Source organism: Phascolarctos cinereus, unplaced genomic scaffold (assembly GCF_003287225.1).
Source record: "Phascolarctos cinereus isolate Bilbo 61053 unplaced genomic scaffold, phaCin_HiC Scaffold_5;HRSCAF=322, whole genome shotgun sequence".
In the NCBI taxonomy this organism is placed as follows: Eukaryota; Metazoa; Chordata; class Mammalia; order Diprotodontia; family Phascolarctidae; genus Phascolarctos; species Phascolarctos cinereus.
Genome location: NW_027555958.1, coordinates 123,296,928 through 123,585,285, shown reverse-complemented (window position 1 = coordinate 123,585,285; position 288,358 = coordinate 123,296,928). Strand labels below are relative to the sequence as shown.

At 37.3% G+C, this 288,358-nt stretch overlaps 6 protein-coding genes, 2 long non-coding RNA genes, 3 other non-coding genes and 1 pseudogene across 18 annotated transcripts; 7 read left to right on the top strand and 5 right to left on the bottom strand.

The window, feature by feature from the left end:
- Positions 1-24,281: 24,281 nt before the first annotated feature.
- LOC110208802 (trace amine-associated receptor 2) lies at positions 24,282-25,319 on the bottom strand. The gene has a single exon (XM_020986955.2). The coding sequence runs from the start codon at positions 25,200-25,202 to the stop codon at positions 24,282-24,284; it is 921 nt and encodes a 306-aa protein (XP_020842614.2). The 5' UTR covers positions 25,203-25,319.
- A 25,580-nt stretch (positions 25,320-50,899) lies between these two features.
- On the bottom strand, positions 50,900-51,991 carry LOC110208796 (trace amine-associated receptor 1-like). The gene is given in 2 exon segments (XM_020986953.2): positions 50,900-51,885; positions 51,888-51,991. Coding segments are annotated over 2 exon segments (1,008 nt in total). The 5' UTR covers positions 51,910-51,991.
- A 21,359-nt stretch (positions 51,992-73,350) lies between these two features.
- On the bottom strand, positions 73,351-101,003 carry LOC110208894 (pantetheinase-like). The gene is made up of 8 exons (XM_020987091.2): positions 100,034-101,003; positions 89,447-89,677; positions 87,806-87,936; positions 82,438-82,630; positions 81,149-81,440; positions 80,352-80,713; positions 79,260-79,430; positions 73,351-75,047 (listed from the first exon to the last, which is right to left on the bottom strand). Exons 2-8 carry the CDS (start codon positions 89,657-89,659, stop codon positions 74,868-74,870), a joined length of 1,542 nt encoding a protein of 513 aa, XP_020842750.1. The 5' UTR covers positions 89,660-89,677; positions 100,034-101,003; the 3' UTR covers positions 73,351-74,867.
- LOC110208895 (putative E3 ubiquitin-protein ligase TRIML1 pseudogene) lies at positions 100,305-137,502 on the top strand (annotated as a pseudogene). 4 transcript variants are annotated; one of them, XR_013486943.1, is made up of 3 exons: positions 100,305-100,375; positions 130,199-130,264; positions 134,527-137,502. The product of XR_013486943.1 is annotated as a putative E3 ubiquitin-protein ligase TRIML1 pseudogene, transcript variant X4 (transcript). The 4 variants fall into 4 exon arrangements; XR_013486942.1 differs by lacking the exon at positions 100,305-100,375 and adding an exon at positions 112,504-112,581; XR_013486941.1 differs by lacking the exon at positions 100,305-100,375 and adding an exon at positions 116,259-116,336.
- LOC110208893 (vascular non-inflammatory molecule 3-like) lies at positions 104,551-127,821 on the bottom strand. 3 transcript variants are annotated; one of them, XM_078155125.1, is made up of 9 exons: positions 127,704-127,793; positions 127,009-127,114; positions 120,786-121,016; positions 120,255-120,385; positions 111,787-111,979; positions 109,963-110,254; positions 108,019-108,392; positions 106,467-106,640; positions 104,551-104,916 (listed from the first exon to the last, which is right to left on the bottom strand). In XM_078155125.1, exons 2-9 carry the CDS (start codon positions 127,105-127,107, stop codon positions 104,803-104,805), a joined length of 1,608 nt encoding a protein of 535 aa, XP_078011251.1. In that variant the 5' UTR covers positions 127,108-127,114; positions 127,704-127,793; the 3' UTR covers positions 104,551-104,802. The 3 variants fall into 3 exon arrangements, with proteins under 3 accessions (XP_078011251.1, XP_020842745.1, XP_020842746.1); XM_020987086.2 differs by lacking the exon at positions 127,009-127,114 and having other exon boundaries at positions 127,704-127,821; XM_020987087.2 differs by lacking the exons at positions 127,009-127,114; positions 127,704-127,793 and adding an exon at positions 124,500-124,643.
- Positions 137,503-146,525: 9,023 nt separating the features above from the next.
- SLC18B1 (solute carrier family 18 member B1) lies at positions 146,526-188,338 on the bottom strand. 2 transcript variants are annotated; one of them, XM_020987092.2, is made up of 14 exons: positions 188,081-188,338; positions 185,763-185,902; positions 182,529-182,624; positions 179,874-179,947; positions 177,217-177,364; positions 175,779-175,935; positions 164,275-164,414; positions 162,559-162,660; positions 160,891-160,982; positions 159,719-159,814; positions 153,710-153,784; positions 149,006-149,099; positions 148,686-148,735; positions 146,526-147,122 (listed from the first exon to the last, which is right to left on the bottom strand). In XM_020987092.2, exons 1-14 carry the CDS (start codon positions 188,118-188,120, stop codon positions 147,056-147,058), a joined length of 1,371 nt encoding a protein of 456 aa, XP_020842751.1. In that variant the 5' UTR covers positions 188,121-188,338; the 3' UTR covers positions 146,526-147,055. The 2 variants fall into 2 exon arrangements, with proteins under 2 accessions (XP_020842751.1, XP_020842752.1); XM_020987093.2 differs by having other exon boundaries at positions 164,275-164,411; positions 188,081-188,337.
- An 8,005-nt stretch (positions 188,339-196,343) lies between these two features.
- On the top strand, positions 196,344-200,179 carry RPS12 (ribosomal protein S12). The gene is made up of 6 exons (XM_020987096.2): positions 196,344-196,431; positions 196,571-196,621; positions 196,925-197,041; positions 198,772-198,874; positions 199,413-199,514; positions 200,089-200,179. The coding sequence occupies exons 2-6, from the start codon at positions 196,608-196,610 to the stop codon at positions 200,149-200,151; spliced, it is 399 nt and encodes a 132-aa protein (XP_020842755.1). The 5' UTR covers positions 196,344-196,431; positions 196,571-196,607; the 3' UTR covers positions 200,152-200,179.
- LOC144458073 (small nucleolar RNA SNORD101) lies at positions 197,628-197,698 on the top strand. Its single transcript, XR_013487625.1, has one exon. It is a non-coding gene; the product is annotated as a small nucleolar RNA SNORD101 (small nucleolar RNA).
- On the top strand, positions 199,261-199,344 carry LOC144458130 (small nucleolar RNA SNORD100). The gene has a single exon (XR_013487682.1). It is a non-coding gene; the product is annotated as a small nucleolar RNA SNORD100 (small nucleolar RNA).
- On the top strand, positions 199,803-199,932 carry LOC144458112 (small nucleolar RNA SNORA33). Its single transcript, XR_013487664.1, has one exon. It is a non-coding gene; the product is annotated as a small nucleolar RNA SNORA33 (small nucleolar RNA).
- Positions 200,180-204,238: 4,059 nt separating the features above from the next.
- Positions 204,239-214,139, top strand: LOC144457549 (uncharacterized). Its single transcript, XR_013486940.1, has 2 exons — positions 204,239-204,618; positions 214,025-214,139. It is a non-coding gene; the product is annotated as an uncharacterized LOC144457549 (long non-coding RNA).
- Positions 214,140-233,907: 19,768 nt separating this feature from the next.
- On the top strand, positions 233,908-236,383 carry LOC110208898 (uncharacterized). The gene is made up of 2 exons (XR_002324694.2): positions 233,908-235,848; positions 236,017-236,383. It is a non-coding gene; the product is annotated as an uncharacterized LOC110208898 (long non-coding RNA).
- Positions 236,384-288,358: the final 51,975 nt, after the last annotated feature.

The window sequence follows — 288,358 nt, the reverse complement described above, 5'->3', positions numbered from 1 at the left end:
GAGTTTCTCTCATTATCTGGGTTTGTATTTTGGTCTTTTCTTAACCTCCAAATTTCTTAATTGTCTTCAATATTTTCTGATTTTTTTTTTCATGTCTTCAGCTTCAGTTCTTGATTTGGGATTTTATGCTCAGGTCAATCTCCTCTAGCATTCTTGCACGGGGTGAATTTGTCCTTTTTGGTCTTATCCCTTCTGTTGTCTAGTTGAAACTGCCACGACCAATCTGGAGAAACCTAATGCCTAGGAGAATGGAAAGATGATGATGCTCAAAAGTGGAATGGATTTCAGGAGGAAAATAAGGAATTCCATTTTAGATATGTTGTGTTGAAATGCCAATGAGATATTCTATTTGAAATGTCTAATAGGAAGTTGGTGATAAGGGATTAGAGTTTAGGCAAGAGACCAAGGCTGTACATACACATATGTGTGTGTGTGTATGTGTATGTATGTATATTATATATAGTCATCTATGTAGAGTATATAGATATAGTTATAATATAAGTAGGCAATATGTAGATATAGATATAAATATTATATGCAGATACATCAATTATAAGTAGCTAAATAAATATTCTTATATCTTAGTGTCATCAACCTGGAGATGATAATTAAGCCAATGGGAGTAGACCCAAGTGAGAATCTAGAGAAAAGAAGAGGAGCCAAGATAGAGATTTGGTGGTATATCCATAGCTATAGATGCAATATGAATAATCTAGCAAAGAAGTTTGAAGAGCGATGAGACAAAGAAAGTATAACCAAGAGAATGCCATATAAACCCAAAGAAAAGAGGGTTTCTAGGAAAAGAGGTTAGTAAACAGTATTATATGCAACAAAAAAGTCAAGAAAAATGAAAATTTAGAAAAGACCATCAGACTTAGCCATTAAGACATCATTAGAAACTTTGTGTAGAGTGGCTTTAGTTGACAGCTAAGATTAGAACTCAGTTTGCAACAGACTGAGAAACAAATGAGCAGAGAAGAATTGGTGGCAAAGAGTCCCAATAGCTTTTTCCTAGGAATTTTGGGTGAAGAGAAGAGATATAGAATGATAGTTAGCAGATATGGTAAGATCTAGTTAAAAAAAATTAAGGATGGGAGAGATTTGTACATGTTTATAGGCAGTAAAATAAATAAGATAAGAGATTAAAGATTAAATATAGATAAGAGATTATTGAGCTGGGCAATATTCCAGACAGAATGGGAACGGATGTGTTCAATAGTTAATGTAGAGAGGTTGGCCTTGGCAAGGAGAAGGGCCATTTCATGAAAAACTGAAGTCAGTGAGGAGAGAGTAGAATAGGATGGTGTCAACAGGTTTTGAGATAAAGAGAAGAGGGAGCTAACAACAGAAAAGTCTCTATTTTCTCAATTCTAGTTCTACTCTGTTCTATGACAATGCTTCTACATACAAACAGAAGATGGTCTGAGGAAACTGAAAGCACAGAGCATATTTCATGATATGTCACTTTTTTTCTTCTTCTTCAATCCCCAGTTCTAAAATAATCTGCTCCAGTTCCTTCTGTCTGGTACCTTCCCAGTACTGTCCATTATTCTCACACTAAAACTTTCTCAGACTGTCCATGATTTCCTATAAATTATCAGCTTCTGACCAAAATCTCCCTCCCATTGCCCAACTCTCCCAGCCCGGTTCCCCCATTCAGATCTGACACCTTTGCTTTAATTCCCTTATCTCTAAACCAGCTTAACCTGACACTTTCTAAAAGAAACAGCCCACTCCTGTCCATGAGAGACTTCATGATATAGCCTTGTATTAGTTAACCTACCAGAAGATCACAGGACTTAAAGCTAGAAGAGACCTTACAGATCATCTAATTCAGTACTTTCATTCTGAGAACAAGGGTAGCAGCTTTAATTGATCAATTTGAAAATCAGACTAACCACCACTGTATATAATGATCCACCTATTAGCAAATAGGAAGAAGGAGGTATGTAGTATTAACCTGAAAGTTTGGTTAAAGAAGGCAAACAAGTTAGGTGATACATGATTATATAGTTTATTCCCTTTTAGCTAGCAAATCATGTTAACATGGGAGCCAGAATGTGATTCTGACTCAGAGATTAAGCAAAATGAGAGAGGTTTTATACACTTGAGAGTGATCAAACTCAGGATGTCTGTGTTACAAAAAATACAGCCTCCATATGTTTGTTTAACATATAGCCTGGGAAAGGAATTTTCTTAATTGAATAGGTTGTAAATACAATAAAATAGGAGAATGTAAAAGTGTCAATTGAAATTATAGACCAAGAAGAGTCCCATTGTCCAAGAGAGTGTCTGGTCCCAGACATCCTGGGCTTAGTGATAACAAACAGGAAGAATGCTGGTCAGTTCCATCTGGTCTTGGAAATTGCTGACACAGGAAGGGGTGTTTTTAGTTCACTCAAGGAGAAAAAGATTAATTGGGGTTTTTGGCCCTTATTGGGGCTCAGTTGATCTTAAATGATTATCAGTAGTCATTTTTGAAGAGGTCTAGGGGTTTTGGGGTGCTGGGACCCCAAGATCGCGGTACCGGGCCCTGCTGAATGAATTCAACTCAAATCTTCTTCAGCCAGAGGAAAAGTTTATTAGTGATAAATCACATTGGCCAGGTGACATCCATAAGGACAGGCGGGCATGAGAAAGGCTCAGCCTTTGGGGCAGAAGAGATTCTCAGCTAGGTGACGCCCATAAAGACAAGCGAGCATGAGAGGTTCTCAGCCTTGTGGGCCTGAAATTCTCAGCTAGGTGATGCCCGTAAAGACAAGTGGGCATGAGAGGTTCTCAGCCCTGTGGGCCTGAGATTCTTAGCATCTGAATGAGGGCCAAGGTGGATCTTAAATACTAAAGTAACTTTGGGTGGCCAGAGAAGGGGGTTGGGAAATGGGTCTAGGTAAGAATTCTAATTGGGGAGGTCAGAGAGATTGAATAGACAATGGGAATAGATAATGGAGGGAACAGGAAGGCAGAAGTTTGAAGGGCATCTGCACAAAATCAAGGTGGGGCTAGGACTTTCAAAAGGAGATAAAGGAAGTCGATAAGGAACAGTTTGAGACCAGAGAAGGCCTTTCTGGGGCCTTTGGCAAAAGGGAGCCTAAGGCTTTCAAAGGGAGATGAGGGTCTGGGGCCTGTGAGTCAGATTCCCTTTGGGACAAAGGGCGAAGATCTTGGCTTGGGCCCTGCCCCCATCAATTTTTAAAAACACTTTGTTCAATACATTTATTGATACTTGCTGTTTTGCAGAGCTTTGAACTAGGGGATACCACAGAAGTGTGGGGTGTTGTTTCTTAATGTAGTTCTTGCCTTCCAGAGAAACCAAAACCACAAGTGAAGTAACATTACACTGAAGGATTCATTGAATCAAAAAACCCTTGGTCTGCAATGAAAATCCTATTCATAAAAAAAAAATTCAGATATTTTATAACTTCTGAGTTTTAGATTTATCCAGGCACTTTCTTCCCCCTCTCCTCCTCCACCTTAGTTCTTTTATTTGTATATGCACACGTGTACATCTATCTTTGGCCCTAAAATTCTCCCACCTGATGCCATTTGCTTGGGAACTTTTGGTAGGAAGTAAAGAGAAAAAAAAAGGGACAGACCACTCAGGTAGATTAGAAATGTCTATAAGACTGAGAATTGAACAAAAACCACCTGCTATTGTGTAAAACTTGATTCATATGAACTTGAATAGTTTATTTTCATGGTAGATCTACAATATGCATCGCCTGATATAGAAAAATTCAAAGATTTCCCCCCACTTATAGTTCCACATCCTGGTTTCAATTAATTAGAAGGCTACATTGATATGGATTAGTGATTTGTTGGATTTAGAGAAGCCCTCTAATATTACAGATTTCACCCATTCATGTCATCCCATTATGTGTGAATATTGTCCACATCCTCCCATAAATCCTCCAATCCATTCAATTTGCTGGGGACTTTAATCATCATCTCTTAATACTGACACATAAAGCCTGAGGACTTGTCCATCTATTATCCCTTGTTTTTACTATGTAACCAGACCACTTCTTTTCTCATTTTACATCATGACACAAATGATTTCCATTGTGCTACTTCTCCTGTACATACTTCTCATCGATAGTATGTAAGTAGCCTAGTGGCCTGGTCATACCCACAATGTGCCCTCTTCATTTTCCTTTGGGTGAGCTTCAACTTTCATTCCTGGAGCAATATCAGAAGCATTAGTAGAAAAATGGGTAGTCAACCTTTACTTTAGGGTAGAAATGAGAGTGCAATTGTTTTTTGTTGAAGGGGCAATTTTAACCAGTAAAATGGTTGTTTAAAATAGGTTTACTTGTTTAATTTAAACAGTCTATTAGAGTATTATGAGTTGCTGAATTATCCAAGAATATTTTATTCTTTGTGAAACCAGTTTCCAAGAATTCGATGAATCAAGATTGTCTTTTTTTTATATGGCAGACATTCAGGACATTATATGCCAGACACAAAAACAAGATTTAATTCAATAAGCCTAGCTCTAATAATTTATCTGAGCAAACAGTTCTATGCAAATAACATAATCACTTCATGTCTGAATATAGCATATGGGATTTATCTATTAGAAGCTCATTACATAGAGTTTGTGTTCCTTCTTTAAACAAAACTCTACAGTTGTGGAATTATTAGCAACTTCCTATGAGTTTTATCTGTTGTAGTTTAGGTATATAATACTCTCTATTATTGCTCTATAACGGACCTTGAAGACACTGCTGAGCAGAATAGGAATGGGAAATCATTTAGATAAGGAAAGATATTTCCCTCTGGTACCATTTTAAAATGTCACATATGTTTTGTAGTTAAATTTAAATAGAACCTTCTTTGAATTTCCCAAATGTTGGGGCAGGTAGGTGGCGCAGTTAATAGAGCACCGACCCTGAAGTCCAGAGGACCTGAGAAAAGCTCAGCCTTTTGGGCATGAGGGATTCTCAGCATTTGAATAGGGGCCAGGGTGGATCTTATATACACTAAAGTAACTTTGGGTGGCCAGAGGAGGGAGCTGGGAAAAGGGCCTAGGTAAAAATTCTCATCAGAAGTTCTGAGAGATTGAATACACAATGGGAATAGATAATGAAGGGAACTAGAATGAAGAATTTGAAAGGCATCTGCATAAGATCAAAAGGTGGGGCTAGGGCTTTCAAAGGGAGATAAGGGGATTCGATAAGGAACCCTTTGAGACCAGAGAAAAGTTTAAGGGCTTTCTGGGGCCCATAGACAAAAGAGAGCCAAATTCTCTTTGGAACAAAGGGCAAAGGTCTCAGCTTGGGCCCATACCCCATTAGTTCATTCATAATTCTTTTCTTCTAACATCTAACAGAGACCTATTAGCAAATTAGATTTTTTTCATGGGGTAGGGAATGTAGGTAATTTTGGAGCATTGATTATTTTTGTAGGATAGTGAGTATGATTGACAGATCATAGTAGAGAGATTAGAGCATGAGGGCATTGGACAAATATGGTAGGCCTGGGGATAACAGCAATAGGGATAGGTGAAATTTGCAGAAGCAGAGGTAGATGTGTACTCAAGACAAACTTCATTTATTTCAAAATTTTGTGAAGGTCCAAATGTATTCTCAGGAAAGAGAGAGGAAATAAGTTGCCTTTTTCTCCTTTTACTTCTCTGTTCTTCCTATAGGTGACCCCAAGGCCCCAAACTCAGGCCAGTAGCATTATAATTCTGTTATGGCATAGTTAAAAAGGTTTTTGTTTTCCCATCAGGAAGTGAGTATTTGCCAAGGAGAAGATCAAGAAGTTGATGGAGAGTGAAATTACTTGAAGTAGAATATGGAAGTCAATATTGAAGAGGTCTAAGGGTTTTGGGGTGCTGGTACCCAAAGATCGTGGTACCAGGCCCTGCTGAATGAATTCAACTCAAATCTTCTTCAGCCAGAGGAAAAGTTTATTAGTGATAAATCACACTGACCAGGTGACGCCGGTAAAGACGAGCGGGCATGAGAGGTTCTCAGCCTTTTGAGCATGAGATTCTCAGCTGGGTGACGCCCGTAAAGACGAGCGGGCATGAGAGGTTCTCAGCCCTGTGGGCCTGAGATTCTCAGCATCTGAATGAGGGCCAAGGTGGATCTTAAATACTAAAGTTAACTTTGGGTGGCCAGGGAAGGGGGTTGGGGAAAGGGTCTAGGTAAGAATTCTAATTGGGGAGGTCAGAGAGATTGAATAGACAATGGGAATAGATAATGGAGGGAACAGGAAGGCAGAAGCTTGAAAGGCATCTGCACAAAATCAAAGTGGGGCAGGACTTTCAAAAGGAGATAAAGGAAGGCCTTTCTGGGGCCTATAGACAAGAGGGAGCCTAAGGCTTTCAAAGGGAAATGAGGGGAGTAGATTAGGAAATTTGAAGGTTTAAGGGTTTTCTGGGTCCTGTAGACAAACAGGAGCCAGATTCTATTCAGGGCAAGGGTTGAAGGTGCATCTGAATAAGATCTAAAGGTAAGCTAGGGCTTTCAAGGGAGATGAGGGTCTGGGGCCTGTGAGTCAGATTCCCTTTGGGGCAAAGGGCGAAGATCTTGGCTTGGGCCCCGCCCCCATCAAATATATCAAGATTTGAAACACTGACAAACATGGCTTTTGTCATGAATGAAAGTGTTACAATTTGAACAGAAAATGGTTTAGAGGGAAGTAAGCAGCATTTGTTTCTTCCGAAAACTAGGTAAATCTGAGGGAGTGTAAGTCAAATCCACGACCCTCTGTTCCATGCAGATCTGCCTTAGACAAAGGCCTTCAGCTACTGTGCTTAAAAAACTGGTTGGGGGAGGGGGACTTGAAAACAATACAAGAAATATTAACAAGAACTACTGACCCTTTGAGGAGGCTTCACTTCTGAGAGATCATCTCTCACACCCAGGGTCACACATCTAGGAAGTGTTTGAGGCCAGATTTGAATTCAGGTCTTCCTGACTCCAGGTCCAACACTCTATCTATCTGCTGTGCCTAGGGTCCACCTAACATGCAGGAATCCTTCCTAAGCACTTCCTAATATGGTAATGGTACTGGTAGGAGACCCTTGCTGTCCATCTGTCATCTCTTTCCATACCACAGGATCAGCCCATCTTTTTTGTTACATCTCTTTCTCCTGTTTGTCTTAGTTCTTCATTTATATGTTTTAGTCTCCTCATACCCATCAGATTTCCTCATTGCCCCCTACTTGAAATTCACTTTTATTTCTTCTTTTATACATCTTGTCTTGCTGTTATTTGGCAGCACAGTAGAATGTTATTTTTAAAACTGGTCTTATTTTTGTGGAAAGGTTGGGGTCATTAGATGATCATGCAGTTCACTGTGTACTCAGTCCATCATCTGAGACACACACACACACACACACATAAATAGTATATATGTATAAGTATACACATTGTCTATCAAAAAGCACATCATAATCTGAACATTAGACTCTTTTTCAGTTACTTCATCTTTCCTGTGTGGAAGGTGAAGCCAATCTCCTTTGAGTGATTACAAATCTTTTTCAGGAGGCTCTATAATGTTCTGAGATTGATGTAATCATCACAACATCATCTACAAGCAGTAGTGTCTAGAGAATTTTGTTATCTACAGAGAATCCTTCCTCAACTTGGAGTCTCCACTAATTGTCCACCATCATTGTTTGATGTTTACTTGGCATTTATGATCAGGTCATTGAACCGGTGTTTGTTTATTTTTTTCTGTCATTATGTCTTTCAAGTTATCTTGAATGATTTTAATGTACAGATGGCAAACACCTTGTTGTAAGGGAGCATTTTTTTCTACCAAATTTAATGCTTTCTCAAACAATAAACATAATGTAGGCTAGGAGTCAGGAAGACTTATCTTTCTGAATTCATATTTGTGACTCATTAATTATGTGACCCTGGACAAGCTTCTTAACCCTATTTGCCTTAGTTTCTTCATCTGCAAAATGAGTTGGAGAAGGAAATAGCAAACCACTCTCCAGTATTTTTGACAAGAAAACTCCAAATGGGCTCACAAAGAGTTAGACACAATTGAAACAACTCCACAACAACAACAAAAAAATATGATGCAATAAAACATTTTTACATCTTTCAGTTAATTTTGAAATAATGATACATACAGATTGTAAAAGCCTGTTTATTGCCTATTAAAGTCCTCATTTCGAAGAGGTCTAGGACTTTGGGGTGCTGCTGGAACCTCAAGATGGAGGTACCAGGCCCTGCCTGAATGAATTCAACTCAAATCTTCTTCAGCCAGAGGAAAAGTTTATTAGTGATAAAACATATAGTCCAGGTGACGCCTGTAAAGACAAGCCGGCATGAGAGGTTCTCAGCCTTTTGAGCGTGAGATTCTCAGCTCTAAATGAGGGCCGGGGTAGATCTTATATACTTTTGGGTGACCATGGAAGGGTCTGGGAAAATGGTCTGGGAAAAGGGTCTGGGTGAGAATTCCCAGAGATTGGAATGTCTAAGAGATTGAATAAATAGTGGGAATAGATAATGAAGGAACTGAAAGGCATCTGAATGAGATTAAAAGGGTAGGCTAAGGCTTTCAAAGAGAGATGAGGGGCTGGGTCCTGTAGACAAAAGGGAGCCAGATTTCCTTTGGGACAAGGGGCAAAGACCTCAGCTTGGGCTGCAGCCCATCAATGTAAGAGGCTCTCCATTTATCTATACATTGTTGAGGTTTAAAGGTGCTGGGACTCCAAAATCACGACACACAGATCCTGCCCAAAAGAATTTGGCTGAAGTCTTCTTTCAGCCAAAGACAAGGTTTATTAGAACATTCATCATATTGGCCAGACTCTTAAGGAGTCTGAACTTTAGTGAACTATTGGCTAGATTTTAAGAATCTGAGCACCTTAATAGAGATGAGATGGACCTTACACATAGAAACACTGTGGGAGGGATCTAGGAGTTGCCAAGTAGTTTGGGGTGACTGGAGGAAGGGTCTGAGGAGGATCTGGATGGAAGTAGCCAGTAAACTGGGGTGAACAGAATGCCTAGGACCCGGACCATGTAGCCAAGGAAGAATGGAGCCTAGCTAGGATTAAGGGTGGGAAATGGCTGGGGGCCATAGAGAGGCAAGACAATGGAGGACTAGGCTAGGTTAAGGGTAACAGAGAATTAGAAGATTGGGTGTAGCCACAATGAAAGGGCAGTTGATGGGATTATAGCCTCAGGTGAACACCAGAGATTTGGCCAAGTGGGAAAGTCCAGGGTTTTTCCTTTTTGGGGTCTAGATACCATCCTCACCAACATGACTTTTTAAAAGATTTTTTATGGGGAGGAGAGTGGGCATATAAGTGTTTTTTGTATTCTCTTGCTCATCTTTTTCAGTATTAAGAAAATTTGAGATTTTTCCCCACCTTTTTGGTGCCTTCTTTTCCTTCAAATACTTTGTCCTTAAATGACTTCACAACTGTATTGACATTAGCACAGATCTCTATAGAATCTCTTGGTCTAATCTGGATTTTTTCCCCTCTTTTTGTTTTCCATAATGCTATCTTTGCATTCACTCTAAGCATATATAGGTCTGTGATGCCAGTTAAGGTCCAAGTATTGTTCCTCCATCACTGACATAGAAAATAGTTTGTAATGATGAGCTTTCCAAACCTTATCTGTTTTTCTTCTGTTTATTGTTCTTTGGATGAATTTGTTTAGTTGGATATCTTGCCAAATTTCCTTTAGGCTGGTTTTACTCTCCACTGATTTCCTTTGCTTCATGAGACAATATTATTCATAATCATCCATCATCCTTCATAAAATATTTACAGGTGAGTTTACATTTTAACTTGGTGTTGCCTTTGGCAGTCAGCTCCCTCTGTTTGTTAAGCAAGAGATATGTTTGCTGAAGAAGAAGCTTTCTGAGATCTTTTGACATCTTTGTCATGACAATAAATTTGTATGGATTAAACTTCTGGATAAAATTATGTTAGTCAATCCTGATGTCATGCATATTATCTACGTCCTGTTTTCATCATCAACTACTTCTTTAAATAATTTAGAGTTAAATTGTTTCAATTGCACCCCATCTTTTTTATCATTCTCCTTTTTTAAAAAACTAATTATGAACTTAGTTCTAACAAATCAATTTTCTGAATGGACAGACAACTTTTTGTGGCAATTAGTTTCACCCTACTCTATAGCCACAAATTTCAACCTGAGACTTGTACACATCTTCAAGATATAACCTTTGGATCATTATGGGACAGAATGAAAGAATGCAAATTATTCTGCCAAATTTCATTCCCAATTACTCAAAAGATATTTCTGATGGATATTATGTATTTTTAAACCCATCATATTATTTCTCTTAAAGAAAGTTTTGGGGTTGTAATAATATAAGCATTGACAACTAGATTAGCACAATACCTGACACACCTAGTATGCATTATTTAAATGTTAATTATTATCATTGTCATTATTTTTAGATTTGACTAATGGAAATGGTTGGTTCAATCAAGATGACAAAAAATGGTAGTCTTGGTATTTACGGAAGATGACCTTGTCTACACTGTTCCTATTTTCTGTAGTAATAAACGCTCAGTAAAATCCATATGTGGCAAGTGTGTCTACTTAATCAGATTCTGCTTACTTTTCCACATTGTAGTCCAGGAGATGTTACCAAAGTCACTTCTAGAAATACTGGAAAAATACTCCCCATTTTCCATTTCTAATAGTCACCTTTTACAGCTGGATTTGTTTCTTTCTCTCTTGACCTCATGTCTGTCCATCTCTCTCTACTCACATAACTACCACTCTAGTTCAGAGTTCATGACCACTGGTCTGAATTGCTGCAATAACCTAACAATTGCCTCAAAACTCCTCCAAACTCCAAGCCATCCTCCATAGAGCTGCCAAAATGATCCTCCTAAGGTTCAGATTTGATCATGTGACACACATACCCCCTACTTGATAAATTACTATATAGTGTCTCCCTCTTAGAATATAAACTCCTTGAGGGCAGGGGCTGTTTCATCTGTGTCTCCCTATGAAAAATCTCTACCACTTCAGTCCATCATACACACTGCTTCCAGAGTAATTTTCCTTAAACTTGACTGTAGACCATCTTGACAAGAAAATGTAATGAGACCCAGTTATGGAGAATCATAATTCTCCCCCTGCCTCCACCAAAAGCCTAGTACTGTGCCTGAAATATAGTAGGCACTAAATATTTGTTGATTGTCTAGACAGAAGCTAACCTCATCGTTGCCAGCAGCCTACTTTATAATTGTTTGTGGATAAATTTTCTCATTTCTCAATAGCAAACAATTACCATTCATAGTGGTTGTTTCTTCAACAGGAGTTCTCTACATCAATTAACTTATAGGTCTAGACCTCCTTTGATTTTTTAAAAGGCTCTCAACATTTTTACTTGATAAAGCATGAAGCAGGGCACAGCAAAAATGACCAGGTAAAGGCAGGGACTCACTTGAACTCTCCCCCAAACCCCTCTAAATACCTTTAAATAATGACTCTAAACAAATTCTAGAGCGTCAGAACCCACAAAAAAAAAAAGTGAAACAGTTTTCCAAATCAAGACAACTTAGCAGGTCAGTAGGAAAGGTCTGTTGCACCAGGGTGAGAAAAGAACACAGTCCACTACAGGCCACACCCAGTACAGACCTGGACTTAGCAAACCAGGAGCAGGCTTTGGGAGCCATTGAATCAGCAGCAGCAGCAGCAACAGCAGCAGAAGCAGCTGCTTTCAGAGCTCTTAGACCACACATGGTAAGGGGATCAAACAAATGGTCGGGAGATTACAGGAATCTCTTTGCTAGCACAGAGGCAGGACTCTATTGCTTTGTCCCATACTCAGATTAGACCTCTTCCCAGGATGAGGAGGAATACAAGCACATCAGAGCTTTCAGCTACAGTGGAATGGGAGACCCTCCTCACAGTCCAGGGCAGAAAAGAATGCTTGTAACTCACAGACTAGAACACAGGCCAAGAGAGTAGTAAACACCTCTCCTTACATCATACCACCTTGGAAGAGCTGAAAACCTACAGGTCCCTAGGAGTATCAATGAAAACAGCTGCACAAAACCCCTGAAGCCTGGGACAGTGCCCTCTACACCCTGGAAGCAGAGCCCTACTTTAACAAAGAGTTGCAAGTCAAATAATAGGCTGGGAAGATCAAAACACACATTCAGAAGAAGATAACAAAATCAAAACACCTAGATCCAAAGCATCCAAGAAACGTGTGAATTGATCAAAAAGGATTTTGAAAATCAAGTAAGAGAGGTAGAAGAAAACTTGGGAAGAGAAATAAGAGTGATATAAGAAAATCATGAAAAATGGTGGAGACACAAAAATACTGAGGAAAATAACACCTTTAAAAGCAAACTAAGCCAAATGGTAAAAGAGGTAAAAAAAAAAGGCAATGAGGAGAAGAATGCCTTAAAAAGCAGAATTGGCCAAATGGAAAAGGAGGTCCAAAAGCTCACTGAAGAAAATAATTCCTTAAAAATTAGAAGTGAGGAAATGGAAGCTAATGACTTTATGAGAAATCAAGAAACAGTAAAATAAAATCAAAAGGATAAAAAAAATAGGAGACAATATGAAATACCTCTTTGGAAAAACAACTGACTTGGAAAATAGATCCAAGAGAGATAATTTTAAAAATTATCGGACTACCTGAAAGAAATGATCAAAAAAAAAAGAGCCTAGACATCATCTTTCAAGAAATTATCAAGGAAAATTGCCCTGATATTCTAAAAGCAGAGGGTAATAGAAATTGAAAGAATCCACCTATCACCTCCTGAAAGAGATCCCAAAATGAAAACTAGGAATATTATAGCCAAATTCCAAAGCTCCCAGGTAAAGGAGAAGATATCTCAAGTAGCCAGAAAGAAACAATTCAAGTATCATATAGGCACAGTCAGAGTAACACAAGATTTAATAGCTTCTACATTAAAGGACTGGAGGGCTTGGAATATGATATTCCAGAGGGCAAAGAAGCTAGGTTTAAAACCAAGAATCACCTACCAAGAAAAACTTAGTATAATCCATCAGGGGAATATATACATATTCAATGAAATAGAGGACTTTAAAGATTGTTGATGAAAAGGCCAGAGCCAAGTAGAAAATTTGACTTTCAAGTATAAGACTCAAGAGAAGCATAAAAAGGTAAAAAGGAAAGGGAAATTACAAGGAACTGAATAAGGTTAAACTGTTTACATTCCTACCTGGAAAGATGATACTTGTAACTCATAAGAACTTTCTCATTATTAGGGCAATTAGAAGGAGTATACATAGACAGAGGGGACAGATGTAAGTTGAATATGAAGGGATGATATTTAAAAAACACAAAATTAAGAGGTGAGAGAGGAATGTACTGGGAGAAAGGAAAAGGAAGAGGTAGGATGGGGTAAATTATCTCACATAAAAGAGATAAGAAAAAGCTTTTACAGAGGAGGGGAAGAGGTAGGAGGTGAAGCAGAGTGAGTGAACCTTACTCTCATCAGAATTGGCTGAAAGAGGGAATAACATATATACTCAATTTGGTATAGAAATCTATCTTGCCCTACAGGAAAGTAGGAAGGGAAGGGGAAAAGAGAAGAAAGGAGGTAATAGATGGGAGGGCAGATTAGGGGAGTGGGTAGTCAGAAGCAAAACATTTTGAGGAGGGCAAGGTGAAAGGAGAGCAACTAGAATAAATAAGGAAGGAAATAGGATTGAGGGAAATACAGTTAGCAATAGTAACTATAAAAAAATTTTTAAAGCAAGTTTCTCCAATAAAGCCCTCATTTCTCAAACATAAAAAACTGAGTCAAATTTATAGAAATAAGGGGCAGGTAGGTGGTGCAGTGGATAGAGCACTGGCCCTGGAGTCAGGAGGACCTGAGTTCAAATCCAGACCAGACTCTCGACAAAGTTACTAGCTGTGTGACCCTTAACCCCACATGCCTCACCAAAAAAAAAATTATAGAAATAAGAGCCATCCCCCAATTGTTAAGTGATCAAAATATATGATCAATTTTCAGATAAAGTAATCAAAGCTGTCTATAACCATATGGACAAAATGCTCTATTGATTGGAGAAATGTAAATTAAAACAATTCTGAGGTACTACCTCATACTACTACCTCATACAGAAAAGGTAATGACAAATGTTGAAGGGGACTTAGCTAAAATAAGACTCTAATGCATTGTTGGTGGAGTTGTGAACTGACTCAACCATTCTGTAAAGCAATTTGGAACTATGCACAAAGGGCTATAAAAACACACACACCCGTTTTACCTAGCAATACCACTACTTGGTCTGTATCCAAAAAGAGACAAAAAACAAAATGAAAAGTACCTATATGTACAAAAATGTGAACAGCAGCTCTTTTCTGATAACAAAAAAATGGAAATTAAGGGGATGTCCATCAATTGGGGAATGGCTGAACAAATTGTGGTATGTGATTATGATAGAATACTACTGTGCTGTAAGAAATGATGAGCAGGATGATCCTAGAAAAAAACCTGGAAAGACTTACATGAGCTGATGCAAAGTGAAATGTACTTTATACAAAGCAAAAGCAATATTGTAAGATGATCAGTGGTGAATGACTAAGCTATTCTCAGAAATACAATGATAATGAAAAATGTCATCCTTCCTCAGAGAAAGAACTGATGATGTGTGAAAACTGATTGAAACATACTTTTTTTTAACTTTATTTTTTGAGGTTTTTTTGGGGGAGTCTATGTTTTCTTTCACAATATGACTGTTATGAATATGTTTTGCATGACTACACATATATAATCTATATCAAATTGCTTGCCTTCTCCATGGAGGAGGAGGAGGGAGGAAGGGAGAGAATTTGGAACTCATCATTTTAAAAAAATGTTAAAAATTGTTTTTACTTGTAATTGAGGAAAAATAAAATGCTAAATAAATTTAAACAACAAAAAAATTTAAAAGAAAAAGGAAAGAAAAAGAATGAAACAGTACAAGTGTACACTTACATGGGAGTCAAGAAATCTGTGTTCTAGTCTCTATTTTGTCACAACTTAGCAGAATGACAGTGGGTGAGTTATTCAACCTCTCTAGTCTTCCTTTTCCTCATTCATAATAGGAGGCATTTAGATTATACTCTTGCTAAGATCCTCTCAGGTGTAAAATTCATTGACTGCCCTATAGCATCAAGGTCAGTGAACCCAAAGTCTTTCCTTGTGGGCAAAGAAAACAAGCTTTCAGAGGTAGAAAGTCATTAACCTCATTATTAGTTGAGGAGGTTAAATAAGCAAAAAAAAAAAAGCAGATGTGGGATTGACCATATGGTTTGGTGCAAAGATTCAAACTGAAAAGACTTATAACCATGAGGTGTGGCATTTAAAAAGTTTGAGAAACATAATTTCTTGGTCATTTAATCATTTTATTAATAAAGCTAGTATGTTTATTAATAAAAAGAGGTCAGTGGCACTCTCACATTCCAAAGGCCCCTCATGGTGGTGGGCTCACAGTTTATGCATTCTTGGAAGAGAGGGTTCCTGAGGGTAGCAATCGATTCTGATTGGTTAACAATTAGTGAGAAAATGAATATTATAATGAGATGTGGGCAAATCATAGTGAGGGTCTTGAGGATACATGACTTAGATCATTCAAGCCTACGTCAAAGATACTTATCAATATACATACCAAAGAAGGAATCCACTTCTATCCCAGACCTGTCTAACCAAACAAAATGAACAGGAATTCACCCAATACACTTAGAATTTCTTTTACTGTCTGATGAGATCTTATCCTGGTTAAGTCTTTGCCCAAGATTTCCCACACCAGTTTATTTCTGGATGAAGAAGTAGAAAAGGGGAAAAACCTTGGTCCTGATTCAATAATTAGTTATTAATACAAGAGAGAAATAATCATTTCTCTCAGAGGTAAAGGAATTTGCATTAAGTGGCATTTTTCTCAGAGATGCCTTGCTTTTTACTCTCTGTTTTCTATAGGTTATTGAATGTTAAATCCCTCTGATGAAATCCCCTTCTCACACTCTCTCGTCTATGCCACTTACCTCTGTAGAGAATGGAAATGAACATAACTCAGCAAAACTAGTGATCAAAAAGACAGACTTCTGTTGTAACAGAAATTGTTAGATTGGGCTTCTCTTGCTTTTTCCAATGTCCATGTCAGAGCATATTTACAGTAATGAAATGCTTACCTTCATCAGTTACCTCTTTACCCACTTCCTGAAATCTCTATCCTTCTAAAATGAACATGTCAACTTCTGTTTATATTGTCTATATGAAAACAATTTATTAATTTGGCTATCAATAGCACTTTGAGAAAACAGAAAGGTCATCACAGTACCATTCATGGAAATGATGGGAGTGGGGCCGAAGCCAAGATCTTCACCCTTTGCCCCAAAGGGAATCTGACTCACAGGCCCCAGACCCTCATCTCCCTTTGAAAGCCTTAGCCTTACCTTTTAATCTTATTCAGATGTGCCCTAAAAGAATCTGGCTCCCTTTTGTCTATAGGCCCCAGAAAGGCCTTCCTTTATCTGCTTGTGAAAGTCCTAGCCCCACCTTGATTTTGTGCAGATGCCTTTCAAATTTCTGCCTTCCTGTTCCCTCCATTATCTATTCCCATTGTCTATTCAATCTCTCTGACCTCCCCAATTAGAATTCTTACCTAGACCCTTCCCCCAACCCCCTTCTCTGACCATCCAAAGTCACTTTAGTATTTAAGATCCACCTTGGCCCTCATTCAGATGCTGAGAATCTCAGGCCCACAAGGCTGAGAACCTCTCATGCCTGCTCGTCTTTAAGGGCATCACCTGGCCCTAAGTGTTTTATCACTAATAAACTTTTCCTCTAGCTGAAGAAGATTTGAGTTGAATTCTTTCAGACAGGGCCCGGTACCACTATCTTGGAGTCCCACCACCCCAAAACCCCTAGACCTCTTCAGAAACACTTTTCTGGTTAATATTGATCTTCAAGCTGTTAGGTAAGCAAGTTCTGTCTGAGATAGTGGTATTTTTAGATATTGGAACTGAGTGGATGTTTGTGTTCCTGAAGGGGCCATGAGTGTCTTATCACTTCCAGGCATGGGAAACAGCTTGTGAAAATGGATAGAGGCAGAAGAGGAAGTGTCTTGTTTGAGGAACAGCAAGAAAGCCAATATCACTACATTGTAGAGTGCAGACATGGAGGGGTGGATAAGAGACAGAGCTGGGAGGGGTTAGGAAAGTGTAAGAAAACTATGTTATAAAGAATTTTAAAGGCCAAACAAAGGATTTTACACTTGATCCTGGAAGGATTAGGAAGTCACCAGAGTTTGAGTGGGGAGCAAGTGGAGTGACGTTTTTTAGGAAAACAACTTTGGTAGCTGAGTTGAGGATGAAATGGAGCTGAGAGAGACTTGAGACTAGGAGGTCGACCAGAAGGCTATTGCAGTGATTCTGGCAAGAGAAAATGGTGGCCTGTATGGAGTTATAGTAGTGTCAAAGGAAAGAAGGGGATAGAGATGTTTCAAGGGTAGAATAAATATGATTTTGTATCAGATTAGATCTGAGACAAAAGAGAATGAAGAGACTAGGATGACACATATGTTGTAATTCTGGATCTCTGGAAGAATGGTATTGCCCTTGACAGTAATAGGGAAGTTCTGAAAAGAGGAGGGTTTGGGGGAAATGATAATGAATTCAGTTTTAGACATGCTGGTTTAAGACATGTATGGGATATGCCATCTAAGACATCCAAAAGGTAGATGGAGATGAAAGAGTGGAGGTCAGGACAGAGGTTAGTGCTGAATAAATAGATATGAGGATTGATAAAGAGAAGTATGTATAGAATTATTTACATACATACATACATACATACACACATTATAAATACATGCACACACACATATTTGTGTCTAATGGTAGCAATCTCTAAGGTGAGGTGGGAGGGAGGGAAGAAAAAAAAAAGAAAGTTACATGATAGCTTTATATGTATTTAAAAGGAACAGCAAGTTGTACATAACACATTTGTAGTTTCATATGCAATCATCTTTTTTTAATCCTACTATGTTATAGAAATACTTATATTATTTTATAAATTAAAAATAAAAACAGAAAGTGAGATTTCTGGGGGGGGGGGAATGAAACTGCACATTGGTAATTATAATGACCAAGCTTGGCCTCAGAGAAAAGTTGAGAAAATGTATCTGCCTCTCTTCATTGCAGAGCTGAGGAATTGCAGGTAGGAAATATTTCATAGACACAATCAATATGTTGGTTAGTTTTGCTAAAATACCTTTTTTTTCCTCTTTAAATCTTTGTTATAAGAGATAGCTCACTGGGTGTGGAAGATAGTAAGGATGTATTCAGAAATAAATGCGATGTAAAACCAAAAATTATTAATAAAAATTAGTATGTTTAAAAATAGATATGAGAATCATTTCTATAGTGATGATAATTGAATCCATGGAAGCTGATGAGGTCACCAAGCAAAATGGTATACTGGGAAAAGAGAATAAGGTCCAGGACTGAGCCTTGGGTTAGTAAATTTGACCTGAAGATCCAAAAAAGGAGACTTCAAAGGAGGGGACAGACAAGGAGAAAGAGAGCCAGGAATAGGCAGAGTTATGAAAACTAAGAGGAAAGTCAAAGCAAGAGCCAAGAGGGAAGCAATGAGAGGCAAGATCCAGGTTTCAAAATAAAGGAGAGGAACAAAAACAAATTGCTTTCTTCATTAATTTCCAGGGAATGTAGGTGTTGCTAGACAGGTAGATAAAAGGAGAGGAGGGGCTAACCATACACAAGCTATGGGAAAGTTTGTAGATCAGATGATCTTTCCCACATGAGGTCCCACAGACCATTTTGTCTATGCACATATATCTCTGTGGCAGTCATTGGTGTGTCAGATTGCACACTTTATAAAGCCAAGAACTGTGTCTTATTTAATCTTATACCTTACCTGCAGCACTTAGTACAATACTACGAACAGAGCAGGTGTTTAATAAATGAATGCCAAAGTTAAACTTGAAATGGAATTTTGAATTTCTGATTCAGCCTTCACTGCCATATTTCATGCACACACACATATTAATTCATCTTTTAATGAAAAGCATATAGTAAGCACTATGCATAGGCCTATTTTAAAAGATTACTTGAGACCTGTGACAAGTACAGTAGTCAATTGACTTTGGGATTGGTTTAGAATTATGCTACTCCCAAGGGATTATCAGACCTTTGCTTAGGAAGTTATATGGTAACCTCCCCTTGGGGCATTTTCCTAGACAGGGGGGACCACAGGCTACTGTGGCTTACCATCCCTGGAAACTTGACCTAGCTGCCTAACATTGTGGGAATACACCTAGCCAGTTTTGTATAAGTCACCTGGCTCTGATTTAGTTGCAAATACCAATGAACATCCCATTGGATTCAATTTAGATGGGTAGGCACTGGGAATATAAACACAAAATGAAACAATCCCTGCAATCAAGGAGATTACATTCTTCTGGGGAGAAACATGTAACAGCAAATGATTTTTTATGTACACATATAAGAAATTTAGAGGCTTGTAATAAGAAGACAAATTGGGAAAACCTTATGTAGGAAGTGATTGGTCACCTGATTTATGATTCAAAGTAAAGTAAGGATTCTAAGAGGTGGAGATGAGGAGGAGAGTTTATTCCAAGCATGAAGAATTACTTGTGCAAAGGTGTGGAGGTAGGAGATATGACACTGAGTACAAGAGGCAACAAATCAGACAGGAGTTTGGCAGGGATGTGAAGTGTGTGAAGAGGAATTATTAGCTGTTGTTCAGTTGTTTTTCACTCATGTCTGACTCCTCATGACCCCATTTGGGGTTTTCTTGGCAGAGATACCGGGGTGGTTTGCAATTTTCTTCTCCAGCTCATTTTATAGATGAGGAAACTGAGACAAACAGGATTAAGTGACTTGCCCAAGGTCACAGCTAGTAAATGTCTGAGGCCAAATTTAATGTCTTCCTGATTCCAGGCCCAATGCTGTAACCACTGCATAATTTAGCTGCCCAAATTATTTGTAGCAAGCCTAAAAATGTAGAGTGAACCCAGACCACAAAGGGTTTAAGATCCCAAGCAGAATAGTTTATAATCAGAGGTTCACAAACTTATTTGGCCTACCACCCTGTTTTCAAAAAAAAAAATTCTACTTTCTTTAACCCTTTAAAAGTTTTTTTTTGAAGTTTGCATCATTTCAAAAAATATGAAATATTTTTAAATGACACATCTTAAATTTAATAATTTATTGTAAATTTGTGGGTATTTTTCCTACATTGAAATTTTGATGATGCAATATTGTGTGATGTAACCATATAGTATCATATTGTAAACAAGTCATTACACACACATATTCTTGTAGATGCATGCTGGACTTCCCAACAATGTGTGACATGCTCACCTGCCAACACTTACATGTTAAGACCTGTCAGCAGACTTGGCCATTGATTAGTTATAACTTCTGTTTTGTGTGTTTATTTGGAAAATAATGTAATCACTACAACTTTAACTCTGTTACACAATAGATGAAACATGTATGAATGGTTTTTCAAAATTTTCTTCTCTTCTTTTCTTTCCTTATGCTTCCACTGCCCTCTTGTTTTTATTCAACACCCCTCAATTTCACCTGAGGCTACTACTGCCCCCTAGATTTTTCCAGTACCCCACAGGAGGTGGTATCTCCTACTTTAGGAACCTCTATATTTTATCATAGAGGCAATAGGGAGCCAATGAAGCTACTCGAGCAGGGGAACAAAATGGTCCAAGCTACACTTTAAGAGATGATGTGTATATTTAAGCACAATGCAAACTTTAAAAGGCTATATAAATGACAACTATTATCATTACTATTATTATTACTCTAGGCGCAAAAAGATTAAAAGAAATGCATATAATTGAAGAGGTAGACTTCCATCTTTAGAACATGGTATGGTACGTGCCAGGCAGCATTATCTTGCTCCCCACAGCCCGGGGCTCTAATGAGAACCAAACACAGTCAGTCAACAGCAGTTATTGATCTCACTGCTTACAGAGTGCTGTACAAACCTGTGGGAGAGAGGAAAAAGGCAAAGGAGAACATAACAACTATTATATTAAAAATTCACAGAGAGTGATTTACTGGAGAGCTGCCAAACAGACCTTTTTTTTTTAATACAAAGTCGCCAATTAGGAATGATAGATGATATATCTTTATTATACATTAAGACTGAGCTCCAGTGTCACCTCTCTCAATAAATGGTAATATACCTATGTGAAGAAACTCTAAGAGGGTTCTATACAGGATCTTTTTATAATTGAATAAATCAGGAGGCCTATTTGTGAACTCTATTTTTACAAATAAATAAATGATTATAAGATAGGTAGGAAGAGTCAAGTCAATTCAAATTATATAATAACAGCTCAGAAGGCATAAAATCCATTCATGACTCATACCAACATAATAGAAGCACTACTGAATCTATATAATTCAGTCATTTACCAGAAGGTCATTGAACACCTACTGCATGGTTCAGTGCTCAGGACTGTTTTATTGCTTTTAGATCTGTCTGTTTCTGTTTCATAGTCTTAAGGCTATGAAGACTGTTGAAAATAATCCTGCAACTATTCCTGTGGGGACTTCTTGGAGAAGATAGTCACTTGCATTAATAGAATGTCCACCTGGCATGAGTTAGACAAGCCTTTGCCCAATTATATAACTTCCTGGGGCAGCTAGGTGGTGTAGTGGATAGAGCACTGGCCCTGGATTCAGAAGGACCTGAGTTCAAATCCGGCCTCAGACACATAACACTTACTAGCTGTGTGACCCTGGGCAAGTCACTTAACCCCATTGCCTAGCAAAAAACAAACAAACAAAAAAACACTTATATAACTTCCTTCCCTTCTTTCTTTTCTCTTTCACTCAGACATCTTAACAAAGTTGTCTATACCTAGGCCACTAGGTGACACAGTGGATAGAGTGCCAGACCTGGAGCCAGGAAGACTCCTCTTACAGAGTTCAAGTCCAACCTCAGGCACTAACTAGCTGTGTAACCTTGGGCAAGTCACTTAACCCTGTTTGCCTCAGTTTCCTTATCTATAAATTGAGCTAGAGAAGGAAATGGCAAAGTATGTAGTATCTGCCAAGAAATTAACCTCAAATGAGGTCATGAAGAGTCAGACAAAACTGAAAAGCAACTGAACCTCAAATATACCCGATACCTCAGTTTCCTCACTACCCTGATTATTAATCACTTGCAATATGTTTTTAACCCTATTACTCTGCTGAAATTGTTCCCTTAGAAGCTACCAATGACCACTTTAAACTTATCAAATCATGACAATGCACAATATTTTTGTTGTTGTTTTTCAGTCATTTTCAATCATGACCAACTCTTTGTAACCCCACTCAGGATTTTCTTGGCAGGTACTGGAGTCGGTTACTATTTCCTTCTCTAGCTCATTTTAGAGATGAGTAGTCAAACAGAGTGAGTGACCTGCCTGGGGTCACACAGTCTAGTAAATGTCTGAGGTCAGATTTGAACTCAGGAAGATGAGTCTTCCTGACTCCAGACCTGGCACCCTATCCACTGGGCCACCTGCCCATACAATGCACAATATTATCGACGTTTAATCTTTCAGCTTTGACTTTGCCAAAACTGGCTCCCATTTTTCCACTGATACTTAATTTTTGGAATGACAAAGAACTATCTATGCTTGTTCTCTGCTTTCATTTTCATTCACTGATTATATCCCCAAACCCATTAAGTGTTTTAAGCTTGCAAGGCTGTCTTTGATGTCTTCTAATCAGCCAACTTTTGCATGTTCCACTGTCTTACTAAAATAATTATTTTGCTATTTCATCATCAGAGTCAGATGACCTCCTAGCAGCAGGCAGGGACATGTTGAGGATTCCAGTTTTGGGGGTTGAACATCCCAGGGTAGGACAAGAATATAGCACTATAATATCTAAATAGAAATTGTCTTTGAAGTGAACTGTTCCCTCATAACTCACCCTCATACCTAGTGTTTCCTAGGTGAATATGTGTGTATTTGATGAGAGTAGTTTTTTCTTCTTATTGTAAAATATTAGAAAAGAAGAATCTTTAAAGATTATCTAATCCAGCACTTTCATTTTCAAAGGAGGAAACTTGTTCTACCACCTATGAAACTAACTTAATGTTGCTTTGAAATTATACAAATACACATACATACATAATGCAGTTCTTCTAATAGAGGAGGCTCTCCAAATACATAAGAAGATCCCTTCTGAAGAATATTAAGCAGAGTCATCAATTGGCCTAATACTGGATTCTAAGAGAGAGACTGCCTATGGTCACACAGTTCATAAGTGTTGATGGTTGGACATAAATTCAAGTCTTGCTGACTGCAAGTCAGTCTGCTGTAAACTATATACTTCTGCCTTTCATATCTCCTCATGTCTCTCTCCATAAAAGGTGTCCCAAAACTCTTAGTGAAGTTTTATGCTACTAAGCACTTAAAATAGCTTGTTATAGTTTAACCTCAATGTTCCATAACAAGATGACTCCATCTCTCAGGTTCCTGGAATTCTATCTGGCTATCTCCTGTGCCCAGAATGCTCTCCCTCTTCTTCTCTGAATACCGACCTCTCTGGCTTCTTTTAAGTCCCCATTAAAATCTCACTTTCTACAGGAAGCCTTCCCCAATGCTTTTTAATTCTAGTGTCTTCCCTCTGTTAATTATTTCCTATTTTTCCTGCATATAACTTGCTTTGTAAATATGCATTTACACATTGTCCTCCCCATAAGGTTGTAAGCTTCTCGAGAGGAAGGACTTGTCTTTTGCCTCTTTTTTTGTATCCCTAGTGTTTAGCACAGTGCCTGTCATATTGTAAGTACTTAATAAAGTTTATTGATTGATTAAGCTTTCAAAGCTAAGACTTTGGGGACACCTTGTATTTAGAGATCGATATGTATACACTTTGTCATTGCTGTCCAGATCTCTGATTTCTCTGGTCTCATCATATTTACAGTATGGAAATTTCCTTCACTGATACAAATCATCATCAACCCATCTGTAATTTAGAATCTTGAGTATTTGCCTGAGACCTGAAAAGTTAAGATACTTATCTACAGTTACCCAGTCAGCATATGTCAGAGATAAAACTTGACTCCGGGTCTACCTGACTCCAAATTCAGTCCTTTTCCTGCATATACCTCTGTGTGTGTGTGTGTGTGTAATATATATATATATGTATGTATGTATGTATGTATGTATGTATGTATGTATGTATGTATGTATTATATACATATGTAAATATATACACTTATAAATATACATGAAGATATATTCCCATACTTTTAAAGAGCTTGAAGTAATTCTCCTGAGTCTCTATTCAGATTCTTTCTGAGGAAACAAATTAGCATTGTGAAAATGTGAGTTGAATATTTTACCAAGGAGAATATACTTCAATGCTTTGCGAAACCAAGGATAGAAGAAACCATATATCAAAGGATTGCATGTGGAGTTGAAATAGCCTAACCAGGTCAAAGCATCAAATAATACTGCAGGAGTAGAAAAGTTTAAATATGGATCAAGTAAAATTGTGAAGAAGCAAGGAAACCAGCATAACAAGAAGACGCCCATCACTATCCCCAAGGTTTTGGCTGCCTTCTTCTCCTTCTTCATTTGGCTAGTTTGATTTTCAGGGATGGCGTTGATTGCACGAGCATGTTTTTTGGATACGGCAAAAATTTTGCCATAAATTCCTACCATCACAGAGCTTGGGGTGAAGAAGCCTGCCATAAACAAAGTGGGGCCCCATAGCTTGTTGAACATCACTGGGCAAGAACTGGAACATGCAACCAGAACATCATAGCCTTCTATTCCATCAGCATATGCCTCAGAGAAAACCACCCCAAAAGCAAATGCTCCTGGTACCGACCAACAAAGAAATAGCAACCTCTTTACTACTGAAATGGTCATTTTGGCAGAATAATGCAAAGGGTAGCATATGGCATAAAACCTGTCTATAGCTACAGAACAAAGATGGAAGATTGATGTTATGCTTAGCATCAAGTCAAAGCTGTAATGGATCTTGCAGAAAAGGATTCCAAAATACCAGCAGTTCTCCACAGACCGGATCATGCTGTAGGGCATAATGCTGAATCCCAGGAGAAAGTCAGTGCTTGCCATGGAAAGGATGAGAAAATTGGTTGGAGAATGAAGCTGTTTGAAATAGGAAATAGAAATAATCATAGCAAGGTTTCCAAAAATAGTAATGAAGATAGCCCCAGACATAAATAGATACATGGCAGTTCGAATACCTATTGGCCTGTTATTCTCTGGGCATGATCCATTTCCAAATTCCGAGCAGTCAAAGGCTACCTTCAGAAAAGCAAGAATATATAAGGCTCTGTCAGGCAATATTTTACATGTTGATACTTTGCAAAAATGCCTAGAGTAATTCAGAAATACAGTAATTCAGACATTAACAGGCAGATCAAATACTTCAATTTTCAAATTTTATGAGGTTTTCTATTTCCACTCATCTTATATTTCTTTGCACTTTCATACAAATCCATCCTGATGACTATAAATAAATAGAATTGCTTTTAGAACATTTGAAGATTCACAGTTTTAAGTTATTCATCTTCACAGTGCATATGTCTTGAAATGGATATCAGTAATTCAATAAATTCTTGGCTTCTAAATGTGAATCCAAATAGTTTAATTAAATTGAGGAGTCAGACAAATTCTTTGCATCAAGTATAATTTAATAAAGGTTTCATATCTCTTTTAATACCTTTTTTCAATTGTATTGTTAGAAAAGTGAGAGCCATCTGTAAACAATTTAGATGACATTTATTCTGAGTAAAAAGTCTGCTGATTCATTCCTAGATGACATGTATCTTTCAAGATGGAAAAGTTCACATAAGTAATCTGATCTTCATTGAGAGACAACATACAATACTGGAAGGCATGCCAGACTTGGAATCAGCAAGACCTAGGTACAAATTCTACATCCAACAATTACTACATGAGTAACTTGGATAAATCACTTAACCTATATGAGCCTCAATTTCTTCAGTTCAATTCAACAAATTGTTAAGTATCTACTAGTCAAAGACTTGGTACTAGGTACTACGGATAGAAAAAACCAACACAAAACAAAAAAATGAAAGGAATCTTTCCCTCAAGGCACTCACATTCTGCTTACTTACTTACAACATATATAGAGATAAGTAGATGCAAAGAAATTTCAGGAAGATGAGAACCTCAAAGAGACCTAAGGATTCTAAGAGATGAGTAAGGCAAAGAGGCCAGTTTAGGCAAAGGCACAGAGATAGGAGATGACAATTTGTAAAGAGGGCATAAAAGTGGTTGCCTATAGTACCCATTTCACTGGGGTGGTGTGAAGGTTAAGCTAGATGCCTAGAAAGTATTTTACAAATTGTAAAGTGCTATACAAATATGAGCTATCATAATCCTTAATACATCAGCATTGGACAGATATTAATATCACTATGTTATAGAATGACACAAGACAGAGAGATGGCTCAGAATTTCATAAGTCTGTCCCTGGGCTAGTGTTCTCCATCAAGTATTTTTTTTTAAGTTTGACAAAACAAAGCTGAGACAAGGATGCAACCAAGTGATGATAGCAAGGCAGCTCTTTCTCCCTCTTCCCTTCTTGCTTGTGGAATCCCATCAGCTAAGCTTTAACATTTTGTCAGTGTTCTCTAAAGTGACTTTGGTGAATGAACTAATGACAGAGCACAGATTTTCTTACACACACTTTACAGTGAGAAGTTAAACTATTATACCTGTACTTTGTGTAAGGAAGAACACCCAATATTAATATGTTTGCTCCTAATTATAGTAAGAGATATTTACAGATAAAGATTTTCAAAGAAGATTATAGCAACTTGCTCATTGTTTTTGAAACATAATGGGTTCTGAACATCTCTAAGACCTAGATCCCACATAATAAACCACATTTCTTATGCTGCCCCCTTCCCTCTGGTCTTTTATACACATCACACACACACACACACACACACACACACACACACACACAGAGAGAAAGAAAAAAGTGGTTTTTTTCCTCATTGGGATTAAGTCTCTATCATTCCATACTATTTTCCTGCTTTATAATAAAATTTCACCTGGAGAAAAGCTGGCAAAACTATGATGTACTTGGCAATTTAGAAGCAGGCAATTCACCCTTTCCAGGATTTCAAATGCCAAAGGCATTTCCAGGAAGGAGCATATTACCTTGGCAAGATGCAACATTCACAAGACTAAATTTAGATTTAGCCTTCAGTAACATCCCTTTGCTCCTAGGCCTTTGTTGTTGCAAAATTATCAATGAGAAACAGAGCATGAAGCAGAAGTAGCCAAGGAACTTGTTATTGAAACTGCATTTTAGTTTCCTAAGAAAATCTCAAATAATAGAAACAAATGCAGATCCAGTCCAGCTAATGTCCTTTTCCTCACTTACCTGCTCCATTTCCAAAGAAGCCAGGGATGAATTCCTTATCTTTTTTCTTTATTTTTGCTTATCCACTGTGACATGTTAATTATTGAATTTAAAGGACTAAAAGATGTAGTTGTGGTGATTTATAACTCAACAATGGGTCTCTAGGGGATTGGACCTGAAAATGAAAGCAGGATATAGCATCCTGAAGTTTCAAGGACTAAATTAGGGTAGGTCCCTCCTCCATCCTCTGAGGATCTCAGCATCTCTGATTTATCTCAATACACACAAGTTCCCTTCACCTTCAATGCTGTGAGGCTGTAAGTCCTCTACTAGATATGAGTCATTATCTCAATCTCAGTGGCGAATGGTAGTAAGAAGTAAACTTTTCGCAATCAAAAGTGCCAGGTGAGACACAATTAGGTTAAGTGCTTGAAGTAACAAGTTGAAAGTGGAATTATCCCTCTTCTGCCTTTTTCCCTCTTACTTCAAACACTGGAGAGCATTCCTTATTCTGAGGCAATAGCCTCATACTTTTTTCATCGTAAAAATGATCAAAAGATTGCATATGAAAGAGGGGACTCCTTCTGGATTGGAGCAACAGGGCCTGATAATTGATGCTATGACTTTTTTGACTGAAAAATGTACCTCAGAGGCCTTCCTTCTTATACTCTTCTAAGAACTTATTCTTTAAAAGTGTTCATAGGTTATAGATTGTATACTCTTTCTAAAATGTGAAAGTTATCTTTGCAATCACAACAGCTTCCGCAAAGCACTTTCCTTAAAACAATCTTTTGACATCATAGTGTAGGTAGTATTATCACCATTTCACATATAAAGAAACTGAGGCTCAGAGATCTCAAATTTTTTTCCACAGAGTTGGTAAATGGTTGAATAAGGAGCCAAACCTGGGTCTTCTGATGCCAACTCCAGTGCATTTTCCACTATGCTATGCTGACTCTGAGAAATAGGGACCTAAGGAAACAAGATAGACTTGTTATGGGTAGGGCACAGAAATGGCTGACTAATGACACCAGTGTCCTGTTTAATTAAATAACTCTGTTCTTAAATGTTCCTGTTGTTTGAAAGCAATGAGGGAGAGACAAAGAAATGCCACCTATGAGAGCAAGTTCACAGCCATATCCCGGTGTTGTTAAAATATATACAAAAGTATTTTGAAAATAAAAATCAACAAAGGAGAGAAAGAAGAGTAAATTTAATATAAAGATAGGAACTGGAGCTGAGGTTTCAATGATATAAGGACCTCCTACAGCAGGAAGCTCCTTCTACCGTTTTAGGATGGCACCTGGTCTACAGCTTATTGTCTTAAAAATTGACCTAGAACTACTCCCAAAGGGCTATAAAAATGTGCATACCCTTTGACCCAGCAATAGCACTTCTAGGGCTATATCCCAGAGAGATCATACAAATGGGAAAAGGACTCACACACACAAAAATATTTATAGCAGCTCTTTTTGTGGTGGCAAAGAATAGGAAATTGAGAGAATGCCCCTCAATTGGGGAATGGCTGAACAAGTTGTGGTCTATGAATGTAATGAAATACTATTATGCTATAAGAAATGATGAACAGGCAGACTTCAGAAAAACCTGGAAAGACTTTTATGGTCTGATGCTGAGTGAACCAGGAGAATATTGTACACAGTAACAGCCATGTTGTACAATGACTAATACTGATAGACAACCCTTCTCACAATACAAGTATCTAAGACATCTCCAAAGGCCTCATGACGGAAAATGCTATCCACATACAAAGAAAGAACTATGGAGTTTGAATGCAGATCGAAGCATACTATTTGCTATTTTTTTTCTTCTGTTGTGTTTTGTTTCCTCTTTCTTGTGGTTCCTCCTATTGGTTCTAATTCTTACTTACAACATCACTAATGTGAAAATATGTTTAATAGGAATGTATATGTATAGCCTATATCAGATTGCGTGCCATCTTGGGGCAGGAACTGGGAAGAGAGGGGGAGAAAAATTTAAAACTCAAAAGCTTATGGAAGTGATTATTGATAAATCAAAATAAATTAATTTTAAAAAATTGACCTAGAGCTCTGAGAGGTTAAGTGACTTGTCCTGGGGTCACACTGAAGGCTGAACTTCAACCTCCACCATCCTGATTCCACGGCTAGCTCTCTGTTCACTATGCTACACTGCCTGTGAATTGAGTATGCAACTCAAAGGAAAAAGAAAGAAAGAAAAGTGTTATACAACTATGAGAAATTGATCATTATTATTGAACCTACTTTATTCCTATCATTCATTAATTTTTACTATTTATTATTACTTGTGCTATCATTAATTAAAATAAATTAATTATTAATATTAAAAGTTAATTTCTAGAGGATGAGTTTTTCATTGATGTACCAAGTTACCACAGGCATCTTCCAAGATATAAGGGGACTATAATCTCTATTAAGGAGGGTGAGCCCAGGCTGAAGAACAGACAGATCTTCAAAAAATTGAAATATTGTTGGGCAGTATTTTGCTATAAAGAAATAAGATAGATTTTTAAACAAATATGCCAGAGCCCACACATCTAAATAAGTGCTGTACCTATCACAACAGTGACATTGAGATAATAAGCACTTATCCTAGTAAAGTTGATCTTCCTCAAACATTTCAGGATGTCTTTCACCTTTCAGAACTGCTTTAGAGCAAGAACTGAATAAGGAAACAGTCTCAGTATTTTATAATCCCCTCACTCTTTCTCTTCTTATCAACCATTCCCTCCTGCCCACCCCTACCCCCCCCAAAAAGAGTCTTAACATTTTGAATCCAACTTATTCACCAGATTTGGCTCTAGATGACTTTTAACTATTTCTAAAAATCAACTCTTTTCTTAAAGGAAGAAAATTTTCTATCAAGTAATATATGTTAAATATGTAGAGAAACTTATGTAAAAAGTAACATTATATATATATGTATATATTTATATTTAAAGGGTCTATGCCGCATATGCAGAGATGTATTTGTAAAATTAGAACTCGCTAGAAGAACAGGAACTGCAGAAATACAACCAAATGAATGTATTTCATGTATTGGTTATTCAATAGTAGGCCTGAGTTTGAATGGATGAAAATAACTTTAACCAACATCATGGTACTGGTTTCATAAAATCTACCTCCCTGCCCCTTGGTTTCTTCATCTATAAAATGTAAGTGCTAGATCTGATGGACCCCAACAACCCTTCCAGAAGTAATATTCTATGGTTCTATAATTTTGTTATCTGACTACAATGATGACTGAATTACTACTTATTTTAGGTCCATGTAGCCTTAAATTTAAACTCTCTCTTCCATGTATAAAACATAATAACATCTAGAACCAGTTGCTGAGTTGAGTAACAGCTGACCAAAAGATCTTTTCATTTCACTCTGAGTTTCTTTACATTTGCAAATTATTATCATTGAATTAGAAAGATTTCCTAGATTTAGTCTATATTTTTAAATGGTTCAAAATATGTCTCAATTGAGCTGTTTATGAAGATTATAAATGGCCTATTTAAGCCAGATTTCTGAGACAAGAACCTAATTTTACTCAACCTGAGTTTCTTCTACTGCATTCCCATGGGTTGTCTTTAAAAAACAAGAAAGCCAAGAGACAATGTAGCATAATGAATAGAGGGCCAATCTAAGTCTGGAAAACCTGGTTTCAAGTCCTGAATCTTACATGCATTGGCTAGGTAACCACAACTTTTCAATTTCCTGAACAACTCTCTAAGATATAGTTCCAGGTTTCCAGTATAGGTCTGGTGATGAATATATAGGTCTGTCATCTGAAGACCCACTAGGTTCAGAACTGTTTATCACCAAGTTGACTGCAGGGTGAAAGAGTTTTCCGCCATCGTATAGTTCTAATTGGTTTTTCTGGAGTACATACCCATACCAATGAAACCACAAATACTTGATGGATTGGAGTATTGCAGACATGAACATTGATTAGGGTGAGACATGAGTTATGTCTACGTATACAAACTAGTTGACGACACTGACTAATGACCCAGAACACTTAATTAATTGGTTTATATAGACAGTTTTACAGAAATGCCAAGATTACACAAATTTCGGTCAATAATCAGTAAGCATTTATTAAGTAACTATACAAAAATGAAACAATCCCTGCCCTCATGTAGTTTGTATTCAATGAAGGAAATAAGTCTATACAAAATAAGTACATGCCCAAAATAAATAAATAGAAGGTAGTTAGGAGGGGAGGTACTAGCAGTTAGGCTATCAGGAAAGGTTTCATGTAGAAAGTCCTGTTAGAGCTGTGCTTTGAAAGAAACTAGGTGTTCTAAAAGATAGAGTTGAGAAGTGAATGCATTATAAATAATGATTCTCTGGGATGAGGAGGAAGGAAAGTGTAGGTAATGTAAAAAGAAAAGATTTCAATAGAAGTTTATTTTAAAAAGAATATATAGGTCAATGATCATACTAATAATATGAACATTTACAATGAAGAAAATGGTAGAACTGATACTTCTAGTTTGCATTCTTTGTCAGCCACATTATAAAGTTTAAAACAATGATCAAATCTAATGGTTCCCATTTAGTGGTTAATGGGGCTCACAAAGATGGTTCAAAGGTTAAAAAAAGCTTTAAGAAATAAATAATTGCTCAATCATATTACAATTATATTTATACTGTGCCAATAAACACGCGTTTGAAGCATTATAAGTTTGTTTATGCAGTGATTGTTATCAGATAGTAGGCACTTAATAAATGTTTATTGAACTGAATTGAATTAACACAAAAATCTTGGTGATTGCATAATGATTGCATCAAACTCTGACTGCTTGTGATTAAGCACAATATATTCTTGAAGTTTCCCAACTTGTTATCAAGTTGTTTGCAAATTGCTATAAGGCTGTGACATTCAAGCACAAACTAATTCCCAATAGTCAGAACCATACAAATGTCCTCATTTGCATGTTGTACCTTATATAAAAGCAGCTCCCTGTAATCCTGCTTCATTATCTATGTAATGATACGATCAAGTGTTAAAATTATGTGCATCCTTACAGTACAAATATCAAGATTCTAAAAGCTACGATTGCTGGATGTGCACATTATAAGCCATCTTGAAACCATCATGGACCATGACAAATGATCTGCAGAAACAAATCTTATTTTGTCTCTCATTGCGGTATTAAGCCTATTTTCTACCTTAAATGTACCCTCTATGTTACTATTTTTCTATCTAGCAGATTTTCAAATGACCTGTTCGGCAATTTTGGCCAGTAGACCTTCTGTTACAGTATAGCTGGTATGCCAGTGGAAAAAGAGAAGAAAATCACATTTAAAGAGATTCTTTCCTTACAAATATTACTTTATACTTTATGAAGGCTTATAGATAACAATAAGCATTTCAGGTCTTGCTGGATTACTTTTTTGATTTCTTACAGTATATCCTATATAAAGTATTCACAATTATTTTATAATTTTATATTTGGAGTTTTCATAATTGCAGGTAGAATAAAATTTTGTATTTTATCATAATAATTATATAATACAAATTTTAATTTGGAGTTTTGGAGGGAAAAATTATCATTATAGCTATTGTAAGTACTAGATGAATAAATATAAAGGAATATTATGAATAGTATATCAAATGATCTAAAGATTAACCAAACATGGGAGGGGGAGGGGAGTTGTGGAACAAAAATGTTGGGAAACATCACTTATCTAATCAGATATGACAAGAATTTTGTACCACAAATTCAAAACTATCAAGATTTTTTAAAAAACATGGGTTTGTATCCACTATCATTAATGATAACCTTCACCCTAAATGTATATTGTGCCTTGAGATATTAGGTGATTGTATGGGGCTCTGTATAAAAACTCTTCTGGCAAGGCTAAAGACCATGGGGGGTTGTGTTTCTTACATGCTAACACAAGAGAGAGCTACCTGCACAACCAATCAAAATGCCTTTTATTCAGCAAGTGATTAGCAGCCTAGAACCAGTTACAAAATGGCTATGTATGTATTAAAAAAAAAATTTAATGTAAAGTCCTTTATTTGATTTGCAAAATTATCAATGAAGTTGGAAATTCACTCCCTGAATTTCAACCAAAAAATGTGCACAATTGGCAAGTGGGATTTTAAAATGAATATGCTGATTTAGGAAGTATAGTCAATATCCTTCTTCCATTTATATCTAAGCATCTTCATGACATATATTTTCCAGTCATGATAACCAAGTATTGAAATAAAATGAACTTAATATCAAGCCTTTAAATCATATGATGGTGTTAAATTAAGATTTAAAAAAAGTATATTTATTTACATCGCTCTCACTGAAAAACAGCATTAATAATAACATTAATGCTAGAGAAAAAATGTTTTTGCACTATTAAACAAAATAAAATATCTTTATTGTATATTCTTTACCTCACTTTTAAAATTATTTTGTGTAAATATTTTATAATGTATGTAATATATTATTATAGTAGTAAATCTATGTGTTTTTTTAAATAAATACACATATATGAGGGTTTAAACAACTTTTTTTTTTGCTAATAGGAGCATATAATCAAAAAGTTTGGAAAGGATTGATATAGAGATGTATAAGTATCAACAATTTAAAATTATGATGGCTCAGGCACCTCTTTTTAAAAATATAATATTTTATTTTCCCCAATTATATGTTAAAACAATTTTAAACTTTTTTTAAAGTTTTGTGTTCCAAATTCTATCCTCTCCTTTCCTCTCCTCCCTCCTCCCCAAGGTGGTAAGCAGATATAGCTTGTACATATGCAAATGCAATCATGTAAAACATTTCCATGTTAGTAATTTTGTACAAGAAGAATCAAAAAGAATGAAAGTGAGAAATAGCATGCTTCAGTGTATATTCAAACAATATCAGTTCTTTCTCTGGAGATGGATAGTATGCTTCATCATTAGTCATTTGGGATTGTCTTGGATCATTGTATTGTTGAGAATAGTTAAGTTATTCACAGTTCTTCATTGTACAGCATTGCTGATACTATGTACAATGTTCCCCTGGTTCTGCTCACTTCACTTTATATCAGTTCATGTAAGTATTTCCAGGTTTTTCTGAAATATCCCTGGTCATTATTTCTTATAGCACAATAATATTCCATCACAATCATATGCCACAGCTTGTTTAGCCATTTCCCAATTAATGGGTGCATTTCTTAAGAAGATTATTTATTGATTAAAGAATGTCACCCTTAGTTTCTCTAATTAATAACTCTAGAGAAAGATCCATTATCATTTTGACCTACAGATTTTCTGTACACTTAGTGGAAAGTTAAAATGTAATTCATTTTGCTAAGCAGTGGAATTATAGTTTAAGTCCAATAATTTTGTAGATTTTATTCCTTCACTTTTGATAAATTCAAGTTTGGTCTCTAAAGTTCTCTCACCAAACAAGTACACTACAATTTTCAATTCCTATAAAATATCTATTATGAAAATACATGAAACAGATTCAACCTATCTATGACTTAGCAGGGAAATTCTAGGAAATTGTCTGAGACAGGGGTTTTGTGACCTGCCCACTGAGATTTGAATCTAAATCTTCATGTCTCCAAGTCCAACACTGTGCACTATGCCACACTGATTATAATCACATACCAAAAATTACTGGATATTTTTTAATTTTAAAGCAGCCCAAGTATCTTTTGAAAATGATAATACCTCACAATCATATAGTGCTTCTCAGTTTGCTTTCCTGACGAAAATATGGTGGAATGAGTAGGTTAAATATTATTATCTCCATGTTTCAGAATATAAAACTGGAACCCAAAGAGGTAAAATAACTTGCCTAAGATCACACAACCAAAAGGTGTCCAAGTGTCAACACTTCATGTGTTATGTTCTCTCCATGCCTTTTATATAAAATACATTTGGGGGGGTAATTGATATGTTTTAATTCCACTGAATTAAATCTACTCTTGACACCTCACCATGGGATGGAGGTAGTTTGAAGGCTTTGCAAGTGAAGGTCAAGTTTTGTTAATTCCTACAAAGCTACAAAGGCTTCTAAAATAGCTCCACTGATGGACTTTATTCTGGTCATCGAGCCAGCCCAGCCCACCTATGTTCAGAAGTTGGTGCAGCAGGGGATTTTTTTTTTTTTTTTGCCGCAGTAGCTAGCCAAGATCAGCTATTAGGACATGATACTTTCAATCCACATATACCTTCCTTTCAAAACCTTAAAGGTATTAAGCCTTAATAATGCTTGAAGGAAGTGACAAATATCCCCAAATTCTATTTAGAATTTTAAGTAAATCATATGTGACATCCTATAAGTCACTTGGGAGTGGTTCTACTGGAGTGACCTGTGGAGGAGAGGAAATGTATCCTGCCGCAGCCAGAAAGAATCAGCTAGTAACCTTTCCAGCTCACTCTGAATATTCCTTTGGTTTATTGGGCACCATCAAAACAATGTACTAGGTAAAGCAACTTTTCTTTCTGGCTATGTTCAATTCCTACCTCAGTCATTAGCTGTATTACCCTGGGCAAGTCATTTAACCTCTGACCTTGTTTGCCAATCTGTAAAATGAGGATGGTAAAAATGGGAATAATAATAGTGTTTATGTCACAAGATTGTTGTGAGAAGCAAATGGAATGTTTTGCAAGCCTTAAAGCACTAGATAAAAGTGAGCTATATCTAGGGCTGTATGAAGCATCACATTATCAATCAAAGAGCTTGGTGTTCCTCTTTGTGATATCCTACACCTTTGTCCCACAGCATTCTGGAAAACAGTTTGCTATTGTTTTTTCCTACCACTGTTTTGTCTGCCACCATCCTGCTCTCCCCACCGAGGTGGCATAAAACAATACTTTTCTTCCTTGCCTTTTGGCATAGGCAGCATGCCTCCCGTAGAGTCAGTACATCCTGCTAAGCACTTGGGGGGCAAGGGAAAAACAATCACACCCTTTTCCACTGGATTTTTCTTTTACCATTTGCCCTTCCTCCTTCCTCCTCACTTGGGCTGGGCCATGTGAACTAACTTGATGCTTAAAAGAGCCTTAAGCATCAGGAACATTGGAGGTGATGGTCATCACCAACAATACTGCAACAAAATCATGGGTTTAGGTGGCCACTATTCTACAGTATAAGAGCTCCTAGTAAAAAAAAAAATGGCAGGCCAGGAACTGCAGAGCAATAGGGGAAAGGATAGAAAAACCCAGAATGACCTGGCTCAAGTGCCTTATTATTTACATGCTGCTGCCTCCCCTTTTGAGTGTGAGCTCCTGGAAGGCTAGGACTCTTGTTATTGTTGTTGTTTGCTTTTCTGTATTCTCATCACTTCACATAGCACCTGGCAAGGGTAGTAAGAGTTCCATAAATGCTTGCTGACTATGACTGACCAAGTCAAATGATGGGATTATTCAGGAGCTGAACCCAGTCATTTTTTTTAGTATTTTATTTTCCCCAATTACACGTAAAAACAGTTTTTAACATTAGTTTTTAAAAACTTTGAGTTCCAAATTCTTTCCTTTCCTCCCTCTCCACTCCCTGCCCCCATTGAGAAGGCAAGCAATTCGATATAGGTTACATGTGTGTAATCATGCAAAACATATTTCTATATTAATCATGGTGGGAAAGAAAACACAGACCAAAAAAGAAAACCCCTCAAGAAGCATAAAAAGTATGCTTCAATCTGTATTCAAACACCACCAGTTCTTTCTCTGGGGATGGATAGGGTTTTTCATCATTAAGTCCTTCAGAGTTGTCTTGGAACATTGCGTGCCAAGAATAGCTAAGTCATTCACAGCTCATCATCTTCCAATATTGCTGTTACTTTGTAGACAGTATATTTCACTTTGCATCAGCTCATGTAAGTCTTCCCAGGTTTTTCTGAGAGCAGCCTTCTCACCATTTCTTATAGCACAATAGTATTCCATCACAATCACATAGCACAATTTGTTCAGCCATTCCCCAATTGATGGGCATCCCCTCATTTCCAATTCTTTGCCACAAGAAAAGAGCTGCTATAAATATTTTTGCATATATAGGTCCCTGAGTCCAGTCTTAGAGGTACATCTTTCTCCTTCTAAGGAAGAACATAATTGTCACCCAACTGGTTTCATGCTTGTGTTGCCTGGAGCCCCAACTCAAAAACCAGGGAAAACCTCTAAATTGGGCAGCCTACATTTCACACTTGTAAGCAAACTTTCTGTAACGTGTCGAAAGAAAGTTTTAACTTAAAAAGAATTTTTTTTAAATGCCCACTCTCCAAATAAATTGAAATATATTCAATTTCCATTAGGTCCCACAATAAGTATTCCCCAGTGTAATTTACAATCCTAGTACAGAGTCCCTCTATTGCAGATAATAGTAATTTTGGTAAGCCAGTAGCCTCAACTGCATCTCAACTACTCCCACTCAGCATGGTCTTTCCTGGCATCCTCATATTTGTTTTCAGGTAGTTGCTTATGATATCCCCTGTTGGGGTCCATTCACAGGTGTCTTATGGGGGTAATAAGGGGACCCATTGTTCTACTTAAGAATTTTAGGGCAAACCCAAAGGGAGTATACTATAATGAAATGGCCCTTGGGTTTGGAGTCAGAGATTCTGGATTCAAATCAAGATCTCCCAATTATTACCTTAGGCAAATCACTTAACCACTCTGTGCCTCAATGTTCTGATATGAAAAATGAAAAATTTGAATTAGAGGATTCTGAGGATCCTAAGTAAGTATATCTTCTGGTCTGGTTGGAGTTATAGCTCTCTACAGCAGCACTCATGGCTTGAGCCTTACAAAAATACTGACTTGCAAACATATATGAAAAAAGAAAATGAAGTTTCATTAATTAGCAACAATAAAAAACAGCACGTACTCCATTGCATACTAGACATTACTCCATGCTGGAGTTCAGCCCAAAAAAAGGATTAAGTATTAAGAAAAACAATAAAATAAAAATTAATTGTTAAAAAAAGGAGGAAAAAAAGAAGAGGAGGAAGAGGAGGAGGAGGAAGAGGAGGAGGAGGAGGAGAAGGAGAAGAAGAAGAAGAAGAAGAAGAAGAAGAAGAAGAAGAAGAAGAAGAAGAAGAAGAAGAAGAAGAAGAAGAAGAAGAAGAAGAAGAAGAAGAAGAAGAAGAAGAAGAAGAAGGAGAGGAGGAGGAAAAGGAGGTGGTGGTGGTGGTGATAGGCACATTCTTCATTTTCACAGGTCTACCCTTGGAGATTTTCTTTTTCCAGATCAAGTCACATAAAGTTCACAATCAAGAAGGGTTCGTTTTACACTTCTAAGACTAAAAATTAGTATTCTCCACCCAGGGAATATATTTTATTGTTTGGAAGTCAAAATGGGAAGTAGTTTGTTACCCCAGGCTACTATTCTTAATTACTTAGGTAAGACTACTCAAATCATGCAAGGCTATCAGATGCCTACATTAGTTGCCAGTTCCATACTAAATTAGAGTGTATCTGATTCAATCCAAAGAATATTTATGAAGTGTTACTGGATACAAAACACCATGATAGGCATTGGGAATGCAAAGACGAAGGAAATAGTTTCTATTCTCATGGCCTTTGAATGCTTCCTTTCTCTTAAACTAGCTTGGGGTATAAAAAGGAGGATTTCAAAACAAGCTATATTTGAAAACCTACAGTGACAAGGTCCCAACTTAGTTTTTCCCCTTCTTAGAATGAGAATCTACTTGAAATATTACAGAGTTATTTGAAGCCTGACCATATTTTCAAGTACCACCCACTAACATCAATAGAACTTAAACATGTAGCTTTAATATGATAACGTTCATTCATTTCCTCCACATATTTTAGTGTCACTTGCCTCTGAGTTCCCAGACTAGTTGTACAGAGGAGTGACTGAGTAGGTTGAAGAATATGAGGCTAAAAGATAATGTATTTTGCCTGATATGGTTTGCTGTTGTGATTATTTCTTAATTCTCTCCTTGTTTTTCTAAAATAACATATTTGAGTCATTAAGTCTAAACAGGAGAATGTAAAATAGACATCTACATGTTGTCTATTCAATTTGGCTGGCATAGATGGTCAGCCTAGATAGTAATAGTTGGGGATAATTTAATCCTTCAAAGTCAATGCTGCCTGAATTTTGTAAATACTAACAAGTAAGTAGACTGCTGCAGCCCATGACAACTTCCTTCATATCACAAAATTTTTCTATCTTTCCCATCCATACCCTCTTTTCCATTCTCACTTCTAACACTCCAGTACAAACCTTAATCACCCCTAATGTGCATTATTTCAATGGCTTCCTTCCTTCTCTCCCTGACTCTACCCTCTTCTCCTCCAGTCTCCAATCCATTGTACACACAGCTGCCAGAGTAATCTTCCTAAAGCATAGATGTTATCACATCACTCATAGGCTCACAAAATAATCATTCCACCGCCTTATGAATAAAGTCCAAAATTCCTTAATTTCCAAATAACATGTCATTATTCACAACTTCTCTTCACCTGAAATACCCTTCCCCCAATTTTTATCAATATCTTAACTATCCTGAAGATCTCAACCAGGTGCCACCCCCTCCATGACACTTTCCCTGATATCACTTCACCTTCAGCTTGAAAGCAATTTCTCCCTTTACTTACATCTCACCTCTCATATCAACTACTATCCCTTATTTAATTTCTTCTACTTAGAGAGGTCTTTTTAGGAGCATAGACAATACTTTGTTCATTTTTGTATCCCTTCTAATACTTAGTATTACCACTTAACACAATGTATCCCTCCTAATCCTTAACATCACCATCTAATACAATGTTTTGTACAGAATAGACGTTCAATAAATATTTATTGAATGTAAAAATATCTGGTTCATGTATTTCAATGGATGGATTTCAGTGAGGGGAGTTAAGTAACATATTTGACTATTTCAGGAGGTAGAATCAAAGTCTCATGCACAAGGAGTTCAAGTTTGTGAATAATATAAATGTCTAGTATTCTAGTAAGTGAATGAAGAAGAAAAAAACTGCTAAGGTTTTGTTACTTGTCTTTATTGAATTGATATAGTTAATCAAAGGAGAAAGTCCCCTGCAACTCTGAGTGACTAAACTCCTGTTTTTCTCCTTGGAAGGTAGTCAGTAAGTATCTATTAAGTGCTTATTATGTGGCAGGCACAGTGGTCAGCACTACAGGTACAAAGAAAGGCAAAAACCTTGTCTCTGCTCATATTCTAATAGCAGAGGCAAGGCAAATAACTAAGTACATACAAGATGTGTATAACTGTGTACATATATATGTGTACATGTATGTATATACACAGTGTAAATTGAAGGTAAGGGAAAGCACTAGGAGAGTTAGAACCAGGGAAGGTCTCTTGTAGAATCTGGGATTTGAGCTGAGTCCTGAAGAAAACAAGGGAAGCCAGAAGACAGAGGTGAGGAGAGATAGAATTCCAGGCTTGGATGATAGCCAATGAAAAGGTCTTGAGTAAGGAGATGGAATGATGGAGTTCAAGGAGCAGCAAGATTCACAGAATTGTAGAGTACACAGAGGTGAGTAATGTAAGAAAACTGGAAAAATAGGAAGAGACTGAGTTATGAATGCCTTTAGGGGCCAAACCAAAGACTTTAGATTTTATCCTAGCCATGATTTGGAGCCATTGGAATTTATTGAGCAAGTGGTGACATGGTCAGACCTGCAGATTAGGAAGATCATTTTGGAAGCTTAGTGGAGGATGGATTGAATCGGGGAGAATCTTTGGGAAAGAAGCCCAGGTAGAAAGTCATTGTAATACTCTACGCATAAGATGATGAGGGTCTGCACCAGCATGGAGGCTGTGTGAATGGAGAGAAGGAAATGTATGTAAGAAATATGAAAGCAGAAGATTTGACCACAGATTGGTTATATATGGTGAGTGCAAATGAATAGAGGATGACACCTAGGTTTCAAGTCTGGCTGGCCTAGGAAGATAATGGTGCCCTAGACAGTAATAGGAAATATGGGAAGAAGAAAGGGTTTGGGGGAAAAGATAACAAGTTATGTTTTGGATGTGATGAATTTTAGATGCTTATGGGACATCCAGTTTGAGATGTACAAAGGTCATTGTGTGAGCATCATGTATCTCAAGTGAGATAATATATATTAAGTGCCGTACAAATCTTAAAGTATTATATAAATATTGACTATTAGCAACATTATTATCCTCTTACAGTTGTAGACTTTGGACATTAACTTAAGACAGCATTATTAGTCCATGTCCCTTATAGAAGAGATCTCACTGGTTATGTGGCATGATGGATAGAGCAACTGCTGGGTTTGGAGTCAGAAAGACTTGAATTCAAACGCAGGCTCAGACACTGTCTAGCTGTGGATCCTGGGAAACTCACTTAACTTCTATCTTGCCTTATGAACCTAAAGTGTAATCTGATTATAATAATGGTCTAAGGCAGCTCCCAACTATTATGTGGGACCCACATGGAACATTCTGAAGACAGTATTCCTTATCTTCATTATCAAACCTGCCTCTAATTATGAGGTACAAAGTTTCCAACAGGTCAGCCTTTTGGTGCTCTTCAAATTACATACAAAGAGTCAAATCCGAACATTGGAGGAGATGTAGAGATGAGCAATGAAAATGATGGTCTTCATAGCACTTCACAGTTACAACGAATTTTAATTCTATGATTTCATTTGAGCCTCACAAGTCTGGGCTGTTATCACTATTGTCTAGAAAAAAAATGTAAGTTTCAGAGAAGCTGCCCATGGCTAATAAATGACAGAGAAGGAACTCCAACCAAGTCTTCTAGCTCCATGCCCAATGCTCCTTCCACTATACCACTAATATTATAACTAGATCACAAGTACAATTGGTCGTTCTTCTCAAAGCCTAGAAAAATTGATAGTACAAGTCTACAGCTGTATAACACAGAAAAATTAGTGTTGCTGCTGAGGGTGAAAAATGGGGGGGTTTCTTTTCCTTCTGAATTAGTGCAAAAATATTTGACTACACAAATCTAGACCTGCTCCTATAAGAAAGAAAGAAAAAGGAATTGGAAGAATACAGGAAAGGAGGAATAAAGATGATGGATGGAATCTATAATCCATGCTATAGAACCAATGACAGCATGAACAGTGCCATATGATGCTTGTGGTTTGAGGCTATAGTGGAGTGTGGGCTTTGGATTCAGGAAGACCAAGATTCAAGTCCTGCCTCTGACTATATTAATTTTATAACCATGGGCAAATTGCTTTTAGGTTTTCAATTTCCTAGGCAACTCTCAAGGACTATAGATTACAAAAAAAGTTGCCAGTCTGTATGGGTAAAGGGAGTTTTAATGCAAAGAATTCACCACACTGATGAAATGACAGGTCTGACTCCTACCCCCCTAAATCAAAATTGATAATACTGTGTTGTAATTACACACTAGCCTTGATTATCCAATTCTCCAAAAGGTCTATGCCTAACTATGTTTATAAAGCCATGCTTAAGGCTTTAGAAGCTTATATCTAATATATAACTTTAAAGCATTTTTAAAAGTTTTCAACATATTACAAACATATGATATCATCCTTCAGAAACTTTTTGTTTTGAGAAAAAGAGCCAGGAGAGGATATGGCTAATGAGCCCCTTAATCAGACGTGTTGATTGCATGCTTAACAATGCCCACTGCACTTCATTTACAGTTTGCCACTTGGAAGCTACAGTGCCACCTGGGTCATTTCAATCCTTAATCTAGAAGGGTATGTGAACAAAACATCTCCCTCAGTTGACTCTCATTTGCCAAAACTCTGAGTTGAAATGCAGACCAAAGGGCATCATTAACACATGCTTTTTTCCATTCTCGTTTTGTTATAATGACAAATAATTTCACACTATCTTGATTAGGGCAACAGGTGTATTTAGTTGGAGTTTAAGAAATAAGGCTCTCTGGTATTTGTTTTCTTTAATAAAAAGTGGAAACAGCTGTGCTTCTGGACTTTGGAGAGTCTGTAAACAGAAGGCAAAGTGTTGGCTTAGAAGTGAGTTCTTTAGTTGATGCAACTGATACAAAGAAATGTCCTGTCCTGATTGTCAGGGTGACAAATCTCAAGGAAAACAGTTTAGTATGTTAAGCAAGGATTCTAAAGATGAACAAGCTTATCTTTAAACTATGTGTAAGTTGAATTTTGCTTTTTAAGTCCTAGAATCTAAGTTATGAAAGTTCCTCAGAAAGCACCCAGTCTAGTATATCTGAATAGGAATACCCACTAAAAGTATGGAGAGTATACAGATGCCTCCCTGATACAATTTTAGGACAATGGGGAAGGTCCTGGTCCCCAAACTAGCTAGCTCCCTTCCACACTTTAGATCAGGGGCTCTTAAACTTTTTTGTGTCATGGACCCTTTTAGCAAACTGGCAAAGCCTATGGGCTCCTTGGAATAATTTTTTTGAATTCATCACTAAAAGAAATATTAAATTTCAGATAGAGATTAGGAAAAATAAAAATGTTATTTTTTTCATCCAAGTTTGTGGACTTCCTGAAATCTATCCCCAAATCCTTGGGGAGTCCATGGACCTCAGCTCTAATGTCTATAATTCTAATAATTAATGTTGGGAGAAGTAGTATATTAAATTTAATTAGTCACCTACATTTCAGTCTGAATAAACATGCATGGTCCATTCCTGAACATGATTTTTTAAAAAATTCTTAAATAGGGAAAAGAGAAGATAGATTAAAAGTCTGATAGTGACACCCATTGACGAAAGAGCATAGAAAAGGAAGACTAAGCAAGCAAAAGAAGCAATATTCCTGTTTTGCCATTCTGGTGAAGGCCAGTCTTTGCTTTAGGATATTTAAAATATTAGAATCAGAATTTACAGCTGGAAAGGATAATAAGATTATAGACTCATAGACATAAACCTTGGAAGTCACCTAGTATTACCCCCTTCATTTTACAGATAGGAAACTGAAGCCTAGAGAGGTCCAATGACTAACCCAAGATCATAGGTAGAAGTAGAAGACCCAGAATTTAAACCCAGATTTTCTGACTCTGGATCTGGCGCTCTTGTTATGCAACTCCACTACCCTATGGTAGGAAAATGATACATGAAGTTCAAAATATGTTCACTATACAGTTGGATTTCATCAAGTTATACTCTGATTAGTGCTTCTACTTCTCTAAGTTTAGCTAGAACCTGACAATAATGTCTTCCTTCATCCTTTCCACTTTTCATACCCTTCCCTCATACCCCACTCCTAGGAATTTGTCTGCTCACTTGCCCTTGGCAATATAATAAGCAAATAGTTGGCACAGCTGTTTCCTTATAGTTGTTTTGAGGGGGTTAGGAATGGAACATGTAATCCTTCCTCCCCCAACCTCAACTAGGTTTAGCTATCACTTACCACAGTGTTTATCCCATAGTACATACTTAATAAATTCTCATGGGCTTGACTTAACTTCAGCCAGATCATAAAAAGGAGCTGATGTAGCAAGAAAGGTAATATATTTAGGTAATTTTGATGAATTTGCTTACATTAAAAAATACCTCTCCTAACTTCCTTCTCCAAAGCCTCCTCATGATCAAGATGAGCCTAGGCTTTTAAAGGAAGAATGTAAACTCTGGGTAGTCTACCAAGCTAGAAAGACTTCATATAGGAACCCAGCATAAAACTATCTAACTATCTGGTCATTGACATAGCTGTTTGGAGTTATTCGCCTCCAAAACTCTGGCCACTAGATGAAAAATTCTGAAGCTAAGGCAACTTATGAACACTATATAACAAGAAAAAGGGGAGTTATAATTTTGATCAGTGGAAGGAGTACATGAAAAATCATGTATCTTTGAAATATTCAAGTAAGAAAGCTACTATGTCCCAGGCAAGTCAAAAATTGCAGTCTACATTAATTATGTAATGTACGTATAAATATTTCATTTAATTAATTCATCACTAAATATGTTGAAAAAATAAAAATGTCATAGAGGTGACTACATTCTGGAAAATGGAAGAGTGAAACTGATTGATACTTTTATACTTTGATGAGATTGTGAATCCATATATGTAGGTTGTATGTATATATGTACACATACAACAAAGTATATATACCCATGCCTTCTTATCTAGTCTGATTTATAATAAATGAATCAGACTTTCCATAAATCCTTTATAGCTAATCATCTTAATGCAGCCAAAGCCTTCCTCTTAGTCTTGGATACTTTGGGGTTACCAGGGCAACATTCAGGCCTTCATTCTGCTATCCCTCCTTCTTGGAAGATGAATGTTTCACTTTCTTTTATCATATACATCCTTGATATTTTTAGACTACTTTTTATATGCAAGTCATTATGCATTGTGCTGATTGCACTGAGTCAGAGGATATTACAGGGCCTCCTGAATGAATTCCATAGCCATTCATACAAAGTTATCCTAGCACTCTACCCTGGAAACACCAAGTAGATTAAAAAATACACATTATGACAAGCAGTTGAATAGACGGTCTATTGAGATAGTCAATAACTACATATATCTGGAAGGGATGGAGCTAGGAGCACACTGGATAGAGCACCAGGTCTAGAGTCAGGAAGACTCATCTTCCTGAGTTCAAATCTATCCTCAAATACATTAGCTGCATGGCCCTGGGAAGGTCACTTAACCCAGTTTACTTCAGTTTCCTCATCTGTAAAATAAACCAGAGAAGGAAATAAAAACCACTGCAGTGTCTTTGCCAACAAAATCCCAAAATGGGGTCACAAAGACTTGGACATGGCTGAAAAAACACAATAACAATAACATATCTATGTATAGATATATAGATATATAGATATATAGAGAAGGAAATGGTAAACCACTACATTATCTTTGCCAAGAAAACCTCAAATGGGGTCATGAAGAGTTTGACGACTAAATATCAACAATTATATGTGTGTCTATACATATATGTGTTTATTAGAAAGAGAGAGAGAGGGGGAGAGAGAGAGAGAGGAGAGTGTTCATAGCTGTTTGCATATTGTTTTCCCCATTAGACTATGAGCTCCTCAGGCAGTGATTGACTTGTCTCTGCTTATATCTCTAGTACCTAGCACAGTGCCTGGCACATAGTAAGTGCATGGTAAATGTTTACTGACTGACTGGCAGACTGATTATTTAACCTCCCTGAACCTCATGTAATTCTCTAAGACTATAAATTAGAGATGGTTTACAATCTCTGTTCCCATTCCTACAAAATTACAGGTCCTGGAGAAATTGACATTCACACAATCTTACATTGCCTTGCTTTTACAGTCTTGACTGCTAAAATATACTGCTCTCTGCTTTAGCTAAATGGTTTTACTTGCTATCCATGGAGCACATCTTATATTTTCTATTTCATGTAGGTAGCTAGGTAGCATAGGGAATAGAGTGCTGAACCTAGAGTCAGGAATACTTGAGTTCAAATCTGGCCTTGAATCCTTATTATCTATTTAACTCTGGGCTTATCTTCTATTTTAACCTTACTTGCTATAATTACTTTCTTACTAGAGGTTAACTCTACTTAACCTCTATCTGCCTCAGTTTTCTCATTTGTAAAATGGGGATAACAATAGCACCTGCCTCTCAGGGTTTTCATGAGGATAAAATGCAATATTTGTAAAGCACTTTCTAGACCTCAAAGCCCCATATAAATGATGCTAGCTATTATTATATTGTTCTAGCTTCTCTGAATGCAACTCCTTCTTTATCTATTCAGATTTGTATCCATTCTTCAAAATCCAACCCAAAGTTCCCTGTCCATCTGTGAAGTCTTTCCAGTCTACCCTAACCCACAAAGATAACCTCCAGCTCTAAAATTCTAGAGCGAGTATGGTTTGTACCATTTATCTGACAAATATTGCTAGTCCCCAATATACAATCACCCAAATTGCAAAATATACAGATTTAGACTTCAGTCCTGTGTCTGTACCCCTCTTCTGTCAATTGTTGTAAGAGCCAGTGGGAAGAAAGAAGTACTTGGAACTTGTAGAGAATGTGAGGGCTCAGAACTAGAGAAAGAGAAGAAGCAATATACTTCAGGAAAACTCGAGGGACGACCGTGATGTTCACCTTAAAATCTCTTATTGAATAACTGCTTCTACTTGTGAATTTGTGAAAGTCAACTTCATACTGATGATAGTATTTCTTTAACTATTGACTTGTTTTCTGATTTAATATTTTCCATATATGTTATATGACTATGATTTCAGTAACGTAAATCTCTAAAACACACTAAGGCCAAATAATATACATCTATTTTAGTAGGATGCTGATAGTAAAACAGTTATAGTCAGTTTCAGAAATCAATCACCAAACATTTATTAAGCATGTTATATGGAGTAGGGACTATGCAGATACTAGACAAAAATAAAGCAGTCCTTGTTCTCAAGGAGCTTATGTTCTAGTGTGGATAGTATGTATATATATATATATATATATATATATATATATATATATATATATATATATATATATATATATATATATATATGTGTGTGTGTGTGTGTATGTATGTATATATATGTATATATATGTATGTATATATATACATACATATATATGTATGTATGTGTATATATATATATATATATATATGTATGAATCTTGAAGGAAATAATGGATTCTCTAAGGTCAAGGTGAAGAAGAAAAGCATTCTAGGCATAGGAACAGCTAGTACAGATGGAATGTCATACATAAGGAACAGCAAGAAAGCTAATTTAGCTGGATTCTAGCTAGACCATAGAGTTTGGGAAGAGAAATAGTGTATAATGAGGCTGGAAAGTAGGCTGGAGCAGGTTGTGAAGGGCTTTAAAAGCCAAAAATAAGGATTTCGCCTATTTCCAGGTCTATTTCCAAAGATGATTAGGCAAAAAGAAAAAGAACCTATGTGTTCCAAAATGTTTATAGCAGCTCTCTTTGTTGTGGCAAAGAACTGGAAACTTCCCATTAATTGAGGAATGGTTGAACAAGTTCTGGTATACAGTTGAGATGGAATATTATTGTGCTATAAGAAATGATGAGCTTGATGATCTTAGAAAAACATGGAATGACTTGAACAAAATAATGAAGAGGAAAATAGGCAGAAGCAAGAGAACATTGTATATGATAATGGCACTGTTGTTTTAAGAATGACTTTGAGCAAGTAAGTCATTTTGACTATTATAAATACCCAAATTAAGTATAGAGGACATATGAAGAAAGACACTACATCCAGAGAAAGAACTAATAAATAGATACATAGAATAATTATATATACATACATGTATACATATGTATACACACATATGTATCTATTTGTGTGTATGTCTAATGATAATAATGATAGCCACCTAGGGATGGGAAGAGAAAAAAAGGAGAAAAAGAAATTTACATAACTTTATGATATATTTTAAAAGGATACCAAGTTGTAAATGACAGATTTGCAGTTTCTTGTGCAATCATCTTTTTTATTATGCTATGTCATAGAAATGCTTGTTTTATTCCATAAGTTAAATTTTTTAAAAAATTACAAAAAATAAAGAAATGATAATTCAGTCCATAGGAACTCATAAAGGTCACCAAGTGAGAGAATGTAAGGAGAGAAGGAAAGAGAGCTCAGGGCAGCACCGTAGAGTACATCCATAGAGGGATAATTTGGATCAAGATTTAGCAAAGGATTCAGTTAAAGAGTGGTCAGATAGATAGAAAAAGACCCAGCAATGGGAGTATCACAAAAACCCAGGAAGAGGAGATAGTCAACAGTGTTATAAGTTGCAGAGAGATCAACAAAGATGAACACAGAGAAAAGATCATCAAATACAAAGGATATTAGTATAAAAGCAATGGTCTTTTTATTATTTAAGTTTCAGTTGATTTCTAGTTTAAATTTTTCATTTTTCAATCATACTGACAAAAATTTTTAATTCTCTTTGGATCTACAAATATTCCCTGTCTTTCAAAAGTCTCAAATAAGATACTTCAGTGTCTGTACTATGCATTGTGCATGTGTCATAACATATCTCTCTTCTATTGATACATTTTATTACATCCTAGACTGAAAGCATAATTTATGCTCAATGTATTCTCCATGTATTTTAAATCAATCATCTTTTATCATGAAATGCTACCACAAATTAATAGAATTCATAGCTGACAAGCTTCTGACCCAGTTTCAATCTAAAACCATGGTTTTCCCCAAATTCTGTTGGTCTAACCCTACTTGATTAATGTCTTCATAGCCTTCTTAGGATAGACCAAGAGTTTGTAGAAAAGTTGAGATTAGAACTCTGATGGAGTTTCTACTCCACTGTCCTCTTTTTATTTAGATAACTTGCCCTCTGCACACAGTAAAGAGAATACATTCTCTCTAACTACCTTCAATATATCAATGCATTAAATTTAAGTGATCTCCAAAGAGAAAGACCAAAATATTCCATGGTAGAGTAGTAACACTATGGGAAGCTGGACTCAGAGGACAAAGCCAAGCTCTCAGCCATACTTTGAAATTGCCAGGGCTCCAGAGGTCTCCATTTATACCTCACAGAACTTCTGGTCGAGTCCTGTTATCTCTCCTAAGGATCCTCCTCCCCTGCCCATTTGACACAGGGGAAAGGGGATGTTATAGAAGTGATGGGCCAGAAAAAAAGAAGCAAAAAAAAAAAAGATTTAACTTTGGTCCTCATCACAGTCTTTTACTATGAAAGGTTCACAACTTGCCTGCAGAAGACAAGGCGTAAAAGCTTTGATATCAAGTGAAGTTGCAGAATACCAGCAAATTTGCAAATGTCTGGATAAAATAATCAGGAAAAATGTTTTCAGTCACACGGTAAATGAAATTAAAGAATAAAAGGAGGGATCAGGACAAATGGGCAATTTGATAAGGCTCACTGAGAAAGGCAATAGATTATGTCTAGATATTTGCTCCCCTTAATAACCTGCTACAGATTTTGGAAATGCTATTTAATGTTTAGTGGTATCTCTGAACAAAGAGTTAAATTTGTATTTTAAAAATTATATCAAGTGGAAAATTTGTACTTCTGATACAGATTGCAGGTTAAATTACTTGTTTTGGTATTTACACCACAACCGTGATGCTATTTCTTTTACCTACATATGACAGTATTATAACTGCAGGGAGAATAGCCAACAGGAAAAGGACAGCCTCTTGAATTGTTAACTAGCAAACTTAAGTATATAAAGTCATAACAGGAAAAGGAGAGAAGACTGAATCATAGATATGTGTGACTATTCTAATTTCTGACAAAGTGACCCATTACTTCTCAATAAAGTTTGAAAAGAATCTCTACCTCAAAGAGATATAATGTCTAGAGATGATTTACTACTTAAAGATTTTTAGGGGGAAAAATGACTTTTAAATAGATCCTCAGCAGATAAGTTATGCTGATCATCCAATAACTAGGAAAAATCACAGATACTATTATATTTATTAGAAGAGAAGATCAGCACAATAAAACTCAGCATACCTAATTTTCTGTAAATAACTTTTTAAAAAGGTTAATGATAATAGATGTATTAGTAAGTTTCCATTTTTTAAAAGCCATTCATTTCTTACTCATGTACAGAATTCATAAATATAGCACTAAAATCAATTTTGAGTTAAACATATTTCTAAGTATTTAATCCTAAAAATAATTGGCACCTAGAAGAGTCCTTTTTGAAAACTTTACCAAAGAAAATCATCTTTAGGGCCCTCCGAAACCACGGGTAGAAAAATGCATAAACCACTGGATTCAAGGTAGAATTTAAATAACCAAACCAAATCAGTATATCATTTAGAAATGGTGGGATGCTGTAATCCGTAAAAGGATCAATGACTGTGAAGAGAAAGAATGGGCACCAACAAATGAGGAAAACTCCCATTACAATCCCTAAAGTTTTTGCTGCTTTCTTTTCTTTGCTTCGTGAAAATTGCTGTTTCTCTTCAAATTCATTTTGGATCTTCTGGTTTGAATTTTTTATTGATCTGGCTTGCCCTTTGGCAATGAAATATATTTTCCCATAGATACACAGCATAATAGATCCAGGAATATAGAAGGAAGTTATGCAGGCCAAGATGCCAGATATTCTGCTGAAAAAGATAAAGCAACCTCCCTTGCAGTGAATGTGCTTATAATACAGCTCTTCAGCTCCTTTTAAGTTTAGTTCTAGAAAGATCATCCCAAAGGCAAAAATGGCAGGGACAGCCCAGCTTACTGCAATCATACCAAGCACAACTAAGACACTAATTTTGGCTTCATATCTCAGTGGGTCACACACGGCATAGTAGCAGTCAATAGAAATGAAGCATAAGTGGAAAATTGATGCTGAGCTTAGCATAATATCTGTGCTTGTGTGAAGTTTGCAAAAGACCTCCCCAAAATACCAGCACTTTTCAACTGATCTCACCATGCTGTAAGGCATGACCAAGCATCCCAACAGAAAGTCAACAGTGGCCATGGAATTGATTAGCATATTGGTTGGAGTGTGAAGTTTCTTGAAGTGTGATATGGAGATAATAACCATAAGATTTCCAGCTAGTGTAGTGAGAATCAGGAGTATCATTACACAGTACATTGGAATGCGGATGATATTTGTCCAACTGTTATTTATACATTTATGGCTTCATAACAAAATGACATTTTCTCAAGCAAGGCCTTTGAGCCAGTTAATTTCCAACCTAGTGCCCGAGATGATACCTGAGCAATATTAGTCCCATGTCCATAATCAGAGTAGAATTGTTTCACCTTTCCGATTGAACATACCCATCCAAGAAACCTGAAAAGAAGAGAAATCTAAATCATGAATATGCCTGGTTACCATCACTGCTGATAAAAAGAGCCATGAAGTATAGAAGAAGTTTAACCTACTTTGGAAGGAGTTTCACCTCAAAAACCAAAATTGCTAGAAATCGTTTACAACTGAGAACTTTTAAAGAAAAAAAATAAAAAATATCTTAAATGTTCCTTTAGCAGAGAAGTTGTATTGTCAAACCAAATTATTGCTACTATTACAACAGTTTGCTTCATGTAGCCATTTCTTATTTAAAACACATTCTGTTTCCAGAGTTTGGATTCATTATACCTGAAGTTCAAACTTCTAGACTACCATAGATGATATTTTCAACAATGTGTTATTATAGTGCAGCTCTTTTGGACATGCATCTACCTAAAGGCAGGATGGTGTAAGTGGTTAGATGGTAGATCTTGGAATTAGGAGGAATGGAGTTTAGGTCCTGCCTTGCTTCTTTCACATACTAGCCCTGTGATCATGAGCAACTCAATTAACTTCTTAGGACCCCCGAGAAACTATCCAAGATTATAAACTTATAATGTATTTCCAATCTGCTTGAATGGAAAGAGTTTCCACACCAGGAGTCTCAACAAGATCACAGGTTCCAATCCCAAAACAATAATAATAAAACTCTTAGATAAAGAGGATATCAAAGAAACAATCTTTGTTCTGTTAGCAACAAATATGACATACTCATAAAAGGTTTTTAAGACACAAAGAAAGGAGAGAATATAAATTTCTGAGATACTGATAATGGGCAAAAGTGTTTCAAAGACTTAACATTTTTTAAAAGTGCTTAAAAGTATCACAACACTCAATGTGCCATGAATTGGCCACCTTTTTTTAACACTTTCCTCACTTAAATTGATGCTTTCAATTTAGTTTGTTGGTAAATTGGTATTTCAGGGGATCATAGCTCCAATTTAATAGTGGAAATCAACTTAAAAACAGGATTTACTTTGTAGGAATTCACTTTGCTGCCAACTTGGCTAGAACATCTGCTTCATATACCAATGATATATTTTGGGGAGGGCCCAAGGGCCTTTTGGAAAATTATTCCATTGAATGGAGAAGTACAAAACACTCTCTTTTTCCTCAATTTAACATATCTCTAATTTCGTTGGAATAGGTACTCCCCCAAGAGTACAGATTGCAACCTTTCTATGACCTTTCCTTATGTGAGACTCCAGTCCATGTTTGCCTGAATATTCTCCACAGAGCACACTGGAGGCCATTCTCTGGATCTCTTGGCATTGCATGGATACCAAACAGAGCATTATTGGCTCCAATGCCCAGATTATTGGTCAACCCACCTCTTTTTTTTAAGGATATTTCTGTTCACTCTGTGAATTAGTATGTTGCTGCTTTTTCACACCTACCATGCACCTCTGCACTGTAATCAAGAAAACTGGCATTTAAGTCCTGCCTTGCTTTGCATAGACCTGCCTATGCATTACATTACCCACAATTCTTTGATGGCTATGGTTAATTCTTTGGTGACTATACAGCATCAGCAGAATACTGATGTTAAAAAAGATGGCCTTTGTTCCAGAGAGAAGTTTGGGGTCATTATTTGAAACAAATGCTACTACTAACAAAGATTTCAGTGAAACCATGCTAGTCGGTACCATTTTGGGTAGCAATAAGATTAGTACATGTCATTTTTAACATTAAATTTTTTAAATGTCCATTTTAAACAATGAAATTACTTTGCATAAAATAGGTTGACTAATTTAATTAAAGTATATATTATAGCATCATGAATTTCAGTTATCTAGGAATGGGACAGAATGGTGTTTTATTCTCTTTGAGATTCTCATATGTCTGGCTGCAAGTAAGAACTATGATGTAGTAAAAAAGAATTCTGGTGACCTGGTTTCTTCCACCTATGTAACCTGAACAAGGAACCTGACTTCTGGAGGTCTCTTTATGTCTACCATGAAGAGGTTGAACATCCTAGATGACCTCTAAGGTCCCTTCAAGATATTGTGTTCTTTTTTTGTTTGTTTGTTTCAGTTGTGTCTGGCTCTTTGTGACCCTATTTGGGGTTTTCTTAGCAAAGATACTGGAGTAGTTTGCCATTTCCTTCTCCAGCTCATTTTACAGGTAAGGAAACTGAAGCAAACAGGATTAAGTGACTTGCCCAGAGTCACACAGCTAATAAGTGTCTTAGGCCAGATTTGAACTCACAAAGATGAGTCTTTCTGACTCTAGGACCAGCACTCTGTCCATTGCACCGCCTAACTGCCCCTCTTGTGTTCTATATACCTATAAAAAGTACAAAATATTAACTTTAATGAAATTTTCTTCTTCAGAAAATGATTTAGATTGGCACTCTTAATCTGAGGTCTATGAACTTTTTAAAAATTGATAACTGTATTTCAATATAATTGGTTTCCTCTTGTAATTTTATTTCACCTATTTAAAAATATTATTCTGAGAAGGGGTCCAAAGGGTTCAAGAAGTGGAAAAAAAGGAAATAAAACCTGGTTTAGTCTGAATAACTTTAGAAAAATATTCTTATCCAGTTAACTGGGATATAAACCTTTGAAGATGTCCATATTTAATATCTGGATGGAAAGAGCAAACAGTGACACAGTAGATACCATCAGAAATGATAGATACCATCTTCCTCCTCTATCAGAGAGATATGACTACTAGGTCATAGTACCTAGCACACGGTAGGTGCTTAATAAATGTTTATTTGATTGATATTGATTGATTGAAGGAGAATACAAAAAGAGGCCTCAAAAAGTAGGTAAGATTCAGTTAAGTAAGAAGGAGAAGGCAAGGGAAATTAGCCGTGGAAAGTTGGGAATTCTTATTGTTTTTTTAAGAACAATGGATATATTACTATTCTGACTGGAGTACAAGTTTCATGTAGCAAAAAAAAAAAGTCAGAAAAATAGGAATACAATTTATATTTCAGAATATGAGACAGGGTACTATAATCCAGAATTTTCCAGACCCACCATTTTGCAAGTTAGTAGAGAAGAAATGTGAGTTGGATGGAAACAGGGGAAGAAGAATCTGGCAAAAAGACTCCAGTGGGAGCAGAGAAATATTTAACAAATGAGGAAAGGGGAGTGACTGGGAGAAGGCATGAGGACACATAGCATGGAAATAAGCAAGACCAAAGAAAAAAAGATTTCAGTTTTTAAATAAAACCCAGAATGTAGTTTGGGCTGAATTCCAAAGTCTTTATGCAGAAGCTTACCACCAGCCTCTTCCCAACACTGAAAGAGTTTTCTAGAAAGATTAATTAGAGCAAGGAAAAAGGTAAAAAGACAAAGAGCCCTGATAGGGGGACAGGGCTTCTGGAATAATGTCAGCATGATTCCATGGCACTGAGCAGAGGTTGTATTACTGAGTCAGTAAGTAAACTGTTTCTGCTATCAAAATAGGAAACACAATGCCAAATACAAATACATTTACTTCTTTATATATACATATAGAAAAGGCAAATATGAGTGAAAAAAACATGTTGACAAAAAAATTAAAATATCATTACAATGATTCCATTGTACAAAAATGCATAATGTTAATATCAAATAGTATAAATATTATTACTAAGGTAAATCAAAAATGTCATAATATATATGAAAACAGCACATGATATAGTGGCCATATTTTCTGAACCAAAAGTCAGAACATGTGGTAGTTAGGAATATCCTAACAAAAAAAATAGGAGAAGAAATTCTTTTTGTAAAAGTCAAAAAGTAGATGTTCTTCAACTTGGGATTGTCCCCCAAAATAAGGAGTAGATAGCCCCCATCATTGGGACATAAAAGATTGAGTGATCTTTTTAAGTAACATATACAGTGTATATATTTACCAAACCTTATCTTTTTAAAATGTGAAAATAAGGCATTATTTATGCATAGTCAAATACATACATTTGGGTAGAAGGGCAAGAAGCAAATGTTTCAAAACCAAATAATACCTTAGGTTCTAGTAAAAGGTATATTTTTAAAAGTCTAACAAAAAGCAGTAACTAAATATAATGGTAAAATTTTCAAATAGGAATTTAATTGTGTCTTTAAAAGTTCAGTTTTTCTAGCATCATTCTTTCTTGCTACAAAGCTATTAAATCATTTATCTGAATCTGATTTCCATAAAATCTGGACAACCTCCTTGACATGCTATCCTTTCCTTGTTTTTTAAAGATTATTAGACAAAATGCAAAGTTTTATACTTCCCAGCATTTTACATACTTAATAAGTGAATATTCAAAAGAATTAATATCTTTAAAATGTGTACTTGTAAAGCAACCTGTGTTTAAAAATATAAATATTTCTTTAGTTCAAAGGTTGAAACTAAAAGAAACCAAAGTATATTAAACAGCTATAATTACAGAACTTTGTAGCTCTACATTGAATTAACCTAAATTTTGATATATTGATCATTATCAAACCACTGCTGTTTCATTTGATTTTATTTTAAACATAATATCTTCAAATTATTCCTGTTAGCTATCAGATAATAGGGTTATTTGGAATCCTTTGGCTCTATTTCCTCTGTAGTGACTGTCTACAAACATACCTTCTCAGGAGAGCTGGAACACAATCAGGGAGGCCAGAAAGCAATAAGCGTGCATGAGTGATGAGTTCATATGAATCCACAGACCTGACTGCTGCTGATTTGAGCCTGTTGCTACTTAACTGTGGGCTGGATGGCAGGATGACGTAAATATTAAACACTGGAAAAAGAGAAGCTGATAATAAATTTTTCCAAAGACAAATTCACAAGGCTGAAAACGATAAACAAAAGTGCTTTTGTTCAAAAACAGAAACAGGGTGATAGAAATGAGGAAACTAAATAGACTAAATGAGGAAACTAAATAGACACATGAAAATTACAATTTACTTTGAAAATATTTTTTAAATGTATGCCACCAATTACTGGAGCCATGACTATGAACAGTAGATAGCTTCAAATACCTATCCATTGGTATGGCTTTAAAATGTCTCTTATTTTCATTTAAGTGAATGATGTCAACATTGTAAATGTTTGGCACGTTAAAATAACTCACATTCAGAACAGGTGACTTCTACCATAAAATTGAAATAAATATTAATCAATTAATCAATTCCACTGTGTCCAAGAGAATGGATGAGCAAATCAAAATTTCTTTCTCTTGAATTATTTCACCTATTTAGTATCAAACACACAATCACAAACCTTAGAAATGGAAGAAAAAACCCTTTGAGGGTCCATTGACCTATTTGCCCAGAATAAATCAGGTTTGTTCCATGCTTGACCAGGTAGAGTTTCTGGGATTTTACTGCCAAGTCAAAATAGGTTGGTTTGGGACAGCAGATACTGGTAGCTGTTTATTCAAATGTACCTGCAGGGTGTAAGAAGCAAATGCCTCACATGTTGTGGCAACTGGTTTCATAAGGTTTATTTAGGTGATTAATCATCTAAAGGAAAGACTGAGATTGAAGGTTAAGTGAGGCCTCCAAAAGTCCAAGATAGCTGAGAAGGTGACAAAAAGAACAGACAAAGGAACAGTAAGCAAGCTATGCTGGGATCAAGCAAGAAAGTGGCTTACAGGGATCTAAAGCAATGTTTAGATCTCTAAAAGTAAACAAGTTATACTTTAAGTTTCCTTTCTAGTTTAAAGTCAGTCCCACTCCTTGAGAAATTTGCCTTTAAATTTTTCATTCAACCCAAGAATACTCAGAATTGGGTAAAGTTATGTCTTTGGAGCAAATGAAGAGCTCCACGGAGGTTAGGAAAACAAACACCTCTTTACCTCTATACTCTACCTTTAGTCTCTGGGGCTTCTCTTGTCCATTTCCACCCCCACCCTCCAACCGAAGGGGGATCTTTAGCCCTTTAACAAGAGATTTCTCAGAAAGTATCAGCTTTGGGGTTGCCTCATGAGTCACCTCAAGGTTGAACATTCCCAAGTTGAAGACTTTGGAGATCAGACCTTTTAGAAAGAGAGGGGAATTTCCTAAGCATCATTGCCTTTGGGATAATAATAAGGATGATGAAATCAGGCATACGCATGTAGCACTTTAAAGTTTGCAATTATCTCATTTGATTCTTACAATCCTTTGTATTAGGTGCTGTTATATTTCTTTTTACAGCTGAAGAAATTGAAACAGAGTTTAAATGACTTGTCTAGGGCCACACATATAGTCTCTGAGGTCTCCTTTGAACCCAGGCCTTTCTGACTCCAGACCCAGTGCTCTATCCCCTACGCCATACCTGATATCCATGTTATTACTTAAAGTGATTGTATGGGAGGTGGCAACAACCTTTTAATAAAATCTGTGGATAGATACAAACTACATGTAAGTTTCATTTTGGAGATTTCCCAGACTATACTCTAAAATGGGGACACTATGAGTCAGAGGAAAAATAACCTTCTTTAGATAAACCCACCAGGATTAAAACTCTAAAGAGAAATTGATGGTATGAATCTAGATTATTGGGTGAGGGGGCAATCCTGGACCACTTGATATAGTTGCTAAGATTATGTTTAGCTGTTTTAATAATGTGTTCTATTTTTTACATGGTCGATACCACAAACTAAATATATCTTCAATTTAATTCGTCACTGAAGAGACTACATATCTGGGGCAGGTTGAGAAGTGAATAAAGCTTCTCTGCAAATTCTTGCTCATGTCATTTCATGAAGGCCTTTGTCTGGATATTTTAATATTTAAGAAATAACATTAGAGCACTTGGGATGCCTTTCTAATCCTAAATTTTCAGGATTATCTCCACTTCATTATTTCTTATGCACAAATCATCATCAGTACAATGACAAATGTCACAAAAGGCAGGAGAGAGAAGATGGAAGCACAAAGAGATGAGCATAATGGTCTTGGGTAGGAAGCATTAGAGGAATACTCTGGGACAACCCCAATGCCATGAAACACAAAAAGAGAAAAGACAGTAGGACCCCAATGAAAACCAAAGAACTGGGTAGTTCAACTTCTAAAACAACAGCAAGATGCTGAAACTAGAAATAGTAGAGTGTATTTGTCTTCCTTCAAGGCACTACCTAACCATTTAGTTATGAACCAAAACCTTCAGTAAAGTGAGCTGAGTGACACTACCTAACCATTTAGTTATGAACCAAAACCTTCAGTAAAGTGAGCTGAGTGGTAAGACTGGGGAAGGCAGTGAGATTCCTTGAAACAGTCCTATGACAGTGGACTTCCAGTTAAGGATGGCAGCATGAAAGGACACAGCCCTCCCACATATACACTAGCAATGCTCTAAAAAGGAATGCCAGATTAAATAATGATCCAGAATCCAAAGAAAACCTTTAGAAGCTTCTTTCTGAATGAGCCCAGAACTGCAAAAAAGACAAAGGAGAAGGTCTGAGCAGTCCCACCTGGGAAGCTAGCATGAGGTCAGATGAACAGGCTAGAAACAATCAAAACATATCAGACTGGATATACCTCAAAGAGGCTGATATTGTTGTTGTTTAATTGTTCAGTCATGTCTGACTCTTAGTGACCTCATTCAGAGTTTTCTTGGCAAAGATACTGGAGCAGTTTGCCATTTCTTTCTCCAGCTCATTTTACAGAAAAGGAACTGAGGCAGAGTTAAGTAATTTGCCCAGGGTCACACAGATAGTAAATGTTTGAGGACAGATTTGAACTCAGGTCTTCCTGATTCCAGGCCCAGCACTCTATCCACTTAGCTACTAAAACCCAAAATTGACTCCATATGGGTATGCCTAAAGAACAAGTCTGCCTATGCCATTGCCTTAAATGCTGTCCATTGTGGACTGATGTTGCCCATTGCCTCTGTGATAACATACAGACTCTTCTATTTGAGTCATATTCCTTCATAATCTGACTCTAGACCAGGGGTGGGGAACCTGTGGCCTCGAGGCCACAGGTTCCCCACCCCTACCTAGACCTATATTTCCAACCATATGGTGTGGTGCTTCCCTTCACGCACTGTTTTCTAGGGCTTACTGGCCTACTTGGTATTCCCTGTATATGACATTCCACCCTCTGTGTCAAAGCTTTTGCCCAAGCTATCTCTCATGCTTAGAATTCTTTCAATAAGTCTGTCAACAAACACTTATTAAGCACTTACTATGTGCCATGCACTTCCTCAACTACACCCCCTGGGAACTCCCAGCTCCTTTCAAGGATCAGATCAAGCAAATTCCTTCAGAAGCCTTTTCTCATTCCCCCCAGTTGTTAATGCTTGCCTCTGCCAATAACTTGGTACATTTGTATATATCTTATACTTACTGATCCGTAAGCATATGGCATCTGCACCATGGAATGTGAACAAACACCTTGAAAGCAGATACTGGTTCATTTTTTTCTATTTGTATCCTCAGCCCTTAAAAAAGTATCAGCATATCATATTATAATAGGTGCTTTATAAATAACTGCCTTCCAATTACTCATTGACAACTTTATTTAAAACTAGAAAAGTGGGAAATGCTAGCAGCTTTTTGCATACTATGGAGTGATGAGATTGTCATTTACTAATGGTAATTTCAACCGCTTTTTTTTTTTAATGGCAGGCAGTTTGTGCAGTATAAAATGTGCTGGACTTTGTGTAAGGTAGATCTAGATTTAGATCTTAACTTTAACATTTAATAGTCATTGACTATAAGCAAGTTACTTAATCTATCTCCTCACCTATAAAATGGGGATGGCAATACTTTTCTTTCTTTCTTTCTTTTCATTTACATATTACATATAATATTTATATAAATATAATATTTATTTATAATAAATAAATACTTATTATATTATTTATAATACTTTACCCACAGGGTTATTGTGAAACTCAAATGAGATATAAAATGTTTGTAAACTTTAAGAATTATATAAATGTTAGATATTTCCCATCCAGTGAAACTTTTATAGTTTATGTTATTTTTGTCAGAGCAATCTAAAGATATTCAACATTCTGTATTCTAGCTAAAATAAAATAAAATATATTGAAATACACACACATAATTTACTTACAAGGTATTTTATAGACCATTAGTTGTTTTGTTTCATTTTTTAATGATTCAAGAATTGATCCCTTTTCCTACTATAATAATTATCACCAGACTCTTAGCAATACCACTAGCTCCATTGTGTTTCCAATCAGTCTTTAGTCCTACTACAGAAGCAAACAGGCCCCCCCCCAGTAATTGTCTGCAATATAACAGGATACAATTTCATTGTACACAGGAAGACAAAATGTCACCCGATACTCAACCAATTTTAGCTAAGTAAATATCATAATCTTTGATAGGCATTTTTTGTAGCTCTATGTAAATTGATATCCTTTCATCATCAAGTCTACCAAATGGATTGTCTATAAGATAATCAGCTACTTAATTGGCAGGTGGGCTCTATTTGCACTGGCTGGGTTTCAAAGTTTCCAAAAAATTCTGTTTAAGAAAAAATATTAATGCAGTACTGTACTCTGTTATGCATAATTCTTCCAGAAACAATTAATCTGTCATTATTGTACTCTAAGGATTTCTAGTTGAGACAGAAAGGGAGGGAGAAGAGAGGGGAGAGAGAGGAGGGAGGGAGAGAGAGAGAGAGAGAGAGAGAGAGAGAGAGAGAGAGAGAGAGAGAGAGAGAGAGAGAGAGAGAGAGAGATCATGTCAGGGTCTTATCAGTGGATGAGCCCACCCACTTTACTGTGTATATGCATAGTTTGTCAATCTTTTATCTTTCCTTCAATAGGGGTTGAAGACTTTCTAGTTTAGGATACCATGTGGTTGTGGAACTAGTCCATCAAGATGTTGTGAAATAATTCTGGCTCCTATTTTTACCCCACAAACCTCAGTAGGTTTTGGGCCTAGTAAACGACTAAGCCAGGAAAGCCCAGATCCCCTGGTTCACCAAAAGGAAGACCTGCTATAAAATCCGAAAGCCCTTTTTTCATACGGGAGAGTTTGAATATAAACTAGACTGTCAATTTCCCAGATATTCTCCCCAGTGTGAGTCACCATCAGTCCCTGTACACTAGGTCCAGACTCCTGTTTCCTCCCCACAATATCTGGTACTGCTTCACCCAGATAAAGACCCTATAAGAACTGACCACCTTTCCTACTTCAGCACCCTGACCTATTTCCATTCTCTCTGACCTCCCTTTGTATTCTCAGGATTTCCACTCAATAGAGCTCACTTGCTTTATTTTGTCTCTGCTAGGCCCCGGCTTTATGTCCTACTGGATTGTGCTCATTAGCCAGGCCGGTTTACTCCTTTAGAAGCAGGGTAGGATGAACAGCCTTAGCACCAAAAATTCCATGTCCTGAGGATGGGACCTCTCCATTCTCCCTGACTCCAGGGCTTTGACCAGGGGGCCTACCCAGAACCACATGCCTGTCTAGGGCCATATAAGTGGTCCACAGGGTATAATCACCCACTAGGTCCTTATCATAGGTAATGGAGAATGATCACAAAAGCATGGCAGTCTTGTAAGTATCAGAAGATTAAACCTCAAAATGAGTTTATGATAATGAATAAAACTACAGACAACAAAGAAGATAGGGTTTTTTAAGCTATAAGGAGCAGGAGGATAAAAAGGGATGGGACATCTGCAAAAATAATGAATGACAGAAAGAAGGTGGAGTTAATTGGTGCTTACTTTGCTCCTAGTTTTCTCTGCCAAAGGGACTGGAAAAATAGCTAATAAAGTTGACACCTAAGATAAGCAGGGAGATTAAAAGAGAACACCTTTATGGGTTCATGACTAGACCCACAAGGGCATCATCCTAAGATACTGAAATGCATCCCCTCCTGCTGATGCATTTCCTCCTGCATGTTCAAGGAAGAGACAGACTATGTGAGGTGAAGGTAAGGAAGGAGTATGTTGCAGGGGTGGAAGTGTCCAGTACAAAGATTATATATATGTGAGTGATAGAGTCTCCTGAGTGAGGGAACAAAAAAGAAGATCTGTTTGGTTGGAAGATCAAAAGCTGTGAAAGTGGGAGTAATGTCCAGTGAGACTGGAAAGGTATGTTGAAACCAGGCTGTGTAGGACTTTGAAAGCTAAATAGAGGAGTTTTATATTTATTCTAGAGTCAATAGGAAGCTACTGGAGTTATCTGAGTAGGAAAGTCACATAGTCATATCTTTTGTGCTTAAGGAAAACTATTTTGGCAGCAGAGTATAGAATAGATTATTGAGAGGCTTGAGGAAGGGAGACCCATCAGGAGGCTATTGCAATAATTTAGGCAAGAAAGGATGAGGGCCTGAACTAAGGTGGTAGCTGTGTGGAGAGCAGGGGTCAGATGTTGTAAAGGAATAAGCAAGATTTGGTACCTACCTGGATATGTGAGGTAAGAAAATGGGATTAGAAACCTGAGACAGTGAACAGATGGTGATGCCTTCTTCAGAAACAGGAAAGTTTGAAGAAGGGGAGGATTTAAGAAGAAAGATAATGAGTTTAGACATATTGAGTTTAAGATGCCTCCAGGACACCCAGGATAATTGGATAGTTGAAATATCTACTAGGCAATTGGTGATACAGGACTGAAGCTCAGGGGAGTGATTGAGACTGGATTTGCACAAAGGTGATAATTAAACTCCTGGGAACTAATGAGGTTATCAAGAGAAGTATAGAAAGAAAAGGACTCGATACAGAACCTTGAGGAACAACCACAGTTCGGATGGGTGATGTGGATAATGAGTGAGCAAAGGAGACTAAGAAGGAGCAGTTAGGGTGGAGGTGTACGCAGTAGAATGGCATCAGATCTTTATGGCAGAGGAAGACAAAGAAGAGACACTTTCATCTGTCCAGGTGGACTTTACAAGTCTGAGCATATGCCCCCCCCAACATGTTAGAAGTACTTGCTGTTGTTGTTTTTTGTCCTTTTTTCTAGAAGAGGATCATGACATCAGGGAGGTGATGTCATGACATGCAAAGTCATCAGCCTCACTTTTTCCTCTGAAGCCATCTAGGTCCAGTAGCCAAATACAGAAGGTGACTAGAGGCATGAATCAAAGGGACATTTCATTGAAGTGAATGATCTCATTGCTTTTGATATGATTTTGTGTTAAATCAGCTGGGAGAACGTTGTTTGGAGCTGTCAGTCAAGTTCCAGATTTGAAAAGACTCTATGAAGTTCAGGAGTTACATAATATTATTGTCCAAGAGTCATCACTAATGCAGAGAACACAGAAGCGTTCCTCAGCTGGTCATGCCCAAAGAACCTTCAAACCTTAAAAACATTTCTAGGATTTGGCAGGTATTATTGAAAATTTGTGGATAATTATGTTGTCATTGCTAAAGTCCTAAATAATCTCATATATGACTGAGGAACACCAGAAACAGAAGAATAAGAAAGGTCAGTTTGGCCTGAGGCCCCAGAAACCATTCTGAGATCATTAGCATGAGAAATACAAACAAACTTTTAAAGATCTGGCCATTGTCTCACACATACACACACCAGTGTCTATGTAGTGTCAAAAAAAAGTACTTTGTCTACTTATGATAGACTAAATGACTTGGGAGCAATTCTGCATCAAAAGAGCAATGGTTACCAGAAAACTATTTGCATTTGCCAATAGAGGACATACTGACAATGAGACTTCTTATCCCACAAACTGGAGTTCTTGGCTTTGAAATGAAATGTCACCAAGAAGTCCAAAGAGTATAGGATAAACAAAAATCCATTGACCTATATTTTTACCTGCACTGAATTAGATACCACTTGTCACAGATGAGAAATTGCACTCAACAAATATCAGTCCAACATATAATATCAGTCAGGATAAACTAACATGGAGGTAGATGCTCCATCCTATAGGCCTTGTGGGAACAAAGCCATGGTATATTTCTAGAAGGCATGAAGTCTGTGATGGAAAGGGAGCTAGGCCAGAGTCAACTGGCAATGCAGGCGAGGGTCTGGTTACTTCAATCAGAGAATGTGCCACTGGCAGATATTAATTTTGTTTCATTGAGTCAAACTGCTTTGTTCTGTATATTCTTGAATGGTTGGTAGCAAGAACAAATGGTCAACAAAAGACTTTGAGAGGTTACTGAACCATGAGGCAAGGAATTGACTTGGTGACGAGCTTCATTTCCTACAGGGTACCCTCCCCTTGACCAAATAGAAAAAGTTAAGTTACTTGATATATGGTGTGAAATGTTGGTCTCTATATAACTTCTTCTAGACTGCTTTCCATTTTTCCCAGGAGTTCTTGAGGAATAATGAGTCCTTACCCCTTACCATAGCATCTGGGATTTGGGGGCTTATCAAACACTTATGTGACAGCATTTGTTTCCTCCTGAATGTTGTGTACCTATTTTGTTCCAATGATCAATTTTTTCTATTTTTTAAACCATTATTAAACAGTTTTGATGATTACTAAAAAGAGCTAGCATTTGGGCAGCTGTGTGGCACAGTGGAAAGAGCTCCAGCCTTGGAGTCAGGAGGACCTGAATTCAAATGTGACCTCAGACACTTGACACTTACTGGCTGTGTAACACTGGGCAAGTCACTTAACCCTGACTGGCTCACCAAAAAGCAAAAAAAAAAAAGCTAGCATTTATATTGTGTTTCAAAGTTTGTAAAGTGCTTTACATGTTATCACATTTGATATAACCCTGAGTTAGATGCTATTATTAACATTTTATGGATGGGGAAACGGAGGCGGCTAAATGGTGCAATGAATAGAGTCAGGAAGACCTTTGTTCAAATCTGGCCTCAGATACTTACTGTGTGACCCTGGGCAAATCACTTAACATCATTTTGCCTCAGTTTCCTAAACTTTTAAACGGGAATAATAGCACTTACTGGATTGATAATTTATGAAATTATGAAATGGGAGCAGGAATACTTGGTTCTTTGACTCTTTGGGTACTAACCGGGAAAGTCCACAATTGGCAGCAGGAAACAGGGTGGCAATCACACTTTAGGCCCAGAGGTTATAAAGACAAGTGGCAAAAGGGATACAGACACAGATGTCAGATGGAGGGGATGGCATGATGGAGACAAGTAATGTGGGGAAGAGAATAGGAAGGGAAAAGGCGGAAAGTATCACTCCCATAACCATGGATTAGAGCTGGGAGCACTAGGCAGTATGGACCTGATGGAAAGGTAAGAGTGCTCAAGGGGACAGGAGTGTGAGGTCTCAATTTTATAGGGTTTTGGGGAGGAATAGACTAATTCTTATCTCTTCCACCTTGAAGTTAGTTCACTAATATATCCAAATCATCTCAATATATTGGTAAAACTTTGAAGTCGTTATCTTGAAGTTATCGGCACCTTTCTGATGTTCTGCTGGTCTAGAACTCTGGAGTTCTGAAATTTGTCTGGAATTTACAGATCACAGAACCAGAACCCCAACAGCAGTGCCTGGATGGCTTCTGCTGATTCAGCATATATAACCAGGATGTGAATTTTGGTTAATGTATGATACAGTTCGTAAGCTGATATTTGGAATGGATCATACATGACTTCCAGGTTCCTCTTTGCAATCTTATTTCCTATTATTGCCCCTTTATACTGGCTACTTATAAACTTATTATACTAATCAGAAGAAGAAGATGGTGGGGCAGGGCTGTGGGGGAGACAGTAAAGGGAGTGATTAAGGGGACCAGAACAAGATATAATTTTAACACACCTACCTTGCCAGGTAATTGTGACATTCAAATGAGACCTCTGTAAAGCACTTAGCACAGTGCTTGATTATCTAGTAGGTGTTATATAGAAATGTTTATTCCCACCCCTTCTTTATCTGAGGCAGAGGTCTCCAGTGACTTGTCCAGGGTAACATGTATAATTCACGTCTGCGGTTTTGACGTGAATCCCACTTCAAATACTCTAAACACTGTGGCATGTAGTTGCCTCCTATGATTGCTGTTTTGCGGCCGGTTTGAGATATTACTACTAGGCCCCTTCCTTTCCACTTTTTCTTTTAGATTTTTGGCCTTTTTCTTTCATATAGTTGAATTTAATTATTCTAGGAGATAGATGTATATATTGTAATATATATGCATATATGTATATGTACATATATATTCTAGTATGTGGATGTTCATATATTTTTAAAAGGATATAAATGTATACTATCTATCTGATATCTAATATATTATATATACATGTATCTTGAATTTAATTATTTCTAGTTAGCCACTATCAATTAGCTCAAGAATATATGCAAAAGTTAGCAAATCACAGAAGCACTAAAACCATCCAACCAGTGAACAAACTAAGTTCAGAATTGCTTACTCATCACCAAATGTCATCACTAATGCATGTGAGTATAACTCATATAACTACATAGTCTTTGAATGTAACTATATATAATAGTAAGTGTTGTATATAATTTATGTTAGCTATGCAATATCTTCTGCTGTTTTATGTCATTTGCTATTGCATTAACAGCATTCCAGCACTGCAACATGCATATGCGATATATTCTGTATATGAATTAGTTATTTAGTCAGTGCAAGTAGCTTTGTAAAGTGATACTTTATATTGTACTACCTTAGCGGATGTAGTATTAATATAGATGTTAAATAATTGATACCATGGAATACCACCTTCTGATGTTGGGATAAGTGCCTCAGATGTATATATTAAAATCTGTACTTATCATGATGTTTATGATGTGCTGCTGCAGATATTCATGTGTATTTCTTGCAATTTTTCAGGGAATAAAAAACTTTTCACAGAGGAAAGAAATCCCTGCTGAAGCACCATCCAGCTGCTCAGCACTTACCTGTCTTCCTCCTACATTCTCTGGATCTCAGGTGAAAAAGAAATATGGAAATGCAGAACTGGAAAAGCTAGAGGCCTTCCATAAAAGGCATGAACAGAAGTCATATTCTGGAAGGATTTTTTTAAAGTACTAGACTAGACTCTCTCTCATTCTCTCTCTCTCTCTCTCTCTCTCTCTCTCTCTCTCTCTCTCTCTCTCTCTCTCTCTCTCTCTCTCTCTCTCTCTCTCCCCCCCCCCCCATCTTTCCCTTTCTCCTCCATCCCCACAGGGTGCATCTGCTTCTCATTAGGAAGAGACATGGAGAAGGACACTTAAATTTTCCCCAAGGGCAGCTTACCAAAATATTGAAATGTCACTCTTTGCTTGGCAAGGTGGCCAGAAGTTAGAATTGATGATCACTACCACCAATGTTCAAGACAAGGTGAGTCGAGTCATGGTGAGCTGGCTCACTCCCTCACTATGATCTCAGAGAGACTCAGAAGCACTCAGATACAAAAAGACCTTTGAAAACATCTCTCCAAATGGAACATAATGGGAATAGTCCAGGAGAATTGGGGATTAGAGATTAATTAGGACTCTATGACTAGAAGTGGCTGTGCTCAAACACTTTAGATTTTAATGCTATTACATTTCACTTTTAAAAATTTCTCATCTAAATCAAGAGTTTTTAACCTGAGGCCCATATACTTAAAATACATATATTCTCATAACTATATTTCAACATAATTGGTTCCCTTGGTGATCCTATGTATTTTATGCATTTATAAACATTATCCTGAGAAATGTCAATAGGCTTTACCAGTCTGCCAAGAGTCCATGACAGACACAAAAAAATTAAGATTGATTTAGTGAATCATTTCGGGGTGAGCTGAAAGTGAACTCTTTGGAGCCAAGCTAACAGTGGAAGCAAGGCTTGAAACCCAAACTGGTTGGGACTAGATCAACTATGATAAATTATAATGTTTTAGGAAATAATTAATGCCCCTAAAATTTAAATGTACCATGAAAATATAGGGAGTATATAGAGTCAAGGAATATTCTTATCATTCCTCCATCCCTTTAAATCTCAGCTGAAGGGGCAACTCCTAAAAGATATCTTTCCTTGATTCTCTCCAATCATTGGTGCTTCCCTGCCCAAAAATAAAGCGCATTTTTTTGTCTACATTTTTAATTTATTGGTCTTTAGGCACTTTCTCTCTCTCTCCTCTCTCTCCCCTCCACCACCCCAGCCATCTAGTGGAATATAAACTCCTTAAGGGACAGGAGTCTTTCATTTTTATGTAGGTATCCCAACCCACCTAGCACAGTGCTTGGCACAAAGTAATAACAATAATAATAGTAACAGCTAGGTTTTATATAAAATTTTTATATGATATTTCATTTGATCCTTACAACAACTCTGTGAGATAGGTGCTATTATTATCCCCATTTTTCTTTTTAAAATTTTAATTAATTAATTATTTTTTAGTTTTCAACATTCATTTTTATGAGATTTTGAGTTGTACATTTTTCCCCCTACCTCCCCTCCACCCTCCCTAAGATGGCATGCAATTTGATATAGGCTACACATGTACAATCACATTAAACATATGCACATTAGTCATATTGTGAAAGAAGAACCAGAACCAAAGAATCCCCATTTTTCAGATGTGGAAACTGAGGCTGAGAATAAAGTGATTCACCTCTGGTTATAAAGCTAGTCGTTCTAGCTCGAATTCCAACACTTTATCCACTGCCCCATATAAGCAGGTAATTGAATGGGCAGTGCATCTGCATATGTAGTTTGCATCCAACTGGTATAGCAACATGTGTAATTCAAGCTCTGAGATCATTTCCAGTAGCTTGTGCAGATATCACACCCTGCAAGCCACACCACCTCTAGTAGAGAAATGCTAGTGTAGTCCATTCATGTGTCACCCACCCTGAGGCTATTCTTTGCTTCATTTCTTCTTAAGCCTTAATCATTGAATAGGCTTTGCCTCAGTCAAACTGAGACCTGTTAAAGACCTTAGTTGGAAAGGCCAAGGTTCCCCACTGTATCCTGGGGCATCTCTACATGTCCTGATCTATATGTGGCCACTGGACCCAGATGGCTCTGGAGGAGAATGTGAGGCTGGTGACTTTGCACAACCCTCCCTCATTTATATCCAAATTCACTTGCAAGTCATAGCATCATCTTCCTGATATCATGGTCATCTTTGAGAATTAAGGACAAAAGCAGAGCAACCCACTCTGTGTTTCAGAAAGAACTAGCTGATATGATTCCTGAGGCTTTGTCAGTGATCTCTGAAAAATAACGGAGAATGTGAAAGGCAAATTCCTGATCTTCAAATAAGAGGAAGTTGACAACTCATAGCCCAGGGTGCTTAAGATCAAAGCTGAATTGTACTTTAGGGGTCATCTAGTGCCAACTCTCTCATTTTACAGATATGTAAAATTGAAGTTCAGAGTTTAAGTGACTTGCCCAAGGTATTAAGTAAGAAGCAGAGCTGGGGTTCAAACCCAGATCCTGACTCCAAGTCTAGTGGTCTTCTCATTGTACTTCCCATAATGTCACTTCTGATCCTAAATTATGGCAGTTCCAGAATACATTAGTAAAAGAATTATTAGTGAATATAAAAAAGACGTACTTAAAAAAAAAGTAATCAACATATACTTAACACAAAAAAGAACGCAAATAATCAATATGATGGCAGACTAACCTTATTTCCATTTTTGACAATTACTAGAACAGAAAATCAGGGAAATGCTATTGATATAAATTTAGCAAAGCCTTTGACAAAGTCTTTAATGCTATTCTTATGGAAAATATGAGTTAGATGACAGTAAAATTAGGTAGATTCAGAACTGGTAGAATGGCCAGACCCACAGAATAGTCATTCATAGTCTGACATGAAGTTAGAAGGAGGTCTATCATGGAGTGTCTCATGGCTCTATACTTGGTCTTATGTTATTTGATACTTCTATCAACAATAGATAAAGGACACAGGCTGACCAAATTTGCAGATGAGCCAAAATTAAGAAGTAACAAATTTGCTGGATGACAGAGTCAGAAGACTAAAGGATTTCTATAAACAACTTCTATAAGATGGAATTTAATAGGGATAAATGTAAAGTTTCACACTTGAATATAAGAGAGCTTTGCTAACATAAGAAAGAGAAGGCAAAACTAGACAGCAGTACATCTGAAAAAAAAAGATCTAAGGGTTTAGTGGAATGTATACTCTACATCAATCAACAGTGTAACATGGAAGACAAGAAGGCTAATGTAAACTCAGGTTTCACTGGAGAGATGTAGTGTCTAGAATTCAGGAGGCGATAGTAGAACTATACTCTGCCCCAGCTAGAGTACATCTGAAGTACTATATTCCTTACTAGAGAGTACATTTCAGGAAAGGGCAGGGGAGAAGGAGAGAGGGAACAAGCATTTATTAAGCATCTATTATAATGCCAGGCACTATTCTAACTGCTTTACAACATTATCTCATTCGATTTTCACAACAACTCTGGGAGGTAGGTATTATCAGCACTTTGCAGTTGAGGAAACTGAGGTAATCAGAGGTAAAGTGACTGGCCCAGAATAACATAGCTAGTAAATATCAGGTCTTCCTGACTCCAGGCCCAGTGCTCTATTTGCTGTGCCACCTAGCTGCCTCTATAAACTGTAAATGTCCAAAAGAGGGCAAGCAGGATAGTAACCATGTGTTCATACCATATGAGTGCTGGCCAAAGGAACTAAAGATGTTTAGTCTGGAAGAGAGAAAACTTAGAAGGAACATATGATAGCTGTCTTTGAATATTTGAAGAGCTGTCATATGGAAGAGGGATTAAGCTTGGTCTGCTTGGTTTCAAAAGACAGAAGTAATTGCTCTAGGTTGTAGAGAAGAAGCTATCTGCCCATTTTAAGGATGCTGGTGTTGTTTGTCCTTCATTTTCAAAGGGGACCAATGATATCACGATTGGCTTGCATATAAATTGGATTTAGGTGAGACAGAGTTGCACAAAGTCATCAGCTTTACTCTCTCTTCTAGAGTCATCAAAGTCCAGTGGCAAGACAAAATGTCATGATGATTGCTGATGGCCTGGGAGGCAATAAATTACCTTGGCGTCTTCAAAGTCTGACCAAGCTCTAAGAACTCCACAGAACCTACTTTGACCATCTTCATGGCTGTTGAAACAAATTGTTCTCATCTGCCTATTCTGCTGGGAAAAGTCTTCACATGCTTGGAATAAACATTCCCCCTACTCATCAATGGGTTTGAGGCCAATGTAAGGATAAACTTTGGAGTTATCCACAAGTGCCTTGGGCAGCTCCTCATTTGAGGTCCTTGAGCAAGAGCTGAATGACCACTTTGGGGGGGGATGCTATTCTTATTGAGATATGAGTTGGACCATCTGGACTTTGAAGTGCCTTCCAACTCTGGGACTCTGATTCCATGAAGGTGCAGCCCTGGATATTTATATTGGTCTTCTTCAGTTATATGAATAGACCGTATAAGGATATAAAAGTAACATAAGACACAAATCTTGCCCTTGGGGAGCTTATATTCTAATCGGGACAGCAGAGAAAACAAAGAATAAATGACCAATTGCAAAGCAACACATCTATAACTATAGAATAAAATTCAAATAAATACATACAGTGAAATGATAAGTGAACTTAAAGTCAGGAAGATCTAAGTTCAAATCCCATTTCCAATGTTCACTAGTTGTACAACCATGGGAAGTTACTTAACCCTCTGAATCTGTTAACTTGTCTGGAAAACAAAGAAAATAGTATCTCTAGTGCCTACCTCATAGGGCTATTTTGAGGATCAAATGAGATCAAGCATGAATAGTACTTTTTAAACCATAATGAGTCATGTAGCTATCTACTACTTTTGCTAATAATAATTCCAAAAATTATTTCAGTGAGCCTACCTCCCAAGAATATGAACTTATATCCTGATACTTTTAATCAATTAGCAAAAAGTTACTTTATTCATTTGTGCAACCATCCATAGATCATTAAATATAGAAGATAGAATAGAAAATTGGTCTGAGTCCATTTTTATCTTAATTCCATCAAAAATGATATAAATAAGATCAATATTGTTATTGCTAGATAATGATGATGATGATGATTATGAGTCTTGCCTCTGAAATACAATTGGTCCCAGGGCAAGTCACTTACCCTTGCAGTGTCCCAGCCAACTCTATAAGATCATAGGTGGTAGAAAACTTTTTAATCTACTTTGGTAAAAAGAGTTTTCTCACCAGGAGTTCCCTACACTGATGAAAACACAAGTCAAGACAAAAATTATTATTGTTGTTGTTATTAATTCCTAATGAACTTTGGACAAGGTAGGGATCAGAACTAGATAAAGGTTTAATTAATACATATCATTTATACAAAGTCACTTTAGTACAGACTCCAATAAGAAGATGGCACTTTCAAAGAAATATAAAGTTTGTCAAAGAGAAACTCAGACAGTAAAAAAAGCTCATCTACAGGAAAAATAAAATTACAAAGCCCTCTTAATTTTTGTACAGAATTTTTAAATATTAGTCCAAGTGAATTTTAAGAATCTAATAAATACTGAACAAATCAATTAATTATAAAAGAAACAAGGATTTCAATGTTTCTCCATTTATAACATTTATTAAGTTTCCTTTGATGAACAATTTGAGAACTGTATTTGTTTTCCATGTTTCACAGGATTCTAGTATACTTATTTAAAAACCAGTCTGAACTTTATGATTATAAAAAAAAGCAAAAGGAATTGTTAATATTGTATAGCAATGAAGGACTCATGTGAGTGATGGGGAAGCCATTTAGGCACTGGCAGAATTCATACACAGATCTGAAGTGAATTTATTCAAGGATCTGTAGTAAGGGACTCTGTTACAAAATTCTTTTGAGATCTACCTATTCAAAGAAGCACTAGCATTTGCTATTTGTACATAGAAATATGTGACAAATCAAAGAGGTAATAAAAAAAACATAACACAGTTAAAATAGTGAAATTTACCTCAGAACTCAATAGACATGAGCCCAAGTACCTGCCAAGAAAGTAAAACCCTGGATCGCCTAAATAGCAAGAGACTGGATACTCATCTCACTGTCAATGTCCTAACACACGCTAAGACTAAACAGTACAAATATGAAATAACATAAACATGAAACAAAATCAATCTAAAAATGTACTTTGAAGAGGCAATTTTCAATTCCTGACTCCATCACATAATGACTGTGTGAAAATGGTCAAGTCATGAAGCAGAGGTTTGTGGACCACTTGTAAGGGATGGCATAAAAGTGGGATCCATGTTTAAGGTAATGATTAGAGCAGATGATCATTTTTCACTTCAAGATTCTATGACTCATGTCCCTGAGCATCAATTGCCACATTCGAAGTATAACAATACTCATATTGCTCATCTCACAGGGATGTTAGGAGAATGGCATGAGAGAATGTTTGTCCCAGGGCATCCTGTTTAAAATGTGTTTTTTATATTTATGTGTCTGTGTATGTACATATAGATATATATATAGATAGATAGATAGATATAGATATATATGTATATGTACACACACATATATATACACATATATGTATACATATTATATATATATATAGATAGATATAGATATAGATATATAGATATAGATATAGATAGATAGATAGATGGATAGATAGATAGATAGATAGATACACACACATAAAAGAATACATCCTTTTCATTTGACAGATGTGGCAGCTGAGGCCAGGGAGATTTGACTTACATAAGATCCCACAGACAATAAATGTCAAGAGTAGAAATTGAACTCAGAACCAGCGTTCTTCCCAATGCCAATGGCAAGATACACTTGGTAATAGCAGTGATGTAGTTTAGCAAGTAGCATCAATGGTCCTGCTTTTATAAGCATGTGGTAGATTCTCTCATAGTACTTTCCAATTACCAGTATCATTTGGTGGGCTTAAATGTGCCACTGTAGTTCAATAACTTTTCAATACTACAGAGAAAGGTGGGGATTATACTAACTGAGGCATTCCCCTAAGAATTATTGAGGGTAGGAAAGCTGTCCAGACATATATGTTCTTACCGTCAGAAAAAAAATGAACGGTAGGCAATATAATATTGTGCAGTTCCTACCAAAATGCTGAGTACAGAACAAAAACTATAGTTAGTATCCTCATCAATAAGGCAGATCCCAGATCAACTGAAGTATTTGTTGGTTTGTTCTTCTCATATTGCCTCCCAAATAGAGTCACCATTAAGACAGGTCCAGACGTACCATTCTCATTTACTATGCGTCCATCATTTAAAACCTAACCAAAAACAAACAAAAAATTAGTTGTTTCCATTAATACTAAAAAGAGACAATACCTCAATATGATATTATAAACAAAATCTCTCCAAACTCATGAACCAAGAAACTATTAACAAATAGGTTAAATTGGTTTATGAGTCACAGACAAGAATATTAAAATTGCTAACCGTTAATATATTATGTTATAACACATAAGATATGTTATACGTTAACTGTTAATATGTATTATTAACTGTTAATATGGAAGAAAACATAAAATAAAAACAATACCAAACATCTTATAATGAAATCACTGCAACTAATACATGTAACCAATACAAACTGCTAAGAAAACTGGAACAGTACAGAAGAAATTAAGCATAGACCAACATCTTAAACTATATTCCACAATAAATTCAAAATGGATATGTGACATTAATTCAAAGACTATCCTATAAAAAATTAAAACAGAAACAGATCATGCACCTTACACAGCTATGTGTAGGAGATGTATTCTTAAATCTCCAAGAGACAGAGGAAATTATTAAAGATAAAATAGATAATTTTGAAACTGAAAAGCTTCAGCAATAATTCATCTAGGATATGAAGGGAAATGGTCACATAGAAAAAAATCTTTGTATCAGATTTCTCAAATGATGATTTGGTATCCAAGACACAAAGACAACTAACAGATTGGGTAGACAGATAGATAGCTAGATATGATGAGTGGTCAAATGATATAAACAAACAATTCTCAAAAGAAGAATTTCAAATTGTTAACAGCCATATGAAAGAATGTCCCAAATCACTAAAATTATTATTAATAAGAAAAAGCAAATCAAAGCAATCATAGGGTTTCAAATCACACTCAGCAAACTGGCAATGATAAGATGAAAATAGCAAATGACAAAGGAAAGGACCTCCTCTAGGGTATAGAAGGCAACAAGCAAATATTTTTTTGGAGGAAGCAAAGCAACCTATATAAACAATCTGATTTAAAAAATGTATTACAAAATGCATGGGTCCCATGTAATGATTTGTTGATGAAAATTTGGAATAATTAACTTACAATCTTCACCTTTTTATAAGAAGTATTGTGATTAAAAATGCTGAACTGTACAGAATTGTTAAAATGTGGTTACTATTGTAGTCCACACGACCACTTGTGCTATAATTACCTGAAGATGCTGATCCCTGACTTTCAAAGAATGAATCCCCCACTCATCCTCATAGCTATATGAAACAATATACATCAGATATTCCAGAAAAACTGTTTATGCCTAGATTGCTCATCTCACTCTTAGGCTACCTACAGTCTCTCACCACATCACAAATATCCATAGTTTCATTTCTAGAAAGTATTTTCAACACTATTCAATAGCTGATACCCATAAGGTAGAATACACAGAACAACTCATTATCACTCCTCAACAATACACATTTCATGAAAAACTGAAAGCGTTGCCATTTTTGTAACAACATGTGTAAAGAACAAAAGTGAGCAAAAACTTCATTACAGATTACAACTCTATTTCAGCACATTTTATATGAAAAGGCCATTCATAGAAAGCCCTGATTATATTTGTTTTCATGAAATACATAATTTTAAATATAATTTTGTTGCATTTTACATTAAAATTTAAAATATTATTTTAAAAATATTGTTATGTTGGCATTACAAATAAACCAAATAGTGGAATGTTGATATTGTCTTTACATTTCATAGTGCTCTGTTTTATGAAACCTCAGATAGAATATAGCTCTATCTTTCTCAAATTAAAATAATCACTTTATATTAAATATGTAAAATACATCAAAATTGCAATTTAAGAAAATTAAACCAAGTGGAACTTAAATTTAATTGCTGATATAATTTTATAACAATATTTCATACTAAATTTGTACCACACCCTATTTGTTTGCACTGTTGTTTAATACACACAAACACAAAAGGTACAAAATTAAAACATTCAGCTTCTAATACAGTGTAATAAAAGACATCTCATGTAATATGAATTAGAATGCATGCACACTTTGGTGGCAACTGCCTATCTGTTCCTTCCCTTAAATGAAAAACTTTTACAATTTAAATTTATTACATATACAATCATAACATTAGTGAATAAAGTGGCTTATTTCGTTAGTCATTAAGAATTTAGGTAAAGCACTTAGGATTTTTTTTTAAGGCGATTGGGGGTTAAGTAACCTTCCCAGGGTCACACAGCTAGTGACAAGTGTTTAGTCTGAGGCCAGATTTAAACTTGGGTTCTCCTGACTTCTGGGCCAGTGCTCTATCCACTGTGCCACCTAGCTGCCCATAAGCACTCAGGATTTTGAAACTGCCAACATGGGGCATATTATAAATTCTAAGAAGCAATACAGAACATCAAAAGTAGTTAACTGCTCAGAACATTAAACTGTCACTCAGTTGTTTTTCAGTCGTGTCTGACTCTTCATGACCCTGTTTTGGGGACTTCTTGGCAAAGATACTAGAGTGGCTTGCCATTTCCTTCTCTAGCTCATTTTACAGATGAAGAAACTGAGGCAAACAGGTTTAAACGATTTTCCCGGACACTATGACTGGCAAAGGACACTGAGAGTTTAAGTGACTTGCTCATGGTCACACAGCCAGCATGTATCAGGCGGTGGCTGGCCTATGCCAAGCTGCCTGTCAACAGCAACTTACACTGAGCCAAGATCTGTCTTCTAGAACATTATACCTATTATACCCACTTTATAGCCATTATTCTAATCTCTCCTCTGAAGCAAAATAAAATTTTAAAGTATGTTTCCAAATCTAAATTTCCTTTTTCCAACGTTGGATTGTGATTGAGGTATCAAGTCTAGGTGGGTCAGTGGAGAGAACACTGATCTTAGAGTGAGGAAGGTCTAAATTGAAATTCTGCCTCAAGTCCTTGCTGTATGACTCTGGGCATAGCGTTTCCTCACTTGTATAATGGAGATAATAATACATCTACCTTCTGACATAAGGCAACACTCACAAGAGCCTAAGTTTAGTCTAGTCAGGCCTGAGGGTTTCAAAAGCAACAGCAAGGGTTTTCTCTTACTCTTTCACCTCTTTAATAATTTTTTGTGCCTAGGATTAGTGGAGTCATCCAAAGCACAGGGGCCCTTGAGGCTCTGGGCCTGGAGCAGAAGCCCTTCTTGCCCAGTACTATTGGAGGGCAGTACTATTGGAGAAGTTGTGGCACAAGATAGCACATCAGGATACTGTTGGTGGAGCTGTGAATCATTATAATCAGTTTAGAAAGCAACTTGGAATTATGGAAATAAGTGACTGAAATGTCAATACTTTTTGACCCAGAGATTCCACTAAAAGGTATGTACCTCAAGGAGGTCATTGATAAAAAGAAAGTCCCCATATACACCAAAATATTCATAGTAGAACTCTCTATGATAGCAAAGACCTAGAAAGAAAGCAGATATCCATCAATTATGATAAAGCTAAACAGATTATGGTATATGAATGTAACAGAATATTACTGTCAGGCAAGAGATAAGAAACAACAGAGAAGCAAAGAAAGACTTATGTGATCTGATAGGGAGTGAGGTAAGCACAGCCAAGAAAACAATATATACAATATCTACAACAATATCAATGAAAAGAACCATCACAAAAAATCAAGTGGTTGTTGCAAATTTAAAAAGAACAAGCATGAAGAGAAATATAAAGCATATCCTGCTCCTTTGTAGAAGTAGGAGTTTTACAAATGTGGAGAACTACATATATTTTCAAATTTTTTTGACATACTGATTAGTTGTGTTGATTTTTTCTTTTCTTTTTCTTTTTTTGTTCTTTATAAACTATTATTTGTTACACGGGATGGTTTGCTGGGAAGGAGAGGGGAGAGATACTGAGAAAAATTCTGGTGATACAAAAAATAAAAGATATCAATAAAATTTAATTAAAACAAAGAAATGGAAGACTAATTTCACTACCTGTCAAATAATCACAGAACAATGAATGATTTATTACTTTGTTCCCACATGTAAATAGACACTACTTTATGGCTTACCATTTTCACTTAGACCTATTTTCTATCTATATCCCAGTACTCTTGGTGCTCCTCAAATGCCACTTTACCCCTTAGTAGCTATAGCTTATAACATTTCTGGGCAAGATAGTGTTCCTTCACTTAGATTTTCCTGCACAAACCATTCCTTCATCTCACAAAGAAGTTATCTGGAAATAGACAGAAAAGGCTCCTACCTCAAAGTCTCCAGGCGCAATCTGAAGGCCACTCAGCAACATCTCTGGAAAAACGTGCTGAGAATCAAATGTGCCGCTGAGAGAGAACATGTCAAACACAGTAGATGCATTTTCAACGGGCCGCCCACAAGTTTCTAACATAGCTGTCAAGCATTTCAACAGTGTACAAATCTGGGTGAAATAGATGCAGATCAAATAATCAGTAGATACAATGTTCAAGAGCATAAAACTGCTTTTGTTCTTTTGTGAAGCAAAGTAATCAAGCTTCCCTATTTGATTAAGCCATTCTTTTGTCCCAGAATACATCTGGAGCTCTAATTCACCTGACAAAGCTTTTATGAAAAATTGTACAGTACATGGTTCCATCCAGGTAGCATCTGAAATAATACTCAAACATGTTTTCTAAGAAACAGAACAACACCCTAGGCCCTCCCTGTCAAAACCTGAAATTATCCACGCCTATGCTTATGACTATCATTATTAATTCAATTCAACTCAACTTCAGAAAGCAGTGATAATGTCTTAAAATAATGACTGAAACAATCTATTTAATGTAAACATTTGTTGTTTATTTCATAAAATTTTCCAGCTGCAGTTGGGATGAGGAGACAGAGACCCAGATTGGGTAAGTTACTTGCACAGTGTCACACTGCCATTTAATAAAGAAGCATGGATTAAAATCCAGATCTGACTTTTCTAGAACACCACAATGCTCTTTATCAGGGTTCAGTGTGAACAGTGCTGGACTTGGCCTCTGGAAGACCCAAGTTCAAATCCTGCTTCAGACTCTTAGGTATGTCACCTTAGGTAAGTCACTGACCCTTTTTCAGATTCAGTTTCCTCATCTGTAAAATGAGGATGCTAATAATAGCACTTACCTCACAGGGTTGTTGTGAGGAGCAAATGAGATAACATATAAATTGCTTTGCAAAACTTAAGACCCTATGTAAATACTAGAGGGTTTTTTGCTTTTTTTAATATGTGCAAACTTTAAAGACTAACATTTGATAGGTAATTTAATAGATATTTTCTTATAAATGTCATCGTTCTAACAATCTTTCCACCTAACTTAATTCTCACAAAAATGATTACCTGTACATAATATTCCCCTTCAGCGATGTGAAGTCCATCAAAAGCCCCCAGAACATAAACTTCATCTGTTCTCTTCTCAGACATTTTGTAGCTCAAGTAACAACACAGTGTGTTCTGACAAACAGTGTAGTTTCCTGTATCATTAATGAGTTCTTTGAAGGTGAATTTATCAAAAAGTATTGAGGCTTTAAATTCCTCTTGCTCTGTTGAGAAAGGTTCTATGCTGTTAGCATAAGAGCTCCAATTCACTGGTGGTGAGAGTTTGGGATGTGAGTCCAATTGCGAAAGGAGCAGCGTCCCATTCTCTGAATTCATATCAATGTAATACACCTTGGGAGAATCTGGTGCATAGATACCACTCCCTGAAAACAGCAAATAAGAAAGAATTTTTTTCAATAAGAAAAGTACAAAAAAATTATACAGCTTTTAAAATTACTGTCACTCACATAGTATTTAAAATATTGAACAAATATCAGCATTGTCAATGATTTCAGGATTAGGGGTCAGGAGAAAGGGAAGTAGAGAAGGAGAAAGATGTTGGAAAAATGTACTTGAACCTTTTATATCAACATTAAATGACACATGATTAAATGACCAAGTTTAGAAAACCAAAGAAGAAAACTATCAAAAAATTAAAATCAAGATTAAGTATAGCCTATCCTAAGTGTGCTGATTCAAAAGTTTTAGGTTGGCAAATGAATACTTTACTAGGGTCTGCATGACACTTAGAAAAAAATGATATCTGAGAGTTTTATTACAGGAAATCCATAAATCTTCTTTTAGAAATTGTCAATTACCTGTCATTTGACTGACAGTGTTATGGATATTGGCTACGAGTAAATTAACTCTCATTCCCATAGCCCAAGCTGCATGGAACGCAGTAGGATATAAATATGGTAAATTGTTCATCCAAGCTACTGGTAACACGATTGTGTCCACTTTCAATTTTTCCACCAGAGTTACCGCAGGGTCATGAAAAAGTATATCAAAGCCTGTTAAAATGCCAAACTTTCCAAATGTTGTATCAAAAGTCACCAATTCAGTCTCGAATGGGGTATCAAACTGGGCTTCCTTCGTTAACATATATTTCTGTAATAAACACACACACATAAAAAAACATTTTATAAGAAAGTTAATACAAATGATTTAACGTGCTTAAATACATGTGGGCCTAGTGCAAGCTTATATACTGATTTTGCCTCAGGCAGAATGAAAACATCTGAGGAAGATAGAGATAATACATTATAGAACCATATAATTCTTCTTACAGTGAAAGAAATAAAAAACAATTCTTTTGCATCCAATGGGAAAAAACATTAGGATATGATTTACATTGCCTTATCCAAAGCTGATTTTAATGATTATCAAAAATACTTAATTATAATTTTCTGGACAAGTATACCTTGACTGATCCTTCTAATCTGGTAGAATAAACTAAACTCTTCCCATTCTACTGCATGAATACATAAACATGCAAAAAAAATCTGTGATTCCCTTAGCATAAAGAATTCCCACTATGGGACCTGCCTCTACTAAAACAAAGATTAGCACCTTTAAATAGCTTACTAGATCAATCCTAGGCATTTGTCTGAGACATGTAGAGGTTAAGTGACATGCTCAGGCTTACACAGGTAATGGGTGTTAGAGGCAGGATTTGAACCCAGGTCTTGCCAACTCTCAGTTCAATACACTATTCACTACATTGTACTACAACTCTCATTGTTTGGGACCAGTAAAATACAATAACACTTCAATATACAGTAGTAACTTCTGTTTCTCATTCATTCCAATTCATTGTAATGGTGACATTTTTCAATAAGAGATATTGATGACAGCTGAAGCTTTGTAGGGCCCTTCCTGACCAGGACATTGTTTCTAGTTGTTGTACTACTACTTGTAAACATGAAGTTAAGCAATGTGGGTAAGTGACTTTGATAAAATCACTTCTAAAGTTCTATTACTATTGACATAACCATTACTCTTATTGATAATCCTAATCATCAATATTTCTCTTTTGCCACCTATTTTATTATTGTAATTACTATTTGACATTTAGTTGCTGAACTACTTAAAAACTAATTCATACCTTATAATAACGAGCCACCAATTTCCCTTCTGAATCATATACCACATTAGTGTTGTATTGGTAATAGCCATTAGAGGGACACTTGGACACTGTGGGATCACATGTCTTTCTATCCATCATGTTTGCTACCAGATAGATAGAGTTATTCCTGGCCATGCAGCTGAGTCTTTCTTGCACTGGTGTGTTGCCAAATCTAGTATATGGGAGAAAAAAAAATAGTATCCACTAAATTTAACAGCTGAAGAATTAAAAGTGATATTTCAACTTTGAATCAGGTAATTTTGACTATTATAAATACCCAAATTCACTCAAAGAACCTTTGAAGGAAGACGCTATCTGCATCCAGAGAAAGAACTAATACAGATGTATAGTATGGTTTTACACACACACACACACACACACACACACACACATGCACACATATTTATATCTAATGGTAGCCATCTCTAGGGCAGGTGGGGGGGAAGGGGAAAAAAGCAAGTTATATAACAACTTTATTATATATTAAAAGGAAAAAACAAGTTGTACATAATAGATTTTTGTTTTCCTATGCAATTGTCTTTTTTTCCCTATTCTACTTTGTTATGGAAATGTTTTACTTAAGTTCAGAATTTTAAAAACACATTTGTGAACAGAAAAAATGATACTACAATAAGTTGTCTTATCCACAAAAAGACAATTCAAAAGAGAGGCAGAGGGACAAAAAAGAAAGAAGATAAAAGTTCAAGGAGCAATACTCTTCAAAAGAAGGCTGGCAATGTACATGACTGTGAAAGGGTATATACACTAAGAGAAAATTCTTGGGCAATGAGCTGTCCAAAGACTGGCAAAGCCCTTAGAGAAAGAGATAAAGCAGGTCCCAGGAAGCAATATTTGGTATAGTGAATAAGAGCTGACCCTGGAGCCAAGTACACAAGGGTTTAAGTCCTGCCTCTGACATAAAGCAGCTATGTGACCACGGGCCTCTCAATGCTCCACGCAACTCTTCATAACTACAAATTGTGGATGAATTGACAAAGCACATTGGTAGAGGAAGTCTGCATAAACACTATTTCCCCAAACTATTAAAATTACAGGCCCAGACAGCCCCACCCCCCAAAAAAAAACAAAGAAAATTGAAAGGGAAAAGGTAAGTCCCAAAGGAAAGCCCACTGAATTTGAAGCCCCATATTCTAGTTCTGACTCTGCCACTTACAAGGTACAACCTTGGCTAAGTCATTTAATCTCCTTTGGTTTCTGTTTTCTCAACCCAAGAGGCAAGGAGCTATTATTATGAAAGCACTTTGCAAAGCATAAAGCATTATATAAATGTGTGATATTAATACCATGTGGGGTTATATGCCATAGTAAAGGGATAATCAACTAACATAATAAAATGAAATTGAAGGATAGAGAGGAATGTGAGAAAAGGGATTCTTGGTCTTCTCAAACAGACTGAATTTTCCACAATAAATCAGGTTCCTTGAGTAATTTAATAAGCTCTTAGAGTTGTCAAAGTTCTCTGGACTCGACTCATAAAAAAAGAGACAACATAACTCAACAGGAGCATCGGCTTTAGAATCAGAAGATGTGAGTTTGAGTCACAGCTCTGCCAATTCAGTTATGTTGTCAAACATGGTTTTTGTGAGCCCCACTTGAGACCCTCATCATTCGAAGAAGACTGAAAACCTGGACTAGCCAAATGAGAGGATGATTTGAGCCCTTCTAGACTGGCATGTCAATAATCTTTTGTGATACTTTCTGAGTGAACCAAAATCCTTCTGCTGTATCAACAACCACAACAGCAGATTAAACTTGCCCCTGACTCTGGAGCACTTCCTTGCTTTATTGAAAAATGTAATCTTGGCTGACAAAAGGCCAGACGTCCTGAATCAGGGGGGTGCTTCCTTGATTCGTGGCTTTATAATCTGTGCAGTGGAACTTCAAAACGAGCTCGGTTCCAACCGCAACTCCACATGCAAGTCTGCCTGCTTGGGAGAAATAAACACAACCTAATTATGTTTGTCTTTCTTAATCTGAACTCTGGAGTTTGACACCTTTAACCTCATCTGTAAAATGGGGATAATAACACTCATAATACCTATTTTACATCAGAGATAGCGTGCCATAATGACTACATGTGTCAAGATGACCTGGATTCAACTCCTGGATTCGATTATGTCTAACATTCATTGGTTATGTGATGAGACAAAGTAACTTAAACCCTCATTGTCCCTGGGCAACTCACTAAGCATACAATTTCAAGATAGTTGTCATTCTGCATTCATAGACAGAATTTCCTTAAAGTGAACTCCCCATATCAGTGAAAAAAAAAAAACCAACCTAATTCACAGGAGTTGTTGTGGGAGGAAAAAGTGTTTTGAAAATTTTAAAGCCTTTAGAAATGTAAGCATTATAGATATGTAAATTGATTTCTTGAGAGGTTAAATAACTGGCCTAATAAAATATTTAAAAATCAGTCAACGGACTTTACAGGTTGTTAATAGAACAAACTGACAAAAACTAAGTTAACCCCTTCTGTTTACTTTGAATACAATTGGAATGGGATATTACAGTGGGTGAAGAAGAGCACGATAGACATAAAACAAATAAAAATGCATTAATTTGGTGCCACCTGCTGGCAAATAACTTCTCAAATCATCTTTTATACCAAATCATATTTGCAGAGTGAACAATAGGTTTTTTTTATTCTCACATTTATAAAACACTTACAACTTACAAGTTTTCAAAGTACTTTCCTTATAACTGGCAGGCAGGTAATGCGAATATTGTCTCCATTTTATAAATAAAGAACTGAGACTCAGAGGTGTGATCTCTTCCATTTCTAAATCTCCCAAATCTAAATTATCATATGATCCTAGATCTAGTAAGTGACATTGCTAGAATTCCATTCCAGGTCTCCCAACCCCAAGTCTAGTGCTATATATGAAATAAATATAAGCCACAGCAATCTACCCATAATGAACAAGGGGATAGCTATATTTAGAAAACTGCTTTTAAAAACAGACATAGAAAATTGGTAGATTTTTTTTTATTTGAAGAAGAAGGAGGAGAAGAAAAATAGTAGCATCCCTCAACTTTTGCTTGAATTTTCAGGTTGGGTATGGGACACCAATGGTTAGAGGGCATAATCTAGATGAGGATACAGAAGGCAGAAGAACCAAGAGAGAGTAATATCCTAAAATCTAGAGAGAGGAGAGTGATCAAAAATGTCAAAGGCTACAGAGAGGTCAAGAAGACTGAGGGTTAAGAAAAGGCCCTTGGCTTTGGTAACTAGGAGATAATTTGTAACTTTGGAGACAGCAGTTTCAGTGAAATGATGAGGTCTGAAGCTGGATTGTAAGAAAAAAGTAGACAACCTTCTCAAAGAGTTTTAGCCACAAAGGGTAAAAGAGATAGAGGATTATAGTTAGTGGGGATAGATGGATCAACTGAGGGGTTTTTTTGAGAGTGGGGAGAACATGAGGACGTTTGTAGGCAGTATGGAAGGAGCTAGTAGATAGAGAGAAGCTTCATATAATTGAGAGAGTGTGGATAATGGAGGGTACAATCTGCTGGAGATAGGATAGATGGGATAGAATGGGATCATTTGAGTAGATAAAGTGGTTTACCTTAGTAAGGAGTAAGGCCACCTCTTTGTGTGAGACAGGGGTGAAGGATGAGACAGTGGCAAAAGGCATATGAGTGATAGGAGATGAGAAAGAGGGGAGAAAAGGGAACCCATGGTGAATGGCCCAGCTGGATGGAATGGGGAGGCTGAGTTCAAATATAGCCCCAAATACATACTAGCTACATGACCCTGAGCATGTCATTATTTGCCCCTGTTTCCCCATCTGTAAAATGGATATAATAATAGCATCTACCTTCTAGTGCTGTTGTGAGGGTCAAATTAAATAATATTTGTAAAATACTTAGCACAGTGCCTGGCATATAATAGGTACCATATAAATGCTATCTATTATTAATAATAATATTATATTACTGAGCCACTGTTGGTGATATGTGAAAGACTATAGAAAATGGAAAAGACTTGGGAAGGGAAAATATCCCAATTTTTCAAAAAGGGAAGAGAACAGTGTCCATAAACTATAGGCCAGAGAGCTTAACTTTAATTCCTAGGGAAATTCTAGAATGGATCATTAAAGGAATGGTTGGTGAGTTTCTTAAAAAGGAAGTAGTTATTACAAAGATCCAGCATGTCTTCATCAAGAAAATGTCAGAAGTAGAAACAATAAGATTTAGCAACTGACTGGATATGTGAGATGAGAGAAAGTGAAGAGCCAAGTTAATTGCTGAGTTTGTGGAACCTGGGACACAGGAAGGAGGGTGGCACCCTCCACAGAAATAAGGAAATGCAGAAGATGGATGGTTTTAGAGGAAAAATAACAAGTTCTATTTTGGACGTATTAAGTTGGGATGTCTCTAGGACATCCAATTTGAAATGGCAAACAAGCATTTGGAGATAAGTAACTAGAGCTCAGGTAGAGATGTTAAGGACTGTTAAGGGGTCCCCTGAACTTGTTTTTTTTTTTTTTAATTGCCATATTTTCCAGAAACACTGGACCCAGAGCATGTAGGAGGCCCTGAATGCGTCATAGACAAAGCCCACCAAGCTGACATAATTTGTTGTTTGCATCCCAAACTGGACTCCCTGTGTGTCCTTGGGAGTCAAGACAGGCACCAGTCAGTCTGGGTTGGGCTAAAAAGCTGTTTGTGCAGCCGAGACCAGGGAAATGAGCACATCATCCTATCTTCATACTCTAGCAATTCCCCAGAAAAAAGAATGTGGCTTTCGCCATCATCTTAATCCTCTCCTTCTGGAGGGGTTTTGTCCTTTTTCCGGCTTTACTGTACCTTTGCCCCTCCCACGACATGCCCCTTCAGGTGGAGATATATGATATCTCCCCTTTCCTTTGTCCTTATGCCATAAAAATGCAAACTTTTGTGTTCCACATGCATGTTCATTCTCTTCTAATAAACTTGATTTTCATGTAAGTTTCATGAAGTTGTGATTGCCTGTTGACAGAGACTAAGGATAGACATGTAGATCAGGAAGTTATTTGCATAGAGATGATAATTAACTCTGTAAGTATTGCAGAGGACACCAAATGAGAGACTATAGAGAAGAGGACCCAGGTAAGAGCTTAGGGTACATCTATAGCTATAAAGTATGATATGGTTGAAGATATCTAGCAAAGGAGACTAAGAAGGAGCACTGAGATAGGTAGAAGAGCTTAAAGAAAACAGTGTAGAGAAGAGGCAGTATCCAGGAAGAGAAGTTTGTCAACAGTGCAGAATGATGCAGAGCAGTCAAGTAAGGAGAGTATTAAGAAAAGAAGCACTAAGGAGAGACAACATATTTTAATACCTGCTGTGGTCTGTACAAGGGGTCCAGTTCACCTTTGGGTGTGGAATATCCTCCAGAAAGGGATAAATCTTTAGTCTATTAGAGATGAATCCAGAAATACCATATTCTGGAGTCACAATGATATGTGCACCCTGTTGAAAATAAATTAATATAATCCTAGATAAGCTTTATGACAGTAATAATGCTGACTAAATAACACCCACCCTTATGCCACACCATTACCTTTATCAGATTTCTTTCAGCTGTCTCATAGTTTATCTACCTCTAAAACTTAGCCCAAATAGAATGCCTATCACAACTAATTTTCTTGTTGTCTCTTTTACTTTTAACTCAGATGCTATGACTTGTAGATTTTTAAAAGTCAGAAGAGATCATGTTATCTAATCCCTGAGTTTTATGAGGAAACTCAATTCCAGTAGGAAAGCATAGCAGTGATGTACTATAGCTTTGGTTTTTATTTTTGTTTTTAATTACTAGATTTAAATGATATAAGACCTGAGCTTCAAAATCTAGCTCTGCTAACTTGCCACTTGTTTGACCTTGGCCCTTTCACCTTTTGCCTCTGTGGCTTTGACTTCCTTATTTGTAAAATTAGGGGAATGAACTAGATGATCTCTGAGGTCTTTTTGACCTCTAGGTTCTATTATCCATGGCTCCTAGTAATGACTGAATCTCTATGCCCTTTTTTTAATTCAACTATTAAAAAAATTAATCTTACTGTTATTTGGAGGGGGGCATTGACAACTATAAGTTTTCTTTACATATCCTTGAAACTTATATAATGTTAATCAAATCAGAGTTTTAATCATAAAATTTGACTACAAACATTTGTAAATTAAAATATTAGTTTCCCCTTGCACTCACAAAAGCACAGAATTTCAGAGTTGGAAGTAACCAGATAATCCATGTGGTACAACTCATCTGTGAATGAGAATACCAGACATATATTCATCCGGCCTCTGCTTAAAAACCTCAAGTTAAAGGGATCTCACTTCCTATGGTAGCCTATGTCACTCTGGGTAGTTCTAATAGTCAGGAAATTTTGCATGACATACAGCATAAATTTGCCTCTTTGCAAATTCTATTTGTTCTTATTTCTATCCTACTGCACCAAGCAAAACAAAGTCTAATCTTTCTTCCAAATGGCATTCCTTCAAATACTTGAAGAAAACTATCAAGTACCCCTAAGTTCTATCTATTCTCTCAGGCTAAACATTCTCAATTCCTTCAGCTAATCTGCATTTGGCATGAACTCTAGCCCCTTCATTATGCTACTTTCCTTATTCTGCATGCTGTCTGGCTTATCAAAGTCCTTCTGAAAATGTGGTGCCCAGAATTTAATATAGTACTCCAGAGCAGAATACAACAGAATTATGTTCTCCCAACATGAGGACACTACGCATCTCAATGCAGCCTAAAATTACATTAGGTTTCTTGTGTTAGCTTTTCTGACTGATGTTATGCACACAGACACTAAAACTGACAAAACTTTATCAGATGAGGTACTGTACTATAGCCAATATCCACCACAAGTGAATTTCCTACTCCTGTTTCTGGTCATTTTTCTTCAGTGAAGGTTCTAGAGTTCAGATCTCACTCTACTACAATATAGTAACAGTGAGCACAATTAGGAAAAAGTACCTGCTTTGCTGCTGATATAATTGCTTGCTCCAAAATGTCCATGTTTTTGTTCATTAAATTTAAGGCTTCTTTCTGATTAACAGGCCTTAAGTGTTCAGGATGTATTAACACTGCATGCTCATATACAGCTGCAATAAAGGTATCCAGACAAGTGGTTTTGAAGGCACAAAGTGCAAAAATTGCCATGTAACTCTGCCACTGAGATGGGTGCATTATGTAGTCCAAGGATTTCTGAAAAACAAACTCATGTAATGTATGCATATAAAATGAGGGAAAACTTTTATTATAGCCTATTAATAAGTAAAGAATATTGTACAAGTGATTAAGCAATAATTATGTGAGTCTATGATTCTAAATATAGTTTATAATTGCACATCTTAGTGATCTTTGATGCCCAGATTAAACCCATCCTACTACCATCTCCAACCAGTCATCCTACCACTAGACAATTCCAAGGACAAACTCCCTCTCAAAACCCAAAGCCTTGGCAAACTCAACTTATCCTGTGCAGTGAAGATGTTTTAGCACCACATTTTTCTCTCATCTCTCATCTCCCAGTTCCACTGCTCCTAGTTCAGGCTGGGAAAGGATTTATTTATAAAAATACTAAGACAACACTTTGCCTTGCACGCAGTGGGCACTTAAATGCTTGTTCAATTTCTAATAGTAGTGGATCACTTTTCTAAGTTTTGCTATTTGGTCTTGTTCTATTATATAATATCGGCTCCACAAGTGGCACTTCCTTCCCCTCCCTGTCTCCCCAGAGTTGAAAGGCTGAATGGGTTTCCTGGCCAAATACATATTTTTTAATTTAAAATTATTTTTAATTTTTTAATTTTAATTTTTTTAATTTTATTTTTAACAGCCTTTTCCTTAATTTTGAGCTCTAAGTTCTCTCTTTCCCTCCAGCTTCTCTCCAACCCATTAAGAAAGCAAGCAATGTGACATCAATTATAATGTGAAATTATGCAAAATATACTTCCATATTAGCAATGTTGAAAAAAGCAAGAAAAAGTGAAAAAAATATATGACAGTTTGTAGTTAGAGCTCATCAGTTCTTTCTCTAGAGGTTAATATAACTTTTTGTTATAAGTCCTTTGGAATTGACTTGAATCATTGTACTGATTAAATTACCTACCGGGTGGGAAACCTGCGGCCTGGAGGCCACATGTGACCTTTTAGGTCCTTGGGTGCAGCCTTTGACTGAGTCCAAGTTTTACAGAACAAATTTTTTTACTGCCACCCATCCTCATCATTCCTTATAGCACAATACTATTCCTTATAGCACAATCATATACCACTTGTTCAGCCACTTCTCAATTAATGGATATCCCCTCAATTTCCAATTTCTTGCCACCACGAAAAGAGATGTTATAAATATTTTTGTACATATAGGTCCTTTTCTTTTCTTTTTCTTTTTTATTTTGTTATGCAGACCTAGTAGTGGTATTGCTGGGTCAAAGGGTACACATGGTTTTATAGCCCTTTCAACATAGTCTCAAATTGCTTTTCAGAATGGCTGGACTAGTTCACAACTCCACCAACAGTGTACTGGTGTAACTATTTTTTCACATCCCCTCCAGCATTTGTCATTTTCCTTTTCTTTTATGGTACCCAATCTGATAGGTGTGAGGTGTTACATCACAATTGTTTCAATTTGCTTTTCTCTACTCAACAGTTATTTAGAGCATTCTTTTATATGACTATAGATAGCTTTGATTTCTTCTCCTGAAAACTGCCTATTCATATCCTTTCACCATTAATCAACTGGAGAATGGCTCTTATTTTTATAAATTTGACTCAGTTCCCTAAAACTTTGAGAAATGAGGCCTTTACTTTATTGTCCATGGTACCTTTTAACAAAAATGCAGTTTCTTTGGTTATCCCTTCCAATTAGGTCTATTTTTGCTTTTGCTTTGTCTAAGACCACAATTACTACACTTGACTCTTTTACTTCAGCTAAAACATAATAGATTCTGTTCCAGCTCCTGATTTTAACTGCATATGACTTTTTATTTCAAGTGTGCCTCTTGTAAACAACATATTGTTGGATTCTGGTTTCTAACCCATTCTTCTATCCCCTTCTGTTTTATGGGTGAGTTCATCCCATTCACATTTACAATTATGATTTCACTGTATTTCTCTCCAAGCTATTTTCTTCTGTTTATCCTTCTCTCTTTTTATTTACCCTGTCCCTCCTCAAATGTCTGTTTTGCTTCTGACCACTGCCTCTCTTAATTTGCTCTGTCTTTTATCATTATCTCCTTCCCCTTATCCCCTTTTCCCTATTGGGTAAGAAAGATTACTATACCCAACTGAGTGTATGTGTGCATGTGTGTGTGTGTGTGTGTGTGTGTGTGTGTGTGTGTGTGTGTGTATACACACACATATATACATATATATGTATGTATGTATATATTTTTCCTTCTTTGAACCAATTCCAATGATAGCTGGGTTCAAACATTGCCCACAATCCCCCTCCCATTTTCCCCTCCCACTGTAAAAGCTCTTCCTTGCACAAGTCTTTTATGTGAGATAATTTTCCACATTTTTCCTCTCCCTTCCCCATTCTCATAATGCATACTTCTTTCTCAACCCTTCATTTTTTTGGATCATCCCAAAATAACTGACTCATACCCATGCCTTATGTCTATGTAGGCTTCTTCAAAATGCCCTAATGATGATAAAGTTCTTAGGAGTTACATGTATCATCTTCCCATATACAAATTTAAACAGTTAGCCTTATTGAGTACCTTATGATTTCTCTTTCATGTTTACCTTTTTATGCTTCTCTTGAGTCTGTGTTAAAACGTCAGATTTTCTTTTCAGCTTTGGTCTTTTCATTAGGAATGCTTGAAAGTTCTCTGTTTCATTAAATATTCATTTTATTTCTTCTTGAAGGATTATAATCAGTTTTGCTATGTTCCTATGTTATTCTTGGTTGTAATTCTACCTCCTTTGCCATCTAGAATATCATATTCTAAGCCCTATGCTCTTTTAATGTGGAAACTGCTAAATCTCATGTGATCCTGACTGTGACTCCACAATATCCAAATTGTTTTGTTTTGATTTGTTTTTTCTTGCTGCCTGCAATATTTTCACCTGACCGGGGAGCTCTAGGATTTGGCAAAAATATTCTTGGGAGTTTTCATTTTGGGATCTTGATCAGGAGGTGATCAGTGGATTATTTCAATTTCTATTTTATCCTCTGGTTCTAGAATATCAGGGTAGTTTTCCTTGACAGTTTCTTGAAATTTGATATCTAGGCTCTTTTTTAATCATGATTTTCAGGTAGCTTCAATAATTCTTGAATTATCTCTCCCTGATCCATTTTCCAAGTCAATTGTTTTTCCAATTAGAGATTTGACATTTTCTTCTATGTTTTATTCTTTTGACTTTATTTTATTGTTTCTTGATGTATCATGGAGTCAATATCTTCCACTTGCCCAATTCTAATTTTAAGGAATTATTTACTTCAGTGAGCTTTTGTGCCAGTTTTCCCATTTGATCAATTCTCCTTTTTGGGTAGTTCTTTTCTTAGTAGATTTTTATGCCTTTTACCATTTGGCTAATTCTGTTTTTTAAGGTTTGTTCCTTTTTATATTTTTTATACCTTTTTGAGCTGTTAATTCTCTTTTCATAATTTATATGCATCGCTCTCATTTCTTTTCCCAATATTTCTTCTACCATTCTTATCTCTTTAATGCTTCTGGGAATTCTTATTGGACTTGTGTCCAATTTGCATTTTTCTTTGAGACTTTGCTTATGGCTGTTTTCATGTTGTTGTGTTCTGAGTCTATGTTTTGTTCAATTTAGCTGAATTGGAAATACCAACAAATTTGCCTCCAAAATGTCTCTGGCTTTTATTCCCTCTTTTTTCTCCTAATGCAAGCCAGCCTAGTTCACGCCCTTAGCCTTACCCTAATTTTCACTTCAATAGCAATTAATCTAGTTCAGACTCTGTACCTTTTTAGATTTTAAAAACTTACTAATAGAAATAGCTAACAAATAAATTTTCTTTTCTCTAGGTTTATCCTTCTATCACAGATACTCAAATAATCCTCCTATGCCAACCTGACCACATCACTCCTGAAAAACCTTCAGTGACTTCCAACTGGCTACCAAGTAAAGTACCCCACCTCCTTTCATCACTATGCCCCCAAAAAAGTTAAAAGAAATAGATAAAACCAAAGTTAAGCTTGAACCACTAAATAGTCTTTTTTTTAAAAAATTTATTTATTTTTAGTTTTCAACATTCCCTTCCACAAGATTTTGAGTTTCAAATTTTCTCCCCAACCCTCCTCCCACCCCAAGATGGCATGCATTCTGAATACCCCTTCCCCCCATCTGCTCTCCTTTCTATCACCCTCCCCCCTTCTCTTATCCCCTTCCCCTTCTATTTTCCTGTAGCGTAGGATAGATTTCTATACTCCATTGCCTGTATCTTATTTCCCAGTTGCATGTAAAAACAATTTTTAACATGTTTTTAAAATTTTGGGTTCCAAATTCTGTCCCTTCCTCCCTCCCCACTCACCCTCACTGAAAAGGTAAGCAACTTGACATAGGTTATACACATGTAGCCATGCAAAACACTTCCATAATAGTCATGTTGTGAAAAACTAACTACATTTACCTTCATTCTATCCTGCCCCCCACTTATTCTAGTCTATTCTTTGACCCTGTCCCTCCTCAAAAGTGTTTGCTCCTGATTACCCCCTTCTGCCCTCTCTTCTATCATCCCCTCTCTCTTATCCCCTTACTCCCTATTTTCTTGTAGGGTAAGATAGATTTCCATACCTCATTGAGTGTATATTTTATTTCTTCCTTAAGCCAAATCCGATAAGAGTAAGATTCACTCATTTCCTCTCACTCCCCCCTATTTCCCCTTTACTGTAAAAGCTTTTTCTTGTCTGTTTTATGTGAGATAATTTACCCCATTCTACCTCTCCCTTTCTCCTTCTCCCAGTACATTCCTCTCTCACCTTTTAATTTTCTTTTTTAGATATCATCCCTTCATATTCAACTCATCTATATATATTCCTTCCTACTACCCTAATAATGAGAAAGGTCTTATGAGTTACAAATGTCATCTTTCCATGTAGGAATGTAAACAGTTCAACCTCAATAAGTCTCTTATGATTTCTCTTTCCTGTTTACCTTTTCATGCTTCTCTTGAATCTTGTATTTGTAAGTCAATTTTTCTATTTAGCTCTGGCTTCTCAAGAATGCATTAAATGTCTCTGTGTCATTGAATATCATTTTTTTTCCCCTCATTGATTACACTCAATTTTTCTGGATAAGTGATTCTTGGTTTTAATCCTAGTTCCTTTGACCTCTGGAATATCATATTCCAAGCCCTCCAGTCCCTGAATGTAGAAGCTGCTAAATCTTGTGTTATCATGATTGTTTTTCCACAATACTTGAATTGTTTCTTTCTGGCTGCTTGCAATATCTTCTCCTTGACCTAGGAACTCTGGAATTTAGCTATAATATTCCTGGGAGTTTTCTTTTTGGGATCTCTTTCAGGAAGTGATTGCTAGATTCTTTCAATTCCTATTCTACCCTCTGGCTCAAGAATACCAGGGCAGTTTTCCTTCATAATTTCTTGAAAGATGATGTCTGGGCTCTTTTTTGATCATGGCTTCCAGGTAGTCCAATAATTTTTAAGTTATCTCTCCTGTATCTATTTTCCAGGTCAGTTGTTTTTCCAATGAGATATTTCACATTGTCTTCTATTTTTTCATTCTTTTGGTTTTGTTTTATAATTTCTTGATTTCTCATAGAGTCATCAGCTTCCATTTGCTCCATTCTAATTTTTAAGGAATTATTTTCCTCAGTGAGTTTTTGCACCTCCTTTTCCATCTGGTTGATTCTGCTTTTTAAGGCGTTTTGGACCTCTTTTGCCATTTGGGTTAGTCTATTTTTTAAAATGTTATTTTCTTCAGTATTTTTTAGGTCTCCTTTAGCAAGCTGTTGACTTGTTTTTCATGATTTTCTTGCATCACTCTCATTTCTCTTCCCAGTTTTTCCTGTACTTCTCTAACTTGCTTCTCAAAATCTTTTTTGAGCTCTTCCATGGCCTGGGACTGATTCCTATTTTTCTTGGAAGCTTTGGATGTAGGAACTTTGACTTTGTTGTCTTTTTCTGAGTGTATGTTTTGATCGTCTTTGTCACCAAAGTAAGATTCTATGGTCTGACTTTTTTTTTTGAACTGTTTGCTTGTGTTTCCAGCCAATTACTTGACTTTTAAACTCTTTGTTAAGGTAGGGCTTTGTTTCCAGTGTGGAGGGTGTACTGTCCCAAGCTTTAGGGGTTTTGTGCAGCTGTTTTCAGAGATACCTGTAAATCTTCAGTTCTTCCAAAGTGGTTATGATCAAAGGCGAGGTGTTTACTCCTTTCCTAGCCTGTGCTCTGGCCTGTGAGTGACCACAAGCACTCTTTTCTGCCTTGGAACTATGAAGAGGATTCTCTCTTCACTACCACCACAAGCTCCACCATGCCAGCACTCCTCCTTGCTCCAGGACCGCCACCCAAGACTGCAACCCAGATTCAAGCAGAGGCAAAGCAAGAGAATCTTCAGGCAGGCCTTAGCACCAGCATAGAGATCCTTGCAATTCCCCTCTGATCAGCAGCTTGATCCCCCTACCATCTATGTGCCGAGAGCTCCAGAAGCAGCCACCACCCAGGGCTTGTGCCAGGACCAGGGCCAGATGGCACTCCTCTCTTACCGTGGTCCAACAGACCATTTCTACTGACCTTCTAAGTTGTCTTCGGTATTTGTGGTTTGAGAAGTCTGGAAACCACTGCAGCTGCTAATGATTCAGTCCCCTGAGGCCTGCTCTGGGTTAGCTGAGGCCTGTTTTTGCCTGCATAGCCCATGCTGAACTGTGCTCCTCTCCCAGCCTTGTGCAACAGACCCTTCCCATCAACCATCCAGGTTGTCTTGGGCTGGAAAAGAGTTTCACTCTGTCTGTGCTGCTCTAAAATTTGTTTAGAGCCTTTTATTACAAGTATTTCAAAGGGTTTGGGGTAGAACTCAAGCAAGTCTTTGCTTTTACTCCACCAGCTCCATCCTCCGAACCACTTAATATTCTAGCAGGCTTAGCTGAACCCCTGAGGTCAGAACATAAAACCCAAAAAGACACTTGAAAAGAAAGAAAAAATATTACCCAATGGAAAATTAGATATTGGTCAGAAAGAGAACAACTCTACAGAAAATGGAGATGCTAAAATAGATGGACACATATGAATTTTTGCTAAATTTTTTTTGCTAGTTAAGTTTCACAGAAATGTAGAATTTGGGATAAATTAATCATTTTATTATTGAAGAACCTCCACAATTCAGTTCCAACTTATTGTTTGTACTTATCAAAATAGTGCACCTTTCATGTACTCTACTAGTCTCCATCCCACATTCAGATGCTGTCCTTAATGCGCCTTTGCCTAGAATGGATTCTCTAATTCTACCCCATACCTGTGTCCCTGGCTTCCCGATTCTCACTCATTAGACTACAAACTCTTTATAAAACCCCCTCAAACACATTAGCCACTAAATTCCTCAATCTATTCACTTCCCATGATGTACTGCTTTGTCTACCACACACTAATCTTGATCTTGCCAGAATACACAAATGTACTACCTCCACATTCAAGATTTCAAAAAGTTCCTTATCTGACCGTAATCTATTGGCTTTTTGCCTCTGCCTCTGTCTCCTGTTAGTAAAATTTATTTTTCACCTCTATGTGATCTCCAATCCCCCCCTCCACCTTTCAATTTTCTCCCAAACCATCTCCTTTGTACTATCATTTTTCTTTCTACACTTCTCTTTTCCTCATCTTGACCCATTAGTGAATCAATTCAACTCTACACTGCCATTCTCTTTTATATTCCTAGATCCACTAACATTTTGCCCGTTTTTCTTGGCCAAGCCTCAGCCTTAGATCACTCTCACCATTTGTCACCTTTGTTCTTATGCTGCAGAGCAAAAATGAAGAAAAGCACCTCAGCTGAGCTCTCATTCCTGCTAGGCAATCCTACACTTGCCTTATCAACTCACTATCCCATTCTCCACAATGGCTCTTCCAAATCTTTTCATGCCTGCTCACACCTCCCATAGCTTCCTCTTCCCTTCCCCCTGTTCTCTCAGTTGAGAACATTGCCCTGCTTGTATACAGAAAAAATTGAGGCCATTCACCATGAGCTCCTTCTTCTCTTCTCTTCCTCATTTCCTATCATTCAGATGCCTTCTACCATTATCACCTTTTGAATTGTGTTTTACATAAGCTAACTATTGTCCTATGTTCCTTCTGCCCTTTGTACCTAAACTCTTTGGGAAGGTCATGTACAACAAGTGCCTCTTCTTTCTTTCCTCTTTCTTCACTCCTTTCAATCCAGCTTCTAACTTTATAATTCCACTGAAACAGCTCTCCAAAGTTACCAGTGATTTTTTAGTTGCCAAATCCAGTGGTTTTTCTCAAGCCTCATTCTCTTTGACCCCTCTTTATCCTTTGACATTGTTGAACACCTTCTGCCTTGATACTTTCTCCTCTCTGTTTTTGGGACAGCTCTCTCCTGGTTCTCCTCCCTACCAATCAGATCACTCCATCTCAATCTCCTTTGTAAGAATCCTTATCCAGACCACACACTCTTGCTGTTGGTGTCCCACAGGGTCCTGTAGTGGGCCCTCTTCTCTGTTTCCTTTATACTACTTCACTTGGTGATTTCATTAGCTCCCATGGATTTAATTATAATCTCTCTGTTGATGATTCTCAAACCTACCTATCCTGCCCTGACCTCCCTGTTGATTTCCAATTTAGTATTTCCAACTGCTTTTTAAACATCTCAAACTGGATGTCCAGTAGATATCTTAAACTCAACATGTACAAAACTTAACTCATTATCTTTTCCCTGTAAACCCTCTTCCCCTCCAAACCTCCTTATTTACTGTAAAGGGCAACACTATCCTCCCAGTCCCCCAGGCTCATAACGTATAAGTCATCCTGAATTCCTCACTCTCTCTCACCCTCCATAACCAAACTGTTACCAAGGCCTGCCAATTTCAACTTTACATCTCTGGAATATACCCCCTCCTCTCCTGTGACACTGCTACCACTCTGCTGTGCAGGTCCTCATTATCTCATGTCTGAGCTATTGCAACTGATGGTGGGTTGGCTTGCCTCAACTCCCTCCCCAGTCTGATGCATTTTTCATTGAGTGATTTTCTTAATCTCAGGGCCAACCACATCATCCCTCCCTGTACCACCATCACCTGACCACTACCCCTCCCCCTAGTAAATTTCTGTGGCTTCCTCCCTGATCAAATACAAAATCCTCTGCTGTTAAAGTCCTTAATAACCTAGCCCCTTTTACCTTCCAATTTTCTTACACCTTACTCCCCACCAAGTACTCTTTGATCTGGTGAAACTGGCCTCCCGGCTATTCTAGGAATAATGCACTCCATCTCTTGGTTTTCAGCATTTTTCTCTGGCAATCCTCCAGGCCTGGAACACTCTCCCTCCTCATCTCCATCTACTGATCACTCTGACTTCCTTTAAGTCCCAATTAAAATCCTACCTTCTATAGGAAGCCTTTCCCAACATCTCTAATTCTAATGCTTTCCGTCTGTTATTTTTGTTGCTCATATGATGTTCACTCCTATTTCAAGGTGATAGTGAAAACTGGCATTTTGATAACAATAAAGGGATTAATGGTATCATAAAGGCATATAAGTTTGAACTAGACTTGGGAGGTCATTCAGTCAAAAATTCTGTCAACAAGCATATACCAAGGTCTCCATGTACAAAAATAATTATAGGAGCTTTTTTTTTTGGTAGTAGTAGCAAATAACTAGAAACTAAGGAAGTTTCCACCAATTAGAAAAATGACTGAACAGATTACATTATATGAATGTAATTTGCCATGAGCAATGAGAAAATGGATGATTTGAGAGAAATCTGAAACTTGATGAACTGATGAAGAGTGAAATGAGCAGAACCAGAACAATTTATATGACAACAATGTAAAGACAAACAACTTTTAAAGACTTAATAAATGATCAATACAATGATCAACCAGACTCTAAAGGACTGATGATGCCTCATCTCTTGACAGAGATGGATTCAAGATGCAGAATTTAAAACAGACTTTTTGGACGGGTCCAATATAATAATATGTTTTGCTTGATGACGAATATTTGTTAAATTGGTTTTGTTTTGTTTTTCCTCCCCCCCCCCAGTGGTAGGGGGGATAGGAAATAAATGATTCTTAATAGATGGATGACTTGGTCTTGGTCATAAAATAATGAAATTCAGGCAACTTAAAGAGGTTGAGGAGGTGGGGGTGGGGAATTGGAAATGGGGGTGAGAGTGAAAATGTGGGATGGAAGATGAGAAGAAGGGTGGGGGTGGGGGAGGGGATAGGGGCAAAGGTATCAAACTGAAGGGTTCTGAGGAGGTGAGAGAAGAGAGGAAGCGCAGATTCAGAAGAAAAGTAAGGAGATTTGAGACACACGAGAGAAGAAGAAGAAGGCAGGGACGCCAGAGAGAGCTGTTACCCTTATATCTTCTGAAATACTACTTTAACTTACCAGGGCGTTATCCTGAAGAAACTTTGGCTGCCTAGCAACAAACTGAGCTTGACCGCTGGGAGGGGCAGCGATCTAGGCACGAGGCAGGCGGTCCCAGCGCCCGTTGGAGGTGGGCGCTCCTGTCCGCGTGGAATCTCTATGGTCTTCAGGAGACTTTCTATCCCCCAGTTCCTCCCAGCTCTATGGCGGTCAGTTCCTTGACTGCTTGTCAAGGACCTGGATCCAGCCAATCAGAATGTAGCCCTTGACACTCCTCTATCTGCCCCGACCCCTTCGCACATATTTGAGTCTTTGGGAGTAAGAGACCAGTACATTCGAGTCTCTGGGAGCAACAGGGCAAAGGTAGGGCAAGCTCCAGTTAAAGTGTCAACAGTGAGATTCCCACTCAGGTAGCATTTTAAGGTTTGAGATGTCCTTTCCCACAACCCTGTGAAGGAGGTGCTCAGGGGTAGCATTCCCAGCTTCCAAATGAAGAACATGGAATCATAGGTTTATATCTTGAAGGGACCTTAGAGGCTATCTAGTCCAACAAAAGCCCAGAAGGATGAAGGGTTTTTGTTTTGTTTTGTTTTTTACTACCCAAAGTTGGGTAGTAAAGGTCTGAAGCAGGAGTTGAACTCAGGTCTTCCTGATGTGAGTCTAATACCCTGTCTTCTGCACCACCTAAGCTTTACTTGGGACCAGATTTAGGGAGCTATTCTCACCTTCTGTGTTGACCTCTCAATCCTCTGAGTACTTAAAAGATCAGGGTTGGGAATGAGACATTTTTGAAGAAGGGAATTTGTTGTGTTTGACTATATATTTGCTACAAGGATTTCTTCTCTTTTCTTTTTTAAAAAATTCCAATGTAGTGGAGGGTGGGAAGGTGAGAAAATAATTTTCTCTTAATTTTTTAAAATGGTGGATAGAGTGCTGGACCCGAAGTCAGGGAAAATCATCTGCAAGAGTTCCAATCTGGCCTCAGACACTTACTAGCTGTGTGACCCTGGGCAAATCATTTAACCCTGTTTGCCTTAGTTTCCTCATGTATAAAAATAAGCTGGAGAAGGAAATGGCAAATCACTCCAATATCTTTGCCAAGAAAACCCCAAATGAGGTCATGAAGAGTCAGACGTGACTGAAATGACTGAACAACAAAAAATTTAAAAAGAATTAAAGTGAGAACTGTGGAATAAAAGATCTTAGATTTTGAGCCGGAAAAAAAGGAAGGGAAAAAATGGAACATCTAAAGGCACCACCAGAAGAAAAAGGTCTCTAAACCCTAAAAACAGAGAGTAGGCATGTTTTTTTCTCTGTTTTTCCTGAGTGTCTAGTTGAAAGATGAGTTTATTCTTTTTGGGTGATCTCAACTTGTTGTATATAATACACTGAGTGCAGCTGGCTGATGACCAGCTACACTGAGGGGACCATTTCTTACCATTGCTGTATGTAGGTCACCCATGTATGATGGCTATGTGAAAAACTGCCATGTAGAAGACACAGATTAATGATGGACAATGTTTTAAAGTTTGCAAAGTGCTTTACAAACATTTCAACCCTGTGAGGGAAGTGTTATTATTATCTCCATTTCACAGATAAGAAAACTGAGTCAGATTAAGTGACTTCCTAAGGGTCACGTAACTAGAAAGTTCTGTCTGAATCAAAATTTGAACTCAGGTCTTCCCAACTCCCAAGCCTAACAGCCTACTCACAGTACCAACTAGCTGCCATCAGATTCCCTCAAGCTGGATTGTTCTGCTTGGTCCAGTACAAGAGATTGGAAATCTGCTCTGTCTCTCATACATTCAACATCTCTACCCTTTCCATCTCTTTCTCAAGGATTAATAATCAATATTACCTATACTACTGAAAAGAGCTTGACATTTCACTTGTAGGTTCCACTCAGAATCCTTTTGACTCTTCATTGTACATCGCCTAGGCCAAAGTTCCCTTCCCTGACCACCACTCCTTTCTCTCTCATATCTATTCTTGTCGGTCCTATCTCCCATTGTCTCTATCTCACAATTCCCTACCTTTTCATTGTGTCCCCTTGTTTTATTGTTGATAAATTGCATTTCGTATTTGACTTGTGCCTTTTCCCAAAAAATTTTGGATTTTGACTAACTTGTGGTTTCAACGGTATAAGGAACTCCCCATGAAGGACATCTTCTACTCATGCAGAGCAGCACCCCCTCTATAACTTAATTAGCCTTAGAAAGTTACTCAGAACACTAAGATGTTAAGTGATTTGCCTAGTCTATATAGGTCAGAGGCTGGACTCAACTCTGACAACAACCCTGTGATTCTTCCTAATTCTAAGACTAGGTCTCAATCTACTACCCTATGTTATCTCTTCTTCCATGCTATTTCTTCTCCAAAATATGTTGTATGCATTTTGTATTTGTATTCATTCCTTTCCCTTCCCCCCTCTCTCAGTACATTCCTCTTCCACACCTTTTCATTCTTCTTTTGAAATCATTCAAATATAATAGAATTGTACCTAGGTCCTCTATCTTGTGATAATAAAGTTCTAGGAGGTTATATGCATCATCTCTCCATATTAGAAGGTAAACAGTTTAACCTTCTTTAGCTGCTTATGATTTCCCACTTATGTTTACTTTTTTTTTACCTTTTCCTTCTGGGTTTATACATCAACTTTTCTACTTAGATCTGCTCTTTTCATCAGAATGCTTGAAAGTCTTCAATTTTATTAAAGGTATGTTTAATTATCCTATAGGATTATACTGTGTTCTTCAGGGAGGTAATTCTTGGTTATAAGCCCAGATTCTTTACCTTCTAGATTATCATATTCTAAGCTCTCCATTCTTTAGTTTTGCTGATAAGTTTTATGTGATCCTGCCCATGGCTCTGTGCTGCTTGAATTCATTCTGGCTACTTGCAATATTTTCCTTAACTTAGGTGCTCTCAATTTTAGCTATAATATTCCTGGGAGTTTTCATTTGGGGGTTTCTTTCAGGAGATGATTGGTGGATTCTTTCCATTTCTGCTTTGCCCTTTGGTCCTAAGATATCCAGGCATCTTTCTTTCATAATTTCATGAAACATTATATCTAGGTTCTTTTCTTCAGTAAGTTTCCTTCAATGAAGTTTTACGCCTTTTTTTAAACCAACCTTTTAATTTTTTTTCATGTTTTTCTTCCATATCTCTCATTTAGTTTTTTAAGTAACTTTTTACCTCACTTTTTAACTCTTCTAGGAATTCTTATTGGGCTTCTTCCAATCTGCATTTTTTTCCCATCCAAGGGAAGCTTAGGCAGACAGACACAAAGATCTTCAGATACTGGGGATGAGGGACTTGGTCAGGAATGGGAGAGCAGGTAGCAGATATGAGGAGCATTACAGCCCTTTAGGAAAGAGAGTTGAGATACAATGCCAGGGCAGAAATCATGAAAGATCCTAGGGATCCTTGAACTAATGTAGGGCGCCAGAATAGATGCCCTCTGTCAGCTCTGTGCCCATTGCCCAGTTCTGGATTATGTGGGCCCATCCTACTTGGATATTGATCAAGAAACAAGTTCAAAAAATGCAGATAGTGGCTTTGAGCTCAGGGTCATAGGAAGAAAGACTCAGTTCTGGCATTTACTCCAACATCTAAGCTTACAATGGTATTACCAGGGCAGGACCCTCAGACTGAAAGGGAACAAGGTTCAGTCACTCCAAACCTACAAGAGCCTCCCAGTAGGCTAAAAGTTACTGTCTCCAATAGATGTTTACTTAAACTCAACCATGAACAAGCCAACAAATGAAAACTGGGTCAGGAACTTGCAGAACTCTGACCAGGAGGGAGGTGAACAGACCTTTCCTTGGATTATACCAATTTTGGAGTACTAAAAACTTGCAACCCTCCAGTTGTAAAAGCAGCAGAAGTATGTAAAAGGAAAGAAGCTTGAGTTAGATATCTCCCCTTCCCCCCCAGAAGTGTGCAAAACCTGTCATTAATGTGAAGTCCAAAGTCAAGAAGGAGGCTGGAAGAATGAGCAAATGAACAAAAAAAAAATTCAACCGTAAAGAACTACTATGGTTACAGGCAAGCTCAAGACACAAACACAGAAGAAGACAACTTGATAAAAGGATGATTGCTTTGTCAGGTTCTTCCTAAAAAAAAGACAGTTAGTAGGACATCTCTCCTAAATTCTACCTTCTGTGGGCCTGGAAAAAATCAAAATTGGCCATAATAGCATTTATAAAGTGAGCTAAGATTTTCAAAGCAGTATGCATATGTTATCTCATTTGATACTCACAACAACCTTGTACCTAGCACGTAGTAGGTGCTTAATAAATGTTTATGGACTGATTAAGAGTTATTATTACATACTCCATTTTACAGATGAAGAGACTTAGGGTAAGAGAATTAAAATGATATGCCCAAAGTCCCACAGCTAGTTAAGTATCTGCATTGGGATTTGAACTCATTACTACTCATGATACAATCTCAATTTTAATTTAATATGTTTAACTCTAGAATTCCCAGATACATAAGTCTAATAAGTTATAAATCAAAAAGCATTCTATCGAGTGTTTAATCAATATATATTTTATCTCAATTGTCTTGAAAAATGAAATGTTCTTGCCACATAAACAACAAGAAATCCATATCCAAATGGACCCAAGCAATATATGTATGCATATGTGTGTGTTTGTATGTGTGTGACTTGTCCAAGTTCCTATAGTTGGTAGCTAATTAGAAACCAATAGCAATTAGAAGCCAAGCCATTTCCTAGCTCTTTATTCTTTCTACACTACCTCTTGTAAAGTATGTGTCAAGGGTGATCACCCTGTCCTGGTCAAGGGAGGTGGGTCCTTCTCATATACTCTCCCACATAACGCCATCACTAAAACGGGCAATGGAACACCACTGCTCTCCAGCCGACCATCACTCAATACCTAGTTAAAGAAAATAAAGACAATGGGTCAATTATGACATAAGATTTAATTTCTAATAAAAATGAAATTATCTAGTTAAAAAAATCTACCATAATTTCCAGCCTTGTGTCACTTATTTCCAAACCAAGCTAAAGAAGTCAAAGTTAATAATACTAAGGGGTAGAGAGGAAAGAGCACATTTCTGAAATAAGGCGCAGCTTTTGCAGAGATATGTAGAGGAGACATCCCCAGAATTGTAAGTAGGATAGTTTGGCCCTAAGATAGAGTATGCGACTGGGAAGTAAGTCTGGAAAGGCATACTGGACCTAGATTACACTGGGTTTTAAATGCCAAGCTGAGGAGCTTGAGTTACATCATAGAAATAATAAAGAACCACTTAAGATTCTTGAGGAAGGGAGTAACATGGTCAACCCTGTGCTCCAGAAAGATTATTTTGGTACATATGTGGAGGATGGATTAGAAAGAGAACAGAAGAAGAAGCAAGATTATCAATTAGCAGACTGTTGAAATAGTTCGGGAAAGTTATATGTTTTGGTCTAGGCCTGGTTCAGACCAGTCCTCTAGCCTGGTAATTTATGTTTGCTAACACTCCCACCACAGGGTGGTGATGACCTGAATTAAGGTAGTAGTCATATGAGTGGCAAGAAGAGGACAGAAGTAAGAGAAATGGAGTTGGAAGTGTTAAGTCTTGGAAAGTGATTGGATATTCAAGTAGCCCTCCACACCCAAGATTAAGAAAACATTACTTTCCACTTCTTTCTTCTTTCTAACTTCTTTCTAACTTCTAACTTCTTTCTGTTCCTTATCACAACTTTCATGAATTTGGAAATGCGGACAACCACATAACTGTAATATGTAGGAGCAATGATATAGTGGGAAGAACATTGACCTGGGCAGATACAAGAAACCTGAATGCCAATGTCTTCCACAACTAGATCTGTGCCACTTATAGTCTCTTTAACTCAGTTTCCAGATCTGTGCAATGAAAGGGTGGTATTAAAGGATTTCTGAGATTTCTCTCCTTTTTGCCCTCCACCCACCAAGTTCTACAAATTCTGTATATCTCACCAGAGACTAACCAGGACCTCAGCTACATCATACTACCATCCAATCCAAATGGTTTCAACATTCTCCTTTGATTATAAGAACCATGACTCCAAAAGTATGGGGTACTAAATGAAAGTAAAATGATGCCTTAACAACTTAGAATCATATCTCCTTCTCTACACTAATCCCATCCTGTTACTACTCTGCTCAAAGAAACACATCAACCATCTTGGAAGCAACATGACATAGTGGATGTAGTGTTGGACCTAAATTCAGGAAGACATGGGTCTTGATCTTACATTTGGTACTAAAGAACTACTTGACCGTGGTTAAGTTGCTTAACCTTATCAAGCTTCAGTTTCCTGGCATGTAAAATAATACCTGTAGTGCCTATCATACAGAGTTGTTATGAGGTTCTATTGAAAAAAAGTATGCTTTGCACACTTTAAAACACAGCATAGATGACTTGTTATTATTCATAAATATTCAAACCACCATCCTACCTCATAGTGTTGTTCAGATGCAAGTTGAGTTCCACTTAGCGTTAACTGAGGGAAGACATATGAGGTATGGAATGTACCACTGAGGGATAATGCTTCAAATTTGGTGAAAGCTGATCCAATTGGTGTGCCACAGGTTTTTAAGTCAGTTGTTTGGCACTTCAATAATGTACATATCTGGGTGGGAAAAGATAAAACTGTTAGAGAATGATAAAAATTTAGAAGAGCATATTATAAACAAATTAGAGAAGCAAAGAAGAAAATATCTTCCTTGGATATGGATAGGGAAAGAATTTATGACTAGACAAGGGATAGAAAGGAGCACAGAAAACAAATGGAGACTCCTGATTACATAAAGTTGAAAAGTTTTTGTACAAACAAACCAATGCAGTTTAAATTAGAAGAAAATCGTTAATTGGTGTGGATTGGGGGGAAGGGTGAGAGAATCCTTCCAGTTTTTTTCTGATGAAGGTCTCCGGTCTAAGATACATAAGGGACTGACTCAAATATACATGAATGATAGCCAGTCCCCAATAAATAAATGGTCAAAGGCAGTTTTCAAAGGTAAATATCTAAGATATCAACAAGCATATTAAAGATGTTCTAAATGTTAAATAATTAGAGAAATGTGGATTAAACAATTCCAATGTTCCACCTCACGCTTATCATGTTGGGGGAGAGAGAGACGAGAGAGAGAGAGAGAATTGGGAAGGGCTGTAGGAAGCTAGGTATATTGGTACTGTAAGTTGGTTCATTTTGTCACTATTAATTAGAGAAATGCAAATTAAAACAACTCTAAGGTACCACCTCACACCTATCAGATTGGCTAACGTGACAAAACAAGAAAATGATAAATGTTGGAGAAGATGTGGGAAAATTGGAACACTAATGCATTGTTGGTGGAGTTGTGAACTTATTCAACCATTATCATTATTTATCCTCTAACAATACTGCCAAAGACAATCAACTTTGCAAAACTTAAGGACTCTGATCATTCAAATGACCCCTAATGATTCCAGAAGACTAATTATGAAGCATGTTATCCCCCTTCTGACAGAAGGATGATGGAATCAAGGTGCAGAATGAGACGCATATTCTTGGATATAGCAAATGTATGGATTTGTTTTGTTTGACTATGCTTATTTGCTACAATGATTATTTTTCTTCCTTTCCTTATGGGGCAGAGCAGGTTTGGGAAAGAAGTTGTCAATAATGTTGCCCAAATTAAAAAAGAAGAAAAAGAAATATAGGGGAATCATTGAAACATTTTTTAATGAACAGAAGAGAACAAAAGGAATTTCAGAAGAAAGCAGATAGGCAGGACAGTTTTGAGACTTACATGTTGAATTTATTAGATATTTTTTAAAAAAGCAAAATGTTCATTATAAAAAAAGTTTCATATACAGTTCTCTTTTTCTGTTCTACTTTATGTGTAGAAATTTTCTTTTGTTCATTAAATTCAGCACACTTTTAAAAATATGTAATATGCTCTATAGAATGAAGATAATCTAGTCAAAACAAAATCCATTCCAGATATTTTTAAAAGTAATATCACCTGTAAATAATATCCCCCTTCAACAGTGTGAAGGCCATCAAAAGCCCCTAGTACATAGACTTCATCAGTTCTTTTCTCAGACATCTTGTAGCTCAAGTGACAGCAGAGGTCTTTCTGGCAAACCGTGTAATTTCCTACATCTTTAGTAAGTTCAATGAAGGTAAATTCATCAAAAAAGAGAATTCCAGGGAAGCTTGGCTGATCAGAAATGGATGGCTTGACACTTTTGGCATAGGCACTCCAATCTACCACTGTAGGGTAGTTGGAAGAAATTCGGGGCCGTGACTTCAGTTCTGATAGCAATAGCTGGCCACTTTCTGTTTCCATGTCATAGTAATAAACTTTAACTGCCTCTGGGGCATAGATTCCACTTCCTTAGGATAGAAAAAAACACATTTTTATTAAAAACAAAACACAACTTGATTTCATCCTTGGGTTTATTTTAAAGTTGCCACAAATTCAGAGTGCTAAGTGTCTCCCAGTTGAATTTAAGGAATAAAATCTAAAATTATTACATCATTAAAAATTCTTCATGAAAAGAGCATTGGTCTTACGGTCAGAAGAAGATTTGAGGCCTAGTATTGATAGCAGCTGTTGTAGCCCTAAGCAACTCATTTAACATGAGTGTTATATTTCTTCCTCTATAAAATGGGGATACTATTTCTACTAATCGTATAACCATTAGTATCATTATCTACTGCTACAACTAGTGATAGCTGATATTTGTCTAGCTCTTTAAATAAAGTTAGCAAAGTCCCTGAATAGCATTCTCATATTTGAATTGTTAAGAATACAGGAATTCTTGATATGATATCCATGACTTCCCAGAGTGAGAACTCACTCTGCCAATGCACATCACAACCTGGGACTGCATAGAGAAGTCCTAAGGAAATGTTAAAGCACATAAGGATTAAATGACTTGCCAAGGATCACACAGCAGTGTGGAAAGTGCATTCTACATTTTAAAGCACTGTAGAATTGTGAGCTATTAAAAACTGGAAAAAGAAACAGGGTCAGTATAGGGACTTTGGAGAAAATTCTAGTTTATAATAGTCATTTTATGGTATGTCTGTTATCCAAGGACCAATCTAGTTAAATAAAGAGTGCCTTAACACTAGAAGTTTGGTTCAACTGAAACTGCTGATGAATGAATGAATGAATGAATGAAACATTTATTAAGCACTTACTATGTACAAAGTACTATGCTAAATACGGTGAAATAGAAATGTAAAATCCCTGCTCTGAAAGAACTCACATTCTAATGGGAACAATACATATGGAAGATACCAGGATTAGAATACACATAAGAGAGTTGCTATTTACATTACTAAAGGGAGTAATAGCATAGATAAAGCCACTAATCCTTCAAGAATTGGAATAATATATGAAAAAGCATGAGTTATTTTATTTACATAGCACTTTATGATTTAGTAAGCGCTAGAATATCTCTCATTGAATCCATGTTAACAACCCTGAGATAAGAAATAGATAGCACAAGTATTATTCTCCTCATTTTAAAGATGAAGAAGCTAAGGATTGATACCTCCCCAAGATTATGTAAGTAGTTAATGGTAGAGGTGGGACTCATTCCTACCCAGAACCTTTTCCATCTAAGTATATTGAATGCATTATACAGTACTAGACAGATATTATTCACTATGTTGATAACTTGCTAGTTATTTTAATCATAACTTATCGTAATTTTTTAAAAAAGTTTAAGCAAAAGACTAGAAAATAATCTGGCATGAAAATATTAGTTATCCTATGGCTTCGAGCAAATTGTTTAATTTTGATGAGCTTAAATTCCCTCATCTGATGGAGGAATCCTTCATTGCCTAAGCATAAATTGTTACAAAGCATAAATGCTATAATCAGTAGAGTTAACAAGTCTGAAAAGTTAATGGTTGAGTATTAGGGAATGAAATAAGAAAGATCTTAAATTACCTGTCATGTGCATGCTGGTGTTGTGAAGATTTGCTGCAAGGACATTGATTCTCATGCCCCTAGCCCAGGATGAATGGAATGGAACAGCAGACAAGAGGGGCAAAGTGTTCATCCAGCCTGTGAGGAATAGTATGCTGTCCACTTGGAATTTATCCACCAAGACTACAGCAGGATCATAATACAATATGTCAAAGCAAGTGAAAATGCCAAACTTTCCAAAGGGTGTATCAAAGGTCACATACGATGGATCTTCAGGGAAGTTGAACTGCACTTCAGTTAGAAAGAGATTGTACTAGTAATGAAAGGGAGAAAAAGACAATTAGAAGCAATCTACTAAATATGTATGCATTCAATATATGAATGCTTCCTTCATACATGGGTCAAGAGAGTTTCATAAAGCTGATGTACACTAATGTGAGGAAATTTTACCTGGTATTTCCCCTGTCTATATGAATTTCAGCCCTTCTACCTTTATCTCTTATATCTTTATCTTACACAGACATTTCCACCTATGTCTCTTGTGTAAGTCCCCTTCTCTCCATTCACACTGCCTCCACACTGAAGGCCCTCACCACTTTATACCTGGATTATTGCAGTAGCCTTCTGCTTAGTCTCCCTGACTCAAGTGTATCCCTATTTCAATCCATCCTGCCCCCAGTTGACAAGGCAAGCATAGGTCCAACCATTTATTTCATTCCTCTTCAAAGTTGTTCATGTTCAAATCTTAAATTTCATTACTCTTTAGTCTAGCAACTGAGTCTAGGGCCCAGGGGTGCTACATGTGGCCTTCTAGGCCCTTGAGTGTGGCCTTTTGACTGAGTCCAAGTCTTATAGAACAAATCCTTTTATTTAAGGAATTTGTTCTGAGAAGTTTGGATTTATTTATTCAAAGGGCCTCACTTGAGGACTTATAGAGGGCCACATGTGGCCTCGAGGCCCTAGCTCCCCTCCCCCAGGCTAGGCAATCAAGTCTTTGGCCCAGTATGCTAAAGACTAGAGGGTACTGACAGCATTTACGCTCCTTTAGAAGCTTAGAAACCACTGCATTTAGTATAAAATTTGCGAGAATTATTACTTAAAATAGGAAGTGACCAGATTACATGACTCTTCTGACAGGGAAACTCCTCCCCTTCACCCAATATCAAAAAGTAGAGTGGTCTTGTTGTGTCTTAGGGCCTTTGTCTCCCAATTCAAAATTGAATTTGTATTCAAAACTGATTTGATCATGTTTTCATGCTGTTTCTCCCAGGTACACATTTTATGGAGTTTGCCTCAAATTGATTTTACAAAGTTTGCTCCTGGCATGGAAAAAGCGAGTTAGAATTTTGTGAAGCTAACTGGTTCCCTTTACTCTTCATGTTTCCTCATTATAAAGCACTGTCTACTATAAGAAGCATGAAGATAGCATTAATGCTAGTGCTTTACTATGCTTATGCCAATCAGAAAGCCAACACTGACAGTCAATAAGACTGATTTCAGTCAATAAGTCCTTCTTTTAATCAACACCTGAGATTTTTTTTTAGGGGAGGGGAAGTCTGAATAATGCAGAGATTGGCTGGTTTTCACTTTGGGTTATACTGTCTTAAAGCTATTGGATGGGGTGTCCTATGTAGTACAGTAGTTCTATTTCCTTTCCATAGGTTACAAAAAGCCCAGAAATCCTATTATTAAACCCAATTTAAGTATCTCCCAGATTCTTTCTTATCAATAATCAGAGCCCTTGCATGATGCTATACAGAGTTTAACCTTTATCTCTTTCAAATATGGAATTTAATCAATAAGAAATGAATGTTCATTATTTTGCTGTACAAAATTACTCCTCACCTTATGGTATCGGGCCACCAGTTTCCCTTCCGAATCAAACACCACATCAGTGTTGTATTGGTACCGGCCATCTGGTGGGCACTTGGAGTCATTGGCATCACATTCTTTCTTGTCTCCCATATTTGCCACTACATAGATAGAGTTCTTTCTGGCCAAGCAGCTGAGTCTTGTTTGCACTGGTGCACGGCCAAATCTAGTTCAAGTTTGAATTCAACAGGTGTTTCTATAAATAATTGTTTGGTGATCCTGAATGCAAAGTATTATAGCTTAACAACCTAAGAGTCACCTAAGTTAGTGGAGAATATATTGGAAAATACATCACAACCTCTCTCAGAGCCTTCCAACTCTAAATCCATGATAATATGAAAACTATCCTAAAAGCTCTTATTGACACTTACCTTTCCACTAATTATAATCTACTTTAATAACCCAAGAGTGATACAGTGGAGAGTAACCAGGTAGAACTGAAATGAAATGTGTTAGTCTGTTTGTTTTTTTAGGTGAAAAGATAAACAGCATTTTCTCTTACTATGGACCATGCAGGCAACCAAAGGTAAGGTCTGGAATTTCAGCTATGGTACAGAGTTGAAAGTATTTTTTTTTCATGTCTAAATAATCTGTCCAAAACCTACAAATCAAATTTGCATCATGTATTACAGGTTAGAAGACCAGGAAACAGAATAAATTGTTCTTCATAGCCATCATCACTACGAAAGCCTTGTATTCTGGTGAGAGCCAGAGGGAGATTGGAAGGCCTGAAACTTGAATTCTAGTCCTGGCTTTATCACAGAATAGGTACATGATGTTGGTCCAAGTTAAATGTTTTTGTTCTGATTCATTTTGTGCTGATCTAAGATCTAGCAAAATAGCATAAATGCCCCAGATCATCCCTCTTCATTATGGCCCCAATTCTCTTAAAAATCAATAAGCTGGGGTTGGGGGGTGCCAAGATGGCAGAGTGAAAGTAGTGACTTGCTTGAGCTTTCTCCCAAACCCCTCTAAAAATCAATAAGCTATTATCATAGAGTGATGAATCTGAGAGGTAAAGGGGACCTCAGAGAACACACAATCCAACTTCTTGAACAACATTCTCTTCTATCACATACCCATTAATTAGTCATCCAACTTGAAGGTATCCAGTGAGGTACAGCCTCCTTCCTCCTGACACATTTCATTTTTTAAGAGTTCTAATTGTTTGGAAGTCTTTTCTGACATCCATCCTAAATCTGCACCTTCACATCTTCCACCTGTTGCTCCCAATTCTGTCCTCTGGTCCAAGCAAAGTCAATTTAATAATTCTTTTCCATATGACAGACCTTCAAAAATTTAAAGGCAGCCATATCATGTACCCCCTAAGTGTTTTTTTCCTCTCTAATTCTGAACCCCTCTCTTATTGTAGCATAAGAGAACATTAGGTTTTGGGGGGTTTTGTGCTGCCCATCATGATGCTGATTGCTTGAAAGGTTGTAATTCATTAAAACTCCCAGATTTTATTTCAGCAAAACTTCTGTCTAGCCATTATTCCCCCATTTTATACTTGTGAAGTTGATTTTTTTTAATCCTAATGCAAAACTTTACACTGATCTTTACTAAATTCCATATTGTCATGTTCATTGCTATTTAAGTTTATGATAAAAAAATCATTTTTAAAAAATTAACCTTATTAAATTAATCCCAGTGCTCTAAACTGTCAAGATATTTTAGTATCCTGACAATATAATAGCTATATCTCACAGCTTTAAACTATCTGAATGATAATTATTCCATCTATGCCTTTATCCAAATCATTGATAAAAGTATTGAACGGAACAGGATATTAAACACATGTCCTGGATGTACTACTTTTCTCACTTTCTAATTTCTCTATCATGCTTTCATGTCCCACGCCATCCACTCCCCTCCATGATCTTTTCAACTTCCTTCCACGTGTAGTCTTTCCCCCATTAGATTGTAAGCACCTTGAGGGCAGGAACTATCTTTCTTTTTTCATATTTGTATCCCCACCCCTTAGTACAGTACCTGGTACATAGTAGTTAATAACTGTTTATCAATTGTTGAATATTAACATATCCCTGAGAAACACGATAAAAGACCTCTTTTTCAAGCTAACATTAAACTATTAATAACTACTCTTTGAGTCCAGCCATTCAATCATCTTCAAATCCATCTAATGGTACTACTACCCTTTAGCCCACATCTGTCTATCCTTCCACAAGAATTGCTTTGTCAAAAGCTTTGCTAAAATCTTTGTAAGTTATATTCAGAGTACTCTCCTGATCTATCAATCTAGTTTCAAAATAATAATAAGGCAATTCTGGCATAACTTTCTCTTGATGAAGCACTTTGTAATTACTGCTTCCTTCTAAGGACCATCAGATCACAATAGATTAAGAGCTGGAAGGGAAGGCAAAAGGCCCCCTAAGATTCATTCCCTCATTTTACAGATGAGAATGAAGCTCAAAAAGGGCAACTGACTTTCCTAGTAGGTATCTGAGACAGGATTTGAACCCAGGTTTTCCTGACTTGAAGTCCAAAACTCTGTCCACTGCACCATGTTGCTTTACACTTAGATACATATTAAAGCTGAATCATTTCTGGCAGATATGTTGTAGAGGGGAGTCTTGGACAACATGATCACTAATTAATTTCCTTCTGACTCTGAAATTTTGCTTTGCCCCTCTTGAGTCCTCTGGTCCTTACTTAAAAGATATTTAGTAGATTTAGAATGGGAAGATGCCTTCAAACCTGCCTCATTCATTTTGCAAATGAGAAAACATTTCAGAGAATTTAGGTGACATGCCGAAGGACTCTCAAGTAGTCGACATTAAGGCCAAAATTTGAACTCTAGCATTTTTTCCTCTACTCCAAGCTACCTTTAAATCCTTCTTTGAACACTATTTTTTCCCTAAATAAGCTCTTCTCATTAGAACTTAGGAAGAGTTGTATAGCATTCTTTATACAGTAATTCTTCTTTATAATGCAATCCTTTAGTTTAACTGCCTAGATGCTCCAGGCCAGCAGATTACCTTGTTCCCAGAAACAGGTGATATTATGTTGTGGGGATAACCTAGTTGAACTCTCGCTTTAGGAAAATCACTCTGGTAGCTGAATGGAAGATAGGCTGGAGTAGGGAGAAACTTGAAGCAGGCAGAACAACCAGCAGGCTATTATAATAGTCTAGACATGAGAAGATGAGGGCATAATATATACACTCAGTTGGGTATAGAAATCTAGCTTACCCTATAGGAAAGTAGGAAGGGAAGAGAATAAGAGAATGGTAGGTGATAGAAGAGAGGGCAGATTGGGGGAGGTGGTAGTCAGAAGCAAAACACTTTTGAGGAGGAATAAGGTGAAAGGAGACAGAGAATAAAATGAACAGAGAGGGGAAATAGGATCGAGGGAAATACAGTAAGCAATATTAACTGTGGAAAAAAGAGTTTTTGAAGCAAGTTTCTTTGATAAAGGCCTTATTCTTAAACATATGAAGAACTGAGTCAAATTTATAAAAATAAGAGCCATTCCCCAGTTGATAAATGATCAAAAGATATGAACAGTTTTCAGATAAAGTAACCAAAGCTATCTATAGCCACATGAAAAAATGCTCTAACTTACTATTGATAGGACAAATGCAAATTAAAACAATTCTGAGGTACACTATCTCATACCTATTAGATTGGCTAATAGGACAGAAATGGAAAATTACTAATGGTGGAGGGCATGTAGGAGAAAAAATGAGGCATTAATGCACTGTTGATGGAGCTGTGAACTGATCCAACCATTCTGTAGAGCAATTTGGAACTATGCCCAAAAGGCCATAAAACCATGTAGATCCTTTGATATAGCAAGACCACTACTAGGTCTGTATGTCAAAAGAGATAAAAAGGAAAAAGGAAAAAGTATTTATAACAGCTCTTTCTGAGGGAAAAGAATTGGAAATTGAGGAGATGGCCATCGTTTGGGGAGTGATGGCTGAACAAATTGTGGTATGTGATTATAACGGAATACTACTGTATTATAGGAAATGGGGTGCTCTGAGAAAAAACTGGAGGGTTGCATGGCCTGATGCAAAGTGAAATGTACTACGTACAAAGTAACAACAATATTGTAAGATGATCAGATGTGAATGACTTGGCTATTCTCAGCAATACAATGATCCAAGACAACTCTGAAGGAGTTATGATGAGCCAACTCTGATGAGAGTAAGGTTCGCTCACTCCCCCTCATCTCGCCACTCTTCTCCTCCACTGTAAAATCTTTTTCTTGCCTCTTTTATGTGAGATAATCTATGCCCTTATACCTCACCCTTTCCCTTTCTCCCAGTACATTCCTCTCTCACCTCTTAATCAAATCTCCCTCCTACCTTTCTCTTTCAGATTAAATAATGCACAGAATGATGTAGCAAGAGAATTGGATTTTGAGTCAGAAGACTTGGATTCATATCCTGGCTCTTTCACTTACATGGGTGTGACTATAGAAAATTCCCTTCACTCTTTGTCCATTTTTTCATCTATAAAATGAGGATAATAACACTTGTATTGCTTACCTCACAGGTTTGTTTTGATGATCTAATGAAATAACATAAGTAAATGCTTTGTTACTGTTAATACCTTATATAATTGTAGATAATTATTATCAGCATTCAGTTATATCAGTCATATCAGCTTTCTGCGTTATCAAGTTAGGGGAAATGAGAAAAATTCAGGACCATGAGTCCTCTTGAATCATGGCTAAAGTATACAGTGCCTGCTTTCTGCACTGGGAAAGGCTCCAACAATCAGCTGAGTACTGTCATTGCAACTTAGTCTGGAAAACAAAATTGCAACGGCCAGTGAATTTTATGTTCAGAGGCCAACACAGAGGGTTAAGGTTATGCAACTATCACTGAATCTCTCCCCTGTTGGTAGTTCTAGACTTTGATTTTCATTTGGTTTGGCATTTTATGTTTTTCAGTATCATCCCTTCATATTCAACTCACACCTGTGCCCTCTGTGTGTGTGTACACACATACACACACAAATATATGTAGATATAGCTATATCTAAATAGATAGATAGATAGATAGACATATCTATATAGACAGATATAGAGGCATTAATGCACTGTTGGTGGAGTTGTGAACTGATCTATATACATATATACATAACATGTATATCTATAGACACACATACATATATGTATATGTGTATATTTTTATATCTGTATGTATATATGTGTGTGTGTGTGTGTGTGTGTATGTGTGTATGTATATTCCTTCTATGTATCCTAATAATGAGAACGTCCTTCTTATGAGTTACAAGTATCATCTTTCCATGTAGGAATGTAAACAATTTAACCTTATTAAGTCCCTTCTAATTTCCTTTTCCTGTTTACCTTTTTATGCTTCTTTTGAGTCTTGTATTTGATAGTCACATTTTCTGTTCAGCTCTGGTCTTTTCATCAAGAATGCTTGAAAGTCCTCTATTTCACTGAATGTCCATTTTCCCCCCGAAGGATTATAGTCAGTTTTGTTCAGTCGGTGATTCTTGGTTATAACCCTAGCTCCTTTGTCCTCTGGAATATCATATTCCAAGCCCTTGGATCCTTTACTGTAAAAGCTGCTAAATCTTGTCTTATCCTGACTGTGCCTCCATGATACTTGAATTGTTTCTTTCTGACTACTTGCAATATTTTCTCTTTGACCTTGGAGCTCTGGAATTTGGCTATATTCCTGGGAGTTTTCCTTTTGGGATCTCTTTCACGAAGTGATTGCTAGACTCTTTCAATTTCTATTTTATCCTCTGGTTTTAGAATTTGGAGGCAGTTATCTTTGATAAGTTCTTGAAAGATGAGGTCTAGGCTCTTTTTCTGATCATGGCTTTCAGGTAGTACAATTTTTTTTCCAATTATTTCTCCTGGATCTATTGTCCAGGTCAGTTGGACAATGAGATCTTTCACATTATGTTCACTTTTTTTGTATTCTTTTGGTTTTGTTTTACAGTTTCTTGATTTTGCATAAAGTCATTAGCTCCCATTTGCTCAATTCTAATTTTTAATGAATTATTTTTGTCAGTGAGCTTTGGTACCTACTTTTCCATTTGGCCAATTCTACTTTTTATGGAACTTTTTCTTCAGTGAATTTTTGTGCCTCTTCCATTTGGCCAATTCTGCTTTTTAAGGCATTCTTTTCCTCTTTTATCATTTGTCCTAGTCTGATTTTAAGGTGTTATTTTCTTCAGTTTGTGTGTATGTTTGTCCTTTACCAAGCTGTTGACTCACTTTTCATTATTTTCTTGCCTCACTCTCATTTCTTTTCCCAAATTTTCCTCTACCTCTCTTACTTGATTTTCAGAATCCTTTTTAAGCTCTTCCATGGCCTGAGACCAATTAATATTTTTTTTGGAGGCTTTGGATATAGGAGCTTTGACTTTGTTATTGTCTTTTGAGTGTTTTGATATTCTTTGTCACTGCAGTAACTTTCTATGGTCAGAATTTTTCTGTTGTTTGCTCATATTCTAAGCCTATTACTTGGCTTTTAACTCTTTGTTAAAGTAGGACTCTGGTTGCAGGGTGGAGGGCACACTGTCTCAAGCTTCAGGTGTTTTATGTAGCTATTTTCAGAGATACTTCTAAGGACCTGTAAGTTTTCAGTTCTTCCAAGATGGTATTTGTTTTGTTTGGTTTTTACAAAAGGGACACGTATTTCAAAGACATAGCAAGAAAAAAATACAAACGTTGCCTCCCTCCACCCTTCCCTCCTCAAATACTTTAGAGCCATACTCTCCCCTTTGCTATCCATCTCCATCTCTTTTATTTCTTTCTTTTTTAAAATATTAATTTATTTTTAGTTTTCAACTTTCACTTCCATATGCTTTTGAGTTTTAAATTTTCTCCCCCTCCCTCCCAACTTCTCTCCCCAAGACAGCATGCAATCTGATATAGGCTTTCCATACACATTCCTATTAAACATATTTTCACATTAGTCATGTTGTAAAGAAGAATTAAAACCACTAGAAGGAGCCACAAGAAAGAAGAAACAAAACAAAACAGAAGGAAATAAAAGAGTAAATAATATGCTTTGACCTGCATTCAAGCTCAATAGTTCCTTCTATAGATGTGGATAGCATTTTCCATCATGATACTTTTTGGAGACTTTTAGATCCTTGCATTGCTGAGAAGAGCTAAGTCTATCAAAGTTAGTCATCGTACAACATGGCTGTTACTATGTACAATACTCTTCTGGTTCTGCTCACTTCACTTAGCATCAGTTCATACAAGTCTTCCCAGGTTTTTCTAAAGTCTGCTTGCTCATCATTTCTTATAGCACAATAGTATTCCATCATATTCATATACCACAACTTGTTTAGCCATTCTCCAATTGATAAGCATCCCCTCAATTTCCAATTCTTGGCCACCACAAAAAGAGCTGCTGTAAATATTTTTGTACATGTGGGTCCTTTTCCTATTTTTGTGATCTCTTTGGGATACAGCCCTAGAAGTGCTATTGCTGGGTCACAGGGTATGCACATTTTTATAGCCCTTTGGGCATAGTTCAAGGTGGTATGTTACAAGGAGAAGGGTGTTTACTACTCTCCTGGCTTGTGCTCTGCTCTATGAGTGACCACAAACACTCTTTTTTTGCGCTGGAACTGTAAGGAGGGTTCCCATTCACTGTGGCTGCAAGCTCTCGTGTGATAAAGCCTGTTTTCTTAAACTCCCAGCCCAGACAGCACTGCTATGGAAGTGAAAGATTCAAGTAGAAGCTATTTTAGAGTTCACCAGTGTGGTAATATATTTTGAACTTGGCTTTCAGGGTCTATATTTTTGGTGAATTCTGGAAGAAGAAAGCTACTCCATCTTGTGATACATAGGGATTGCAGCATCCTATTACACAGATATTACAGATTTTGCATATTTTAAATTAATTTTTTGAGGGTTTGGAACTATGTTTCATTGGTGGAGTGAACCAATGATAGGTATGGAGTCCACTGGTATAGATTCCAGCATCTCAACTCATCTGTAACAAAGTTAGGGAACTGCTTGGGTACGGGGTTAGAGAGAGTAGTGTTAAATGTTCCATGGGCATTCTGCTAGTATGAGTCAGCAGCAGGACAAAACCAAGTCTTTCTGATTCCAATGATACCTTTCCATCTAGTATACCATACTTTCTCTCTTTCATTTATAATTTATTACATATAAATATTTTGGAATGGTACTGGACCTGTGATTACTACAGTATAAGGAACTCCCAGTTAAAAGACTCCCTCTACTAGCACAGATTGGCATATACTTATGGTCTTATAGTCTTAGTTGCTGGGGGCATGGAGATGTTCAATGACTAGGACAGAGTCACATAGCCAATAAGTGTCAGAGGCAAGACTTGAACCCAGGTCTTCCAGTATAACTATAATTAATAAATTCACTTTAAAGATACTGTACATTTTTACAGAACCCTATCTTCTTTATATAGACAGTAACAATAATTAAAATACCTGCTTGGTTCAGTGCATGGAATCCAGTTCACTTGAGGGTCTGGGATGTCTTCTAGGTAGGGGTAAATGGTTTCCCTTGTGAAAGCCCAGCCATAAATTCCATCTTCAGGAGTTACAATAATTTTTGCACCCTGCTCAAAAAAATGGAATTATAGAATGTTAGATACAGAAATATACAGTTCATCATAAGAAAAAGGCAGAGGCCTAGAGAGTCAATGATTTGTCCTAGGTTATATAGACTGTTAATTGGAGAACTCAAACCCAGTTCTCAAGAATCAAAGTTGGGTTCAAATCTCTACAAAGGATCACTTGATCCAACCTTCTCAAAAACCAGAATAGTCCCAAGATGTTAAATGACTTTCCCAATGATAGAGTCTGGATTTTAACCCAAAACCCTCTGATTATCAATTCAACATTCTTTCTATCTCTACCACATCAGGTAAAAACCAAAGCAGTTTCTCAATATAAACAAAAGCACATAGCCCTTCAACTTCTTTATGCCCCAACATCTTGCCCATCAAGAAACCATACCTTCTCAGCAGCCAGTTTGATTGCTTTCTCCAAAATATCCAAGTTCTTGTTCATCAACATCAGGGCATCGTCCTGGGAAACAGGTGTTTCTGTCCTATTTGGCAGTATAACAGCATGTTCATATACAGCGGCAATGAACGTATCTATGGCACCAGCATGGAGGACACAGGCTGCCAAAGCCATCACACAGATAGGAAAGCAAGAAGTAACCATGGCTGAGATTGAGTGTCTCTGAAATAGAGAGCAGGAATGCCTGAGTACTTATACATGGGAAAATAGCTACACAGTGTGTCACTGTCAGCTAGTGGGTATGTCAGTAAATACATTATGCAATCCAAAGAAGGTTGTGCAAGACAATAAAAGAAGTAGAGAGAATTAGGTAGTACACATAATATTATGTTTTTAAATTTTTGCAAGCCCAAATCAGAACTATTAAAGGGGAAGTAATGAAGCCAATTCATATTTATTATGAATTCCTAGTAAATTATTATTTATCTACTCTCCCTCCTCCCCTATTCCCCTCGTTGCTAGTATTCTGCCTTCTAAGATCACTTTGTATTCATCTTCTGTATATTAGTTACAAACTTATGTAATGAAGGACTGGCCACCGAGCAGGCCTTAAGAATTACTCAGAGAACTACTGAAGTGATGCCCCATGTTGATGAGACTAGGGAGCTTACATCTAGGAGAGGCGTGATGATGTGTATTTGAAATGCTTGGAAAGATGGTGAAGTTTATGTAGACAATAAGTAACTAGTTCTGGTCTGCTAACCACATAGTAATTGTAATTGATTGGCAGAGGCTGTTTAGCTGGAACTAGAGGTATACTCAAAAGGCATTATTTGGCCTATTCTCTGTTTCTGGGTTGGATTTCCCCTCTTTGTGTGATTCCTGTTGACTCCTTCCTGCTAATGGTGTTCTGAAGGTGAGAGAAGAGAGACAATTCTGTAAGGGGAGAAGAGCCCTATTTAAGACTAACATGTGCCTGGTGACACATAGGCCATAGTTAATTTTTCTCAGAATTTGTTTTCTTTGTTTTCATTTTAGGTAAAGAAGATAACTAGAACCTTGTTAGCTTTAAAAGGTCAGGAAAGCAAATCACCAGAGGTCAAGGAAGTCCAGGACATGAGTCCATGATGAGTTTTGTAGCTAGCCCAGTCAGCATCAAGGTCCAAAGAAAGAGGAACAATCTTCCACACTCCTCCCAATGCTATCCGAGAAAGGACTTATCTAGTAGCAATGCCACCTTTGGACATGAACTTGCTGGAACCAATGTTATCTAGAAACTACATTAAATCTGAACCCACTTTCACTAGTAACTGAAGTGGTATAGAGGAAGGTATGTCTCCTAGGAGCTGGAAAGAAATATCAGTACTTCTATTCTTGCTATATATTAGAAGCAAGTTCATTCCTCAATGAGTTCCATACCTGGCTCACAACCTTTCTTCCTCTCCAACTCTCTGGCCTTATACTAAAGAATTTCAACATACATATCATTGCTCCTTCAGACACTTTAACCATTCAGTTCCTCAATCAACTCACTTCCCATGGTGTACTCCTGTATAACACCTCAACCACACAAGAACGGTCATAGTCTTGATCTTTCCATCACCCACAAATGAACTACCTCCATGTTTAAGAACTCTGAAATCTCTATATCTGACCATAATGTATTGGCTTTCTACATCTCCCCCTACCTTCCTATACCAAACTCTTCTATGCATTCAATCTCTTGACCCCTCAGTTCTCTCAGGCCATCATCCCTACACTGGCCACTCTCTCCTTTTTTTACCATCTTGACCCTGTGGTGAAACAGTTCAACTCTGCACCATCCTCTTTTCTTGAGTCTCTGGCTCTTTTATATTGTTGATTGTGCCCTGCCAAGCTGCAGCCTTGGATCACTCCACTATTCACAGACTTTGATCCTATCTACATGTTGCTGAATGAAGATGGAGAAAGTTACACAGCTGTTCTGACTGGGTCCACTAAAATTTTATGTTACAAAACCTCAACTGTGCCCTCACTGCTGCTAAACAATCATATTATACTTTTCTTATCAACTCACCATCCCACTCTCCACAGCAGCTCTTCTACAGGTTTTCACCTCTTCTAAAACTTCCCGTGATTTCCTCTCTCTTCATCTTCTTAGCTGAGAACCTTGCCTCATATTTTATGGAAAACAATGAAGCCATTCACCAAGAGTTCCCTCTTCTCCCTTCTTTCTCTTATCACTCAGATGTCTCCTGCCACTATCTCCTCCTTCATTCCTGTCTCATATGAAGTGGTAGCCCTACTCCTTATCAGGTCAAACCCCTCTACCTGCACAAATGATCCCATTCCATCACATCTCCTCTAACATATTGTGCCCTTTGTTATCCCCATTCTATCACTTCAGTCTCTTCCTGTCTACAGGCTCCTTGCCTATGGCCTATAAACATGCCCATGTCTCCCTCATCCTCAAAAAACTCTCACTTGATCCTTTGCCACTAACTATAGTCCTATATCTCCTCTGCCTTTTATGGCAAAACTCCTTGAAAAGGCCATCTACATTGGATGTCATTTTCTCTCCTCTCAATCTCTTCTTAACCCCTAACTATATGGCTTCTAACATCATTCCACTAAAACTTCTCTCCAAAGTTACTAGTGATCTCTTAGTTTCCAAAGCCCATGGCCTCTTCTCAAACATCAATCTCCTTGACCTCTTTGCAACCACTGACACTGTTGAACATCCTTTCCTCCTCTTCTCTCTAGGTTTCTGGGGCACCACTCTCTCTTGGTTCTCCTCCTACCTGAGTACTCCTTCTCAGTCTCCTTTGCTTGATCCTCATCTAGATCATGCCCTCTAACTATAGGTGTCCCACAGGGTTCTTTCCTGGGCAATCTTCCCTTCTCTCTCTATACTACTTCACTTGATGATCTCATTAGCTCCCATGGATTTAATCAATATCTCTATGCTGATGATTCTCAGAAAAACCTATCCTGCCCCAACCTTCCAGTCTCGCATCTCCAAATGCCTTTAAGACATATCCAACTGAATGTCCAGTAGACATCTTCAACTCAACAAGTCTGAAACAAAACTCATTGTCCTTTTTCCTAAACCCTCCCTGCTTCCAAACTTCCCTATTATTTTGAGAACACTACCATTGTCCTAATCACCCAGGCTTGTAACTAGACATTATCTTGCACTCTTCACTCTCTAAACGCTCATATGCAACCTATTGCCTAGGCCTCTTGATTCTACCTATGTAACAGCTTTCAAATATACCCCTTTCTTTCTTCTGATATTACCACTATCCTTGTGCAAGCCCTCGTCTTAGCATGCCAAGACTATTATAGTAGCCTGCTGGTTGCTCTGCCTGCTTCAAGTCTCTCCTTACTCCAGCCCGTCTTCCATTCAGCTGCTAGAGTGATTTTCCTGAAGTGTAAGTTCAATTATGTTACCTCCATGATAAAACATCACCTTTTTTTCTGGAAGCAAGGTAATCTGCTGGCCTGGAGCATCTAGTCAGTTAAATCTTTTAATCAAACTCAGGAGTTTCTGATTAGAAACAATAGTAAACAAGTGGGAATTCCCCTGTGGGTTTTTTTCCCCTAGTCCCACCCTGAAGAAATTGTTGCCTATCAAGTTTGGTTACTTCTTTGATCTTCATAACATCCCTAGAGGTAGGTAATATTATTACCCCCATTTTTACAGATAATGAAATCAAGACTTACCCAGGGTTACACACAGCTAGTCAATGTCTGAGGCCAGATTTGGAACTCAGGTCTTCCAGACTTCAGGATCAGGGATCTATCTAGTGAACCGCCTAGCTGCCCTAATCAACTCCTTGTCTTTCGCTCTTGCTAATATTTTACTGCCAAGCAAGAGTTCTTTGGCCTGTGAGATATGTGGTGCCACAAAGGCAAATTCAAAGCATGAAAAGGGTTTAAATATTTACTCCACACTCCTGTCAGAATTTCTGAACTTTGTACCATTGACCTCAACCTGCTGGATATGAACTTTGTCTGAAGGACACTAGTTTGTCAATGTCTTATGCTATAGTAAGTGATATTTTAGTAATCATTTACCTGCAGGAATGTTAATTTATTATTTAGTTCATTTACACAGAAGTGGACCCGAGGCAGAGGTAGAGAACAAATTGAGTTCAACTAGCTCCTCCTTATTAAACATTTATATGTCTAATACCTACAATGTACAGAGGACTGTACCAGGCACTGAAGGAGAAATAAAGACCAAAACTTCTATTCTAAGGGAGATTATAATTTGGTAAGAATTCCTATGTTTTCCTTTCATTTGTATGTGTATGAATACTACAATTACATTGCTGATTTATGTTCACGCAGGTTGAAATGTCCAGCAGGGAATGCAGAGTGTTATTAGAAGCAGGCTAGGGTCATATATCACCTCTCTGTCAGGATGTCAATACATGCTTCCTCATGTAAGGAAGTAATAGCTAGAGGAGCACCAGGAACATGGAAGCCATAGAACAGATGATGACACCTTTGGAAGAGCTCTGTAAATCTAATAAACTAATCAAAAGTAAAATAATAAGAGAAGCTGTTTGAGCTACCCCTCCCAGGGAACATTTCCTCTTTAATCTAGAGCTTCTTAGAAACCTCTTTCTTCACTCAGTAAAATGCAAAGGGGAGAAAGGAAAGAAACAGGAAATTCTAATGATAGGGAATTTAAAATATTGAGGGAGAATGGTTAAAAAAAATAATGACTAAAAGATTAAGATCTAGGGAGAGCCATAGAGATTATCTAAGAATGATCCCCTAATTTGGACCCCCTCATGTTTGTTGCCTAAGAATCTATAGGCAGACAGTAGGACAGCCAGAATTTGAAGCAGGTGCTCTTTTTGCTATATCACACTGATCTGGGGGCAGTGGACTCCTGTTCACTCTCCCAGAATTGCGCTGCCTGCAGAAACAATCATATCTCCTGATCTCAGTGTGTTGTCCTAGTCTACTTTTGCTTATTAAATCCAGAAGTGAAGGCAAATATTTTTTATTTAAAATCAAAGCTTCAGGAAAATGAATGAAGCAGAATAATAGAATTTAAGAGATAGCAGGGACCCTAGAGATGATCTTGTCCAATGAAGAAACTGAGAGAAGTTAAATGACTTGCCCAAGATCATACGAATTGTGAAGAGCAGAGTCAGGATTCAAACCCAGGTCTTTTGAGTCTCAAAACCAGAGCTCTTTCTAAAGCAAACTTTAATGCAGAAAATAAAGTAAAAGGACACATAAGTGTTTTGGGGACTTGAGAGAAAATAGGAAGGAGGTATGTTTGCAATAGAAAGAACACTAAAATTATTGTCAAATTCTAGCTCTGCTACTTACTGGATCCCATCAAGCAAGTTATTTCACCTTTACCAACCTTTTTCCTCACTTGTGAAATGAGGGGGTTGGTCCAGTAAGGTTCTTTCTAGCTTTAATTCTCTAATCTGCTTAATTAAAACTGAAGAGAAGTATAGGGGCGGCTAGGTGGCACAATAGATAGAGCTCCTCCCTTGGAGTCAGGAGGACCTAGGTTCAAATACGGCCTCAGACACATGATACTTACTAGCTGTGTGACCCTGGGCAAGTCACTTAGCCCCGATTCCCTCAGTTTAAAAAAAAAAGAGAGAGAGAGAAGTATGAAAATATCCAGATACTTGTCATACTTTTATATTGGAACAGCATGTTAGTATCTTCTGTAGGCATAGAATGAAGAAAGCAGATCCCAAAGAATAGTGATAGTGGTAAGGAAGGAAGGAGGGAAGGAAGGAAGGAAGGAAGAAAGGAAGGAAGGAAGGAAGGAAGGAAGGAAGGAAGGAAGGAAGGAAGGAAGGAAGGAAGGAAGGAAAAAAGGAAGTGATTAATTGGCAATTTGATAAATTGAGACACAGTATCCACCTGAACAAAGGGAACAATTGCACAGTTCAAGTACTAAAACCAGAAGTATTTATTGAGCTAGTACAGCACACATGCACAGGCAGAATCCAGTCTGCTTCTCTAAAGATTGGGGGTTTAGAGAGTGTGGTTTATATGGTTTTACAACAAAGGGAGGTATGGCAATAAGAAGAATGCAGAGTACCCGGAACCAGAATGTTTGTGCAAGCTCTGTCCATTTCAGGCAGGTATGAATCAGTCTGAGCTGGCACAGTAAAAGTGTTCTGAGTTCACCTAGTGGACATGGCAAAGAATCACTAGTATGTCAAACTTGAGCAATACTCATTACCTCCCGTTTGGCTGGTTTTGATTCCCATGTTATGTCAGCCTCTTCTGGATAATAAGGGAGCTCAAGAAAATCGAGGTGATTAGTAAACTCATTATTCATTCCATTTCTGCAGAAGAAAAGAAAGGAAGGCAGAAGAAAAGAAAGAGGGAGGGAGAAAGAAAGAAAGAGAAAGAAAGAAAGAAAGAAAGAAAGAAAGAAAGAAAGAAAGAGCAAAAGAAGAAAAAGAAAAGAAAAAGAAAAGAAGGGAGGGAGAAAAAGAGGAAGAAAAAAAGAAAGATCATTGTGGTTTTTGAATTGTTTGATGATGTAGTTATAATGACTGCAATATGGAGTCATTTAGGCTAAGTGGTCCTAATCTCATAAACATATAAGCAGCGACAGACAGCTTTTACTTTTCTACTGTCCTGATTCATTCTAATTTTATGTCAAGCAATTAAATGATTGAGGCTCCTAATTGGATGAGACTATTGGCCAACTGCAATGGCTTCAAGCCATACCCATCCCTGGAGTCTCTTATTGTCAAAAATCAAATAAATAAATAAATAAATAACCCTCACCCAATTTCTGATCACCATAAGGAAACTTCCCTTCCCCTCTTCTCGCACCTCCCCCACCCCCAATCTGAGCCCAGAAAATTTCCCAACTACATCTAGGTCTGATTAGAAATGCCCTCTCCCACATTTGCCGTCACTTACCTTTCTGTTCTCAACCAAGCCCATTTTTAAGGTACAAAACTTTCGCTGTTCAAACTCTTACTTGGAGCATTTACTTCCACCACGTTTATTTCCACAGTACACATCTTCATTCCGCTCGAGCTGGGTGAGTGTCTTTGTATCACACTGTGTACGTGTGTGTGTGTGTGTGTGTGTGTGTGTGTGTGTGTGTGTGTGTGTGTGTTGTGATGGATAGCGGCGAGGGGAGGCGGGGAAGGGAGCGCTGCTTGCTCTGTTACATAACAATATGCTTGCTTTAGCTTCCTCAATAACGGTTTCCTGTCTTTGCTCTAACGTAACCCAAAGCAATGAAGCCAAATATAGCAAACAACAATAGAGGCTTTTTACAAATTGCATGGAAGAGAACAGAAGGTAAGTTCTAAGGAAGACACAGGTAAGCAGGTTGGCCTTGAAACTATTTAGTAAAGAAAAAAAAAGCTGTATGTAGTAGACATTTCTGGTTTCAGATAAAATCCTTTTTCTGTTCTTTATATATGGAATTTTTTTTTTGGCATTTGTATATGAAAATTTTGTTGGCATTTGTCAAAGTCAGAATTGCTAAAACCGATTAGTAAAATTACTAAATGTTTTAAAGGTCAGAATCATAGAATATTAGGGATGGGACAGACCTTAGAGATAATCAAGTCTACTTCCTTTATTTTATAAATTCCCTCATTTTTCGATACATGGAGCCTAAATCTGTCTCTCTCTTTTACTCATTGTCCTTCTGGGACCAAACAGAACAAGTGGAACAAACAGAACAAGAGGGACCTCTTTCCCATGTCAACCCTTTGAACACTTGAAAACAGCTATATTCTCCTTTCAAAAGTCTCCTTTTCCTCAGGCTAAACATTCCCATTTCTTTCAACTGATCCTCAAATGGCATAGTTTTCAATTTGTCCATATCACGGTCCCCTTTGCTGCACCTTCCTGAAGTGGGATGTCCAGAAATGAGCCGGACACTCGAGAAGCACTCTGACTGGGGCAGAGAAACTATCACCTCTTTCTTCCTGGTGATTCTTCCTATCTTAGTGCAGATTAGCAAGTGCTCAAAAACAATAATAAAATAAATCCCAAACAATCCAAGAAACCATTGGGTGAGCAAAAGAATCATCGTCCTCACCTTATGGTAAAGAGCCACCAGTTTCCCTGGAATCAAAGACTACATCAATATTGTACTGGTAATGACCATCAAGGGAGCACCTGGAAACATTACATGGTTTCTTGTTTCCAGTATTTGGCACCACATAGATAGAGCTCTCCTTGGCCAGGCAGCTGTCTTTCTTACACTAATATGTCACTAAATCTAGTTAAAGTTTGAATTCGTTGGCAATTAGCACTTTAAAAACTATAAATTATTTATCATTATCATCATTTTTACTATCACCACCATTATTATTCCTCCCCTAAATCCTATCCTGATGCCTAAGCCTACATTTTCAGAAGCTATGACAAGCAGAGCCTAAGCTCTGGCAATTCCTGCCAAGTGGGTTTGTATAATTCATTGGCGCAGAGACTTTATCCACTGATGATGTGAGTTGTAACTCCTCTACACTTGAATAAGTGGTCTTTGTAAGTTCCCATTATCAAAAATTCAACATTCTGTGGCCAACTGGGATGAGCCTCTTTAAGCTGAGCAAGGCTGTTCCTCAGTTGACATACAGTCTGTTGCTATGGCCATAATTAAGGCTTTTCCAGCTTGAGAGGAACCATTAAAATTTTCACTCCCTTGGCATAGCCTTCAAGCACCCAATCCCTCACATACGGAAGAGACTTTGAAGGAGGATATTGACAGAGGAGTATCATTTTCAACACATTTATAGTTCTTTGATCTAATTGATAGGGGTACTTCCTCTAATAGTATACAGCTCTCAACCTATCCATGAGGCAGCTAATGGTACATGGATAGAGCTCCAGGCCTGGAGTTAGAAAGACCTGATTTCAGATCCAGTTTCAGACACTTAACTAGCTGTGTGACCCTGGAAAAGTCATTTAACCATATTTGCCTCAGTTTCCTCATCTGTGAAATGAGCTGGAAAAGGAAATAGTAAACCACTTTAGTATGTTTGCCAAGAAAATCCCAAATAGCATCATGAAGAGTTGGACACAACTGAAATAACTGAACAATAAATCTCCCAGGGTTGTTGTAAGGATCAAATAAGATATTTGTTAAGTACTTAGCACACTCTTTGGCACATGGTGTGTTATATAAATGCTAGCTATCATCATCTCCAGAGACTACTATGTGCTTCTATAAATTCTATAGAGGGACCACTCACATGCTGAAGGCCTTCCTCTAGATTTCTTTACATTTCATAGCTACTAATGGAGTGAAGAGGCTGTACATAATGACCTACCCACTTCCTTTTCTGGTCATATATCCCTGTTCTGAAACCTTTCAGATCACTTTTGTTGTGTTACTGGTAATATCTTGTAACCTGTTCATGTTCACTGTATGCTTCCCTATTGACTTCTAGGTGATCTACAGTTTTGAAGCATGGATTCTAACCAACCACTACTCAACTGAAACCACACTCTCCAAGGTGACCAATATTCTCTTATATTTATTTATTTGTTTTTTTGTTTGTTTATTTATTTATTTTTGGCTAGGCAATGGGGTTAAGTGACTTGCCCAGGGTCACGAAGCAAATAAGTCTTATGTGTCTGCTAAATTCAATGGCCTCATCCTATTTGATGTTTTGGCAGGTTTTTTTACTCAAGATCGCACTCATAGAAGTATAGTGTTCAGAACAAGGGAAGTGACTGTTTCCCTACACTTGTCTGACCATATCTGGATTATTATATTCAGTTCTGAGTGCCACAGTTGAGGAAGAAAATTGACCTCCACTTGGCTCTGTTACTCCTCAAGCTATTATCCTATGTGTGGGACAGAGACCACTTACTCAAAAATATAAACAAAGACTTAGATACCTTGAAAGTAGAAAGGAGTTTATTGCTTTCTCATGAGAAAGGGTACCCTTTAGTTGCCATTGCGGGCCAGGAGAGTACGAGTTTGGTACAGAAATCAAGGCTTATTTATACCCTAATTCGAGTTCCTCCTCCCTAACCCCCTTCCCCTTATCCTGTTGGCTGGGCTTTCAGGGGGTACAATCTATTCACGGAGACATAAATTTGCCTAGAGACAAGAAAAGGTGGGAAGCTTTTCAAGGGCAAGCAGTTCAGCTTGGGGGCAGGGCTGTTCTTTCTGCTAAGCATTTAAAAACAGGGTCTGAGCCAGGGAGGGTTTTGAAAGCAACTATCAAGAACTATTAACAAGAACCATTGACTGCCTGAGGAGGCTTCACTTCTGAGAGATCATCTCTCACACCTATATGTCTTCTCCCTTTCATAGCCAACGCTTAAAAAAAGTTATCTGATCTTTACCTCTACTTCCTCATCAAATATTATCAAGTGAGATATTTGTAAAATGATTAGCCCAGTGCTTGGCACACAGTAGGTACTTAATAAATGGTCATTCTCCACCACCCCCGCTTTACCCCTTTCCATCTCTGTTCCTTCACATACGCAGTTCACCATTACAAGAGTACATTCCCTTCTTACCTTGTTGTCTCAGGATCCTCAACTCAAGTACCATTTGCTACAGGAAGTCATTCCAGGTTTCCCCACTTGTTAGTTCTATCTCTGTCCTCAAAATTACCTCATATTTTGGCCAAAACTCAGGTCCTTAGGATTAATCACCTATTCCCTGGCTCCTTGCCTTCTTTGTGTAAGGATGATAAAAAGGGCCTTTCTTGGGAAAGTGACTTTGGGAATCTCCCTGGGAGAGGACGCTCTGCCATAGGGACTTTCCCAAGGGAGACCCTGACAGCTGTGATACAGGATTCCCCCAGCCAGATGTTCAGGAGTTGGTGCTTCCTTGGATTGGTGATGTTTTTCTTCTTCTTTATCCCTCTATTTTTCTGTTAATGGTCTTCACTTCTAAGATTGTATAATCATATGTAATCACATTTATGTGCATGTATGTTTATGATTATTATCGTTATTAAATCATTTATAAGTTAGGAAAAGTGTGAACTTGTCTCTGTGGGTACACATCTGAACCTGTGAAACAAATTATCATTGCTGCCCCCCCGAACACCTTACTGTTACAACAGGAAAGGTAAACAGGGCCTTAACAAGGTTAAACTGTTTACATTCCATTGTAATAAAAAAGGAAGGCCATTAATAGATCTTGGGGAACCTTGGAGAGTGTTGTTTCAGTTGACTGGTGAATTTGGAGGCTGGATTGCAAGGAGTTGAGAAGTGAATGTGAGATGCAAAAAATGGAGGCAATGAGTATAGATAGATTTTTACTGAGAATTTGGCTATGAAAAGAAGAAGAAATAGATAAGATTGTGTAAAACTACCATAAACAAACATCCACAGAGAGGAAAGTACTGAAATAAAAGAGGATGAAAATAAGAATGAATATAAAAGCAATAAATGGAAGAAAACTGAAGCCTCACACCAACAACCTTAAATGTGAGTGGATTAAATATCCAACTAGATGAAAGAATAGCAGAGGGGATAAGAAGTGAACAAATTATTGAAGAACTTGGATAGGAAAAAATTATAGAACCTTTTGAATGATAACAGTAAAGGATATACATACACACATTCTCTCTCTCTCTCTCTCTCTCTCTCTCTCTCTCTCTCTCTCTCTCTCTCTCCCACTGTCTCAGCACCACGTGGTTCCCTTATAAAAACTGACCATGTGATAGAGAACAGAGATGTTATAAATAAAGATAAAAAGAAGAAATCTTAAATGCATGCTTGATAGACCACAAATAAAATAAAAGTAATTAATAAACAGGACACAAGTAAAGAATAGAAGTAGAATGTAAGCTTTACTGTAAATTAAGAATGCAGATCTATATATCCCACTTTAGTTTCTCTTCTGAAATTCAATCCCATGTCATAGACTATTTGTTGGATTTCTCTAATGAGATTTTTCTCAGGCATCTCAAAATCAACATTTCCTTTTCTCTTTTATTTGTTTCCTCCAAAAATTCTTTCCTAGTTTCTCTTTTTCTATTTTCTTCTTCCCTCTAGTAACTCAGGTTCACATTTCTGAGATCATCTTTGATTCTTCACTCTCTCGACCACTCCTTACACCGAATCACTTGCAAAGTCTTATTGTGTCTACCAACACAGTATGTCTTATACCTATCCTTTTCACTCACACAGTCAATACCCTGAATTCAAGGTCTTATCACTTCTTATTTAGACCAGTAATGTCAAATTCAAATAGAAACAAGGGCCACTAAACTATGCCAAAGGATCCCTTTGGCCCCATATTGACTTAGAAAAACACACACTAATATTATCCATATTTCATTGTATTTTTAATTTATTTTATTAAATATTTCCCAATTACATTTTAATCTGGTTAGAACCACACTTGAGAGTGTTGTGGGTTATGCATTTGACATCTCTGATTGGAAACATGCCATTCAAAGATGGCAGATTAGAGGGGACAGAGCTGAATTCCCTCAACATTCCCCTCCAAACAATTATAAAATAATGCCTCCCATAAAATTGCAGAGCAGAAGATCTAAGAAAAGGTCGGGGTTAGACATTTTTTGACCTAAGAAAACTTATTAGGTCAGCTGGAGAAGTTTATGATACTGGGGTAGAAGCCTGCCTGGAGGCCAAACACCCAGCAGCCGCAGCAGCAGCAGCAGCAAGGCCAGAAGCTACAAAAGCTGTTAGCCCAGTGACAGTAAGGGGGGTGGATAACTGGTCAGAAGGAAATTACAGCAGACTACTAATTGGCACTGGTACAGCTGGCACTGATCGGCAACTCTATTGCCCAAATGCAATAGTGGGTCATAGTTCTATGGGGAAAAGGTGAGTGCTAAGGGTCAGTCACCAAGGGAACAGGGGCCCTGCTCACAGTTCCAAGGCAAAGAGAGCATTACCACTTGTGGCTATAGGGGACCAGGGGGCCCTTACTGGATAAAGACCAGGGTGCAGACCAAGAGAACAGAGACCATACCTCTCCCAGGATCACACCACCTTAGAGACACCAAATACTTGCAGCTCCCTAGAACTAGCTCTAAAAATAGTAGCATGAAAAAGCCTGAAGCTTGGGACAGTACCTACCCACTCCCAGGTGAGCAGAGCTCAACCTTAACATAAAGTTTAAAGTCAAGAAATAGGCAGGAAACATAAGGAAACAGCAAAAAATTAACTTGACCATAAAAAGCTGCTAGAGTGGCAAAGAATACCAAGATAAACTCAGAAGAAGACAATAATTTTTTTTAAAGCTACAAACAAGGCCTCAAAGACAAATGCTAATTAAAACTAAGCCTAATAAGAATTCCTGGAAGAGTTAAAGAGATGAGAGTGATAAAGGAAAAACTTGAGAAAAGAAATGAAAGTGTTGATAGCCTAACGCCCTTCTATCATTCCAGTTTTCTTATTCCTTACTCTCTAACACTTCAGTCTACTGACATTAGCTTTCTGGCTGTTCCACAAACAAGACAATTCATTTCTTGGCTCTAGGCCTTCTCTCGGTCTGTCATATCTGGAACACTTTCCCTCCTTCACTCCAACTACTGATGTCCCAGCTAAAATCCTACTTCCTACAGGAAACCTTCCTCGATCCCTTTTAATTCCAGTATTTTAACTTCTCTTTTAATTATTTATTTCCTACATAACTTATAGTGTGCTTTGTATATATTTGTTTGCATGCTGTCTCCCTATCATGTCCCTATTGATTTTACCCTCATTATAATTTTTTTTAAATCTTAAATTAACCCTGTGAGTTAGTTACCACATGACATATTTTTTTCTTTTTCAGGATCAAGTCCCCAGGCATCTTAGATCATACACACATGTATTGTATTACAGTAACTCTACAAAGGCAACCCAATGGCACCTCAAAATCAACTTCAGAACATGTGAACCTAAATTCATCTCCCATCAACCAAACATCAATTTATATTAAGAATCTCTACCTCAGGTCTTGATCTTTAAGATGAGGATAGTAAAATATTAATGATCTAAATCAAAGGCCTAATTAAAGATTCAAAAAAAGATAATAGTTGTAAAGCATTTTAAAATGTGTAAGTTTCTCCATTGGATCAGGAACTACACTCTATGAACATCATACTTTAATTAGCATCTCATTATTTTGTATTCTTGTCTAATTCCCCTTAGTAGTGTGCTTAAGAAGAGTTCCCATTATGGGGCAGCTAATGGAGCTCAATGGATTGAGCTCCACCTTGAAGTCAGGAGAGTTCAAATCTTGCCTCAAGACACTTGATACTTACTACCTGTGTGACCCTGGGCAAGTCACTTAACCCTGATTGGCTCACCAAAAAAAAAAAAAGAGAGTTCTCATTTTGTTTCCTTGATATCATACTGTTTATGTAGAGGGTTTTTTTTTTAATTTTTTTAATTTTAATTTTATTTTTTTAAATTTAATAGTATTTTTTTCCCAATTACATGTAAAGAAAATTTTCAACACTCATTTTGGGGAAGATTTCAAGTTCTGCATTTGTCTCTCTTCCTCAATCCCCTCCCTCTCCCCTCTCCCCAAGATGGCAAGCAATCTGATATAGGTTATACATGTTCAATCACATAAAACATTTTCACATTAGTCATGTTGTGAAAGAAGAAACAGAGCAAAAGGAAAAAAATAAGAAAAAAAATTTAAAAGTGCAAATTACATGCTTCCATCTGCATTCAGACCCCATCAGTTCTTTCTCTGGGTATGGATAGCATTTTCCATCATGAGTCTTTGGGAATTGTCTTGGATCATTGTATTGCTGAAAAGAGCTAAATCAATCATAGTTGATCACAGCAGTGTTAATGTGTACAATGTTCTCCTGACTCTGCTCACTTCACTCAGCATCACTTCATGTTAGTCTTTCCAGGATTTTCTGAAATCCACTTGCCCTCATTTCAGCTAAGATTATTTTAAAAGTATTTGTTGAAGTGAACTCCTTGAGTTGTGAAGCTTTTGCCTTGCTCACTTAGTCCCAGATGTGAGTGAAGCTCTGGAAAGAACCTGGAGTACCAAGGTGTGAATCAGGTGAGTTGGAGTTGGCACTTACCAGGTGTGAATCTAGAGAGATGGAGCCTGGGGGCTCTGAGGGATATAAAAGGGACAGACCATCAACCTCTGGGGGGCTCATATCTGGAGCTACAGAGCCTGAAGAACATCCCATAGATCAACAGAAATAAAGAAATACGGCTGCAGTTCATTTAGCTGAAGACATCAAGGAAGAGCTGACCTGTCCTGTGTACATGGACTACTTTAGCCACCCAGTGACCTTAGGTTGTGGCCATAGCTTCTGCCACCTGTGCCTCCTCAGGAGCTGGGGAGAAGCTGACCAGCCCAGCTTTTGTCCTGAGTGCAGAAGAGCCTTCCACATGAGAGACCTAGAGCCCAACCATCGCCTAGAGAAGCTGGCCAGCATAGCCAGGAACCTCAGGCCCTACTTGCTGCAGATCAGAGAGGAAAAGATAACATGTGAGAAGCACAAGGAGGAACAAAACCTGTTCTGTGAGGAGGACCAAGCCTTCCTCTGTGCATCATGTTTCCAGAGTCAGGAGCACAGCGGTCACACGGTGCAGCCTCTAAACAAAGCTGCAGAGGCTTCTCGGGACAAGCTCCAGGAAACTTCCAATCTTCTCTGGAAAGAAGTGGAGACCATTCAGAACATGCTGGCTAAAGAGAGGCAAAAAGAAGAGATCTGGAATAAACAGACAACTGCTTGGAGGGAGATTGTTAGAGCTGAATATGGAAGATTACTTGATTTCCTCAAGGATGAAGAGAAGTGGTACCTTCATAGACTGGCTTGGGATGAAAGGGAAAACCTGCAAAAGTTAAGAGAAAGTGAAGTCAGGTTCTCACAGCACCTTCAGAAATTAAGGGAAGAGATCATAAACATTGAACAAATCTGCCAGAAACCCAATCCCCAGCTTCTACAGGTAGCAGGAGAAACATTTAGAAGGATTAAATCACTGTTGAATGACCATCCAGAGCCTGCCAGACATCCACTGACCATAACTTGCATCACTGGGATGTTTGAAATGATGAATAAATTCAGGGTGAATGTGACTCTGGATCCTGAAAGTGCCTCTCCCTATCTCATTGTGTCAAATGATTTGAAGACAGTCAGAAATGGAGGATACCTGCAGAATGTACCTGTCACCCCAGACCGATTTGAAGATGAGATCATTTTGGGGGTTCAAGTCTTTACCTGTGGCATTCACTACTGGGAGGTGCATGTGGGAGACAGTCAGCAATGGACAGTTGGTATGTGTAAGGAGTCACTGAGCAGGAACTCTGATGTCCCACTCTTTCCTGGGGATGCATTTCTGATTACATATATACAAAGTGAAGATACTTTCACTATCATCAGCAATTGCTCCCAGACACCAAAACAGTCAGCGTACCCAATCCACAGGGTAGGGATTTTCCTAGACTATAATCAAGGCCCGATTTCATTTTATGATGCCCTGGAGAGATGCTTTATATTGAGTTTCCCACATTTCCCCTTCTCTGAGCCTCTGCGACCAGTATTTTCTCCTTGTCCCCCAACAGAAGGGGAAAGTTCAATTCCAATGTCCATCATACCATGAGACATTCATATCTGATATCTCTTCTATCCCAGATACTTTCTAAGGTATACAGCTCCAAACTCTTGACCATATTCATGATGGGCAATAGAAAGGCATTTTTTTCCTTAGTTACTGGATGTCATCCAACATCCATTATTTGAGGAGAAATCTAATCAGACAAATATAAGTTCAATTAAGAAATAAAGGAGACCTTTCAAAAAAACCACTATTCTCTTTTGTTATTAATTTATTTTAAACTTAAACACTAAGAAAAGAAAAAAAACATAGTATAAAGTTAAATACTAAAACTTAAATACAAAATAAGAAAAGAAAGCATGATGTATAAAGTTAAATACTAAAACTTAAATACAAAATAAGAAAAGAAACCATGATGAGGGGAATTTCCTATCTAAGACCTTGGGGACTGTTACTGTTCTGAGTCTAATTCCAGGTACGGTTAATGAGGAACTGATTGAGCTTCTGACCCATGATGTCACAACCTGCAAAGAGGTTTGTGAGCTACATCTATGAGCTGCAAAAGGGTGTTCTCATGGGAAGGTGGGGGAACAACTTTTCTGAATGCTGAGGTAGGATTCTCCTGACTCAATTTTCCCACTATGACACCTGGCAGACTTTAAACCTGGCTCAATGCAGTTGGTCATTATATAACTTCTGTCTGGAATTGACATGAATCTAGGGAAGCGTTGTTCCCTGACTTTAATTATGTCCCTATTCTTTCATGGCAAATTCCTATAATCATAAGTTTTGTAAGCATAAATATCAAACTTATTAAACAATAGATTGATTCGGGAACATCTGAGGTTATTATAGTAAGATGCAAGTATAAGATTGAGTTATTTGGGCTAGAATTTTGGAATTAAGTATTCAGTCTTGACATCTGTTACTAGTATATTCCTGTATAAGTCAGGATCTTTAATTTCTCACAGTTGTATGAGGATAATTAGGCCAGGAGATTGAGGAACTAGGATATTATTTTGTTACTTAGTTAATACTCAGTTAATGTTAAAGTTGTCTCAATTTGTTACAATTAATTAATGTTAAAAGAAAAATAGCTTGTGACTTGTAAATGCTTTACAAGAAGCACTCATTTTAATTAAGGATTATTTATTTGCACATGACTGGAAGTTGGGATTGTTTTAGTATTTTATATGTACTGGTTTTAAATTAACTACTAGGTAGTAGAGTCTGCTATTAATTCTATAGTGGAATCTCATCCTGATGGGGGAATATGAATAGGAATGAATACTGAATTAATGTAAGGTATAAAACTAGAAGTAATCCAGAGTATAAGACTAGGTTCTAAGTTTTCTAATTTGAGTTTCTTAAAATATGACAATGGGCCAAGGTAATAGTGGAGACATGGGAGTTGAGTTAACTTTCATTATTTGCCCTGATTATTAGCAAGGTAATTTAAAAATTGTGTTGAGATCAATCTTGTAGGAGAGTAGACACAAGAAGGAGGATCACTACAAGAAGAGAGTCTGCTGGACACTGCTTGAACAGCACTTAGACCAGAGGACTTCGGTGGATGATGTCTAAAGTATCAGACAACTGTATGAGAAGAGACTTTTGAAGCTTTAAATAGACAATTTATCATTACTTTTGTGTCTTTGTATCTGTACTTAAGGGGACTGCCCCCTTTTTAATTTGTCAATTCGTAGGTCAGTTTCTCCCTTCCTTCTCCCATATTGTTCCCCAAAATCCCCTGATGAAATGTTGCCCAGCAGCACAGCCCCAGATAAAATCATGACTAAGGCACTGCAAGGTTTAACCACTCCAAATGAGGAGTTGGTAGAGAACTCTGGGATAGATAATTGATTAAAGGGATGGTTAGAATACTGGCTTGGTAAATGGAAAAGGAGTGGCTGTATACATTATCGCTAACCTAATTGTGGCTGAAATGCTGTAGGATGTTGAATATGTATTAGAGGACTGGTACAATGCTTGGTAGAGATGTCCCTTACTAAGATTATTCCAGTAGAACCCACAGTGGGAGTTCAGATGGCAGGCTCTGCCAATATAAGAATGATGATTCAAAGTACCAGTAAGACTTCCCCCAGTGAAGGAGAATGTGAAATCATGTTAAAGAGATTTGAGAATAAGGATATTTGGAATGTGTGGAAGCCAAATCTTTACTAGAAAAAAAAAAGGAGGAATTGTAAGAAAGATTTTAGGGAGTTAAGCTTCCACAGCAGGATAAGAGATTCCAAGATGTCATGGAAAGTCCCTTAACCAATCAGAAAGTACAGCAAACAACTATTTCCTTAAGAAAGGGCCCTGGAGACTAAACCAGTTGCAACTCATTGGGTTTAAGGATGGAACTTCTACCAGACAAAGGCTTTTCTCCACTGTGCCTGCTTACTAAGCTTATTAAATATTAATTGACACGCCCCAAGGGTGGAGATAGCTGCCATTTTTGAACATGAGACCCATGACGTGGGCGGAGTTAACAGAACATGGATAAACATGCACTGGGCTGTCCAGGAAGAGTGTAACTCAGATGAACTAGACCAATCGTAGCCTTGATGGGTAAAGTATGGCTCTCACTAATAGTTTAAAAGTTGATTCTACTCCAACTGAACCAGCGCCTAAGTGCTACTAAAGTGCTTTGTTCCCGCTTCTCTCTTCAGAAGCATAATAAAGGCTTTCCTTCACTTACTGTAGTAAGTTTTTGTTTCAGATTTTTCCAACATGGGGGATGGTGCCTCTGGCCTCAGATCCTCCTTCAGTTCTTCCCTCAGAACTTGGAACAGAAACCAAGAACTCCACCCTCCTCTAAGTGCCCACAGACAGTGACATCCCTGACCCACTGCTTCTGCCCTCACTGGGGCTGAGTCCACAGCACAGCTGCGTGTGGCATTCCTTATCAGCAGAGTTTCCCTCAATTTTCCCAGACTCAGACACCTGATTCTCCTCATTGTCCCAGACGTGAAGAGTTCCTGTGCCTGGGGCCAGACAGCCTCTCGACCCAGCTGGCCCAGCAGAACTAGCCTGGAGGTGTTTACACTTCACAGGGACCCAGCCTCAGTCCTGGGATTTTTCTTCAAATCTTCTGCTATTGTCCCAGAAGGACCACTGTTCTGCTCCAGCTCTTGTTTATTTTTACCACTCTATGTTTGTCCTGAGGTGCCATTTTATCTCCTGTGTAGGGGAAATCTGCAGAGCTTTGAATTTTCTGATTCACTTTTCCATCTTCTTAGAATCTTCTCCAATGTTTCTTAAAAGGAAAAAAAGTGATTATGTTAAATTACCCCCAAATATTTACTTGATGGAACTGAACTAACTCTAGGAATATGGCATTTAAAGCTATACTGCCTTCATTTCATCAAATCAGAATTTTAAAAGGAAAAAGGAAAAGCTAATAGTATATCATGCTGTGTGAAGTATGCATACAAGAAACACACACACACACACACACACAGACTACAACAATATAATACAATTGAACCCTGTACAATTATAATGATCAAGCTTGGCAATGGGAAGAGTTGAAAAAATGTGCTTTAATCAATCAACAAGCATGTAATTATTACCTAGTATGTGTCAGGAGCACAGTTAGGTGGCCCAGTAGATAGAGTGCTGGGCCTCAGGAAGACCTGAGTTCAAATCCAACCTCAGGCACTTATTAGTTATGTGACCCTGGGCAAGTCACTTAACCTCTGTTTGCCTTAATCCAGCAAAGAAGGAAATGGCAAACCACTCCAGCATCTTTGCCAAGAAAATGCCATGGATAGTATTATTATGCTATGGTCCTTGGGATCATGAAAAGTTGGACATTCCTGAACAACACAATGTGCTGAGAACCATAGTAGGCAGAAAGTATAAAACATTTGTAGGAATGAGAATTTCATACAAATTCTAATTTCTTTTTCAATCCCAACTGGGAGAGTAGGTATCTCTCAAAGCAGGTCAAAAAGGACAAGAAATACATAGTGGACGTTCATCTACTTTCTTAGACAAAATATCAGAGTATTTCCAAAATGCAGTAACTTTCACTCATTAATGCCTAAATGATTTATAGAGCTATGTGCATCAGAAACAGAACAATTTTATGAAGAGTTGGAGGGGAAAAAATTTAAATCTTGCAGTAAAACATCTTAAAAAAACAAATCCTGTTGCTATTTTTTCTGTCTTTCTCAAAGGATATGACCATAATAGTAAAATTATTCAATGAGTCAACCAGCATTTATTAAGAACTTAATATGGGCTTGACCACTGTGCTAAGTACTGGGGATACAAGGAAAGGTTAAAACCAAGGCCCCAATTCCAGTGACAGAGCCAATATGCAAACAGTAATGCACATACAAGATATTTTGTTGAAGCAGCTCTGGGGACTACTAGGAGAGGCCCAGGGGCCCAGGGCTACCATCCCTTTAGTTATGCCACTGCTCTTTTCGGAGTGCTTCCTCTGGCCCATCCTCTGCACTACACAGGCCTCAACAGTCTGGCACTGCTGGGCACCATCGTGAGTGCCTATCAAATCCTCAGCCCACCCAAGATGTGGTCCAGTACCTGCTGCCCTACAGCCTCTTTGTGTGGGTCTTGGTAAATACTGCTTGTTCTCTGCTTTTGCCTTCCTCACTCACTTGTTGCTGAGTTTTACCTTGAGTGCTCTGATCACTTATATAGATTCTGGAGCCTTAAGGATACAGGGTTTCTCAGGGATTTTTCAGCTTGCTGATAGCCAGTTATTGAGAAGCCCTTTATGCTGGTTCATTGTCAGAGGCAAAATGATTTGACCTGCACAGGTGAGAGGGGGAAACCTGTATGTTGCTGCAGCTGCTGTTGCTGCTGCTGCTGCTTGTCCATCAGTCTCCAAAAGGACCATGACATCAGGGAGGTGCTGCCCTGACTTTCAAGTGAATTGAATTAAGTGTATAGCCCACTGTCGAAATAGTTGTAGTATTTTACACTTACTGAATACTGACTGAATTTGAGCCCTGGTTGCTTTTGTAGATTTATTTTTATATGCATAACTATTAAACTATTTTTCCTTAATAAGCCAGCTCTCACTTTAAAAAAGATCCCTCCGTGTCTAGCATCTGCCCACCATAGCACTCATGTTACATGATTAAGGTTGCTTTCTGTACAGTTCAGATACATTTCTACATTTTAAAAATAGTTTTACGTTAGGAAATTAACAAAATTTAATAAAAAATTAATAAACTAAATGGAGTTTTAAAAAAATACTTTTTGCTGTTTCTTGATTGGTGGCCAAGCTAATCCAGTGTGTTCTATTTGGTCCTCTTTGAGTTAGTGAGAGGCAGCTTTTGTTTTTTCTCACCACACCAATGAGCAGCCAGTTCTGAGTGCTGACTCTTCTGATTGCTACTCTACTCTCCTGTTGTGGATTAGCTGTAGTCTGCTGTGTGAGGCGCTACACCCATGGAATGCACAGGCTGGCCTTCCTGGCTGCCCAGTCTCTCCTTGAGACAGTGAGGGCTGCTCACGTAATTTTACATTATATAATTCACCTCTGGGATCTCAGTCATGAAAGGATACGGGAAGAAAAGGGCACTTACGGGCATTATACAGATTTTTGTGATGGAGCTCACTTTGTTATCCCCAGACCTTACGTACCAGGTTCACATGTTGCTGTCCAAACAGCATGGACAATGTTTTCCATGGCCAGCTTGGTTGATCTTTATGCAGCTATGTTATCTGTTCCATGAGGTACACTGCCGAATCTCTTGCCACAAGGATTACTTGTGTGTATTTGGAAATAAGGAGGCCAGGTTTGCAGCTGCAATTCCTGAAGAACTAGCTGTCAACAATGATGACTGTCATCTTCTGGGACTCCATGCTGTCTACAAGGAAACTGCCCTGCACATACCTCTTTCACAAACATTTCAGAACATCTGACTAGACCTGCTTTTAAGTTTAGCCCCCAAAAATACTATGAGTAAGGAAGACTATCCCGTTTATCTTAAACTACAGATATGAAATGGACATCAACATAAATTAATATATCTGGATGAGTAGACTTGCCTATTGACTGCTAGACTTTCTCTAAATTTTAGTTCCCTTGTCCATCTTCCTCTTCAACTTTTTGCACAATTGATCCCTAAAGATCTGGATCTTGCAATCCTTATATCGATTAGAAGTTAGAAGTTCTTTGTTTAACACCTTCAAATCTTTAAGGGAAAGAGTATAATATCATCATAGATCATAAAATTATAGAGCTATAGTTTTAAACCTTCTCATTTTACTGATGAGGGAACTGAAACCTGGGAGATAGTAACTGGCCTAAGGTTAAGTTGGTGATTCAGCTTGATAATGGATCAAATGACTTCTGGTCTAGGTCTCTATTATTCATCATTTGTTGACACAAACATTTATCGTATGTTGTTTACATGTAGAGTGTAGTTTTCATGATGCTAATTATAGTCATTGACATTCCCTTACTGCTTTAGGCTGACAATGCACTTTTCAGGCATATCATTTGATGCAACAACCTCTGCATTTTACTGATGAAAAAACAGAGGCTCAGAGATTTATTGTGATAACAACTAGGGAGTTTGGGGACAGGCTATCTGCTTTGCTGATTCAGTCTTGTGCTCTTTTCACGACAACAAACTTCCTCTCTATACTTGTTATTATTTACACATCACAGGATTTGGGGGAGGATACAATGAGACTTTTTTTGTCTTAAGCACTGTAGGCACTGAGACACAAAGCAGTGTTATAAGATATAGTTGCTGCTGTCAGATGGGTTTCTAACTCATCTGGGAAATAGGATATTTACTTAAAGATCTAATTACAATATAAGTAGCACATACTAAGTGATACATGTAGGAAATAAGATGGAAAAATATATACTTTTTATATAGTTGAATTATAACATGGTGAGGTAAGGACTCAAGGAGGAGGTGCACGTGAACTGGGCGTTGAAAGCAGAATAGGGTTTACATATATAGAGAAGTGGAAGGAGAGGACCATTCTAAGTGGAGGGAAAGATAATATATGTTTCTCTTCTGTGGAAGATTAGGTCAGATTGGATGCAGCAAAAACTTTTTATAAATCACTGTTTAAGAAAAAGGCTGAAGAAATAAATAGGAAAGGACCAAGAACAGTTCTTGAAACCTTGAGATAAAGAGTTTTCAATATGTGTGTGTGTGTGTATGTGTATATATATATGGAACCCTACCCTGAGATGAATTTTCATCAATTCCTGTGGAAATTTAACCATTGTAGAGCAACTACTTCATTGTGGAGGTTAAAAGAGCCTAGAAACTTCCTCAGCAAACATTTAGTGTTATTGCCAAATAAAAGACTCCTGGCAGCCAACAGCAAAACTAGTTTAGAATATTAACTGATCCATAAAACCTTTTAAGAAAGAATGATCCTGATTTATGAGCAGTATTAGCTCAAAACAATGACAAGTGGTGGAGGAAAAAACAAATTTGCAGAAAATTTGGCATGAGAGCCAAGTAAGCCATGTTGTTTCAAAAGCATTTAAAGAACAAAAGAGAATAGAAAACAGACCAAAAAAGGGAAATATTTTTCAATATGTCTTTAATAAATTTTTCATCAGTCACAATGAAGCTACTACCTTATGCTGTCACTCCCCCACTAGATTGTGAGCTCCTTGAGAGTAGGGACTATTTGTTGCTTCTCTTTGTATCCTCAGCTCTTAGCACAGTGCCTGGCACACAGAAGGTGCTTAGTAAATGTTTTTGACTTGGAAAAAAATAAAGATATTTTGCTGTTCTAGTCGTGTCTGACTTCCCATGACCCCATTTGGGGTTTTCTTGGCAAAGATATTGGAGAGGTTTACCATTTCCTTCTTCAGCTCATTTTACAGATGAGGAAACTAAAGCAAACAGGGTTAAGCGACTTGCCCAGGATCACACAGCTAATAAATGTCTGAGGCCAGATTTGAATTCAGGTTTTCCTGACTTCAGCCACTGCACCACCTAGCTATCCCATACAAGATACAAACAGTGTAAAACATAAGTATTCTTAAAGAAAAGGTACTCGCTGGTGGAGGGAGTAGATCTGGAAACACAATATTTGAGCTTAGTCTTGAAGGAAGCTTGAAGGCAGCTACCTGGCTAAGTGGATAGAGTGCTGGGCCTGGAGTTACGAAGACCTGAGTTCAAATCCCAAATCAGACACTTACTAGCAGTGTGACCCTGGATAAGTCACTTAACAAATTCTGTTTGCCTCAGTCCACCAGAGAAGGAAATGGCAAACCACTCCAGTATCTTTACCAAGAAAACTCTATGGAGAATACTGGCATTCTAAGGTCCATGGGCTCATGAAGAGTTGGACACTGAACAGCAACAACAACTCGGAAAAACAGGGAAACTGAGGGAAGATGAGGGAGAACATTACAGTCACAAGGGACAGCCAGTGCAAAGACACAAGGAACAGCAAACAAACTATCACAGCTGCACTGTGGCATGCACAGAGGGCAGGAAAGTGTAATACAACTAGAGAAGTAAGAAGTGGCCAGGCTGTGAAGAGGCTTGAAATACCAAATAGAGGATTTTATGTTTGATCCTAGAGGAAATAGCCATTGACATTTGCTGAGCAGGGAGGTGACTGACACAGAACCAAGCTTTAGGAAAGTCACTCTGGCAGCGGAATAAAAGAGTCTGGAGAAAGGAGAGACCGGAGGAAGGGGAACCAATTTGAAGGCTATTGCAATCATCCAGGCAGGAGGGGATAAAAACCTGAACAAGGGTGGTGGTTGTTTGTGGAGAAAAGATGATGTCTAGACAAGATGTTGTGAAGGTAGAAATAAAAGATTTGGCAATGGGTTGGATATGGTGGGGGGGAAGAGGGGGTGGGTAAGTAAAAGGAGTCCAAGATGATCCCAAGCTGGATCTAGGGCAGCGGTGTCCTCTGTCTGCAAATAGAAGTGCTGCACCCGAATGTCTGTCTAGGGCTTCTAATTTAAATAATAGGAATTTTCAAGCCTATTATTTTAACAGAAAACCTCTGAGGTAAATGATCTCTCTATTTTATAGATGAGGAAACTGAGCCTGAGGTTGCTGAACTGGGATAAATCTTATTATGTAAGTCCATAACTATATGTTATAAAAAGACAGACTTCAGCAATGTTGTTCATGTGCCATTCAAAAGTACAACAGATTATTCTTTTCCTTTCCTTTCTTTTTCTTTTTAAAGAAAGAAGGGACCCTTTAGATTTCAACCACAGTAAGAAGGAATTTTCCTTTCTGAACCAGATAGACAAATGAGTAAAACACTATGAAAGAAGATCTTTTATTTAATTTCAAATTCATTCTTTCAAATATTTTGAGTCATTATTAAGTCACTGAGGTTCAGTCATTGTACAAGTTTGCTGAAGTTATCAGTTACCCAGAGATAAGTTAAGTCAGTCTCTCTCCCCAGCCCCCCTATAAAAAGGTGCATTTATAGAATGATTGCACTTATGGTAAAATGTACACTGAAGTTGTAAGAAACCTGGATGCATTCAGCCACCCAGTCCAGAAAGCAAGGAGCTTTCACATACACATAAAAACAAATTCACAGAATTTTCCATTTGTCCTGTACAATGTGCATCAAATGTATCAAAGTTGGCCAGTTTTTCAGGGCACTTGACCACCTAACACTGGATCATTCAAAAGGTAGTGTCAACTCGTTCAGAGGGCTGGTTTTAGGGCCCTGTGTTCTGTTTGTGGGCTCTTCTTCCTGAAAATAATATTTCTGATTTCTAAAAGTAATGAGAATATAGCTTCAAGCGTTCTATCAGTCTAGAGTATGTAAGGCTATATCCGATGGGGCAACAGAGATGTTCTTTCTTCTTCCGTGTGGAGGGTATTTTGGGGTTCACACCTACAATTTTTTTAAAACAGAGAAAGACATTACAATGTTTATTTTTTAATGTATATTTTATTTTCATAAAAGATCTTTCTTCTTTCCCTCCCAACTCCACCCCGCCCAATGAGAAAGTAATACTTTTTTTTTGTTTGTTTGTTTTTGGTGAGGTAATTGGGGTTAAGCAACTTTCCCAGGGTCACACAGCTAGTAAATTTTAAGTGTCTTAAGCCAAATTTGAACTCAGGTCCTCCTGACTGTAAGGCCAGAGGTCTATCTACTGTGCCACCTAGCTGCCCCTCTAATGTTTCTTAAAAGGAAAAAAGTGAGTATTTTAAATTGCATCCAAATGTTTACTTGACAAGTACTCTTGCCACGTAATATGATTTCATTTTCTTGTAAGTGAACTGACTCTAGGAATATGGCATTTAAAGTTATACTACTTTCATTCCCTCAAATAAGAATTTTAAAAGGAAAAGCTGATAGTAAATAATGCAATATAAAGTAAGCATAACCAAGAAAAAAAAATACACAAAAACTACAACAATGCAACACAACTGAATCCCATGTAATTATAATGACTAGGCCTGGCAATTTGAAAGGTTGACAAAATGTTCTTTAATCAATCAACGAGCATGGGTGGGCAACTATACTTGGCAGAAAGACAAACAGCAAATAGTTTTTCCCTCAGAGACTTTACATATAAGAGTTTGTTCAAATACATTTAAAATAATTTTAGGGGGTAGGTACTAGCAGTTGAGGGAGACCATGAAAGATTTGACGGAGGAAGTGGTGATTAAATTGGGGAAGGTAGGTGGCACCATAGTCCGAACACAGGAAGACTGTGAGTTCAAATCTGACCTCACAGACTTCCTAGCTGTTAGGACCCTGAGAAAGTCACTTAAGTCTGTTTGCCTCAGTTTCCTCACCTGTAAAATGGGAACATGAGAAATATATTAAATATAACTATAAAATGGGGAAAATAGCACCTGCCTTGCAAGGTTGTTATGAAGATAATAACTGTAAAGCACTTAGCACAGTGCCTGGCACATATTAAATGTTAGATTTATTATTATTATTATTATTGTTATAAGTTATTAAAAGAAACTAGGGACTATGAGAGGCGGAAGTGATAAGACCATGCATGTAAAGTATAAGGGATAGCCCATGCAAAGGCATGGAGAAAGGAAATGGAATGTATTTTATGAAAGACAGCAAGAAAGTTGGGCTGGATTCCATAGTACAGGAAGGGGAGTAGCTTATAATAATGCTGGCAAAGCAGGTTGAGATCAGGTTATTAAATGACCCAACAGAAGAGTCTGTAATAAGCAGAAAAATAACTCTGCCTTCATTCCCAGAGGTGGGGAGACTTTAATTGAGGCTACTGCATACCCTGTCAGGTAAAGTCCATTTGTTTGTTGGTTTTGTTAAAACTACTTTTCCTTTTTAAGACTTTGCTAAAGAAGGCCTATTGATTTGGGAGGAGGGGAAGAAACATACTTGAAAATGAATGTTATGGAAAAACAAACAAAAAAATCATCAATAAAGAACAAATAAACCAGAAAGAACAGTTTAAAGTACCTTTTTCTTCGCCAGTGCTCCACAATATAATACAGTCCCATTGACAGTCCCTTTAATGGAATTACAATAGCTGGTTAAAATCACTTGTACGATACGCATGTATTTTTATATGAAACTGTGAATTTCTATTACATAGTTTTCAAAATATATTCAAATTTAACCAAACAGTACTAAAACTGGGCTGCTCATTTGTGTGCCTTCTGAAATTCTTTTGGGTTCTCATCTGTGCATTTTTTCATTGAAGTTCTTTCCTTTTTAAAAATTTGAACTTATTTTCCATAAGCACTAATATAACATAAGAGAAAAGACTGATTACTTACAGAGATTAGACCCCAGAGTCCTTGTACAGATGCAGCCCACTCGAAACCAATTTTTTCATACAAAAATCCACCCAATGTTGGTCCTATGAATGCTCTAAAAAACAAATGGAGAAAACAAAATGTATCCCCAGAAAGCTGCTTTTTTAAGTTAAAAGACCCTCTAATTCTTTGGAATTATGCTTACATGCTAATTTAGTTGAATTGCTGAAAGAAAAATCAAACAACATTCGTTTATTAGTCAAATGTAGGACTTGAGTTAAGGACTTGAGTTCTACCTCATAGAATCTTAAAAAACTTAATTCCTCAAAAGCTGAAGCGATAGTTAGCACATATCTTTTATATTTCTAATCCATAGGTCTACAAGCAGTATTTTTTAATTATGTAATTTGTTTCAAAGAATATCTATCATGTTAGGTATGGTAGAGTATACAAATGGTAGCATGAAATATGGTCCCTGACCTCAAAGGATTTATAATCTATTTTCACACAGCCATGAATTGTTGTTGTTGTTGTTGTTGTTACGGCATGTGATTGAAGTTCCAACAGGTGCTATAGGAATTCTGAGAAAGGAGACTTCAATGTGGGTTGGAATAATTAGGGAAGGTCTCATGGAAAAGGTGAGGTATGAGCTGGGCAGAAGGGACAGAGGAGGTCTTTGGGAATGGATGTGGAAGGAACAATGTGAGCAAAGAAGCAATGTGAGCAGGAATGTATACCATGACATATAACAGGATAACAGCGAGGAAAAAAATCAACCTGCTTAAAGCCAGCTCTGAATTGGGAAATATGTAAAGTTGGCTCAGTGGACTGCTTCTAAATTGCAGCTGCGCCATTTGGATCTGTATCCTATAGGTGATAGGGAGCCACTTTAGGTTTTTGAATAAGAGGAACTGTCACGATACCCAGAGAATTTTAGAAAGATTATAATTTGGCAGCTGTGTGAAGAATGGAGTATGGGTGAGAACTCGGAGGTGAGGAGACCAGTCAAGAAGTTATTGTAGATATTTTAATAAATAAAATATAGAACTATTAAGTTGAATACAGGGTTTATTTTCCAAGAAGCTTGAAACAAGAATATATGTATGTGTATAGACACACACAGATAGGTGTCTATAGACAGTATGGTGTAGTGGACAGTGTTCTGGGCTTAGGATTAGAAAGATCTGAGTTCAAATACCACTTGTGACCTATGACACTTAGTAACTGTGTGATCTGGGCACTTCACTTCCCCTCTTTGCTTCAGGTAATTCCCATGGGTTTGTCTCCTGGTAGGGAGGGAGTTCTTACATTGGGAGCTCCTCAGGCTCATAAAGCACAGATCCTTTCTTGAACTACTGTTGTATGTGTGTATACATACCCCACAAGATTAGAGAAGAAATTATGTGTGTTTAAATATGTGTATATATGAATATATTAAAAAGACTATGTCCTGGAACTGAGTCATTAGGCAATTGGCATGCATTGCTTAATAAATCCATATGCTTAATAAATCAATAATCAATGAAGCTTGAGCTTTTGTTTTCTCAGTCATTTCATCTTTCAGCCACCACAATTTTTGGCAAAGACAGCCAGGTTGAGACAGAACTGTGACTCTTGGGCTGCCAGTTTTCAGAAAAAACTACCTAGAATTCTCTGGTTACCAAGACTCAGATAAGGTTTAGGGTGTAGTTATACAATAAGTTTACCCCAGGAGTGGGGCGATGTAGTTTTTTCCCCCAGGAGAGTAGTTAATAATTAGATTTTTTTACTTAGGAGAAGGGGAAGTTTAGGATGAAGTTTAGGTTAAGGATTTCCCCGCAGGGATGGAAAAGAATTATGGATTCCCAGAGTAATAAAATACTAGTGGGTTTCCTCTTGGATAGATTTTTGGTAGCATGGCAACAGGGGATGCTCCTGATAGTTACAGGAATGAATAAACAGCACACAACTGATTTATGTGAGATCTGACATAAATATGTAAGAGATTCAACTGGTAATTTGTTTTGGTCCTAATTTGGCTCTTTTTATTACTGTAAAGTAAAAATGATTAAGGCTAGTAAATATGTTTGTCTTATCATTTTGTCTGTTTTTGTTTTTTTGTCTTGTATTGTGTTTAGTGTTATTTGTAGATCCTGCTACCTTGAAAGATTTCCAAGGGGAAAATGCTGACAGCCAGAAAAAAACTGCTAAAAAGCTAGTCAAAGAGTTTAAAATGCTGGGAAAGAGTAATGAAGTTTTATACTTAAAGCTGTTGTCCCAGTAAGCAGCATTAGCTCCCACTTGAGGTAAAAGATCAGGTTTTAAGGAGGGAAAAAAAACAAAAACAAAAAAAAAATCCAAAACAAAACAAAAACCCTGCAAGATATTTCTCTCTGTCTTTTCAGTTGTAGTCATATTGGAATTACAAAGATAAAGTCATATAATCAAAGAAAGGAAAACTTTTTCCTAGTTTGTAGAACTGCTAAAAATATCATAGATTTTAGAGGTTTACAGATTAAAGAGATCAGAGATTAATCATTTAGATTGCATGGGAGTAATTCCAGGAACTCACCTCCTTATCTTTGTTCTATCTGATAAGGCACTTAACAGAAATTTAACATAGGCTGAAATATCTTAGTGAGTTTTGAAGTACCACTCTGTAGAACTATAAAAGTTTCAGGGGTAAATAACACTTAGATCACTTTTCCCCTGAAGATTGATAGAGCTATATGTTTTAGTGTAATGAAGGCAGCTAGTTTGAAAATAATCCCAGAGTGAAGAAAAAATATAAGCATGCAGTTTGTATTCTATAGCCACCTCTTGTTAACCTTTCCTTAACCATGAAAAGAAAAAAGCTTGTGTAAATTAGGGAGCAATTTAAAAATGAGTAAAATTTAATTAAGGAATGGAAAAAGGTCTGTGAGGAGGGACCCCGTTAGCCCCACCTCCGCACCCTAACTATGAGATCCCACTTCTGACCCCCGTTCCAGATCAGGGACTTCCTGAGCCTCCCATCCCAACTCAGAAATTCCCCTCTGACTCCCAGCCTAGCTTAGAGACCCCCTGTGACTTGCCCCAGTTCAGAGACCCTCTCCCTTGACTTTGTTAATTCTTCTCATCTCAGATCAGGTTTCCAAATAAAGGTGCTGGACAACACCAACAGCAACAACATGAGCAACAACAAAAAAAAAAATGCTGGAAAAATGCATGGAGAAGATAAACCTGAGTTATATCCCAGTCTCCAAAATTTATTAACTGTATGATCTTAAGCAAGTTATCTCTGTTTGCCTTAGTTTCCTTATCTGTACAGAGGAAAATAATAATGGTACCCATATCCCAATACTGTTGTGAGGATCAAAATGATATAATGATTGTGAAGTGCTTAACATAATGACTGGCATATGATAAGCACTATGTAAATGTTGATGATTATTATTATTTCTATAATTAGTGCAATTGCATACCAGGTTTTAGATGTGATTAATATAAAATACCAAAGGTAATAAGATTAATGATTTTCTGCGTAAGATAATTTAGAAATGCATTCGGCTAAATTGACGTCCTCTAACCGGTAATTAGTTTTGATCCATATTTTAAATACATGACATTGTATGTGCTGTTATTGGATTTCTAAATTCTCTTTACTGTGATATTTGGAAAACCATTATATCAGAAATACTGTTAAAACAATATTTTTTTTTAATCTGGATGCTGTTAGATTATGAATTGAGCTTTTAAAAGAATGTGATAGAAACTGATATTTGAAAACAAATATGTAATGGGATATATTTTGTTTTAAAACAGATAATAATAATGTTTACTAAAATGTTGAGTTTTTATTTGAAGATTTTAGATATCATTTACAATAATTATGAAAACATATAGAGTGGTTTAAAGATGTAACTTCAATATATTAACATGAAGTCAATTATCCGTCTGAAACCCCAGAATGTGGTTAATTTTAGTTTATAAAGAATAAATGAAATCTAATTATTAGGGAAACATGAGACGTTAATAGTATTCAAGCCCTAAGTTGTGTTTAGTGAAATGTTGCTATTTGAAGTAATGACTCTTGGGAATTATATTTTGTTTTGAGTTTTGATTACAGGGATGGTTGTCTAAATTGCAATGAAGCCAGTAACAGAAAATGGCACGTGCTGCAGCTCTAGAACTGCTATAAGTGGATGCTTGTTCCTGGGAAAAGTTGAGGGCACAGTCTTGGTGTGGCCTAAGCTAGGATAGTCTTGACTCAGTTTCCTTATTTTGCTATTTCCTTTCTGAACAGGAAATTTCCCCACCTGGTTAATCCTGAGCCTGGATTTTGATACCCTGTGACAACATGACACAGACACATACAGATTTGGAAGGGACTTCTGAAGTCGTCTAGTCTAACCCCTCTTTTTAGAGGTGAGGAAACTGAGGCCAAGATGGGGAGGAGGATAGGAGCAAGTATTTACTTGTTGACTGCCTACTACGTGCAAGGCACTGTGCACTTCACCAATAAGAGACATTAAGAGATTTGCCCAGGGTCACACAGTTATTAAGTGGCAGAAAGCAGATCTAAATCCACATCCCCTACCTTCCACTGTTCCATGATGCTTCTGGGAGGGGTTTTCAAGAGTCAAGGGATTGAAACTGATACATCAATTCTTATATGTAAATCTTATACTGCTAGCACAATAAATCTTACATGAAAACTCCAACAAGTATAAACATAGCTAATTCCATAGGAAAATAACTTCTTACCCAAGTGACCACATTGCACCAAAAAGCCCAGACACAAGTCCCAACGTGCTTAATCCTTCTTCAAATCCATTTTCACTGGAGAGAGAACAACCAAACATTTATTAAGCATAAGTGTTGGCAGCAGCTGGAGAGAGAAACACAGTGACAAGAAACGTTCCCAGTGTGTTGCATCAAGGAGTGATGCTAGGAGTGTTTTGGACCTTTGTTTCTGTCTGACTTCTCTGGAATGTATTCCCAGTGATGGGATCACTTAGGGGACGTGCACAATTTAATCATTTTTCTTGACTAGTTCAACCTGATGTCCAGAATAGTTGAACTGATCTGTAACTTCAATGCAATGTAATGTGTCTGTGTACCTGTTTTCCTATAGCTTCTCCACCACTGACTGTCTCTTTTTCTTATATCTTAGCCAATTTGCATGGTATGGGATGAAACATCAGAATTGTTTTTAATGAATATGTAGAATTATTATAAGGGAAGCAGGAAGATGATAGCATCTGTGGGGAGAAACAGGATATAATTCCTATAGGAGGTCATTCTTGACCCAAGCTTTGGAGGAAATTAGGGAGTCTAATTAACAGAGGGGAGAAAGAAGGACATTCCAGGAATGAGGGACAACCTGTGGAAAGGTACAGAAGTGACAGATGAGATGCAGTATAGAGGAGGATCAAGTAGGGCCAGTATGGCTGAGGAGAGGGTATAAAGGAGGTCAAGAAATTGGAACCAGATATCAAAAGGCTTTAAAAGCCAGAGAGTAGTTTATATTTTATGCTAGAAGAAAAAGGGAACTGATGTGTTAATAAGTACTTGTGGCTGAATTTGAACTCAGGTCTTCCTGACTCCAGGCCCAGTCCTGTATCAATTGTACCACCTAGCTGCTGAGATACAGTGCTAGAATGGGAATCTGGAGGAAGACCAGAGTTTAAATCCAGCCTCAGACCAAACACTTACTAGCTGTGTGACCCTAGCCAAGTCACTTAAACCCTCAGTTGACTCAACTGTAAAATGGGGTTGATAATAGCACCTAACCTCCCACAGTTGTTGTGAGGACCAAATGAGATCCTCTTTGTATAACACTTAGCACAGCACTTGGCCTATAGTAGGTGCTATATAAATGTTTATTCCCTCCTCTCCCTGCATCTCCCCCATCCACTGTGCCACCTAACTGCCTCAAAGTAATCTGTGATGTAGGACTACAGTTCAGGAGAAAGAAAGGACGAATATCCAGAACTAGGAGTCAGCTGCATAGAGATGATATGTTCAACAAAGCTGAATCCATTAACACAGATGATATCATCAAGAAAGAGACTAGAGAGAGAAAAGGGCCTTTGGGTCAGGGCCCTAGTGTTCTCCTGGGCAATGGAGTCAGACATGGATGATGTTCCAGCAAAGGACATTGTCCTTCTGCCACTAGCAACTTCTGCTTTGTGGTATTCTCTACTTGTCTATGTTCAGTCCATACAGAGTCTTGTGACTGCCAGCATCCACTGGCATCTGGGCCACTCTCTTTTCATTCTCAAGGAATCTGACACTTGGCTAACAGTCTTCTCTATTCTGCTCCCTAGCCTCAAAGCTTGAGGACAAATACTCATGTTATCCCTGTGAACTGCCTGGCCTCTCAGTTTATTAACCTCTGCGCTTCCCATAACCTGTATCGCCATTTTAGTCCTATGCACAGTGGTAGTCAAACATTAAACCTCAACATCACCCAAACTCCATGATCTTGATCTCTGAAATTCCTTTCTGTGATCCTTATCTCCTAATCTTTCATCTCTCCCTCTGCTTTACTCTTTTTAAACCTAGTCTCTCCATTCAGCCCTTTCCATACAGGCCAATACAATTTTGTTCTAGCCCCACTTTCTTCCTTTGACCCTAAAGTCAAGAAGTTTAACAATATATTGCTGGCCACTCTTTATTCCCTTACTCCCTTACCCTGCTAGTCTTAGGTCATTCCACTCTCTTGCTATCCACGTCCTTTGTTCAAGTTGCTGAATGCTACATGAAGGCAAACAATACTGCTGACTGGGTCCACTACAAATATGTTATCTAATCTCATTTGGGCCCTAGTTGATGAATGAAATTACTTTTTAAAAAAATGATATCTTTTGCTTTTTCCCATCTTCATTATAAACATATCCTTACCCAATGGATCATCTCTTACAGGAAAAAAATAGCTCAGCAAAATGTATCAATTAAGGCTGATAATATATCCAATATTCTAAAACCATAATCCCTCACCTCTACAAAGAAAGGAGGAAGGTATTTTTTTTTAATCTTCTTTGGGACCATGCTTGGTGATTAGACTCACATGGCATTTGGTTTCTTTGATTGTTGTTTTTTCTTTCTATTTACAATATTGTTGTCATTATATGGTTTTCCTGGTTCTGCTTATTACACTGCTTCAATTCATATAAATTTTCCTGTACTTCTCTAGATTCATCATATTAGTCTTCTCTTTCAGCAGAGTAATATTTCATTATATTCACACACTGTAATTTGTTCAGTCAATTCCCAAATCAATAGGCATTTTCTTTGTTTCTGGTTCTTTGCTACTACAAAAATATTATTATCTATATTTTGGTATGTGTGGACCTTTCTGTCTTTGACTTTGTTGGGGATATATATATCTATAAGTGGAATCTCTGAGGGATATGAACATTTTAGTAACTTTTCAAAGCATAATTCCAGACTGCTTTCTAAAATGGTTGGACCAATTCACAGTTCTACCAACAGTATTTCAGCATGACTGTTTTTCCCCTGTGAGTCCGTCACTGACTATCTTCATCTTTGCCAACTTTAGGGATGTGAGGTGAAAAAGTATTTCTTTAATTTTATTTCTCTTTTCATTAATGATTTGGAGCAACCTTTCATATGGTTATTAATATTTTGCAATTCTTTTATTCTTTAACTTCTGTTTTTAAAATTTTGGGTTCCAAATTTTCTCCCTTTCTCCCCCCACCCACCCTCATTGAGAAGGCAAGCAACTCAATACAGGTTATACATGTGTAGTCATGCAAAACACTTCCATAGTAATCAATAATTCTTTTATTCTTCTCTGAATGACTATCAAGCTTCCTGAAGCAGCTCTTTCAAACTCCACCCACCCCACAAATCCCCAGTGCTACCTTCTTTTTCATCAAAAATCTCCATCTATCTTCAGTAAGGAAATGCTTTGTAAATGCCTTCACTTTCCCTATTCCCCACCAGCATCTCTACAGCTACGTCTCTTCTATGCTGCTTAGCTCCAGTCAGAGAGGAAGAAATGGGTATGGTTTTGGCCAAGGCTAACCTCTTCTTGTGCAGTTGATCTCACTCTCTTAAGGAGCTTTGAGTCATTGATGATTTTCTCTTTGTCTTCTTCAAACTCTCATTATCTACTAGCTTCTTCCCCACTGCCTATACAAACATGTTTCAGGTATCCCTTATTCTTAAAAAAAAAAAAAGCAACAACAACAAAATACCCAAGCCTTCATTGAACCCTTGAGAAATCATCCTCTTTCTCCCTTTGATCACCAGAGTGGTCCACAGTCATTGCCTCATCTTCCTTCTGCCCACTTACTTTTCAATTCCTTGTAAATTGGCCACTGCTCTCTCAGATGTTAGTGATGATCACTTAATTATTAAATCTATTGTTCTTCTCTTAGTCCTCATTGTTCTTTCCTTTTTCGCAGCTCTGAACATTGCTACCCCTTCCTCTGAGATATCTATCATCTTTGCTTTAGTGATACTGCTTCCTTCTCCTTCTATGTGATACCTCCTTAGTCTCCTTTGCTGATGCATCATCCATCCCATTTCCCACACTCTTAAGTATTGCCATCTCCCAAGAGGCTCTTCTCTCTCTGTTTTCTCTCCTTTAATGATTTAGCTTATTTTTCTTTAGCTTACAATTACTTCTGGGTAGGAGATTTCCAAACCAATATAATTAACCCTCCACTCTATAGAATTCCACTAATATCACCAAATGCTTTCCAGAAATCTCTACCTGGATTTCCTGTTGGCTCAAATTCAGAATGCCTAAAACCAACCTGTCTTCTTCCCTAATTCTGTTGATGTTACCACCATCTTTCCATCATCTAGATTCTAAAACTATCACCCTTGATTCTTCTCTCAATCATACCCCCTACCCTCCATCTCATCAGCTGCCACATCCTGCTGACTCTACCCATTCAAACTTTCCAGTCCATGCCCTTTTCCATTCATACTATCTCAACTGTAGTACAGATCTCATCACTCCTTCACTGGACTGTTGTTTATACTTCAACAGATCCATGGTCCCCCCTACGTGAGGGCTCCTAGCACCAGAGCAGGTCCCTGCCCTATCTGTACCCTTTCATTCTCTATGATCCTTATTCTTGCTCTTCCACGAATGCTTCACAGAGCGATTGCCCAGCACACTCGAGGCCTCCTTCTAGGTGTTTTGATACTTCACAGACACCAGGGCAGTGCCTGGGCAGTACACCCGTTGTTGTTGCTCTTGAGTTGGTTCAGTCATGGCTGCCTCTCTGTGACCCAATCTGGGGTTTTCTTTGGCAAAGACACTGGAGGGATGCGCCATTTCCTTCTACAAGTGAGGAACTGACGCAAACAAGGCTAAGTAGCTAAGGCCAGATTTGAACTCAGGTCCTCCTGACACCAAGGCTGGTGCATTATCCACTGTGCCACTTACCTGCTCCAGAATTATCCCTCCTCATTTCACAGAGGATTAAAGAGTTAGAGCTAGGCAAGACTCAGCAGCATCCTACTTTAACTTCCTCATTTTAAGTCTTTCTCATAATGATGATTTGAGACGCCAATTATGTAGACAAGTAGATAGCACAGCAGATAGAGCACCGGACTTAGATTCTGGGAAGATGTGAGTTTGAATCCTGACTCAGTCACTTGCTATTTATGTGACTCTGGGCAAGTTACTTGATTTCTCTCAGCTTCAGTTTTCTCATCTGTAAAACAGGGATATTAACAGCACCTACCTCACAGAGATGTTGTGAGTATCAAATGAGAGTATCAAATGAGAGTATCAAATGTAAAGCAGAGATAATATATGTAGAGTGCTTTTGAAATGCTATTGTTATTATTGTCGTTGTTGCTGTTAATATCATTATCATTAAAAAAACTGAAGCCTACAGAAGATATGTGATCAAGGTCATATGAGTAGTATCAGAGATAGGATTTGAATCCAGGTCCTGACTTTAGAGTCAGTGCACATTCTGTTATGCCATGATGCCATCGCCAGCTCATCGCCTCTTCTAATTAAATAGTCCTTTAGTTCCATACCTTATGACATTTCTTGAGTATAAGTGATAATTGGAAAAATGTGGCAGGCATATATTCATTGCCTTGTGGATCACCTGTAACTCTGATGCCTCAGACAGTTCTAAGATATATAACGATGATGCACTGCTGGAGAAACATTTATGTTGCAACAAAAGATGTGTCTTTGTGCTGGTATTATTAAAAGCCCTGTTCAGTTTCTCAATAGCCTCTAATTTATCTCTTCTGCTTCTAAAATTCACACGGTTGTCAAAATAATCATTCTGGGGGAATAGGTCTGTCACTCTTCCTTTCAAAAATCTTCAGTGACTATTTATTGTGTATGGGAGAAAACATTAACTCTTCTGTCTATCATAGAGCACTAGACTTGAAGTCAGTAAGATCCAGGTTCAAATACTGCCTCAGACACTGACTCTCTGTATGACTCTGGACAAGTCACTTGACTCACTTATTTGAGGCTCAAATGTCCTCATTTGTAAAATGAAGGGACTACACTCAGCGACCTCTAAATTGCTTCCAGCCCTAAATCTATGATGGTGCATCATGAAGAAAACCATAATTTATGCCCTAATATAAAATTCAATTATCAATAATTTCTAGGATCAAAAATCCTGAAGGTTTTAACGTGATCTTTTATCTTCTATATAGTGTTTCTCCACACAGTGAAACTAAAGAAAGTTTCCAACACTTATTATTATCTCAAATACACAGATCATCTAATCAATTGAATTGATTACTTACTATGCACAACTGAGTACCTCTGGGAAAGTTGGTATTATACTCATTCCAGCAGAGATGCCATTCACAACCAGTAGTAGGACTAACAGCCAGAGCTGACTGCCAGAAAGAATTGAGGGGGAAAAAATTAATGTTTTAAAGAAAACAAAAACTTAGTAGATTGTGCTAATGAGATCAAAGTCACAAGTTAGTTAGCTTCACACAGAGAAGAACTGTTGTTGGCTACTGACTCCAGAAGCCATGTCTCTCTCTAGCAGAGATTCATTGTAATCACACTGGTGTGATGGTACCTGGCAGGAAAGGGGAATGCCTGAGAATGTAAACGTCAAAGGAACCATCACTACTACTAAAAAGATATATAAGCATATATACCCCATTGAAACCCAGTGATCTCCATATTCCAAGAGCGGCCCATTTGCCTTACTTAGCCCCACCTATCATATTTCCTTCCCTTCTTTCTGTCCTCAGGTCAGTTCCAACATCTTTTGATGTATAATAGGATAACTGTACTGCCTTAATGGGTATTCCTTTCAGTCTTGTTTCTCTTACAGTATCTCCGGAAGCCAGGTATATAGTACATCTTTGCCATACCTACTCAGTATCTGAACTTTGTATTAACAAATGTATTTTGCAGTAGTCCTTTTGGCAAAGTTTGGACCGGTTGCTGTGCTAAGCTGAGAAGAAAGTCACTCATGCCACCTCAAAAAGCATCCAATTCAAGCTCACTACCACTGTTATATTTACATTATCAGTACTTAAAAAAAAGTTGCTTTTAAAGGATAAATGAGAGCAAAAGTTACTAGAGTTGGGTGAGTTTTTGTTTTTCTCAAAGCACCAGAACTGTTTCCTTTATTTTGGCACGCAAACAAATGAAAGTTAGCATCAATATTTTGAAATGAAGAAGAGATTCATGGGTATTACAAGCAACTTTTTTATCATCTCCAACTCTTTCATTTATTCTTAGTAACTCAGATCATTTAAGAAGTTCAGATGCTTGTGCTTTGAGTAATAAGGAAGGGATGGCCAGCATTCTACATGGCCCCAGCCCCAAAGGTAACTCACTGATAAAAAGCAGGTGCAACTAAAAAAATGGATCTCAGATTAATTGCAGTAAATTAAAGACTTCTTAATGATACTTACACAATAATTATGAGAAAAGAGAAGAGAAATTTTACCTTTCAATATGCAAAATTGGAACAGGTCCTAAAAGCATAAAACATACTGCTGTTATTATGTTTCCAGAAACCAGGAGCCATTTCCTTAGGTACTAATAAAGAAAAGACAAGGGCCAGATGAAATATATAGAAGTAAAAACTTTTTACTAATAGAGTAGCATAAGTTAAAGGCAAGACAGTATATTTACAAGACTCAAGTAAGCAGAAAAACCAACTTCCCTTTCACTTTGAGAAAATAAACGAATAGTAAACTGAATGAAGGTGGGGCCATATTTGTGTGGCTTTCATCAATGACAATCATCATCATAATAATAATAACAACATATATGTGGCACTTGCTATATGCTTTAAAATTATCTCATTTTCATCTCAAAGAAAATGGTGAAGGTGGGAGATGAAGAAAAGGCATTTGTTTACTTATTATACAAACTTGCTAATCTTAGAGATGCCTTTTGAGTTATGGTTTCCAGGTAGGTAATAAAGATTCAAAATTAAAGGAGAATGGCATTTATATACCAATGTCTTTATGAAATCTCACCTCAAAAAAAAGCTACTGTAAAATTAGAAGTGAGGCATGAGGTAGAGAGAAAAGGATCTCTCCTATAAAACTACTAGTTTGCCTCATGCACATACTTGAAAAGAGGCTAAACATTACGAGGTAAAATAAACAAGAGATTCAAACTCCTTTCTTCTTAATAAAGCTTCAGGGACCACTATAAGCAGTACTGAACAATTATCTAGAAATTTTGAGTATATTAAGAGTAAATGCAAATCCTGGTTGTGGGTAGGAATAGGAAAGAAGGAAGACAAGCAACAAGGGCTATAAAAACCCAAGATTTGGACACTAGCATCTTCCCCTTTCAACTAACAGTTTAGTTGAAGTTAAGGAATGGAAGTGACATTCAGTGATTTCACATACTACCAATAGCTATTACTTTGGTCAATTCCTTCTCCTACAAGTAAAATCCAAATTTTGTGTGCTCCCAAAATTAAAATTCTATGTTTAGGTCTACTCTTTCAAAATCTTGAAATGAAAGAATAAAAAAGAAAGGAAGGAAGAAATGAAGGAAGGGAAAGAGGGAGAAGGACAGAGAAAGAGAGAAAGAAAGAAAGAAAGAAAGAAAGAAAGAAAGAAAGAAAGAAAGAAAGAAAGAAAGAAAGAAAGAAAGAAGAAAGAAAGAAAGAAAGAAAGAAAGAAGAAAGAAAGGAAGGAAGGAAGGAAGGAAGGAAGGAAGGAAGGAAGAAAGAAAGAAAGAAGAAAGAAAGAAAGAAAGAAAGAAAGAAAGAAAGAAAGAAAGAAAGAAAGAGAAAGAAAAGAAAGGGAAGGAAGGAAGGAAGGAAGGAAGGAAGGAAGGAAGGAAGGAAGGAAGGAAGGAAGGAAGGAAGGAAGGAAGGAAGGAAGGAAGAAACAAACTGTAGCCAGGGATATGTTATTGGTGTTTTATAGCAGAAAATGTGAAAACACAAAAGTAAATTCTTAAGAAGAAAGAAAGGGTCAGCTAGGTGGCACAGTGGATAGAGCATCAGCCCTAAAGTCAGGACCACCTGAGTTCAAATCTGGCCTCAGACCAAACACTTGACACTTACTAGCTGTTTGACCCTGGGCAAGTCACTTAACCCCAACTGCCTTAAAAAAAAGAAGAAGAAGAAGAAACAAAGAATACTTACTGGAATTTTGTCACTTAGTAGTCCAAAGAGAGGTGAAGAAATAGCATATGATAATGCTAGCCCCAGAAATATGAGCCCCACATATCCTGCTGATAAATTAAACTGCAAGAGAAATATTGCACTGAAGTTATGATTAAGTCATTGATCTAAGACAGGGGTTTTTTTTACCCTTCAGGAGTCTGTAGGTGGATTTTAGGAGGGTATGGGAAAACAGTTACATTTTTATTTTTAGTAACCTCTAAATGAAACTTCCCTTTAATTAAGAATTTAAAAACAAAGCATGTTTCTGAAAATGGGTCAACTGGCTTCACAGGATTTGTCAAAGGGGGTCTATGACCCCCCACAAAAAGGTTAAAAACCTCTGATTGAAATAATATCCCTCCTTTCACCCTTCCACCATTTGTCATGCTCTATTCTTTAGTAAGAATCAACTAATAAAATTAAGACCCTTTCTTATCATACTTTCTAATTCAACTTATACAAACTCCCCACCCTCACCCCCACCTCCCCCCAGCCCCATTTAAGTAATTCTCTTTCTACTTGTTGGGGCCAGTAGAGAAGCAACTTGGAACTGAAAAAAGAACACCAAAGTAGGTAAGAGTCTGAAGGCTTCCTTCTTAAGCTCTGGGTGCTTCTCACTAGCCAGGACCTGACAGGTCAGTAACCTCTCTGGGCTTCAGTTTACTCATCTATGAAAAAGAAATAACTATGGACCCAATGAGATATCTATGTGGAATCCCTTTGAAAACTGTAAAGCACTATACAAATGTAAAACATAGTTTAATAGTTTAGCATTTTAAATGTTTTCTTAGAGTGGATGTTACTGGTTTCACCTCCTCTTCCCCGCCCCCCCCCCCGAGAAACTGAAGTCTATCACTAAGCAAATATATTAGGAAATAGTATTTAAGACAGTTCATTTTTTTATTTCTAAGAAGTTAGGCTTTTAGAAAAAATCACGGTAACAGGATACAAGAGCTTGAATATGGTGCTTAATCATCTAAATATCAACAAAATATTAATAACTAAGTCAATTTGGCCTCTAAGTTAAACCAGTTATCAGTACTAATTATTTCAAATTATTTTAATGGATCTAACGATTTCATGAATGTCAATACTCTCTCTATCACTGCAGATCACAACCCTTCCAAACCTTCTCATCCTGTACAGTCCTTTTCTATATTCTCTCTCCCATAGATACTGCACAGAAAATTTATCAAACATGTACCACTGAAGCACTTGGACTAGGCCTTAATGTTATCATCTGATGGCCATCTAAAAAAGATTTTTCATCTAAAAAAGATTAGGGATTATGCTGCTACCCAGGTAGTTTCCAAAGTCACTTTCTCCTTCTAATAGTTGTCTTTCCAGTGGAAGTGTTATGTTTTGTAAAACACTTTTAAAGTTTGCAAAAGCCCTTTAAGTACATGATTTTTGAACTTCACATTTTACAGATGAGGAGACTGAGGCCCAGAGAGGTTGAATGACTTGCCAGTAGTCCCACAAGTGGTGTCAGAGAGAGAGTCATCCCAGGTCTTTCTTGACTTCAGAGGCAGCACTCATGCCACTATACCAGAAGAAGTAGAGAACTTGGAGTTCCAGAAAAACCTCCTGCTCTTATATCCTTCATGGCCATTTAAAGGCCTTTCCTAAAAGCAGAGTAGAAGGCAGCTTATAGTTATATGCAAAATTGAAAATGTTTATATGAATATGACTTACTTTATTCAATACAAAGAGAGACAGTGTAGGATCCAAGAAGTCAAAGCTTCCACTTAATGAAATGATGACAAATGATAGCAGTCCAATCTTGGGTAGAGTAACCAGTTTCCAGAATGAGTGTTGACTAGGAGTAGAATCTACTGAGCATAGGAGACAATAGGAATAACTCCTGGTAATTTTAAATTTAACTTTTAAAACATTATTAATAATTTATTTTTATGAACATCTTTATTTCTCAACATATTTCTCCCTCCTCATCTAAAGATCCAATGCTATTAATTATAAAATGGATACCTATGAGACTTGGTAGTCTTCAAGCCCAACTTCCTCATTTGAAGAAATGAGTTCAGAGAACTAAAATGACTTGTCTAAGGTCACATAGTTACTTAGTGACACAGCTGGGACCATACTTTCTACAAACTGGAAAAGACTCTAAATTCTCACTTATTCCCTACTAGCCTTTAGAGAGCACATAACATTCCTAACCAGCTATAAGAATTACTCTCTTGGTTTGATAAGTAGTGATTAATGAATCAATGTCAACCCAGAGAAAAAGCTTCAGTGTCATGCCCTGGGATCTAACCTTGACTTTGTGTTGTCCAAATCTATTATCAATGGTTTGGATGACAACTCACTTGCAGATGACCCAAAGCTGGGAGTGACAGACAGTGAAGGCACTAAGTGGATGAAAGTCAAGATACAAAGTGTCTCTAAAGACTAATGTGACCTTTAGGTCCAAATCTAAAATGATTACACTTATTTCTACTAAAATTTAAGGCGCACACTTAAAACAAAAACAAAAAAAACAAACACCAAACTTGTCTACACAAAAACAGAAATGGAGACAACACTTCATGTGAAAAAATCTGGAGGCATCAGTGACCTTAAAGTTCAGTATGAGTCAACAAACAACATGACTTAATAGTTAAAAAATATACAATTTAAAACTGCATTGAGAGGCATACTGCGTAGAACAAAAGAAGAGTCAGTCTCTCTGCACTCTACATGGATTAGAGCACATCTAAAATATTCTTCTGGTTACCACATTATAGGAAAGGCACTGGAAAACTGGAGAAGGTCCAGAGATGGTTGACCAAGACAGTAAGAGGAACAGAAAAAACCATGTTATATGATTGGTTGAAATAACAACATGGCATATGAGAGAGTCTCTTAATCATGATTTCTGCTAGGCACAGGAGTGCATTTGTTCTATGAAGTTCAGATTCAGTCAAGCGGCTGCACTTGAGGACCTCGAGGGCCACATCTAACCTCGAGGCCATAGGTTTCCCACCCCTGTAGGGCATGCTAGATTTGAAAGCAGGAACATTCCAGTACAACAGAACAGAATGTGGGGTCACTAGGTTTGGGAAAGGATGGGATGCCACCATGTGGCTAAAAATGGTGCCTGCATTTTTAGAGAAGCAAAAGGCAGGTATATTTAACCATAGAATTAAAACTCAGTGTTTTTGAGTTAATTTTAAAATTCAAATGTAAATTCTGGACTGATATTGAAGAAAATTTAGCTAAAATCTTAAAATTCAGCTAATGATATTTATTATCTGGTCTATAATGAACTCTCTCTCTGTATATACCCACACCACACGTGTGGGTGGGTATATATATTATATATATTTATATATACATATTATATATATATATATATTTAATGTATGTATGCATGTATGTATGTATGCTAGAATAAGGACATAAAACCCTCTCCCTTAGGAATCTTAAAAATGTCATAAGGTTTAAAGAGAGGGCCAAAAACAACAACAACAACAATACAAACCCAAACCCCATCAGACTGCCATGACCGCAAATAAACAGAATAAAGAAATTAAACATATAACACTAAGAACTTGCTGTATTGACTTAAGGGACTAAAGGTATATAATATTAACCAAGATTATTTCAACCCCTTTTTTCTAAAATCTTCAATCTCTGCTTCTTCACTGGCTAATTTATTTCCCTCTTCAAAACAGACATAAGTATCCTCTATCTTGGAAGTTTCTTTTTATTTTAGTTTGCCCTCTGGCTGTTATTATTTTTCCCTCTTTTCTTTCCACAGGTAAAACTGCCCTCAAGTGATTTCTAGATCCCTCCACTTTCTCACTAGTCTGTTTAGCCCAGTGAAATAGTCTGTGCTCCTACTCTACTGAAACAGCCTTCTCCAAGTACGGTGACCTTTTGGGATCTTTCTTGTCCCTTCTCTTTACCACCTTGGAGATTTTATCTATTGTCATGGTAGGTCAATTCAGCATCATGTAGAAAGGCAGAGGTATTGTGAAGAAAGCAATGGGCTTGAAATCAGGAAGCCTGGGTTCAAATTCTGCCTTGGATTTGACTTAAAATCTGGATGACCCTGGGCAAATCATCCTCTGATTTTTGGTTTCCTCACATATAAGATGGAAGCACCACCACTATCTACCTCACATCTCTGTTAGACATTGTGAGAATATACTGAGGTAATTTATGTAAAGCACAAAGTAAACCTTGTTCAGAGTCACATGTGTAAGACTGTAGACTTGACTCCAGTCTTCTTGACTGTGAAGCTGAATCTCTAACCACCATGCAATGCTGCCTCTTTATCAACGATTATTATTAATTATGGTATCACATGATTATATAACATATAGTAATATTAATAATAATAAGCTTCCAAATCTAAGGTCAACCTCAACTTTTTTCCTGAAGTTTACTCCCACATTTCTACTGTCACTTTGATGGTAGAAGTTTTTTTTTTAATTTTATTAATTTATTTTGATTTTTCAACAATCACTTCCATATGCTTTTGAGTTTAAAATTTTTCTCCCCTTTCCTCCCCACCACCCTCCCCAAGATGGTGCACAATCTGATATAGGCTATACATTTACCTTCCTATTAAACATATTTTCACATTAGTGATGTTGTAACTAACAATTAAAACCAATAGAAGGAACTATCAGAAAGAGGAAACAAAACTCAACAGAAGAGAAAAAAATAGCAATTCAACTTCCATAGTTCTTTCTTTGGATGTGGATAGCATTTTCCATCACGAGGCCCCTGGAGATGTCTTAGATCCTTGCATTGCTGAGAAGGGTTAAGTTTATCAATATTAGTCATTACATAATGTGGCTGTTATTGTGTACAATGTTCTCCTGGTTCTGATCACTTCACTCAGCATCAGACCATATAAGTCTTTCCAGGTTTTTCTGAAGTCAGCCTGTTCATCATTTCTTACAGCACAATAGTATTCCATTACATTTATATACCATAATTTGCTCATTCCCCAATTGATGGGCATCCTCTCAATTTCCAATTCTTTGCCACCACAAAAAGAGCTCCTATGAATATTTTTGTACATGTGGGTCCTTTTCCCATTTGTATGATCTCTTTGGGATGCAGACCTACAAGTAGTATTGCTGGGTCAAAGGGTATGCACATTTTTTATAGCCCTTTGGGCATAGTTCCAAATTGCTCTCCAAAATGGTTGGATCAGTTCACAACTCCACCAATAATGTCTTAGTGTTCCAATTTTCCCACATCTTTCCCAATATTCATCATTTTCTTGTTTTCTCATGTTGGTCAATCTGATAGGTGTGATGTGGTACCTCAGAGTTGTTTTGATTTGCATTTCTCTAATCAATAGTGATTTAGAGCTTTTTTTCATATGACTATAGATAGCTTCATTTTCTTTATCTGAAAACTGCCTGTTCATATCCTTTGACCACTTATCAATTGGGGAATGGCATATATTCTTATAAATTTGACTCGATTCTCTACATATTTTAGAAATGAGGCCCTTATCAGAGATACTGGTTATAAAAATTCTTTCCTGGTTTTCTGCTTCCCTACTAATCTTGGTTGCATTGACTTTGTTTGTGCAAAAACTTTTCAATTTAATGTAATCAAAATTATTCATTTTGCTTTTCGTATTGTTCTCTATCTCCTGTTTAGTCATGAATTCTTCTGTTCTCCATAGATCTGATAGGTAAACTATTCCTTGCTCTCCCAGTTTGGTGACAGTATCAGCCTTTATATCTAAATCATGAACCCATTTTGACTCTATTTTAGTATATGGTGTAAGATTTTGGTTTATGCCTAGTTTCTGCCATACCCTTTTCCAGTTTTCCCAGAAGTTTTTTTCAAAGAGTGGGTTCTTATCCCAGAAACTGGGGTCTTTGGGTTTATCAAATAATAGATTACTATAGTCATTGACTACTGTGTCTTGCATATTTAACCTATTCCACTGATCCACCACTCTATTTCTTACCCAGTAGATGGTAGAAGTTTTCATCCAGCAGTCCCATTATCATATTTATCATTTCAAAACCAAAATTAATCAACACTGTATAGTGAGGGAAAGAATATGAGGTTGAGAATTAGGAAACTTTGATTGTAGGTGATTCACTAGCTTCTAACTTTGGAAAAGTCACTTCAGTGTCATTTTTTTTTGTTTTTGTTTTTTTCTTTTACCCTTTCATAGGCAGTTGGGGTAAGGTGACTTGCCCAGGGTAACATAGCTAGTAAGTGTCTGAGGTTGGATTTGAACTCAGGTTTCTCTTGACTCCAGAGCCAGCACTCTATCAATTGTGCCACCTAGCTGTTCCCAGGCTTTGTTTTCTTATCAAGAAATAATGAATTAGAATTGACAGGGGATCCCTAACTCATAGAATATAATATTCTATTAAACATTCAAGGTGTAATATTGATAAACATACAAGTTGTTTACCATAGATACTTTCCCTGCATCTTTTCCACCCTTTATGGTTTTCAGGGATGAAAATAACCATAGGAATGGCATCCTCTCCCCTGATCTGTTCTGTTCTAGTTCTTAACTGTTAGTATTCCACCAGGTGATGAACTGTTAGGGAAAATAAAAATTTCTTCACAAAAAGGTATAATCATCATTAATGATTCTATAAATGAAGAAGACAAATTCCAGTGACATTTGTATTATCAGAAACTCAGCTACCGGAGATAATCTGCTCAGGTACCGTACTATCAGCAGGCTGATGCCCTCCTCCCCTCCAATTTGCTCCCTCAGCAACTGATTTCTAAGACCCTTCCAGCTTTAAAATTTTTTGAGCCTGCTGTCAACATCAACCCCTCCTCCTGTTTCCTTGTCCTTTATTCCTTGCTACCATTGACCTACTTCAAGCTGTTTGTAGCTAGCAGAAAACCACTCCACTATTTTTGCCAAGAAAACCCCAAATAGGGCCATGAAAAGTTGGACATCACGAAAAGTTGGACACGACCGAAACAACAACAAATGACTGTCTCCCAATAGTTTTCCTTTCCACATCCCAATTCACACTGCCAAATTAATTTTCAAAGAAATATCTCCTTCTTCATGACATCCCCTGCTCAAACACCTTTCACTATCTCCCCACTGCCTAAAGGAAAAAAGCCAAACTTCGTAGTGGCACTCCAGGCCATCTCCTTCATTCCAGCCGGAGCTCAATTCAGACTGCCCCACACACATGCCTTGTTTCCTTGACTTTATTCATGCCATTCCATCACTTGTTCTGTGCTCTGTGCCCTATTTTCACCCATCAACAGATTATATCCTTCAAGTCTCAGTTGAAATTCTACCTACTCCATGAAACCCTCCCTGATCACTTCTGCATCATTATTGCAACCCTCTATTATTAAACAGTTTATAAGCATATGCCCCAATGAGTATTTTTTAAAATAAAATATAAACATATACTACTGTACTAATAATTACATAAATTATAAAACTTACCAAAAAAAGGATGAGATAAAGATAAAGCAATATTAGATGCTAGAGTCACTAGGAAGGCTTAGAGTTTACTATTAGGAGTAACATGGTCAGACCTGCCCTTTGGGAAAATCACTCTGGCAGCTGTGTGGAGGATGGACTGAATATTGTAATAGTCCAGGTGAAAGGTGATAAAGGCCTGAATTAAGGCAGTAGTTATATTAGCAGAGAGAAGAATTCAAGATGTAAGAAATACTGTGGAAATAAAAAAACAAGATATGACAAATGATTGGATATGTGAGTTGACTGAGTGAGGAATTAAGAATGACACTGGGGCTAGGAATCTGGGTGCTTGGAAGGATGGTAGTGCCCTTTACGATAGGAATATATGGAAATGGAATGGATAGAGGGGAGGGGAGGGAAAGGCAATGTAATGAGATCTACTATGAAGCTCTAAACCCATTCCAGCCTGCTTATCTTGTGAGACTTACCTTGTTACACTGAAAAGAGGGATGAGGTGGAGGAGATAGAATATGGGAAATTCTTACTCCACAGTAACTGACTTGGAACAGAGAGGCTTGTGACAGTTATAGCCACAAGGTGACCTGGGGGTAGGGGGTGGATTCTGTTTGCATGACAGCTACAGGCATCTGAGCCATAGTTATGTTACTTAGGGCTGAAGCTCAAAAACAGACATTAAAGACCAGTAGTAATAATGGGTGAAGGTGGTTGTGGAATTATGTTGAAGATGAGCCTGTGATTGGCTATCCTTCCCACTTTCTGGCTGATTGCTCACATACCCCTTAAGATCATGCCACAGACCCCCAGTGTCACTAGGTTGCCTCACATTTAAAAGTTATTTCACTATAATTATTTACAGGTTGAAATAACAACTTATCAAGTTGTAAGTAAGAAAAAACAACACCATCAATTTTACTAAGATTGGTTTATAGGATTATGGATGTAGATGTAGATTATAGATGTAGAATTAGCAGGGACCATTATTTTAATAAAAGCCTTAAAAATATTAGCAAAGCACAGGATATAAAAATAAAGTTCTGCTGGATTCAGGTAGAGAGGCATTTAATTCAGTGAAAATAACAGCATTTTTAGGCATATGGGACAGGTTCAAGTCTTAGCTCCTACCCTTATGAACTTAGAAAAATTACTTAATTTCTCTGAACCTGTTTCATCATTTGAAAAATGGAGATAATACCGCTTCCACCACATACCTTATGAAGTTGTGGGGAAAGGCCTATAGAAAGGAGTTATCTTTGTAGTATTTTTAGTATATTACCAATGAATAATTGCACAGGAGAATCCACGTAAAAGACAGCACAGACACATGAATGGAAAAGGAAAAGGAGCTGGCCAATCATGTAGCAAGTGTGAAGGATAACATATGAAAAGCCCATGTGCTCCACTGGTATATATGCTGTGTCAAGACTTTCTGGGGAAGGACTCCAGCACACTGAGATGACCCTCACCCTATAACTTCCTAGAGGGCTCTGTAAGGTAAGAGTCGGGGGTTAAGGGGAATTCCTTTGGGGTTAGGGATTCTCTGTTGTTAGTTTGTGAGGGTTTTCACACAGACTGAAAAGAAGTGGATGGGTTATAATCTGACATCAATGAGGGCATAAATCCGTTAATATATCATTAATTACCCAATCTACAAATAAGTTAAAAAACCTTTTATTAAATACATACTACATAATCATCCCTGCCCTCAAGAAGCTAACAAAGACCTAAGTAGCTTTGTCATAAGTACGATGCAGGAAGTGACCAACAAGATAGAGGCCTAGATGTGTTCTGACCCTCATGATGTCTTAAACCTCTCCAAAATAGGAATCATGCCCTAGAGATAATGCAATTTCAGTTGTCTCCATAGTCTAGGACACGAAAAATCCAAACAAGATAATAATCTGTTGAAATGCCAACAGAGAAGAATCCCTGACTCCTTATAAAGTCACTCGGCAGACCCCCACCTACCTCCTAAAATCCTCCAGGAAGCATGATTGTATATGCTGACCCACTTGTTTGCAACAGAACTCAACTTTATACCCTGACCCATTCCTCTATCCCCCAGTGCCACAGAGATGCAAACAGAAGAAATTAGTTTTGCCAAAACAGTGATCAGCCAGAGGGCAAGGGGAATTGAGGCAGGATGTATGTGTGGTTGTGTGGTTGTGTGGCATTCCATTAATCCTAAGGGAAAGAGCACAGTATCCATCTGGGGTCAGTTCTATTCCCCAGGAAGTCACTTGAGGCACAGACCTAGGGTGGTAAATGGTAAAATACCCTGTCTAAGAAGAGGCTGAGACACTCTGAGATCCAAAACCCGAGAGAAACTACCATTAAACAGGAGGGAGTCAAAAAGTATGCAAAAGAAGAAAATAAAGGGGAAAAAAACCCCTGAAATTAGCAAAGATCTCAGAAGGAAAAAAAAAATAAATTAGAAACATTGAGCACAAGTAGATAAACCAACAGGGAAGACAGTAATAGCAGAAGGAAATATGGCCTCCAGGCCAAATAAAAGAACTTAGCACCTATAAATAAATATTGCAAGGCAAAAAAAAGGAATCAATGCCTAACGAAGCCAAAGAGCCCAAGAGAGCATGCAACTATAGCAGGATATTTCTAAATGGTTTAAAAGAGAAATAAGAATTGTGAAAGCATAATCCATGTCCTGAATAGCAAAAATAATTGCCAAAATAGGAAAATCTGAATTCACAGTGGCCTTACCAAAGAAACAAAAGAGGATAACTGACTGGGAATGCAAATACACAGAAGCAAAAGGCAGTCTGGAAGAAAAAAAGCACAATGCAATAACATTAAAAGAAATCACTACCTCCATACAAGCAAAATATATTGAAAAGCTGCATAGAGACAAATTAGAGATGACAGGGTTCCCAGGAGAACATCAGTCAAAAAACCTGAACGCTACACTGCAAGAAATAATACAAGAACACTGCCAAGAATTTTTGAACATTGCAAACAAACTGTCAATCAAAAAAATCCTCCGATTACCGCTAGGAAAAACAACAACAACAAAACTATGCTGCAAACTCTGAGACACCTGGTTGTATCTGAGATACAACAAAATGGGAAATGACTATGAGAAACACTTTTGAATACAAAAGAAAAAAAAATTCAAATAACATAAGACTATTCTGCATCAGCCAGAACCACAGGAGGACATGGAAAAACATATTCCAGAGTAAAGAAGCTCAAGATGCAGCCCAAATTTACCCTGCAAATATGAACCTATTAATAAAAAAAGGTAAATGTTCAATTAAAAAAGAGGTGTTTGAAACATTCCTAGAAAGAAAATCAGATCTAGAGAAATTATTTGCTTCTCAAATACCCTAGACAATGGAAATACAAGAAGGGTAAATAAATACAGTAACCGAGGACAACAACATAACAAAGAGGGAGACCATTGAGAGATTTCTTTCTAAATTTATGTGAGGTGACAACAACAAGGATAAGAGCAGAAATCAAACAGAAGTGATGGTGGAGAAATAGTCCTGAAACATCATGGAGTAAGTCTCATAGCACTCCGCCTACAAGTGGATAATTTTTTTTTTTTGCAGAGCTGAGTTATAGAATAGGAGGGCACACAAAAGGGGGTGGGGGAGGAAGAAGACAGAGGGGAATATATGACATACCCTAATCAAGTTAAAGGCTAACAATGAAAGGGAAATATCCTGTAGTCTCTCAGGAAAAAGATAGCCTTCCAAAGGATGAAAGATGGGGCAAAGGAAGAGACTGAAAAAGGGAATAAGAAAGAAGAAATATTATTTCAGTGGTGGTAGAGGAAAACTACTGATGAATGCTCCTACTGGAGAAAAGAAATGATCTATAAAGAGAAATGTGCACTTTACAATAGGTAAGATCTGCAGGGATTTGGTGCTTACAGAGACCATTCATTCTGCCTCAGGCAATCAGAGCTCCTGGGGACTAGAGACACCTAGAACAGAGGAAGGGCATAGACCCAGGGAAGTGATTTCGAGGCAAATGGGGGGAAAAAATTACCAAAGGTATGGTAAAGGTCAATAAGAAATTGCACAATCAAGGACATAGGAAAATCTTATCATGGATAACATTCTCTCTATCACCTATGGGAAAGTGGTATTTCTAAGAGTGAGGAATAACAGAGAAGGTCAGCAGGCAAGATCTACCAGACAATAACAGAGTAATTGTTTTGATGAAATTTCAAATAGGTATACCCTGGAAGCTTTAATTTCATGAGAAATAGAGAGACTAAAAGGGCCTAAATAAGTATAAGGGTCATCAATCAAAGAATAAAAATCTAGAATATACAGAAAAAGAAGATGGATAATGAAGAGAATTAAGGGGGAAAATATTTTTTAGAAAAAAAAGTGCTGAAAATTTTTAAAAGTCATGAACAAAACAAGTTGAAACAAAGGAGAGGAAGGGATACTCTACTTGACCACTTCTTGACTGAAAAAAAAAAACAAAAGGAGGAATCAAATAACTACATAAAAGCAAAAACGGAAAAGGCTCCCCTGAAAGTCTATAAAGGAAAAGAAGGTACAACCTCACTGATAAAGAGTTTCCTCACTTAGGAGTTGACTACCAAGGAAATCATAGGCCTAGTTCAGGAAACATTTGGAATATTACTAGATGTTTATTTTTAATCAAGGGATTAAAAATGAAATAAATAAAATAAAACCAGCAATTTTCCCATATCCAGTACTAAGAAGGGAGAGGAATTTAGTTGATATATAGAATTTTGGGAAGAGGAAACTCCTTCTGAAATGCAAGTCAGCACTGGTGTCTGCAACTTAATTGGGAGAGAAAGTACAGTGTGGAGAAATGGGAAATGGTAGCTCTGGAATATAAAGAAGGGAAAGAGCAGGGAAAGGAATTTTGAATTGAGGTGGCATAAAGTGCCAAGTGGGGAAGGATGGCCACTATGAAAAGAATGATCTCTAAGCAGATGCTAAAGATAAGCTTTGCTTTCTTTACAAGTTTACTTATACCTAGTCTCACACCTAACAACACACAGTTTTCAGAACTATGTCTTGCTATATGGTGAGATTTTCTTGGTCTTGTGGGTTGTCATTTGGAATTCCCTTTGCTTTTATATTATGTATACATACTTATACATATATTTATACATATATAGTATGTATACTTTGTATACATACTTATATATATATATACTTATACGTATACTTATACATTGCCAAAACAAATTTATTACTTTTTAAAAATAGAATATCCCATCTCTGCCACTTACTACTTTATCAGCTTAAGCAAATCATTTAAACTTCTATCCATCTCACTTTTCTCATCTGTAAAGGGGCCTATACTAGATGTAAGGGGTTATACTACATCAATATTTTTAAACTTCTTTTGGGTTATGGACTGCTTTGGTAGTGTGGTGAAACCTATGAACCATTTCTCAGAATAATGTTTTTAAATGAATAAAAAAAAATATAGGATCACAAAGGAAATCAATAATTTTGAGATACAGTTATCAAAATATTAAAAAATCAACCTCATGTCATACAGTTACAAAATATAAGAAAATCAAGTTCATGGGTCCCAGGTTAAAAACTCCTAGACTAGATGATCCCTTTTGGTAATAAAGCTATAATCCTATAATAATACTTTTATCTTCTAAAGAGGAAAAGTGGGGAATTTATAATTCATAAAGAGACATAGCTTAACATAAATCACATGTTCATCACCATTTTGGGGAGGGGATATATAGTCACGAGTCTCTTCTATCTGGTCAAACACCAAACACGAATAAGAAATGTAGTCTTACCATAAGTAGGTAAAATATACATGTTGAGTGGCACCATCAGCAGAACTAAGCACCCAAGAAAAATAAAGGGCACTTCATAGCCAAAGGTTTGGTATAAAAAACCACCTAGAGGAGGTCCCAAAACTAGGCCCAGCCCAGAAAAGGTTTCAAGGCTTCCCTAAAAGTAAGAAAACAAAGAAAAACCAAGTCAATGTGTTTCATTAGCAGCATTAAAACTGTTAAGTACTTAAAGACCACCCAGAAGTAAACTTTATAAAGCCATTTCCCCTCATCAAAGTCAAGCTAGTTCCCTTGGAGTTTAAGCTAGAGGCAGTTATTTTGCTGATAAGGTACCTTTTGGTAATAACAGGTATAGGTGTCAAGCACCTACCAAAAAAATTCCCTGCCACTCATAAGGTGCTTCATCAAGGAGATAAGAGGGCACTTAAGAGTGAAGTGTAAGCTTATTTGTAAGAAATGAGCAGCAGTACAGAATCTAGAAGTTAGAGTGGTATGTGACAGAACCATCCATACAGTTGTTTTACATCCATGCATTACACAATCTTGGAGATTTCCATGGCAGTAGGAAGGCCCAAAAGGTTGTCTTTTCCCATACAAGGAGGCCAAAAGAAGTACCTAAGAGGGGGGCAGCTAGGTGGAGCAGTGGATAGAGCACTGGCCCTGGATTCAGGAGGACCTGAAGTCAAATCCGGCCTCAGACACATAACACTTACTAGTTGTGTGACCCTGGGCAAGTCACTTAAACACCACTGCCCCCCCCCAAAAAAAAAAGAAAAAGAAAAAGAAGTATTATCTAAGGACCTCTGAATATTTCAAAGTGGAAGATTAGGACCCAACATTTTATGCTGTGCTACAGGCAAATTTGCTGGTAGTAGCTACATTCATACTTCTACCTAGCCAGAAAAAAAAAATGTTGTATCAAAGAAAATTAGAGGTGAAGGGAACAATTTGGCTTTTACCTCATGTACTTATATACTTCTAACTTCAGAAGACTGTGGAAAATGAGTTACACCTTCCTAATCAACTCCAAAGAGTCATTAATGATAATTTGGTGGCCCTGAAATATAAGATAGAAATGCAATATATTTCTGATACAGACCTGTGATTTCATCCACATTGGGATAAAAACTGGTGAGAAAACCCTTTCTACAAAGGAAAATGTTCAACTGTTTGGCAAATTACAGTCTTAAAGGGCTACCTAGGGCACTGAGAGGCTAAGTTCAGGGTCACCCAATTGGTATGTTTTCAGAGTCAACCCAGGTCTTTCTTACTGTAAGGCTCTTATTTTCTAACCTACTTCTCAAGGACCTAGTATAGCAAAAATATCAGGAGAAGAAAAAAAAATATTAATATGTATGGGAAGAAGGGCCCATTGCCTCTTTTGATGTGTGAAAAACTCAGGGACCAACAAAGATTGGGCAAGCACTTAACCACATACCATCACTGTAGCTACGTTATTTGGAAAAGCTTTTGCAACAATAGAAGACGATGCAGTTATTGATGCAGCAAAGCTCATTGCATCTACCGCTCTCAGTAGAAAACACATAGTAATAAATACTGGTCCATCAGGAGCTCGGTCCAACATACTATAAAAGAATAAGGACAATTCTCAAATATACTGTTTCCTCCCCAATCAATAGATCAGCATAACAGTTTGATTAACAGAGCACACATTCAATTTCTTCAAGCACTGGGGGACAGGCATTAAAAATTTTGTTTTAGGTCACACTCACAGAAAGGAAGAATACTGATTTTTAAGAATCTGATTTGTCCTGGGGTGACTCAGTTTCTTCTTTTTTCCCCAGCTCTTAAGACAGTGTTCAGAGAATGCACAGTTCCACAGTGCCTGGCACATATGAGGTATTGATAAATGAGGGTGCAAACTTAGCATCTTCAGAGTGATTTGAAACCCTTTAGTACCACCCTAAAGATGGAACAGCTTGGACAGAATCACTCAGAATGGCTACAGGTCCCTCGGTTTAGACTTTTAACTTTCATAACTTTGAACTGCCCTCAGGTCCCTGGCACTGGTTGGCCTAAGGTAAGGAGGAAGGACCTGTGATATCTTTTAGAGTAGGCTTGCTGTTACTCATTAGGGTCTACACTACATTAAAACTCTAACAGGTTAATGGGTACCTTGATGGTAATCGAAGCTTGATGGGTCCCCTAGGAGTGGACTTTGTAAAACTAGAACCAGCTACTATTACTGATCTAATAAGAATCCCAGAGCTCAGCATAGCGACATTTCTTCTACTCTCTTCCAGTTCCTCTCATTGCCTAAACTGATTTTCAAAAGGCAAGAAAATAGAGTGAACATCAAGTAAGTAATAATGTTATGTGTGGGTTTTTAAATACATCTCCCACTACTTTCCTAAGAGTTTAGCTTTCATTGCAGCAGAGGTGAAATAGGAAATAGACAGTTTGACTAGAAAGCTTTTGGATCTTTGTGTCACCCAAGATAATAATCTTTTGCATCCAAGCTGGATTCTGTTTTTTCTTGCCTGGACTCTCTGTATTCTAATTCTAACTATGGTAGTGATATGGTTTTTTTTTATTTCATTATCTTTAAATGTTTATTACTTATTTTCTACATTTTTTTTAAATTCTGAGTTCCAAATTCTCTCTCTCCCCCTTGTCCCTCCCCAACCCATTGAGAGGACAAGAACTATGATAGGATATCAATTATACATGTGAAATCAAAACACATTTCCATATTATCCATATTGAAAAAAAAGCAAGAAAAATAAAGCAAAAATTATGCTTCAGTTTGGCTAGTGATGTGTTATGTTGAGAACAGAAGCAGGCCTGGGTTCTCTTCTGTGGTCACTCCAGCATGATGAATCCTGGGCACACAATACTAAAGGGCACCAGGCCAACTCAGCTTTATGCTTAATTTTACTCCTGGGAGATATTCAGACTAGGGGTTTCTAAGACATCTAAGAAACAGAGCTGGCACTTAAATTTTACCTAAAGGGGAACCAAATGTTGTTGCTAGTTGCAGGTGGTAAATTTTGGGTTGGCTGTAGATCCATAACCAGTTACTCATGGTCTTACCTGTTTCTTTCAGTCAAGTTACAAGCGAGAAAGTACTCAAAGAGGTTAAAAGGGGAATGCTACCTTATCTCAAGAGTTACTGAAAACTAAACTCAGAGCAGTTGGGTGCCCCACCTTGCCGAATGAGCATTTTGCTGTTGCTGTTGTTCAGTCGTTTTCAGTTGTGTCCAACTTTTCATGGCCCCATTTGGGGTTTCTTGGCAAAGATACTGGAGCAGTTTGCCAACTCCTTCTCCAACTCATTTCAGATAAGACAACTGAGGCAAACAGGGCTCAGTGAATTGCCCAGAGTCACACAGCTAGTAAGTGTCTGAGGCCAGATTAGACCTCAGAAAGATGAGTTTTCTTGACAACAGGCCTGGTACTCTACCCACTGCACCACCTAGCTGCCCACTGATTGAGCATATTTGGTACTAAAGAGACAGCACAATGGGGGCATATGAACGAAAAATGAGGGAAAACCATGGTTCTAGAGGTTTGCTTTTCAGACTAATGACTCTCCACTCTGCCTTTGAATGATGGCTGCCAAAAATAAACTAGATGCAAAACACTGAAACTTTTCAGGGGTACCTGGTATCTGATTTTTACATCTTTACCTCATTTTAATCAGATGACTATATAATTATGCTCCCTCAACACATATATGTTTCTCTATATTAATTTGCTCATGCTTGTTAGTAAAAGACTCCACAGTTGTTTATTGTATATCACTTATGGCTTAGCCCTCGATGAACTGTGATATTCTTGTGGATAATACATATTTTCAGTTCTAGCTTTTCCATTTATTTATTGTATTACTTTAGACAAGTCATTTAACCTGTCTGGGCATCAGTTTCCATATCTTGAGGATGAAAAAGAAACCCTTCATTTTTACCCTCTTGCCACCTCTCTTACCAGTACCTAACATAATGCCAGTCATACAGAAAGAAACTGAAATAAGTTTTTATTTATTTAAATGCACTCACACAAATTTCAAAATGAATACAGATTTTGAAGTTGATGTCTAACCCAATCCCCAAGCACAGAAAGCCAGACACTTACCCAAAGAGAATTGTAGTTCCTCCTGAGACAAACATGCCTCCCACAAACATGAACTTTGTTCCAATGTATACAAGCTATAAATGGTTAAAAAACAGTAATGAGTTAATTACTCCAATTCTACATTTATGTTAATAAAGCTGAGTATCCATTATATCTAATACTGTACTAAGAGACTCAGGGGAATTATCCTTGTATCTCTCATGTATCTGGTACATTGCATTTCACATATTAAGTATATAATAAATGCTGAATGAATGAATTTACAGAGTTATGGGGAAGATTGTGTCATATAATATCTAGCATTTATATAGTGCTTTAATGCTTGCAAGACGCATTAAAAAATTTCTCATGTTATTCTTACAATCCTAGGAGATGGGTGCTGTTATTATCCTCATTTCACAGATGAAGAAACTGAAAGAGACAGATGTGGCACTCTATCTCCTATTAGACGGAAACATGAAAATAGCTGTCTGTTTTGCATCTTTTGGCTTGTTATTATATATCAAGTCAGGATAAGAGATCTTCAAACTTTTATGCTAATTATTTTAAAATAATAATTAAATTTAACTGATTCATTGTATCCCTTCTTGTTTTGGGTACAGTCCCTTCTCATGCTTGCTTCTTGGAATCGCTACTTTCCTTCAAGACTTAACTCAAGCACCACCTTCTACAAGAAGTCTTTCTTGATACTGTCAGCTGCCTTCCCTCCCAAAACTAGTGGCCTGACACTGTCACTGTCCTGGTGCAGGCCCTCTTCACCTTATACCTGGACTATTTCAACAGCTTGCTGCTTGGGCTCCCTGCTCCGGTCCATCCTCCACTTAGTGATCAAATTGATCATCCTAAAGCAGAGGTCCAACTATATCATGTTTCCACCCCTTCTCCCAAACAATAAAATCCAGTGGCTTCTTATCACCTCCAGGACCAAATATAAAACCCTCTGTTTGAGTCCTTCATAACTTGGTTGCTGCCTACCTTTCCAATCTTATTGCACCTTACTCCCCTCCATGTATTCTGTGATCCAGTGACACTGGTCTCCTCGGTGTTCCCTACACATAACACTCCAACTCCTGACTCAGCATTTTTACTGGCTATCCACCATTTTTGGGCTTTCTCCCTCCTTCTCAACAGCTCCTGGCTTCTCTAGCTCTCTTTAAGTCTCATGCTGGGGACTGGAAGTCTAAAAGCTTGTTTATAGACTGACTACTTTGTATTCATTTTGTATATATTATGTGTGTACTTATACAGGTTGTCCCAAAAGTCTTAGTGAAGCTTGAAACTGTTAAAGTTTAAAATTGCAATGTTTGGGACCCCCTGTATAGGTATCACTTGCTCCTTTATGGAAGGGATATTTCTCCACTATTATCTTTGTATCTCCAGCACTTAGTATAGTCCCTGGCACAAAGTCAGTCAGTTAGGCAGTCAATAAACACTTATTACATATCTACTAGGTGCCAGCTAGGTAAAGTGGATAGAGTGCTGGTCCTGGAGACAGGAAGACCCAAGTTAAAATCCAGCCTCAGACACCTACTAACTGTGTGACCCTGAGCAAGTCAGTCACCCCGTATTTGCCTAAACATCCCTTCTTGGATCACTGCCTTGCATAGCTCAATGAAATTATGAGCTATGCTATGCAGGGTTATCCAAGAAGGACAGGTCATAGTGGAGAGCTCTCACAAAAAAAGGGGATCCACTGAAGAAGGAAATGGCAAACCACTCCAGTATCTTTGCCAAGAAAACCTCAAATGAAAAAAAACAAACAAAAACCAGTTCACGTGGTTATAAAGAGTTGGACTGAACAGTAACAATGTGCTGGACACTGTGCTAATGGCTGTGAATACAAAGATAGGCAAAAAACAGCCCCTACTCTCAAGAAACTCAGTCTAAGAAAAGAGACAACATGCAACATAATACATAAAAAATGCTCATTGATTGATTAGAGACATACAGTGTATAATGAGGCTTTGCTGAGTATGCCAGGATTACCTAAGATGAAGGAAACCAAGAGACCTGCCATCTTCCACATGGGTGCCTCCATCTTAGGCGATCTGGTAATACTCAGCAAAGCCCTATTCTAACAGTATTAGAGGAATGTGAGTGGACTTGGGGTTTCACTGGTACAGGGAACTACAAGGTGAGGAAACTCTCCACAACAATTCAGACCTTCTCCCCACCCTCAGTGAGTTGGTATTTCTTCCACCAATATATATTTCAAGTTCTAGCTTTTCCAATTATTTACTATGCAACCTTAGACAAGTTACTTAACTTGTCTAAGCATCAGTTTCCTCATCTGTCAAATGGGAATAATAATAATACATAAATTACTTACCAAACTCTTTTGCTGTGATCAAATTAAACAAAATGTAAAATAACATTATAACCATATATCACTATATAAATGTGTGCTATTATTATACTTAGGAAATACCTACAAATTTATTTATTAGGTGTAGTTGAGACAAAAAAATCCTTTACTTAAACCACTGCTTCTGAGAACAAGAGTGTAAATATACAAATAATTCATGATATTTCTTCTACCCAATATACAGCACTGATCACTTTTACATTAAGTAGAATGAAGGGCAGATCATTAAGAAAATATGATAAATCAAAGATCATCATGCAACTACAATTTACAACTCTAAAGACACTTACGTATTTCCCAAACAACAAGGATGACAGCAAGTTGAACACAGCATAACATCCAAAGATCATTCCAATAACTGTATTGCTGACATTTTTTTTTTCAGCCTTTAAAGGAAAAACAAAAAATTAGTATAACCAAGGCAAAATAAAATCTTTAGAATAATAGTCTTACTCTTCCAAATTCTAGTGAAAAGAGCACTGGATTAGGAATCAGAGAAGCTGGATTCAAATTCTATCTCCTTAAGATATTTAAAATCACAAGTTCAAGTTCAAATCTGGCTTCAGACACTTAGTAGCTAGGCAGCCCCCAGCAAGTCACTCTACCCTTTTTGCCCATTTCCTCATCTGTCAAACGAGCTGGAGAAAGAAATGGTAAACCACTCCACTACTCTGCCAAGAAAACCCCAAATGGGGCTCTGAAGAGTTGGATACGACTGAAAAACAACTGAACGACAATGGATGTTATCTAAGAATCACATAAAAACAAATTATCAAAACTATTTTCAGTCTGTCCCACCTTTTGATATAACTAATTTCATAAAGATACTATCTGCTACATAAAAAAGTACTTCTTTGTCCTAAAATTCTACATCTTAATCTTATAAATCAACCTTAGTACAACTGACCATGTTGTTTTTTCTTACTTGCAACTTGATAAATTGTCATCTCAACCTGTAGATAATTATAGTGAAATAACTTTTAAATGTAAGGCAAGCAGGTGATACTTTGGGGGTCTGTGGCTTGATCTTAAGGGGTATGTGAGCAACCAGCCAGAAAGTGGGGAGGATAGCCAATCACAGGTCCACCTTCAACATAATTCCATAACCACCTTCAACCAATTACTCAACACTTTCCCAATTCTGGTCTCTAATGTCTGTTCTTGAGCTTCAGCCCTACACAGTACTTATAACATAACTATGGCTCAGATGCCTGTAGCTGTCATGCAAGCAGAATCTAACCCCCTGTCCCCAGGTCACCTTATAGCTAATGCAAACCTCTCTGCTCCAAGTCAGTTACTGTTGAACATTATTTTAATAAAAGCCTTAAAAATATTAGCAAAGAACAGGATATAAAAATAAAATTCTGCTGAATTCTGGTAAAGAGGCTTTTAATTCAGTGAAAATAACCCTGAGCTTTTAGGCATTATGGAACAGGTTCAAGTCTTAGCTCCTACTCTTATGAACTCAGAAAAATTGCTCAATTTCTCTGAACCTATTTCAGCATTTGAAAAATTGTGCCTAAAACTAACCCATCATTTTCCTTCCAAAACAGATCCTTCCTCATAACTTCCTCATTCCTTCACTGCTCCCAAATCTAGCCAGATGCCAGGTCCTGTTGATTCTCCTTTTCCAACAACCTCAGTATTCAATCCCTCCTTTTCACTTCCGCCACAAAAGTTAAAGCTCTTATCACCTCTTGCCTGCCTAGTTGCTGTACTTCTCATAATTCCTCTCAATGATTTGTATTTTTATATTTATATTTTTTAATCTGCATACATATGTATCTACTGTTTTCCCTGCAGAATGCAAAGTACATGTTATCTGACCTATTAATTAAGAAATTTTGTGATTAAGAAATTTTGTCAACTGTTTCTATCAGATTAACACAAGGAAGAAAACAGGTTAAGTTTTAGGTACAACATGCTGAGAACTTAGACTCAGAATGGTTTTGGAGAAGGGATAATAAATGGAACAGAGGGCAATTAAACCTGCAACCTTCCTTACTTTCTTGCAATCTAATGAGTATGAATTAGTGCAGGAATTAAAAACGTATATCCATGGGATCCCGGGATTCCATGAGACAGCTCTAGTAGTTCCTCAAAAAGAAAACATAATCATGTTTATATTTGTTCTACCATCTCCAGGCTCTAACTCTACAATACTCCAGGAGTTAGGTTGCTAGGGAAAAAAATACTAAAGAGCAATTATTTAGTAGTAGTGGTAGTAGCAGTAGTAGTAGTAGTAGTAGTAGTAGTAGTAGTAGTAGTAGTAGTAGTAGTAGTAGTAGTAGTAATAGCTAGTGCTTACATAGTACTTTAAAGTTTACAAAGCACTTTACAAAGATCTCATTTTAGTCTCCCAAAAACCTTAGGAGGTAGGTGCCAATTATTACACTCATTTTATAAATATGAAAACTGAGGCAAACAGAGGTTAAGTAACTTGCCTAGGATCACATAACTAGTAAGTGACTGTGGTCAAATCTGAACTCAGGTTTTCTTGATGTCAAGTCCAACACTCTATGCACTGTGCCACCTAGCACTGTGCTGAAAGAAATTAAAAATTAGACTCATTTCAGAAACATTAATGACTTCCAAACTTTCTAAATAGAAACTGGTGAGTCAGCAAACCAAAGTCTGATATAAACACTAGGCTAAGTAAGTTATTTTCAGTTATTTTTTTCTATTGTCAAGAAAAAAACAACAACAACTCAAAAGAAGAAAAATCAGAATGTCCAGTAAAGTTCCACTCAGCAGAAATCAATTACATAGGCCAGGAAACTCCAAGGAACTGTTCATATTCTTTTGGTAAAGGATTTACTTATATCAAAATGAGAGGCACTTATGGCACAAGGGATAGCACCCTGCACTTGAAGTTTGGAAGACCTGAATTAGTATACAGCCTCAGTCACTTTCTAGCTGTGTGACCCTGGGCAAGTCACTTAACCCATCTCAGCCTCAATTTTCTCATCTGTAAACTGGGAATAATAGTAACACCTACCTCTTAGACTTGTTGTGAAAATCAAGTGAGATAATATACATAAAGCACTTTGCAAATCTTAAAGTGTTATATAAATGCTAACCATTTTTACAATTTATATTGGCCTCGGAGTCAGGTAGACCAGTATTTCAGTTCTACCTCTAAGAAACTCTGGCCATGTGACCATGGACAAGTCATTATATCTTTCAATGCTCTAGACAACTCTCTAAGAATATTAAGTTGCAAAGAAGGTACCCATCTGAATAGACTGGTAAAGGGAGTTTCCCTTATCCAAGAGTTCTCTATCCCAGTGAAATATTAGCTCTCTGTCGCTTGAGATAAGTGGCCTCATGACTCTGCTTAATATCTTTTTGCCAAGGTAAGAGTTTATTTACTGATATTTGTTCTCACATATTTAGACCTTCTGTATAACATAAAGTACTACATTTGCCTTTTTTTCTTAAGAGGACAATTAAGTCCAACACTAACCTCTCTGTACTTTAGGGCAATGTGGGGGGGGTGGGCAAAGATATAATAAACCTCTTACCTCATTAGGGAAAAATGGTCCCAATATCGAATAGCACATCATTGATCCCAAATTAATAGAAGCAGCAGATATTAATGTAGAAACCTGTTCTCTTGAAAGATATCTAGATTCTTTTCTGACAACCTCTGGCTGGCCATCATCTTAAATACAAACAATCTGAGGTTACATAAATTTAGATACTACTAGCCAAAATATTTACACATTAGCTTCTCTCTCTCTCATACACACACATATACACACACACTTTATAAAAATATATATGAATAGATATGTTATACTCTTAATATATATTTTTATAAGAAAATTAACATTAACAGTAGTTTTAAAAAAGAAACAATTCATTAGCTTTTGTAATTGAGGTACACAATCTCCATCTTGTTTTACTGTGATTTTAGAGACATACAGTTTTCATTTTATATATTTGGCAATAAGTATTTCAAACTAGAAATTTATAAAAACATCTAATTAGCTTAAAGGGAACATTATAAATAAGACACACACTTTTGTTGTTGTTCAGTTGCATCCTGCTCTTCCTGACCACATTTGGGGATTTCTTGGCAAAGACACTAGAGTTGTTTGCTATTCCCTTCTTTTGTTCATTTTACAGACAAGGAACTGAGGTAAGCAGGGTTAAATGACTTGCCAGGGTCAAACAGCTAGTAAGTGTCAGAACCTGGATTTGAACTTAGACCTTCCTGATCCCAGGTCCGGAACACTGCCTATTGTACCATCCAGCTGCCCCATATATTCTCTAGTAATGCCCAAAACAGGGGAATGAATTTCTGGGTTTTGCTTTGATGAATTTACAAATCTTTTCTGACCAGTTTCACATTCTAAAATATATTAATTTGTCACACAGGATTGAGTGACAGCTCATTTAAAGGTATTAAGGGAAATGAGGGTATATGCAAATTAGTAAAATCAGACAGTGGGAGGATTACAGGAGGAATAGTATGCTCTAACAAAAAAAAATTCTTAAAAATCTGGAAGTTATATCACATTCAAACTAATTAATATACTCATGTCCTTTTAATTCATTATTATAACATATATTTTATTTTATTAACTACCTCCCAATTACAACTAAAAAAATTAATTCATTTTTAAAAAAAAATTTGAGTTCCAAATTCTCTTTCTCCAACTCCTTGAGAAGGCAAGCAACATTATATTGGATATACATATGAAATCATGCAATATATATTTCCATATTAGCCATGTGTATACTTTTAAATTTAGCTTTTATTTTTAGGACAATCACATTCAAACTAGTTATTATGCACCTTTTAATTAGGGCAGCTCGGTAGCCTGAAGTGAGTGGATTGAGTGCCACCCTTGGAGTCAGGAAGACCTGAATTCAAATCCAGCCTCAGATGCCTAGTAGCTGTTTGACACTGAGCAAGTCACTTAACTCTGCCTCAGGTTCCCTTTTTGTAAAATGAGCTGGAGAAGGAAATGGCAAACCACTCCAGAATTTTTGCCAAGAAAATCCCGAATGGGGGTAAGGAAGAGTCTGAAAGGACTGAACAACCACCACATTTTAATTTAGCTTTTATCTTAACGACTATTACATTCAAATTAGTTAATATACTGATGTACTTTTTAATTTAGCTTTTATTTTCAGAACTAGTTTTTAATTTAATGTAAAAGCTGCAAGAACGTCCCAATACTTCTAAGGTCAGTAATTGAGACACTCACTAGTGCAGAAATAGTTGCAGCTCCTTTCCCCTGAATGTTTCCAACAAGCTGCATTGGTTAGTAAATAACTAGAATGGCCCAATGAGAGAAACCTCGAGGGAAATGATTTCATTTGCATACACCCGAATATCCTCGAAATTCACCAAAAAAGTAAAAAGAAACAAAACTAAAACCTAACACCCAAATCGCTTGCTACACACTAGCAAATCTGGAATAGCAACTACTGAACGAGTCCGGAAGGGATTACAGAAAAAAAATAGAATTAAAAAAAAAGCTGGAAGGCGGAGTGAGGAGAGGGAAAAAGAAAAGAATAACAGCGTGCTGAAGAAAAGAATAGCGTGCTGGGAAAGAGAGAAGACATAATTATGAAACACAGTCTGCTCGCCAAAATTTCCTGTTGGGAGAAAAGTGCATGCATGTCATGGGTACAGAGGGATTCAAAAGTCATCTATCCCAACACCCACAGTAAATGACTATCGTGAGTAGTCATGAGGACTTTTCCTCGGACTAAAGGATCCCAAAGCTATCCTCCAGTCTCGGGACGTTTCTTTGGGGAGTGGAGGGGAGGAATAAACCCTTTCTGATGCCTTTTAAAAGCCTCGATACACTACTTCCCCGACAACCTGAGGTTAAGTTGCTTTCGGGCACATGAGGTTTGTCCATCCTAAGCCTGGGGAGCCGGGAAGCATGCGACTTCTTGGGATGGAATCGTGACTGAGGCGTCCGGGATTCTGCCTTCGCACAGTAAGCACCAACTTCTCTGGCCCTTTATCTGTGCGCTAGTAACCTTCGCAGCTCATGAGGTTCTCAGCCTTAACACTCAGGGGTAGAAGGTTTCCTGGGGAAGATGGTAGGGTAGCTTTTTTTTTCTCCTTTCTTTCCTTCTTTTTTTTTTTTAAAGGCACAGTTCACTACCGTAATTGCCAAAAAGAGAGGGGGAACTCAGACTGTAATCCACACGGTAGTACTTCTGTTTGGTTAGCATTGGCACATAATCTAATCCCTTTCAAACCTAAAAAAAAAAAGGCATAGATGTTAATTAAAAATCAAGAGGAAACAAAATATACGCCTGGAGTTTGATTCGGGAAATGGAGTTGTTTACTGGGATGAAAGAAGACAGTGCGGGGCTTTTAAAATTAAATTCGTCAAATTCATGTGCTGTACTGCCTTCATAACCCTGCTTTTTAAATTGCTCTAAAACATCGGAAAAAGCATAGAATGTCAGAAATGGAAAGGAGCTGAATATAAAGATAAATTTGCCCTCAAAGTCTTGGGTTCTAAGCTATTGTTATCAAATTGTTAGTGTTTTACGGACTTGGACTCCAAGGTCGTGCCTGAATTTAGTGAAGTAAGAATTAGAGTGCTCAAACTCTACTTACAGTATGGTAAAACTGAAGTTTAGTGCTTTCTAGAGCCCCCACCCAATCTTAGTAAATCATTGTCTTCATGGCCCCACCTTTTAGTTAGCCATTGTTACTGAGGTTAAAAGTACAAATATTTATGTATGATTGGTCTCAAAGAAGGTATGGCAACACATTAATGTATATTACATATATTAACTTCACTATTGACAATTAAATTTGGGGATAATACAGATTCAGTTTATTCTCCTCCTTTTGGGCCATTTTACTAGTCATAAAAAGACCTCAACTCAACATCAAAGTGTGACACTCCACTTGATCTTGGACCTAAAGAATGAGAAACCATGAAAATGTGGAACTCAAAGTACTTGATTTGTACTTATAGGCAGCTTTATGGTGGTAGCCAATATACTGTTAAACACAGTTTATTACATTTGACTTTCCATGATCTGTCTCACTTTGGCAAGAAAGATGAATAGTGATCTGAGGTAAGCTCAAATTTGTGGCACTTTTATTTGAAGTTCTGCTTCTCTACAATGGCCAACTCAGATGCTTCACTCTGGAAGCAAGGTTCTGGAAGGCTCTGCCAATGTAGCACACCCACATCAACACAATCACAGATCCCTGAAGCAATGTATATCTTCCAGAGAATAGGAAGTGCTTCATAAATACTTGTTGACTGACTGGCTACTGATATATTAAAATCTACTGAGTTTGCATTGTGGATCTAGTCCAGACTACTCATTTTGTAGAGAACGAAACTAAGTCATGAGAAAGTACCCTGCCAAGTTCACCAACAGAATACAGGTTTCTTGATTTCTGGTCCCATATTCCTTTCAATAGATTAAAAACAAAAAACAAAAAATGAACAACAAACTCTTAAACTCAACATGTCCAAAATGAAATGAATTCTCTTTCCCCTAAAACCCTTCTCCTTTTCTATTGCTGTCAGGGGTAGCACCATTTCCCAGTCACACAGGCTTGCAACATCATCTTCCACTCCTCCCTCTCAAACTCCAACCTCCTTCATATTCAATCTTTTGCCAAGTTCTGCCTATTCTACCTTTGTGAAGCCTTTCCCTTTCCCTCCTTTGACACTGCTGCCACCACAGTTCACATCTTCCACACCTCACGTGTATAATAAAACAGCGTGTTGCTGACTGTTCTAGCTGCCTCAGGTCTCTCATCACTCAAGTTCATCCGACACTCAGCTGTCTTCCTGAAGTGGAGTTCTATGTCATCTCCGTATTCAGTAAACTACAGTGAATCCCTATCACTTCCTGGATGAAATGTAAAATCTTCTGTTTGGTTTTTAAAGCCCTTCCTAAACTGGGTCCTTCTGGGATGCAGTGATACTGACTTCTTACCGTTCTTGCATAAGCTGAGCTCCAGACTCTGGGTGTTTTCATTGGCTGTGCTTTCTGCCCGAAATGCTCTCTATCCCTACCTCTGCCTCCTGGCTTCCTTCAAGTTTCAGCTAAAATTCCACCATTTTCAAGAATATTTTCCTGGTCTCCCTCCACTCTGATATTATCTCTAATTTATATTGTGTATATATTTTGTTTGTACACATAGCTAGCTCCCTAATAGTTCAAATAATGAATCCTGTGAAGTGTTCACATTATTTAAATTTGTACTTCATGCTGGGAAAACTAGAAAATACTATGGCAGAAACTAGGCATAGACCAACATCTTACACCATATACCAAAATAAATTCAAAATGGGTACACAATTTAGATATAAAGACTGATACTATAAACAAAGCTGGAAGAAGAAAGAATAGTTTACCTGTCAGATTTATGGAGAATAGAAAAATTTATGACCAAACAAGAGATAGAGAATATTATGATATGTGAAATAAGATAATTTTGATTACATTAAACTGAAAAGTTTTTGCACAAAGCCAATGCAACCAAGATTAGGAGGGAAGCAGAAAATGGGGCAAGATTTTCTAACAAAGGCCTCATTTCTAAAATATACAGAGAACTGAGTCAAATTTATAAGAATACAAGTCATTCTCCAATTGATAAATGGTCAAAGGATATGAATAGGCAGTTTTCAGATGAAGAAATTAAAGCCATTTATAGTCATGTGAAAAAATGCTCTAGATCACTATTGGTTAGAGAATTGCAAATCAAAACAACTCTGAGGTACCACATCATACCTATCAGATTGGCTAACATGACAAAACAGGAAAATATTAAATGCTGGAGAAGATGTGGGAAAATTGGAACACTAATGCATTGTTGGTGGAGTTGTGAACTGATTGAACCATTGTGGAGAGCAATTTGGAACTATGCCCAAATGGCTATAAAAATGTGTATACCCTTTGACCCAGCAATACCACTTACAGGTCTGCATCCCAAAGTGATCATACCAATGGGAAAAGGACCCACATGTACAAAAATATTCAGAGCAGCTCTTTTTGTGGTGGCAAAGAATTGGAAATTGAGGGGATGCCCATCAGTTGGGGAATGGCTGAACAAGTTGTGGTATATGAATGTAATGGAATACTATTGTACTGTAAGACATGATGAGCAGGCAGACTTCAGAAAAACCTGGAAAGACTTAAATGAACTGATGCTGAGTGAAGTGATCAGAACCAGGAGAACATTGTACACAATAACAGCCACAATGTGTGATGACTAACTTTGACAGACTCATCTCCTCTGAGCAATGCAAGGATCCAAGACAACTCTAAAGGACTCATGATGGAAAATGCTGCCTACATCCAAAAAAAGAACTATGGAGTCTGAATGCAGATTGAAGCACATTATTTGATCTCTTTTTTTTTCCCTCTTTATTTGTTTCTTCTTTCTTGTGGTTTCTCCCATTGGTTCTAATTCTTCTTTATAACATGACCAATATGGAAATAGGTTCAATAAGAATGCATATGTAGAGCTTATTTCAGACTGCACACTGTCTTGGGGTGAGGGGAAGGGACAGATGGGGAGAAAATTTGGAACTCAAAATGTCACAGAAGTGAATGTTAACTAAAAATAAATTAATTAATTAAAAAAATAAATTTGTACTTCATACATAGTTGTTTTCATGCTGTCTCTCCCATTAGATTGTCAACTTTTGGAGAGCAGGGACTGCTTTTGCCTTTGTTTGTATTCCTAGAGAGGAGGAACATATCTGGTATATAACAGGTACTTATTAAATACTCCTTGACTTGACTTGAATAATATTGTCTAGCTGGCAGATGTATGATTTTTAAAACATTTTTAAGAAACTGACCTGAAATAGAGAATACAATTAGTATGGCTTTCATGGTTTAAAAGTATCCATTTATTTCATTAATTAGTGTTAATGATTCCATTCAATTTTAGAAAATCATTAAGTGCTTATTATGTGTTATGTGCTGAGGATACAGGACCTTTGGAAGTGCTTAAAATATAAGACAAGATAAGAACATGAACATGTGGGAAAGTGAGGGAAGAGCAAATGACAGGTCCAGGGAAATAATTTGAATGAATAAATGAATGAATGAATGAATGAATGAATGAAAAAAACATTTTTAAAGTACCAACATGTTCTCAGCAATTTGCTAAGCACTGGGATACAAATAAAAACAAGAAAGACAAGCCCTGTATCTTTGGTGCAGTGAATACAGAACTGGACCTGGAGTCAGAAAGACCTGATTTCAAATTCTGTCTCAGATCCTTACTAGCAAGTCACTTAATTTCTGTCTGCCTCAGTTTCCACATCTATAAAATGGATAATAACAGCATCTACCTCCCAGGGTTGTTGTGAGGCTCAAATGAGATAATATTTGTAATACTTAGCACAGTGTCTGGCACATAATAAGTGATAACTGAATGCTTGTGCCCTCCTCCTCCAATCCTTCCTTCTACCCCAAGGAACTTATATTCTAATAAGGAAAGACAACACCTATGGGGCCTATGGCTGGGGTTGGGGTACTGGTAAGGAAGGTTAGACTCCTTTCAAATAAGATCAGACTTTGGATGTGTTCTCCAGGCAACAAGTCATGGGGACAAGCTTTTAGTGAAAATTTGAATAGATTTGGTAGTCATGTACATAAAGGTGATTCCAAGTTATGAAACACCAATATTTAAGGAGCATAAGGAAGAAGAGTCAGAAGAGGAATAGTCAAAAAGATTGCTAAATAGTTTAATGGGTTTTTTTTAAATGAACTAAGTGTTTTGGTTATAATTTATATTTTCTACAAATCTTGAAGTGGCAGATAATTAAGTTATGGCTATTTATTGTCTGTCTCCCTGGACTATTTACAAGCAGCTGACAGCAACAAAGCCATGAGGTAACCTTCTTAGCTGGAAGTATTAAGAATTACAGAAAACCTTCCAAACATAAATCTCCATCCCTCTATCCCAAATTCCTAGTCTTTCCCAAAAATATATCTCCTTCTTTCTCCATGCTGTCCTACATACACATCTATATATACACACAACCCAAATCCTTCTCCTGTACTCTCCCGATAACATCCCTTTAAGAGGAGCCATGGGCTATATAGTTGGGGCTGCAACCTCCTGTAGACTACGTGTGTGTATTCACTTATGCAAAAAAAGTATAAAAAGCAATGAATGCAGCACCATTTAGTGGAACTGACCCAAGAGCAAAGGGATTAGTTTAAAATTATAGCAGGTAGGATTTAAGTTAGATTTGAGATCAATTGATCAATTAACAAGCATTTATTAAATGCTTACTAGAAAGCTTCATGAGTAAGCTTTGCTTACTAGAGGCAAACTGTCCAGCTCCCATATACCTACTTCAGCAAAAATTTTAAGTTTGCACCATACCAAAAAATGATTGAGAAATCCAATGAGAAACTATAAGAAGTAGCTTCTTCCATACTAGAACTGCACAAGAGGTCAGCCAGAAGACTAGGAAAGAGAGCTAACTGTCAGGGGTGTTTAATAACCAGCTCTGTGGAAAACCTGTAAATACGAAATGCACTTTTAAGCTTAATCTTCATTATTAATATTTTTTTCATCACTTTCTTAAGAGTAGAACTCAGTGATGGGAAATCGACAAAACAGTAAGTCAAGCCCTGATTTGTAGCATTTGCCAATTTCTGAGGTGTAAATGCTCGTCATGAAAATTTAATAATCAGCTCTTAGCCAGTTTGAGCTGACTCCAGCATGCCCCTGATGCCAGTGTAAAGCATTATTCCAGAACAAGTAGAGTAGACAAGAGACATATGTAGCCTGCAAAGCTCTGTGACTGGAGACCATGAACTGAGGGGCTCCCCTGAGAAGGCCTCAGTATGTTCAAGAAAGCTCACAAGTAGGTCTTTGGAAAGTGCAGCAGGCAGCAAAGACAATGGAGCTGTAACATGTAGATCTAGACACTGTTAGGGTCGATGAGTTCCCTGTTTCTCTCAGGACATAAGACAGGGCCCTGAAGATTCAGCATTCTGAACCTCAGAGGTCCATTAGGACTAACTCCAGGGGTTAAGGATCAGCCCAGGAGAACAGGTAACCCTGGGTTAAGACTAAGCAGGGCTGATCATCCCACTCAAAAGTGTAGCATGGGGAAAACCTAGCCCCAGAACAAAGCTCCCATTCAAGAACTGAAACTGGAGAAATTAATTAAAAAAACACAACCAAAAAACCCACTAACCAATATGAAAACTTCTTGTATATCTAGAGATATTAAAAAAATAGTAACTGTAAAACTGGGTTTAAATCCGGGCTCTCCTATTTATGGTGTGACTTCAGCAAAGTCATTTAACTTTTGTGGACTCCAATTCCTTATCTGTTGATTTTGTGGGTTGAATCGAATGACTCCTAAGGTCTTTTCCAGCTCCACATCCATTATCCTATGATCAGTGCCTCAAACAAAACTCTACATGTACACAGGGACTTCAAATAACATGCTAAATGCTTCTAATTTTACAGATGAAGAAACTTTCTCCTCCTGTGCCTTGGAGCCTCTTCTCAGGTTCCTGTGTTCCCCTAGTATCTTTGGAACAAAAATAAACTTTTTCAATCATAAGCCAAAATTCTCAATAAACATTGGGTGCTAGCTTGTAACTTTTAGGTCAATAGGCAACTACTAAAACAACATTTAATAATTAAAAATCTGATAGTTCAAAACAATACAGCTTTTAAGTGTCCATCAACTCCCAAGATGCAGCTATGCAGTGGAAGGATGTGTCAACATTTTGAATGAAAATGGATGTGAAAGGACTTTGAAAAAAGAGCACCTCACTCTTGTGATATTAATCTTGACTACTGTTATTATAACTCCTTCTTTAAATAAGGAATGTGATTATTAGAGTATGAAACAAGCCTATGCATCACTGCTCTTGTCCTGGTCAGGAGTTATAAAATAGGTGATTCTCTGTGCCCCTTCCCCTTCCCCACGGAGTACTTGTATTTATACTTCTCTATTTCCTTTTCTACTTTGTTATTTGGGGTTAATAGCTATTCTACCACATTAAAGTTCAGTGTTACCCTTGGGAAGGTTAGTTTTCAAGGATCCCCTAGTTCCATTGCTCACCCCAACACTATGCCACTGAATGGCAAGTAATTCCTAAAGGAAGAGAGTAAGTCTGGATTTTCACCTAGACAATGCCTTTCAATTTTCTCCCATTAAAAACGGATAAAGCATTACAATTTATACTGTTTACCAGACTACATCCAGGAAACAAGCAGTTTCATAACTGTTCTATTTTTTTTTTTGGTGCCCCGTGATTAACATGAATCACCCTCCCTTCCTCTTTTTGGCCAAAATAAATTTTATCATTTTTTTGGAGAGAGGGTTTTTTTTAACTTAAAAAAAAATTAGCTGAGTTAAGAAAAAAAGTTGAAGGTATTGGAGAGAAGGGAGAACTTGAAAACAAGGTCATGTTAGGAAAAACTAAGCCATATGGGGGCAGATCGACTTTCCCTGGGGAACAAATATTTATTAAATGCCTACTATGTGCCAGGTGTTTTTCAAATATTATCTTATGTGAGATAGCTAAAATTTATCTAGCACTATGTGCTACACACTGTGCTAAGCACTTTACAATCATTTTCTCATTTGATCTTCACAACCCTAGGAGATGGGTGCTGTGATTATCCCCATCTCACAGATGAGGAAACTGAGGAGAGCCGATACTAAGCGCCTCGCCCAAAGTCGCACAATTAACGTCTGAGGCCAAATTTTAACTGGGGTCTTCCTGGCCCCCGGCTCAGCGCCTACATCCACTATGAGCTGCAAAGGTGTTGTCTGTCAGGGAACAAAAACGACACCACTCGTATCACATATCTCTGGAAAGGAACACAGAACCCCGGGACGCGCACTAAACACTCAGAATTAGCCGCGCACACAACCCACGTGCAGATCATGACGCCCACGCACACCTTCTTCCGGACTCCATCTCCAGGCCCTATCCTCTGCCCGGAAGAGAAGACCTGGACTGTCCAACCCTCTGCCTGACGGTCGCGCCAGGCCGAACACTTCGCGAAGATCGCCGGAAACAGAAATCCCAAGGTCCGGCAGTACTAAAGCCACCTCTTTCCGAGAAGGCTAATGGGCATGCGCACGAAGGGGTCCTGAGCCCTTTAAATTCTTTCGGGCGGGGAGAGAGGCCCTCTTTCCCTGTCGCCGCTGAGTCGAGCGGGAGGCGGAGGCTCCCGGGGTAAGTGTGGTTGACGGGTTCGCGCGTTCAGAAGTGAAATTCTTATCTTTTCTTCACGGGCTGTGGGTTTCTGGGGTGGGCGCGAGCTGTCGTGGACCTTTCCCTTGACATGCCTTTTCCTTTTTTTCTCTTATTTTAGTGTTTTCAAAATTTAGCTTCACCCGTGAACCGCTGCCATGGCCGAGGAAGGGTAAGTGCGGGGATTGGGGGGAGGGGAGGGGTGAGGCTTAAGTGAGGATTCCTTCTGGGGTGTATAATTTTTACCCGCCTGAGCCGGGTCCGCCGTGGCCACGTGTGCACCTCGGCCTGGGGGTTTGGCGCCTCTTCAGGCTCTCCTGAAGCTTGTTCTTTTCCAATCCCCAGCCAGGGGCCCTTGTAGACTCAAACTTTTCCCACGTGACTGGCAATTTCAGGGAATGTTAGAGGAGGAATGATTAGGCCTTCAAGGAGCAAAGTGATCAGTGTTTTGATCAACTCCCTTGATTGATTACAGCATTGCTGCTGGAGGTGTAATGGACGTTAACACCGCTCTACAAGAAGTGCTGAAGACCGCACTCATCCACGATGGCCTAGCTCGTGGAATTCGTGAAGCTGCCAAAGCCTTGGACAAGTAGGTCTTGGGATTTTACAATTTTCTCATAAGACTTAATTTTCACTGATGTGCTCTCTTAAAAAGTCAAGTATGATGTCAGATTTGGTAACTAGCACCAGATTTCGAGATCTTAATTGTTAATATTTATATTGTAGTTCTCAAGTGGAGGAAAATAAAAATCGGATTTGTATTATTGCTCTTTTAGGCATTGGGAATGAATAAAAGACATAAATCATAAGTAGGTTATATTCTACCGAAAAATAACTTTTGTGCTTTATTTTAAATGAGTTGGTTTTTAAGAAACTTGTTGCTGTTCCATAGACTGAGGCTGTATAGTTAATGGTAAGACATGCAAGTTGTCCAACTGTAGAAACAGGTCTTTACTGACTCAAGATTTTGTAGAATTTTAGTAGCAAAATTTAAGTACAGAGCTGTAGTCATTTTAATTGACTGGAGATCATCACTGAATATCGTCTGTGAAAATGGTAACATTCTTTGGAATATAACAGTGATAATACATAATTTTTATTTTGGTTATAGTTTATATCCTTTACCTTTTGTAAAACTAGGAATAAAACGTGCTAAATGCTTTGAAATCTACAGTGTTTGAATGATGACTTAATGTCGGATACCCCTTCACTCCATTTATGAGTGATAAAAAATAGTCTGACAAACCTGTAGTGAGTGCAGTTCTTGCTGGGGAAAAAAGTTAGAGGCTCTTAACCTTTTTGTGTAATGTAACCCTTTGGCAGGCTGCTAAAGTCTGTGTGCCCACATAATCAAAATTTTAAGTGCATGAAGTAGCATTACAAATTACATTGAAATACTTTTACAAAAAGTTCATGGACCACTGCTTAAGAACTCTAAATCTTAATGTCTGACAACAAAAATATTTTTGCATTCAACTGGAACTCAATTTTGTACTTCAGAACATAAAGTAAACCAAAATTGGTAACTCAGTTTTTCTTACTTGGTACAGCTGATCAAGTAATTAAATAGTACTCATTTTGACAAGAGCCATTAGTTAAGACATACTTAAGAGTCCTAGTTTGAAAGTATTTTTTTTCTAGGCTAGTTACCTTGGCAAAGTAACTGCATGTGTTAAATACTACCTAATTTGGTTTTGAGAATTGTACATTTTGAAAGCTTTCTAAATCAGATGAATTCAAGTCAGTTCAATTCACTTTGGTATAGACTGGGCAAGTTCAATCCAATGGAAACATCGACTGGATGTACTTCAGCAGTGCCTGTCATGAGTCCCTTTCAACCTTAGCACCTTGGGAATGCTGCTGCACAATTTAAAAATGGATTCTAATTCGATGTCTGATCCAGCAACAGGTAACAACCTTCTATATCTGCTGGTTGATCCTAATGCTAATTATCATCTCCAAGTCAAATAAAAGCTGAGGGACAGGCTAAAGTTTTAAGAGTGCATGCTTTGTTGATTGCCCATAAGCTTTTAGAGCTCTTTGGTCACAACTAAATGGAGACAATTTGAACTTACTAAGAAAAGTACATTGGAACACCAAATGCCAGACTTAGCTCAGTATATTGGGTTGATCTGTTATAGGACTGGATGAAACCTGGCATGTAGTACTTTGCTGGGTGTTTATTGGTAGTATCATGCTGTTTGTTGCCAATGTAAAAAGGAAAAAAAAACTTTCAACACTATAGTGTGTATGTATAAGCATAAAAATTGTATAAACAATGTTATTCTAGACTAACAAGAATTTTTGTGTGCCTTTTAGACGCCAAGCCCATCTTTGTGTTCTTGCTTCTAACTGTGATGAACCTATGTATGTAAAGTTGGTTGAGGCCCTGTGTGCTGAGCACCAAATCAACTTGATCAAGGTGAGGTTTTTATAAGCTGATTTCTATGACTATAACAGGACCCTGATAAACTAGGAATTTTTGTGCCTCACTTCCAACTCCCCTCCACTAGCTACCTCCCATTTCTTTTCCCCTTTCCCTCCTGCTTATAGGGCATGTCAGATTTCTATACCCGATCACATTTTTTTCAGTATAATGTTTCTCCTAAAAGTTTGCTACTTTGTATTTAGTTAAAAAACAGGGATCTAAAAACTTTGGATTTGTATTTCTGGACTTTTGCTTTAGATCTTTGCAAGCCAGTTGTAATTCAGGATTGTATTTTACGTATTTTATTATGTTTGCTTTGGTTAGATGAAACTAAGAGAGTCAAAAGTTCTGTTGGAGTTAGTGTAGTCTGTTTCGAAACTGCTGTACATGATGACAACTTGGCTCCCTCTACTGATTATGTTGAAGAGAACAGCCATGTCACCCAATATATCTGAGCGTACAGCACCTACCTACCTTTTAATTGTTAGCTAGCCATGGTGCCATGTTCAGCATGTATATTTATTTTTAACAGGTTGATGACAACAAGAAGCTGGGTGAATGGGTAGGCCTCTGTAAAATTGACAGAGAGGGAAAGCCCCGTAAAGTGGTTGGCTGCAGTTGCGTTGTTGTTAAGGTGAGTTGATCTTGTTTTTCACCTTCAATTCAGCTTTGGACCACTGACCTTAAAAAATGACTTGCCTTTTTGTTCAGAGGAAGGACTTGATATGACTATTTCTAACAGTGTGAGAAGGGAAGCAACAGAGATCAAGAAAGCAATTGTGGGGAAATGTTTTGAGCTTCTTTATTTGAAATGAAAGTTTTCATAGTGATTTTTAAAAATAATGTACTAATTTTTTTTCCTTTTCAAATTTGAGTCATTTTAAGTGCATCATCAGAAAAAAACATGCTTAAAAAATCCTGAAAGCCAGTATAATTAATTGCATCTGGATTACCTGAATGTGTTTTTCAGAAGTAAAATGCTGGCAATAGTACAGCCATGGTACGAGCCTCAATGACTGAGGTCCTTGAGGTCCCTGAAAATGGCTACATTATATATCATACATTCTATAGTTGGGTTTTGGATGTTATAATAGTTTGAAAGGATTCTTTTTCTTCTGTACAGTTAATTCTTGCTTAGTAAATGTTAGTGAAATGTGAATTCAAAAATGCTTTTCATAAATTTAAAAGTGCTCCTTGATTTCTTTTAGGACTATGGCAAGGAATCTCAGGCCAAAGATGTCATCGAAGAATATTTTAAATGCAAGAAATGAATAAAATAAAAGCCTTGGTCTGATTTGATTTGTTGTATTAGCTGTTATTTTGGATAATTACATGTTACTTGATTTTGCCTGAAAATAGTAACTTTTAATATGTCCATATCTCATTTTTAGGGAGAATTCTTGAAGCATAAGCATAGATCTTTCAGGAAAAGAATTTTGCCACTAATATAAGTCTGAGATTTGTGTACTGAAAATTGTTTTTGAGTGTTGTTTCCCAACACTAGGATTTATTTGACTTAGTAAATTTGGATTTGCTTTCTTCTAGGTTAAAATAGGATCAAGTGAACCTACATTGGAAAAACATGCTTTGATTTAGAATCTGGTCTTGTAATTACCAAATCTTAGTTACCACATCTTAGAGTTGGAGGAACACAAAATTATTTGAATCTAGTAACAGATAGTTATTTAACACAGATCCTGTTTCATACAAATTAGGGATCTATAACAGGATTATGAGGGAGAAACCTTAAATGTGAGTAACTTGTGAAATAGCTCTGGGGCACCACTCATGGTCATTGTATAACTGCCAGTTTGAGGGTGGCAAATTCTTAAAGGGATGAGATGATCTTTTTGTGTTTCACCAACTCTCACCCATATTAATTTCTTGACCTCTTCAAGTAATATTGGTTAGTGCAGTACTTAGGATATTGGTTAAAATTATTTTGGGAGGTTGATTTAAAACATTAGGCTCTTGCCTAGCCCAACACCAGATATGAGAGTAACAAAATTTGTCCTAAAAGTCACAAGATGAGTGAATTTTGTAATTCATCAGGGAAAGGCCCAACCAGAATAAATATATGTGGGCTTTTAAGTTGGGAATGACTGAAGGCTGCCAAAGGAGGGATGAGGCAAGGTGCCAACCTTCAGAATTGTTTTGTGCAACCCTAAATAAAGGGGTGCACCTCCTGCCTTTAATTCTGAGTTGGAAACATGAGTCATGCCTTAATATGACTGAGGAATAGTATTTTCCAAACCTTTTTGGGGTCCCCCCAGCATTGCATCTGAAGAAGGAAGTTTTCTTAGATGAGTCTGGCAGATTAGCATTGTCCCATAAACTTTTTCCTTTTTTTGAGTCAATTTTTTTCCCCCTTCCCTACCTCCCTCCCCAAGACTATAGGCTATACATATACATTCTTATCAAACATTTTCACATTAATGATGTTGTAAGTAAGAATAAGTAAAATAAGTAATAAGTAAATAAGTAAAAAAAACTACTAGGGGGAACCACCAGAAAGGAAACAGCAGAAGAAAAAATAGCAAATAGTATGCTTCAATCTGCATTCAAACTCCACAGTTCCCTCTCTAGATATGGACAGCATCTTCCCATTATGAGGCCCTCAGAGATGTCCTACATCCTTGTATTTCTGAGAGGGGTTAAATCTATCAAAAGTGAGACATCACTCAATGTGGCTATCACTGTATAGGACTTCCCATCTCCACTTGCCTCACTCAGCATCAAACCATACAAAATCTTCCCAGGTTTGTCTGAAGTCTGCCTGCCTATCACTTATAATCACTTATTACTTACTATCACTTATGGTATTCCATTATGTTCACATCACATTCACAGTTATAGCTATCTTTTTCTCTCCATGCTTTTACCCCCTTGTTTATGCCCCTTCCTCTCCTCTTCCCTCCCCGGTAATGTCTTGCCCCTCATTACCACCTCCCTCACTTTTGCCTCCCCTTTCTTTTCCCCTTTCCTTCCTGTTTATAGGGAATTGTTATATTTCTATACCTGATATAACCTGATGTTATTCCCGTAAGCCAAATCTCAGTAAGATTTCAAACAATGCTCATCTCCCTCCCTTTCCCTCTGCTGTAATGGGTTTTTGTTCCTTTTCCTGTGATGTAATTTACCCTTTTCTGCCTCATTTCCTTTTCTCTCAGTACATTTTCTTAGATTACTTCACTTACTTGGATCCAATATATTGAGTCATCTACCCTTGTAGGGATGTGAACAGTTTGCCCTTATCAATAACATTTCTGTCCCATTTAACTTTATATCTCTTGAGTCTTGAATTTGAAGCTCAAATTTTCTGTTGAGCTCTGGTCTTTTTTATCAGGAATTTTGTTGAATATCCATCTCTTCCCCTGAAAGGTAATGTTCCCTTACACTGGGTAGTTGATCCTTGGTTGTAATCCAGGCCCCTTTGCCTTAAGGAATATCATTCCGTACCCCATGCTCTTTTAATGTAGAAGCTGCAAGGGCTTGTGTAATCCTGACTGGTTCCGTGATATTTAAATTGTTTCTGGCTGCTTGCAGTATTTTCTCTCTGACCTGGTAAGTTTGGAATTTGGGTACTATGTTCTTTGGCCTTTTCAGTTTGGGATCTCTTTCAGGAGGTGATCAGTGGATTCTTTCTATGGCTATTTTACCCTCTGGTTCTAGGACCTCAGGGCAGTTTTCCTTTATAAATTGTCTCTCCTGGATCGATTTTCCAGGTCAGTTTTTACCAATGAGGTATTTTACATTTTCATGTATTCATTCTTTTGTTTTTGTTTGATTCTTGCTCTCAGAGTCATTAGCTTCCATTTGCTCAATTCTAATTTTTAACTTTTTTTTCTGTTAGATTTTGTACTTCCCCATTGGGCCAATTGTAGTTTTTAGAGACTAGTTTTCTTCAGTGTACTTTTTCCAATTGGTCAATTGTATTTTTTAAGGACTTGTTTTCTACAGGTAATTTTTGTCCTTTTTCCAAGCTATTGACTCTTTTGCGTACCTCTCATTTCTTTTCCCATTTTTTCTTCTACCTCTCATTTGACTTTAAAATCCTTCTTGAGCTCTTCAAAGAAGGCTTTTTGGGCTTCAGACCAGTTCATATTCCCTTTTGAGTTTCCAGATGTGGGTTTGTTGACAATGTTGTCCTCTTCAGAATTTCTGCCTTGATCTTCACTCTTCCCCTAATCTATTTACATTTCTTTTTGCTCATGGTGTTTGCTTATTTCCTGGCCTTTAAAGAGATTGGGCTCTCCTGCTGGGGAGCAGAGGGCACTGACCCAAGCTTCTTGTGTTGAGAGCCTAGGGCCTGGTCGATGGCTTTGTGTGCTGAAGCCTCCAATGTTGGCAGTTGGATGCTGTAGGGTTCTGGCAGCTTACCTGGTGCTGGGCTGGAAACAGCAATACTGGAACTGTAGGGGTAGGATTGGGTAATGTGGCTCCTGGAGATTTCCTGCTCACCCAGGCCTTTCTTTCCTTTTGCTTTCTTCAGCTCCTTTCAGATGGATGTTGGTGGGGTTTTATCCGCCTGGCCCTTGGACCACTACTTCCCTTAGTTTTGCTGAGGTACTGGGAGAGCTGGTTGGTGTAGAATGCCAAGGCACCTGGTGGTTTTTTGAGCTGGTTTCCACCAGTTCCCCTGCCCTCAGTGAGGCATTCAGGGGTCCAGATGTGCTCCACCGCCTGGGCTTCAGGATCTTCTGGTATGCTGAGGTGGAGCTTTCCACTAGCTTGCCGGGATACCTCCCATTCTGTACTGTTCCCCTTCCCCCAGGATAAGAGTGGCCTTTCCAGTTAATCCCTCAAGCTGCATGGGCTGCCACATCCTACTGAGAGTTCAGCTGTTCCAGTGTTTTTCCTGGGGTGATATTTTCTGGGCTTTCAGGGGTTAATAAGGGAGGGTAAGAGACTCACCTCTTACTCTGCCATCTTGTCTCCTGGAAGTGGAAGTCTTATGTCTTAACTCTGAACTGGAGTATTGCTGTAGTCTCCTAAGGTAGAAGGGTTTGGGATGGAAAGGTAGTAAGTTCAGTTTTGGACAGAGAGACAGTAAAAGGATGGGGTACTACTACCAAACCAACTTCTTTATGACCTCACAACTTCGTTGGTCTGTGAGTGGAGGGAATAAGTCCCAGCTGTTTCTGATTAAGCCCTTAGGGAGGGAAGTAGAAAGGTGTCCATTTGGGAAAAAGATTACTGGCCCTCACAGAGAAGATACCCAAAGGTATAGAATACTTCTATTTAGATTTAAGACGCAGCATCCTGTCCTCTCAGCAGTGTCAGTTCCAGATCCTACCCAAAGGCACAAGAGGCTTCTCTCTGCCTAAACTTCACTTTTTATAAATAAAATACCAAGCTTAAAAAACAAAATGCCTCACTCCCCAAGACAAAATAAATCCAACTGAAAGGATCTTCCTGGGCAGATGAAAGGTGTTTTCCTTCTTACCTTCCTCTCCGTGACTCATGGTATTCACTGTGCAGGACCAACACTAAAATTCTCTGGCTGTGGAATAGACAGACTGGGACATCTTGAAGTCAAAACATATTGTAATGGTCCCTTTTAATTCTCTTGTTTAAATTCTAGTAGTCTACATGCATCCAAGTCTTTCCAGTCTTATTACTGTGGATAAGGCCTATGGACTGTGGTGCTGGGTGATGATACTACTTACTTGATGTGGTTTTGAACGTCTTCATCTTAAAGTTTCTCAAATGATCCTTCAATTCTTCAGGCATGGAAGGTAGGGATTCAAAAAGTTTGACAGGGAAGGTGGAGAGATGGGAAAGGAACTGGGGACAGTAGAGAAGGGTCAAGGAAAGGTGAGGAAAGAATACATTCCAGACATGGTGAACTATCCATGCAAAACAAGGGATGCAGAAGGTGGAATATTGTACATGGAGAATACCCATAGGCCAACTTAACTGAAAGAGTCCGTGTGATCTGCAAATAGAAAGGCAGGCAGGGACCAGGTTATGGAGGGTTTTAAATACCAAACTGAGGATTTTATATTTTGTTCTAGAGGCAATAGGGACATACTAAGGATTTTTGAGTAAGGTATGACAGATTTTAGTAATATAAATTTGGCATATATTCAACAATTCAACAAGCTTTTATTGAGATCTTGCTATGTGGCAGAAATTGTGCTAGGTACTGAGGATGCAAAGACAGAAAAGAAATAGTTCTTGTCCTCAAGGATCTTACCTCCTATTGGGGAAAAACGTATATGAAGATAAGTATACAAAGTATATACAAAATATAGGGTTTCCCTGAAGTCTTTTTTAAGCTATTAAAGCTTAATTAAGGCTTAAGTATAAGTTATTAAAGCCTAAAACTACACTAAGACTTTTGGGACTCCCTGTATATATAGACTTTAGTATGTTATGTCTGGACCCTCTCTGGGCCAGGAAGGCCACATCACCTTCTCAGTTCTCAGGGTTGTCAGGTATCCTGAGGATTTATTAGTCTCTTCTCCACCATTGCCTCAAGCTGCTACCAGTTCTGTTCCTCCTGCTTTTAGAAACCCAGTGACTCACCCCAGTTTCATTTAAACACTTAATATTAGGCATCTTTTACAAAGATTTACAAGAACAAATATATAATGTCTTCCCTAACACTTGAAAGTCATAATACCCCTTATACAACCTTGGTCTATTGTGGGTGGGTGGGAAGTGGGAATTAGGCTTGAAATTGATCTCAGTTGTTTCAGAGCATTGTTCCACCAAAGTTCACATATGGTGGTGGTGTTTCAGGCCTCTCTTTGTCTGGAGTCACAAAGGTCACTCCATGCTCCTTAATATGTTGCTGCTTTCTGCAACACCTGGCCTAGATTCCTAGACTTACATGGCTTGTTTTCCCTGCCTTTCAACTCCACAGGTTGGAGTCTCCTCTCTCTTTACCTACAACAGAGAAGAAGGAGCAAAAGGTCAAGGAGGCCCCATTTTGGGGGGAACCATATGGCCTTGCTGAAGGGTAGCCCTATAGCCATTCCTTCCCCTTTAACCCATGGTCTCTCACCTGATGCTGTGTGGTAAGTGGAATCACCTCTTCCTCAAGAGGTGAAGTCAGCCAAAGCTTGCTGGAGCTGACTTGGGCCCTTTTGAAGACAGTTTCATTTACTCAGCTAATGGAAAAAGCCTTCTCCCAACCGTGTGGTAGGCCAACCAGAACCAGTTTATAGACTATCCATGCATGTACTTCCCTCTTACATCATCACAATTCTAAAAATAGCTACCTATTTTTCTGTACACTGACTGATGGGGTCTGTACATACACTAGATCCCTATGAAAAATATAGGTAGGTACCGCAGAATTTATTATTTGACTTGCTGAAATCTAAGCAAATTATGTCTATGACATTTCCTCTGTCCATCTGTTACTGTACTGATGGATGGAATGCTGGACTTGGAGTCAAAACGACCAATATTCAAATCCTGCCTCCTTGTTTTTAATAGCTGTGTAATCATACATAAATGTGATCGAGGTTCGAGCAACACTTTAAGACCATAAGTCTTTTTTTGGCAATCAGGCTTAAGTGACTTATGTGGGGTCACAAAACTATTAAGTGTCTGAGGCCAGATTTGAACTTAGGTCCTCCTGACTCCAAGGCTGGAGCTCTATTTGCTGTTCCACCTAACAGCCCCAACTGTAAGTCTTAAAGCCTTAACTTGGAATCTATCTGCAGCCTTCGTTCATGGAGGGAGACAGAAATCACATTATTATGGAAACCAGTACTGATCATTCTAATAAATATTTCATAAAATGAAAGGAGGTTAGTCTAGCATGACTTTTTTATTTTTTTCTCAATTACATGTAAAAATAATTTTAAACATTCATTTTTAATAATTTTTGAGTTCCAAATTCCCTTTTTTCCCCTCCCCCCTCCTTGAGAAAGCAAGCACTTTGATATGTTATACATGTTAAGTCATGCAAAACAATTCCATATTAGCCGTATCATGACTTTTAAATGAACTTATGTTAGTCTTTAGTAATCATTGCTTCCTTTTTAAAGTGATCACAAAATGTCTAACTTTAACCTTGTGCTCTGCAATTCTCCTAGAGATTGAAATCAAGTACATAGGCCTACAGTTTTCAGAACTGACTTTTTCCTGCTGCTAATTAGACATTTCACATTTCACCTATAGTGAGCACAATTTGGGCCTTTTGTGATCGAAATGTGATTTTGAGTTCTGCATGGCTCCTTTCTCTGATACTTTTTCCTTGTACCAGCCCATTCCTGGTACTGCTGGTACTGCAACTACAAAAGATCACTTTGATGACTACTGAAGCCACTTCCTTCCTGGCCTAGGAGGACCTCCTGAACTGAAATTCACAAGATTGCTGGGATTACTCTATATCAAAGTTGCTGAACAGTAACCTAGTTGGAAAAAACAGACAAAAAAACATAAGAAAATAGAGGTTGGCCCATCCCAGGTACAAGCTTGCCTAGGTAGGACACTGGGACCGGATTGGGCTAAGTGTTGTTCCAGCTGCCTCCCTCTGCTTTCCCGTCTCATGAACAAAGACGCAGCTCATCCTCATACTTTGAAACTAGAAAGATAGAAGAGCTCTAAGGGTCAGTCATCCTTTTAGTATAGCCACAGACTTCTAGCTCAGTAGCTCATTGAGACACTTCATTATCATATGGTGCAAACACCTGACAATATGACCAAAAGGCAGCTATCAAAGGACATCTGTGCATCTTCTGAAAGGGGAGAAGTCCATTTGTTGACTAGAATGCTGACTGTGCTTTAAGGGATCACCACTAAGGGGTGGCTCCAAGAAGCTGTAGCATGCGCAATGACCACAGCCTGGTAAAACCATCTGGGCAAATAGTCTAAACCAGATTAAGGTTAATCAATAGGATTCAAACCCATCAGTGAGTTAGGGGGATGTTCACCCCAAGCATATGAAGACTTCCCACAGAATGGGTGGAGGAGAGCAACTTGTTCTAATGGCCATGACATTGGCTAATGCAGGCACTGTGGAATGCATAGAACTTGGTCAGACATTTTAGACGCCAAGGTCATCCACTGCCCTGTCATCTTGACTGTTTTTCTTGCCACTAGACTTTGATGACTCTGGAAGAGCGAGTGAGACTAACAACTTGGTGCAAATCTACCTCACTTAAATCCAATTTCACTCACAAGTTAAGACATCATCCCATGCTACCATCACTCCTCATAGAAAATGAAAGACAAACAACTCTGGGGTGTTTTTATATCTATATTTCCTTGTTTTCATCTTTTTTTTGAACATGTGCTTTTTGTAGATGTAAGCTTATCTCACAACCCCTTGTACAATAACACTGATCTAACATTGTCAATATTCCATTTTTGAGAGTCTCATATCCCTTTGTAACAGGCTTCTTTCAGCCGATGGGATCATACCTATATTTTCCTTTGCATTTGTTTTTTATCTCTCTCCCTTAAAATCCATTTTGAAATACATTTCTTTCCCCTTTGTATTTGCAAGAAATCTATTATTGAAAAATGAGCAAGTACCCAAAGTTGACCAATGGACTGCTAGGTGACGGAGTGGCTAGAGTGTTGACGCTGGAGTCAGGAAGACTCATCTTTGTGAGTTCAAATCTGGCCTCAGACACTTACTAGCTATGTGACCTTGGGAAAGTCACTTAACCCTGCTTGCCTCAATTTCCTCCTCTATAAAATGAGCTGGAGAAGGAAATGACAAACCATTCCAATATCTGCCAAGAAAATGGGGTCACAATGAATCAGACATGACTGAGAAATGACTGAACAACAACTGAATGTACTGGGGCATTGTGATAAGTGGTGGGGATACAAGTATAATGAATGGAGCAATCCTTATGTAAGGAGCTTTTATTCTGTCTTGGAGTCAAGAAATATGCATATATATATATATATATATATATGTACATATATAATTCAATAGAAAGAACAGATAAATAAAAAGTAGTGTGATACAGGATAGTTTGAGAGGGAGGCTTCTAGAAGCTGAGGGGAGCAGTAAAGGCTTCTTTAGAAGGTGGTGCTTGAACTGAGACTTGAAGGCAAAGAGGTATTCTATGAGATGGAGGTGAGGAGGGTATGCATTCTATGTACTGAAGACAGCTAATGTAAAGGCAGTAGAGACAGTGGTGGAGTGTTTTGTGTGAGGAACAGAGAAAAGGGCAATTTGTTTGGATCACAGATTGCAAGAGGAGAGAAATGTCCAAATTAGGGCTGGAAAGATGGGTTGGGGCAAGGTGATAAAGGGCTTTAACAGCTAAACAGAGTAGTTTATATTTCATTCTAGGAGCAATAGAAAGCCACTGGAGAAGGGGAATGACATGGCTGATCTTGCTTAAGGAACATCGCTTTGACAGTGGTAGGGAGGATAGACTGAAGTAAGCAAATTGAGGAAAAGACCATGTAGGCTGTTGGAGTAATTAGGTGAGAGGTGATGCAGTCGTTAACTAAACTTGTACTTGAGTGAGTGGGGAGAAGGGTTCTCAATTCATTCAAATCTCTTTGAAAGGCTACCTCCATCCCCAAGATGGATGTAAGTTGGACAATTGTTCTTTTTAGATACGTGTTTTGTTTGTTTTGAAAAGACGGGAGCCAAATAAGGCACAACTTATGAACCTCTCTCTCTCCTACTGGCAATCTTCAAGAAACAACTGAATGACTTTTTTTTTTTTGAAAAAGGAATTGTTTTGTTGGCCTAAACCACTGAGATCCTCTCCAACTTGGAAATTATTTGACTTATCAACTGTGCTTTTTGGCATGTTTTTAGAATTTTTTTTTTAAATTATGAACTTAAATAACAAACACAAACATTCCGATATACAAAGAATAAAAATGGGTTATATATGAAACCATAAAATTTTATATACAGTTTGTTTATATATCTATGCCTATATATTTATATATATCCATCCATCTATCTATTTGAAAGTGAAGTAATCAGAATTTCTATTGTGCCACCCTCTGAACTATTGTTTCTTTTATTCCATGTATTTTTATTTGATTTTATTAATTTTAGTTTTCAACAATCACTTTCATATACTTTTGAGTTTAAAATTTTTCTCCCTCTCTCTCCTTCCTCCTACTCCTCCCTCCCCAAGATGAGTGCAATCAGATATAGGCTTTACATATAGATTTCTATTAAACATATTGTACATTAGTTATGTTGTAAGGAAGAATTAGAACCAATAGGAGGAACCACATCTTCCATGTCTTTTCATTTAAAACAAAAATTAGAATCATTGATATTTTTTATTTTATATCTTTTTTTATTTCTGAAGCCTTGTCCTCTTCCCCACTCAAAGAGCACTTTATTACAATAAAGAATTTTGAAAAAGAGAGAGAAAGAAAAAAAACAGCAGTTTTAACTGACACATTGACCAAGTCTCTCATCATACGCTGTGATCATACTCACAGTTCCCTATCCTCTACAAAGAAGGGAGAGTGGCACAGTCTTGTACCTCTTCTTTGTGACAATCTTAGTATACAGTGTTTACTCTGGATTATTCTTCTATCCATGTATGTTTTTGCAGTCACTGTTTATGTTTTCTTGGTTCTGCTTATTTCACTTTACATCAGTTTGTGTAAGTCTTCCTATATGTCTTCTTTGATTGCTAATTGTTTAATTGAAGCCTTCTGCTTTAATGAGGTAGATGGACAACTCTTGAAGAGTTTTGTTTAGCCTAGCTTCTTGCAGTGAAGGGCAACGTGTGATATGCAAACAATTTTCTGTAAGGCTTTCTAATCAAGGTGGAATTTCTTATTTAAGTAATTATCTTGGGAGAGTAGAAAGGTAAATAGAAACTCAGTTAATTAATCTTTAATTGCTCTTTCTTGCTGCCGATATTAATGGAAATCTTAGTTGTGACACATTTGGAATTCCTGTAATTATCAGAGTTAGAAAAAAAGTGTACTTCCCAGGGGTGTGTGTGTGTGTGTGTGTGTGTGTGTGTGTGTGTGTGTGTGTGTGTTTTGGTGGGGGGAGGGCAGCTAGATGGGGCAGTGGATAGAGTGTTGGGCTGAAGTCGGAAAGACTCATCTTCCTGAATTCAAATCTGGCCGCAGACATTTATTAGCTGACCCTTGGACAAGTCACTTCATCCTATTTGCCTCAGTTACCTCATCTGTAAAATGAGCTGGAGAAGGAAATAGCAAACTATTCTAGTGTATTTGCCAAGAAAACCCCAAATAGGGTCACAAATCGTTGGAAACAACAACAAAGTTTTATTTTTTTTTCTTCTAGAGTTGATGACTAAATATAAATATCACTAGCAAAATCCAAATTTTGATGCTAACTTTGAGTATCCAATAACAATAATCACATTAGAAATTACTTTTGAATATGATAAAGTATAATTTATTTTTTACTATGTGTGGCTGAAGTTTAAATATTTTAAATCTTGATCTGTATTGGAGTCAAGATCTGAATTCAAATCCTGATTCTGAACTCTGTGACCTTGGGTAAGATGCTTAATCTCTCTAAGCCTAGATAAATTTCCCCATCGGAAGACGATTGGATTTGATAACCTCTGGCCTTTCTTCTGGCTCTAAATATATGATCCTGTGAAATGATATTTAAAATTTTAATTCTGGAATTTCCTAACTCATCACTTGAGGATCAATTCTACTCTTTGGTGGTAATGTAGAAAGTTAGAAGTTTATACAGTGCTTTGGGAGACATATCAGCTAGAGCTGAAGTTGTCCTATCACAATATAAATTAGATGATGAAAAGTTTGGCTAATGGCCATGAAGCACTGGTCCTGGCATGTTGATTATATATTCAGACCTTGTTCCATTATCCATGTTGGGAACTTGGCTGGAATTCTTTGAAGGTCAAAAGACAACAAAACAGGCTAATACTAGAAAGTGGATTCCTTCCACCCGACTCATTTCTCTTATAATGAGGAGATAATAGATTTGACAAAAATTTCTTTCAGGACGTGAGGATGATCATCTCTTTAACTTAAGCATCTCCATCCTCCCTTGCACCTTTAATATATCAGATTCATCTCTCCCTGGTAAGGAAAATTAATCTTTCCAATTGGGCCTCTCTTGGAGTGGGATGGTGCCAAGCTGTCTCAATTTCCCTCCACTTCAACTTCACCCTAGGGAATTGGGTGGAGCAATATATATCCCATCACAATCTGGGGTACATAGCTCTAAGAGCCTGAAAAAATAATTTTAAAAGCCATTTTGAGGTCTGGGAGCACTAAAGAGCATGTGAAATCAGGGAAACTATTTTTACACTGCTATAACTCCTCTTTGAAGCCCATTTATTGAGACATATGCCAACAGTACAGTATTTTAAGAGTGAGGTGAATAAAACCTTACACAAATGCAGCATTTGTCTCTCTATTTTTCCTTCTCTCAACCTAACCACACTTAAGTAAAATTTACCAAAGGATATAAAACTCCTGTTTATACCTGGTTGGCTTGTTAGAGAAATACCCTTTAAAAGACCTGTGGTGCTTCAGATTACTGCCATACCAAGTTAAAAGGAGCAATGTGCATATGTACTAAAAAAAAATGTGGAATCAATAGGCAGAAAAGAAAATATTAATGTATAAATTAATTTAAAATTGAAACTTGGCTTTTAAATTTGATGCTTGATAATATGGCAGTTTTCATGGTTCTGCAAATATATTGCCTACTCAGCAGCACAGTGTCTTGCTGAAAGGTACTAGTGTACGTATGCTTAGGTTATTAAGACTGCTATACCATTTTCCACCAAGTAATAATCATTTGAGTAAAGGTAAAAGGAGAACTGCCTCCCCCACCACCAATTTTAAAGTAAAGAAATCTAGGTCAATCAATTAAACAATCAGTGACCATTTTTAAGGGCCTACTGTGTGTTACTGAATATATAAATACAAAGAATGGAACAGTCTTTGTTTTCAAGGGGTTCTTTTGAGGTCAAGATTTTATTTGTGAAATTTCTGTCCAGAATTTTTTTTTTCATTAAATCAGAATGTTATTAAGATGTTAATGCACTATGACATATGCTGACGTAGAGAAAGGTCTTTAGAACAAAGTGAAAGATGCTTGTGAGAATAAATTTAATAATACCTTCTATGTGAAGTATGTTAGGTCCTTGGTTGAGTGCTAGATAAGTACCACATTGTTAGTATAATTGTCATTGTCATTTTGGCTTATTGAGAGTGACCTACTATATTAATTGTATTATAAGTCAATGGTCTGTTTTGGGGGGAATAGCACAGTGTAGAGTGTAGAGAGGTACTCCTGGAGTTAGGTGGGTTCACATCTCTCCTTTGAATCTTTCTAGGAATGTGACTGTGTGTAAGCCACTTCTCTTTCTAAGCCTTAGTTTCCTCCTCTGCAAAATGGGGATAATACCTGGAGTAACTACTTCTCAGGGTTGTTCTCAAATGACGTAATGTAGGTAAAACTCTGTATAAATTAGATGTTTTTATCATTAGTGGATTGCTTGGGGTAGATATGCGGAATATTCACTTACATAGTTCCTTACTAGTGAGTGATGCTTAGTAACTATTTGTTAAGTTAAATTGAATTGAAATAGATTTACAAGAAGTCTAACTTGCTTCCAAGTTGAAAGTTAGTATGCATTTTCACTGGGAGATATGGGAAGGAATAAGGCTCACATTTTAGAGTACAAGCAGTTTTTTTTTTAAGGATGAAATTAAATCCTCACTGGAGATAAATTCATTCTTTTCTAAGCCTTGTGTCTTTTAGCCAAAAACACCTTCAAAGAACTGGTAACATGGTGACAGTGAAAAAAATGCCAATGTTCTAAGAGGCTATGAAGTCTGTGGATGCTATTAATCAAGAGTTGACCTCATCTTTCATGTAGTAACAAGAGAACATAAAGTACTTTATGTTTTGGCAAGCCACATATTCTCAATAAAAATGGTATTTTATTGGAGTGAAAAATGCCAATGATGTTTCCTCCGATGACCAAACCATAGAACAGTAGTTGTGAAACTATAGATCTTACCTCATGCATTAAAGTAAAAGATTAGTCCATGCCACCTGTGCTATTTTAGAGGTATTTTTCTAGTCAAGTATCCATCATTATTCAGAATTTGCATCAATTAATTTGAATGTGATATGTTATATCTTATTTTTAAAGGGGGGAAAAGATGCCCCATAGTAACATCATTCTTACTTCTATATTCATATAGGAAATTATCAATGGACTCATGTCAACCAGGAAAGATGGTCTCCGTTGATGTGCCCCCAAGAGATTTGTGCTGTTTAACATTTCAATTAGTGACTTGAATAAAGATAGAAATGGCATGCTTATTGAATTTACAGAGGGCACAGTGCTGAAGAGAGAGCTACTACATTACTTAACAGTCAAGAGTGAAAAAAAAAGACTAGAACATTGGGACAAATAGAATGAGATGACTTTAATGGAGATAAATGAAAAGTCAACACTTGGATTAAAACTTTCAAATATAAAAGTGTAAATTGTGAGAGACATGGCTATAAAGTAGTTCATCTGGAAAAGATCTAGGGGGTTTTGGTGGAACACAAGCTCAATATGACTGCAAGCTGTTATGACAATATGGCAGTCAAGAAAGACAATGCAAGCTTAAGTTACATTAAGTGAGTCAGAGTGTCCAAGACCAGGGAGATAATAGTACACTGTGCCTTGCCCTGGGTCAGACTATATCTGCAACATCATTTTCAGTTCTTGGTACCATATTTTATGAAGAACAATGATGTACTGGAGAGCTTCCATTCAGAGGAAGGCAACTAGCATGATTAAAAGCTGCAAGCATGACAATCATTTGAAGGAACTGGAGATATTTAACTTGGAGAAGAAAAGACTTAAGGAGAATATCATTACCTGTCTTAAAGGGTTGGAAGGGTTGTCACGTGGAAGAGGGAATCAATAGACTTGCTTGGTCTAGCCCCAGGAGGCAGAACAAGGGGATGATGGATAGAATTTGCAGAGAAGCAAATTGAGGCCTGAGAGCAGACAATACATACTTCCTAATAATTAAAGCTGTCTCAAAGCAGAATGGAGGTAGGGGATTTTTGCCTCAATGGATTTTTTTTGGCAAAAGCTGTATGACTAATTATCATAAAAGGAAAGTAATAGAAAGGATTCTTGTTCAGGTGTGGGTTGGACTTTGTGACCTCGGAGGTTCCTTCTAATTGTGAGAGTCTGTGATTCTGGGAAACAGTCTCTTACCTGAAAAAGAAAAAAAAATATATAAGCTGGTGTTGTAGTTAGCAGATCTCTAAGATTCTTTCCAGCTCTAAAATTCCATGATTTTATGATTTCTGCAGAGGAGTAAACCTCATGACTTGCCAACAGGAATTATGTGAATGTTAGAGTTCTGCTATCTTAAGCCGATCCTATACTAATTTATGCTTTTTTTAGCCTTTGGACGTGAGCCCACTGGCCAGGGGCTTTGTCTAATTCTAGGTTCTATGTAAGGCAGAGCAGGTAGGTGTCTGACTAGGGCATAATTGCACACTATATTTTTACTTTACATCCTACAGTTAGCTTTTTTGCCAGATGATTACAGAATCTTTTCGGTTGTTCATCTAGCCTGACTCTTTGTGACCCCATTTGGGGTTTTCTTGGCAAAGATAACTGGAGTAGTTTGCCATTTGCTTCTCCAGCTCATTTGACAGATGAGGAAACTGAGGCAAACAGGGTTAAGTGACTTGCCATGGGTCTTACCTCTAGTAAGTGTCTGGTAAATTAATAATTAAAATGGCTATGGGAGAATTATATATGGGGCTTACCCTATATTTTATGGATACAAAAATGTATACTATATTGAAGATTTGAGTAAATTATTTGCTTACATTTGTGTAATGCTGCCCTTGCCCATTTAAATTTTTAACAATGTTATTAATAGCTTTTGGTTTTATGTCACTGTCATTTCCAAATCTATTCCTTTTACTGTTCCCTGTCTACAATCATACCTTCTGACAATGAATAAAATTAGAAAGGGAAAAAAAAATCAGCAAAACTAATCAACACATCAGCTGAGTCCAACATGATCTGTAGCTATGTAAACACAAAGTAGAATGAGGGGACATATATTTCCGTATCTCTTCTTTGGGGCCACGCTTGGTCTTAATCATTATACAACATTCAGTTTTGATGTTATTGGTTTTTTCCATTTCCAGTGTTGTAGTCATTGAGTGTATTGTTTTCCTACCTTAGCATTCTTCACTTTCTGTCATTTCACATAAGTCTCCCTGTGCTTCTTTGTAATTTTAATATTTTGTTATTCAAAAATAATAACATTACTGAGCCATAACCTGTATCATACCATTGCTCAGTATATGGGCATCTGCCTTGTTTCCCAATTTTTAGTACTAGAAAAAGTGCTGGTATAAATATTTTAGTGTATATGTGATATTTCTTTTTATCTTTGACTTCCTTGGGATAAACATTAATAGCTAGCATTTATGTAGTTGCTTCCACGTGCCAGACATTGTGTTAATTGCTTAACAAATAGTATCTTATTTAATCCTCAAAACCCTGGAAGGTAGGTGCTGTTATTATCCTTGGTTTACAGTTGAGGAAACTGAGGCAAACAGGTTAAATGACTTGGCCAGGGTCATACAACTCATGAGTACCTGAGACCAGATTTAAACTCAGGTCTTTCTGACTTTAGACCCAGTGCTCTATCCACTGTGTCACCTAGCAGTGGGATCCCTGGGTCAGCAGTTAGGAATATTTTAGTAATTTCCTTAGTATAATTCCAAATTGCCTTCCAGAATAGTTTGGACCAATTCATAGCTCCATTGATAGTGTTTTAGAATGCCTATCTTTCCACAATGCTCCAACATTGACTGTTGTCATCCTTTGTCATCTTTAACATTTTGCTAGCTATCACCACTTTAATTTTATTGCTGTTTTTCTCTTTCTTGCTTCTTATGTTTCTCAAGGGTATAGATTGGGTGGTTTTCCAGATCATATCTGTGGTTAGAATATTGATATAGCACTGACCATTTTCAGATTGTAGAATTTACCCAAAAGAAATTGGAGATTTTGAGTTACTAGCTGCAGGGCTGGAAGTAACAGGACAGAGAAATACTGATGAGTATTGCACTTTTTGAATGTTTATAGTTAGCATTATTAAATTAGATACATAGTTTAACCCTTTCACAGATAAGGAAACTGAGGTCTATAGAGGAGGTGACTTACCCAAGTTATCCAGTACTTCAAATGCATTTATTATTTATAGAACATTACTTAGAAATTTCTTTCACATTACATTTGGTTTATTGATGTATATATGTTGGACAACAATATAATACTGATAGATAATCTTTAATTCCTATGAACCCTGAATAAGAAAGTCTTAGTAGTAATTCAGTTGTCTTCCAGAGGAGCACTTTGCATATTAAAAGAATATGTAATAATAAAACAAAGCTCTCCGTGTACCACTCATGCACAATACTATTCACTTGTTCCCTTACATGTATGTATGCATACAAGTATTCATGATTTGCCAGAATTGTGGTGGTGTCAAACATACTGCAACACTCCCAGTGGGCCCAAATCAGATTAATATGTAATTGGGAATTATATAAAAAAATAAATAAAACAATAGAACATAGATAATATTCATATGTGGTTTTCAAAGTCATATGCATCTCTCAGGGATCCTTATCTATCATTTACTGAACCCTGTTTCTATTTGATTTTGACACCATTGGTATACTAAGTTAGATAATCCTTCATCTACATTTGCTACTGATTTGATTTTTGATACTGTAACTAGTATTCATGTCAGGATTGGGAAGTAGAGGGTATGAGGAAGAAGAAATGGAGGATACAGAGTTGGGTCTAAATTTTCTTCCTCTGTGTGAATAATTTTGATGTAGTCCTGGTCCAGAGGTTCCCAAACTTATTTAGCCTATTGCCCCCTTTTAAAAAAAAATTACTCAGTGCCCCCCCTGAAAATCTTCAACACTTTAACATTTTTTTGTGGAAATTTGCATCATTTCAAAAAAACAAATTTTTTTAAAAAAATGACGCATCTTAAATTTAATAATTTTTTGTAAATTTGTGGGATTTTTTTCCTGCATTGAAATTTTGATGACACAATATTGCATCATGTAATTGTATAGTATTGTATTATAAGCAAGTCATTACATGCACATATTGCTGCTGATTCATGCCAGACTTCCCAACAATACGTGAAAGGTTTGCCTGCCAACACTTGCTTGTGAAGACCTATTGGCGAACATGACCACTGATTGGTTATAACTTGCATTTTGTGTGTTTATTTGGAAAATAATGTAATCACTATGACTTTAACTCTGTTACACAATAGATGAAACATGTACAAAAGATTTTTCAAAATTTTCTTATCTTTTCTTCTTTCCTTATGCTTCCACTACCCCCTTATTATTATTCAATGCCCACCAGTTGTACCCGAGGCTACTACTGGAAGGGATCATTCCAGCGCCCCCCAGGGAGCGTTGTCTCTCACTCTGGGAACCTCTGTGACCTAGTTCTACTTGAAGACTAAGGAGACTCCTAAATTCTTATTCTAAGTAATTGGATTTTCATTCTAGGTTAGAAAGGAAGGGAACAGGCATTTATATAGCACCTACTATATGCCAGGCATTGTGCTAAGTGCTTTTAACAAATATCATCTCATCTGATCCTTGCACAACCCTGTGAGGTAGGTGCTGTTTTTAATCCCCATTTTATAGTTGAGGAAACTGAAGTTAAGGGACTTGCCCAGGGCCACAGAGTAATTGAGGTAGGATTTGAATTCAGACCTCCCAGACTCTAGGCCCAACACTCTATCCATGACACTACCAGTTGCCTTCTAAAGTTAGAAGGGGATTCTTGCTGCATAGTTTAGAATGAGAATTTGGGCCCTGATTTCAAAGGTCATCTCATGACAGAAAAAACAAAACAAAACAAAAAGAGTGGTGAAAGTATATTGGGAGCATATGATTTAGCAAATAAATGTCAGCTCAAAAGAAGCAAAAAACTGGAGAGGCAAAACTGCTTCCTTTGTATATCATGTCTCTCACAAGAGGTCAGAATAAATACCCATCAAGCTTCAGCCCTGAAGCTTGTTTTTTGTTTGTTTGTTCTTTTAGAGGCAGTCAGGTTAAGTGACCTGCCCAGGGTCACACAGCTTGTTAGTGTCTGGGGCCAGATTTGAACTCAGATCCTCCTAGTTCTAGGGCTGCTGCTTTATTGACTACACCACCAGGCTGCCTCCAGTCCTGACATTTCTAGATCAATCAATCTACCCATCGACAAGCATTTATTGTGTATTTGCTGTGTGCTGGTCACTTTTAGACACTGTGCATAAAAAGACAAAAATGAGTCTCTGCCCTCAAGGAATTTATATTCTACCATTCTACCAGTAGAGAAGCAAACTATTGAAAAGTTTCTTTAACTTTATTTTCCTTATGTGAATAAAATTCCATTTCTTGATGTTCTCAGAGGGCCAGTAACAGTGTGATATTTTAAAAACAGTGATTCAGCTATTGTGTTTTATCTAAATTTAAAATAATAATTCATGGAAAAGGTTTTTCTAAATCTATTTTAGTTTCATTTAACTAGTTTATAACATGAGATAGATTATTCAAATGTAAATGTTGCAGGGAATCATGTTTAGTAAACCCTTAAAAAAGAAATTATCAGTTCTGAAAGTGACCCCTATAAACTACTTTGTGTGTTCTCTTCTAACTACCTCTTACAGAATGTGAAGGGAGGCCTCTTATTTAATGCTTCAGCTAACCTAAAAATATTTAGATGACTATAAAATTCTATGAAAGCTCACACTTTAAAGTGTAGCTTTTTGTAACTGGGGAAAAATTATTTACTGAAAAGTCAAACATTCTTAGCTTCTAGTTTTACATCTTGTGCTCCCTTTCTGTGTATTTCAAAGGTTGATTTATTACTTGACATTTTAGGCTATGAACAGGAGATGGCAGCATGGCCACAGCCATCAGCAGGTATCCCGGCCCTCCTTAGGTCTAGCCTGGAGAAGGAGACGTGGCACCTGAGTCCTTAGTTATAGCAGCAGGTGCTACAGTAATACTCCAAGTTCATCAGTCTGGGGACACAGGAAACAAATTCAAAACGGAACTATTTAATGCTTATGAATGCTGTAGATTTTTACACATATTTTCCAGTATAATAGCCCCTCCTCTTGTAGAAATGAAATGGTACAAGTGCTTTAGGTTAGAGAAATGTGTGTGTGTGAAACAAAGGGCATAGCCATATAGCAGAGGCATTTTCAATCTTTTTTTTTTTTATGAAGTAGTGATTCACTAAGAAATATTAGATGCCTACACCTTCTTATTCTAATGGAGAGTAATTAGAAAATAGAAATTCAGATTGTACAAATTCATCCAGAACATAAGACTACTGATATGACTTGCCTGATTTCTAGTTGTTTACAATTAAGAAAGAACATTAAAATAATAGAGAGGCATCATAGCATCATGGATAGAGGGTCAAGTCTTGGAACCAATAAGAGTTTGAGTCTGGTCTCTGACACATATTAACTCATAGAACCATAGATTTAGGGCTAGAGGGGACTTAACATATTTTACAGGTATAGAAACTGAAATCCAGAGAGCTAAGTGATTTCCCTAAGGTTATGCTATTAGTAAATGACAGAGGTAAGATTTAAATACAGGTCCTCTGACTCCGTATGCAGCATTCTTTCCCTGTACATTCTGTGTGATTGTGATCAAGTTGTATAAACTCTCAGTGCCCTGAAAACAGCTTAGGTTATGGTACACATGCCTATCTGCATTGGTGGAGGTGAAGAGAGTTTCCAATCTGGGACTTGCTCACACAGATGAGAACCCCCTCCCCTAAAAACAAAAACGTCAAGATAGTATTTCTACAAGGTATCACTTCTGAGGAATTTTTCTGCTTTTAATATTTCAAGTATTCAAGACATGTTAGAACAGAAGAATGAAACTTCCACACAGTGCCCAAAATTGTAATGTAAAATTGTAATTCAGTCTTGCTCAAAATAGCTTTTGTTATAACATTTATGCCTGATATAGAATTCTCCACCCCCCCTTTATCAGCATGAGAATTTTAATTGATAAACAGAAGAGCTCAAATGAAGAGACAAATCTTTTGAATCCAGATCAGTGACTTACAAGAAAATGAGAAAATGAAGGCTTATTTTAAACTATTCATTCCGATATGTGTTTCAGAGAACTATACATTTGCATTACTTTGGACAACTTTACTTTTTGGTTAAAAAAAGATAATTCAAAGAATTGTTACAGCATTTACCTTTTTTTTTTAAAATATCTTTGCAAAGTTTATTCAGCAGCTTTTCCCCTAACTTCTTTCTTTATATCATAATTTTCTTATTTTTTTTACATTAGTCTTAGAACAGTGATTTTTCTTTATATCTACATTTTATTTTAATGCAAGAATAATCTATGTAAGGAATCCAGTGATTTTTTTTTATACCACTTGAAAAAGGTCAACGCTTTACAAAATATTTGGTCCTTTCATAGCTAGAATAAATGTGCTCAATTGTATTAAACAAAAACATACTCTTGACGCTTATTTCAATTAAAGGCTACCAGAGACCCAAAGGTGATCCTGAAATTCAGGCTGCCATTTGGCAGCTTATATCTCTGGCAAGCTATTATATCAGGACTAATGAACAGAGCTGGAATAAATGAAAACCACAAGCTTTTAATTAGAGTGTCATCAGAGCTTACAGAGACTCCACAACAAATATGATTTTCAAAATTTATTTTACTTTCATGTGCCAGCACCTGCAGCTACTCTAACTAGCAAACTAGAGAACTTTGCATAGAATGTCACTTTTCTGGATCTATAAATAGTTTTATAGAGATTTTAAAAAATAGCTTCTCGGTGCCAGTTGTGTGACCAGTGATTGGTTACCAGGTTTGACATGACTGATTACCATGACATTTTTATTTTTTTGGCATTTTCATTTAAATCCACTTTGTAAAGTAATAATTTGGCTAGTGGAGAAGTAGAGACTTAGTCAACCATAGCACCTTTTAGAACAGGTTAGAAAACTTGACTGTATTAAGTTCAGAGTTGAGGAGATATAAGTAGGCAGTAGTTCATGTGAAAGATCTAGAAAAGGAGAAAGCTGGAATTTGAAAATGAGCAGGTGTAATGAATAAAGAACTGACCTTAAAGCCAGAAAGACCTGGGTTCAAGTTTCATCATTGACATATGTTGGCTATGTGACCCTAGACAAATTACTAAACTTTTCTCAGCCTTAGTTTCTCATCTGTAAAGTATAAGATGGTGTTCTCTGAAGTCCCTTTTGGTGACAAATCTATGATCCTATCCTATGGAACCTCTAAAGAGGAAGGAAGTAACTTGTACTCTAAGAAATGAGGATATAGGGCCACAGGTCCTATCAGGTGACAAATGATCCAGTAAGAACACAGATATCTCCTGTTCCTGTTTCACCTAGAAACCTCCCTTTGTGAGGATTTTGTGTGCAAATACATGGTCAGTTTTTGTAAAGGTGCCATGCAGTGTTGAAAAATCTGTATATTTTTTCCTTTCCTATTCTTTTAGTAATAACCACTGATCTCTCATATTCAAATTTTCTAAAATCCTATTCATGTCCTCAATTTATTTATGTTTTTTTGTTAGATTTGTCAAGGTCTGAGAGAGGTACATCGAGGTCCCAAACTATTATTATAGTTTTACTATTCTTCCTATTAATTAATTTTTCATTTAAGTACCTAGATTCTATGCCATTTGGTGCATGTATGTGTATGTGCATGTTTGTATTCATATATATGTACTGATTAATTCATTGTCCATGCTGCTTTTAAGCATAATGTGGTTCCCCTATTTTTTCATTTTATTCAATTTTTATTATTGCTTTGTTTGAGATTGTGATTGCCACTCCTGATTTTTTGGAGTTTATCTAAAATGTAACATTTGTTTTAAAACATAACATATGTTCTGGAGCAGACCAGCTCCTTATTTCATTTCTATGCAAATCCTTTCATTTCAAAGTTATCTCTTGTATGCAACATGCAGTTAAATTCTAATATATTCTGCTAACCCCTCCTGTTTTATGGATGAGTCTATCTCATTCATGGTTATGGTATTGATTGTGTATTTTCCCCCATCATAAACTATTATATTTTTTCTTCTCTTTGCTCCCCTCTACCCCCTTTTTACAAAAAAAAAATGTGGGTGAGAGAAAAAAATACTCAACAGTGGTGATCTAAAATGATACCATTGGCTTCCATTCCATTGCCCCTTATCTCTTCCCCTCATCCAATCTTCAATCATGGGCTCTTTATCTTTCTCCCTTTCTATTTATTCCACCACTCCATGATCCAGTCTCTGAAATCAGAGTTTATCTTGCTTATGACTAATCTTTCCCTTATTCTGCCTCTTATTTCCAACATCTCATCTTCCTAATCCTGCCTATTCTCCTGTAGAATTCAATGTTTTTCTATACCGAACTCTGTTCAAACTTCCTTTGTCTAGTTCATATGAAAGTGAAGTTGATGTGAGTCCTGTTCCCACTACCTCTTCCTCCTCATTTGTATAGTTTTCTTCTCACATGCCATGATTACATGAGATAAGTTCCACTTCCTCCCTCCCTCTTTTTTCCCTGTTGTATTCATTTTTCTTACATTTTTCTTCTCTTAACATAATTAAAATATAACAAACCCACTTCCAGGACCTTTGCCTTGCACAGTTTTTTTCCTACCACCCTAGAAGGTATTTGGTTTCTAAGGGGGAATCCTTGCTTCTTTTCCTTTCTTTAGAATGCAAATACTTAATCATAATGTCCCTTTTAATTGCCCAAGTGTGTGCACCTTTCTGTGTTTCTCTCTTAACTCCTCTGTTTGCATTTCAAAGTGGTTATTTGGCTCTGGTCTTTTCTCCAGGAAAGATTGGAAGTCCTGTGTTTCATTAAAGGTCTATTTTTTCCCATGTAGGAGTTTACTCATCTTCTGGATAAGTTATTCTTGTTTCTATGCTTTTATCTTCTACCTTCTTGAATAACATTATAATCTTTTTCCTTCATGTGGTAGTCTCAGTTCTTGTGCAATCCTACCTATGTCTTCCTATTTTTTTAATTTATTATTTCTGGCTGCTTGCAGCATCTTTCTTTGACCTGGAAACTTTGGAATTTGGCTAAGATGTTGCTGGAACTATTTATGTCGAGATTTCCTTCAGGAGGTGATGGGTTCTTTTTTATTTTTACTTTTCTTCCTGATTCTAATAGGTCTGTGGAGTTTTCATTCTTGAGTTTTTGAAATACAGTATGTAGTTGTTTTTAGTGCTAGTGTTTTCAGATTGTTGGGTGAGTCTCTTGACCTGTTTTATAGGTAAATTATTTTTTATAAGAAGCATTTTGACTTTTCTTCTATTTTTCAGTTTTTTAATTGTTTTCTAATATTTCTTGCTGTCCAATGGAATTTTTATATGTTAGTTTAATCATTTAGTTTTGTTTCTATTTAGTCTATTTTCAAGTCATCTTTTACTTGGTTAAGACTTTATATCTTGTTTTCTAAGTTGCTTGTTTTCTTCTAATTCTTTCCTCAAACCAAGGGGCCCCAAGGCCAATCTTTTGAGTCATAAACCCTCTTTGGCAGCCTGGTAAAGCCTGTAGACTCTTCTATGTTTTTAAACATCTAAAATAAAATACATAGGATTACAAAGGAAACCAATTTTATTGAAATAGTTGTCAAAATAGATTAAACAAGTTCAGAGATCCAGTTTAAGAATACCTACCCTCTTATTTTCTTTACTCTCCTTTTTTCCCCTAAGAGTTCTCATTTCATTTATAATATTTTGGTTCATTTCAATTTGACAAGCATTTGTCAAGTACTTATGTGCTAGGTGCAGTACTAAATGCAGCAGAATGCAAACATAAGCACAAGGAAAAATAGTTCCTACCCTTAGGCTGCTTACATTCTGATTGGGGAAGACAACATGTAAAAGGAAATCGTAAAGGGTAGGTAGGTAGGTAGGAGGAGAAAAAAATAACATGGAAAAACGTGGTTGCAGATCACATAAAAGAGGCCAAAAACTTTTAGGCTGTTCAGAAGCCTAAGGTCTTTTCTTCAGGCAGACTCAAAAGACTTTGAATATGGCAAGGGCCTAGCAACATCATTAAAAAATGAATTTGACTATATCTTGACAGACAGGAAATGAGTGGTTATAGATGTAAGGGTAGTTTGAGAATTAGCAATCTGTGTGTAGTCTAATCATTGAGTCATTAAAGCAAAAGCCAAAATAAATATCATATCAGAAGAAAAAAGAAAGAGGAATTGTGTGTGGTTACAGCAGCTCCAAACCACAGTTTTCATATGAGTTTTCAACTTCAAGGAACATACTATCACCATTTCTTAGAGAAGTTTAACCAATACAAAGGTCACCGCAAGGAAAATCCTAAAGTTCACAAAACCACCTTTGGCATAAAATGCAATCTCGTTGTCAACGAGAAAAACATTGGAGCCAAGGGTAACAATGTTTTAGAGTAAAAACTCATTTATGTAAGTCATCATGGAGGAGGATGATGGAAGCCTAGGAATAGTATTACTTTACAAAACTATGATAAGCAGTTGAGGAGAAAACAAGACTGAAGAGAACTTAGCACAAAATTCATCTAAGCTAGACCACTTCAAGACCATTTATTTGTAAATGGGGCAGCTAGGTGGTACAATGGACGGAGCACTGGCCCTGAAGTCAGGAAGACCTGGATTCAAATCTAGCCTAAGACACTTGAAACTAGCTGTGTGACTCTGGGTCACTTAACGCTTATTGCCTTTAAAAAAAAAGATCATTTTAAATGAAACTTGAAGGATGGCCACAAACATGTGAAAAGGAACAGATAGTGAGCATTTTAGAGTGATTCCTTTTTACTGATGTTAGTTGATCAACTATATTGGGACTCCTCTGCCTTAGTCCCCAATGTTCTGTGTGAAGAAGGAGCAAAGGTACAAAGATCACAGATTTGGAGCTGGAAGAGATCTTAGAGGCATCTTGTATAACCCTTTCATTTGACAGATAAGGAAGCTGAGACCTGGAGTGGTTGATTGACTTACCCAATATCACATATTTAGTAAATGTCAGAAATGGTGTTTAAAACCACATCTTCTGAATCTCAATCCAGCACACTCCCCACTGTACTATTCTGCTTCCAAGTAGATGAAATTGGGAAGAGCAGCTGGACCTGCTCATCCACCCATACACACCTGAATAAATTCATAAGACTTCCTTGCTGGAGGTGATAAAATTAAGCTAGAAGAGGCAGCATGGTGTAATGGAACTTGGACCTGGAGTCAGAATAGCCCTGATTTCAAATCCTGCCATTGGAATTTACTAACTTGTGACCATAAGCAAGTCATCTAACCTCTCTCTGAGTCTCAGTCTCATCGTTTATAAAACAGGGGTAATATCTGTAATATCCACATCCCAAAGTTGTAGTGAGGATCCAACAAGATAACATACTTCACAAAGCAATTTAAAAGCCTTAAAACTCTAAATAAACATCAATTATCATAATTATTGATTTTCAAAATATCTTAAAGAAGGAAAATTTCTAAAAAGAACAGAAAAGACCACATATGATCTTCTACTGGACTAAGGCAAGTGAAAAGACATCAGCAAATGCCAACCCAAGTTATCCATGATGAGAGGGAAGATGGGAAGTTTTTGCAGACTATTTTCTAGAGCAGACCACATTTTTATAGTCACACAACTTCTCTACCATGAGAGATGGTTACTTAATATTTTCCTCTACAAATCTACTTATATATGTATATATGTGCACATATATACATATACGTATCTATCTATCATGGTTTTAAAGGCGCCCTTCAAATAATGTTTCTTACACACATGATATATTTTTTGGCAGAAGTAAAGAGAGATAATGGTATCTAGGAATCCACCAAATTTTGAAATTAAAACAATCCTAAAACATGTTTACCTAAGATGATTTCAGTATCATGGAAGATGTCCTTTGGAGGAAGGATTCCCTAATGAGGAAGAGGTTATTGAATGAATGAAAAAGCATGTATTGAGAGTCTATGAAGTGCAAAGTACTCTGCTAAAGTTTGGGTTGTTGTTGTTGTTGTTGTTGTTTGTACTTCCTTCTGGAAGAGGACCATGACATCCTGGAGGTGATGCCATGACATGCAAGTGAATCGGATTTAAGTGAGGGAGGGCTGTGCAAAGTCAACAGCCTCACTTTCCCCTCTAGAGTCGTGTGGGTCCAAAAGTTTAGGGATACAAATAGAAAAGCAGATAAACCCTGTTCTCAAGTAACTCACATTCTAATAGAAGGAGACAGTATATATAGGTGGGTTGAATTACAGGGTGATTAGGAAGGTCCCATGGTCCCTAGGGTACAGTGATAGAGTGGATGCATCTTCTTTAATATCATTTCCATTGATAAAATCATATCTGCTTCTGACTGAGAACAATTTAATGGTACCAAGGACTTTGGTGTTGAGAACCCCACCCCCACCCCCGCCCCGTGTCTTCAGCAGCTTTGGTTGATAAAGAGGTGGGGACTTCAGCACCTGGAGAAATAATTACCAGAGATTGTTTCCCAGGATGATTGCTGCAGAGGCTGGGGATGGGGGGAGGAGGAAGGAGGCACTAGCATTCCTGGGGCTCTTGGGCTTAGCTGCTTATGAATGGCAGTTATTCTGTGATTGCTATTGGTGGTGGTGAGGAAAGTGGGCCCCTTCCTATAGTCACTACTCCTGTAAATGATATCTGTGGAGTCCAGTCTGGAAGCAGGGCTGGTGGTACGGAAAGATACCACTATACCTAGGTTCTTGGGTTAGGAGTCCTTTGCTATCTCCTTCAAGGTCTGAAAGATGGTTGTGGTCAAAGTGGTAGCAATGGCTTGAAGAGCCTGGCACATTCTGCCTCCTGTCTGTCCCTCAGGGCAATTTGCTGTTTCATCTAAGCTCCTCAAATGCTCTAGTTTTCAAATGTCGTTGTACTAATTGCATCACACTCTCCTCGTAAAATACTACAAAGCCTTCTCAGTGACACCCACAGCAGTGTGAAAAAGATTGGATTAACTGACCACAATGGAAAAAACCAAGTAGAGGAAAGTATATTGCCTGGGCCAAGGTCTAGCTGGAAGTCAGTCTGTTGAATTAGTTTGTCAAGATACAGAACAGAAACTTTCACAGAGAATGTCATGTACCATTTTGTTTATTTCTATGCCATTCATAGAACTAGGAAATTTTCAAGCTTAAAATGGAATGTATTTAAAGAGCCAAAATTTAACATGAAAATGTTAAAAGTGAAAAGCATATCCTTTTAGAAAGCACTTGTCTGCTGCATATTTGCTATTTATGTATTAAAGTATCTTTCTCCTGAGGGATAAATGTGCTTTTTTGGATGTAGTGATCAGGAGGTTATCTCTATTCAACGTATTAACTGCAAATATTTATGTCACTCATCTCTAGTACAGAACAATTTGTAATAAAAAGCAAAGAGAATGGCATACTATTTATAAATAACATCACACTGACTACAAAGGGCCCTGGATCACAGCCACCTTGTTATATACAACCTGCCAGGCTACAGGAAACCCATCTAACAGATTCCTCATTCTGTCATTTTCAATTCCTGTGACAACCTTTATTGGCTTCTTGAAAGACAGTATGTCTTTTTTTGCTGAGATCCCTGTGGTGCAGGGCAAAGTGGAAGCAGCTAGGTGATGACAGAATGCCAAACTCGGTATGAGGAAGGCATGAGTTATAATCTTGCTTCATATACTTACTAACTATGTGATCCTGGGCAAGTCATTTTAATCACATTCAGTGTTAGTTTCCTCATCTGTAAAATGGGAATAATAATTGTACATACCTTATAGAGTTATGCGGATTGAATCAAATGAGACAATATGTCAAGCACTTTGCAAACCTTAAAGTGATATATAAATATTAGAAATCACAGGGAATGTTGTAGGATTGTATGCTGTTTAAGTAATACTGGTTCTTTTCATCTTACTAAATGATTAGTTTGATTTGGGGATGGAGAGGTGAAGTGGAACAGAGTGGGCAAGGAAAAGGGTCTCCTGCTTAAAATAATCAATCTCCCTTTGAGCCTGCCAGGTGTCACATCTGAATTGTGGAGAAATTTCGTCATTATTACCCTCAGCCATTCTTGAAATGAAATGATAAAACAGGATTACCAACAGTAAGGCCCAGCACCACGGCCCATTCAGTGGCATCAAAGAGATGCAACTGTGAAAGGGAGGACCTTTGGGGATGAGTCATAATAGAAGCCCCCTAGGCAGATGCTGGATAGCATTGGGTACCTGTGGGTCCAAGAAACAAAAGGACCAGACTGACTTACAACAGCTGTAGAATGCTGGGAAAGCGCATCAGATGACAGGGTGACCCCACGGTTGGTAACCAGAGATGAAGTGGCTATTTTCGAGAAAAGGTGACATTCAGCCTGTGAGGCAAACCAACAGCGGGCTGTCCAGACAGCGGCTCTGGCTGCAAACCAAAACACCCTTCATTGCATGGAAAGAATTGTCAGTCATGCATAAATCTTTCAACTGCATTTGTGCTTGTGGTTAGCAAAGCCATCTCTGTGTATAAAGAATATATATTTATACATAGAATTGTTGGTTATGCATCAATCTTTTAGCTGCATTTGTGCTTATGGTTAGCAAAGACTTCTTTGTATATAAAGAACATATATGTATGTGAACACACATGACCTATCAACTCAATATACCAGTCAATACTGAGCCTTGTGCTTAATAAAGACTTGTGGAATGAACAAATGGATGAAAAATTCAACAACAATTAGCTGGTTAGAAGATTCGAACTTTACTGATACTTCTGTTCATAACTTAATGTTTTATTTAACTGATGGCTGCTATCTTAATTAGGAAAAAGGGTCCATATTAGGGAATATGTATTGGATATGTGATTTCTTTGGTATAAGGATTCCTCTCCATGGGAAGGAAAATCCCTCTACCAATACAAGTCAGAACTTTCTTTGAAACTTATAGTTTTAGAGAGGTGCCTAGACATTGAGAGTTTAAGTAACTCACAAAAGGTCATACAGCAGTAGCTGTCAGAGGCAGGATTTGAACCCAAGGCTTTCTGGCTTTGAACCTTATTTGTTATCTCTTTAGCACTATTAGCACATAGGAAATATTGTTCTTTGAGCTTGGCCAAAATGAATCACATATGTGTTTCACCTGTGTTAGTTTTTTTTGACATATTAACAATCCCTGATGTTGACACAGTATATTAATTTACTATCCATTGCTGCATAGTTGCCGAGGCACAATATATTATGCAAGGTGCTGTGCTAGGTGTTCAGTCAAAGCACAACATTAATGATGTTTTGTGTCTGGTTTGAGACACTGGTTTGTGTCTCACATGGGTAACTGACTTTCTTTGGCCAATATTTGGCTCTCGTAGACTTGATTGACAAGGCCAGGAAAGAGTATTGATGATGACTCAGTGAAGTGTCTTTACCATGATTAGACAAACAGTTCTAAGCGCATGTCCCACTGATGATGAAGCATCATCTTCACACGTGAAAAAAGACAGCACAGCATCTTGTATTTGTTATATACCAAACTGAGTGAATGGGGAATACTATTTGCCCAGAGTTTTAAAATCTACACTCTATGTGCCATCCTAAAAAAATAAAATAGAAGGAAAAAAGAAGCGAGAAAAAATACATTCCAGGAACTAATTTGGATCCATATGTAAGTGTAGTTGAAACGTTAGGATTGGGATTAAAAATGAACTCTTATATAGCATACTTTATATACTATATAATAAAAGGCTGCAATCTGATATGCCACACATCTCCATTAACCTCTGACATTGAATTTGTTCTATTCTGATTATTTTTTCATTGATACAAGTGTTTGGAGAGGAATTAAAGAGTTTTCCTTCACAAATGTTTTGTTTGATTTACAACATTTTGGGCTCAGTATTCCCGGTTAGAATACTTTACTGCCGAAATCTTTAAATAAAACATTGGTTGAATTCCCATAGGCCAATGTACATCCATTCTATGTTTAGCTCTTTGTTCAGACTTATTATTTCAGCCTCCAAAATGTGTTTTTACTAACATAATAGTGTGATAAATGCAAGAAGTGTGTGCACAGCTTAAAACATTTGGAAATGGTTCTGCTAGAAGCTTTTCCTCTAGGCAGTTTATTTTCCGTATAAAGGTATGCTGTGTTCTCCTCTCTGCTGTCCCATGGGCTTCTGAAGGGTGAGGGTGAACACTGCAAATTCTAGTTTTCTGCTTAAGCTGCAGATAGTTTTTAATTGTTGATTAGCTCTTTGTGTTCACAACTGTCTTCCTATTTACCTGTGCATATTTGTATCTATTTTGCTTTTATTCTTTGCAAGTTCTTATGGTTGGGCAAGGACCAAGTTTTTCTCTGAATTAATAAAATTCAGTCCTACTAATAGAGTACTTTAGATGCTTATTCAGTAGCATCAAAAAATACAAATTTGAAAGCAATTTGTGAAACATTGATGGAAATTATCTTGGATGGGCCTTCGCCCTATTTTTGACATGTCTGTGCCCTCAATTTTTCATTTACTGCCTTAAAGCCTCAGTACCTAGGGCTTCCCTTTAAAGAGATTATCTTGGGTGAGAATAGGGACAGTACTCAAAACTGACCCTCAGACCACTCTTTTTTGTTGGTGTCTATGAAGACAGAAGGGATGCTGTTCCAGTGGATTCAGGAAGATGCCATTTAGAAAATAGGGACATTCTGAGAGAGATTGTCCAATGCTTAATTATAAATTTTAATCCCTTTCTCCCTTTGAGTGTTTCTTTACATCTTCAGTGAGCCATCCTAATAGCTTAGAACATTGCTCCATGTTTTTGATATTTGTCACACTATCAAAATAGTCTGTCTGTCTGTGCTGGGAGGAAATAAACTGAAGTATTAACACCTTCCCCTATATGTTCTCTCCAAAATGCTGGAGGGAAGAAGCTTGGGTGTTAGCACCTCCTTACATGTTACCAAGATGGAGGATGCATCTGGACACAGATTGCTTCCTCTTTTTCCTCCTTCTTGATTCATTCCCAGAATTCTCCAGAACAGTTCTATGAGGTTTGATATATAATTCATGACCCCAGCAGCCAATGGGATCCTGGGAAAGCATCAGTATCTCCATGGCCACGCTGATGCAGGGTCAGACTCTGATAGAGTTACATTAACATTGGATGTTTCAGGAGACTAATATTAGGAGGAGTCTTAGCACCCCTTACATCATAGTACATGGAAAGCTGCCAAATCTGTGTCATCCTGGCACAGAAAAGACCTTGGAGGTTTGGAAGCAATGTCAGTATGATGCAGACTTTGGTAAATGCCTCCCAAAGCTAAAACTAAAAATCTTAGCACCTGTAGCAAATTTATTCAGGGGTAGAGGGAGGGTCTAGGTAGGCTTCAGGAGAAATAATCTTATCCTGGCTACAGTTGTGCTGGAAGAAGGGGCAAATCATCTCCATCTTCTGCTTTCCCAATTTCTGCTGGTCTGTAACCTCACTTCTTCACCCTCTCCTGGGACTCAGCTTTCTGCCTACTTTCCATGAAGGTACAGACAATGGATTCAAGGCATGGGGATAGAAGTCTCCAAAGAGCTGTAGGAAGGAAGCATGCTTCTTAGGTACTAGAGCCTAGATAAGAGCTATTATTCTCAAATTATGCCTCTGATCCCAGCAACCTGGAAAGGACAGACCAAGCAATGAACTGCTATTTGAGGACCAGCCAAGCTAAAATTGGAGAAGGTTATCACTAGGAATTTGGCCGCCAGTTGATGACTTCTTTTGGCCATAGCAATTCATGAAACCATTTAGTAGGGTGCTCAGGGGCTTGCTTGCAATTTGCAGCAGCAACAAGCACACTATCATAGATCTTTTGAGATACTGATGTAAAGACAAACCTGAAGAATGGGCTTTATGGTATGCTATCTCCAGATCACTCTTTGCCTAGCATTTGTTCATAGGGTCATGACCAAGAATATCAATATCACAAAACAAGCAATCACCATAATAAACAACTTATTAGCATATCCTCATTCAGGTAATAATATATACATCAGAAGCATTTTAGAACATGATGATGCCCAAAATAATCAATGTCTTTTATCTTCAATAAGAGAATAATGGGTAATTTGGAACAAGTTTTGATGGGGGTATAATTTGAACTAGGTGTCAGTCTTCAGGTAGATAAATATTTTCTTCATCAGGCCTTCATTCTGGATACTCCATCCTGAGACAACAAAACTGGATATTTATCATTGAAACTCTTGTGCTAAGCTTTTCCTTCTTTTGATAAATGTGACATCCTGAAAGAGCTGCTTTACTCAAGCTTGAAGCCAGAGTTCTTTTAGTCCTTTTCCTCAAAGAAGAATAAATAGATTTGAGGGAAAAATTTTGTCAACCTCTTAATCCTTCCTTTTCCATCTTCTTTTCCCTGAGTAATACCATACCTATTTTAATCTTGAGGGATACATTGCTCATTTTAAAAATAGTATTAAATGTTCCAAATGTACATTTTGTGTGTGTATGTGCATATGTGTGTGTATATGTGTATATATATATATATGCATATATGTCTATTTTTGTATAAATATATGTATGCCTATTTATATATATATATATATATGCAGTATATATGTTGTGCATGGAAAATTAATATATGTGAACAATTAATCATTTGTGGATTCACCACTCAAAGCACTCCCCTGGTTCCCATGCTTTCCCCTTCCTAGTACTTTCCTTACTGAAAAGAAATCTGGACTGTTAGCATTATTAGATTGATATCTTAAATAATCATCAAGATTATAAATCACTTATTTTCAGATCCCTAATTTCATTATTACTGAAATAAAGATAGAAAAACTTGTTTATAAAATTCTGAAAATTTAATAGAGAGATCAAATGAGATCATATATGTATATGTAAAACTTTGAAAACTTAAAGCACTATATAAATGGAAATTATTATTATTATTATTATTATTATTATTAATTCTTCTTATGATGATGATTCTATACCCAATAGTCACTCAGCAAAGGTCATTTAGTGATGATAATAAATGCATCATCTGTATCAACACAAAGCATTATTATAACCTCATAGAAAAGAGTCAAGGAGACTTAGTCTTGGGGAAAAAAAAGATTTGCACAGTATTTGAGTAGTGTGCTTACATTGAAATAGTATTTGGATTGATTTCAGGAGACCTGAGTGCTAGTCTCTGCTCTCCCAGATAAATATGGTCTTGAGGAAATAAGTCTGGAACTTAGTTTTCCTGATTTTCTTTTTAATAGTGTTAAGGCAGTTGGGTGGGTAGGATAAATAGAATGCTGAACCTGAGAGTTCAAATCCCACCTCAGACACTTCTAGCTGAGTGACCCCCAGCAAGTTTCTTAACCTTTGTTTGCCTCAGTTTTCCCATCTGTAAAATGGGGTAATAATAGCACCTACCTTGCTGGATTGCTGTGAGGATCAAATTACATAATATTAATAAAGTGCTTTCTCAACCTTAAAGGGGTATATTAATGTTAACTAGTATTGATTTTTAAAATATCACCTACATTTCTAAATATATTCTTTTTTACTTTTCTAGCCAAAGAATCATTCCCGTCATAGTGAATAAAAAATAGAGAGGGTGAAAAAAAAAAGATTCATCAAAACCAACCAAAACATCAACCTAGTCTGATAGCATATGCAGTACTCCACACTCATAGTCTTTCACCTCTGTAAAGATGGGAGAAAGGTTCATTTTTTTCATTTTGCAGGGTTGTGCTTGATCATTGTAATTACATAGGATCCACTTCTTTTTTATGGTTGTTGTTATTCCTTTCATTTGTATTGCTGTTGTCATCATTGTATATATTGTTTTCTTGGTTCTGCACACTTCACTTTGTACCACATCACACAAGTCTTCACATACTTCTCTGTAATCTTCAAATTCATTGCTTCTTACTTTAAAATCATGCACCACAATTTGTTTAGCCATTCCCCAGTTGTGGGGCAGCTAGGTGGTACAGTTGATAGAGTGCCAGGCCTGGGGTCAGGAAGACTCTGGTCTTGGACACTTACTAACTATGTGATCCCAGGCAAATTACTTAATGTTGTTTGCCTCAGTTTCCTCATCTTCCAATGGGCTGGAAAAGGAAATGGCAAGACCACTCCAATATTTTTGCCAAGAAAACCCCAAATGGGGTCACCAAGAGTCAGATAAGATGGAAATGACTGAACAACAACAAAAAACAATGAAATCACAGGTCTAGACCCCACCTCTACAAAAATTGTGGCTAGGCATATTTTAGTCTATTTTTCTTTCTAATCTTTTTAGTTTTCCTCATTTTTAAGATTTAGTTTCCTCATATATAAAACAGGAAGAATACTATTTGCAATACAATACCCCTTCCATAGTTATTTTGGGGAAAGCACTTAGCAAACCCTAAAGTTCCAAAGAACATGAGAAGAATGTATTATATACAAAATAACATATCCCTAACGTGTCAGATTGCCTTTGTGATAAGTTTTCTATGATTATCATGGTAAACTCTGCTCACTTGTGCTCAGTGTTCTGTTTCTAATAACATATTCTGCTCACAACTTTAAGCAATCAGAGAAGATATTGTTGAAGAGCATTCTTTTAAAAAAAATTTTTGTCACCTACACTTCTCATCATAACTTTCCCCTCCCATCTCTGGGAAAGGCATCTTTTATAATGAAGACTGGAAAAGAAGGGGGAAAAACAGTTCCATTCAAAGCTGCCCTTCAAGCTTCTGACTAGCAATGTGTGCTAGCTTAGTTTTGGGGTGCTTGGAGAATGATAAGACCCCTAACTACTTTTCTGTTGTGTGATTCACTGTTTCAGGATTCTTGGGCTTTGAGATGATCAAGTAATTCCCATATTGACTGAGAAGAGCAGTGGACCTTTAAGAAAAGGGAATGATTCCACTCTTGGCTCTGACTACCTTTAATTCTCCAGTGTAGCAGGTATGTCCTTCTCACTAGGTTTCCCATGAAGGGGATGGGGGAGGGACAGAGCCCTTTCCCTCAATCCAGGCCATATGATGAGTTCTCTCATTTGGCAACTAGATCTAGGTGAGATTCTACCTAAGACTCTGGTTGCCTTTTCTAATGTTTGTTTCCTTTAATGAGTAGGTAACCATCATTGGTCTTGAGATGGACAATTCTGGGCTATCTGTGTTCAAGGTGTCTTGAAGTTCTAGGTCCATTGAATGGAGCTGACTGGTGTGAGGGGAGATTCTGCATCAGAGAAGATGGCCAGCAATAAGAAGAGATGTCCTAGCTCATCTGGCCAGTGGAAATGGACTTTGACAGCAAACGTAGAGTCAAGGTGAAAATGAACAATGCCTATTTAGCAGTCCCAGAAACTGTTTTATGTTCTGATGAGTTTAAGTATCAACTTCCCAGGAGAGTATAGCAGTAGATCTAAATTAAGTAGCTGAATCTTATTTAAAGTCTTTCTGTATTTTGTATGTAGGAAATAAATAACTATCACACCTGATTCATATTGTACATAAAGTTCTTTGAGACAATCTTTGAGTACATCATTCCTAGGGAGTAATGAGCTGAAGATCATGAGAAAAATGGGCCTAATCTTTCTCATTAGAGGCTATGTTCCTAAGAGGAATGCACCAATTCCAACTGTGAGCAACATTCTAGATTTTAGAAGGCTCCATAGAGGGAGTGTGTTCAGTATCCTAGCTCCTTAGGTCCACAGGTGAGTGAGGGTGAAAAAAAAATGAGTGAAAGGAAGGAAAGAACTGGTAAGATGTAAGCTATCCACCTTAAGCAATGGGCTTTATTAACACTCAGCAGAATTAAATCCTTGTATTCAGAATGCGTTATCACATTTTTGGAAGATGTTTGATCATTAGGCATTCACATATACTAAAAATTAAGCTATCTTTGACTAGAAATTCATTGGTTAAGACATAATAGGACTATTTATGAGCAGTCATGTAAAGTCTATAAGGAAAGAGACAGCCCTTCTATGTTCTCTTCATGTGAGCCTTCCTCTCTTTCTATCAGCTTTGGCATTTATCAGTAGCATTGCTAGGCAGCCCAGACCCTAAATCATGCCATCAGAAGCTAACCTGTATGGGGTTAGTGGCCCATCTGCCTCACCACCACACATGTAACATTGCTCCCTTTTCACCTCTTGCTTAGAGAACAATAGTCAGATCAAAGCTACCATTGCTACCCAGAAAAGTGTAGCAAATCCAGGCCCATCTGTCTGCCCACCCAGTTCCCAAAAGCCATTATGGCTGCCCAGAGGATAGAAGAGGTGCTGGCCTCAAGCAAGAGTGCGAAACAGGAGGTTTGCTTTTAACTCTTCACGCCTCTTCTTTCTCTGTCTATTCCTCTTCTACCCCTAACCTAAGTGGTCATTGCTGCCTAGGGCCCTACACACCAAAATAGTTTTTTTCTTTTTCTGCTTCCCCACATCTAGGCATGTGCTGGCAAACGTTTAACAACTAACTCCCCCAAAACTCAATATATACTTTTAAGTTTAATTTGCATTTTTAACATTTTTCCATTACTATCTGAAGTCCAGACAACCAACAAAACAATAAATCAAGCCCTGATTTGTAGCATTTGCCAATTTCTGAGGTGTAAATGCTTACACTGAAAATTTGACACCCTAGCTGGCATAAACTAGTTCCAGCACCCCCCTACCAAGCTCTCATTCCCTCTGTGCTTAGCCATTATCCCCCACTAATGGAAGCATGCAGTCAACTAACAGCTGAACACTGAATAGATTACTCCTCCTAGTGAAATTTGCATTTTAAAAGAGAATACCTGACAGATATTCTTAACTTAACGTAAAAGGGCTAAACGGAGAAATTTTAGAAACTGGAGAAAAAACAAATATATTAGCTGAGAAAAATAATTCTAAAGTTGAGGACAATTGAGCAATACCCCTCTTTTGTGTTCTTAAAAAAAGTGTCTACCACAATGCTATGTAAATGATAATAATATGATAATAATAATAAATAATATTAACTAGCATTTATATAGCACTTGAAGGTTTGCAAAGTGCTTTATAAAGCTTTATAAATATTGTATCATTTTATTCTCACAACAATCTTGAGAGGTAGATGCTGTTATTCCTCATTGTCTGTGGTCTTTCACATGTTACTGACAGTGGCTCAGTAATATAATAATAATATTAGTAATAATGTTATCATCAATAACAATAATAATTATTTTTATAGTTGACCTTTAATATAATGCCTATACAATGTGTCAGGCACTGTGCTAAACACTTTACAGAGATCTCATTTAATGCTCACAACAACCCTAGGAGGTAGGCTATTATTATCCCCACTTTCAGATGAAGAAACTGAGGCAAACAGAGGTTGAGTGACTTGCCTAGGGTCACATAGTAAGTGTCTGAGAAGAGATTTAGACTTGGGTCTTCTTGATTCCAGGTCTAGCACTCTGTCTACTATTTCACCAAGCTGAATATATTATTTTTTGAATGAATTAAGAAGTACTTATAGACCTCAAGTTTAGGAAGTGATCACTTATTCCCACTAGTAACTTGTATTCCCTATGTATATAAAGGAAGCTATAGTGTCGTGTATTGAGTAGAGACCTAGTCTTGGAGTCAGGTAGACCCCGCCTCTATTACTTGAGCAGATGCTGATCAGAATTGGTAAAGTGAGTTTCCTCACTGGGAGTTCCCTATACCATCACAGTAGGTAAGATGTTCACTATTAATAATCATTATGTATTCTCCGTGGTTAAAATCTACCTTTATGAGTGGTAGTTATTGTGTGAGAATGAAGAAAAGTTGAGTGCTTACATCAGGTTGGATGACTTCTTGTAAATTGATCAGCTGAAAGAGAAGGTTTAATCCAACATAAGGAAGATTCCAAGCAATTTTCAGTGAAGTATTACCTCATATGACACATAAAAATACTTTTTAAAATAATAGCCCAATTTAACAGGAAGCTAATGTTTTTAAAGGAGGCACATTCATAGGGGAGTGATGTAAACAAAGCTTGAGTGGGAAGTTTATACCCTTCTATTGGAAGGTACTTCAGTTTAGATAAAAGATGACTAAGTGGGTTAATTGGTTGACATAGGGAAGAGGTTCTGAAATCTGAATTGTCTTCTGTGTGTGTGGTCTGTCCTAACCAATCCTCCTCTCCTTCATCAGTACTTTTCAATTTGATGCAAAAAATACTCCCCCAAACCCAGCATATGGAAATTTTATATGGGGTGTTGAGTGACAGCATCCATCTTACCATCCTCAGATTCTGGTACCAGAATATTCATTGTTTATATTCAAGCCTTCTCATGTTATATTGCCTACAGTTTACCTTACACTCTTCTAGAGAAGTATTATTACTAAACTAGTATTAAAAAGTATAAGTAATACAAGTAATGTCTGAATCTGCTGCCTTTTTCCTATTAATGTGTTATTCAATCACTTAGTTGTCTCATGTGCCCACAGAGGCAGATGAACCCTGGTGAATGTTAATTGATGATTTGATGTGCCCTTAATGATTTGTGCTTGAGTCACACTCATTTTAAAATAGTTTCAGCTGAGCTACTTTGTAATGAACTCTTTTTTCTTCAGATTCTGAAATTTTTAAAAGGAAACCAAGGATCAGAAATTAATTGTATCTGCCTATCGTAGAATCTTAAAGTTAACTGGGGCCTTGAGTCATTTTATACAAGTTATAACTTTGTGGTAGGAGCAATATTCTCTAAGGTACCTACCGTATGTGCTAAGTTAATTTTTTTTTTCAAAAAAGGAAGGAAATCACAGGCCCTGGAGTTGAGAGGACCTGAGTTCAAATTCGGCCTCAGACACTTGACACTTACTAGCTATGTGACCCTGGGCAAGTCACTTACCCCCATTGCCTAGCCAAAACAAAACAAAACAAATAAATAAAAAGGAAGGAAACCATCATTTCTGAGAATAAATTGGTCCAGAGGACTAAGGTTTCAACTATTAAAGTTTCTTCTTGGTCTTAATATAAAAGCCTTGCCCATGAGGAGTCACAGACAAATCAGGCTTGACACAAGTTCTGATCAGGCATGCCACCATGATAAATGCAGAGACAAGGGATCTGTGCCCAATTGGACCAATGCTGTATCTTTGCTGAGCATTGTTCTCATGCTATTTTAAAATAAACTTCATTATATTAAATGTTAGATGGTCAATGAGTGTCTTGTTTTGTTCTAATTGTGCTACACCAGACTGAGTCAGGCCTACCCTGGAACAAATTCTATGAAGGAATTCACTATATATGATAATGTATTGTGTTATGTTATGTTATATATTGTATGTAACTATAAAATATATACTATTATATATATACTTATATACATATATAGCATCTACTTCTCAGAGTTATGGTGAGAATCAAATAATATAATATTTGTAAAGTGCTTAGCACAGCGCATGGCACATGGTAAGTGTTTAATAAATATTTGTCTCCTTTCTTCAAAGTAAATGTCCTCTTCGTAATTATTCCTTTGTAATGACTAACTAATGTTAAATGGTTAAGTAGACTGGGATGCTAGTCATTGGCACCTAAAAATGTGTGCATGAGAGTGCACAGTCACTGGGAGCTCAAGCTAGAGAAGTAATACTCTCTAAAGCCCTGAGAATATTCTAGATTCCTGGGCTGGGGGGATATAACCAGCTTGGCTGGGGTAGTGAGCCTGAGAGTACTTGATCTGTTTGAATACTTTCAATGGCAAGGATTTCACTACCTCAAAAACAGCTCATTCCATTGTTGGTTAGCCTTGGAGGGGGGGGTGTATGGGATGTTCAGGGAGGACTACCTTGGAAATCCATCTTCATCCGACTCTTGCCTGTGGCTCTAAGAAGCTGTAGCATGCACAGTGACTACCCTCTGGGAAAACCATTCAGCAGACTGGCTAAACCAGACTGAGGGTAACTGACAAGCCTCAGACCTGCTGGTGAGTTGGAGGGGTGTCTACCCCAAGCATGTGAAGACTTCTCCCTATGGAATGGGTGGATGAGGACAATTTGTTCCAACAACCATGAAGGCAAGCTGAAGCAGGTGGTGTGGAGCACTTAGAGCTTAGTCAGACATTAAAGATGCCAAGGTCATCCGCTGTATCCTGGGCTATTACAAGTCATCTTGACTTTTGTCTTGCCACCGGACTTTGGTGACTCTGGAAGAAAGTGGCTGAGGACTTTGTGCAGCTCTGCCTCACTTAAATCCAATTTGCATGGGAGTCAAGACATCACCCAGTAATGCCATTAATCCCCCTTCAAAATGAAGGAGAAACAAACAACAGCCCTGAGAGGAAATTCTCTCATGTTGACCTGATATCTGTTGCCCTCTAACTTCTATCTGCTTGTCCTTTATAAGTACTCATAATAAATCTATTTCTTCTTATTTTGTCAATGTTCATTTTAAAAGGCAGGAATTGGGAAGGCATCCAGAACTGAGCACAGTATCCAGATGTGATCTGATCAGGATTCTAGACTTAGACCTGGAAGTATTCTTAGAGGCCATCAAATCCAACCCCTCATTGTATAGGTAAGGTGATGGAGGCCCAGAAATATCAAGGAACTTTTTCAGTTTTACGTATTTTATTATTACATAAACATTTGAGCCTCAAACCACATCACATCACTGGTGAAGATTCATCCTGCACTCTTCATATAGTTACTGATCTCCTCTACCCTCCAAAAAAACCCACCTGTTTCCTTTTTAATGTTAGCTGCATTGGTTTTGTCTGTGCAAAAAATATTTTATGCAAAAAATGTCTATTTTATCTTTTGTGATTCTTTCTCTCCCTTATTAGATCATGAATTCTTTGCTATCCATAGAGGTACTTGTACCAGTGTGTAGAAGGTTAGCACAAAACTCGAAGAAACTCTATAGGCCCAGAAAAGCAGATTTCCATTGGGAAGTACCAAGGGGAACATTTGGCAGTTGTTGTACTCCCAGATTTCTATATTCATCCAAAAGTTTTTTTCTAGCTAAAATTCATCTCTATAATAAATCATATCCTTTAATAAATCTCACAAAAATATGAGTTGTACATTGGATTTTACTATCACTTTTAATAAATGTAGAGGTAATGTTTTCCTCATAACTAGTCATTTAGAGGTCAATTTTAATTGTTAGGGAATAAGCAGGAGAGCCTAATTTCCACTCCAACTCATAATTAGCCTGAGGAAATTAGGACACCTATTCCGCACACAATTCTTCCCAGGTTTCTCTGAAACCATCACTTTTTATCATTTAATATAGCACAAATATTAATATGCCATAATTTAATAATTATTATAATGATAGTATTTATATAGTGCTTTAAGGTTTTGCAAAGCACTTTAAACATGTTGTTTTTTTTTCATTTTATTCTCATGACAATCCTAGGATGTAGGTGCTATAATTATTATTATTAAATTGAGACACACAGGTTACATGACTTGATTGGGGTCAGACAGGTAGCAAGTCTTTGAAGTTGGTTTTAAATTCAGGTTTTCCTTACTCCAAGTCCTACACTCTATGTACTGTGCCACCTAGCTGCCTTTGTTCATGAACTTCCTACTTGATAGTCATCCCCAAACCAAACAAAAAAAAAACTGCCACAGATATTTGTGTTCATATGCATTCTTTTCCTCTTTAAAAAAAATATTTTTTGGGGGGGCTAAAACCAGGAGTGGTATTACTGGGTCAAAACTCAGTTTAGTAACTTTGAGGGCTTAGGTCCTTATTGCTTTCCGGAATGTACTAGTTCACATTGCTCCACCAACTGTGAATTAATGTGCTTGTTTAAACATAGCCCCTCTAACAATGGTCATCTTCCCTTTTTTTGGTCATCTTTGCCAATTTTATGGGTGTGAGCTCAAACCTCAAAGTTGCTTTTAATTTGAATTTTTCCAATTATTAGTGATTTGCAAAATTGTTTCATATATTTATTGCTTTTTTTTTCCTTTCAAAGGAAGGCTTCTTATATGCTTTGACTATTTATCTGTTGGGATATGGTTCTTATTATTATAAGTCAGAACTAATTTCTTACATATTTTGGAAACAAGACCTTTATCAGAGAAACTTGCTGCAAAGATTTTTTTTCACCCAGTTAATTATTCTTCTTCTCATTTTAGGTAAAATGGTTTTAATTTTGTGAAAGATTTTAAATTTTATGTAATCAAAATGTTCCATTTCATACTCTGTACTCCTCTCTATCTCTTATTTGGTCACAGGCTTTTCTATAATATGTGAATCTGACTGGAGCTTTCTTCCTTGCTCCTCTAATTTATGATGTCATCCTGTATATTCACGGGTCATGAACCCATTTGGAGTTTATCTTGGTATATAGGATGAGATATTGGTCTATAGTAATTTCTATAAGATTGCTTTCCAGTTTCCCCAATGATTTTTATCAAATAGTTCTTGCCTCATAGCTAGGATCATTGGGCTTATCAAACACTGTAACTATATTTGTTTTATTCTATATATTGTATAACTAATTTGTTTAATGATTAACCTCTTTGTTTTTTAAGCAGTACTAAACCCATCCTTTGGATTTTTGCTGCTTTGAGGGAAAGTTTCATATGTGGTACTTCTAGGCCCCTTTTCTTTTTTTCCAGCATTTCCCTTAAGATTATTGACTTTTTGTTCCTTCAGATAAATTTCACTATTATTTTTGCTAGCTCAGTAAGATTATATTTTGGTAAGTTCATTGGGTTTGGCACTTAATAAGTAAATAAAGTAAATAAGTAAATAAGTAAATAAACTTAGGTTTATTTTCATATGTTTTGGCCTATCTGTGAACAATTAATATTCCTCTAATTATTTAGGTCTCTCTATTTCTGTTAAGAGGGCTTTGTGATTTTATTTGCCCAGTTCCTGTGTGTATCTTGGTAGGCAAACTTCTGAAATAATTTAAACATTATATAGTTATTTTAACTGAAATTTCTCCATTTCTTCCTACTGGGTTTTGTTGATATACAGAAATATTGGTGATTTATATGGATTAACTTTATATCCTGCATTTTTGCCTAATTTATTAATTGTTTAATTTTATAGTTGGTTCTCTGGGGTTTTCCAAGTAAATTAGCATATCATCTGCAAAAAAATGATTTTGTTTCATCTTTTCCTATTCTTACTCCTTTAACTTCTTTTTTTCTTGTGAGTTCATGATTGCTACCTCTGCATTTTTTTCCTGCAGCTGAAGCATAGTAGATTTTGCTCCAGTTTTGACTCTATGATAATTTTTGTTTCAAGTGTTTTTTTTTTTGAAAATGACATACTGCTGAACTATGTTTTCTAATCCATTCTGCTATCCTCTTATGGTTTACGGGTTAGTTCATCCCATTCACATTTACAATTCTGATCATTAATTATATATTCCCCTCCATCCTATTCTTTGATACATTCTCATTTCTTGGCCCCTTCCTACTTTTCCTTTCCAGGCTTCTTACACATTTTTCACCTCTTCACACACTGTGGTTTGGCTATATTGTCTTCCTTGTTTCTCTTCACATATTACACTTCATCTTACATCTCCATGCCTTTGCATTGGCCTTCCTTTATTTCTGGAATGCTCTTTCTCCTTACTTCCACCTCTTGGAATCTATAGTTTCCTTCAGAATTCAGCTCAAGCACCACCTTCTACATGAAACCATTCCTGTTCCTCCACCTATAGGTTCCCTCCCTTTTAATATTATCTTGTACTTGTTCTCTATGTGTGTGTGTGTGTGTGTGTATGTGTGTGCGTATATATATATATATATATATATATATATGTATATGTGTGTGTGTGTGTGTGTATGTACTTATTAACTTCCCCTGTAGAATGTAAATTCCTTGAAGGCAGAGACTATTTTGCCTTTTATCCTTGTGTCTAGTGCTTAGTACAGTGCTGGATATGGAATAAATATTTTCAACTTACAAGTCTGAGAAGGTCAGTAATATAAAGTGAAGAGGGAGGCTAATTACTCCCTTTTGGTAGTCTCCATCCTTGGAATGTCTTCATCAATAGAAGTTTTCAGCAGCTCTATTTTCCTAATGGATAGATTCCCTCACTACTAATGGGTAGTAATTGCCTCAACTTCATTCATGGCAGGAAGGATTTTATGAATATTCTAGAAAGAAAACAATAGGGGAAATATCACTTTTCACAACTATAGCTAAAATCCGACTTCATCAGATAGCCAAGCTTTTTTTTTTAAATATTAAAAAAAAAACTAAAGCTCCTATATCCCATAACCAGAGGTGTGCTGGAGTCAGCTCCAACTGTTTAGCAGATCTGATTGCCAAATTTTCATTGTGAGCATTTACACCTTGGAAGTCAACAAACCTACAAATCAGGGCTTGATTTATTGTTTAGACTTAAGAAAATGATGGAGAAAATGTTAATAATGCAGATTAAATTTAAAGTGTGTCATGTATTTATTTTTTCTAAGAGCAGTTGTTAACTTTCTCCAGTATACCTCTGTTTGTATTCTAATGAAAGAAGGATTGGATACACATAGCTAGATTCTCATCTTCTTTGGTGAAGTTTATCAAATATATTCATTAATTAGATACTTTCTCAATCAGCTGGCTTATATGGGTTCACAGTTTTACACTTATAGGGAACCCTAGATACTAATGATTCCAATCTCATCATTTTATAGGTAAGGAAACTTAGGTATGAAGACATTAAGAGAATTGCCAAGGATCATACAACTAGTAAGTATATGAGGTGAGATTTTAATCCAAGTCTTCCTAACTCTAAGTTCTGTACCCTATCTACTGCACCAGAATGTTTCTCATGGGCATCTTTCCAGGCAGGAAAGAATTCTAATCATTTAAATGGAAGATTTGAACCTCTGTCCTTTTCTCTCAATAGATATATCCCTCCCTTTTATTTTCAATGCCTCAGTTCATCTATAATGATGAACCAAAGCAGTCATCTTATAGATAGTAGGCAAATCCAAAATTAATTAAACAAATTGTAAGTGTAACTTTAAAAAATAATTTAAAAATTAGATTAGACATCTGCCCACTTGGACAGAGTTGGGGAGGAGGGTGGCAGTTATCTCTCCATCTGTGATAGTTCTCTATCAGGGGAAGTTCAGAGTGATTGTACTGAAACATTGGCCACATTGGTTGCTTCTGTTGCTTTCCAGATTTCATTCAAACACCTTGATGAAATCACTTACTGAAGCTCTTCCAACTTGCAATCTAATTGTATACTTATTCTCAGCATCTTCCACCCCAATGACCAAGCTATTGATAAAAATTTTAAATGGGACAGAGCCAGAGAGTCCTGTGGTTTGCCACTAGAGACCTTCTTCTGGGTGATAACGATTCATAGATCATCACTTAACTTTGATGCAGTTATTCAACCAACTATGAATTAACCTTACTGTACTATCATATAACCCACATTTCTCCATTTTGTTCACAAGTAATCACAAGGCTTTGTCAAATACCTTGCTGAAGTCCAGGGGCTTAAATGCTACATAATGATAGCCTTCTCTTGATATACCTTTCAAAAAAAAGAAAAGTAAATTAAGTTATGTAGGCATGACCTGTTCTTAATGAACTCATGCTGATTCCCAGTGATTATCAGTTTTTCCCTCGAGTGCTCATAAGTCATCTATTTAAGAGTTTAGTTTAGAACTTGTTAGGGAATTAGCATCAAGATTTTGGGTCTGCTGTTTCTGGAATTAACTTTTCTGACTTTTTTGAAAGCTTGGATATTGGCCTATCTCCAGTGTTCTGCTACCTCTTCTGTTCTAGATTTTTCTCAAAAATAACAGTGATTTTGTGATTGTGACCGAAAATTATTTTAGTATTTCAAAAAGTAATTCATCTGGACTTAAAACAAACTCATTGAAAGTGATGACACTTTTTTTGTGGTAGCAAGAAACTAAAAACAAACAATAGGTGCCAATTTATTAAGGAATGGATAACAAACTGTCAAAGATGAATACAATAGAATATCATTGTGTAAGAAATCACATATGTGGGCAATTTAAAGAAATGTGGGAAGACATTTATGAATTGATATACAGTGAAATAAATAAAGCCAGGAAAACAATATGCAGAATGACTTATATAACAAAAATAAAAAGAACATGAAAATAAAACCTAGTCCTATGTGATGATAATGAACAGTCCTTGGCCCCGGAGGAGTAGTAAAGAAATGTACTTCTCTTTTCTTTGAACAGGTGGGAGACTATGGATATAGAAAGTTGAATATATTGTCAGACATGACTGGGGTATGAGCTAGTTTTGCTTAACTTTTTTTCCTGTGTTACAGGAGGTAGGTATGTAGGAAGTATGTGTGGATAGCAAATGTAGAAATTACTATGATATAGAAAGCATTAATAAAATGGCCATAAAATGAAATTTCTAAAATGCATTATGGTAAACAGTAAGAAAAAAAAGTGGTTAGAGAGTCTTATTTCCTTTTTAATGTGAAGATCCTTGGCAAAAATAAACATGAAAGAGGAATTGAATAGTTAGCTTTCTCTTCTCTTCTATCATCATTTTCTTCCTCTCAGTGGCTTAAAAAACTAATGTTTTTATTTTATTTTATTTTTTTTAAAAGACATTAGTTCATTTTAGAGGTTAGTCTTTTTTATACCATTTATTTAATTTCATTATTATGAATTATCTCTTCAGAATTTGGCCTCTAACACATATCATTTGCAAAATGGCATGTAGGACTTGCACCAATGTAGAGCAAAATTTTCTTTAGTATTTAATGAAAAATAAAATTAATACTTAAAATGTATTTGTCTCTTCAGAAAAATATAATTGTCATTTAGAGAAAAATTTATTTGGTGCAAATTTTCAAAAAAAGAAAATAAAAAAATAACAATTGCTGAGTGAAAAAATGGACTTTTATTGACTTAATGTCAAGTGTGAATGTAGTGTGGGGTAATGAATGGAGAGCTGGCCTTGGAACCAAAAAGATCTGGGTTCATATGCCTCTGACATATACTGGCTGTGTGACCCTGGGTGAATCACTTGAACTCTCATTGCTCTAGGGAAGCTCCCTAAATTGAAGAGAGGAAGTTGCCCTGAATCAGTAGAGGGAAATTCCTCATGTTCATTATAGCAGTGAAATTATAGCTTCAGTCACTATCTCGAACTATAAATATCACATTAGTGACTATATGTACGTGTATATACACAGGTATGATTTGTGTTTAAAAGAATTTCTATTAACATGGGATTTGACCTCATCAGAGTACATACTCCCATCTTTTCTCTGAACACATTTGTTTGAGAGATCCATGAAATGGCAGAAACAGCAGTGAATTTTGAGTTAGAAGACTTGGTTTCAAGTTCTAGCTCTGCCATTAACAATATGTGTTCCCTCTACCTCATGATATAGAGTTATGAAGAAAGCATTTTGTAAACTTTTAAGCATTGCATAAATGTGAGTAATTATCACTGTACTTTTCCCTTTTAAGAGAAAGAACATTACGCTCCATTAGTGAGTCAGGATATTTGTCTTATAATTTTTACAATGCATATATTATGCATAATATATGCGTACATGCACACATACACACACACATACGAAACAGCTCATAAAGTGAGTAGAATGAGTTTCAATGTTAATTTCAGATAGGACTGTCTTGGGGAAATTACAGATAGAATTGGCTTTCAAAACAATTGCCAAATGAATGGTGAAGGTAGTCTTATCTCTGGAAGAGAAGTGGAAATGGGGCAGGGTGGGGAGGGGGAGGAGGGCTTAAGTTTAGTCAATTAAAAATAAGAGAAAATAAACAAATTTAAAAAAAAATCTGGTTCAAAAGCAAACCCCAAATTAGGGCTTTGGATCCTAACTTGGTTTTCTTGCTTCAGGCTCTTAGCATCTTGCTTCTGGCTTTCTTTTCCTTAACCTCTATGTCTTTGCACACTCTGCTCGATCAATTGGAATTACATAGTCATACAAACATGGAATTTGAGAGTTGGAAGGGAGCCATACAGAAAAGAAATCTCCACTATTAACAACTCAACTTAAATACCTACACTGTGTTGGCACTGGAGACACAAATTAAAAAAAAAAAGACAGTCTTTGCCCTTACAGAGCTTATGTTCTTCTAGGGAGATACATGCAAATAAATAAATGTAGGATATAGTATATACAATATAAATAACAGTAATTTGGAGTGGGGTGAAAGGCAATACCTGGGGAAAATCAGCAAAAAACCTCTGGAAGGAGGAAGCTCTTTGCTGTCAACCAGCACTGACTGTCAACTAGACTGGTCATTGTTCCTTTGAGAAGACACTCCTTAATCCTGTTAGTTTGGGAGACAATAAGCATTTATTAAGCACCTACTATGTGTCTGGCACTGTGTTAAGCACTGAGGACATAAGAAGCTCACAATCTAATGTCTGAAAATGAGAGCAAGGATCAATGTGCAGGGCATTGGGAGGAGGTGAAATAGCAACTTGTTCTATTCTAGAACACCCTAATTTAGGAACAAATATGCTGTCCTCCATAGCAGATTGGCCTCCAGATTTTTTTCAGCCCCATTTGGTTTTGGTTGATGAGATGAGAGAACAAAGGAACTTTTCTAAACTTCAAAGGAACATGTATCCTCTTAGCAAGTGTCTATTATATTGTAGACTATACTATGAGATTTTGAAGCTTTGTTTGATAATTGACTTCCTACAGAAAACCAGAAGAAACTAATTGGCCAATAGTAAATAAGAAAGCACATTGGATGGGCTTATGACACTTGAGTTCTAACTCCACCTCTGCTGTTAACTGGCCGTATGACCTTGGGCAGATCACTTAATTATGAAGGAGCTTAGAAGTCATTTGATCTATCCTGCCTCATTCAGAAATCTCATTGGGAGTGCTGCTGACAGTGGTCATCCATCGTCTCTGTGAATACTTCCAATGATGGGGACATCCTTGATAAAAAATAGTCTCTAATTTCCTCACCTACAGATGAAGAGGTTAAATTAAATAACCCCTTAAGGACTAAAATTCTAAGATCTTCAGTGCATGTATCTGAAATGGGAAATGAAGCATGGAGAATAAAATGGATTAGACAGAGAAATCATTTACGTGATATGATTATTCACAATGTAAAACACTTATACAGGTAAATATTATATAAATTAGAATGTGATAAGTGAATGAGTATAAAGTACTATTAGAATATGAATGAATAATTTCAGGTTTTGGCTAGTTTCGTTCTTGCCCTTTATCATTTATCTCCCTAACTTCTATCCTTCTGTCCTACCATTTCTTTATAGTAGCAATCAAACTTTTAGTTTCATTTTTAACAGGCACAAATATAAGATTTATGATATCCTAGCCCTGCTGATTGCTCAGTTAAACCTTTTGATAATAGAACAAAGTTATCACTAGAGTTTTACTAGTATTATTATTTTCCAAAGGATTAGCCAGCTCTTTATCTAGGAAACCTGGTGACAATGATAAACCTGCCCAAACTACAGAAAGACTTGGGGGAAATCACAGCTTTATTCCTTCTGAGGATTCTTATTGTTGACAAATTGTAAGAGTCTTCTTCTGTGCCCCACTGTAATATAAAGCTGCAATTTCATTGAGCTAGCCTAATGACCTCATAAACCAGAAGAGCAAATGTTGAGTAGTTTATCAATGTCAACAATATGCTTGCCAGATGAAATTTCAGTCTCGAGAGCAGTTCTTGAGTATATGTTTTTCATTATTATAATTTACCTCTAAAAGAGTACATTTCTATTAAAAATATACAAAGAAAAATGTAGAGTTGAAATGGAATTGTCTTTTGGAAAGATACAATCAACTGCTGCCGATGTGTTTTCCAAGCAAAAACTTTATTCTTGATTCAATTGGTTCTGAGAGGCAAACCTTAGAAGCCTACAGAACAAAACAATCATTGTCTGAGAAGTGAAGTTATTTTGAGATTTTTTTTAGGCTAATTCCAAGGCAGGCCTGAGTTTCCTGACTTAACTGAGCAATCTAGTAAAAATACATTACTTCAGACAACACTAATAGAGAATATATGATAACTCAGATGTGGTCTAAAATAAAATTTATCTGCATTATGTTTTTGAAGAAGACATTGCTTAAGAAAACAGTATAACCAATATGATAAGGAAAATAGCTAACTTAAGATCAAACTTCTCAAGTACCTCTTTCGTTTCACACATTTATTAATATTATCAATTATTAAATAAATATTAATAAAACATATTAATATGTTCAATTCATTGCACCACTAGGTGCTAACAGAATATAAAGGTCAAGAAAATATGGTCACTTTCCTTAAACAGTTTATCCTTAAACCCAAATCACTTTGGCTCTCATTGATTGGCTAACAATAAGTCTCAGCCCAAGCCTCACTTGGTCATTGTTTGGATTCTGATGGCTCAGAGTGAGTGCAAATAGCAATTGTTTCTGTTTTGGCCAGAAACCCAGAGGGTCTTCCCCTTCCAGATTGATTTGATTTGATTTTTTTGACTAGGTAAAAGAGGGCATTCTTTGCCTTATTTTTACCTAGCCTTAATCACTCAGTAGGCATTGCCTCAGACAAACTGAGACCTGAGAAAGAACTTAGCTTAAAAAGGCCAAGGTCTCCCACTGTATCTGGGGCCATCTCCAGTCACCATAATCTATATCTTGCCACTGGACCCAGATGGCTCCAAAGGAGAAAGTGAGGCTGGTGACTTTGCACAGCCCCTGATCACTTCAATCCAATTCACTTGCAAGTCATGACATCTCCTTCTTGATATCATGATCTTCTTTGAGAATGAAGGACAAACAACAATAACAACAATCTGGTAAGTGCAGATAATCCATATAAGTAAATATATAAATTAGAATGAGATAAGTGAAAGAGTATAAAGTGCTATTTAAACATACCATTTATTTATTGTTATTGTACTCACTACAAATGATTATATTCATTAAAGCAGGTTTTAACCAGACCTGGATCTCCTGCAGAGATCTCAAATTTGTTTTTTTTTTGTTTTTGCTAGGCAATGGGGTTAAGTGACTTGCCCAGGGTCACACAGCTAGTAAGTGTTATGTGTCTGAGGCTGGATTTGAACTCAGATCCTCCTGAATCCAGGGCCAGTGCTCCATCCACTGCACTACCTAGCTGCCCCAGAGATCTCAAATTCTTCATAAGCTCTGAGTCCCTTTACCTTCCACTCCCTTAGAAGCTATCTTTTCCTGTGCAGACTCCTGAAATCTCAGAATTGTGCCATTTGGAATTCTCACATCTGTCAGAGATGGTCATCATTGTCCTTCAACTCTAGAATGATTCCATAGATGTTGATATTAGGAGTCAGTGTGCCCTAAAGTTCACCAGCTGTATACCAGGCGAGGGCCACCTGTCTCTCTGTATGACCTGAATTTTCAGTTACCCCTCAAATCAAGGCTCGTAAAAGGGAAGAACTGAACCCTCAGGGCACCTCACCTGAACCCTTACAGACATGTATTTCCTTGCCCTCAGCTTCCACAGTCATGTCACTCTCACCATTCTGTCTTCCTTCAGTTCTTGTTTTCTACATGTTTTCTCTACATCTTTTCTTCCCCTGGTTCTTGTTCTCTGCAACTGATGCATACTCTGATTGAAACTCCCAACAGCTGGCTTGTTGGTTCTTCCTGTTTCACCAATGGTTAAAATCAGGAGAATGCTCTAGCACCCTTATAGTCCCAGAAGGTAATCAATGGTTGTAGAATTGACTGACCTTCCAGAGACACCATTAACAGCAGGCCATTCCCCTATTCCTCCAAAAGAGCTCCTAACTGTAAGGGCACACAATGACCAGCAGATCCACACAATGAGACACAATACGAACCCGATAAACATTTATAAAACAACATGATAAACACTGGGTGCTACATACTGTGGGAAAGACAGTCCCTGCCCTCAAGGATCTTACAATCTAATGAGAGAAGATAGTATACAAGAGGAAGCTGAAAAGGGGAGATGGTGTCAGAGGGTACCTGGGGAGGGGACATGATGATGATGGTAGACACCATTCGTAATGAGACATTCAATTCAATTGAATAAACATTTGCTATGTGCCTACTAGGAGCAGTCACTGTGCCAGGCATATGAATGCCCAGGCAAAAAATGAAATTGTACCTGTTTTCAGGAAGTTTATGTTCTACTTTGCAGAAACAATACAAACACAGATACAGGATATAGGCAGATGATAGATAGATGAATATATATCTATCTCTATCTCTATATCTGACTACCTCTTGTATTGGGACATAAAGTTCACACAGTATGGTCAGGGGAAGGGTAGGTAGAGTAGTCATAACTACTACAAGGGTTGTATTCTTTGGGTCTTGAATTCTGTCTACATGATTATATGGCAAATGTAACATGGACTTATTGCTGGTACATGGATACCAACTAAGGTGGCTACATATGTTGAGATAAAGAATAATGATAGATAGGACCAGAGGTGTGCTGTAGCCAATTCAAACTGACTCATGAGTGCCAATTGTTAAATTTTCAGTGTGAGCATTTACACCTTGGAAATCGGCAAATGTTACAAACCAGTGTTTGATTTATTATTTTGTTGATTGCTAGACTTAAAGTGATGGAGAAAATGTTGATAATGAACATTAAACTTAAAAGTTGTGCATATTTTTTTTTCCCAGAGACCTGGTTGTTAAACATTTATCAGCATATCCCAGATATGACCCATCTGCTGATAAGCAGTTATAGAATCTTAGAATTCTAGTTACTTTAGAAATATCTAATCCAACCTTCTATCCCACATAGGAATTCCCACTACATATCCCAGGCAGACAGTTAATCCAAACTCTTCATTTATATTTGCAAAGTTACCTTGCCTGTAGACACACTTCCATGATACTTAGCACTGGCTGACTTTGTATGGGTTGATCTCTTCTGTAGAGTCTATGAACCTACTGAGTCAGGCCCCTTCTACTGAAAAATCCTCCTTGGCTTCCTATTGCTTTTAGGATAAAATAAAAAATCCTCAGCCCGGCATTTAAAACCTTTCTTGATCTGGCTCCCACTTACCTTTCCATCTTATTTATTTTCCTTTTGGAAATTTTTCTTTTTCTTTCTTTTTATTATGAGTTTAACAGACATGAACATTTCCAAATACAAAGAACAAAAATGAATTATATATGACACCATGAATTTCTAGTATGTGCATTATTTTAAAAAAGGTATTTGTTAAATTTAATTCTTTATTTGCTACATTGTTCTGCTTGTCTGTGTTCTCTTCTGTACCTCCTTTCTGCTATCTTCTGTGTGTTTCTTTTAGCTTTATTGATATTCTTATCTTTCTTTTTGACATTATTATCAATGTACTTTCCTCAATAAATCTTCCCCCCCACCAAAATAAAAGCCCTCCCTTGTTATAAATAAGTTTAGTCAAGAAAAATAATCCCAAATCTTAGCTATATCTGAAAACATTTCAATCAATTAATCAATAAGTATTTATTAAGCACCTACTATGTGCCAAGTGCTATGCTAAGTGGTGAGGATACAAAAAGAGGCAAAAGTTAGTCTCTGAACTCAAGGATCTTACAATCTAATAGGGAAGACTACACACAGACAAATATAGTCAAAGCAAGCTATTTTAAGGATAAGTAGGAAATAAGTAACAGAGGGAAGGTGCTAGAATTAAGAGGGATTGGGGAAGCTTCCAGAAAAAGATGAGATTTTAGTTGGGACCTAAAGGAGGGAAGAGAAGTCAGTAGTTGGAACAGAGGAGGGAGAGTGTTCCAGGCATGGGGCACATCCAAAGAAAATGCCTGGAGCCAAGAAATGGATTGTCTTTTTTGTGGAACAGCCAGGAGTCCAGTCTCACTGGATCAAAGAGTATGTATGGAATAAGGTGTAAGAAGACTGGAAAGGTGGGAAGGGGCTAGGTTCTAAAGGGTTATAACCTATCAACTCTCTGCCAAGAGATGGGAAGCATGGATTGTTATCAGTCTTCTGGAACAGAGGTTAGTCACTGAATTGATCACAGTTCTTGAATCTTTCATCGTCTTTTTTTTTTTTCCCACAATGTCATAGTGTTCATATGAATTGTTCTGGTTCTGCTCACTTCATTGTATCAACTTGTATAAGTTTTTCCAGGTTTGCTCTGTATCCTTTCCCTCATATCTGATATTATTCCCTTACATGTACTCTCGGTTCTAATCAAATTGACTTGTTATCCATTTCCTACATGCAGAATTCCATCTTTCACCTCGGTGCCTTCTGCACAAATAGTATCTTCTCCCACAATCCTCCAAACCTAGAATGTGCTTGATTCTATCCCTAGCTTTCTTTGAAGCACAGCTCAGTGGCCGACTTATACTTGAAGGCTTTTTTTTTTATTTCTCTAGTTGGTACCACTCTCTCTCTTTTGAAATTGCTTTGCCTTACTTTATATTTACCCATTTATATGTTTATTTTACCTGCTGTCCTTTCCCCAAGAGCTGAAAACTTCTTGAAGACGGAGGTTGTTTCATTCTTGTATTGGTATCTCTGGTGCCTAGTACAGTGCACCGTATATATTGAGTGCTTAGATAAAGGTTTCTTGAATTGAAGTCAATGGAACATGTTGAGGTGTACTACGGGCAAGTAAAAAATCACATTTTTCAATCTTTGGGATACCTCTCTCCTTCATTATTTTAGTTTTTGTTTTTGTTTACTCCTTTTGTGTTATCCAACTGGGAGGCTGGGATTAGGGCAAATTTTCTAGTGAAAAACTTGACCTCAAAATGTTTCCCTTCATAACACAAGTTATGGTACCACAGCCTTTGGGGCTTATTCAGAATTGCTTAGGTAAGGCAGAGAAAGTACAAATCCTAGAAAGCTGTTTCTCACTAACCTGGCTTCATAAACCTATCCAGACTTATTTTTCACAATAATACTGAAAAGCAAAGAACTAAAACAGGTATTAATCTTCTGCACTACTTACTAGCCCACTCTTTAGATCTCACTTTTGCCTGCATTTAGGTGCAGGGATGTATCCCAGGAGAGCAAGAAGTAGCAGGTGAGGGGGTTAAATAAGCTCCTTAAAATGGTCTGTACTCTCCAATGGCCCTGTTTTGAAAACCTGGGATTAGTCACTAGAAATACTGTTTATTCCATTATTAAAACGAACTGGGTGGATAACTCTCTCTCCTATTGACTGGATGTTTTTAGAAAGTAAACTGCACCCATGTGACTATAAGTCTTGCTATTAAGTGTGAACTTTGCATTCAATTGTAATTGCAAAATATGGCTTACTAGTAAAGAATGCTGAATTTATAACAAAGTGTGCCTTTTATTTGTATAGGAATGTGGATCTTAACCAAATGTGTCCGCATGGTTCCAATTAGGCTGGGGAATGTTTAATGTAAAATTTAAATTCATGAAAATAACCTAACTTTCTGACAAACCAACAAATGGGAGTTGAGAGCTCATTGTGCTTATAGTTTGACTGGGCTGGGGAAATGTCACTTAGTCATCAATTTTTGCCCAAAAATGTTGCACTTGAAAAGAAAGCAGGATCACTGTGAAAGTAATTGACATTCTTCAGAACTTATATATAAATAGAAAATATAGAACTTATTCATTACTAGATGGACCTCAGAGGTGATTATTTATACTTGAAATTTCCTTGTTGGAATCATGGGAAACTCAAGGCAAGTTTTGAAGCGATTAATCTTTTGCACTCATATTAACAGTTTGTCAGGTGATCTGGCAAAATATCCTATCAACAACGCTTTCTTTTAGTCTGTACAGGCTAAACTGGCTGTCTTTGTTATCCTGAGGATGTTGAGGATTAATTGCCTGTTTTTTCTTTGATTCTGTAGTTCCTTCAGTGCATAGTGCTCCTGGCATGTGCAGATAATAACACCGGGCATATTTGTGAATGGAGATGTGGGGGACAGGCAGGGAGAGTTGTGTTCCATAGAATGGTCCCTATAGACCAGTATATGGTGATACCCCCCTCCCCTTAGAAGAGAGATTTGAAGCTTCTTTTGAATGTAATTTGAAATTACATTGTTAAAAATCAACTCCATGGTTGGGATCATAGATCTAAAGTTGTTAGAGATCTTAGAGGCCATTTAGTTTAATCTCCTCATTTTTTAGATAAGGAAACTGAGGTCCAGAGTGGTTAGGTGATTCACCCAAGGTCACACAGGTGGTATTAGGGTTCATATTAGAACCTAGGTCATTTGACTTGAAAGCCAGTTCTCTTTCCGGTATAATATGCTGCCACCCTGAAAAGAAAAAAGAAACCCCATTTTCCAGATGAAGAAACTGAGATCCAGTGATATTAAGGGATATTATTCTCTAAGGTCACACAGGTAGTTAGTGCCTTTCTCAATCTTTCCATCTTAACTGTAAAAACAACCTCCAACGGTACCTTTTCTTTGGATTTGCAGGAAATGACAAAAGGTTTAAAATGGAAGTAGACAGTATCTATTTTTATTACTCTTACACTAGCCTGGTATAAGACAGGCACCCACCCAACTTTGGCACAGGGCCTAATAAACTTTGTCTCCCTGAGTCTTCATCCTAAGTCTGCTCTAGGTCGACAGATCTACTTCACTTCTGTTGCCTGGAAACCCCAAGCCAAAAGGGAGCTTTAGGGTTGCCTGTCTTCATAGTCTTGTCCATAGCTCAGTACCAGCTGGACCACAGGTCCAGACTTGGCACAGGCCCAGCAGGCAGCCTACTCCAAATCCTGTTAATACCATAAAATGTTTTTCTTCTCACAATGCTGTAGTGTAATCAATTTGCATCATGATGTGGCCACTCAACACTTTCGTAAACTGTAAAATTATTTTTTGCACATTGCTATAACTCTGCTGTCTTTTGGTCACTCTCAACCTGGAATTAGAAACCTTTCCCCAACACCCATGTGAAAGCAGAGCAGTTTCTCAAATGTCAGTTCAAATTCACCTGAAAAAGCTCAAGCCAGACTAAATTACAAAATTCATCTTTATTTTGACCCCAAGATTTCACATGTCTACTCAGGGGGCCTATTTTAAAATTTAACTCCATAAGGAGGAGGAAGCTGAGATTTCCTTGGATTAACCTCTTTTTCAAATAGTTAACTTCATATATTCTGTCAAGTTGTTGAAATGATTGGTGGGGTGGCCACATCACTGGATCAAGAAATCACCCTGTCAAACCCTCAGTTTAGGAGAGGAGCAGGTAAGTCTATAGCATCTGCCTGAATCCTTGGGTATCCTGAAGGTGGAGAGGGTAGAGGATTGTTTTTACCCTAGATCTAAGGAACTCAAGGCGGTCTGCAAGACAATTACTAGCCACATTTTCAGGGTTCTTCCATTAGATTCTGCTAAGTTCCTGGATGATATTCTAGGGTTCAGTGAAACCAAGTCTTCTAAGATCCCTATGGACAAATCAAAACTTCTAAGAGAGCCTTGGAGAGGGCATCCTTGACAGATGTGTGCATATTAAGCCCTAACCAAAATTAAGAAGTTAACAATGTTGATCATAAATATAATCTCTCTCCATCAAACTGGTCCCCTCAGAGGGCTCTACTTCATACTCCAAAGCAACTGTGTTGTTTTACAAGTACAAGGTGGAACTCCAACCCCCAAACTTTTTATCATATGCTTTATTTCCTCAAGTTCCTGACCTCCTAAATGAAGGCTAATTAAATAATAAACTCATTCATAGTTGTGGCTTATGGTGTGTAGGTAGGAAATCTCATTCTCCATAAGTAAAAGCTAATAGAGTATTTTGGGAAGCAATGCTCAAGCCAGTATAACCACCCACACTTCTCCAAAATCGTTTGGGTACATATTTTTAACAAGTTCTAATTCTCAACTGTACTATCATCCAGTCCATGTTTTTCCATCTTATTTACAAAGACAAGTCCACCAAAATCCTCCTCCAATGATTCATTACGGCATGGAAATGAGCCCGAATTCTTAAAAGTTTGTACCGTGGAATAAAAGCTTTGTTAGGTTCGATTAATCTGAAAAAAGTTTTAAGTATGGTCCCATAACCGATTATATGTCTGTTGTTTGAGGATTAGCCTACCTGAGGTCTGGGGGCTCATCAACAGTTGGATGCATGGTGATGCTTTTTGTGTTGTTTAGAACAAATCTTGCAGACCATGTACTAAGTAATAGATGGGTTACAGTTTATATCAGTAGAGGGAGTACCCATATCAGCAAAATCATCTTAAAATATTGTAGTACACAAATCTATCATGAGCAACTTTGTCTATTGCCTTGGTGAAATTAAGATGTGGCATATCTATATCATAAAGGGTAGCTTGCCTAGGGGACCCAGCTCTTAGAGTCAATTTGATCTAGGTTCAAGTTGTGCTTCTAATACATACTATCTGTGTAACCCTGGGCAAGTAATTTAATTTTTGAGTATCACAGGCAATTTTTTGAGACTGTATGCACAGGAGTTGCTGATATGTATAAGTGGAGACGATTGCCTACAGAGATGGAATCAAAGATCTAGTCCTTACACATTCATCCTTTCCCCTTCCTGACCCTTTATAGGGCAGCTAGTGGTGTGGTGTATAGAGTGCTAGCCCTTGAGCCAAGAGTTCAAATCCACCTTCAGACAATTTCTAGCTGTGACCCAGGGCAAGTAACTTAAACCCTGTTTGCCTCAGTTTCCTCATCTGTAAAATGAGCTGGAGAAGGAAATGGCAAACCTCTCCAGTATGTTTGCCAAGAAAACTCCGAATAGGGTTATGAAGAGTCTGAAACAACTGAATAACAACACAACCCCGCTTCTTAGTCATATATACCATTCCCTTTTCTTACTAATTTAAAAAAGTGAAATTATTTTGGTAAAACTTGATTTTAGTCTACATTGGCTCTCAATAATTATAATTGCTTTATTTTTGAAGTGTTCACTAATCACTTGCTTAATAATAGTGTTTTACCATTTTGATGGGACTCTATGCCTGGGTGTTGTGATTCTCAAATCAGATAATGCATGTAAAGCACTTTGCAAATCTTAAAATTATAGTTAAAGTCTTTATAAACTTAGCTGCTATTATCATTAATCTATAGTTTGTGGAACTCCAATTCAGTAATTGACTTCAGTCCCTCAGCCTTCTGCTGCATTTCTGCTAAACTCAAGCAATGTTCATAGAGCAATATAGGCGTATGATGGTTAATTTTTAACAACCAGACTCTCCCGTGGGGGAAAAAAATCACCCACATTTTAAAAGTTTAATTTTGTATGATTAATACTTTCTTAAGTCTAGACAATTTACAAAGCAATAAATCAAGTTCTGTTTTGTAGCAATTACTGATTTCTGAGGTATAAATGCTCACACTAAAAAAATTAACTCAATTTCCTTGCCTCAATTTCCTCAACTGTAAAATGGGGATAATAATAGCACCTTCATCAAATGAAATAATATATGTAATAAACTTAACACAGTGCCTGGTACATAGTAGGTACATATTAGGTAGCTATTATTATTGCACCTTTTCTTGTCCTTTGCATTTTTCAAAGCCTTTTGGGGGCTTTCTGATGGTATTTTTATAGGTGAGAGGGTCATGGAATCAACAGCTTTAAATACTGAAGGGATTTTGGAGGTCCTCCAGTCCACTGCTCCACCCCACCCCCATTCCCATTTTACAGACAAGTGATCTGACACTGAGAGAAGTTAAGTGACTTGTCAAGGTTACATAGGCATAAACTGGCAGTCAGGATTTGAATCCAGGTCCTTGGACTCTACTCTTTTGTATTGATACTCATCCTTGGTTATTTTCTCCTCTTCCCATGTTTTGTACATAGTTTTAAAATGTGATTTCATCGGAGCGCCTCCTCAGCAATCACATTGGTTTTCTCTTTAAATTATGACAAAATTATCCTAAGTATAGGGCTAAAGAGTCCTAGGGAGGAGACAGGTGGTTTCAAAGTAACAAAAATCTAGATTCAAACAATCAACAATCAATCAACAAACATCCTACTTCTGACATATACAGGCTGTGTGACTCCTATGCAAATTATTTAACCTCTCACTGCTCTGGATACTGAGACTATAAATTGTAGGCGAGGTACTGATCTGCATTGGTAGAGAGAGTTTCCTCACCTGGATGTTCCATATACCAATTAAACCACAGTTCCAGAGGAAGACTCTTGCAGTTGGGGTAGAGATAGGGGTGGATTGGGAACATTTCTTGTAGAAAGCAGCACTTGACCCGAATTTTGAATGAAACTTAGCATTCATGGAGCCAGTCTTTTAGCTGATGGACTTTCTTTGGTCCTGTTGGTCTATATTTGCATATGATGAAAATGTCAAAGGCATTATGAAAAATAAAGCTCTCAGCTTTCACTTCCTTCTGCATAATTGACTTCCTCCACTAAAAAAATTAAAAGAAGCTCTTTCCCTTAGAATTTTGACTTTGTCACTTTAGCCTTGACCTTTTTTCTTGTTCAGTGTTTCTCCTCCATAGGAAGTGATAATTATTAAAAGGATTACCTACTGAACCTGCTATTTAGAGTTCAAGAACTACTTAGCAACAGCATAAGACATTTCTGTTTATGAATTATGTACCTGAAAAGGTCCATGATTTCATCAGTGTGGGTACTACCCTACCAATGCAGAGCAATGCACCTCTGCCCAAAAATAATAATAATATTTATATGGCACTTTAAGTTTTTCCGAGTACTTTATATTTATCATCTCATTAGATCCTCACAACAACCATGGCAGGTAGATGCTATTATTATTCCATAAACTAAGATAGACAGGTTAAGTGACTTGTCCAAGGTCACAGAGTTGGGTGGCTGAGCCGGACTAGCATTCTACCCATTGAGGTACTTAGCTGCCTCTAACTTTTAATTTTGTGCCATGGTCAATATGATACTAATATCTAGCATTTATAGAGAGCTTTAAAGGTTTGCAAAGTGCCTTACAAATTTTGTCTTATTTTATCCTCACAACAATCCTGGAAGGTAAACACTGTTATTATTCCCATTTTGTGATAAAGAAACTGAGGCAGAGGTTAAGTGACTTGCTGGGTCACATAGCTAGGTGGCATAGTGGATAGAGCACAGGGCTTGGAAACAGAAAGACCCATCTTCTTGAATTAACGTACAACCTCAGAAGCTTATTAACTGTGTGATCCTGGACAAGTCACTTAACCCTGTTTGTCTCAGTTTCTCATTTGTAAAATGAACTGGTGAAGGAAATAAAAAATCACTCCAGTATCTTGCCAAGAAAACCTGAAAATGATATCATGAAAAGTCAGAGATGACTGAACACCTAGTTGCTTTATACAATACACATATTCATACACATATGCACACACACATTATTTACATATACATATACATACATGTATAAATATACACACCTATATATACATAAACACACTATATATTATATATTTCATGCATTCACATATATAACTCTCAACTCTCAGTCTCTGTCTCTGTCTCTGCCTCATCTCTCTCTGTCTCTGTCTGTCTGTCTGTCTCTCTTTCCTTCCCTCCCTCCCTCCATCCTCCACCAAACTTTTATTGAACTAAATTCACAGTTTAACTAGGATGAGAGATCTACAGTTTTGTTACTGGGTCTATACTTGAAGCTTTTGCCAGAGCTTATCCTCTGATGGTAGAGCTTTTGAGAACCTGGGATTACTCACTATAGTTCATTATGAGGCAAAGTGGTACGGATGATAAGGGGCCATTTCTCATCACTTTTCACTTCATCCTATCTCATTAGGTAGATGAAGATGATCCATACTTACTCCTGAGGGTTGGCATTCACTTCCGGGTCATAAGGCTTAAGTTGATTCATCACTGGATGCTCCAACGTCAGATGCAGACTTCTCCCAGGGACCCTAGGAAGTCCCTGTTCCTAGCTCAGCACTTTGTGCCTACTATCCCTACTTACTCACCAGCCTCCAGGACCTTTGGCATTTATTTATTGGTGTGACAGAACTCACTCCAATCAAAAGGCATGGGCAGTGGAAGGGATTAGGAGATACTTTCTGTAGAAGGTGGCAGTTGAGCTGAGTTTTGAAGGAAACTAGGCATTCATAGGGCCAGTCTTGTAGTTGATGGGTTTAGAATATCATTCTCTTAGAGCACATTACAACCTCAACCACCCAGAATATCAAGAAACAGAGTGGCATAATCAAGAGGAAGAATATCCCCATAGCTAGACACACACACACACACACACACCCATATACAGAAAGGGCATGACCTTTTAAAAGTCTCTTGCTGGAGACACTAGTAAAAGGAAATTCTATCCAAATAATTTCAAGATATATGTATAAAGGGTCTGGGAGTCAATCTACCAAGGCATACTTAAGATCTATAAGTACAATTATGAAACAGTCTTTAAAGAATAAAAGATTACACATAATCTGAAGGATATTCATTGCTCATGGATGGCTTGCTTAAAGTAATTTGCAAATTTATTACTATGCCAATCAAACTAATGAGACATTACTATAGAGCTAGACTATATAATTATGAAACTCATTTTGGACTCGGAATAAATGGATTAGACTCAAAAGAAATCATGAAAAAATAGGAAGGAAAGAGGAATAGCATTTCCAGACTTTAAAAGACATGATAGTAACAGTATTATAATAATGCAAGACAATATGGTTAAATAATTTATATAGGATTATACAGCTAAGAAGTATCTGAGGCAAAAATTTGAACTTAGGACTTCCTTGCTCCAAATCCAGTAGTCTATTCCCTGTACCAACTAGCTTCCTCAAGACAACCCCTACCTTCAAGGAACTTATATCTGGATGGTAGAGACAACATGTAAATAAATATTTACATACAAAATATATAGACTATTTGGTAATTCTAGAGGGGAGGGCTATGGCAGCAGAGGACCAAAAAAGGGCCTCTTGCAGAAGATGACATTTTAGTTGAGCCTTGAAGTAAGACATTCTAAGAAGTAGGGGGAAAGGAGGAAGAGCATTCTAGGACAGCCAGTACAAGAGAGATGAGCTGTCATGTGGAAGATACTAGCAGCTAGCACAGTGCCCTGCGTATAGCAGGTGTTTAATAGATGTTGATTTAATGAGTCTACTCATTCCACACATGCAATCCAACTTCTAGAATTTTGCGCAGTGCTAAGCATTTGGATGATCTTATCTATTTCTTATGTATTCACACATATAAAATGGATAATGAGAAGATAATTTCCTTTAATCAGGTACTAAAACAAATACACTAAGGTAGGAGAAGAAACTCATCTACTAGTGGATATGGGGGGGAAAATGTGATTTTGAAATGAGAAGTGAAAACTTTTGGTATAAAAAGTGAAAGGGAGAAAGTCCCAGAAATTTCACCAGAAGCCAGTAGTTGACCTCAAGAGAGAAATTTTGAAAACTTCTTTTTGCACATGGTGTCTACTTTCTTGCACTCAAGTACAACAAAGAACATTTTGTTAATAGAACTATTTATTTCAAATAGCTTTCATAGTGTAAGTAAGACTCTAGGGGTAAGCATGTATGCTTTCCCTCTCTTCTCTTCCATGAAAGCTCCTTATAATTTCACTCTACCAGGTTATATTTCTCTCACTTTTCCAAGACCAAAGCTTAACTAAATTCTCAAAGCAAGACTCAATAAAGACACAAGTTGCTAGAAATATTTAGCCACTTGGTCTTGTGACCACAACAAATCATTCACTCAAACAGAACACGAAGGGCTTTTATTTTCTGTTATAGGAAATATAATCTGGGCAAGATGGGGAATGTTCCCAAATGGATGATGTTGGTGGGTCAGTCCAAAGTTAATTCATACTTACTTTGGGCTTTTGCTCCCATTCTCCCCGCATTCTCTTTTTGAAGGAACTATATTAGCAGAAGCATCTAAACCTTTATTTTTAGAATACATAAATACATACAAACAAAAGTTTATTTTGCACTATTTTTTTTACATAGTTTTAGAAGTTTAAAATACTTTTGTCAAGACATTGTAAAGAAGGCCAACTGGTGCCAAATAATCAGTAATGATTTAGAGCTGTTTAAGCCCTCAGGACATATTTTTCTACTTTCCCAGAAGTTTGATAACTAAGGACTATAAACCTAGAATGCTTTGTATTAATCCCTGTAGGGTGTCACTGTTCACCACTCAGCTTTTACAGTATTTTACAGAGAGCAGCACAGTTTTGTTCTTGACTCAAAAAAAAAGTAATTTCTCTTTACCTTGAAATATTGGTATATGTTATAGTCTAAATGTTTGTGGACATTATTTAGGAAGAAATTATATACTTAGTGAAAATACCATGTTTTCTCTTTTGAAGATTAAAATGATATTACTATATTCTTAAGTGCGAATAACTTCTCTGGAAGAAAACAATTGTCTCTCTTTGTTCTCTCACGTATATTGGGCTGGGAGGAAAAGACATGTTTTTTTCACATTTGTAATATTTGAGGTCCCAAGGAATGCATTACAATAAAAATACTACTACTATTATTATTGTTATAATTATAAATATATTTGTGTGATTCAGGTCTTAAAATAATTGAAAAATTTCTGAGCTTTTAGTACATTCAACTACATTAAATATTATGAAAATAGTAGATTCAATAATACAATAACTAATCTATTTGGTGTTCTCATTTTACAGACTCAAAGTCAAGTAATTTTTTTTGTCCTAAAGAATAATATATTTAAGTCCTTATTTGTATCTGTACTTATCTGGCCACTCAAACACATTGTCCTTACCACCATTTCTACACAAATGTGATACTCCTTTCGTGAAAATCACCTTTCCATTCTCAACATAATTCTTCCTTTTTTTTTGAAATGTACTTTTTATTTTACTTTTTTCAATTTATAAGCATTTATTTTTCTCTCCCATTTTTTCCCCTCTCACCTCCTCACCATTGGAAGAAGAAATAACTTACATCAAAACCTTGTAAAAAACTTACATAGTCAAGTAAAACAAATCCCCCACTGGCCATATCTGAAAATGTATTTTTCATCTTGAACCTTGAGTCCATTATCTTTTTGTAAGGAGGTTTGAGGCAGGCTTCATTGTAGGTCCTTTATATAAAATTCCTAAGTTTTTCTAAAGCTATCCCTTTCATCATTTCTTATTGCACGATTATGTTCCATTATATTCACATTTGTTCAGACATTTCCCAATATGGGCCCTTAAGTCCTCTCTTTTCCATTTCAGATCCTTTATAAGTTGTCTGTCCTCCCATGAATAAATACTCTATCTCTCTGCTAATCTTCGTCCCTTCAAGATGAAGCACAAAAATCTGAAATCATCAGGGAGTCTTTCCTTGTTAGTTTGGGATCATTTACCATCTTGGAAGACAGAATTAAAAAAAAAAAGATGGCTATTTTTAAAGGTTTTATTGATACCAGTTTTTTTAAAAAAAATACTCCAGATAGTCCTTGGTCCTAGACCCTACTTTTATAGCAAAAAACAAACAAACAAATAAACAAACAAAACCTCAAATTAAGCAAAACCTACTAACATCTTAACTATATCTGATACCTATACAACATTCTGCAATTGTATTCTTCTACCTGTATACGGAGAAGAGGGAAACAGGGTTTCATCCTCTATTCTCTGAAACCAAGACAGGTCATTCCATTAACTCCAAGTTCTGCTGCATTTTAGTGTTTTGTTTTGTTTTTTACTATCTGCCCTCACTTTTATATGCATGGTCTATGTTTAGAAATACATGCATATACATACAACATATACACATATACATATGTTCATATACATAGATGTATGTATATACATATATAGTCTGTGTATGTATATACATATATAGTCTTGTACGTATATGTCTATATAGCAGCTTCTTGCCACAGTGGATAGAGTGCAGAGACTAGAGTGAGGAAGACTCATTTTCTTGAGTCCAAATCCAACAGACAGCTACTAGCTATGTGACTGGTTAAGTCACTTAACCCTGTTTCCCTCAGTCTCATCATATGTAAAATGAGCTGGAGAAGGAAATGGCAAACTGCTTCAGTATCTTTGCCAAGAAAACCCCAAATGGGTTCAAAAAGAGTTGGATACAACTGAAATGAATGAACAACAAATTATATATATATATATATATATATATATATATATATATATATACATATACACACACACACACACACACACACACACACATATACATATATATGTATAGATTCTATGTCATTTTTGTGTATTACCCTCTTTGGAGCTGCTATTCAAAATCATACTGGTTGTGGCTCCAGAAAGACAACTACTTCTCTCAGGATTCCAGGGATAACCCTGAGGGACTAGCATTTTAGTATTATTGCTCTGTACCCACATCAGTGTGCTTCTCCTTTAAAAATCAACCAACCAGACCTAATTAGCTTTTAGCAAAGGCATTTACTAAGATGATATAATAAGAACAGTTGGTACAAAACATTTCTCCCTTCCCCAAACCTGGGGTGAAATCTTCCGCAAATACACACAAAATCCATGAAGGATTGAGTTCGGTCTTAGAGAACAGGAGTAGTGAAGTATATATGTAGAAGCATGTGTGGCAAAGAGATGACAGGTCCCAGGATGGAAGTTCTTTTCTCCCTTTGTAGGGTTCTTCTGAAGTCTCCTTTAGGTGTTGCTCTTTGCTGAGATCCAAGAGTTGGTACCTTTTTAGAATGCTTAGCTGACATTTCTCATTGCCATGAGTGGTCATGCTCCTCGGAGATGCCTCTTCTTGGGTGAGGATCACTCTGCATTGATTCATGCTTGGTGTGTCTCTCTGCTTGTCATGTAGCTGCTTCCACTACTGTTGGCCACTATTTCAGTGGACACTGCTACGGCCACCATTTAGGTGGTGATCTTCCCATGTTGTCTGTCCAGCTGTGGCAGCCTTGTTTGGGATATCTATAGTTCCCTTTTGCAACACCATGAGAAATGACTTCTAAACGGAAAAACGGGAAGATGTGATTTCTTGGTTTTATTTTATTGTGGGCAATGAGCACTAAGAGAAAAAAATGAACAAGAGGAACTGCCCTTACCTTATTTCTACTTAATTGTGTTTTTTGTATTTTATTACAGAATACATTTGCCAGATTTAATATTATTTCTCATAAACACCTGTGGTTGACACTGTCCTTTTTTTTCCTGGCATTCCTTTGTTTTTGGCCTGAAGACACAATGGGAGCTACAGTGGAAAGAGTGATTTTTTTTTTCCTAGTGGAGGGCTGGGAGTTCCATCACGTAATTCACTGTTAGAAAGATTTTGTTTTTTGGTCTATCCATTAGGCAAGAGCCTAAGAGTAATTGGATATTAGGTGTAGAAGGTTTTTCAAGTTAAAAAAAAAACATTAGAGATAATATAGTCTAACTCAATTTTTTAAAAGCATATGGATGAGGAAACTGAGGCCAAGATGTTAAGTAATTTGTTCAATGTTATATAGCTAGTTAGTGGCAGAGCTAGGGAGAAGTCTCCTGATTCTTATTCCTGTGTTCTTTCAAGTATTGTTCTTGTTTAGTCTTCTCAGTCATGTCCAACTCTTTGTGGCCCCGTAGACCTCTGTCCATGGAGTTTTCTTGGCAAAGATACTGGAGTGGTTTGCCATTTACTCCTCCAATGGCAAATGGAGGTTAAGTGACTTACTTGCCTAAGGTCACAAAAGTAGGAAGCTGAGGCCAGATTTGAACTTAAGTCTTCCCGATTCTAAGCCTGGTGCTCTATCCAGTCTTCCACCTAGCTGCCTCTTTCAAGTATACTAAACTGTTATTCAGAACAGAGACAAATTTTGGTCCCCTTTCCATAAACAATAATCATATACATCAATTAAGATCCCATATGAAGCCTTATTGTGGGCATTACTCATTAAGTAAAACCCTAGATCTGGATTATGCCTTGGCTAACTTCGACAATCTGGCAATAGAGTGTTTCAATTAGTAGAATTTTCTGTTTAAGTGGGTTTTGTCTCTTCATACCTATGACTGTTGAAAAATCACTGGTAAAACTGTTTAGTAGCAATTTTCCCCAAATCCACAAGATGGCACAGTATTAACTAAACACAGATTATTCATTGTATGGTATTTCAGAAAATGTGGGATCCTGCAACCTCACTTTTCCATAGCAGAAAATTAGGTTCTTGTTTATTTGTTCTTTGGCATTTGAAATGAATAAAATCCAATTTTGCTAATTATGCTTACAAAGCATGATTTTTTGGCTACTTTATAAAAATATCTCTAGATACTTTAATCTTTTTTTCTGTTTTTAATTTTAAAGTATTGTATTTGAAATACAATCAACAAACAATTTGGTTAGGTACTTGACAGAAGTTTTGAAAACGCTGAGCTTTTAGCACTGATAGAGTATGACATGTTAAGTTTTATGACCCTTGCTAGGGGCAAGTAGCCTAAACTAAACTATTAAGTCTTTTTCGAGTGACTTTTTGAACATGATTTTTTTTCTCTGAAGGCTTATTAAGGTAGCTTTTGAAAGTAGCACGTGAGTATTTTGAGCCTTTTGGGTTGTTTTGCAAACTCTTGTCCTTGAAAAGATGCTAACGATGTCTTATTGTTCAGTCATTTTTCTTTTCAATCATGTCTGACTCTTTATGACTTCATTTGGAGTTTTCTTGGCATAGGTACTGGAATGGTTTGCCATTTTCTTCTACAGCTCATTTTATAGATGAGAAAACTGAGGCAAACAAGGTTAAATGATTTTCCCAGGGTCACACAGTAAGTGTCTGAGGCCAGATTTGAACTCAGGAAGATGAGTCTTCCTAACTCTAGGCCTGGCGTCTTATCCACTGCCCACCTAGCTAATGATTTAGGGACTGCTTAATTGACTAAGATGCTCTATAAATAAGTGATGAAGTAGTGAAAGGAAAAGATCTTTGTGGGGTACAGAGAATATGTCTTGAAATGGGCATGAAGGATGTGTAGGATTTGGGTCGTTGTAGAAGAGAAAGGAGGATACTACAATCAGAAGGGCCAGCATGGGTAAAAGTAGGGAGATAGCAGAACCGGGAGAACGTGCTACACAGTAACAGCCATGTTGTGCGATGACTAATTTTGATAGACTTAGCTCTTCTCAGCAACTCAAGGATCTCAGACAACTCCAAAAGACTCATGATGGAAAATTCTATCCACATCCAGAGAAAGAACTATGGAGTCTGAATACAGATCGAAGCATACTATTTGCTCTCTTTTTTAAAATTTTGTTTCTTCTTTCTTGCAGTTCCTCCCATTGATCCTAATTCTTCTTTACAATAATACTAATGTGAAAATAAAAGTAAATAATAAAATGCAGCCAACAAAAGTAGGGAGATAGGAACAAATAGGGCATATGTTTGAGAGAGTGAGAAGACAGATCTACCTGTTGCAGAGCAGAAAGGGCAGGGGAAATAAAGTGGGCTGTGTAAGGCTTGATTAGTATGAGAAATACCTTTGGTGGAAGGATTTGAATGCCATGCTGAAATCTCAAATTTGTTTTAAGGATTCAATATAAGCAGGAGAACTATATGGTGAAATTGTTGTATTGGGGAGATTTATCTGGCCCTGTTGTATAAGACAGATAAAAACAGGGAGAAACTAAAACTGAGAGACATGCTAGATCATTTCAGCATCCCAGGTATGATGTGAAGAAGACTTGAACTCTCTAGGATAGTCCTGAAAGACTTTAGAGATGAAATGAATTCGAGGTCTATCATGCAAGCATCAGTAGGGCTTCATGACCTACTGTATAACTCTGAGGTCACAAACTCAAAAGAATAGGGACAATGGAGAGAACAGGGAGATTTGACAAAATTTGAGAAAGTGAGGAAGGAGTTGAGTTAGGAGAGTAGATGATAAGCGTAATTTTAGAAATGGTCCTATGGGCACCTAGAGACACAGTATTGTGGCTCAGGTGAGAAGTGCATTTAAGAACCATCTTTGAAGACATACTAGTTGAAACTATGAGGTTGAATGAGTTATCTGATGTAATTAATAATAAGCTAAAAGAGCAAAAGGACTTGGGGCTGTCTATATTTATGGAATGGAAAGAAGGAAAGTAGCCAAAAAGAAGAGACACAGTGGTCAATGAGAAAAGAGGAGAACCATGTGATAGAAAGCAAAGAAGGACAATTTTAAGGATAGAGATAATTAGTGATCAATGGCATGAAATGTAGTGGAGAAACAGAGGAAAATAAAGACTGAGATGAGATTTAGAAAGATGGACTAAGACTATAATGAAAGCTATCTTGCCAAAGACTTAGAACACGTTGTGTGGTGAGGAATGGAAGCATCGTAAGTACAGATCCTTTTCATTGGAATTTATAGTGCTTAAAGCAGAGAAGGACCTTAGGGATCATCTAAATTCTGGTTCATTTCTCACATTTTATGGATGAGGAATGGGACAGAAGATAAAAGCAACACAGCTGGGATCCAAACCCAAGTCCTCTGATTCCAACAAACTGATTTATTAAATTTTCAACATATAGCTTTGGCATTTTAGCTGGTTTTTATTTTAAGGGGAGTATTGTCTTATTGCAAATTAGCTCTACTCTTTTAGCTTCCTAAACCAATTCAAGAATGACACAACATGCTTAGTAGTGTATTTCAATGGCATCCGCTATTTGTTTACTTTCTGTTTACAATTTAAGGTGCTAATTTTATTTATTTTTACCTTTGAATTAAATTTTGCTTTCCCCCCCAATAAACAAGCACTTATTTTCTCTACCTTCTACTTTTCCTTCTGTCATGGGAGAAAACAAAACAAAACCTTACCGTGTTGATTTTAGCTTACAGTATGTGTCTACATTAACCTAAAAACAAAGTTTTCTTTCGTATTTCATTCAGCTGAAAAGCATTATTCAACTTTAAAACTACAATTGTACTTTATGTGACAGCTGTAGTAAATTTTGGTCAAGAGTCAAGGTCAGTAAGTAATTCCCATGGGTTTTTCTAGATGCTCTAGGGCAGAATCATTACAAAACAGTTTGGATGATTTCAGTTGAACAACTCTGCTGTGGTCTATTCATTCAATGGCATCATTGGCAAGGACTCAGAAATATCAATCACTCCAATCACCGCACTGTGTACTTGGACCGTGGCTTCTTGGTTCAATTGAAAATTCCAGGTTTTGCCTGGAATAGTATAGGAATTGCTCTGCCAATGAGAAACATGAAGCCACAATTCTTGACTTAGTCTCCATCTATAAGTGTGGAAAGAATCTATTGTGTTAGGTTCTAGTCCTAGGTTCTTTGTGTATAAGCTTTCTTATTTATAATAATAATAATAATAAGGCACATTCTACCTAATCTATAATCATAGGAGGTGTTGTAAAAATGAAATGACATTTCAATTCCATTCAAGGATTGCTTATTAGGCACCTAGCACATACCTGAAACTTGTGACACATTTAAAAATACAATTATTGTTATCATTGCTATTATAATGTGGAAAACTAAGCCCAATATCTAGAAAATGTAGATAACTCCTTTTCCCTTACTTAATTATATGTTTTTGCCATAGGGTTCATTCAATTTTCTAGGTGTTTCATGAGAAAGATTCTAAAAATTTCATTTACAAAGAAAAGCTTTTCAATTCTTCACTTAGCAAATAGACATAGCTTTATTTGTCTTAAAGATTTAATCAATTTCCAGAGGTTTCTAATTTGTACTCAAAGAACAGGTCATACAATGAGAGAAGACATACTACAGATATCTTTGATAGGGACTATTTATGATGAAAGGCAGAATAGCATAATGGACAGGATAGCTAGCTTCCCCTAGAGAACAGGAAGACCTGGGTTCAAGTACATTTATACATATGTGTGTACACACACACACACACACACACACACACACACATAAATATATACACAGACATACATATACACACACACATTTTGTTGTTATTTGGTCATTTCAGCCATGTTTAATTCTTTGTGACCTCATTTGGGGTTTTCTTGGCAAAGATGCTGGAGTGGTTTGCCAATTCCTTCTCCAGCTAATTTTACAGATGAGGAATTTGAGGCAAACAAGGTTAAGTGACTTGCCCAGGGTCATGTAGCTAATAAGTGTCTGAGACCATAATTGAACTCAGGAAGATAAGTTTTTTTCACTCCAGGTCTGGCACTCTATCTGTTGTGCTACCTAGTGGCTTTTATATATGTGTGTATGTGTATATGTATGTACACACACACACACACACACACACACACACATACACACACATATATATGTATATATGTGTGTGTATATATGTATATGTATATATACACATATATACACACTTATTATATATATGTACTTATATGTGTGTGTATATGAATATATACATACATATGCATATATCTATACATAGATATATAGATACAAAGAGATCGATAGAGAGACAGAGACTGTATGACCCTAGTCAAATTATTTAACTTCTCAGTGGCTCAGACAAGACTCTCTAAGAATATAAGTTGATGTTCATCTACACTAGTAAGTGACTGAATAAGGACTGAAACTTTCCGATTCCAAATTCAGTGCTCTATCAATTATACCACCTAGCTGCTATGGGAATATGATTAAAGTGTATCTCTCAATTTGGGGGAATTCAAATGAGATCTACGTCCATTATTCCTCCACGCCTCGGCTTAAACTGAAGGATTTCCCTACATTAATATCTATCATTCTTTCAAAGGGTCAAAACCTCTTCTCAAATCTCTGTCTACATCAGCATTCACCACATAAGGAAGGATGTAGGCTACCATCTGATTGTTATTCCTCTACTTATTAAACATATAGACATACCTAGAATGTAAATCATAACCAAGAAGTAAACAATATTAGTAAGCACTGGCTGCTATTGGCTAGCAACAAAGAGGGAAAGACCCAGGTCTTTCCTCCTATCTTTTCTGCCCCAAACTAAGCAGGAAACAAGTAGAGTCAGAAGCTAGCTGTCTAGCAGTTCTGAGAGTAATCACTGCCCTCCAAATTTCCAGAGAAGGAGAGTAGTGGAGCAAGTATCCAAGGCTCAGATATACAAATGTGTTTGCTTTGTTGTCTGCCATTCCTTCCGTGTTATCTATTTTCTTTTCCCCAGAAGCCACAAAGCCAAGTTGAAAAAGATGCCATCAAATTAGCATACTTTGAGACAAAGTTTATTTGGCCATTTCTGGAGTTGGATATCTTATTGCAATACTCTCTGGATGGTAGCTCAAAAATTACGGTAACAAAAATTACAATTATACTTTGGTAGAAAATAGGAAGCTATTAGAAGTTTTGAGAAGAGGCATGACTCAATCTGAACAGTTCATTAGAAAGAGGAGTTAGATGTTTATTCTAGTAGTCTATATGAGGAAAGGTGAGGGCTTGAATTAAAGTGGTTGATGTGTGAGTGACCAGAAATGGATGCATGTAAGAGTTATCATGGGGGAATTGGTATAATATGTCAGCTGATTGGACATAGATTTTGGGGAAGGGAAAAAGACAAAGATGACTTCAGAGTGTTGAGTTTGAATGACAGAGAGCATGGGTGGAAACAGCAACAGAAATATAACTGTTTGGAGAAGAGTGGGCTTTGAAGAGAATTTTGGTTTTGAACAAGCTGAATTTTGAAGAGATGGTGGGACTCCACCTAGAAATAATAAGAAAGGTCTTATGATTTGGAACATGACTGTGGAAGGGCATTGCTAATTTAAAGCAACAAAAGAAATAAAAGAAACAGTGGAGTAGTTTTTTGAAGGTTGTCCCCCATGACTGGAATGCCTTCCCACTTCTCCCTCCCCTTCATGTAATCTCTAACTTCCTTTCAGACTCAGTTCAAGTGCTACCTCTTATACATGGCCTATAAAAATGTCTCCTAGGCTACTTGTTCCCTACACCATGGAAATTATTTTTATATACTTTGTATTTACTTAATTGTTTTCCTGTTGTTTCTTCCCCATAGAATTTAAACTCACTGAGGTCCTTTTTAATTTAAATTTTATTTCACTGTAATGAAATATGCATCATGACAGTATAATAACCAAGTGAATATACCTTCTTTAGGCTCAATCCATCAGTCAACAAACATTTATTATGTGCTATGTGCTAAGGAATGAAAAAAATGTAAAAACAGTGCTTGCTCTCAAGACAATATACACGAATTGGTACATACCCAATAAATACAGAGTATGTAGGAGGTAGCTGTAGAGGGGAAGGGACTAGCCCTTCGGATGCCACAAAGGTTGTAAGAAGTGGCGTTGACCTGAGTTTTAAAGGAAACCTGAAATTCTAAGCATTAGTTGTGAGAAGGGATGGCATTCCAGGCAAGGAGATTAGAAATAGGATGTAGTCGTATGTGTGGTATAGCAAGTAAGTTGATATGGATAGCCCATATAGTACACAGAGGAGAACAATATGTTAAAAGATCAGAAAATTGAGAAGTAGCTAAGTTGTGAAGAACTTTATATTCCAAATATGGGCATTCAAATGTGATCCCAGGGAAATAGGGATGTACTGGGATTTATTGAGTAAGGAGCTGATGTGATCAGACCTATATTTTAGGAAAATCACTTTAACAGCTGTGTCACTGATATATCAGAGTAGGGAGAGACTTATATCAGGTGGTTCAATATGAAGTTTATTATAATAGTAAGGACCAGAAGAGATGAAAACCTAGTGGTGTTGTGACTGAGGAAAAGGAGACACATGGAAGATATATTGTGGAGGAAAAAGTTGTATGATTTGACAATTGATTGGCTATCTGGAGTAAGCAAGAAAGAAGCACTGAGATTAGCGTCAAGGGTGCAAAACTTGAAGAAAAGGATGGTGGTGACCTTGACAGGAATAAGGAAGTTCAGAAGAGAGTTCTCTTTTGGGATAAAGAGGATGACTTCTGTTCTAAACATGTCAAGTTTGAGGTGTCTATAGGACATCCAGTTCAAAAGGTCAGCCAGACATTGATGATGTGAAACCGAACCTCAGGAGAGAGACTAAGGCTAGATAGATTTGGGAATCAGTGACAATTGAATCCATTATACCTGATTGGATCACCAAGGAAGAAGGCGTAGAAAGAAAAGAGAAATACTAGGACAGTGGGAAACACTCCCAGTTAGTAAGTGTGGGGTGGATGATGGTCCAACAAATTAAACTAACAAGGAGAGTCATGATAGGCATGAGAAACACAAAACAAAACAAAATTAAAAAATAGCAGTCATGAAATCCCAGAAACAGAGAGAATTCAGGAGAGGAAAGTGGTCAGTATTGTTAAGAGGAATGACGATTGAGAAAAAGTCATTAGATTTGGCCTATAAAAGGTCACTGGTAACTTTAGAGAGGGAAGTTTCAGTTGAGTGATGAGCTAGGCATCTAGGACAAAGAATTACCGTATTTCAAATGTATAATAATACTTAGCATTAATATAGTGCTGCAAGATCTATACAGCACTTTACAAATACTATATTTTTTTATCCTCACACCAACCTTGGGAAGTAGGTACTAGCATAATCCCCATTTTACAGATAAGGAAACTGAGACAGACAGTTATTAAATGACTTGTTCAGGGTCACATAGCTAATATCTGAGGCCAGATTTGAACTCAGGTCATCCTGACTTCAGCTCCAGCTCTCTATCCATAGATGTTGTCTTGATCCAGTGGTTAGCACAGTGCCTGGCACACAATAAGCATTTAATAAGTGTTTGGTGACTGCTTGATCAAATGAATATGGTGCTGATCCAACATCAAGGGTTCAAGGGACCGAAAGGTAGAGAAAATGGCATTACTGACGTTACTGACCAAAGGGTAAAGACTGGATGGGGGTGGAGGGAGAGCAGAAGATGATTGAAACACAAAAAGAATTAGGTAGAGATAGAAGGATCAAAGATCTTGAAGGGGATAAAAAACATGTATAGGAGACACAAGGGACTGTGAGATGGGAAAGGATAGGGGATTTCAAGGTTCAGAAGTAGTTTTGAGTGATAGTGAGGTCTAAGATGTGACTGTTCCAGGGAGTGACTGAAAGAGTGGACCTCAAGGTCAGGGGAGGTGAATAATTTAAGGAAGTGAAAGGTAAAAGTATTAAAGATCATTCAACAAACACATGGGTATTGAGGCCCCTGAAGATGACAAGAGGGGCATGGTCACTGAGGAAGACTGGGCACAACATTTCCCCTTCTATACCTCAGTGAAGCCAACCCACTTCACTTCTATTTCATGTAATGTAAAATAGAATTACCATATGGGAATTTACTGTATTGGGTCTATGGGATATACACTCTATTTTGACTTTCAAAAAAACCTGTAGTTATATAATTATTGTATTATTTTAAATTCCAATACTTTTAAGTCTCTGTTGAATACTTGGGGGAAAGATCTTAAAGATTTTGATTCAAATCTACTCCAACTTCTCTGCAGCTCCATCTTACAGATAATATAGTTCACATTTACATAGGCCATTATGTTCTATAAATTGCTATTGTTATAACAAACCTATGAATCAGTAATGTAAGAATTATTATCCTAATTTTATAAATGATAAAAATGCATCTCAGAGAGAGTTTTGTCCAAATTTAGATAGTTGGCTAGTGACAGAGGTGGGGCTAAAACTCAGTTTTACTGGCTTTTGAAGTTAAGGCTTAGCTTTTGATGCTGGATTGTCTTTCCACTCATACTCACACATTATTTTCCCATATTAGTCTCCTGGATAATTTTTAAAGCCTTCTTCTTTTGCTTTTTATTGTTCCATTCAAGCTTAATAAAAGCTAACCAAGGTCTTTGGTTAGCCTTCAGGAAAAAGTGGTATATTTGAGCCTTTTATTTTTAATCAATTCTGTTACCTCTCTGTGGTAATGGGGAGATAGAGATAGAGCAAGTTAATCAAACATTTCTGTAACTCAAACCTTAAAAACATACTAGTTCAGAACAGCTAAGTGGTGCAGTGGATACAGCACCAGCTCTGGATTCAGGAGGACCTGAGTTCAAATCCTGCCTCAGACACATAACACTCATTAGCTGTGTGACTCTGGGCAAGTCATTTAACCCCAATTGCCTCAAAGAAAAAAGGAAAAAAAAAAGAAAAAAAGTACTAGCTGTCCTTCAACTAACTTTTTCCAAATTGATCACTATTAGCAAGCAGTAAAGTGAACTCACTTGCATTTCTACTTCTACCTTTGCCTTTGCTTTTGGAGGTAGTATCAATGAATAGTAAAGTAGGAAAAAAATGGAAGGATGGTTATCTAGCATATGGATTATCCAGGTTTTTTCCTTTCCTCTCTGTGTTAACTCTTCTCCCTCTCCCCTCAAAAAAAAGCCCATTAGATTAGTTGACTAAAAGAATGTAGAATTTCTCTGTGATCCTAGTTATATGGCCCTTACAATTCAACAATCATTTATTAAGAGCCTACTATGTACTAGATGGAGGAAAACAGTCCATACCCATAAGAAGCTTGCATTCTACTGGTGAGAGGGTAAACAACATATATACAGATAAATATAAAATAATATCATGGGTGGTCAGGGAAGGCGTAACCCTGGGCAAGTCACACATTTCCCTCAGTTTCCTCACCTGCAAAATGAGCTGCAGAAGGAAATGGAAAATCACTCCAGTATCTTTGCCAAAAAAAACCTCAAATGGGGTCATGAAGAGCTGGACATGACTGAACAACAGGGAAGATAGAACACTAACAACTCAGGGCATCAGGAAAGGTCTGGAGGTGGCTCTGGGTCTGAGCCTTGAAGAGATCTAGGTCTTCCAAGAAGTAGAAGTAAAGAGAGAGAACATTCCAAGTATGAGGATAGCCTGTGGAACCAGTTTTTATTTTCAGCTGATTTAACCTTGGCCTTAGTGAGTCTAAGTGAATGACAGTATTTCTGTCCAAATACCACACAATGGTATGCAGAAAAAAAAAAACAAATAAAAGGTAGAACAAGTTTCAGGGATTGTCTTCGAAAAGCCCTCATTAGCTCAGAAACTCTTGGGGACTTTGTGTGTGTGTGTGTGTATGTGTGTGTGTGTGTGTGTGTGTGTGAAATATTAAAGACTGTTAGATATATGATAGTGGGATAATTTTGATATGTTTGAATTGATGTTTCTATTCCAAAAGAGGAGTAGGAATTGGTTCCCTAGAAATGTCATTTACTGGTTGGATTACTTTGAGCAAAACATCTCTTTAAGCCTTAGTTACATAATCTGAGAAATGAGAAGGTTGGTCTATGTGATTCCTATAAGGTTCTTTCCAGGTCTGATTCTATTATTTATAGATCACGGCCACAGATTTATAACTGGAAGGGACTTTAGAGGTATATCTTATTAAATCTTATTAAATAAATCTTATTAAATCTTATTAAATAAAATGCTTGTAGATTGATTGGTCTAGTTCAATAAACATACAAGTTCTCATCAGGCTCATAAAGAAAACCTCTGAAGCTTGTAGGAGCTCCCAAAGCTTGCACTCTGCTTTAAGAATTAAGATCATTTCCAGACCTCAATGAATCATCAGAGGCAGGATAATAAATCTGTACCTGGATGGACTCATGATCTCCATCAGTGCAATTACAACTTATCCACACCTTCTCATCCTTGATAATTCTTATCCATGTCTTCATAGAAATCTTCCATAGAGGAAGATGCGGGGGGGCATTCCACACACAATGTGCTGGGGACCTTCTTGTAGGCCTCTTAACATTCCATGGATACCAATGAAGCATATGGACTATTCATACATCCCTGCCTCTATGATTGCACTCACCTTCTATTCTGGTAATACATACATATACATACATACATACATACATACATATGTGTGTGTGTGTTTATGTATATATATACATATCTACATATCCATATATATGTATATCTATCTATCTTGTGTTTCAAGGCATTTCTTATATACAAGTCACCATTGGTAATCTGCTCTATCCCACTTATATTCAGCAAGCATCTCTACTCCCCTTCTGGTTACCTGCAATTTTGATTTCTTGGACATCGTCATGTAATAGTATCATTTGTTGTTGTATAATGGCAATGGGAGAATATTAATGTTAAAAATATGGTGATTTTCCTGGGAAGAGTTATATGAACTCTTACAAGGTAATTCAAGGTAACCTGAGAAGAGCCAGGAGATCATTGTACCTAGTAATAGCAATTTTGTGTGATGATCAACGGTAAATAACTTAGCTATCCTTGGCAATACAGTGATCCCAGACAATTCTGAAGGACATATGATGAAAAATGCTATCCACCCCCAAAGAAAGAACTGATGAAGTCTGAATGCATATCAAAGCATGTTTTTTTTAAACTTTCATGTTTTTCTTTGTGTTCTTTTCAGCATAGCTGATATAGAAATACATTTCGCATGCCTATAATCTATATTGACGGCCTTCTCAAGTGGAGGCTAAGGAGGAAGGGAGGGAATTTGGAATTCAAAAATTACAAAAAAATAAATGTTAAATTTTTTTTTACATGTAATTGAGAAAAAATAAAATAAAAATATTATTTAGTTTAAAAAGTGGGGTTTTTGTGTTAGAGATTAACATGGAATCATTGAAAATTCTGATTAATTTCTTAAATGCACTCTAGGCTACATAGCCCTTTGTATTTGATTCTGAACTCAGCTCATTGTCCATCTGCAATTCTTTTTTTTTTTCCCTAGGCAATGGGGTTAATTGACTTGCCCAGGGTCACAAAGCTAGTAAGTATTATGTGTCTGAGACTGGATTTGAACTCAGGTCCTCCTGACTCCAGGGCCAGTCCTCTACCCACTTTGCCATCTAGCTGCCTCTCTATCTGTGATTCTCGTCAAAGATATGTATTCTGGTAGATTAACTCAATGAGTTACAGTTGAGTTTCAAGTCATAATCTGAGCTATTTATATTCTGGATGAATGTCTAGGTCATTTTCTTTTAACAATTAACTTTATTTTCATGTTATTTTGATATCTTCTCTATTCATGGTTGTAGCAATAGCACTAAAGAGCTAGAGGTCTCTGGTGTTGTTGTTCACAAGCCCTCATCTAGTGTTCTCCCCCTTGATTATATGCCACTAGCCTCAATTAGCCTATAGAAAAGGGTCCTTACCAAGAACAGTTGGTATGAAAAAAAAACTGGGGGCAGGTAGGTGGTATGGTAGATAAAGCACTGGCCCTAAAGTCAGGAAGACCTGAATTCAAATCTGACCTCAGACCAAACATTTGATACTTACTAGCTGTGTGACCTTGGGCAAGTCACTCAACCCCAATTTCCAAAAAATAATTAAAAAAAAGAAAACAAAAGAAAAAAATGAAAAAAAAGGCACACTCTTCCAGAAATATATACAGTCTGTGAGGAGAGTGGGCACAAGCTTAAAGTATAACAATGATAAGACATATAGGTAGAGAACACATGTGACCAAAGGGGTAAGTCACAGTTCTTCATTACTAGACGTCCATTTTTTCCCCTTCATGGTGTCCTCATGTAGTTTCCCGTAGGTAGAGCTCTCTGCTAGGTTGCAAGGGTCACTCTTCTTATGGAGTTCTGAGGCTATCTTTCCTTAATGACTCTAGTTTGTTCTTGTTTTGCCTTTCAGCTCCCTTATAATAAAATCAATTAACCAATTGAAAAGGATATCTTAAGCAACTACTATGCTCTAGACCCTGGGTGAGGTGCTGGGGATACAAAAGCAAAACCATCCCTGCCCTCAAGGAAATTACATTCTAAAGGGAGAGACAACATACACATAGATATTTACAAGTAAAAGGTACTACTAGGTAATCAGTCTGAGAGAGGGGGGGAAGGCAGTGACAGCAGGAGGAGCTAGAAAAGAACAGAAGAAAACATTTGAGTCTTGAAGGAAATAGGAGCTCTCAGAGGGGCAGGTAAAGACATAGTGCATAATGAATAGTTCAACATGAGGAACAGTTCCAAGGAAAGGAGATGGGACATGGAGTGTTGTGTATGAAGAACTGCACGAGGCTTGTGTAACTGGAACATAGAGTTCATAATGAGTAGTAATGCATAATATAGGCTAGAAACATAAAAGTGGTCAGGTTGTGAAGAACTCCCCCAAATGGGGTAATTTTTATTTTATCTTGGAGCTAATAGAGTGGTTATATCCTTAATAGAAATTGGAAAGTTTTTATGAGGGAAGGATAAGGAATAGATAGTGAATTCTGTTTCTGACTTTCTGAGTTTGAGATGCCAATAGGACATTCAGGTTGAAATATCTAACAGAGCAGGGCCAGGGGAAAGGACTAGGGCTGCAGATGTATCTATCTATCTATCTATCTATCTATCTATCTATCTATCTATCTATCTATCTATCTGTCTATCCTCTCTCTCTCTCTCTCTCTCTCTCTCTCTCTCTCTCTCTCTCTCTCTCTCTCTTTCTTCCTGGTATTAATAGCTACATTGATGACAGGTGATGAGATCACCAAGTGAGAGACTTTAGAGAGAAGAGAAGAGGGCTTAGGACCTTGGAGTACCCCCAGCATTAGTGGGCATGATGGGAATAAAGACTGGAAATTGGAAGTGTACTCAGAGAGGTAGACTTACCCATAAGACTGTAGTGTCTCTTCTTGACAGCAAAATCATGTGTTTCCTGGCTGAGGTATTTTATAGACTTTTTGTTCTCTTTGGTTATGTGATTTCTTTCTTTCTTTCTTTCTTTCTTTCTTTCTTTCTTTCTTTCTTTCTTTCTTTCTTTCTTTCTTTCTTTCTTTCTTTTTTTTTTTTTTCTTTTTTTTTTTCTTCTTTTTTTCTTTCTTTTTTCTTTTTCTTTCTTTCTTTCTTTCTTTCTTTCTTTCTTTCTTTCTTTCTTTCTTTCTTTCACCTGTTATTTCATTGGCATAGGAAGCTCCCAGTGAGTAACTTTCCCTTCTAATTCAGATAGACACCTTCTCTGCAATTTATAATCTTAGTGAGTTGCCGGACTTTCCCAGGGTCACACAGTCTCTAAGTGTCAGAAGTGAGACTTGAACATAGACCTTCTCAGCTTTAGACCATCCATCCATTCATCCATCTCTCTCTCTCTCTCTCTCTCTCTCTCTCTCTCTCTCTCTCTCTCCTTCTCCCCCATGTAACACTAATTAAACTATTATTGATATTGATAATCAGAGTCAATGTCATTATTACTATCTATCTCCCATTTTTTAGAGTTTGTAGCTTGTTCAAATAATTTGGGCTGTAGTTCTTTTAATTACATGCAAATGTTCTTATCTTTTCCTTTCTTCTAATTTGGTGTCAATTTTTATTTTTATTCTAACCAATTGAACTGACTGTGCAAAAACAGTTGATTCAGAAATGACTTGGAAATTAACGAAGTGACAATTAGATATATGGGACTATCATGATCAGTGACTGTACCATCTTAGGCATCTGGGAGAAAATATTTAAATTTAAAACCTGACTTTTAAAATGTGTTTTTAAAGAAAAAAGGAAGGAAGCTTTACTTGTTTCTTCAGGAATTATTACATGAGAATTGCATAGGTCTCTTTTTGTTATGGTTGTTGTTTTATTCCAGCTGAGGATAAAAAAATGCATAAGATTTTCTGCAACTCTTTGGTTTATTAAAATTATCTCTTTCTGTTTTGTGGAGAGCTAGCTCTTGGCCAGCTTTGTTGCTGAAACTGAGTCTGGAGTAGATCCAAGGCCTGCTTCTGGGTACAGAAAAGGACTTGAAGGAAATGTCAAGAAGTGGAATTATTAAAAAGGAATAGCTCTTTCTATAACCTCTGCTCAAATATAAAGTCTAGATGAAAAGTGTGAGTTTTGCATTTTCTGCAGTCTAGGGGGAAAGCATGATTCTTGCATTTTCTACCTAAGCTAGGTACCAAATTTTAGAGGCAGCATTACATATTGGGTGAGGCACTGAATCAAGAGTCAGGAAGACATGTTTAAATTTTACCTCAAGCACTAGCTATGCAAGTCAGGGCAATAATTCTTCATTTGATTGCCTTTAAGGTCCAGCTCTAAATCTATGAACCTCTGACCTTAGGGTTTGAAATTGGCTTTCTATCCTTAATAGATAGCCTGTGTCATTCCACTAAAAATTCTGTAACTCATTGATCTATTTGTCTCCTAATTATGCTTATGCAGGCTGCTGTCCTTCATTTTCGAAGAGGACCAAAATGACATCACTGTGTTGGAGTCAAGGTACAGTAACTGATCAGACCATTAGGAGCTTGGAATACTCTTCCAAAGATTGGGCACAAATATCACATGTGAACATTTGGAGTGGAGGTATTTCTAAATTTGTGCACCTCACATTTCTTTTGAGCTACAACAATTCTGTTTCACTCATAAAACATAGATTGCACTTTCTTTAAAGTGGGCATGCAATGGTGGGTGGTCCTTTGCTAACATCTCCCATGTCACTCACTTGATTCCAAAGTTCTTCAGAGAGATTTTGAGAAAGTCCTTGTATCACTTCTTCTGACCACCATGTGAGTGTCTTGTCTTGCATGATCTCTACATAAAATAGTCTTTTAGGCAAAAGTATGGCATGAGAACAAAACGGCCAGCCCAGCTGGATTGCAATATCTGCAGTAGAGTTTGAACGTTTGGCAGTTTAGCTTGAGAAAAGGACCTCAGTATCTGGTACCTTATCTTGCCAGGTATTCTTCAGAGTCTTCCTAAGACAATTCAAATGAAAGCAATTCAGTTTCTTGGCATGGCACTGACCAGGTTTCACAGGCATGCAACAATGAGGTCAGCACAATGGCTCTGTAGACCTTCAGTTTGGTAGGCAGCCTAATACCTCTTCTTTCCTACACTTTCCTATGCTACCTTTCCAAATGAATCACTTATGGCCTTTTGGCAAAGATTTAACTTGTCTTTCCGAAATACATATTCGTATGTTGCATATAGACTTAAGGAAACAGTAAAAAAAAAAAAGAATAAAAGATACATGAAAGTAACAATGAGCCCAGTTCTTGTACTTTAGAGATTATCCACTCAACTTTGCAGTATCTCATGGAACAGAAGTTTTGTGAGCCTATGTAAATTGCTACATTTTGTCACAGGATCCCCAGACCTCAAATGCTTTGACTTACATATCCTTCAACATTTGGGTGAATTAGTCTTAATGCTTTTATTTTTTTAAAATTTTTTTAAAATATAAATTTATTTATTTGTAGTCTTCAACATTCATTTCCACAAGTTTTTGAGTTCCAAATTTTCACCCCGTCTCACCCCTCCCCCCACCCCAAGATGGCATGCATTTTGAATATCCCTTCCTCTAGTCTGTCCTCCTTTCTTTCTCTCCCCCCTTCTCTTATCCCCTTCCCCTTCTATTTTCCTGTAGGGCAGGATAGACTTCTGTACCCCATTTCCTGTATTTCTTATTTCCTGGTAGCATGTGAAAACATTTTTTTTGAACATATGTTTTTAAAACTTTAGGTTTCAAATTTTCTCTCTTCCTCCCTCCCCACCCACCCTCATTGAAAAGTCAAGCAACTCAATATAGGTTGTGCATGTGCAGTTATGCAAAACACTTCCATAGTAGACATGTTGCGAAAAACTAACTCTATTTCCCTTAATCCTATTCTGCCCTCCCATTTATTCTATTCTTTCTTTTGACCCTGTCCCTCCTCAGAAGTATTTACTTCTGATTACACCCTTTCAATTCCCTCCTCTCTATCATCCCCCTGCTCTCTTGTCCCCTTCTCCCCTATTTTCTGTTGGGTAAGACAAATTTCCATACCCAATTGAATGTGTATGTTATTCCCTCCTTAAGCCAAATCCTATGAGAATAAGATTCACTCATTCCCTCTCACCTTCCCCTTCCCCTCCACTGTAAGAGACTTTTCTTTTTTTTTTGTGAGATAGTTGACCCCATTATGCCTCTCCCTTTCTTCTTCTCCGAGTATAATCCTCTCTCATCCCTTAATTTTATTCTCCAGATATGACCCCTTAATCTTCAACTCACCCTGTCCTTCTATCTATCTATCTACTATCTATCTATCTATCTATCTATCTATCTATCTCTATCTATCATACATATAATTTTTTTCCTCCAACTACCCTAATACTGACAAAGTCTCATGAGTTATAAATATCATCTTTCCATGCAGGAATGTAAACAGTTCAATCTTAATAAGTCTCTTATGATTTCTCTTTCCTGTTTACCTCTTCATGTTCCACTTGAGTCTATATTTGAAAGTCAAATTTTCTTTCAGCTCTGGTCTTTTCATCAGGAATGCTTGAAAGTCCTCTATTTCACTGAATGACATTTTTTCCCCTGAAGGATTATACTCAGTTTTGCTGGGTAGGTGATTCTTGGTTGTAATCCTATCTCCTTTGCCCTCCAGAATATTATATTCCATGCCCTGCAGTCCTTTAATGTAGAAGCTGCTAAATCTTGTGTTATCCTGATTGTGTTTCCACAGTACTTGAATTGTTTCCTTCTGGCAGCTTGTAATATTTTCTCCTTGACCTGGGAACTCTGGAATTTGGCTATATTTCCTAGGAGTTTTCCTTTGGGGATCTCTTTCAGGGGAGATCAGTGGATTCTTTCAATTTCTATTTTGCCCTCTGGTTTCTATATCAGGGCAGTTTTCCTTGATAATTTCTTGAAAGATGATGTCTAGGCTCTTTTTTTGATCATGGCTTTCAGATAGTCCAATAATTTTTAAATTCTCTCTCCTGATCTATTTTCCAGGTCAGTTGTTTTTCCAATGAGATATTTCACATTGTTTTCTAATTTTTCATTCTTTTGGATTTGTTTTACAGTGTCTTGATTTCTCATAAAGTCACTAGCTTCCAATTGCTCTATTCTAATTTTTAAGGAAGTATTTTCTTCAGTAGTCTTTTGGACTTCCTTTTCCATTTGGCCAATTTTTCTTAGGGCATTTTTCTCCTCATTGGCTTTTTGGACCTCTTTTGCCATTTGGGTTAGGCTTTTTTAAGGTGTTATTTCTTCAGTATTTTTGGGTCTCCTTTAGCAAGCTGTTGACTTGTTTTTCATGATTTTCTTGCATCACTCTCATTTCTCTTCCAGTTTTTCCTCTGCTTCCCTTACTTGCTTCTCAAAATCCCTTTTGAGCTCTTCCAAGGCCTGGGACTGATTCATATTTTTCTTGGAGGCTTTGGATGTAGGAGCTTTGACTTTGTTGTCTTCTTCTGGTTGTATATTTTGATCTTCTTTTTCACCAAAGTAAGATAATATAGTCTGACTCTTTTTGCACTGCTTGCTCATGATCCTGGCCAATTACTTGAGTTTTAAACTCTTTGTTAAGGTAAGAGTCTGCTTCCAATGTGGAGAATGTACTGTCCCAAGCTTTGGGGGTTTGTACAGCTGTTTTCAGAGATACTTGTAGGGACTGTAAATTTTCAGTTTTCCAAGGTGGTATGATAAGGGTGAGGTGTTTACTCCTTTCCTGGCCTGTGACCACAAGTATTCCTTTCTGTCCTGTAACTGTGAGGAAGGGTTCCTCTTCACAGCCACTACAAGCTCCACTATGCCAGGGCTCCTCCTCACCCCAGCACCGCCCCCGAGAACTGTGACCCAGATCCATACACGGGCAAAGCAAGAGATTCCTGCCTCAGCACTGGCAAAGAGATCCCTGTGATCCCTCTCTGATCAGCCATTGGATTCCCCCTCAGTCTGTGGGCCGGAAGCTCGGGAAGCAGCTGCCCCCACCTCCCCTCCCCCACGCTCTTGGGTAAAGGAGCTGAGACCCCACCTTACTTTCTCAGCACCTACAGAAACAGACTTTTCCCACTGACCTTCTAAGTTGTCTTTGGCATAGGTGGATTGAGGAGTCTGGAAACCTCCAAAGCTGCCCGCGATTCAGTCCTCTGAGGCCTGCTCCAGGTTGGCTGCGGCCTGAGCACCCACCCGCGCTGCGCTGTGCTCCCCGCCTGGCACGATACACCTTTCTGATCAATCATCCAGGTTGTCTTGGGCTGGACATTTCTTTCACTCTGTCTTTTTGTGGGTTCTGCTGCTTCAGAATTTGTTTAGAGCCATTTTTTATGAGTATTTGCAGGGGTTTGGAGAAGAACTCAAGCAAGTCACTGCTTTCACTCCGCCATCTTGGCTCCGCCCCCCCTTAATGCTTTTAAAGAGATGTTTTAAGCTAAGGGTGCTTCAGTGAATCTTAGCATTGTTATCACCTGTCTCTAAAAGTTAAATGAATATATTACTAAATGTTTAAATGTTACTATAAAGAGGGAATGTATGCCATTTCTGCCTTCCTGATTCAAGAATAGGAAAGAGAACCTTGTTTCATGATGAAACAGCTGTGGTGGAGTGAAGGATTTCCTAGTCATATTGAGTAAAATCTCCTGACACATAACAGACCATTCTGACTTCTAACACAAACCATTTAAATAAGGTGATGACAGACTATTTACACATCATGGGAAAGGAGTATTATAGTCTTTTCCCCACTTTCTCATTGAAAAAGTCCACTTTAATTTTCTCTTTCGATGAACAAATTTCTTTAAAATCTTATTCCTTTATTATCTTATTAGGAAATATGACCTTTATTTTATTTTATCTTATTTTGGGGCAATATTTCATATTAGGCTAACTTGTCAATCCACAAGCCAAATTTATCACTATATCCTTTTATGAAGTCCAAAGTTTACAGAATTGTGTTTTCTTGCTTCCTTTAATGAGGAGTAAAGTTATAGGAAGTCAAAGGTGCACACTGTGGTAATAGCTTGGGGAATTCATGACTAGAGAGCACTAA

Excerpts from the sequence above, each read along its gene's own strand:
- LOC110208894 (XM_020987091.2), bottom strand. The coding sequence starts at position 89,659 with ATGCACCCATCTCAGTGGCAGAGTTACATGGCAATTTTTGCACTTTGT. Across the intron at positions 81,441-82,437 it reads TGGTGGCTCGTTATTATAAG|AAATATATGTTAACGAAGGA; the intron begins GTATGAATTAGT and ends TGTTTATTACAG. Across the intron at positions 79,431-80,351 it reads AAGGGGAATATTATGTACAG|ATTTGTACACTGTTGAAATG; the intron begins GTAATCATTTTT and ends TATTTCACCCAG.
- LOC110208893 (XM_078155125.1), bottom strand. The coding sequence starts at position 127,107 with ATGAATAATGAGTTTACTAATCACCTCGATTTTCTTGAGCTCCCTTAT. Across the intron at positions 108,393-109,962 it reads CACCAGCATGCACATGACAG|GAAGTGGAATCTATGCCCCA; the intron begins GTAATTTAAGAT and ends TTCTATCCTAAG. Across the intron at positions 106,641-108,018 it reads AAGGGGGATATTATTTACAG|ATATGTACATTATTGAAGTG; the intron begins GTGATATTACTT and ends TTTCCCACCCAG.
- LOC110208802 (XM_020986955.2), bottom strand. The coding sequence starts at position 25,202 with ATGTATCTATTTATGTCTGGGGCTATCTTCATTACTATTTTTGGAAAC.
- RPS12 (XM_020987096.2), top strand. Across the intron at positions 197,042-198,771 it reads GCTGCCAAAGCCTTGGACAA|ACGCCAAGCCCATCTTTGTG; the intron begins GTAGGTCTTGGG and ends TGTGCCTTTTAG. Across the intron at positions 199,515-200,088 it reads GCAGTTGCGTTGTTGTTAAG|GACTATGGCAAGGAATCTCA; the intron begins GTGAGTTGATCT and ends GATTTCTTTTAG.
- SLC18B1 (XM_020987092.2), bottom strand. The coding sequence starts at position 188,120 with ATGGACAAACCTCATGTGCCCGAAAGCAACTTAACCTCAG. Across the intron at positions 179,948-182,528 it reads CCTTGTTGTTTGGGAAATAC|CTTGTATACATTGGAACAAA; the intron begins GTAAGTGTCTTT and ends AACCATTTATAG. Across the intron at positions 160,983-162,558 it reads TACTAAGTGACAAAATTCCA|TACCTAAGGAAATGGCTCCT; the intron begins GTAAGTATTCTT and ends TTTCTTTATTAG.